This window comes from Doryrhamphus excisus, chromosome 3 (assembly GCF_030265055.1).
Source record: "Doryrhamphus excisus isolate RoL2022-K1 chromosome 3, RoL_Dexc_1.0, whole genome shotgun sequence".
In the NCBI taxonomy this organism is placed as follows: Eukaryota; Metazoa; Chordata; class Actinopteri; order Syngnathiformes; family Syngnathidae; genus Doryrhamphus; species Doryrhamphus excisus.
In genome coordinates this window covers 20,583,700-20,867,208 of record NC_080468.1, presented here as the reverse complement: position 1 = coordinate 20,867,208, position 283,509 = coordinate 20,583,700, and the positions used below count along the sequence as shown (strand labels likewise).

The 283,509-nt window shown below is 42.7% G+C and overlaps 22 protein-coding genes and 2 long non-coding RNA genes across 36 annotated transcripts in view; 11 read left to right on the top strand and 13 right to left on the bottom strand.

The window, feature by feature from the left end:
* The window catches only part of fxr2 (FMR1 autosomal homolog 2), a 10,597-nt gene extending 8,879 nt beyond the window's left edge, over window positions 1–1,718 (top strand). For both annotated transcript variants that reach the window (XM_058068630.1, XM_058068629.1), the window contains exons 15-17: window positions 1–14; window positions 87–175; window positions 272–1,718. The exon at window positions 1–14 is cut by the window's left edge and continues 94 nt beyond it. In XM_058068630.1, coding sequence (XP_057924613.1) covers window positions 1–14; window positions 87–175; window positions 272–382 — 214 coding nt within the window. In that variant the 3' untranslated portion in view covers window positions 383–1,718. The remainder of the gene's footprint in view (window positions 15–86; window positions 176–271) is intronic.
* A 1,383-nt stretch (window positions 1,719–3,101) lies between these two features.
* Window positions 3,102–7,357, top strand: LOC131125874 (RNA-binding protein 4B-like). Of its 2 annotated transcripts, none has more exons than XM_058067819.1 (6): window positions 3,102–3,189; window positions 3,519–3,941; window positions 4,027–4,674; window positions 5,945–6,010; window positions 6,096–6,188; window positions 6,624–7,357. In XM_058067819.1, exons 2-3 carry the CDS (start codon window positions 3,533–3,535, stop codon window positions 4,665–4,667), a joined length of 1,050 nt encoding a protein of 349 aa, XP_057923802.1. In that variant the 5' UTR covers window positions 3,102–3,189; window positions 3,519–3,532; the 3' UTR covers window positions 4,668–4,674; window positions 5,945–6,010; window positions 6,096–6,188; window positions 6,624–7,357. The 2 variants fall into 2 exon arrangements, with proteins under 2 accessions (XP_057923802.1, XP_057923801.1); XM_058067818.1 differs by having other exon boundaries at window positions 4,907–6,010.
* Window positions 6,346–7,427, bottom strand: tifa (TRAF interacting protein with forkhead associated domain). Its single transcript, XM_058067823.1, has 2 exons — window positions 7,243–7,427; window positions 6,346–7,171 (listed from the first exon to the last, which is right to left on the bottom strand). The coding sequence occupies exon 2, from the start codon at window positions 7,159–7,161 to the stop codon at window positions 6,565–6,567; it is 597 nt and encodes a 198-aa protein (XP_057923806.1). The 5' UTR covers window positions 7,162–7,171; window positions 7,243–7,427; the 3' UTR covers window positions 6,346–6,564.
* A 560-nt stretch (window positions 7,428–7,987) lies between these two features.
* LOC131125872 (RNA-binding protein 4.1-like) lies at window positions 7,988–10,864 on the top strand. Of its 3 annotated transcripts, none has more exons than XM_058067816.1 (4): window positions 7,988–8,080; window positions 8,505–8,916; window positions 8,994–9,672; window positions 9,890–10,863. In XM_058067816.1, the coding sequence occupies exons 2-3, from the start codon at window positions 8,508–8,510 to the stop codon at window positions 9,644–9,646; spliced, it is 1,062 nt and encodes a 353-aa protein (XP_057923799.1). In that variant the 5' UTR covers window positions 7,988–8,080; window positions 8,505–8,507; the 3' UTR covers window positions 9,647–9,672; window positions 9,890–10,863. The 3 variants fall into 3 exon arrangements, with proteins under 3 accessions (XP_057923799.1, XP_057923800.1, XP_057923798.1); XM_058067817.1 differs by having other exon boundaries at window positions 7,994–8,080; window positions 8,508–8,916; window positions 9,890–10,864; XM_058067815.1 differs by lacking the exon at window positions 7,988–8,080 and adding an exon at window positions 8,122–8,349 and having other exon boundaries at window positions 9,890–10,864.
* Window positions 10,865–13,233: 2,369 nt separating this feature from the next.
* Window positions 13,234–15,132, bottom strand: LOC131125875 (uncharacterized). The gene is made up of 5 exons (XM_058067820.1): window positions 14,991–15,132; window positions 14,580–14,912; window positions 13,836–14,291; window positions 13,715–13,761; window positions 13,234–13,640 (listed from the first exon to the last, which is right to left on the bottom strand). Exons 1-5 carry the CDS (start codon window positions 15,031–15,033, stop codon window positions 13,527–13,529), a joined length of 993 nt encoding a protein of 330 aa, XP_057923803.1. The 5' UTR covers window positions 15,034–15,132; the 3' UTR covers window positions 13,234–13,526.
* A 421-nt stretch (window positions 15,133–15,553) lies between these two features.
* si:dkey-165a24.9 (probable G-protein coupled receptor 132) lies at window positions 15,554–16,824 on the bottom strand. The gene is made up of 2 exons (XM_058067822.1): window positions 16,155–16,824; window positions 15,554–15,969 (listed from the first exon to the last, which is right to left on the bottom strand). Exons 1-2 carry the CDS (start codon window positions 16,730–16,732, stop codon window positions 15,567–15,569), a joined length of 981 nt encoding a protein of 326 aa, XP_057923805.1. The 5' UTR covers window positions 16,733–16,824; the 3' UTR covers window positions 15,554–15,566.
* Window positions 16,825–17,131: 307 nt separating this feature from the next.
* ugt5g1 (UDP glucuronosyltransferase 5 family, polypeptide G1) lies at window positions 17,132–20,129 on the bottom strand. Its single transcript, XM_058068634.1, has 2 exons — window positions 20,011–20,129; window positions 17,132–19,731 (listed from the first exon to the last, which is right to left on the bottom strand). The coding sequence occupies exon 2, from the start codon at window positions 19,726–19,728 to the stop codon at window positions 18,148–18,150; it is 1,581 nt and encodes a 526-aa protein (XP_057924617.1). The 5' UTR covers window positions 19,729–19,731; window positions 20,011–20,129; the 3' UTR covers window positions 17,132–18,147.
* A 1,704-nt stretch (window positions 20,130–21,833) lies between these two features.
* On the bottom strand, window positions 21,834–23,941 carry LOC131126279 (cornifelin homolog A-like). The gene is made up of 4 exons (XM_058068635.1): window positions 23,910–23,941; window positions 23,653–23,769; window positions 22,324–22,478; window positions 21,834–22,253 (listed from the first exon to the last, which is right to left on the bottom strand). The coding sequence occupies exons 2-4, from the start codon at window positions 23,759–23,761 to the stop codon at window positions 22,134–22,136; spliced, it is 384 nt and encodes a 127-aa protein (XP_057924618.1). The 5' UTR covers window positions 23,762–23,769; window positions 23,910–23,941; the 3' UTR covers window positions 21,834–22,133.
* Window positions 23,942–24,338: 397 nt separating this feature from the next.
* On the bottom strand, window positions 24,339–27,064 carry LOC131126003 (PLAC8-like protein 1). The gene is made up of 4 exons (XM_058068122.1): window positions 26,965–27,064; window positions 26,627–26,738; window positions 26,403–26,557; window positions 24,339–25,557 (listed from the first exon to the last, which is right to left on the bottom strand). Exons 2-4 carry the CDS (start codon window positions 26,727–26,729, stop codon window positions 25,369–25,371), a joined length of 447 nt encoding a protein of 148 aa, XP_057924105.1. The 5' UTR covers window positions 26,730–26,738; window positions 26,965–27,064; the 3' UTR covers window positions 24,339–25,368.
* Window positions 27,065–29,524: 2,460 nt separating this feature from the next.
* si:dkey-112a7.4 (calcium/calmodulin-dependent protein kinase II inhibitor 1) lies at window positions 29,525–32,564 on the top strand. 2 transcript variants are annotated; one of them, XM_058065943.1, is made up of 3 exons: window positions 29,525–29,840; window positions 30,034–30,355; window positions 31,231–32,564. In XM_058065943.1, exons 2-3 carry the CDS (start codon window positions 30,178–30,180, stop codon window positions 31,305–31,307), a joined length of 255 nt encoding a protein of 84 aa, XP_057921926.1. In that variant the 5' UTR covers window positions 29,525–29,840; window positions 30,034–30,177; the 3' UTR covers window positions 31,308–32,564. The 2 variants fall into 2 exon arrangements, with proteins under 2 accessions (XP_057921926.1, XP_057921927.1); XM_058065944.1 differs by having other exon boundaries at window positions 29,525–29,948.
* Window positions 32,075–36,371, bottom strand: cldn7a (claudin 7a). The gene is made up of 4 exons (XM_058065941.1): window positions 35,985–36,371; window positions 34,687–34,851; window positions 33,169–33,253; window positions 32,075–33,046 (listed from the first exon to the last, which is right to left on the bottom strand). The coding sequence occupies exons 1-4, from the start codon at window positions 36,205–36,207 to the stop codon at window positions 32,878–32,880; spliced, it is 642 nt and encodes a 213-aa protein (XP_057921924.1). The 5' UTR covers window positions 36,208–36,371; the 3' UTR covers window positions 32,075–32,877.
* Window positions 33,913–39,413, top strand: LOC131124938 (uncharacterized). Its single transcript, XR_009128953.1, has 3 exons — window positions 33,913–34,220; window positions 35,088–35,212; window positions 38,976–39,413. It is a non-coding gene; the product is annotated as an uncharacterized LOC131124938 (long non-coding RNA).
* chrnb1l (cholinergic receptor, nicotinic, beta 1 (muscle) like) lies at window positions 38,560–44,406 on the bottom strand. The gene is made up of 11 exons (XM_058065938.1): window positions 44,149–44,406; window positions 42,812–42,945; window positions 42,687–42,731; window positions 41,858–41,967; window positions 41,674–41,782; window positions 41,449–41,596; window positions 41,168–41,353; window positions 40,867–41,090; window positions 40,612–40,790; window positions 38,949–39,087; window positions 38,560–38,842 (listed from the first exon to the last, which is right to left on the bottom strand). Exons 1-11 carry the CDS (start codon window positions 44,240–44,242, stop codon window positions 38,702–38,704), a joined length of 1,509 nt encoding a protein of 502 aa, XP_057921921.1. The 5' UTR covers window positions 44,243–44,406; the 3' UTR covers window positions 38,560–38,701.
* An 884-nt stretch (window positions 44,407–45,290) lies between these two features.
* chrnb1 (cholinergic receptor, nicotinic, beta 1 (muscle)) lies at window positions 45,291–53,766 on the bottom strand. The gene is made up of 11 exons (XM_058065939.1): window positions 53,539–53,766; window positions 51,500–51,633; window positions 51,200–51,244; window positions 51,027–51,136; window positions 49,224–49,332; window positions 48,993–49,137; window positions 47,933–48,118; window positions 47,639–47,862; window positions 47,150–47,328; window positions 46,066–46,213; window positions 45,291–45,987 (listed from the first exon to the last, which is right to left on the bottom strand). Exons 1-11 carry the CDS (start codon window positions 53,597–53,599, stop codon window positions 45,850–45,852), a joined length of 1,479 nt encoding a protein of 492 aa, XP_057921922.1. The 5' UTR covers window positions 53,600–53,766; the 3' UTR covers window positions 45,291–45,849.
* Window positions 53,767–58,505: 4,739 nt separating this feature from the next.
* Window positions 58,506–97,562, bottom strand: fgf11a (fibroblast growth factor 11a). The gene is made up of 5 exons (XM_058065940.1): window positions 96,470–97,562; window positions 74,640–74,750; window positions 70,185–70,288; window positions 59,597–59,795; window positions 58,506–59,530 (listed from the first exon to the last, which is right to left on the bottom strand). The coding sequence occupies exons 1-5, from the start codon at window positions 96,660–96,662 to the stop codon at window positions 59,388–59,390; spliced, it is 750 nt and encodes a 249-aa protein (XP_057921923.1). The 5' UTR covers window positions 96,663–97,562; the 3' UTR covers window positions 58,506–59,387.
* Window positions 97,563–112,903: 15,341 nt separating this feature from the next.
* tmem102 (transmembrane protein 102) lies at window positions 112,904–119,675 on the bottom strand. The gene is made up of 6 exons (XM_058065936.1): window positions 119,420–119,675; window positions 118,462–118,673; window positions 115,715–116,053; window positions 115,451–115,644; window positions 115,114–115,326; window positions 112,904–115,031 (listed from the first exon to the last, which is right to left on the bottom strand). The coding sequence occupies exons 2-6, from the start codon at window positions 118,661–118,663 to the stop codon at window positions 114,438–114,440; spliced, it is 1,542 nt and encodes a 513-aa protein (XP_057921919.1). The 5' UTR covers window positions 118,664–118,673; window positions 119,420–119,675; the 3' UTR covers window positions 112,904–114,437.
* LOC131124940 (uncharacterized) lies at window positions 118,018–121,420 on the top strand. The gene is made up of 4 exons (XR_009128954.1): window positions 118,018–118,680; window positions 118,779–118,805; window positions 119,505–119,656; window positions 120,892–121,420. It is a non-coding gene; the product is annotated as an uncharacterized LOC131124940 (long non-coding RNA).
* Window positions 119,805–121,820, bottom strand: tmem256 (transmembrane protein 256). Its single transcript, XM_058065942.1, has 4 exons — window positions 121,701–121,820; window positions 121,588–121,625; window positions 121,368–121,448; window positions 119,805–121,110 (listed from the first exon to the last, which is right to left on the bottom strand). Exons 1-4 carry the CDS (start codon window positions 121,777–121,779, stop codon window positions 120,967–120,969), a joined length of 342 nt encoding a protein of 113 aa, XP_057921925.1. The 5' UTR covers window positions 121,780–121,820; the 3' UTR covers window positions 119,805–120,966.
* A 639-nt stretch (window positions 121,821–122,459) lies between these two features.
* Window positions 122,460–236,486, top strand: nlgn2a (neuroligin 2a). Of its 3 annotated transcripts, XM_058069097.1 has the most exons (10): window positions 122,460–122,538; window positions 122,614–122,706; window positions 163,835–164,545; window positions 177,295–177,348; window positions 195,713–195,862; window positions 225,148–225,333; window positions 230,381–230,646; window positions 231,789–231,942; window positions 232,288–232,654; window positions 232,831–236,486. In XM_058069097.1, the coding sequence occupies exons 3-10, from the start codon at window positions 164,065–164,067 to the stop codon at window positions 233,657–233,659; spliced, it is 2,487 nt and encodes an 828-aa protein (XP_057925080.1). In that variant the 5' UTR covers window positions 122,460–122,538; window positions 122,614–122,706; window positions 163,835–164,064; the 3' UTR covers window positions 233,660–236,486. The 3 variants fall into 3 exon arrangements, with proteins under 3 accessions (XP_057925080.1, XP_057925079.1, XP_057925082.1); XM_058069096.1 differs by lacking the exons at window positions 122,460–122,538; window positions 122,614–122,706 and adding an exon at window positions 133,489–134,243; XM_058069099.1 differs by lacking the exons at window positions 122,460–122,538; window positions 122,614–122,706; window positions 163,835–164,545 and adding an exon at window positions 133,490–134,243.
* A 592-nt stretch (window positions 236,487–237,078) lies between these two features.
* Window positions 237,079–238,525, top strand: pop7 (POP7 homolog, ribonuclease P/MRP subunit). The gene is made up of 2 exons (XM_058068618.1): window positions 237,079–237,336; window positions 237,547–238,525. The coding sequence occupies exon 2, from the start codon at window positions 237,589–237,591 to the stop codon at window positions 238,048–238,050; it is 462 nt and encodes a 153-aa protein (XP_057924601.1). The 5' UTR covers window positions 237,079–237,336; window positions 237,547–237,588; the 3' UTR covers window positions 238,051–238,525.
* A 62-nt stretch (window positions 238,526–238,587) lies between these two features.
* On the bottom strand, window positions 238,588–246,878 carry epoa (erythropoietin a). 2 transcript variants are annotated; one of them, XM_058068616.1, is made up of 5 exons: window positions 246,619–246,878; window positions 241,078–241,208; window positions 240,897–240,983; window positions 240,658–240,822; window positions 238,588–239,862 (listed from the first exon to the last, which is right to left on the bottom strand). In XM_058068616.1, exons 1-5 carry the CDS (start codon window positions 246,776–246,778, stop codon window positions 239,710–239,712), a joined length of 696 nt encoding a protein of 231 aa, XP_057924599.1. In that variant the 5' UTR covers window positions 246,779–246,878; the 3' UTR covers window positions 238,588–239,709. The 2 variants fall into 2 exon arrangements, with proteins under 2 accessions (XP_057924599.1, XP_057924600.1); XM_058068617.1 differs by lacking the exon at window positions 246,619–246,878 and adding an exon at window positions 246,214–246,539 and having other exon boundaries at window positions 238,590–239,862.
* Window positions 245,489–254,972, top strand: ufsp1 (UFM1-specific peptidase 1 (non-functional)). Of its 2 annotated transcripts, XM_058068615.1 has the most exons (4): window positions 245,489–245,591; window positions 247,506–247,610; window positions 252,428–252,502; window positions 253,878–254,972. In XM_058068615.1, exon 4 carries the CDS (start codon window positions 254,063–254,065, stop codon window positions 254,786–254,788), a length of 726 nt encoding a protein of 241 aa, XP_057924598.1. In that variant the 5' UTR covers window positions 245,489–245,591; window positions 247,506–247,610; window positions 252,428–252,502; window positions 253,878–254,062; the 3' UTR covers window positions 254,789–254,972. The 2 variants fall into 2 exon arrangements, with proteins under 2 accessions (XP_057924598.1, XP_057924597.1); XM_058068614.1 differs by lacking the exon at window positions 245,489–245,591 and adding an exon at window positions 246,589–246,721 and having other exon boundaries at window positions 252,428–254,972.
* Window positions 254,973–255,807: 835 nt separating this feature from the next.
* On the top strand, window positions 255,808–272,008 carry gigyf1a (GRB10 interacting GYF protein 1a). Of its 3 annotated transcripts, none has more exons than XM_058067648.1 (26): window positions 255,808–256,058; window positions 258,207–258,844; window positions 258,926–258,989; window positions 261,373–261,502; window positions 261,634–261,729; window positions 261,847–261,964; window positions 262,882–262,990; window positions 263,077–263,270; window positions 263,370–263,599; window positions 263,702–263,822; window positions 264,224–264,409; window positions 264,618–264,775; window positions 264,901–265,069; window positions 265,146–265,312; window positions 265,589–265,689; window positions 265,778–265,878; window positions 265,975–266,048; window positions 266,148–266,282; window positions 266,376–266,588; window positions 266,664–266,872; window positions 266,959–267,116; window positions 267,185–267,348; window positions 267,435–267,479; window positions 267,577–267,721; window positions 267,845–270,720; window positions 270,788–272,008. In XM_058067648.1, exons 3-25 carry the CDS (start codon window positions 258,955–258,957, stop codon window positions 267,910–267,912), a joined length of 3,126 nt encoding a protein of 1,041 aa, XP_057923631.1. In that variant the 5' UTR covers window positions 255,808–256,058; window positions 258,207–258,844; window positions 258,926–258,954; the 3' UTR covers window positions 267,913–270,720; window positions 270,788–272,008. The 3 variants fall into 3 exon arrangements, with proteins under 3 accessions (XP_057923631.1, XP_057923630.1, XP_057923629.1); XM_058067647.1 differs by having other exon boundaries at window positions 265,146–265,369; XM_058067646.1 differs by having other exon boundaries at window positions 265,146–265,447.
* A 59-nt stretch (window positions 272,009–272,067) lies between these two features.
* Window positions 272,068–280,229, top strand: wrap53 (WD repeat containing, antisense to TP53). Of its 2 annotated transcripts, none has more exons than XM_058067650.1 (11): window positions 272,068–272,255; window positions 272,588–272,930; window positions 273,104–273,299; window positions 273,371–273,466; window positions 273,551–273,647; window positions 275,043–275,131; window positions 276,318–276,541; window positions 277,177–277,391; window positions 277,983–278,086; window positions 278,169–278,312; window positions 278,383–280,229. In XM_058067650.1, exons 2-11 carry the CDS (start codon window positions 272,726–272,728, stop codon window positions 278,615–278,617), a joined length of 1,605 nt encoding a protein of 534 aa, XP_057923633.1. In that variant the 5' UTR covers window positions 272,068–272,255; window positions 272,588–272,725; the 3' UTR covers window positions 278,618–280,229. The 2 variants fall into 2 exon arrangements, with proteins under 2 accessions (XP_057923633.1, XP_057923632.1); XM_058067649.1 differs by having other exon boundaries at window positions 273,101–273,299; window positions 278,383–280,228.
* The last annotated feature ends 3,280 nt before the right edge of the window (window positions 280,230–283,509 follow it).

Below are 283,509 nucleotides of genomic sequence, written 5' to 3'. Positions count from 1 at the left end.
GCCAGCTGATAGTGGTGAGGTGCCACGTTTTACCAGCTCAAGCACAGTCGTCCCACAGTTGTTTTCAACCAATTTCAATGTTTTAGTGACTGTTGCTGACTACATATCCCGTCCTGAGTCCCAGAGCAGACAGAACCTTCCTCAAAAGGAAAACCACACTGGCGCTGAGCCCAAGGTACTGACATGCACCGATTTACAAATGACAACTTATTATGTCTATTCTAAGGTGTTCATATCTTTCTTTTCTTTACCCTTCTTTTAATTATCCCAGGAGAATGGGACCAGCAGCAAAAAGGATGACCGAACGCCTTCCAAGCGTTCCCCAAGCAATGGCACAACGCCGACCAGCGAGACGCTAACGTTGGTCAATGGCGTCTCGTAATGAGACAGCCGCACCCTTTGCGAAACCCAAGACTCGAGCAAGAAGACTCCATGGCAAACTGTCCCTGCTTGCATTAACTTAAACCGTAAACAGATGAGTGAAAAATACCTGACAAAATACCTGAATCCATATTATGAGAGCGAAAAAACCAGACAAACGCATCTACTTAAGAAAACATGGTGTATGCTATCCTATCTATCAGTACTTAGTGCTTATTTAAAAAAGAAACAACTAGCTTGCCAAAAAGAGCTGGTAAATATGACTTGATTTTTAAGGAAAATACTGAGACACAACAAACAGGACTAGACTTTTTTGAGGGGGCTTTTGTTATTGTCTTTTTTTGTGTGTTTGTTTCGTTCATTGTTTATCACTGGCTTGGACTCTGCAGTCGCTATTTCTCCACTGAAACAGACACGTCTTATTAACGGTGTTTGAGTGCAGGTGAGAGAGGTGTAAGCTGTGGAGAGTGGCACATGAGCAGACGGTCCAATGCGACGACGCAGTGTTCACACTCACAGAGGCTGGAATATTGATCGACATTGTGCCTTGAATTTAAAAAAAAAAAAAAAAAGTGTTTTGTTTCCAGGGAGGGAGGTTCTGTATTTTTATTTCAGTTCCAAGGGGAGAACTGACTGATGAGGGAATTGTTAGTAGAAGTGGCTGGGGGCGGGGGGGGGGGGGGGTAGACAAGCTCGGTGCCAAACACCAGAATCAAGTCAATTTCCTCATTTTAGGTAGAGTAGACTGTGTGGAGGCTCTACTTATTTGGCAGCCACAAAACGAAAAACACAATTCCTGGCCTCATCTCAACACAGGAAGGAGGATGTGAAGTAATGTGTCTCCTCCTCACCTGTCTTAAGTCTCTTAAGGTGGGTCAAGGGCGGTGCCCCGAGCAGCTGCTTTCTTTTTTTTATTTTTAAGCCCAAACAATAGAAACAAAAGAGAAGTAGTACTAGCTTCCAACCACAGTCTCGGAAAAACCACGGTCGCACGCCGCTCCGCATGCACATGAGGGTCCATCAGCTTTGGAGGAGGCAGGGGCAGGCATGTGCTGCAGGTGGGAAAGGGTCCGGGAGGGCCGGGGGCAGCAACGACAGAACTGTGGGGACAGCTTCAAATGAGATGAGAGCCACATGCAAACACGCACCACCCAGGTGGTGGTTACCCCTGCCTGGCAAACAACTGAGCAAGGTGTTCTGTGTTGGGGCGAGTGGTGTACGAGAGTCCCGAGTGGCTCTCTGCTCATGTTGCTACTGTTGTCTTGGTTACCGCTCTTTTTGTTGTTGCTATTTCCACATCTTAGAAAATATGAAATAAAAAATGGAAGTGAAATGTACCCCTGCTCTGGAGATGAACTTTTGATTTCTATGTCTTGTGGGTTTGCAGTCTATTTTTCTAACTTGCATGACACTTAGCTAACCATTAGTCGGTGGTCGCCTGTCCCGTGCATGAAAAAAGGGTGTTGTTAATTTGACTTACAAAGCCATCTGTTTCATCCACTAGAACTGCTGCTAACGTACACGTTGAATGTCCAACATGACTAGAAAGTAGAGCGAGACCATGGTGGTCGATTGTTTCTTTTGGCTTGCAACTTCCAGTCCCCCATTTTGGGGTTACCGGGCCAGCATTGTCCATAACAGGCAAGCATACACACATGACCAAAGTTTTGAGAGGCAAATGAATGGAAGAACGGTTGACTACTGGCAATGCTTGTAATGATAGTACTCACCTGTGTCTTTTTATGTGAGCGTGTGTATGGGTGAACGAGCAAGAGTGAGAGACAGCACTTAAGAGTATTTGTACCTTTTTGGTTCAGTTGCATGTGCGCAAGCCTGATCCGGTATGTTTGTGTACATTTATACCTCATTGTGTGAGTACTGTACTCCCTTATGTATCTGTAACCCTTGTGTCCTACTACTGGTCGCACTTTGCGTGAGTGTGTGTGTGTGTGCTGGTTGTACAGTCAACTTCTCTGTCAGATTTTGTCTGCACTCATGATCTGATGGCAATAAAGGACTTTTCATTATTTGGTATACACTTTTGATGAGCTCACTTTTTTTTAATAGAGCAGCAAAAGGAGTGGTGTGCAAAAAGGCCTCAGAGGTCTGTCAATTTCTTCAACCTTTTGTTGCTTAGTGCATTCCCTTATAACTACATGTGTCATTTAAGCAGTTAACTTAATTCACATTTATTCATTGTGCGACGTTAGGAACTACAGAATTTGCAGGAACTCAATTGGTTGGCAATTCTGCCTCTAGCGTCTTCTGCTGGACACCCAGTGTGGTTGCATCAGCTGAACTGAACTGAAGTTCGCACAGAGGAATTCTTACACAGATTGCTTGAAAAGTGCACGCCGCACTATCATCCATTATTTATATATATATATATATATACATATATATATATATATATATATATATATATACATACATACACATCTTCAAATATGGTAAATGGTGTGGCGAAAGACAACAGAACTACAAATAACAAATCGTGACTTTGTAAACCACCTTTAATATGATGATTCGTGGGTGTTACATACCATATGCTCCATTTTAATCACAACTTTAATCGCTAACGTGCTTCGCCATGACTCTAACAGCGGAAATGACGCAGTTTCCAGTCGACCATAACGCCTGGAACGTTGGCCAATCACGATAGCATATATTTTGATTGACTCATACATTCACCAATGAGGTTCATAGTTGTGATCCAATCGTCAGTATCCCTCATTGCTTTACGTATTTCTTTCCCTTTCCCTGCGACTCGGCAGTGGCGCGGGTTGTCGAAGCAAACTAGGAATTACGGTGGGTTTTAAGCTTTTATACGCATTTTCCTCGTTGAAAGTATAGCAGGTGGTAATCCATTTAACATACTAACAATAACTAATATGAACTAATTTGACCTCACGTCAGCGAAATGTAGCAGGTTGCTAACGTTAGCTTGCTAATGGCAGCGCGCACAACAGGAAGTGCTAACATGTTAGCATCTTTGTTGCCGGGCATATTGCTTGCACATGAAGGCAACACAAATTTGTTTATTCGCAATTTATTATATAATGATCGCAATGATTCTCTTGAGTTGACTGCAACTGGTATAATTATCTGTGTTCATCGATAATCTCTACCGCATGCAGGTCGTAGAGCAACAATGGTGAAGATATTCATTGGAAACCTGGCTGAGGAGACTGGCAGGGATGAAATTGAAGCCCTCTTTACTCCATACGGCACACTGACGGAATGTGCCAAGTACAAAAACTATGCCTTTGTCCACATGGATGACCGCAAGGCAGCCACCAAAGCCATCCGTGAGCTCCACCTTCGTAAACTCAATGGGAGGCCCATGAATGTGGAGCCCAGCAGAGGGAACAGCCAGGGTCCTGTCAAGCTTCACATCGCCAATGTGGAAAGGGGCTTTGAGAAAGAGCTACAAGAGCTCTTTGAAGAGTATGGCACAGTCACAGAGTGTGCCATTGTGAAGAATTTTGCTTTTGTTCACATGGCAAATTCGGATGAGGCCATGGATGCCATAAAGGGTCTAGATAACACAATGTTTCAAGGTAAGTTCAATGGCAGTACTTACAACTTTGGATCTACAAAATATTTTTTATATGAAGACATTGTTTCCCCAACCTTTTCCACTAGGTAATTATATCCATGTTCAGTTGTCAAGAAGCAAGCCTGCATGGGCTCAAGCGGAGGAGGACTATCCACCTCCACCGCCCCCTGGCAGAGGAGGCTATTATCCTCCTCCTCCTCGCTTTCATCCGGAGCCTCCCTATGGAGGCCGCATGTCTCCTTACCCCCCTCCACCGCCTCCGCCACCTCCTCCTAGACGACCCATGTATCCAGACCGTGGATATGGCGAACGGGAAGGCTATAGAGTGGTGGATTACTATGAGAAATTCAGAGCCCGCCCTTATGGTGCCCCAGGCTATGAAGAAAGGCGCTCTGGGGCCATCCCTCCACCGCCGCCGCCTTCAGGAATGGTCAGAGAGCGTGTTGGGATGGGCTCCCATGATCCTTACGATAGGCGGCCTCCTCCCCCTCCTGCTATGCCCTATATGGCCCGCGATCGGAGTCCCATTAGACGAGTCCCACCTCCTCCTGCCCCACCTGCTCCAGTGGCTGGTAATGGGTACTCCTATGAGCGCACCCGTTTCACTCCACAGACAAAGCCTCAGGGGTACGCACCCCCCTACCCCAGGCCCAGCTATGCACAAAGCGGTCACCCTCCGCCGATGCCGCAGCCCAACTATGGTACCTACCAGGCCCATGGAGTTTAACACAAAGGTGAGTACAGGTGAATTGAGACCGCCAAAGTCCCACTCATCACATTAGATGTGTTTCAGAATAATGATACATTAAAATATCAGAAAGAATCCGCTCTTCCTTCGCTCAGATCTAATCTAGCTAGTAAATCAGTGTGCCAAGCGTAAAACTATGCTGCTGTAGCATTAAAAAGCTGCGTGAATCTTGAGTAAAACCCGTTCCTTGACATGTGTGGTATGCTCTCTCTCTCCAGGTTTAGAATATGACAAGAACGCCGTCTGCTGATGCGCATGGTGCTATACGCTCCCCCCCCCTTGTGTATGGTGGATTGCGTTGCGTTCGCCGGAGACTTACTGGAAGATACTGTATTGCGGACGGCGCCGTTCTTAAAAACAAAACAAAATATGCGATCTTTGTTGCATTCACGTATTCCTCTGAGCTGTCAATGCTTTTTCTGTTCCTCTGATTTTCACTTTTCAAATTCAGATTGTTTGGGTTTTACTGCTTAGCCTAGTTCAATATGACACGTTATTACCAGAAAAATAAGATTCAAATTGGAATACATCCAGTCTATGTAAAGAGCATAGTAGCCATTGTATAGATTAACCTGATTCCCCCCCATCAAAATCACGTTTTAAAAAGACTTCAGCGAGTGTTTCTATTCAGATTGTGTGGCGCTATTTAAAAACAAACATTTCTTTTTCGACCTGTACGCATGTAAACTCAAAATTTTAGTTTGACTTTTTTTCCCCCTCTTTACACTCTGTTAGTGTATTTCTTAGACGATACAGCAAAGTTATGTATGATTTTATTTACAAGTTGCTTTCCCCCCCTCTTATTTGAAGTTTTTTAATAAACATATGAAACACAAAACGAGACGTTTTAACTGTCGAGTCATTGCTCAGGCCGAGGTCTTAATCGCAGCGTGGAGATGCTTGCGCTATCTGTCCTCATCAGTTTGAAGCTCGACACAGGGTAGGTTGTTCAACCTGAACATTGCGAAATGTCACTTGGTTTTTTGTTTTTTTTGTAAACTGATCCCACGCTTTTAAAATTCCCTAGCTGGGCGCTTAAAGAAATTAAGCTTGCGCTATTAGAATCACTTTTTATGCTCCCTTGTCATTGCGGATATGAATATATGTGTGTATATAAATGTGTATGTAGTTCTCAAGTGAATCAATAATATAAGCTGTGCTCCCGGTCACATTCATCTCTTCTAGTGTGTTTAATAAATGTCCTGTTTGTCTTTCCTAATTTGTGTGGTGTTCTCAGTCTCTGTGCTTGTCTTTAGACTCTGCAGGGGACTCCAGATCATGGAAGCTGTCTTTCCACATGGAGGAGACCAATCACTTTTGAAGTTTAGTGCCAGCTCTTCTCTGCTACTTTGTGCAATGTTCAGTGGTGTTTTCCTATTGTAAATTAACTTTTCCTTTTTGCCACAGAGTTGTCTTGGTAGGATTCAAATTCAAGAGTTGGACATTTTGGACACCTTGCACTGAAGGAAGCCTGGACACCAGATGACCTCCCAAATTAAGGTTCTGGAGAAGGAATTATGTTGTTTTTTTTCTGCATTCAGTGATGTTCACACTACACCATTCAAGTTCATATACATAGCATGTGGTTTTTTTAACTACTCTACAGTGTGAAATACCATCTTTAATATGAGAATGACACGACATACTATGTTTTTAATACTTATTTATTGACAATGCAGCTTTTTGATTTTTCACATTTCAAATTTTGACAAGATGCCTATTTAAAAGAAGTACCACTCTTTGTCACTTGCGTGAAGTAAAGATGGACAGTTCAGTGATGCTGTCGGTTTTTAATTTGTCTTATTCTAAGTGAACTAAGTGTTCAAACCTAACAAGGTTGGTACAAGGAGCCCGGTTAAGTGGCTAAATGATAAAGTCACATACAGGGTGGAGTATTGAGTGAATGACACTCCTCTGTCTCATCTGTCTCCAAAGGATCTTGGATTTCTGGTTTTGGTGTCAGCTGGGAGCCTGTGTCCATGACGGGCACGGTGTCTGATTCACATGCACAAGTCTCCCTCGATGGAGGTGCTGACAGGACGTCCAACTCCACCTCAAAGCTCACTTTGGCCTCACCAGCCTCCCTGACTATCAGCATCTCATACTGCCCGAACCGGACCAGGGCCTTACTCGGGAGATCCACCCTCTCCAAGAAGTCCAGCGCAGAGCTATTAACGTACATTTTTGCGATCTGAGATAAGTTCTGAAGGGTGAATAGCATGTCTGGGCTGTCAGCTGTGCGGTAGGCGTAGAGGGCCAGCTGCTTGCGGGACACCCGGCGGTCAACCAGAGAAAAGGTGCAAACCTGGGCATCTCGTCCTAAACGGAGAGGCTCATCTGCAGAATGTTTGCTTCTGTTGCCCAGATGGAGCAAACTGTAAAAACCTTTTGTGTGCTGCTCAGGGTGGTAGAACTTTATGTGGAGGCAAGTCAAAAGATCTTCTTCTGTCTCCATTGTCTCAGACACATTCATCTTGAATAAACTGGTAAGAATAGTGACACAATCGTTTTGGTAAATTGGGTGAATATTCATATCTCAGTGTGTTGAGCTTACCTTGTGTTGGCTCCTCAAAGGTAAAGATGTTCTGCCTCAGTCACGCTGTACAGAAGATGAAAGGAAACTGCAGCTATCTGTTGTCCTGTCTATTTAATAAAGTGTTCAAACTGAATTCTGCTCAACTTATGTTGTTCCTCTACCACTTTCGTCACCCTCATGAGACAGGAAATGGGAGGAGGAGGCTAAGTGTTGCGTTTAAGGACAATTTGAACATTTTTAAAAGGAAACTACTGACGAGTAATCTTTATTCAGCATTTCTGTAACATGGTATTTGCATGAGCAACGCTGGACAAACGGACATCTAATACGCAATATGTTAATCGAGATCTTTTGTTTTATCATGCCCCTGAATGCAGCATGATAAAACCGAAAGTCCCTGATAACGCAGGTATGAAAAGGTGGCTACTTGGTTAGTTTCGGCCGTGTCAAGTTACAAATTAAACCCCGCTTGGGTTTCATTTTGTTATATTTTTACACCTAAGAAAATGACCATATAATTAAGCCAATTAGACGACTAAACGTGTTGGTTTAAGATTTCAAATTACAAGTTTCACTTTTATACAAATGTTGTATAGACATAATTTAAATTTTGGTCCCTCTTTTGTTCTATATCCACGTAAATTATTTTTTTTGTCAATACTCTATTACCATGCGTATCACCCTTATTTTACTGTTGCTTGGTATTTCCAATAAACTTATTTCTTTAAAATACCACAAATAACGGTCACGGCATCGTTTTGACCAATAGGGGGCAGTGAGAAGTTAAGACGAACCGGAAGCATTGACGAAAGAAAGCATTAGCAGGCTGGCGGTATACGGTTCCTCTTGATAGAAGGTGAGTGATGTTCCAATTTCAGTTGTAAAAATATACTTTAACGTGTAGTTTAATTACATAGCGATTGTATCTTACAATGTGTATACTCCAAGTCACACAGTGCTTTGTTTAAAAAAAAACATGGCGCCACAACCAAGCTTACCGAATCTAATTGCTCATATAATAGATTTGCCCAACCCCGACTTGCAACTGATAACGAACTGTTGTTTTGCACCGAAATGCATCACCATGTCAGTCGTGAACACTATGCACGACGCATTCACCCTTTCGTAAGTGAATTATTTGACTGTATTGAATGAGTGTCCGCCATTTTGCGGGGACAAAGGAGCCATTTACTCCCACTCTCAATACATTCACACAATTATCATATAATGTTGCTGTGATACCCACACACAGACGACACGTATGCTTTTCTTTGAAACAGAAGATGGTGAAGATATTTGTGGGCAACCTGCCCCAGGAGGCAACCGAGGATGAAATCAAGGCCCTCTTCACTGAGTATGGCACAGTGACTGAATGTTCCATCATCAAAAACTTCGCCTTCGTCCACATGGATGACCGCAAGGCCGCGGTGAAAGCTATCAAGAATCTGCACTTCCATAAGCTCCACGGTTCAGCCATCAACGTGGAGGCCAGTCACGGGAAGAACTACGGCGCAGTTAAGCTCCATGTGGCCAACGTGGAGCGGGGAACGGACGACGACCTGCGTGCGCTGTTTGAAGAGTATGGGAGGGTCACCGAGTGTGCAGTCATCAAGAATTTTGCTTTCGTGCACATGGCCAACTCCGATGAAGCCATGGATGCCATTCAGGGGATTGACAACACCGAGTTTCATGGTAAGTGTGGGTGACAACCGGGTGTCTCTCAGTAGTCCTGCACTTTTGAACCCTCTTTTTTTCCCTCTTGCATCCAGGCAAACGTATCCATGTGCAGATTTCCAAAACCAGGCCCAGAGGTGAGCAGGAGGACTATCCTCCCCCGCCCCCAGACGGTGGTGGCTTTTGGCCTCCCCCTCATTACCCAGGAGACGGGCCTGAGCCCCCCCCACCAGGCTACATGAGAGGTCGCCCCCACATGCCCCCAGGTTACCCTGCCCCACCGCTGCCGCCACCTCCTCCCAGGCGAGCCGCCTACCCCGAGCGCCCCTATGAGGACGAGCGGGGCAGTTACGGCGTGGTAGATTACTACGAAAAGTACAGAGCCCGTCCGTATGGCTACGAGGCCCAACGCCCGGGTGGCCCGCCTCCGCCGCCGCCGCCACCACCTCCACCTCCTCCCAGCGTTGCGCGAGACCGTCTCATGAACCCGCCGCTTGACCCGTATGAGCGTCGACCCCCGCCGCCTCCTCCCCCTCCTCCGTCGGCGTATTATGCCCGAGACCGCAGCCCCCACCGAAGACCGCCAAACGGGGCCATTCCTCCCGCCGGTAACGGCTACTCCTACGAACGTTCTCGTATCCCTCCTGTTTCCCGAGTCCCACCGTACGGAATTCTTCGGCCCAGGGACCCCTACGCAGAGCGACTGCCCCCCCCGCCACCGCCGCCGCCTGCTCGCTACCCTTATTAAGCGATGTGGCGCCGTTTGAAGTTGAGGTGAGAATAGTAGAAAGTATCAGTGCCCTCTGATCTCGTACAATCTGGATCTCACGTGAAAGCCGTGCGCTGCAGTCTTTAACTGAGTGGCTCTTGTCCGCGGCGAAGCGACACCCGCATGACGCGCTTCCAGAGCACAGCAGCTCTAACGGAGGGATGCTTGATTTTATGCGAACAGCTGCAGACGCTTTATTCCTGTCATTTGCTCTTTTTTCAGGATCGTCGCTCGTCTATGTTGCCGCTCGCCATCATCGGATGTTTGTGACGCTATCCACTTCCTGTCTGCGACGCAGCGCGTTATTGTTCCCCTGCAAAGCTCTCAGGAGGAACTGAAATGGCGACGTCCACGTCTTTTCTTGTTTTTTTTATTATAATTTTGGTCCAGTTTTTACAGACCCTTACCTTTCTCCCTTTTTGATTGTGATTGTGATGTAGGACTTTTAAAGCGTTAACTCTTTTCATTACGGTATTTTTTGTGACGTTAGATAGCAGCCGGTCTTAGCCGAACTGTTACTGTACATATCTAAACGTGTTGATGTTTAAAGTAGTGCTGCACGATTCTTCCAGCTTGTCGAACGCTCTCATCCAATGAGCTGTGAAGATTTAACTAACTTAAACGTTTCACCGTCTGAGGACACAAGAGCGCTCGCTTGTCTGTTTACCTTGTCTTCAAATGATATATTTGTGTCGTCTTGTGTAGTCTAAATAAACCCAACGGGGAAGAAACACCAACAAGTGTGGCCCCTTTTAAAAATACAAAAAAAACATGACTTTTCTTTCTCCGAGCCGCGTTGTCTTAAAAGTGACGTACAAAACGTATTGAGAATTAAAATCCCCCCCTTCAGGCTTTATCGAAATTGTCTGAGGCTCGCCGCACTTGATTTAACATGTACATAACTGACATTCATGCAGAGGCTCAGGCCTGCAGTCGGGGCAGGGGTGGCATCCAGAGGCGGAAGACCCTCAGAAACAGGTAAGTCAAATCTCAATTGTGTTTTGATCAAGTCACTTCAATGATTTGGAGGAACGTGACAATTCACATGGAATGGCTCCCTTTTAAAAGTGCGTGTGTGTGTGTGTGTGTGTGTGTGTGTGTGTGTGTGTGTATTATATACTCACTGGATTTGGTGCTGATTGTGTCTGAGAAATGTTGCATTAACAACCTTGTATTCTTACCTGCATTAATAAAGAATTTGCAAAAAAGACTATTATAACATGAAGACTTTGCAGTTACCGTCTGTTTTTCCACAGGTTAGGGTTAGGGTTAACCCTAGGGTTAACCCTAACCCATGTTTTTTCAACCTCATGCTAATGAAATTAATATACTGTACAAGTGATGGTTTATAATCAAGTTTTAAAGATTTATCTTGTAGTGTCCCAGTCTTGTAAATACCAGTAGAGGGAGCTGTCCCTCTGAAATATAGCAAAAGTCAAGCTTTTACATTAAGCACCACAGTCTTGTGTTTTTACATCCTGCGCGTACTATCAGTTATGAGGTTATGTACAGGGAATTTGCTTATGGCAAGTGATTTCATTAAGGAGCAATTTAATTGGTGATGACCATTAATGGTAATGGTTTAATTTCATTTGAACATGCATCAGATTATAATTGAGTGCATCCCATAATCAGTTCACAGTTCCACATGTCCAAAAGGAGTAGGAAGAAGCAAATCTTATTAAATCCTACCCCTTGACATGATTGTGATTTGATTCTGGTTAATCTGTATTTGTGCAGATTTTATATGTATACTGATTTAGGGATACTCCAATTGACAGACCACTGATTGGTGTTGCTTGATATCTGTGAAAAAGGACCGTATCAATATTGGCCTATACTTGACATTCCGAAGAACCATGTATGCCATGTGTGGGACTTCCTGTCTTTGTGAGTGATATAAGTTTTGCACCCTGATTTCAACCAATAGCACAGCGGTCAGGACCAGCTGGTCTCTGGCGTAGACCGTTGGTCACTAGTATAGACGTACCGTAGGCCGCATTGAGCGCTGAGCCGTACATCAACATCGCTGCCGTACAATGTGAGTATGGTTGTTTTTGGTGCCTGCTTCTAAGTACATTAGTCTGTGAGTGTGTAAACAAGGAATTTGCTTCCATTTCTTTGTAGAAAGCTTAAAAGTAATTTACATTTACTAGTATTCATTTACAGCTCAGCTATTGTGTTGTGTATTGTTGGTAGACCATACGGCCAAACAGATGAAAGCAGCCCAATAAATTATGTGAACTGTTGCAGCAAATACACAAATAATATCAGTGACTCTTCTAAAAGGTGATTAAAATTAAATTAGACTCTGGCTGTAAAGATTAGGGCAACGAAACAGAGAAAAGCACTAAACATTGGTTTTGTGACACTGATGTCAAACATACTTCCTGTTTGTAACCACAAAGAGCGCTCAGATGGAATCTATCACATCGATAGTGTGTCTTGGTGGTGCACAAGCACGTTCAATGTCACACAAACTTACTTGGAACTAAAATTGTACACAAGTCTACTACTTAACAGTGGAATATACACACTCAGCCTGGTCAACCTTCTGACCTGAGCACTCAAATCGGTGTTTTGGGCAGCTGGGTCTTCATCACCCTGGGCAACAATCGGCAATTATCAAATAGGGAAGGAATATTTGGATAGAATTCTAATCTCTTGAATGCACCAGACAAATACTGAAAAGTTCTGTCCAAAGTCTGAATTTTGGGCCTTTTGTGGCATGCAGATGCATGTAGTTTTTTTTTTTTGCCCTGCGGCATGATTTTTAAAGTAAAAAAAAAAATTACTAAGGAGCATTAAGGCCACATTGAAAATATGAGAAGGCCAAAGCTCCACACAAGATGTGTTCCAGCAATCATCACAAAGCGTCATTTGCAGGTAAAACACTCAGCATCATCACATATCTTCTCTCTCACGTTCAAAGGTCAGCGTGGTGCCGTTTCCAAATAGGATAAGTCCATCAGATAGATATAGATATAGTAGATAGTCCTTTAAATGTGGCCTGCTTTTGTTTTTCTGTACACAGCAAAGTACAAATTGAGACAATTGTGCTGCCACATAACTGACGTTTCCGCTGCACAAGCATAGCAAGCATGGAAATGAACACACTTCCTGCCTGCTGCGTACACAGCAAATAGTACTACATGGCTTGTTTTGACAACTGTGAAGAATGTAGTTTGATGAGCACGACCAATTTATCCACCCGGAAGGGTCCTACCTAAGTTGTGTTGTGGTGAAATAGAATATTTTCGATGCCGCTTAATCCTCATTAGGGTTGCGGTGGCTGGAGCATATCCAAGCCGACTTGGGGTGAGAGGCGGGGTACACCCTGGATTAGTCACCAGCCAATCACAGCGCACATATAGACAAACAACCATTCACACTCACATTCATACCTATGGACAATTTAAAGTCAGCATTTAACCTAACATGTATATTTTTGGAATGTATACCTGGAGAGAACCCACACGCACCAGGAGAACATGCAAACTTCACACTGACGATTTCTTTCACACACAGACACACACACACAGACACACACCACATGTTCAGGGTAATGTAAAGAAATCAGCAGTTTTTATTGTAAATGTAAATATTATTAGACTCCTTGTTGTAATTTCCAATGTTTTTTCTGTCATTTTTCATGGCAGGACTGAGAAGGATGTAGAAATGAATAGAAAAAAAAATTGCACGCTGGCTCACGCCACGATATATTCATGCACATAAGAAAACACGTCAATTAGTGAATGCAATCGCTTCTCCTGTGAGCTCCTCAGTGGAGCAAACCCACCCGGGCCGGCAAGTGAGTAATGTTAGCTGTCCTATAATGATAATAATGACTTAGCAGATATCAGTCCACATGTGTGAGTCTCAGTCCAGCGTAGACGGTGTCCTCGGGGCTCCTCTGTCTCCTGTTGTTCGACTGTCTCTTTTTGAAGTTCAGAGCCACGTATGGCAAAGCACTCTGTCGGAAAAAACACACAACCAGATCCAGAATCAGTTTTTGGAGAGTGCATATGCGATATATGATGAGCCCACCTCATCGTCCTCATTGTCTTCCAGGATACTTGGTTGCGTCGTTATTTCTGTCAGGATGATTGAGAAACATTACATTCTCAATTTTTTAAAATTATTAGTGTTACATAGATATTGATCATACCGCCACGTGGACGCTGCTGTCTTCGAGACTTTTTGAAAATAAAAACTGTCAACAGGATATTGAAGATGACGGACACAAGCAGAGCTCCAAGCAGGCAGTGCGTCAACACGGTGTGGTTCTCTCCACCTCCAACATCCAGCCTGGTCCCCTCGCCAAACACAATCTCCCCACAGGAGGCCACAGCGCAGTAATACATCCCGGCATCAGCGAGGCTGACGTCCTGCTTGGGCAGCACGTGGACGCAACGGCGCTCAGACGTCTTTGCACACTCGCTGCCGTTCTCCAAGTCGACGTACACCATTCCCAAGCGGGAGTCTCCCATTGTGTCTCGGAACCAGTAGACCCTTTGATGTCCATTGTTGGTTCCGGGATACATGGAACATTGTAAGTCAACCGAACCCCCTGGAGTCGCCGTGATGGATGTTGGACGCTGGAGGATGGATAGGCGGCTTGACTCTACAACAGAAACCACATTTTGTCGACTGTAATGGCGACTGTAATTTTTCTTATTGCTCTTTTTGGATTTTGGAGACAAAAAAACATTCTCTATATTGATAAACAGAATATGATCAGTCCCAAACCCAGGATTGTTGACCGTCTCAGAACATTTTTGGAATGAAAGAAGAGACAACCATCCCCTCGGCAGTAGGCCGGAGCACAATTGTAAAATCTAATTGTATTAAATTGATATCCCGTAGTCTTAACATTACAAATATACCATAATAAACAAAAGTGGCCACCAACCTCGTACGACCAAAAATATTCCATTGTCAAAGCTCGTGACGCTGAGCTTTGTCTGCCCACAGTAGTACATAGCCGTGTCCGAGAGCTCCACATCGGAAATGTTTAGATGGAAGAAGTTTTCTCCGTGGTGAACCGTTAGTCGATTGCTCACCACCTCTGTTTTCTGAGGGCTGTGTGATTTGCGCAAGTAGACGTAGAACGAGGTGACCATTTCGGGTTTGTCGCCTGCAACCTGCTTGTACCAGCACAGATATTTGGCCCCGGTGGCCCCGGGTTCAAAGAAGCAGGGGAGGCTCACATTTTCACCCGGTCTGGCAAAGAGGACAGTCGCATCTGAAACATAAACATGAGTGATTTTTCTAAAAAAGTGAATTATTTTCTACAATTAAAAATGAATATTAAATAACTTACCTGCCCTAAAAAGAGCCACCACAAGCAGGCAGAGCTTGAACATCCTTCACTCTTGCCTTTAAGACTCTTTAACCTTAATGGTGTTGTCACGGAAAGGTGTCAACGACAAAAACACGCACCTCCTCCAGTGCAAAAAAAAAAAACGTCTTTGAATCCAAAATGTGTAGATTTGTGTCGGGCAGTGTTTTGTGCATCAAAACCTCACTTAAAAAAATGAATTGTTTTCCGTTATTATTTTTCTTGTAAATCACACTATGCAAGTAGAGACCCTGCTGTGTAACACCAAGGGTGTTTATTATTTACAAAATGCCTGTAATGACGCTGAATTTGCTTTTACTTCATAAAGAGACACAACACACACACTGCAAAGTTAAAAACATGAACTCTTTTGCTGACAACTTTGGTTATTAAAGTGATCTTTGCAAGCAGCTTATGACGTGTGAGGCATGCCAGCTTGGGAAAAATAAAGAAAAACCTATAGTATTTTTTTAAAACCTGCTTGGCTTTTGCAGAAAATCCTGAAAAATAAGTTTTTCTTGGACTAGACAAAGCCCCAAATGGATCATATTGTTTGATCTACGTTACAAAAAGACTTTCCTGATGTCCCTTGGCATCCTGATGAGCCGTAGTGCTATTTTTGCAAACGTTTTGACCCCGCCCTGAGCAGGGAAGTGACCTCCGCAGCTCCAGCCGGGCGTCGGCGCACAGAAAGATGTAGAAGAGAGGATCGAGCAGCGTGTTGAGGCTGGTCAGCCCGTAGCACAGGCGGTAGAACAGGAAGATAGCACGCTCCAGTGCGCACGGCTCATTGGTCCACAGCAGGGATGCAAATCTGTAGCCTCCCACCAGGTGGTACGGTCCGAAGACGACGATGAAGTTGATTGTGATGACCACCAGGATGCCTACGATTTTGTGGCGTTCATGGGCCGACAAGGTGGGAGAGCGGCGTAGGGTCACTCCAATGTGGGCTGATGTGTAGCTGAAAGTGGGGGGGTGAGACTTGACATTACATGACTTTTACCAAAGGCAAGCAGAATGTTTTTTTTGACAGTTTTGTTGTAAGAAATATACAAAAAAAAAAAACACGGGACATGTTAAGCGATGTGGACTGGGTTGACGGTGATGCCGTAAGCTACCGTGACTGTGTTCTATGGCTTAACTCACCCCAGTATGACGCACGGCAACAGGAAGCCCAGAGCCACAGTGGTGATCTTGAAGTGGGCGTACCTGAGACTCACTGGGTACTGCTCCAGACACAGTAGTCGTTCCGTGTTGAAAACCGACGGCAAGAGTCCAAACAAGCAGAAGAGAAATGTAAGTGTCCAGACCGCCACGCCTGACACCGCCGCCACCCTGACCGTTCTCAATCTTCGGCTGCTCAGCGGGAACACGATGGCCAGACAGCGGTCCAGCGCTATCAGGCACAGGAACATGACGCTGACGTAGACATTGACGTAGAACACGTAGCCTACTAGCTCGCACGTGAGCCGCCCGTAGGGCCAACGGTGGTTGCCCTGGAGGTACAGGATCCACAAGGGAAGGGTGAGCAGCTGCAGGAGGTCGGACAGCAACAGGTTGAGGATGTAGACCTGCTGGCAGCTACCGTTCCCGCGGCCCAGGTGGTACAGTCCCCATAGCGACAGCAGGTTGCTGGGCAGACCCAATGAGAACACCAAACCGTATATGCAAGTCAGGCCAAATACATCTGTGTCCAAAGGGAGGCCGCAGCTGTCGTTGGACATGTCTATCTCCTTCCAAGTGTTTCTTACATCATATTCCTCCAGCTCGCATGCTAAAAACCATCAACTCCCGTTTGGTCCTGCTCACCCCTGGAAGCTTTTGCTGCTGCGACCCACGCTCTGCAAATGCTGGTAACACGGTGTCCGGACCCACTTTTGTCCATTCTTTGATCGCTTCCTACCACAGGAAGTCAACGTCTTTGGCTTTAAGGACAACATCCTGAGGCAGGAGAACGCCTATCGTGCCCAGAACAAAAACACACTTGGAGTGGAGATGGCAATCACGCTGGCATGGCTGTCAATCACTCACGGCCTTTAGTTGAATGCATTCAACACATGAACATCTTCATGGATTTTTATATTCATTAAGATTTTATTATGTGCACGTTGTTGATGCACTGCACGCACAAGAAACACATTTACTTGATTTCTTGATTATTATTTTATCTGACAGAAACACAGCATGAACCATTTTAACCTTCCTCTTGTGTTAGCTTTCTGGTATCATCTCTTATGTTAACGGGTCGGTTTTGACCCGTGTATTAAATCAGCTATAAAATACACTAAAAACAATAAGTTACCATCAAATTTCATCCATAAAAATATTGGTTTTAATACTTTTTGTGTGGGCATGTAGGCCTTTTTTTGTCACTATACATCTCGATTTCAATATCCAAAAATGGTAAAATGAACCTCAAAAGAATCATATTAATAAATTGAAGGTTCTTTTGTTACCTGGCTAATCCTGGCTATAGAACATATCTCTTAAATCAATTACTTTTATTTATTTTCTAATTTTAGTATTAATCACTAAAGAAACATCTATGGTGTTGGGGTCGATTTTGATCCATATATATTAATGTCAAGAAAAGGTAGAAAAAGTTATTGTTTTCAGCAACAAAATGAGAATCCCCTGAAGCTTACATGATGATGATTGTAGACTTTTTCAATTTCAGTTTTGGCTCAAAATCTTGCTTTATAGTCATATTATTATAACCGGGCCGAAACCGACCCTAACAATACAGTGGTCATAATTTCAACCAGACCATTTTATAATGTAGTAATGTAGTGGGGTTTTATTTTGTTGAAATAGAGTTTCCTGACAAAGTCAATAAGACCTGTATTTATAAGAATGCCAAATCAGGCGAATGTTTTTGGAGACGTTTAAGGAAAACACAATTGAAATTGTTTCAAGGAAGTATTTCTACCATGTGGTTTAAAAGGGAGAGCTTGTTCGAGTCCAATCATTCATTCATATCCAATATGACCAAGATTTACTAATAAATACCCGACCCGAGACACTCCCACCAAACACCACAGTTTGACTTTTTTTCGTCAATACCAAATTAGTGATCATTATCAGTGCTTCAGCAATCATAGCAAAAACGGATGCTCAAGTTTAAAAATCACCAAATGTATTATTCCCATTTCAACTTTCTCCTGAACATCCGGCAGCAGACAGTCTTACAGATGAAGATGGAAGCCCCCACAGAGGCTCCAACGACAGCAACCATGAAAAGAAGCACGTCCAGGCAGAAGTAGGAATACCAGGAAAGGCCGTAAGCTGCCGGCCGCAGATGAGCCGCTCCTTTGTTCCTGATCACATACTCGATCCAGAAGATGGCCTCATCCAAAGGAGACACGGGGCGGTCATGGTGGAGCCGAGAGAGTCGAAGCATATTGTCACGGTATGATGGAGTCTCCAGAAGGTCTTTAAGAGTCTCGAGGAAGTCTTCCTGAGTTAGCGATCCAGCCTCCACCACCAGGGCCGCACCACGCACCTTCAGCCGGAGGAGGTTGTCAAACTGGTCAAAGAGCAGCGGCAGACCCAGAACCGGAACCCCGTGGTAGATCGCTTCATAGATGCCGTTGGTGCCCCCGTGGGCAACAAACACACGAGTTTTGGGGTGTCCCAGGAGGTCGTTCTGAGGCAGCCAGTCCACCAGCAGGGTGTTGTTCCCCAAGGATGAAGGCCTTTCTCCCACAAACCTCCAAATCACCTTCTGAGGCAACTGAGCAAATGCGGCCGCAATGGCATTGGTGACCTCACGAGGCAGGGCCGAGACCAACGTTCCCAAAGACATGACCACCACCCCGTGTTCCCCGGAGCTCTGCATGAAGGCCTCCAGATCATCAGGAAGGGGTTGGGCCTTTTTACACTGGAAGCCCCCGATATAGACCATGTTGGGCATTGTTGGTCGAGGGAACTCAAAGATGAAATCTGACCTCACCAACCAGATATCTGCTGCATGTTCCAAGGAGAGCAGATCTGTTCCAGGAGGGAAGTGCCTCTGGAATACATCTGAGTACTCTGGGTTTATGTAAAAGTACAATTCAATGATACTATATAAGTAATGCAACATGTTCTTGAACCTTCCCTGGAAATCCATCTGGTCATGGAGTTCACTTCCAGACACAGGGACAAATGACGGAGGAGAAGGGGATGTGGCGAAGTGACTCTCTCCGTTATTAATCCATCGCACGTTGAAGATCATCGGCAACTTGAGGTAATTCCCCAGCAGCACCCCCACAGTCAGGCCCGGGTCGGTTAACATGAGATCAAACTTGGCATCCTGAAGCTTCCTCATGAAAACCGCATCATCCAACATATTACTGACCGACGCGGCGAGAATACGGTGACCGGTGGACAGCATGTTTGTGATGAGGCCCTGCTGGTGAAACGTCCTCAGGAAGTTGGCCGACTTGCGGCGCTCCATCACGTCCTTTAGCATCTCGTTGTAAAAGTCCTTAACGGTGCCGTCCTCCAGCATGGACTTGGTGATGGACGTGTAAAAGGAGCCGTTGGTGGGGATGTACCAGCTCCTGGGGGAGTGCAGAACGGTGAGGACGTGGCCTCGGGAGTGCAGCTCCTTGAGGATCACCTCCATGTTGATCCAGTGGCTCCCGTCCACCGGAACCACCAGGATCCTGCTGCATCCAGCGGGCCCGAGGGTCAGGAAGCTGAGAAGTGCAAGGAGCACCGGAAAGACGTGGGACATTTCCTGGCAGCATAAGGAAGACATATGTACAACACGTAATTGAACGACTCTAATCACTGAATCATGAGTTTTAATCCATGTATTTATTTTTACCAACTAGTTTTTAATCATAATTTGCAGCAGCTAACAACAAACAATTTATAGTTAAGATTTATAACAATATCACTTTTGAATGTTGAAAAATATTTTTTCCATGTTTAGTTTATGGTCTCAACATTCCCTAAGACATTCCTCAAGGTTGACTGAAAGAATCAATATAGGAAACAACACAAGACCACTCACCTTTGTTGTGTTGTATTAAAATCCACAAGTTCGCCTCCTGAGGTCTCGGACTTGCAGGATTAATTCTGTTTAACACAAACAAGGACTTAACACACAGGACCTGATCTGACAGGTCAAAGTCTACGTTTGACGTTTATCAGCCAACATTTTCCCCTGGGTGGGGTTTGTGTGAGGCTAATCATGCCACTGAAGCAACATGTTACACTACCTGAAATCTTGAGTTCTCCACAAAAAACAGACTCTGCACCCGACGTCTGGACAAATGGACAGAAACGGTGCATTGGTCTGTTCTGTTAACATAGAATGAACAGAATGAACAGCAGGTGAAGGCCATTTACATTGGGTTGTGTCATCATCTTTACCCGAGGGATTGGAATTTCTGGAAGATTTGCGGGGTTTTCTGCAAACCTTGGATACTTATTGCTTATGTAGTTTATGTATTGTATAAAGCATTGCATTCAAGACATAACTCACCATACTCACTATAACATCGATAATAATAATAATAGTAATAATAACAATAATAATAATAATAATTAGTATTATTATTATTAAATAATAATAATTATTATAATATAATGCATAATAATAATTAATAATAATAATTATTATATTATTATCATTATTATTATATATTTTATATTATATTATAATATAATAATAATAATAATAATTATTATTATTATTAATTATTATTAATAATATTTTTATTGTTCTTGAACCTTCCCTGGAAATCCATCTGGTCATGGAGTCCACTTCCAGACACAGGGACAAAGGACAAAGGAGAGGGGGATGTGGCGAATAATTTTATTATTTATTATAAAATTAATACCATATTTTTTAATTATTATTAATATTTTAATATTAATATATTATTAATTATTAATAATTATTATTATATATTATAATATAATAATAAGTATTACAATATAATATATAATAACAATAATAATGATAATAATAATAATTATTATTATTAATAATAATATGCATATTAAAAAAGTCATTATTAATAATAGTTATATTAAAAATTATTAATAATAATAATTATTAAAGTAATTATTATTAAATTAATTAATTAATAATAATAAGTATTATTATGATTATTAAAAAGTACATGTATTTAATTATTAAAAAGTACATTTCCTTGCATCTCTTCAAGGTCGATCTGAAAGCCAAGTGGACGCTTGCTGCTCCACAGGCACTTCCTTCCTGCAATTGTCCACGGCCTCATGATAGTGGGTCATTTACAATCCCTATGTCCTATATACTCCAACACCCGTTGATGCCTAATTGTTTCGGAGGCATGAGTCACTTTTTATGATACCATAGTTTTGCTGGAATTTCACACAATGTTCTGTGTTTATGCAACACCTCCTTGCCCCCACACCACCCCCCCAGAGACAGCTTTGGAAAGTTCCATACGTGCACAATGGAACTAATATGCACACTAAGCCTTAAGCCATAGTCTGTGACACAAAAGCTGTATCATGGGGGCTATTTAGATAAAAGCTAAATGTTAAATGTTATTATTATCACGACGTAAAGTGTCAGTATCAATGTTATGTCTCCTCTCTAGTAGTGACCATTTCTTAGTTTATTTGGTATGTGCTCAGCATGACCTCAGTACAGGAGTATGACCTTTTGATGCATATCAAGTAGTTTCACCTGTGGCTGTTACAATCCACTTGCATGGATGCCACGTGGGGTGCTGACATACTGTACCAGATTCAAACAATAGGACGCAGGGACTATTTTGATATTTCTTTATTTTCTGAAAAGGCTAACCAAAATAGCTATTATTGGTAATGTATCAAGATAACATTTTTCTAATTTTTCCATTTTTTTGTTTGTTTTGTATTTTTCTTGTTTAATTGTATGCAGGCCATAAAAAGACTTCTAAGACACGGACACCCCTGATGTAGTGTAAAATTTTTATAATAACATGTCACTGAGGTCAAACCTCTCGTGCCATTCTATGACGGCACATTTGTCCCAAACATTTATCAGCTGCTCTGTGACATTCCAAGACTGGAGATCTCAGATATCTTCAGCTGAGGGAAGTGGACACAAAGTCAAAACTGATGCTGTTGGCTCCAGCGATAACGCAGGGATAAAGGTCTTCAGGAGGCCATGTTGACAAATGTAATGGGGTTACTTCTGACTTGCATCTCTCTGGCTATCTGGCACCACGTGCACGGCCCGCAGCAGCAACTGTACACGCAGTCGTTGCAGACCGTACCCTGTGGATGAAATAACCACAAAAATAAAATAACCAATAAATGAACCAAAAATATGATGTTGCTTGTGTACCTCAATGTTGTAACGCTGGCGTACGGACACCCTGAGGGCGGTGGTCATCGGCGGGATGATCCCAAAAGCGTCCAGCAGCGGGAGGCAGAGACACTCTCCGGCATCCACTGACGTTTTACACGTGAAGCATGGAAGGCACCAAAAGGCGAAACAGCCTGAAAAGGCAAACATAATAATAATAAAATAATAATAATAATAAAAAAATAAAAAATAAAAATAAAAATAAAAATAAAAATAAAAATAAAAATAAAAATAAAAATAAAAATAAAAATAAAAATAAAAATAAAAATAAAAATAAAAATAAAAATAAAAATAAAAATAAAAATAAAAATAAAAATAAAAACAATAAGGAACCCCTTCTTTGCTTGGGTTGCTTTCCTTTCCTTCAGGTTTTAGTGTTGTGTGGTCCATCCATCTATGGTGGACCCTATCCTGCCCACTTCAGGCAAGAGACACGCTGGACTGGCTGGACTGACAAACAATGTGAGAGGAAGCCAGACTACACCCATGCACGCACAGTGAGAACATGTAGGCTCCACACAGAGACGCTTGATGGGAATTTAAACCCAGATTAATTGTACGTTATTTGTGAACATTTGTGTTGAATTTCAATATTTTTGGACTGAATGCGCGGCACGGCGGTTTCCGGGTTAGCGCGCAGACCTCACAGCTAGGAGACCAGGGTTCAATTCCACCCTCGGCCATCTCTGTGTGGAGTTTGCATGTTCTCCCCGTGCATGCGTGGGTTTTCTCCGGGTACTCCGGTTTCCTCCCACATTCCAAAAACATGCTAGGTTAGGCTCCAGCACCCCCGCGACCCTCATGAGGAAAAAGCGGTAGAAAATGAATGAATGGACTGAATGCTGAGAAGAACTGAAACCTAAACATCAGCCTCACTGCATGGAAGCCCATAGTTTATTTTCATTATAAACTTGATGAAAAACTTTTTTTAGTATTCCTGCTGGTAATTATTTCCCCTTCTGGCCCCTTGTGTGTTTCATTTTTAAAAATGTTATTTTACCTTCCTGTTGGCAACTTTTGACTCTTTTGTTTTTGCGAAAACGTTCCTTCCTGCTTTTTGTTCCCAGATCACACCACCACCCTACTGCATTTAAATGCTCCTAAAAGTGCACACAGTGCATACTGTTTTATCTATCATATGGGGAATCCAAAGCGGCGATGCTATCAGCACTTGCATATCCTCCTCAACGCCTCATCTCCAATCTGCAGCATACCTGTGCGACGAGGCTGCATCAGACCTCGCCATCGGCTGCGTGCACAGACAGGAGGCTTATAAAGGATCACTGGTCCGTGCATGAAAAGACTTACACATATTCACGTCCTGGAAGCAATCGCAGATGCCTGAGCTCCACTGGTTTGACATGGATGTCATGGTGGTCATGGTGAAGGGCTTGGGTTGGTTTAGTTGTTGCGACATGGTTGACTCTTCGTGACAAAGTACATAGAAATAAATAAACCGAAATAATTCAACACCACATTTTGACCTTACTTTAAGACTTATCTGCATGTTTTGTGCATTTCCCGTAGCGTCAATGCAAACAAAATACAATGCATGGACATCTTACCTGAGTGGAAGCAGTGTGTGGTGGAGGCTGGAGAGATGGTGAGTGATGCACGAGCATCTCCGTCCTGCTTATTTTATAGACGCACGTGTCTGTGTCACACCAACAGGTCGGGCCAGTCGTATAGCGTGCCAAATCGGACGTGTCGAGCAGACTGATTGTGTTGATAAGATATACTTATTGAAAAGTGCGTCAGTGTCAATTCCAGTGTTGCCAGATGCTCTGGAGTCAAATAAGAATACTTTTGTGTGCTGATAAGAGATTATGATTAATATGAGGACAGTGTTTTTGTTGGCACAATGTGTCAAACTTTATTTATAGTAAAACAGTATTTTCTTTTTTTAGTTTTTTATTGGCCTGCAGCACATTAAAACAAATTTAATAAGAATTAATAAGAAAAAGTAAACTAATCCAATCCCCTTTCCCCCATCCTGTGTTTACGTTGTGCTTATATGTACTTATACGTATGCTGAGTTTTTTTTTTTTTACTATACTCCCCCATAGGAGCTTAGTTTGGAATTTTTTTCCCTCCCCTCTTTTCTTGTTGTTCCCTTCCTTCTCCCTCCTCCATCGCCCAGTTATCCCGTCATATTGTATATCCATGGACAAACGATTGCACTATTCCCGCTGATTCGGAAAATGTAGCGGCCATTTTTCAAGAATAAAAAGAAATTCTAAGAGAAAAAGGTGTCATCTAAAGAGAAAAAGTCAACTGGGATAGGCTCCAGCATACCCCTGTCATCCTAATGAGGATAGAAAATGAATGGATGGATAGATAATAACATTGATTCATTCATTTTCTACTGCTTTTTCCTTACGAGGGTCGCGGAGGGGGTGCTGGAGCCTATCCCAGCTGTCTTCCGGCGAGAGGCGGGGTACACCCTGGACTGGTGGGCAGCCAATCACAGGGCACATATAGACAAACAACCATTCACACTCACATTCATACCAATTTGGAGTCACCAATTAACCTAGCATGTTTTTGGAATGTGGGAGGAAACCGGAGTACCCGGAAAAAACCCATGCATGCACGGTGAGAACATGCAAACTCCACACAGAGATGGCCGAGGGTGGAATTGAACCCTGGTCTCCTAACTGTGAGGTCTGCGCGCTAACCACTAGACCACCGTGCCACCAAGATAATAACAATATAACAATAAAGATTCTTGGCTTAATGTTCACATCAGTATTTTTGCCATGGAATCAAAGGCTGCTCAGTAAAGAACATATGCATAAAAATATGATAACTCAAAATATTCCAAACCAAAATACCATCAGCCGGCCTTCTAGTAGTGGTGTTCTTTTTCTGTTGACACTTTATTTGTATTCTAATATAAAAGACGAGCAAAAAGTTAAATACGTTTTGTCATTTCTTGACAACAAATCTTATGGAGGCACAATACTTTTGCATAAATAATTTTGCACAAATAATCTGATGAAATGAAAGCTGAGTCGTAGTGGTTCAGACCAAGTGCGACCCCTGCAGGGGAGTGAGTCTAATGTATTTGCTTGCAGATGAGGACGAGGAGGAGGAGAAGGATGACGAGGAGGAGGTGTGAGCTGCAGCCCTTCTTTTCAGCTCTCTGGAGATCTGCATCCAAGATAGCGAGTAGCAGCAGCATCCGTACAGGCAGTCGCTCCACACGCTGCCCTGCAAGAGAGCACGTGTGGGAGGCCCAAGTTCGATCACTCGCATGGATTTATGACTCCATATTATCATCATCACTCATCCCAAATGCAAGATTCTTCTGATTTGTGTGCACTGTGGAGCGGAGGTGCATCTTGATACTGTAGATACTCACCACAAGTATGCAGGAACATTACTGGGATTTGTGTATTTGTTACTGAGAAATTAAAAAAAAATGTTACATATTGCACATTTCAGGCTTTAGCAGTACCGCGCGTGAGCCGCGGCCCACTCCGCCTCCAGTGGAGCCAACATTACCAACCACCTCCTTCTACCATGGCAGCGCTCCAGCTCTCCAAAACGCCCCCACCTCCGTTTTTCCTTTTACTGTACTTTCTGAACAACAACATCAAGCAGCAACGTAGAAATGGGCCTGCCAATGACCTTAGAGTTGGGGTACTACAAGGTACCCCAAGGTACAAGGTCCATCCAAGAATGGACATCATTCAATATTGTTTATATAAGATAAGATAAGATATGCCATTATTTGTCCCTCAGGGGGGAAATTTGCATTGCACAGCAGCAAGAGTACATAATCAGTTAAGCAGTACACAATACACAATGTAGAAAAATAAACAATATAAACAACCCAAGTATTAACAAAATCAACCGTTTTTCCCAGAGTTATATACAATAAAGTATGCAGATAATATGAAACGAGATGAGATATATGACCAGTCTATACACTGAGGTCTTGCAAGTGAGTTAATATGAGGCATTATGGAAATACTATATTGCATTTAGAGCCCTTAATATTGCACATGGAGGTTGATCATTGATATTGCACAGTGAATATTTGAACACAATACCTGTATGCCGTATCTCTCCCTCACAGAGGCCCTGATGGCGAGGGAGGCCGGGGGCACACAGCCGATGCAGTCCAGCAGGGGTAGCAGTGGGCACGCGCCCGCCTTGCTGCTCACCTTGCAGGTGAACACCGGGAGGCAGCAAAGGGCGAAGCAGCCTACACAAACACAAACAGGCTCAGTGTGGACAAACATGACAACGTTACGTTATAAGTCGGCTTGCTTACAGTCTCCCAGCTCTTCATGACACGCACACAGACCCGTGCTCCATTGCTCGGCTCCGTGGAGGCGCCTAATTTGCGGCTGGACCCGGATCACATGTCGGGGCATTGCTGACCTCTGAGAAATTGAACATTATTTTGGTGTCTTGTTAGATTGTGCAATTGTACCTTATGTTGTGCCCACAACATAAGTGTTCCATAACACACAAACACGCAACCAAGTTACAGACTTCAGTGGACCAGATTGGACCCTGCTGACTCCAGTAACTCTTTACTAGATCCTGTCGGATGCGCGTCTATCAATGATTCCGTGCCGGAAAAGATACTAAGAAAGCAAAACTTACCTATCAATGTAGTCTTCTGAAATCTTTATGAATCTTGTCGCACTTTTGTCTGCCCGCTACTGCTTTAACTCCCTGTGTGCTTGACCTGCGGTGTTTTGGTGTAAACACTTCAAACTGGTTCCTGTGTGACTACTGCTGACCTAAGTGATGTTGGTGTTGACAGCTTTGCCGCCCGAATAAGGATGTTGAGACAACAGCTAGTTTACCATTTAAATGATAAATACTCAAGGGACAATACTATAGAGCGTAAACTTGGATATGCCATAGAGCAGGGGTCTCAAACTCAATTTACCTGGGGGCCACTGGAGCTGGGGTCTGGGCAAGGCTGGGCCGCATCAGGTTTTCCAAAAAAAAACAACCTAATTTATTAAAAACAGAAAAATATACAAACTTTTTCAGTTCTTTGGTTCCGATTTTCTACAATAAAAGCTCTGATAAAACATTCCACTGTTCTCAAATATCTTAATTTTTATTTTTCTACACAAAATAAGATGAAAAATAAATAAACAAATCAAGAATAAAGAAAATCAATCAATCAGTAATAAATAAATATAATAATAATAATAAAACGGCAAATAATAAAAACTTAAGAAACCACATATAGTTGGTGGGTAGACAAATTATTTTTTTCAGATTAAAATGAACAAAGCATTATTAGAGCCCTGTAGACATGACAAAACACGACTATAGTCACATTTATACTCTTTTTATTTACAACATATTGTGCAACTGCAGGGTCTTGAGACACATGCTAACTCGCAAACTAGAGAGCTAGCGACCTAAACGGTAGCCTTCAAGTTATTTCCTCTAAACTTAAATAGCCCAAAACTTACCACTTCCACACGGATAGGGAGGATAACTATTAACAGTTATTTAACCTTTAACATGAACATTAATCAAACGTAATATTTTTTTTCTGGGTACATGATACCATACAGCATCCATATCAAACTAACATTAAACTTTCATATCAAGGCGGGGGCCTCAAACTAGTGTCCCGCGGGCCACATTTGGCCCACGGGCCGCATGTTTGAGACCCCTGCCATAGAGTGTCATTCTCTGGGGCTGCATGAGTGCTGCAGGCACTGGCTGAGGTGTGGTTCATTGCGGGGCGAAATTAATCCCAACAGAAGTGAGCAGCTAGATAATGGTGTCTTGCTGACTGTCAAGCACGGTGGTGGTAGTGCTGCATGAGTGCTGCTGGCACAGGGGAGCTGCGGTTTCCTTAGGAGAGAAATTAGTTTCCACTATTTGAAACACCTCCAAGGTCGGTGCTTTCTTGAGGAAGCTGAAAGTGATGGAGTGAAGACGCATGTTTCCTCACTGTGAGGTGTACTCATTGTATTGCCGGCTATTTCGACAACAATGCCCGTGTGTTGACTCATTTTCAGCGGCTCGTAAATCTATACTATGCTGGACTACTCTGAAGTATATCCTAATTTACTTTCAATTGTATTGTATCCCTCAAAGCCTGCATAATGTTTACAGTGCTCCCCCTCATAGCATGAAGTTGTTATTTCTGTTTAGGCGATCTGATGGGAGTTTTATGCCAGGCTGCTCATGCATGAGGGCCCATGCTGCTGACTCAGGGAGATGACTGGCTAGATTAGCGCAGCACATATTTCACAGGAGCTCTTCTTGTACAACTAAAAGGGTAAAGTTGAAGTTGTTTTGCTGTTGATTTTAACAGCGGGAACAACTCGAAAGGTCTGCAAATCTTCAAGCGTTGTCCGTGGATGTGAACTTTGCTCCCATGGCTGATGGATGGAACAGCGTTAAAACAAATGGCAAGACAGCGGCGGTTAATATATCACAGATTTATCCTGTCTAACACTCATTTATCACATGGGAATTCGCTGTTTAATGTTTTAAATCTAGGACTTGACGGTACCAAGATCTACGTCCGTGCAAAAGGCCAATCTGTGGTGATATATCAACTCTGGCCTGTGACACAGCCATTGCTTTTGTGCAGGGGTGTCCAAACATTTTAAACATACGTATTAACAGATCAAAAAGAACCGTAAATTTAACACAAGCTAAAAACTTGCCTAACACTATAGTCTCTTTAATAATAACAACATTTGAATCACACTTTAACCATGTTATTATGGTACCAAGAGTAGCGTTCAAAGAAACTATTCATTGAAGTTGAATTTACGTTTTGAGTGTAGATGTAGTTTATGGGATTTCCGAGCATACTGTACTTAAAATGCATCAAATTGTACTTTTGCAGTAAGAGTTACTTTAGTGAACGAGAAGGATATTCACTTATTGGTTTTCCTTTGTCTTTCTATTTATTTAAAACACATCATGAAGACATGTTGATTTTTGGAGTGTCGCTGAATGCATCTCAAGACTGTCTCGTGACAATGAGGAAGTGTCTTTCCAAGAAGGACTAGAGATGTGTTTAGCACAATTATTATTTATACAATGAAGCATATTGATGAGCTTTTTCTATTTACTGTGCCTGTTTTCCTATTTTCTAGTAATATTTTGAATATTCCTGTAATAGTTACAGGCCTGGTCAGGTGACTTCCAGCGTCATGACTAATGCATGAGGCTTATTGAGCTGTGTCACTCATTGGCCGAGTCACGCATCTAGCATCTACCTCTGTCCCTCTGCGTGACGTGCGTAATTACGCACCGCTGCTTTTTAGGCCCACCTCTCCGCAACATTTTGCATCGCAATGATGTGCATATATTGGGCTAGGAGTGTGTGAGGTTGATTAAAACTGGAGGGTATCGCCACCGTGGAGAGGAAGAGGCTCCTTTAAATAAATCCACTCGCCCTCGGTGGCGCGTAGAGAGAGAGAGCTCCAGTAAACAACAACACGGTTCTGGGAAGTCTTTTAGCGGCTTCGGATCTTCACTGGAAGGTAATTGCTGGGATTAAACTCTTTCTAGATGTGTAGGAGGCGTTTAACCTTGCTGGGAAGCGTATTTCTTCTTATATCTCGGTTAGGAGTGTTGACAGGGTTGTGACGGTGAGATAAATTGCGGCTTTCATCTTCGTCATCTTCAACATATATTCAATATTTCATTGTTTAAACTTTTTTTTTTAATTCACAGCTCATAAAGACAATCCCAACGCTGTATTGTGATCAATATATTCATCGCTGCCATTGCGGAAGTGGAAGAGCAACACAAAACAAGTCGCCTTCGTGCTGTGGGGACATCCAGTGGCCAAAGTAGGTACTGCAGCTCTTTGCAGCTATGTACGGGTCGTCCGGCATCCCCGAGCTCATTCCACCCACAGCACCGCCCCTGCAGCCCGGCGAGGGGGGGCAGCACGGCCCGGGTCACGGCCAGGGCAGCGGCCCCAACGGCCCCAACCCCCAGAGGCTGGGCCAGAGGGCCCCCAAACTCGGCCAGATTGGTCGCTCCAAGAAAGGTAAGTTTTCTATTCATTTAAATGTTTGTTTTTCTTGATGTGTTTGGGTTCATGATGAGTATTACTGGCATTCAGCATTATTATTTTAACTCACAAACATAGCAAATGTGCTGTTTGTTTTACAGCCACAAAATTATATTCATTTTCCACACGTTATTACATTGTTAATTCTTATTACTGTCAGTGTATATGTATTATTATTATTATTATTGCATTTACTAGGGATTCACACATTTTTTTCAAGCTGATACCATTAACTCCCTGCTTCACAATACCTACAGTATACCTGATCACATCTATCTATTATTTTTTATATGACGTTTAACTGTTGTTTGTTTACATATGGAGGCAAGCAAGGTGAGCGCTTGATTCGCTCACCTCCACCTACACCACAGTACGGATAATTTTGCCTCATTGGAGCGTATTCTGTCATTACCGTGTTATGAGACCTTTTTTTAATATTACCAGATGAATCGGCACAATGTCATCATTATTGATAACTAATAATTATTGAGCTATTTGAAATATTCCAAACCAAAATGCCGCGTGTTGGCTTGGTTGAATACGTAGGTTACTATATTCTCCTATTTTTACTGTCTTCTAAAATATACTTTCAAGTAGATTTTGTGATATATTAGGCAACTGAAGTCAAATAATCTAAACCAAGATGCTGTTTGCGAGGTTGAATACATAGGTTGTTGTACTCTACCACTGTAGATTTACCAGTACTTTTGTACTTTTAAAGAGCTGCTTGAGTCACAAATATACATACACATACATACATATAGTATACACAGTATATGTAAGTGTATTATCATTCATAGTAGCGATGTCATAATTCGATGTCAGTGTGACTCCGTCGCTTCCTCTTATAGTGGACTTGGACGATGAAGTGCTGGACGACATCATGAACAACAATGGCCAATGTCCCGTGTCCATCCCCATGTCCTGAATGAGGAACTCCACCACAATGTCTCCATGTTTGATGCCCAGTGTCTCCAGTGAAGGGATGTGATGGCACAACAAGGCCCAAAGAGGGGAGGAGCCAACGCCTTCATTGTAAATCATTTCACCTCTTTCCAGACTTTTCACGGGTCTGTTTGCGCCCCCCCCCCTCATCTCGGGAGGTCCGAGTTGACTTCTTGACGACAGCTGCTTGTGTGGAGTTGCACTGATGGAGTGTTTTGGTAAGAAGCTGTGATGGCGTTGAAGCACCCTGCTGGCCTGCAGGTGGAGTGTCATACTGGTCAAGTGCTTTCTGTTTTAAACAGTAAATGAAAGCTTCTTATTTATAACATTTCATGGAAAAACTACTGATTTCTGTTAAAATATGAAGCAAAACACTGTTGTGCCGGGTTTTTTTTCCAAAGTGTAATTTCTAAATGGTTATTTTTGTTGGTTTGCACATTGTGGGAATGCTTTACGTTACGTGCAGTGACGAGTTGCATACTTCTATGCATGGAGTCTGTAAGAGCATCATCCCCAAACTCAGTGTTCCCCGTCTCTAAAGGGCTACAAGTATGTGGTAGTATTTTTTCTCATTGCACCGCTGTGGCCTGCATGCTGACGGCCGAGTCGCTGTGGCAACCGGGGGACGGCGGGTATAAACATGTACAGTTGTGAATGTTTCATTGGACAGGACAAGACAATCACATCCTCATGAGAAGCACCAAATAAATAAATTACTTTTAATTGTTGTTGTCCAGAGATGCTTGTGTTGATTAAATGTGACTTATTTATTTTTTAATTCTTTAACAACTACTATATATTTTTTTAATTTGAAATGTGTCTGCTGTTTGCATGCAGGGAAGTGGTTAATTGTTCAAACTGCATCCAGGGAAATAAAAGACATATCTTCTTGGGATATTTGTTGTTTTTTTTAACAGATTGTATTTAAAACACCCAACAATTGTAACAATGAGTTGTTTTTAGTTCAGCAGGTGTCCACAATGTGACAGGTTTCACATAGCATGCTGCAATGAATGATGTTTAACACGTTAGTGTGGAGCTGGTATTTTTATCCAAGACATCAGTTTGTGGTTTGGTTGTGTGTGTTGTGTATGACATCACCATTTATAATGTTACACAACCTTTATTTTTGACATACATATGCTATACATGCAAGAGTATTTAATGTAAAAAAAAACAAACAAACTCGGAAGTGTAAAAGTTCTTCTACATTTGGCAAAAATAAATAGTTGCAAACTCATTTGATCTCCTAGTGGCTTATTACATGCATGTGGCTACACCTGTGTTGTCCAAAGTGATGGCCTGGGGGCCTTATTCGGCCCGCAGCTCGATTTTTAATGGATTTCAGCATGATGTAAAAATAAAATGAAGTAAAGATGCATGCATGGTGTTGCATCTTGCCATTGTATTGTAATGTCACACCGGGATATTACGACTGAGTCATCATCAAGCAGTTATTAAAGGCACACATGAGGAAAGAAGTCCCACTAATACAGTAATAAAAACTTACACTCTTTGTATAACAATAATAAGAATTGGGGAGTTGGGCATATTTAGACATATTCCTTATTGCTGCTTCCAGGCGCGGAGCGAGAACTGGCAATGGACGGGTACTTGGATGCTTGCTTCTTTCGTGGGCAGGAGGCGGCCAACATCGCGCCGCCAAGGACATCCAGGAGGGAGCCGCCCCACGCAATGAAGATGGCGGCGCCAAACTCAAACCTGTCACAAAGATCAGCTCTTTTTAAAAAAAACTCACAGTTGAATTAACATCGGTGTTTGTTTGTTTTTTTTTGCACACTGGAAAAGTCATTCTGGCTTTCAAGGGGTGGCCCTGGCCTTACTTGGTGTTGACAGGGGTGTAGGGGTTGTAGAAGGCCCGGATCACGTTGTGAGCAAACCAGGAGCACGCCACAATGGCACACAGCCCTGAAGAGGAGAGAGAGGTTTTATATTTTAGTGTTTTTTTGGGTCGTCTCATGTCGGAATCCAAGTCTGGCGCACAGTGGAGTCTCTCAGTCCAGTGACCTCGAGAGGCCCGGGGGTCAAACTACATCACACCCACTGAAGGATTCAGAAACGGTCTTAAAATTTTTTAACACAGGATTGCAACTTCAGAATCCAGTCAGGGAAACGAATCATCTTCTTGTGTAGCTGTAAGGTAACCATAACCATAACATGTGTGACTGTACAGTTATGTTTTCATTTTGACATGTGTATTAACACATTGGGCTCAAAATCACACTAGAGCCTAAAATCCAGTAGGGACTTTTTACTGTTTACTGTAAAAATGTCAAACATATGTTATGACTGTTCCCTTCTTATAACTTAAAATTCAAATATAAAATGTAAGTCAAAAATGCAAATTCAGCAAAGTTAAATGTGTTGCTAGTACAGTGTTCCCTCGCTCTGTCACGTTTGTTTATTAGTATATGAACACTATTACAGGCCGAGCCTGACCCTTTAAGAAGAACTGCATTGTGGGGAATGTAGTGCCACCTGTCTTCAATCGTTGTCTGTCTGCACCGCCCATTGTTTTTGCTCCTGATTGGCTGTTGACCATTGTCAATCAATCTACTTCGCACAGCCGTGCCGATTGCCGTGTCTCGCTAGCTTGCTAGCTTGCAGTATTTGTATGTTTGCAATTTTCTCCCTTACAAAACTCACAATGTCAATGAAACGTCCTGGGTCCAAAACGAAGAGGAAGATGCTAACAATGACACAAAAGGTTGGACTTTTTGGACATGCTGAAAGAATGTTGAAGTTACGTGGCTATTCAGAGGCAATATGAATACTGGGAATGCACCTTCGGTTCAAATGAGGACTACAGAAATATGTTTGAACAAGATACAAGGATACAGAAACACTACAGTACTGGAAGAAAAGGAATTAAAGCGTGAGTTTCTTGTCTCCAACCTTCATCATTAAAATTCAAACAGGTTTGAACTTTTTTTGAGTGTTTAAACAAGACGAAAATGTGAGGACATGTTAATGTCTCTCAGAGAAAAGTATATTAAGTGTATGGTTTGGGGTTTTATAATGTGTATAATAATTGCACACAGATAGAGACTTTTTTCGTGTTATTAAGGAACCTAGCACCCCCGCGATGAACGAGGGAACACTGTATACTCGGATTCCTTGATGTCTAGTTTTCTCTGTAAGTGGCTGAGCCATCTTGTATTTCCTTATTTGCTACTTTGTGCGTTTTGTTTGTACTTTTTGCTTCCTAGTATAAATAAGCGTAAATGTATAAAAAGGAGCAGGAAGAAGCAGATTTCACTTTCTGTGTTTAAGATGTTTACATTTTTTTAATGGAGAAAAAAAAGAGTAAAGAATGTGAATTGCTTATTCAGGATACTTACCTCCTACTAGCAGGATGATGCCCCCCGTCATGGCAACGCGGGCCTTGCGGAGTTTGTCACCCCCTCCGCAGGTGGTGCACTTCATGCCCATGCAAGCCACGCCCAGGCCCGCCACCGACACGATGATGCCCACGATCATCAGTGCCCTGGTGGCCTGCAGAGAGCCTGCAGAGAATGACATGACGTTACAAAAGATGTTTTTAGGACATTGTTATTTATGATGTGATGTGGTTTGGCCCTCTTCTCTTCCTGGAAGAGAAGCCATGGGTAACAACACGCTGTGGCGCCACTCGTTGAAATACGATTGTCCTCTCCTCATCTGTCAGTGCTCCCCACCCCACCTCCTCTCCACCTCCTATAAAGCCATCAGGGTGAACCTTCCTTTGTTTCTGTCCACCTAGAACCAGTCTGTGCCAGTCCTGCCCGGCCCGACCCTGCCCCGCACACAAACAGCATCCTCCTGCAGTGAGGGGTGCGATGGTGGTGGGAGGCCTCTATTGTGAGATGGTAAAGTCTGGAAACAGTGGTATGTACCAACTTGTTTCACAAAAGTTGACATGCTGTACCACGATCCAAGCTTTCCATGTGGATGACATGTTACTACATCGTATAGATCAACATAATAATGACACTGCCATATTCATTTGATGATATATTTATTATTGCGCTACTGTAACACTTGTGTACGTCTCAAAACCATAATAAATATAAGGTTGAGTATCAATACTATTACTACTACTACTACTAATAATAATACACAAGGGTTAACTCGCAGTTTGTAATGGCAGACTTTTGCACAAAGTTCTTGTTGCGCGTCTCATTACATGGTGGTGTACCTAATAATCTGACTGGTGTGCGCGTGACTGGTAGCAGGGCCCTCTAGTGGTCATGTACTAAAAGAACATGCATAAAAGCATTTCAAGTATATATGTACAGTAGTGCATTAATCCAGGGGGGGGGGTCGGACCTTTTTCTCCTCAAGGGCCGCATACAGAAAAACTGAAGGCTGGAATTGGCAAATGAAATATGCTAAAGTCCAGTGTAGGTAAATATATGTTATATATATGAACAAAGCATCCATGTCTTTGTGTGATGGGTGACACAGCAAATTTAAATTTCAAATTCAAATATATCTCCTTAATAATAAATTCACTTTATTTTTACAACACGCCAAGGACCAATATAAAACGAGCTTGGGCCGCACTTTGGACAACCCTTCCATAAAATAAATCACCGCAGGACATTGAAGACAACCTTGCATTCTATTACCCTATTATTATTTCTGTATGAAGACGTACTGTCGAGCTGCAGGATGGAGTCGTAGATCTTGCACTGAAGCTGCCCGGTGCTTTGAAAGGCGCAGGACATCCACAGTCCCTGGTACATGGCCACGGCCGTGATGATGTTGTCCCCGATGTAGGCTGACATCTTCCACTGGGGCAGAATGGTACCGATAATCAGGGCCACGATGCCAATCAGAGACATGAAAAACCCCAAAAGCTGAATTCCAGAGTTGGCCATTTATCCTTCTAAAAAGGCAACAAAGTAAGCTTGTCCAAAATGTTTTAAAACTCCTGTAAGTGTGTTCAAGTTCAATGTAAAAAGCACTTGGGAGTGTGTGCGTGTGTGTCCTCTAAGGGGTCTTCTTGGGGATGGGCATGTAAGATGTGGGTGTGTGTTGTTGTCATGCGTGCTGGGAAATGTTCCCCCCATTTCCAAGCAAACAGGTTGCCACTGGAATCCCTTTTTTTTTGTCAACCGTCTACTCTACAAACATGTTCACATCCTTGTGAGGAATTTCATAGTGTTTGTTTTTGCATACTTGTCTTCCTATGAGTGCATGAGTGCTGACCTAGATCGAGGTGTTTTCCCACACGGACGATTAATTAAACGGCTCAGTCGGAGCAGATTTACAGCATATCTCCGAGCCAGTGATATGCTAATGAGGGGCTATTGTGAGGAAAACACGTACAGCATGGTTTAAATTTCAAATAATCAGGAAATTGCGACAGCCACGATAATTTATGTCATATTTGTCATGGTTTCCCTCAAATTCAGGTCAATATATGCTAAGCTGATTCATATATTTAAAAGGTACATTATATTTCCGCTGTGTTAATATTAAAAACACAAAAGTTGCTTTTAGTACAATGTTAATATTGAACACTGCTGGTGATGTGTCAAGGTATAGTGATAAAGTAAAGAAAAGAGCGTTAGACCGTTTACATCGGTGGGGATGACACCCTTGCCTCCGCCATGATGATGGACATGTTAACGTATTTATTTAAATACATTATTTACTGTTGTTAATTTATTTTTGACAGTTCTTTGATTTTTCTGCGTGCTTTTATAAGCAAGTTTACCCGAAATCTTATTTTGATTTAAAAAAAAAAATTGCAAAAGTGTCGCAGGCCATTACAAAGACAAGTTGCGGGCTGCAAATATCCCCTGGCTGCATTTTGGACACCGATGCTCCACACCAAATACATCCACCTTTACAGACGTGGCTTTACACCAGACAGTAAAATTGCCAGCGGAAATGATAAGCACCATGTCTGAAGCCCCCCCCCCCCCCCCCCCAACAACCTGGCAGGTGATCAGGAGCGTGCTCACCTCCCTCCCTCACTCCATCCTGGATAGATTTAGCCGATATTACAAGGTCTGCCATAAGCTTATTTTTCCTTCCTCTGACTTGTGCTGAACTTTTGTCTCCCGCCCCGCCTCACCTCCGTCTCTTTTCGCCTCAACAAATGCTTCATTGTTGCTCGGGACCCCCACCCCCCCACTTTCACCCTCACTTTGATAGGAAGGATGAAGACATGGAGGTTGTGTGTGTTGCTGTGGACAGTCCCAGGCGCCTTCCAGTGGTATCTCCATTGGTAACCTGATTTATATGATGTCCTCTTGGCTTGCACAGAAGACAAAAATTGCACTTTAAAGCCACCCCCCCTTTTTCTTACACTCCACTTTTCTTTTATTTATTAGAGCAGTAAACACAGATTTGTCTCGCTACTTTAGCCCTTCCTTAATGCCCGATAGAATGAGAGAGGGAGAAAGAAGCTAAATCAGCCCAAAGACGAGCACTCACAGCATTCTCTCATGCCCCTCAACACCCCCCACCCCACCACCCCACATTTCTGAGGCCTCCTCCTGGGTTGAAGTGCGCGAGAAGGAGGGTGAGTCCACCGATTGAAGTCCCACAAGTGCCCCCCATCCCCGATGTCGATAAAGCACCCACGCATGGCTTTTCCCTGAAAAGCTCAAATGTGTACAAATGAGGGGGACGGCGCCCTTTTGCTTCACGCTCAGTATCCTCCTCACTGGGGGTTTTTATGTAACTACAGTTGAACTACAGAAGTAGGACAGGGACCAGTGGTCCTCTGGAGACAGCTAGAGTCCTTCTTTTCACTTATTGGAGACATATTTTCACCGTGTGAACACCCTCTCGCTGTCGCTGCACATCAGCAAGCAGGAAAAACAGCTGATGGCGTCACACGCTCTGGAAGCCAATTAATGTCCTGGAGCGTTTTGTTTTGGGCCTAAAAGCAAGTTCCTGAGTCTCTAGTGCATAAACATTTGGATTCAAGTGATTCATTTGTGTTGTTATGAGGAAATTAAAGAGCAGAGATGATTTGTAATTGTTTTTGCCACTTAGTGTTGCATTAAACTAACAAAGGTTAGCTTCTGTGTTCTCTATAGAACTCTAATGGTCCCTGTACTTTGAAATACAGGTTCAATGCTGCCCTCTAGCGGGCACATTTCTACACCACAATCTGCACTTGCCAAACGCTCCCTAATTATTATTATTATAATGTACAGTATAAATAATAAATAATGGACACATAGCATTGTTTTAGTTATTTACCTGACATAATGACATACATTTATGACTGACAGATGACATTTTGTAGATGATAACAAACACCACGATGGAAAAGTCTTATGTTCTGTTGAGCTGCGTTGGAGAAATTTAGCAACAACATGACACTTTGGATTCTTTTTGTTTGGGGCTCCCTCATGGGAAGGGGTTGTCGGGCGTGTAGTTGAAACTGGCATCCAAGAACATGGCCAAGGTGCCCAACGTGGTGATAACAACAAAGAGCCACAGGAACAGACGGTCCACCACCAGGGCGATGAACTGCCAATCCTCTGTTATCTGCACACACACAAACACACACACACACACACACACACATACACACACACACACTAGAGTCAACACTCCAGCTCAATGGATGTCATATATTGGCCGTGCTTCTCACCGAATCATCTGTGTCTTGCTTCTTCAGTTGCTCTGCCATGTAGGTCACGGCAGCAATGGCTGACTTCAGGTTAGGAGGAAGGATCAGACAGAATCCATCTGCTTCTGGAAGTCTCTGAAGCTGCACAGGACTGTCACACCTAAAAAGGATGAAGAAGACCCAGGACATTAGGATGTGAGGGTGTGAAAGCACACACCGCAAAACATTAGGTAGCTGCAGAATCAAAGGCTGTGTTTTTTTTGTGGTTCTGTACTCCGATATGGTCCAAAAATTAAAAAAAAAATACTGGACTGGTCGGCAGCCAATCACAGGGCACATAGTATAGACAAACAACCATTCACACTCACATTCATACCTATGGACAATTTACATCCATCCATTTTCTATGCCTCCTATCCGCACTAGGGTCGCAGGTATACTTCTGCAATGTGCTCGGGTATGTACTTACTTAATATTGCCAACAAAAGTCATGTTTTCAAATATAGAAATAAAGTTGTTAATATACAGTATTCCGATCTAATTACTAGTAATTACTGTAAGTCTCTTTGATCTTCTGACACCTTCACAAAAGGCTCACTGCAGACTGGAAAAGCCCCCCCCCCCCACCCATCCCACCATTTGTTTCAATACATGTGCTCTTGTTGACCTTTGCAGGGACAAAGTGACATTTGCTGTCCACCAGAGGACACAAATGCATATGCGGCTCTTCTGAGCTCTTGAGTGACAGCGGCAGCACACGCCCAAAACACAGCGTGTGGGGTTGGGACCTTTGACCTGCCTGTTTTATTACCCCTGCAAACCTTGCGCACACTGGCACACGTGTGCACACACAACGGAGACATAAAACAAGAGCATAATGTCACAATGTAGATTGTCAATTTAAAACAAAATCATTATTGAGGTGTATTATGACATATTACAGTAACCTATAACAAAAAGCCAAGATTTGGATGTTTTGTTCTGATAGCTTGAACTACAATGGATTATTATTAGCCTCTTCTATGTACACAACATATTCGCCAATCCTTTTAATGCCTTAAAAAGAGTGGTGTGGATTGTCAAGCCGGCACCTTCACACTGTCTGCATGCACTTGTATAGTGTCATGTTTATGGCGTGTACTGCAGCCTGCAGCACGTACCGCAACGGCAGGCGCCAGGCGTCAGCAAAGTTCTGAGAGTTGCCTAGAAACGGAGCGACAACACAATGAGCAACCCGGAGATATGCGTATGCGTGTGTGTAGTCATAGTGGAGTTATGTTATGCTTTACATGCCATCCTCATTCCATCGTTTGCACAGTCGGCCGCAGACACACACAATGAAACACACCCATACTGTACCGTATGTTCCCAACGTGTGTAAGAGTGCTAACAACTCCTATAAATGAGCTGCAAAGATCGACACTTCACTTGACTCGGATCACATGTGGTACCATCGTTGCCACACAAGTCTTCACACTCCCTCCACCTACTTTCAGCAAGATTAGACCCTGATGCCCAACCTAAACAGCGGCTTAGGCGCTGGCGACTGTGGGCGGGATAAAGGGCTTAACTTGACTCTGATGCTCTGGGAACGGGCCTAGAGATGGCCGGGACCGGGCCTCGGCCCAGGGTGGCTGTTTGTGTGGAGGTGAATGATTCTTTACAAACATCAATGTAGCTTTACCTGCCTCTCCAGGGTATGACAAGATCAGGGTTGATCTTGCGGAAGAAGTACTCCCCTCCAGGCTGGCGTCCGTTGAAGTTGTGGACGGGGGTTTCGTTGCAAGAGTCGTCCTTCAGCAGACAATCGTCCGGCTCTGGTCGTGTCATGCCAATGTACTTTGGCAGGAAGTTAATGAAGAGCTAAAAAATGGCAAAACCACAGACGTCAATCGGATCTTTTGGATTCTCCAGGTGCAAATAATAATCAATGACTCACCTTCCGAACCCAGTTGGGCATGATGTGTGTGCTGGGGCTGCGGTGGTGCAAGTTGAGGACGACCACGCTCAGGATGACCGAGAAGGTGACCAAGATCATGGTGAACATCACGTAGTTGACGATGATGGGGATGGCCAGCGACGTCTCGGGGACTTTGTTCGCCAGCAGGAGCATGAAGACAGTCAAGGCAATCAGAACCGAAATGGAAAGGGTCATCTTCTCGCCTGAGGACAAGATGATGAAGTGATTGTCCAAGTGGAATTGTTGTGGAATTTGTTGGACTTGAACATCAGCGACAGACCTGCTCCAGGGGGAAGGTAGAAGACAAAAATAGCCAAGACGCTTGTGAGAATGCAGGGAACGATGATGTTGATGATGTAGAACAGAGGCTTCCTCTCGATGATCAAGTAGAATGTGATATCCTCATACAGGTCGTCCTTGACGTTCTTCCTTGAGGGTTTGTGACATATTGCCCACTCCCCGTTCTCTGTTGGCGAACACAGGAAGTAAAATGAAAGACAATAAAAGTAATAGCTCAACGTCAACATGGATCAGGATATGCAGAAGAAGTATTTCACCCACCCGTGAATGCGTTCTCATCTATGACAATCTCCTGGATCTCCTTGCCTTGATCATCCAGAAAATACTGCAGTTCCACTTCCGAGGCGTCGTAGGTATATGAACGGAATATCATACTACAGTTTTGCCAGTCGAAGGGGAAATATGCAACCTTGGGATTGGTTTCAGGGGTCATAAGAGGCCATGAGTATTTCAGCATGGAGAACATGCTTTGCAACCAGACTGTACCTGGATGGAGCAAGAACTGCGGTAGATGGCTGGCGGCAGCCAGTTGACTGTGCCGTCATTGTACACCAAGACGTTGACATACAGAGCGACATCAAACTGACCGTCATTGCTGTGGAGAAAACAAAGGAAATATATTTCCCCACGTTTGTAGCGTTATCAAGGGCAAGCTGAGGGGGACACTCACTTGTTTATGAGGTAGACATCAGGACGCCACACCTTGTTGGCAGGAATTCTTAAAACATTAATGTTGTCATAATCCTTTGGGTCCCATGACAAGCGGTAGTCTTTCCACTCCTTGGAAGGGCAACATTTAACAACTGGATTTTATGTACAGTGGTGTGAACAAATATTTGCCCCTTCCTGATTTCTTACTTTTTGTTTGTAAAACTTAAATGTTTCTGATCATCAAACAAATGTAAATATCAATTGGTGGCAACACAACTGAACACAAAAGGCAGTTTTTATATGAAAATTTTTCCTATTTAAGTAAAGTATTACATTTTGGGGCTCCAGCAAACCACAGCGAGAGCCATTATCTACAAGTGGCGAAGACATGGTGGCCTCAAGAGACCCCAGAACAACATCCAAATAAGTGCAGATCTACCAATGGAGTTTTAAGACAAAAAAGAGAACTTCATACCAACAGTAAAATATGGTGGTGGTAGTGTGAAGATGGTCTGGGGCTGTTTTGCTGCTATAAGACCTGGAAGACTGATAAATAGAACCATGAATTCTGCTGTCTACCAAAAAACCCTAAAGGAGAATGTCTGGCCATTTGTTTATGACCTCAAGCTGAAACCAACTTGGGTTCTTTGGATTGAGGCTTCGGAGTAGCCTAGTCAAAGTCCTGACCTGAATCCTATTGAGATGCTATGGCATGACCTTAAGAAGGTGCCGAAAGTGGGTGGAGCAAAATTCCTCCACAGCACCACATTTAACTCCGCCTCAGGAAGAGGCAAGCGCTTTTTCACACCACTGTGAGCAGATAATGACGGCTGCTTTGTCTCTCATACCAGATTCATGAAAACGTTGGTCGTCATCTCTCCGTTCTTTTCATTCTGTAAATCCGAGGGCAACCGTTTGTATTTTGTACGTTTTCAAGCAGATGCATTTGCACATACGAGTGTGTAAATGATACCAAGCTGACGAGCTGGGAAAGGGTCATCCCCACCCGCACCATCACTCTCTCCTCCCAGTACTGAGCGGGCCGCACCTTCAGGTTGTAGTTGTTAAAGATTTTCTGATGCAGCCGCCGCTCTATTTCTGACGCACCTGGGCCAACACAAACATAATTTTATTTAGTTTTATTATGTATTCACTAAATAAAAAATAAAGAGCAAGGGAGTCCAAATATGTGTTCCATCAAGACGACTGAGGTGGACAAAGAAGGACAGGCAGGACGCCCGGAGTGAACGGTCAGCAGGGCAGGTGCTGGTGGTGTGCGATGGGTAGCAAAGGTGACTGAGCTAACGTAATTGATATGCAGCAGGGGAGAGGGATCAAAGGGATGTCTGGGATACCATCGCCATCTGGGCCCGAAATAGACTCTGATTATCAAACAATGATGTGTTAATATGTTTCATTAAATGTGCCAGGGAGCGTTGTCTCACAGGTTGTTTGGGAGTAGAATAAAACGACTTTACGTTTAGGCGATCTGGTGGTTGTATACAATGACATTATAACTGGGATTTTATGCACGCTTTCCCTGTCTGACATGAGGTCAAAGGTGAAAGTCAAAGGCATCCAATTACTCCCTTCTTTGTGTTGCCCTTGTGTGCATGTCACAGAATGCACGCTTCTCGTTATAAATTTGTACTGAGAAGCATCAGTTCATTGACAGACTCTCCAATCAAGACATTTTGGAGAATTGTAAGCTTGCAAAATTTGGGGGAACACTTAGTTAAAGGCCATTTACTACACAAAGCAAGGTTTGTTTACACTTGTTTTGGTTTAACTGAACTGGTACGTTTGCTCTGCTAGTATGGTTTGTTTGGTGCAAGTGTGAACACCATCATCCCATTGATTGGCAGTCGGACCATTTCCCGCTGACACGGGAACTCTCTGCCACACCTCCCGTGAAACCAAGTGAAGCAAATGAATTCCCAGGATTAACAAAAGTACTCCAACCGCTGGACATTGGTGTAAACAGGGCAAACACACCTTTACGAAGACTGAGAAGCATTGCCGCCATATGTGACTGGATTGTGTATGCTTGGGCTAATGTAACTTTAACTGTTAACATCACAAAAGTCCTTATTTTATGCACATGTTCTTTACTAAATAAACCAGCGTGAATGCTAAGTGAACCCCGACTAAATTATGCTAACTTTTGTAAAAAACCAGAATACCAAATCAGAAGTGTGAATGCAACACGCTTCACTGAATATAATGTGGAAGAACCCCATCAGACAGCAGCTTCAACATCACAAATGGCCGCTGTCAGATGTTCTAAATGAAAATTTTCAGTATCCTTACCGGTAAAGGAGAGACAAAACAATGCGAAGATGAGCTGGTTGATCCGCACATGAACGTTCATCATCTTCCTCATTGGTCCACTTGTGGCCATCATGGCATCTTCTTGTGGAAGACCAAAGACCACCTCTACAGGCACCCAGTTGCAAGCAAGATCAAAGCCGTGGTTTTCAGTAGCTCCAGGTTGGGTACCTCCACTCTAAGTCATCTATTACCTTTTGGCAGCTCCGTCTCCTTTGTCTTTGCTTGGTTGGGACCATATCTCAACTGGGGCCTGATTGGGTGCTGGTACAGGGAGTGACGAGAGGGTGGAATGTGTTTGTACTGGGAAGCCTTTGGGGCAGGCACCTGTTGGTGCTCACCAATCTGAGTTTGGGACAGTGGGTAGCGGTGTGGGGGGGTGAAAGAGGAAATGGAGGGGTCGTGGTGTGACGGGGGTGAAAGGACTAGCAGTAGGTTATGGGCTATGACAATGGGGATATTTTTGGGGAGGTGTGCATGTGGGCGGAGTGGAGGTGGAGACGAAAGATGAAGCAAAATGTATCCTCCACATGGAACATACACGATATTTCCTCCTTTCCTGATAAGTTTAGTTTCTTACAGGCCAACTAAACCGATCTTGTATTGTCATCATTCATAAATAATAATATCACCTCATCCTCGCTCTGTACATTCAACTTACCATCCCATCCCATCTCAAGTATTGTGTCTTAGGTCAGACTGTCCCCCCCGTACCTCGCAGTGGTCAGGGTCTCCAGCGGGAAAACATAAACAGGCCATAAATCAGCCACAGGTTGATGCTTGGGAAAGGGAACATGCCCCCCTCCCAGATGGATACTGTAAATACATCAATGACACAACCTCCTTGTGTAGCAGGCAAGACAGCGCTCTCACAGGGTTTATTTCCCCACAATTTGAGCTGAGGTTTGTATGACTTGACAACACCATCAGCATGCTAACGTTGAGTTACGTTCAAGAACATTTTCAGCACAATCCATCATGTCTGGAAAAAGAGAAGAAAGAAGCAGAGCTTATTTAATCGTACCGCCTCTCCATGTCTATTCATCAGTGTGTGTGTTTATATCAATAGCATATAGAGAGTTACATAAATGATAGAAACGATACCTTTTGGTGAATTTCCACTCTTTATTGAAATGAAAACAAAATAACAAAACCACACAATTTGCAGTCGTGTGTGTGTGTGTTTGGCAAGGGGGAAAAAAAAAAGGTGGCCTATACGAAGGGAATTCCACAGCTGCAACATAAGAATAGCCTCCGTCCACAAACACAGACAAGTGCTTTAAATACAAAGAGGATTAGTTGGGGCACAGGAATATCCATAAAGCATGTGACACACTGCGGCACATTGTGACACATGGAAATGAAAAGCATACGGCTGGCTCATTACGGCATCTGCTGGACCTCGTGTTTATTTGTTGACACCATCGCCTCATATTTATGTCATGTTGTCCGCATCACATAAACATTACATTTTTTAATATTTTTTTTCCATTTTTAAATGATTTTTTTATTTTATATGTTAAATTTAATCGTATTAAAAAGGTTGCAGAATATTCCATGGAGTCCATGATTAATATCATCTACAATGTGGAACAACGGCCAGGAGTTCTCAAGCCTGGTTTCTGATCTGTGAAGAGTCAAAATGTTCATTTATTTGCATTTATTTTATTGTTTTGGTTGTTTTTAGAAAGGGTCGGTGGGTGCACGGTTGAGGCTGGCCTTAATAAAAATAGCCAAGGTGCCCACGGTGGTGAAGATGACAAATATCCAGAGGAACATACGGTCCACCACCATGGCCACGTACTGCCAGTCCTCCTTCAGCTGGGAAGCATAGGGGAGATGGTTAGTTAAGATTGCAATTTTGTGGAAAATGTTGATTTTTAATCAAATAAATCTTACCGCTTCGTAATCCTTCTCAGCCTGCAGAGCTTCAGCTATGTACGTTATTGCCTCGATGGCTGACTTGAGTTCAGGGGGCAAAGCTAGGTAGGTGCTTGGCCCATCGATGTACTTTCTCAGGTCAGAAGACTTGGCCTCTGATTGGAACCTGCACAAACAGGAATGAAGAGGAGGGTGTGCACTCATTGCCAAAAGCATTTTGCTGCACACAAAATGATAAAAAATAGTCCTTGTGCTATTGTTTCTTTTGACTGGTTCAGTTTTCTGTTTTTATCAGCTGGCCTCCAGAGGGCAGTGTTTCTCCTACCGGCGCACCTGAAACCGGAAGAAACTACCTGCTTGGTATTCACCGCAAACATTACAGGAGTTTACAATGCAGTGCTGGTCCTGTGACCTCAGTCGTGAAGAACTGGTCTTCAGACGCAGTTGGCCTCGCAAGACTTCCTCCTCCTATTTCCTTCCATCAGGGCTCAAAGTAGCACCTCAGCGAGGAGTAAATTACAATTCATTAGACTAATTCAACTAAAACCGGCCATGTCTGGTGCCAAGACATGCACTAAATTCAATTAAGTGTGTGTGTGTGTGTGTGTGTGTGTGTGTTTTGGGGCACACTGCTTCCTCATCAAATTGCTTACATAGACCCAACCTGGGCTGACCTTTTGCTGTTCACACTCATTTGTACTATGTCGTTAAAAAGTGTTTTTTTTACTGTGTCGAAAAGTTGTGGTTATGTTTTACCTATGAAAGTTAATATTAACTTTACATCGGTGGTTGTTGACTTAGCTGGAATTACTGAAATTCTTGGAAAATGGATGATAATGAAGAATTGATGAACCAACAGCAAATTATTTATTTTGATGCTACTCTTTTCATATGATATTTTATAGTCTTATCTAACAGTGGTACTCCAGCTGCTAGTTTTATTGTATGACTTGACTATAATGGCAACAAACTTTGTTTTTTGTTCTCCTGTGGCTAACAATCTAAAAAAATGTACACTCTTTAGTCATAATACAGACCAGGAATGATGGCGACATGAGTGTGATTGGGTCGGGTATGATCTTTGACCCCATTAAGGGCTCACCTGTTGGGTTTGGGAAACAGAACAGAGGCATCTGGTTTGCGTATGAAGTACTCATCAGCACCCTTGTTGATGGCTAGCACTTTTTTCTCCCGTTGGACGGGAAGCATCTCCAAAGTCAGAGGCATCTCCACTTTGGGGCGTAACATGCACAGGTAAGGTGGCAGCATGTGGATGAAGATCTAGTGATGACAAAGAGGAGAGCAATGTCTTCAACGTGCGATGGTGTCGGGATGGATGGCCTAGATGAGGCATAATTGGCCTGCATTTGCCTTTTTTAAGGCTGGAGACATTAGTCAAAATGTTGGCTTTCAGTAGGGCGAGAACCCTTGAGAACATCTCAAGGGTGAATGATGTGCTGAAAGGCAGCAGCCAGGAAATGTGATCTATCTCCTCAGCAGTCGGCTCTAAAGGTGACCTTCATTGCGGCGCACAACAAATGAGTGTTATTGTGTAGAAAGTTATTTCAAAAACAAACTTGCTCGTGCTCACCCTGCGCACCCACAGGGGCATCATGTGCGTGTTTGGGGAGCGGTGGTGGAGGTTGAGCACCACCACGCTGAGGATGACGGAGCAGGTGACCAGGATCATGGTGAACATGATGTACTTGACGATGACTGGAACGCCCAGCGACGTCTCAGGAATTTTATCAGCAAGTAGCAGCAGGAAGACGGTGAGAGTGAGCAACACGTTGATGGACAGGCCCATTTTCTCACCTTTAATCATTTTAAACACATTAAAAATCTTTAAAAGTAATATCAATGAAATAAATCTCAACAGTCATACCTGCGTCAGGCGGCAAGTAGAAGTTGAAGATGGCAATGAGGGTGATGATGATGCAGGGGAGGATGATATTCAGGACGTAGTAAAGCGGCTTCCTCTCAATGATCAGGTAGAACGTCATGTCCTCGTACATGTCGTTGTTCATGTTCTTTCTGCATGGCTTGTGTCTGATGTGGAACTCGCCGCTTTCTGGGGGCACAGCGCAAATAAATGGGAATTCCAAATATTCACGGTGATCTAATGAATCCATTTTCTATACTGCTTGTCACTGTTAGGGTCACATGGGAACTGCAGTCTTTCCCAGCTGAACACCCTGGACTGTTTACCAGGAAATCGTAGGACACATACAGTGGAACCCGTTTAAATCAGCTGCGCTTATGTCAACCAACTCATATACTATAACCTCTTATAACTAACCGTAGGTTTAAAAATCCTTCATCGCCACCATGTCCTAATGCCTCTGGCCAAAGTCATGGTTTCCAAGGGTCATCGAAACCGCTGTATAGACAAAATTAGTCACGAGAGTGCCACGAAACACCCTATTTTCCCACGTATTGACGTTTTTTTGAGACCAAATAAGCCATAATAGCATATAATAATTGTAAAAAATAATAACAATAAAATATAACAATGCAATATTTCCTTTAATATGTCATCTTTTACATATGAAGTTATGAAATTGTCATTTATGTGTTTTGTCACAAACAATTCGAACTGTCTGTAATACATTTGCAGCATTTCTGGAAATGCTGGCTCTTCAATTGTATTAAAGAGCAACATTTCTTTTGCAATGACTTTCTGTGAACGCACACCATTTTGAGCTGTTTTTATTTGCTTTATCGACTAAACATCTAAAAGAGTGTTGGGATGAAGGTTCTGCATTTTATAGTTTAAAAAAAAAAAAATTCCAGATGGGAAAACTGGGTCAAGTGGATATGTTTGATTTGACTTTTATTTAACTTTGAAATACATTCGGCATATTCGTCTTGTTTGTGTTAATGGCATTTAATGGCCACCTCCCACATCCTCAAAACATGCACGTTATGCTTATTATTTCCCTCACCGCTGAAGGCTTCATCCAGTTGTATCTCCTTGATCTCATTCCCCAGTAAGTCCAGCGCGTACTGCAGCTCTATCTCGGTGGAGTCGTACGTGTAGGAGCGGAACTGCATGGTGCAGTTCTGCCAGTCAAACGGGAAATACGTCACCTGTGTGAAGCAATGATACAAACCGAAGGCCCATATGAGCAGCGTAAAGAGATGCGTTGTTTAAGACAGTGGGTGAAAGTGGTCACCTTAACGCTGCAGGAGCTCAGGTAGAGCGCAGGCGGGGTCCAGGTCACTCTGCCGTTGCTGTAGGCCTGCACGTGAACATGCAGGGCCACATCGAACACGCCGTCATTGCTGCAAGTCATTAAAAACAGTGTGAAAAAGACCAAATGATGTACTATTCTTTTCTATTAATCAGATTAATCATAGTTTTGAATGAATGAATCAATCCTGATTAACCCATCCTCGAATATAGATGTCATGATCTGCACTTGTTTTGGTCTGCTGCCCCCTGTTGTCTCTTTTCTGTCCTGCAGTGGACTCCTGCCTTGCTCTCCTGATCTGCACACCTGCAGCCCATCGGCCATTAGGCCTTCATGTACCACTCCACTTCCATTGTTCCCTTGTCAGATCGTTGCATTGTCATGCCTCGTCCTGCATGCATATTGCACGCTTCAATTTCCGCTCCTGACCTTTTGCCCCTCTGCCTTGTAAATCGTTGTAACTTTTTGCTGCCTACTGTCTGTAAGTAGCTGAGCCACTACATCCTTATTTGCTATTTCAAAGTCTTTAGTTTGTACTTTTAGCTTCCCGGTGACCTTCTGTCACTGGTGTCTCTTGTTCTACTCTTTTTTTCTTCCTCTGTGAGTGCCCTTTGTTTATTATTAAATACGTCTTACCTGGAGCTTTTTAGCCTTGGAACACAATATTCTTTGTGCTTTGAAAAATCTGTCTAAAATGGATGAGACAGATTTTATAAATACAAATAGTTGGGTCTGAAGTATACCCATTCATACTTTGTATTAAAAGAAAGATAAATGGCATATAAATTTGTATGTATTAACATAAAATTTTAATCAATTTAAGAGATGGCACACGTCAGAAAATGAATATAGCTAACACTGGTTTCTTTCATAGCAAATAAATTTCAATCAGACTTATTATGAGCAATCAGGAGTTGCGTTCAAAGACGCCACTTCGTTTAAACTTGTTCACGTTTTGAGTGAATTTTCTGGGATTTCCAAGCATACTTAAATGCAGCAAACTGTAAGATTTCTAAATGTGTGCTAAGAATATCGACTTATTGGTTTTCTTTGCATATTTTTTTACTTAAACCGCACATACACTCATAATAAAGACAATGAATCGATGTCCGGGGTGCCTTTGAATGCATCTCGTGATCTGTCTTGTGTCAATGAGGAAGTGTTGTTGCAATGACGTATGGATAAGAGACGTGATTGTTGGGAGTTGGAGATGCATGTATGGCGTTGGATTTGAACTGCTGTTGATGTCGGCAGGTAAGAATAAAGTTAAAATAAGCGACGGGCACTATGTTTTGGGAGTTCCACTGTGGCGCTGTGCCTTAATTAAGCAAAAACGTCTATGGTTGTTATTGTTCATTCTATAATTACTAGTATGGTGGCCCACATGGACAAAAGTCCAGATACTCCAAACGGAGAAACACACGAACAAAGTATGGTATGGGAAAATTATGTAAATTACAAATTCTGCAATCACATAAACACTGCAAAATCAATTAAAAAATGCTGTAAATGCAAAAAAAAATACTTGAGAGAAATGTTGTCATTTTTCTTTTGCAATTGTATTTTTTACCTAGCAGTCATTATGTGATTGCAACGTTTTTAATTTGCAGCATTTCCTGGTGAATTTATGTTAAGGAATTTTTTTAATGTTTTCAGTCATGGATCATTTGGATACTGTACTGTACTGTATTCCGCCAAAATATCCTGATTCCCCCCATGCTGGTGTGTTCCACCTTAATTAAAAGTCATACTACTACAACTACAGAAGGTAACTTGGGTCCTTACTTGTTGATGAGGACAATGTCTGGTAGCCACACCTTTGCTGCGGGGATACGCAGCACATTAATCCCGTCATGCTCTTTGGGATTCCATGACAGTCGGTGGTCTGTCCATTCCTGTTTTTAAAAGTATTTCTTTATTATTGTTTACAGATACATACTTCATTAACACATGCTTACCAGATTCATGACAACAATGGTGCTCATTTCTTCATTTTTCATATTCTGAGGAAAGAAAAAAAGAAAAGAGCTTATATGACGGAGAAGCCACAACTATGGCAATGTAACTATTTTGCATATGAGAACCACGGAAGTGTGCGACTCAATCTGTCTGTCTATTTAAAACACAAGCAGGAATGTCAGCAGGACAGCTGTCACCAAGTGGGGGCTTACTGGAACAGCACACCTTATTTTGCTATATGAGAGCGGCACAACAAGGACCGCCATTTTTTTTAATGTACTTATGTTATTATAGCTCACCAGTCCAACAAACGAAGAGAGGGTCATGCCCACTCGGACCACCACTCGCTCCTCGGGGGTGTGTGCAGGTCGCACCTTCAGGTTATAGTTGGTGAAGACCTTCTTCGTCAGAGCCTGCTCCACATCCGCAGCTCCTGGGCAGTAACAGGAACAAAGAATTAAGATGAAGCCCACAAATGTGCTCTAGAATATTCACACATTATCCAATTCTGGTTATATTTACCTAAATTAAGCATTTTCAAGCATAACAATGGCTAAATGAACCAAAATACAAATATAAGCCGTTCAGAAGATGTGATATGTAGTGTTCTACAATGGTCACTAGGTGTCAGTAATGTTACATTGATGAGAAAATAGCCCCCGCAAGAAGTTCGCTGTTCATGTGTGAGTCCGTTATGTCATATTTATGTCTAAAATGTCTTATTTTCTTTATATTATGTCTATTATATTGCGTTATATAAGTGAAAAGGTGACTATAGGGGTGTTACGTCATGTCTAGAAGGTTCTAATAAAGTTATAAATAGGTTTTCTATGCTTTCACTAGTTGCTACGAAAATATTAAGTTTGTGAGTAAGGAATTCTACTTCGTAGAAATTCATTCATCACGGCCCGGTCTGGATGCGATTAACCACAATAAATGAAGCGTGACTGTATATTGGATTTAGTTACACTTTATGGTCATTACCTGCTAATAATCCTCTGCTTATGTGAGGTTAGAGCGATTTCTACTGTTTAATTCTGGAGGAAAGTTGATCACTTTTTACTAAAATTTCCAATGGTTTCCATAGGAACCCTATAGAAGACCATTCTACCATGATGAGGAGACTGCCGAACCCCAATGGCACCACCCTGGTCCACGCAGACCCCCTGTGCCGTGACAACACCCAGTTTTGCACTTCTGGTGGGTCGAGATGAGAGGAGCCAACAACTGGTCGAGATGCAACGATTTAGTAAGTAACACGTTTCTATACTTTGATAAATCAAAAGACTCCAAACAATATCAATATCGGAAATGGAATATTGGCAACTTAATGATAACTTTGTCCACATTCAAGTCAAATTGTAAAACTCATCTGTACTCGTCATGGTAAACTCCATTTTCCTTTACTTTACTCTCTGCCTGTCAACTACTTAATAATAAAATAAAAACATTTCAATAAGATAACTACTAATTACTACTAATTGATTTTATTGTACCATTATGTTGTAAATGTATGTAAATCATACAATGTTCATATTTATAATTAGTTGTCATATACACACTGACATTAATATTGACATCAAAAACGAGAACATGTTTTTTTTATTTTTATGAAATGACCCTGAACGCATCTTGAGTGTACTATAAACGATACAACAAGCGTATTTGCTGCTGCATTAAATGAACTCAGTAACTAAACAAGCAGTCGTTCACTTTTCAATGACTCTATGACTCACATCCGTTTCCACCCGTGCAGTGAATCAGCGAAACTCGAGTTTTCGTCAATACATCGCTATACGCCTCTAACAAAAAAAATGTACACATGCAGTTAGAGTTGATGGTTTCCTTATTTCAATTTTGTTGGCGGGAGTGAGTCAGTTAATGATCCGGTCAAAAAGTTTTTAATGATTCGTTCATGATTCTCCCATCTCTGATCTGTCCATGTATGTTTAATTAATGTCAATAACATAAACGCTGATGGCTAATTTAATCACGATACAAGTCATGTCCAGGAATGGGTTGCTAATCAAATCACCTGCCTGAGGGACAGAACACTAAAGATTTTCTCCACAGTGATCAATGCCACTTAACTGATGGTGAATGTTTTTGGAACTACATTTATTCATATGGTTTTTGGTTTTTATATGCTCCCTGCATGTATTTATTACTTCAATATTGGCAGGATGTTTTTGCTGTGCATATTATATCGCTAAACCTGGTTATTTGGGTAAAGGTAGGTAATATTGATTTTGTGCGAAGGTTATTGTGCTGGTGTCATTCTTACTGCCTGTGAGTTGTTAGTGGAAGATCTACAAGGATAGTATCTGCTGCCTCTTACCTCCAAGTGCACTTAGGCTGCATACACAACATGCCAGCAGGAGCAGACTTGAGGTGTTCATAGTGACGCAAACAAAAAAATCCACGACACAAAACAGCCTGTTCCTTGGCGAATCTGATGTTTTTCCTTTTGTCTTTTTTCTTTTCTGTAGCAGCTCACGACGGATCCTTAGCGTGAGTTCGGTCCGAGTGACTGTTGTTGTCCGTCAGTCAGTCAGGCCGGGCGGGCAGGCCAACTGCTGTCTGCTCCAATTACGGCCTACAAGGCGGAGGGGAGGATATGTGTCACCTCTACACCCTTTCAGGCCTGTGACTGCTGTGTTGTGTGTTGTTGTGCATTGGTTCATGTATTCATGTACAGTGAATCTCTGCAGATTGGTCATTTGGCATTCAGGGTTCCACACACACATACACACACACACAAAAAGGAGAATTAGTGCTTTTCTCAGAGAAAATAGGCCATTGTTTCTCAGACAACACATCTCCGGAATAGCGAACTCCTTAATCCAGGCTTTTTTAGTGTGTAAAAATTGACATTTTTATGGCCGTCCCAATGACTTACGTTTATTTTCTATTCCCAGGCGGTCTTGAAATGTAACCCCCGGGAAGAGGGAAGATCTACTGTTCATAAGCATATACAGTAAACCTCGGATATATCGGATTCAATTGTTCCCACTGGTTTTGTCCGATATAAGCGAAATCTGTTATATGCGTATACCGGAAAATGTCTGTTTTACGCATATATCGGATTTATATCCGGTATATGCGTAAATGGGATTTTATCCGTTATAAAAAGGCACTTCCTTGACTATGTTTCCAATGTACCTGGACGCGCAGGCAACGCTGCAAACGCTGCAATAGCGGCCACGATGCGGCCATCCGATATATGCGAGGGAAATTTAATGGAAATGCATTGGAACGGGACTGGAGATTTTGTCCGAAATAGGCGAAATCCGTTATAAAAAATCCCATATATGCAATGAATTTTTATTGGAAATGCATTACAGAAAAATCGGTTCTTTTTTATCTGTCCGTTGTGAGCAAATTTCCGATATATCCGAGTCCGATATATCCGAGGTTTACTGTACTTTTGCAGCCATAACTACTTATCTAGGAAGTGCTTTTTGTGGCTGTGTGAATTTTGGAGCTTGCTCTCATGCTATGCTGTCAACCCCAAAAACGACAATGCAACGCTTAGCGGTGAGCAGTAACACACCACCATCATTTATGATCCACTCTCGCCGCCGTTTGGTCCTCGGCCAATTTAATTCCCATAGAAGCAAAGTGTTAACAGCGTGCTGCATCAACAATAGATCACTTCCGTTTTTTATCGGCTGAGTTGAATTGGATTGTTTTCTAGGGATTAGGTGCATCGGCAACAAGTGAGAGACAGCAAAGTGTTGATGTCGTTAGTGTAAAATCAATTTGATGGTGCTAAAAGATCCACAGTTAATTAAATTAAGAAGGCTTCTGCCTAATTGCATTTGTTTTTTTAGTCATTTTCTTCATTGACTAAATGTTAAATTAACCTGTTCTGTGTCAGAACAACATTGGATCTTAAAGGATGGCTGACCCAAGATGGCTGACAGTACAGTACAGTACATACTCCTAATTTAAGGCTTTGTCCCAATTCAGGCTCGACTGTCGCCCCTCGCTACATCACGGTTGGAAGATTGCTCCCTCACTTAATGAATTATTGCTCTACCGTGATTAACTATGGTCTATTATTAGGCAAAAAATATTGAAAGACAAGTTATTAAATTTAGTAAATTGACTTCCCGTTTTATCTGGAAGTGGTAATTTATTGGCTTCTTAATTTGTTTCTTCATTAGAAACACTTTCTTAAACTGCAATGGTGTAAACAAAGAATAATAGGAGTGTAAAGGTGACTATAGGGGTGTTATGGCATGTCTGCAGGGCTTTAATTATGTTAAAAAAAGGAAGCAGGAAGTCAAATATGCTATGCTCTAAGAATATTACATTTATTAATATTGAATCCTACTTTGCCAAATTCAGCGATAAACGAAGTACAATTGTACCCAGGTTCCTTAGTCTTCATAGGCTGGGATCCTCCAGCCGGGAATTGGCACTGTGTACCTTTTGGAACACTTCCTGGTTGTCATGTGTTTACATCCTTCTTGAGGCGCTGATGTCCAGGTCCTCAAAGAAGACAGAAAAAGAGAAGCTGGACAATTTATTTTTTATTTGTGGTTTTTTTGGAAAGGAAAGAGAAGACATCTGCCTTTTATTTTTGTTGTGCACGGTAGCCTAGTGGTTAGCATGTTGGCCATAAAGTCAGGTTCTATTTTGAGTTTGCATCTTTTCTCCCGGTTCTTCCCACTTTCCCAAAACATGCATGCTCGGTTAATTAGTGACCATAGGTATGAATGCAAGTGCACTGTAATTGGCTGGCAACCGGTTCAGCGAGGACCCCGCCTCTCGCTAGTCAGCTGTGATAGGCTCCAACGTACTCACGACCCTGGTGAGGATAAGTGGCATAGATATGGGAAGTACCACGTATCGTCCCGATGAAAAGACACACCAAGAAAACACACTGACCACTTGTGTTACAATCATACAAATATATTAGTTTGTTTTATTCAATTATATCCAATAGTATGTCTCCCTTCACTTTGTGTAAGTTATCATAGAAATAAATGCAGATCATATTGCACATGTAGGGAGGGTATACAGGTAAGGGCGTAAAGAGTAAATAGAGGGCATAGTCTGTTTTTTTTTTTGTGTCCAATAAATGATTTGGAGCATGCAAACTTGTCCAGCTTCCGTGACTGTGGAAGACCACCCACCCCAACTTCTGCCTCCGCTGCTTCACAGTGTGTCTTCCATTCTGGGTGGTGTCCAGCAGTGGTTTTCCATTACACAGCTACAGGTGAAACTGTTGCACCCATGTCGCACCTGCATGGGTTCTATAGAAAGATATATATATATATTTTTTGCCTGGTTGTATAGAAAAATAGTGTCATTGTACCTTTTGATAGTTGGAAGACTAAAGCGCTCTTTTTGCATTTGGAAGACAATGATTTTTTTTTTTTGTCACAAGTGTCCATGCAATACAAAGAACGACAAAAATAACGCGTGGTGGATTGATGGATGACTCGTACACGTGAAAGGTATAAAGTGTGTGAGGAGGTGTGTAGTTAAAGTCCGCTGATGAGGTGAAATGTTAGGAGGTCAGCCAGTTGGTTCGAGCAGACCAGGAGGAAGCCGAGGAAGACAGTTTTTGCTTTTCTTTTTCTTATATCCCATCTTTCAGGGCAACCCCCCCACCCCCCCGCCGCACCCCCCCCGCCCCACCACCCAACACACACACACACACACACACACACACTTCAAATTAAAAACACAAAACAACAAAGTCCCAAGTATTCATAAATGAAACATCAACGTAAAATGGACTGCATTGAAACACTGGGAGTCCCTCCATGATGTGTGTGCGTGTATTTGTGTGTGTGTGTGTGTGTGTAGGTGTGTAAAGGTCACTGGTGTAACCACATCTGTGCTGGTACATTACAACGCAACGTCTGCCAGTCCCATCACTTTACATTACTCGCTATATCTAGTTATAATAATAATAATAATAATGATAATACAGTATGGTCATCTATGGGGGCAAGCTTGATGTCTAAAAATAAATAAAGTCAGAGAGGACAGCGTCACTCTTTTGTCAGAGCTCCCCTTCCCCCTCCCTCCCCCAACGACTCTCTCTTTTTTTTTTGGTGTGTTTTCTGCTGCATTGCAGATGTGGCGAAGGGACTCCACCTCAAAGTAATGCATGCACACACACACACACACACACACACACAAAGGGCAAAGAAAAATAAAAGCTTACACATGTTCAATATCAATATTAATCTGCACCTGCTCTCCTTTGCCACCCCCCCCCCCATCCCAGACATGGTGGTGGCTGAATCTTGTTAATAGCGTTTATTGCTTTTTTGTCCAAGAACTCATTGATTCTTCCTCAACTCACACACACAAAGATACGCTATACTGTATAATGTCGTAAACACACACACACACACACACACACACACACACATGCACACATGCACAGCAACCAGGTTAATGTTAAGAGATGTGGAACTCCCCCAGGAGCGCCCAACCTCTCTCTCGCTCAGCCCGGGATGACCCTCGCTGCAGTCTGCTCAGTAAGCATGGCGAGAATTGACCGAGGCAAGGGAGTCCCCGAGGAGGAGAGGGGGTGCATGCCTCCGAATTCCAGACTTTAACCCCCGTTCGTATATCTACACACCATAGCTACAACTCCCCCCCCCCCTCCCTTTTGCATCCTCTGAAAGCAATGGTAAACCCCCGGTATTTAACACGGACTGTAATCAGTTACACTCCAAAACAACAGCGGGAGCCCTGCAGCCAAACCACTGCTGTTTTAAAGCCTTTAAAACACATCGAGGTTACTAACCTAATGTGCTATTATTCTTTTTTTTTGCATCAAAACAAAACTGCTTTTTTGTAGCCCTGCCCAAAACATCCCACATCAACCCTCTAAACTTCAAACATCAATACATGCTGTCTATTTTACATCATTAATACCTACAATACTTACACTTATTTCTTCGATTTATAAAGTTCCCTCCTGAGCCACAAAGACCACCACAACAAGCTGCTATCAGCCCTTTACAGCTTCGTTCTTCTTGATTGAAACGGTGGAGACAAACATTAATACGAAAATATTGCAACATAGATGTCCCAGCCCTTAGAATGAAATAGTTATGTGAAATGTCCCCCCCCCCCCCACCCCCTATTTTATCACAGTTAAATCTTTCAGACTGCCATCTAAGCGGTATCTGACGACGGTCTTAATTCTCTTCTTGCGGCGTCCTTGTTTAATTAAACATTTGTGTAATTACTTTGTGAAGAATAGTCAAACATTTAATGGACTTAGCGATCCATGGGGGATGACTGGTCAAACATGGCAACCTGAAGGTCTATTTAGCCATTTAATTAAGGTTTAAGTGCTTCCGCCGGGGTGTGAAAGTATTGTTAACACTTACTGGCATGGTACGAATGTAACAATCGTGGAAATATTTCATGGGGAAGATCTTTCTCTCTGTATCTTACGTCCTTTGTGGACCAGGAACTCAACCGAAGTAATGTTGCTTCTAGAGCAATGAAGGGAAGTATTCTATACAGGCTTGAATAAATACTTTTGTTTCCATCTCAGTCTTATCCGTCATGCAATTGAGCTTCAAATATAGCCATCTAGTACATCATTGTATCATCTACTAATTCAAATAATCCACCTCACTAGTCAAAACGTTGTGTGTTTGTGAGTGAATTAATGCATAATACGTGTGTGTCCGCAATGTGCCCAGGATGCTTTGTAGGCTCTTTGTTTTAAAGGTTGACAGATTCTGATCAACTCTATTAACACAGAGTGGAAAATTGAATACATGTCACAAATTCATAAAATCACACCAGTGGTAAAATGGAACACACACACACACAGATGAAGCAAACCCAAACAGCGTTTCACTACTGCACCCATTGTGAGAAAAGCCAGGAAGACTCAGGTGCTGCATGGACTGGGAAATAAAGTCGGTGGTCATGGCAAGAAGGCATCTGGTTCTTCCCCTTCCAGCTTCCATAACGCAGCGTCTGATGCGAGGAGATGCCTCTTCCGTGGAGTTATTGCTTCCCAAATTATGTTCACACAGAGACTCGGACATAGAGGCGGATAGCAACTATTGTTTTGAGGCTGAGTACCGACCGTGGTAGCCAAAGAGTCTTTGAGAGATATTGTTATACGATCTGGCAACCCTGTTCAGTTGTCCAACGGGGGCTTCCTTCCACCCGCTTTGTTTCTAAGCGCTAGGAGGAAGAGGTTTTCGTTTTGGTTTCAGGGTCTTTTTTGCCATTCTGGTGCACAGGTGAGTCACTGGAGGTTTTCGGCGTCTTCCTGGGCGGACTCTGCTCGGCAACGTCGTGCAAGGACGGTTCCCTATACATCGCCACTAGAGAATGAGACAATGATGCAATTAGTGTTTTAATTGGTGCAAGGCACGTGTTTGTTTATTTACCTTCAATGAGTTTAGGTAGAAAATGTGCGGCTCCTTTTGTCTTCTTGACACGGTTCCCCTTCATGACCTGCCCGTCCCGGTTGATACCGATGTACCAGGCCCGACCCGACTGCGTCTGTCTGTACAGGATGGACGAGTAGGTGACGTAGTAGTTCTCAAACACACACTCTTTGAACTTGCACTCTGGCGTGAAGTGTTCCTGAAAAAGACACACGTACATGTAAATGGTCAAAGGTGAAGAATAACACATTTGGGATGGTGGAATGTGGGGGAAATGGAGCCCACATTTCATCGTGACAGGGTTACTGGAGTGGGATTCTGAGGTTGTTATGCCATTTTTCATCCGCTTGCGTTTACCTGGAACAAACAACCTTCAGCTGGATCTTTCGCCCACCCTCCCTTCTCTTCCCCGCTATGGTCCAGCGACCCCGCTTTTGGCCTTCGGTACACAAACACACACATTTACACCTTTGTATTCGACAATACGTCAACACTGGGACATCCCACGCAAACCCCCCCTCTTCTTCCTCCGTTTGCCACATTCTGTCTATCCTTGTTCACTTCATCCTATCCACCCGCATCCCTCCATCATTTTGTAACCTTGTCGGGGAACAAACCAATTTGCAGGATTGATTTGGAGCCTTGATGTGACGGGTGAGCAGAAAAGGCCTGAATAAGGACTTCACTCTCTCTCTCTCTTTCCCTTCTGCTCGCTCAATCCTTCGTCTCCTCTTCCTTCTTCGCCGCTTGTCAGCTTCAGTAGACCTGTTATCCACGGCGAGGCACATAAACACGGCCATTACGCTGACTGTATCGCCCATTCTTTAATTACACGTCCATTCACTCAGGCGCCCGTTCATTTCTTCGCCCACCCATTTGCTCAACTGTAATAGCAGCCAGAGAAATTCTCCTCAGAAGGTGTCATCAGATTGCTATCGTTAGCCGCGTGTAGCACTTTGTGTGTGTCTTGTGTTTGTCAGGAAAATAAAGACAAAAGTATTGGCACGGCCCGGGATGTACTCGTTATGATGCTGCACAACTACAACCATGATGATAAACACATTTTTATACCTCTGACAGCATCGACCAAAACACTTGGATTGCATCACATTAGTGTGCAGGTGTACCTAATGTTGTGGGTGTAGGTCAGGGGTCTCAAACTCAATTTACCTGGGGGCCACCGGAGCTAGGTTCTGGGTGAAGCCGGGCCGCATCAGTACTTTTTCAGTACTTTGGTTCCGGTTTTCCACACCAAAATATCTGATAAAACATTCCACTGTTCTCAAATATCTTAATTTTTGTTTTTCTATACACAAAATAAGATAAAAAAAATAAACAAATTAAGAATAAAGACAATAAATTAATCAATCAGTAATAAATAAGTAAAATAATAGTAAAACAGCAAATAAGAAAAACATAAGAAACTACATACAGTTGGTAGAGAAATTATTTTTTCAGATTCAAATGTACGGTATTAACAGTTATTTAACCTTTAACATGAACATAATTAAACTTAATAATTTGACCCAATTAGCAAGTTAGCATCGTACCCAGTTCCATCTGGGAGCAGCGTCGTAACTTTAACAACATGTTGCTTTATCTTGATGTGTATTTTCCGTTTTATTGCAAATCATTTCCTGCATTTCCTGCTTCATTGCTAATCCAAAGCAAAACAGGGCGGGGTAACAGGGTAGGGTAACAGTATGGGCGGGGCAAAATCATGTTAATTGTGTCCGGTGTGCACACAGCTTTAAGCTGTCATTTCTACACTAAACTTTGGTATCAAGGTGGGGGGCCTCAAACTAGCGTCTCGCGTGCCGCATTTGGCCCACGGGCCGCAAGTTTGAGACCCCTGGTGTAGGTAGTTTCTGTGCAATAATAAGTCAAATAGTACACTATCTTCACCCTGTTCGGCCTTATTGCAGCCACATTATGTTATAATTTCACGAGGCGTTCATCACTTTGCTCACACACTCACCCCAGGGTGCCGTCAGATGCTGCTACTTTGTGTGACAACACACTCATTTTAGGGGGCGCATTACTCACAGGGCACACACACACGGGGGACAGACGCAGACTCCGTCTGCTGATCTTTTACTTTGACGAGCCGTCACACCGATTTAATCATTTCCTCCTCAGCAAACAATCAAGGGTCTCTTTGACAGCCCTCGTCACCTTGAAGAGAGCCTGCACAAAATAATCATAATAATAAAACGGAAGCAGTGAGGCCCAATAAATCTGCTGCACTTTTTCTTGTCTTCAACAGGGGGTGCTCCAAACACAGGCAGCTACCGCCATCATTTCCTTTTTTTTATGCACCAAACCGTGCAGGTATTAGCAGAAAAACTTCCCCTAAACTTTAATCTATTTGAGAACACGCCATCGTTACACAACCCGACTCGCAGGGGTTGTGTGCTTCCACTCATGCGCACCTGCATGGCAGAGGCCACCCACCCAGCCGGCACCATGTGACCTGTGCACGCACACAAACTGTGACAGATGGATTAGTCGCCAGGCTCATCACTCACTTGCAAAGACAGAAACGAGGGAATAGAGAGAGAAAAAAAGATGAAATAATGAGTGGTGACGCTGTGGATGTATAGGATTATGACACACACACACACACACACACACACACACACACACAAACACACAACTGAAGACATTCGTCAGCCTTGTCCACACAACCTGGTACATTGATTCAATGTAAGACCTCTGCACAAAGTCAATAGACATTAGACTGCAAAAAAACTAGATTGCTCTTTGATTGGTGGAACTTCACTCGGAAGTTTCCATCAGGCAACAACGGGTTAATTCTGGGGCTTTGAGTCACCAGCACTTATCGACCACATCCTGGAGGACGAATGCATTTCACAGCGTCAATAGGGCACGTTCACACTCGTATGTATGTCGCACATGACTGAGAGGAGATGTATAGCTTTCATTGAGCTTGCTGCCGATTGACATAGCGCTACATTAGTCCTCAATTTTGAGTCTTAGTTCCATCCAAAACTTCAAAATTGGAGGTGCATGTCAATCATGTAATTATGAAATTGGTATCAGAAAGCAAATAAATAGTCCAGGTAGTTGGAATAAGCCCGCCGTACATGGCTGACAACACAGACGCACGCACACACACGCCATGCAGTAATGAGAACAGCTGGAGGATGTGCACGAGGGCCAAGAAGCAGAGGGGGGACGTCCTCTGCTCCTCACCTTGACGAGCAGACCCTCGCCGTGCATTTGGGGATTTTCCAAAGCCCCTCCCCGTATGGCGCTTCCCCCTCTCCTCCTTTTGCTTCATCCGCTATTTCTTCCTCTCACCTCCCCCTTTTTCCTCACCTCCATCCATCCGTCACATTTTGTATCATCTCCTTCCTGCGGGCCACATGTGTCCGCCACACCAGAGGAGGACATAGTAACAGAGGGGGTGTTTGGATAGTGGTGGTTGATCAGTGTGTGTGTGTGTGTGTGTGATGGGAGGTGGAGGTCGCTGGCTCTTGAAGAGAGGAAAAGTGAAGGAAAAGAGGGCAGAGGAAAAGCAAAAAAACAAGGGTGCTGACTCAAAGGAAAACGAAACGAGCGGGTTGTGATTCGATGGGCGGGATGAGAAGGAAGGTCACGGAAAGGGAGGTGTGTGTGTCCTCTCGGGCCAGACTGTAAAAAGACTGTTGAAGGGTTTATCGGGGGGGGGGCGGCTAATTGCCAATTTTCCACCTGTCAGGTGTGTATGTGTGTGTATAATGCACCAATACTCTTTTACCTAAAACATATTACAACCAGTGGTTACCGCGCAGGCCACACAGCTAGGAGACCGGAGTTCGATTCCACCCTCGGCCATCTCTGTGTGGAGTTTGCATGTTCTCCCCGTGGATGCATGGGTTTTCTCCGGGTACTCCGGTTTCCTCCCACATTCCGAAAACATGCTCGGTTAATTGCCGACTCCAAATTGTCCATAGGTATGAATGTGAGTGTGAATGGTTGTTTGTCTATATGTGCCCTGTGATTGGCTGGCCACCAGTTCTGGGTGTACCCCGTCTCTGGGATAGACCCCAGCACCCCTGCGACCCTTGTGAGGATAAGCGGTAGAAAATGAATGAATATTAGAAATACAATAAAATTTGGTCCTGTTTTTAAGTGCCAAATTGTGATTATTTGTGTTTATTTTCTGTCATGCCCCCACTGAGGGGGTTCGATTCGAGATACTATTGACAAACTGGTAATATATTTTTCCTGTACAGACACTGAACTCAAAATTGAAACCGGCAAAAATGCAACAAAATGGAGAGCAGAGATGCATACAAGCGTATTCAAATTGGATGCTGAGTATGACAAACTCAGACACGTTGGCAGGTCTGCACTAATATTAATAAGTCCTCCTGACAGTTCACCGTGCGGGGGTTTCATTACATTTGATATTCACATGAGCTAGTCTGTTTGATGCAGTTTAAGGTGAAATAAGGTCTGGACCTTCACTGTGAAAACAGACCTGACTACATTTTAATTGAAGACCCTTGGACTAAAAGGACGCCATGTTTAGGCTAGTCAAAGGTCAGATCAACAGCAGATCATGATTTACATTTTAATTAATTATTTGGAAATAAACTAAAGTCAATATAAAGCAGGGGACTCAAACTCAATTTACTTGGGGGGCCACTGGAGCTAGGGTCTGGGCGAGGCTGGGCCGCATCAGGTTTTCCAAAAAAAAACAAAAAAACAGCATTTATTAAAAACAGAAAAATGAATAAACTTTGCTTTGGTTCCGATTTTCTACAAGAAAAGCTCTGATAAAACATTCCACTGTTCTCAAATATCTTAATTTTTATTTTTCTACACAAAATAAATAAATCAAAAATAAAAATCAATCAATCAGTAATAAATAAATATAATAATAATAATAATAAAACACCAAATAATAAAAACCTAAGAAACCACATATAGTTGGTTGGTAGACAAATTATTTTTTTCAGATTAAAATGAACAAAGCATTATTAGAGCCCTGTAGACATGACAAAACACGACTATAGTCACATTTATACTCTTTTTATTTACAACATATTGCGCAACTGCAGGGTCTTGAGACACATGCTAACTCGCAAACGAGAGAGCTAGCGACCTAAACGGTAGCCTTCAAGTTATTTCCTTTAAACTTAAATAGCCAAAAACTTACCACTTCCACACTTATAGGGAGGATAACTATTAACAGTTATGTAACCTTTAACATGAACATGAATCAAACGTAATAATTGTTTCTGGGTACATGATACCATACAGCATCCATATCAAACTTTGCGCCGGCCGCACTAACATTAAACTTTCATATCAAGGCGGGGGCCTCAAACTAGTGTCCTGCGGGCCAAGTGTTTGAGACCCCTGATATAAAGTATGAACCATGTCAATATTTAGCCATGCATAAAAAGGGCGTGTTCCAGCATCTATGCTGTAAAAAGCATCTTGTGTTTTTGTTTTGGATGATGGATGTGTTCACTTCATATCACAGACGACCATCCATCGCTATTAACTTTGCTGGAAACATGACACACCGGGAGGTTTATTTATTAAGTCCAACAATGTGTAATAAATTACAGACACGTGTGAGTCCTTTGTCCTTTTCTAGTCTACCTTGCAAGTGCAGCTTCCTCAAGTGTGTTTGTATACGACCTTGTCTGTGTGTGTGTGTGTGTGTGTTTATGGATTGTTAGCACTGATTGGAATGCAGAATGGAGCTTGGCCCTCTCAGCTCTTTTGGGACAGCTGTAAGTCTTGTCCTAAGCAGCGGGGAGGCAGCTTTTTTGATCCTCCTGCGGCATTTTAGGGTGAATGTAAAACTCACAGCTCATTCCTCCTCCCCAACAATACGGCCTCATATTTGTTTCCTTGGCTCATGTGAGAGGAGGTGTTCCCTGTTTTCATGTGGGTGCACCCTGAGCTGGGAGAGGGACACAAAAAATTGCTTAAATTACTGCCTGCCCCCGGAAAAAAAGCAGTATTGGAGATAATGGAAGTGGAAGACTATCAGGGGAGGAATAATGGCGGAGATAACAAAGGCAGGAGAGATTCTGAGGCTCCGAAAATTAAAGCTCTGCATCTTTTGGAGCTGTTTTGGGGATACAAATACTGTTACTGTGTGACTTAATAGTTTTGTGAATCTATCTTGCAAAATTACCATTTAACTCAGTAAAAAGCAAAAAAGGCATATGATTCATCAACATTTTTTTTATACAAACTAATTTTGGCATACTGTACCTAATTTTCAGTGCACCAAAATGAGGCCCTTTATGGTAGGGAGTTTTGGTAAGCATCCCTAGTAGAGACCCTGCTAGCGGTCTGGCCCAATTATGTCTGCCCGGTTCTCTATGTTCATACCTGACTACACATGTGGCCTCATGGGTACGTGGAGGGAAGCCGAAATTAAAGTGTGTGTCTGTGTGCCGTTTTCCGACAGTTCAAGGCAGCATGATTTCACCACACACACACACAGTAGAAGCACATCGTCTCCACATCTCTGCCCAAGAGGCTTTTCCACACCACGCCGCTAATAAAATGGGCCACCGCATCCTCAGCTGAGCACTATTTTTAACAGGAAGTCATTTTCGGGGAGGGTGCCCACAGGTGTGCAGAGGTCCATTATGTGCACAATGAGGGGTTTACAACAACCTTTGTGCTGGTCAGGTAATTGTGACAGGACTGAATAGCTTAGAGGTCCAGCAGAGAGAACAAGGCCAGCAGATAAGAGAAACATGTAGACAGGGATACACTTACGGAGGAAAAAAAAAATGAAGCACCACACAGGACAGCAGGCGACACGGAAAGAAGGAGAAGGACTGTCATGGCTCCCAGCGGGGCACAGACTTGTCAATCCATCACGCCTGCTTCTAGCATCCCACCTAGTCTTAAAAGTGTCACAAAGCGCTCAGAGGAGCCTTTAGGTTTTTGTCATGTGCAAAATAAATCCATCGTGAGTTTTAACCACAGAAGTGCTTTTTTTTTCCTAGTACTTTGTGCCTCGCACTCAAAGACAAACAAGCACCAAAATGAGCATAAATCAATAAATCTCAAGGTTGTCTTCATGGCAAATCTGCATTCTTGTCCTCTTGGCTGACATGTTACATCCCTTAGCCTCCTTCCCTGACACAACTACTCAGTTGCCACCACTCAGATAATTGGATATTGGACACAGTTGGATGAGTATTGGAGAATTTGGCTTGGACCTGGTTTGGCTTTGTTCACAAAGTCTGCCTGTGAAGTGGCAAGATCAGAGGAGCGGTGACTCCCGGAAAACAAAAACCTTCCTATTGGTGCCTTACTCTAGTTTCCTTGGAAAGCCAATGGAAAGATAAACAATTGTTACATCGGAAAAATACAAGTGACAATTGGTACTGAAAGTTCTCGTACCCAACGGTTCATAAAATGAAACCAGATGACATAAAAACACACCAACCTAAGGTACTTCCACATCATGTTGAACAAGTACAACATTTTAAACATAAACAGTCAAATCTCGGTTTTATATGATTCATTAATCAATCTTGGATCACATACCCGATACCAAATCCCACAATACTTGTTTACACAATGCTACAGTATCCTGTACGGTACATTCATCTGGCAAACTCAAATGAGTTACACAAACTACTTTATTTGCCCTGTACTGTATCATTCAGTGGAATGGAGCGCCCAAACAAAAGCCCCTACTTATTGTTGACTGACTGTCACTGTGTATATTTTATTGAGTGTATTGAGTATATTTACCACTAAATAAGCCGCCATGGGGCCAAAGCGCTGAGTGTAGCATGTGGGTAGGTTGTGTGGTTGAGGAGTCAAGACTCAAGTGTGACTGGTGCAGTGCTTTGGGGTGAGGGTGGGGTGGGGGGGGGGGGTGTTATGACAAGAGGGGGGGGGGGGGGCTCCGAAGATAATTTCATTCATTCATTCATTCATTTTCTACCGCTGGGGGGTGCTGGAAACTATCCCAGCTGTCTTTGGGCGAGAGGCGGGGTACACCCTGGACTGGTGGCCAGCCAATCACAGGGCACATATAGACAAACAACCATTCACACTCACATTCATACCTATGGACAATTTGGAGTCGCTAATTAACCTAGCATGTTTTTGGAATGTGGACATTCAAACTCCACATTCACACAGAGATGGCCAAGGGTGGAATTGAACCCTGGTCTCCTAGCTGTGAGGTCTGCGCGCTAACCACTAGAAGATAATTTCATCTTCAATAAAAGTTTGGGTACCACTGGTCTAGCACCTGCGATTGTGATTGCACAGATTTTTAGTTGTGAGTCGATGTCTGCACATTCTTGGACGTAACATCGGTGATGACGGAGGAACTTCCTTTTTCACCTCTGTCTTCGTTCCTCGCTCTGGTTGGCGAGCCTCTGATCCTGTGGTCCCGCTGGCATTTGTCATTTGAGACATTACGAGCCAGCAATTTGATAAAGAAGTTGAGAAATATTATTGGATTTAAGGAAAAACTTGCCTCAAGGTATGAAGGTGAGGTCGGTGTGGATGTATTCTCCAGAATGTACACATCAACAATAAGTTCCATACGTTCTTTTGGAACATATTAATACTGAAAATCAAGGTATCAATTTCTTATTTCTTTCATTAATTCCATTTTCTCATGGCTGGGAGAAATCTTTTATTCTTCCCGGCACGCAGCAAGCGGTCCAATTTGAATCCACATTCCAGTACCAAATTTGCTACTCCGCCTGCTAAAGAAGCAACCCTAGAAGAGTGGAACACATCAACCTCTAAAACAAAACTGTCATCTATATAGCGCCCTCATTTCTTGCAGTAGTTAAGATATCGAGCCTGGAGCGCGGTGGCCAACAGGACAGTATATTTTCGCAGTGTAACCTTTACCTTAATGAGGTTGCACTGCTCGGATGGTCACCCTTTCCTGCTCGGACCGATCACTCCTTTACCTGCAATGCAGAGCCGGAGCACACAGCTTTTTTTGGATTGATGGTGCACGCTAGCTTTGTTTTGGTGTGCTGTATTTTGCCCACTGTGGGCGTGCTAAAATATCAAATCCCCGCCCTGGTGCTACTTGCACATAGCATAACACACGGACCCTCTACAGACTCAAAAGGAAAAAAAAAAATCTGTCTTCCTAATCTTTTTTCTGTACTCCATCTTTCACTCACATTTTGCAATGAATAAGAGCCAAGCAGGTCATTTAAGGTGAGGGGCGGGATACAAAAGCACCGCCCCCCCCTCCCTCCTTTCCCTATCATCTGACTCAGAGGGATTTTCTCCAAACTTTTCAGCAAGGGTCCTTTCCCTGATGTGCTAAAAAATGGGTCACCTTCCCTTTTGTTAGGAGAAAGCCTATACAGCCAGTATAACCTCTATAGGAGGGGTTTAACTGTCTCATGGGTGGGGGGACGGGGGGTGGTCCAAGCTTTACACAATTATGTTCAAGGACAAATTTAGTCAGTTCATTCTGCTTCATTTGTTTACTCCGAGGTTCATCATGTTATGTCTTTTGTCTTTTTTTCGTTCTTCAGTTCCTGGTTATTTCTATATTATTATATTATATTATAGTATATTATTTGTATATACTTGCTTTTATAGTCAGTATAGTTACTCCAGACCCCATTCACTGTGCAATATCTGATCAACCTCTATGTGCAATACTAAGGGCTCTAAATGCAATATACTAAGTTCTATGTGAAGTATTTCCATAATGCCTCATATTAACTCACTAGCAAGATCTCAGTGTATAGACCAGGGGTGGGCAAACTACGGCCCGGGGGCCACATCCGGCCCGCCAAGTGTTTGAATACGGTCCGCCCAATCTTTCCAAAGTATTTCATTTAAACTCAACATACAACCTGGCATCATGGCCTGAGCCAACCTTTTGATGGCTTTATCAATTTCGTTTTTTTACATGGTCTGTTGTTTACAAAGTGCTCCTGAAAAAAGAGACACAAGCACATAATAATAATAATAATTATTATTATTATTAGATTATTATAATTATTATTAGAACGATTATGATTATTATAATTATTATACTAATGCTAATTATTATATTAATTATATATAATATTATTGTTATATTTGCATATTTTACATAATAATAATATAATAATTATTATTTAAATTTTATTGTAATTATTATAATATTTTATTATTTTTAAAATATTTAAATATAAATTTAAAATAATAAATAATAATAGCAGATTGCATGACAATTTTACAGATACGTACAATAATACCAGGTGGACTGTTACGTGTAAAATATATAGTCTGCCCCCCCCCCCCCCCCCCCCCCCCCCCCCATATCAATGCGGCCCGCGAGTCAAAAAGTTTGCCCACCCCTGGTATAGACTCATCTCGTTTCCTATTATCTACATACCGTGTTGTATATAACTCTGTTGAATTTGTTCATATCATACTTGGGTTGTTTATATTGTTTATTTTTCTACATTGTGTATTTTGTACTGCTTAACTGATTCTGTACTCTTGCTGCTGTGCAATTCAAATTTCCCCACTGAGGGACGAATAAAGGAATATCTTATCTTATTGGATTGAAATCGGACGGTATCTTTGAATAGGAGGTTCATACCGAAGTGTAGAGGTAGCCCTCGCTGTTCATGGCCACATAGAGCCCCGTCTTGGTGCTCTGGATGGCAACTATCCGGAGGCCCACAGGAATCAAGTTGAACTGCACTGTTAAAAACACACACATAAAAAAAAGAGAAAAGCGTGAGTAAATTTCTCCTATTGTGTCTCACATTTGGGAATAAGCAGCAAAAGGAGGAAAGATGGTGGGATTAGCAGGAATTAAAAATCCAGTGGCTGGAGACTGCAGAGGTCATGCCGACCCGGCCGTGACAGAATTCCCCAGGTGGACACGCAGCCGAAAGAGACCAAATCACAGTCGAGAGCATTAGGAGGACACTTCATTAGAAAATGACCTCTTGAGCTCGCTTGGAGCTCATTCCCAGCCGCGCTCGGTGATGCACCTCACTAAAACCACTTTCTGTTTCGCTTCCGATTTAAACTATTTTTTTTTGCCAGGGATCATTCAAAGGCACGTGCACGAGAGCGAACATCAATGGCGGCACCGGTGCTATGCATTTTGTCAATGACTAATTACGCGTGTGCATGCTAAAATGATGGATGGATGAAAGAAGTCTTGTGGAGATGAAAAATTTAATACAGGCAAGTTTCAAATCAATTTTAAATAAGGAGTTCTGCCAACATAATGGATGGAGACAGAAAGTCAATGTTAGCCACAGTGGGGAGAAAAAGTTTGTGAATATATGCAACTTTCTGGCTACTTCCTTGTCAAATGTTCATATTGAACGGAAATATACCATCTCAGTGTGAAAGTACAAAGTCAGGTTTAAACAGTTCTTTTTTCATCCCTCAATCAAAAAGGGATTTGCTATCACACCCATCAGTAGAACTATTTCTGACTTATACACGCACCGATCATTATGTTGATTTCCCACAAGCCCTCCTTTCTCTGTTTTATTCAATTTCATTCTCCCCTTTGAAAAAATATTTATCAAAACTTTTGTTTTTCTGTCACTCCCCGGGGAGAGGAAATGAGAGGGGGGAGGAGGGGTGGTGCCAAATCAATCCCGCGAGTCAATTTGAGGGCTGGAGATCATGGAGACAATAAATAAACAAAGAGAAAGCGGAGGGAGATTGGATGTGGGGGGGGGAAGAGGCGTCCAAGGAGGAGCTGCAGCATCGGGACGCAAAGTTAAGATGTTTAAAATTGTGCGACAAAAACAAAGTCCGGTCATCCTTTGACTTGTTAAATTCATTATTACAATTGTTACAACACTTACAGCATATTCAAGAGTCAAATTGAACGCTGAGTACTATAAATCTGTACATGTTGGTAGGTCTACATTCAAATGAAAGACTCCTGCGTCCCCCATGGGGGGACCCGCGCTACTATTTGAAAAGCACTGCATTACAAACACCCCAAAATCTGGAATTTGAAGCCTTGTTAAGGTGTTCCAATGATTTAGAGTGCGTGTGCCTGCACTGCAATTATCTAACAAAGTGCTTACAACGTTCTGCACGATGAAGCAACTCCTCCGGTATATAAACTACTACCCTGGCATTTTCATTTGAAAAGTGGAAACAATATTGTGCAGAGCAGAAAATTCACAACCATGCAGTATTCAGAACAAAAAGCGTGCCAAAAAATGTGTCTGTACACGAGTCATAAAACAGTCTAAAGCAGGGGTCTCAAACTCAATTTACTTGGGGGGGGCCACTGGAGCTGGGGTCTGGGCGAGACTGGGCCGCATCAGGTTTTCAAAGAAAAAACGCATTTGTTAAAAACAGAAAAATGAATAAACTTTGCTTTGGTTTCGATTTTCTACAATAAAATCTCTGATAAAACATTCCACTGTTCTCAAAAATCTTAATTTTTATTTTTCTACACAAAATAAGATGAAAAATAAACAAATCAAGAATAAAGAAAATCAATCAATCAGTAATAAATAAATAAATATATTAATAACAATAAAACGGCAAATAATAAAAACTTAAGAAACCACATATAGTTGGTGGGTAGACAAATGATTTTTTTCAGATTAAAATGAACAAAGCATTATTAGAGCCCTGTAGACATGACAAAACACGACTATAGTCACATTTATACTCTTTTTATTTACAACATATTGCGCAACTGCAGGGTCTTGAGACACATGCTAACTCGCAAACTAGAGAGCTAGCGACCTAAACGGTAGCCTTCAAGTTATTTCCTTTAAACTTAAATAGCCAAAAACTTACCACTTCCACACGGATAGGGAGGATAACTATTAACAGTTATTTAACCTTCAACATGAACATGAATCAAACGTAATAATTTTTTTCTGGGTACATGATACCATACAGCATCCATATCAAACTAACATTAAACTTTCATATCAAGGCGGGGGACCTCAAACTAGTGTCCTGCGGGCCACATTTGGCCCGCGGGCCGCGTGTTTGAGACCCCTGGTCTAAAGTCATCATTTTCAGTCTTTGAGTTCCATGGACAAAAACAAATCAAACCATCCTTAATCGTCTGCGAGCTGTAAGAAATGGCAATGGAGGACCGGATGAGCTGACATGGGCCAACAAAGAAGAAGACGAGTACCTCCACTCTGCTCTTATGTAACTTACACTCCCCGTATCTCCTTTAACGATTTCTCGATGACGTTATCCATCTTCCCTTGCTTGTCATTCTGAACCGCCCTTTAATGGATGAAGTGCAGTTTAGTTTTCTTGTGGACATGACTTAGGTCTATTCATTAATGCACAGCCATGTTGCAATAATTCCACTTCCTTTCTGTATTGTCTTTTTATTCTATGCATCAGATCTCATTAGCGTACCTTACAGTCAAGAATATTACAATAATATTCCACTATACTGTATATCAGCTACCCCATCTTACTCTGGCCTCACTTCTTCTCGTTTGGTTTTCACCAAGATCTCCCCCTCACAAGGATGCTCGTGTTCCCTAGGTCGTTTTCTCCCTTCCAAGCTCAAGACCTGGGCACACGTACTCAAACTCTTTAATTGGTCCCTCTCTCTTTCCTCCATCTTGTGTCGTGTGAAGAAGTGCGACTAAGCGCTGGGGGAGAGTCAGACAAAGCAAACCAGATGGAAAGAGAGAGAGAGAGAGTTGTTCCCGTGGAAAGAGACAGATAAATAACATTTCCTTCCAACAGCGGGAGATGCTAATTAAAGAGGATAAAAGTCAGAGGATGACTCGGCTCCTCGTTGCTTTCTGATCTACACGCTGAGAGTCAATATGGCTTTCATCAGCCTAATCTCGCTTTCTTCTTTTCCCTTTGCTTTGTGCTCCCACGTTGCATTCACACATCTTTTCGGTAGTATTTGGGACAGTTTTAGACCGACTTCTGACCCCGGTTGCCCCAAGCGTCGTCAGAATCGATACACAGATAAGATACTTAGTTTTCTTATTGATGTCCTCTATGAAATGCTCATGCTGTCCTTTAGAGCCTTTTTGTCGGCATCTCGCCCCATTGGTCAGATTCAGGAAAATCAGGAGGACAGGTGAAAATAAGGGAGTCTGACACGTGTCCGGTCCCTTTCCCGGGATAGCTTGTGTCAGTGTAGCGAGGACCGGGTGGAGTCACGACACAAAACAACACAATAAAAGTTTCTTTCCGCAGTGCGTTGATTGATGCTCACTGTCAGACCCTCAATGGTTCCTTGGCAATATTGGCTGTTTCTTATGGGACTTTCTGGTAGACCTTTCTCAGATGTTCATGAAAACTTAAAGCTTTCCTTCTCAATCCACGTGATTGAAACCCCTGATTGAAACCTGAAATGTTCCACTATTGGGGACTCTAACACGACGATCCAATACAAGGTCGTTAAAGCTTCCCAATTAGCTTGTTTGTCCACTTGACCAAATGTAAATGTTGCCGCAAACGGCATCCTGCCAATATTTGCATCATGTAAAGAGGACAAACAGCGACGCCTCTGCCAAAAAAAGTCAGACGTCTTAATGAATTGCCTGAGTGTAAATTTCATGCAGGCGGCCGCCGCCCCTCCTGCAGGGCTGTAAATCCCACAATTGTGCTAACTTCATGTTTTCTGTCTAAATCAGTGTTCTGACAGAAAAATGCTGTGTCGCCACATCAGGGCTATCCCATAATACAATACTGATCTCTCTGGCAGGCTTGGAGAGCATCCAGGGAGACGAGGATGTGATGTTTTTGCCATGCACAAAGAATGTGTGCACAACTCCAATTCGAGCGGCGAGAAATCCACGGTTGACTTCCTCACATGTATGATGTAGTACATCATGGGAACATGAGCCATTTAGCTGCTGTTGGCACACAGCACCTTGCCAAGTGTGAATACATTTTCAGCCTGATTGATCCCGGAGTGAATCAACCCAAGGAAGCATGGCGGCGTTATGGTGCGCCTTCTTACTCCGATATTGCAGCCTTGCTGGCAGGAAGTCCCTCGTAAGTGTCGCCGGGAAGCAGCGGAGATTACTTTACTGACACACATCTTAATCACATGACTCACAGAAGGAGCTGCTTTCGTCCTTTGTGCCTTCCATGGTGCCGTCCGGCAGCATTTGGAGGTAGAAGCCGTGGCGACAGTAGAGTCGCGTGACGATGCCCTTCAGCTGCGGTTCTGCGGAAGCACACAAAAACACACAAGGGGTTAAACCAGGGGTCTCAAATACGCGGCCCGCGGGCCAAATGTGGCCCGCAGGACACTAGTTTGAGGCCCCCGCCTTGATATGAAAGTTTAATGTTAGTTTGATATGGATGCTGTATGGTATCATGTACCCAGAAAAAATTATTACTTTTGATTCATGTTCATGTTAAAGGTTAAATAACTGTTAATAGTTATCCTCCCTGTCCATGTGGAAGTGGTAAGTTTTTGGCTATTTAAGTTTAAAGGAAATAACTTGGAGGCTACCGTTTAGGTCGCTAGCTCTCTAGTTTGCGAGTTAGCATGTGTCTCAAGACCCTGCAGTTGCGCAATATGTTGTAAATAAAAAGAGTATAAATGTGACTATAGTCGTGTTTTGTCATGTCTACATGGCTCTAATAATGCTTTGTTCATTTTAATCTGGAAAAAATAATTTGTCTACCCACCAACTATATGTGGTTTCTTAAGTTTTTATTATTTTATTATTATATTTATTTATTACTGATTGATTGATTTTCTTTATTATTGATTTGCTTAATTATTTTTCATCTTATTTTGTGTAGAAAAATAAAAATCAAGATATTTGAGAACAGTGGAATGTTTTATCAGAGCTTTTATTGTAGAAAATCGGAACCAAAGCACTGAAAAAGTTTGTATATTTTTCTGTTTTTAATAAATGCGTTTTTTTGGGGGGGGGAAACCTGATGCGGCCCAGCCTTGCCCAGACCCTAGCTCCAGTGGCCCCCCAGGTAAATTGAGTTTGAGACCCCTGGGTTAAACACATGCACAGACCACATGGACCTGCGACTGTGATATTTGCCCTGTAAAACAGTCAAATAGCAAAGATGTGTAAACGTGTGCGACTGTGACCTTCTGCAGAATTGATGAGACGCCGTGTGGTTGTTTGCTTTGTATGAACGACGGCGCCAAACGCCAAACCCAGAACCCTTGTCACAGAGCCAATCAATAGCACAGGAGGAGAGGGAACCCCCCTGTTCCCTCCCCCCCAATGGCTTGTTAGCACAGTGCAGGAACACATGGAAGTGCTTGCATGAAAGCACTTATGTAAAAATATTCAATTATTAAGTGCTGCATTACATTAAAAAACCCTGCGCTGCTAAAACGACATCAATATTAGAATGACATTTTGAAGTAAAAGTACAGGATTCAATGGCCAAATGGAACTAGAGTAGCAAGTGTAAGTTTTGTCGCTGAGTAAAACTAAAGACCGACTGCAGATATTAGAAGCTTCTAATTTTAATAGTTTAACTCAACAATGACTCAGCTCCTCCACCGCGACACATGAGCGTTGCGTTTGCCTTTTTTCGTCTCCTAATGCGCGTCTGAGGGTGCGGAAGAAGACGTAAAAGAAACGTCAGCGTGCACAAGTGTTTCCGTGATCAACTTTTAATGAGGAGCATCAAATATGTATGAGGACAGAGAAATACAGGGGCAGCTGGCGGTTTGCCCTCAGTCTTTGTGAGTGTGTGTGTGTGTGTGTGTATGTGTGGGTGAGATTCCCTCACCGACATGCTGAATCAACATTGGTCGTATTACTTTTCTGTAAATCATTTACCTTAAAAGGTTTTACATAGCTTTTATTTAAGGGAATAACATCTCTGTTGTCCGCGGCGACCTTGCTTCAAACTGTTTAGCATTCTGTGATGCTGGTGGACCAGCCAGGACACTTTTTGAGCGAAACAATCCAAGCAAAACAAAGCATAGAAAGTCGAGGATGTTTCAAATTAAGATCAGTCGTGAATTCATCAAAGCGGGATACCGCGCTCCGATTGGCTCTGATTGGATGCGGCGTCCTCAGCCGCGAGATCGACTCTAACCCACAGCAAATAAAAGCTCATCCATCCATGCCGGGGCTGGCTGGACACAAGGTCTAACGTGGAGTGTGGTAATCTGTAATATCCTGAGCGTTAATCCCAAATTAAGCCGCAGACCACACAGCAGGCCATGTGCCGCTTAGCACATCTGCCTCCGTTGCCCTTCAGAGTGACTCCGCCCCCTTAATGTCAATGTTTGGTCATGATGCTGAGACCCAAAACATTTGATCGTGAGATTACATGATTTGCTACTGTGGGAATAATAAGATAATATATACAGTAAACCTCGGATATATCGGATTCAATTGTTCCCACTGGTTTTGTCCGATATAAGCGAAATCCGTTATATGCGTATACCGGAAAATGTCCGTTTTACGCATATATCGGATTTATATCCGGTATATGCGTAAATCGGATTTTATCCGTTATAAAAAGGCACTTCCTTGACGATGTTTCCAATGTACCTGGACGCGCAGGCAACGCTGCAAACGCTGCAAATGACGTCGTATAGCGGCCTGTCACGATTCGGCGAATCGGAGCGCCACGATGCGGCCATCCGATATATGCGAGGGAAATTTAATGGAAATGCATTGGAACGGGACTGGAGATTTTGTCCGAAATAGGCGAAATCCGTTATAAAAAATCCGATATATGCAATGAATTTTTATTGGAAATGCATTACAGAAAAATTGGTTCTTTTTTATCTGTCCGTTGTGAGCGAATTTCCGATATATCCGAGTCCGATATATCCGAGGTTTACTGTATTGTATGGTCAAGTGGTTAGTGCGCAGACCTCACAGCTAGGAGACCAGTGTTCAATTCCACCCTCGGCCATCTCTGTGTGGAGTTTGCATGTTCTCTGCGTGGGTTTTCTCCGGTTTCCTCCCACATTCCAAAAACATGCTAGGTTAATTGGTGACTCCAAATTGTCCATAGGTATGAATGTGAGTGTGAATGGTTGTTTGTCTATATGTGCCCTGTGATTGGCTGGCCACCAGTCCAGGGTGTACCCCACCTCTTGCCCAAAGACAGCTGGGATAGGCTCCAGCACCCCCCGCGACCCTCGTGAGGAAAAGCGGTAGAAAACGAATGAATGAATGATATTGTATAGTAGGTGACACGGCGGTCAAGTGGTTTGTGCGCAGACCTCACAGCTAGGAGACCAGGGTTCAATTCCACCCTCGGCCATCTCTGTGTGGAGTTTGCATGTTCTCTGCGTGGGTTTTCTCCGGGTACTCCGGTTTCCAAAAACATGCTAGGTTAATTGGTGACTCCAAATTGTCCATAGGTATGAATGTGAGTGTGAATGGTTGTTTGTCTATATGTGCCCTGTGATTGGCTGGCAACCAGTCCCAATGACAGCTGGGATAGGCCCCAGCACCCCCGCGACCCTCGTGAGGAAAAAGCGTTAGAAAATGAATGAATGAATGAATAATCATAGTAGTAATAATCCCTTAAAATAAAGTCTCTGTGATATTTGAATGAAAATAGATTACCAATATTTGTGGCAAAGTGTTGCCCGACACACATAAAGAAAAAGTCCTTAACAAAGGCTGACTGATCTGCTCGTACGCACAAACTCATAACAATAATTGCTTTTCGAACAAAAGTGCGCATGCATTCGCAGCCGCAGAACTGACGTCTTCTGCATCCTCCAGCGGCTCTGCAGAGGACGCCCCTTCCCATTTGTGCGTTCAGTATGCATATTGCAACACAACCTCCTCAGTCAGCCGCTTGACACGTCGTTGTTTGCACCGGCTGACGGCTGGAAACCAAGCACAGTCGACTTTTGTCAAGCAAGAACTCTCGGAGGCAGATTTAATTTATACTCCGTGTTGGACGCCGAACGCTACACGTGTCCTGTTTGTGTTCAATATTGCTTAAAAGTCAAGCTTAGCTGTGTCCTCGTCACCACAAAGGTCAGTGTCGTTTACCATTAAAGCACTTTGGGCAAAGTCCTGCTTGGTTGCAGCTGCACGTCACTTCCAACGACTGCGTCCCGTTTTTTTTTTTTTTTTTCCAGACTTAATAAGCTTGTTACTCCCCACTGACTCCAATATTGTCTCTCTCGCCCCGTGCACGACGGCCACCGGGCTATTAATCTGTGGATGTACTGTACAGTATGGATTTTACAACTGCGAGTATTTCAACTCTCAGCATTTACGGCATCCAATGGTAAACACTTGGTGGCAAAGACGGTAATAACGTCTCTCGTATTGTACGCGGAGCACATGGAGGGCGCTTCACAAATGCGAGAGACGATCCATCCTCAGCCTTCACATTAAGGACGTTGCTAAATGACGTTAAAATTGAGGAGGGGTGGTGTTTTTTGGGGGCGGTGCTTGGAGTGACATAGAATAATGGTGTTGAATGCAAGGGAGGGCCTTTATGATAATGGCCACATTGGCAACCATTCATCAATCATTGCCATAAAGCAATAGCGGCTCGGTCGCTCGCAGAGCCGCACAGGAAGTGGAGGAGGTGGGAGACCTTCAAAACACACTCCACCCCCTCCCCCCTTTTACTTTACACTTTTAGGATCAATAGGGATGAAAGTGATGAAGTGGAGTAACCAGCAAAAGTTGAACAGCCTCCCAGCTTGTTTTCACGTAATGAATCATTAGACGGCTTGATAGGAATTACATGAATACACAAAAAAAAAATACACAAAAAAAGAAGAATAACTGCTTAGTAGGAGAACTTGACATTAAGAAATAACGGCAAGTGAAAAGAGGCTGTAAGGATATTGTTATGCATCTAATAGGATTACAATTATCACATTTACTGTCTTTTCTATTTCCATTTTATCTCCATCAGTCGAGGTGTTGGCAGCGACGTTCAGCCAACTAAATGTGATGCAATTAATCGGAGTGATACTAGAGAGTGAACCCGAGGTGGTCTCCACCAATAGGAGCTCCTTGCAGCACAATAAGAGGACGCAGTGAGCGTGTCATAAGGAGCTAATCGCTTTCCAGCCCAAAAAAAACACACAAATTTGTCAAACAAACCTGCAGGTGTCTTTCACTGGAAGGTTCCGGATAAAAACCAGGAAGCGCCGTTTGGATGTTAATATCTTTGTTTGCCTTTCCGGAATTAATATGTCTAATCCCAGGGACTGTTTGCTTGAGAAATTGTCTGATCAATCACAGAAATGATTCGCAAATGATTCAACTCCCAATATGACTTTGTGGTTCATGCTATGGTGAACATGTGAGGGATTATGCTTGGGTTCCTAAAATTAAACGTTCAGAAGATCATTCATTCATTTTCTACCGGTTATCCTCATATGCTGGAGCCTATCCCAGCTGACCCCTGGACTGGTCGCCAGCCAATCACAGGGCACATATAGACAAACAACCATTCACACTCACATTCATACCTATGGACAATTTGGAGTGGCCAATTTTGGAATGTGGGAGGAAACCGGAGTACCCATAAAAACCCACGCATGCACACGGAAAACATGAAAACTCCACACAGAGATGGCCGAGGGTGGAATCGAACTCGGGTCTCCTAGCTGTGAGGCCCGCGCGCTAACCACTCGTCCACCGTGCAGCCTTCAGAAGATCATTCATTCATTCATTTTCTACCGCTTTTTTCCTCACGAGGGTCGCGGGGGTGCTGGAGCCTATCCCAGCTGTCTTCGGGCGAGAGGCGGGGTACACCCTGGACTGGTCGCCAGCCAATCACAGGGCACATATAGACAAACAACCATTCACACTCGCATTCATACCTATGGACAATTTGGAGTCGCCAATTAACCTAGCATGTTTTTGGAATGTGGGAGGAAACCGGAGTACCGGGAGAAAACCCACGCATGCACGGGGAGAACATGAAAACTCCACACAGAGATGGCCGAGTGTGGAATCGAACTCGGGTCTCCCAGCTGTGAGGCCTGCGCGCTAACCACTTGTCCACCGTGCAGCCTTCAGAAGATCATACCATTCCAAATTCAGGTTTTTTGCTCAAATCAAAGTCCAAACCCCTGAAAGTTAAAGATCGCTGAGGTCACCCTGCGTTGTAACGATTTAAAGCTTCAAAACAACAAAAAAAACGGTCTTAATGATCGAGTCTGCGGGACAAAAGAGACCCGTCAGAGAGGAAAAACGCAGGGGAACGAGTGCGCCCAGGAAGATAAGCAAAAGGATAAAGGCCAAGATGGAAAATGGGATGAGAGGGAGAAGACAAAAGGCGTACATCAAGAGAAAAGTGAAGGCACCATCGGTGATGCGGGAGGCGGCGGGGGGGGGGTGGGACCTGAGAGTTTGCAAATAGTCTGAGATGAGATCCGAGTGCTTTCAAAAAGAAGTGAAACATCACAGGCAGCCATCTTGAAAGCAGAACTTTTTTTTAGATTAAGTGATTACCCTGAGGTTAAATGATCTATGACACAACGTACAGCAAATATTGTCTTAAGAACGGGGTGGGGTTCTAACTTCGGGTGTTAACTGAGCAATTGGACACAGTTTTTTTTGCTAAATTTGCCGTTGTGTACCATTTCCACAAGACAAAAGGCAGATTTTAAACTGTTTCACAAAACAGGCGCATCTCTTTCTATTCTACCTCATCTTCCTTTACTAGTCCACACGGTTTCCAGCATCCCTTAATGGAGCATCCATGCCGTATCTTTTGAGGGAGGAGATATGTTTAAATAGGGAAAAATGGATTTTGAAGGTTGAACATGATTAGATAGGCACAGAATGGAGGGTGGAGAGAGGGAGATGATATCTAAGGACGGTATAGCGGGTGGGGGGGGGACACCAAGCCAAGGACGGTGGTGTGAAGGGCGATGAAGGACGTGGAGGTCCGAGAGGGAGGCTTTGATAAAAGTGAGTGAGTGAGTGAGCGGCGGAAGGGGGGGGGGAATCGATCACCTCGCTGTTGTAACACTCAAAGGAGTCAATGGACAGGAACCACAATTCCCACCCATGCACCTTTTTCTCTCTCTCTTCTCCTTTCTGTCATTTATCGCTTTTCTTTCCCGCTCTCCCCTAACCCCGCCTCCTTGGGTACTCTTTGAATGCAACGTTGTACGTCTCCTCTTCATGCTAAGTGCAGACGCCTATCAAGATGGATGGCAATATTCCCCCAAGAGCCATTAGGGGGCAAATACAAACCAATTTTCTGTCTATAGATGCTCTCCAGATGACACTTGAAGCTTACAACACCATCACTCACAGTCAAGAGGAGGAGATGAATATCATAATAAGCATGCAGATGTAAATTGGGCATGTTTGCTTATGGATGACTGAAAGAGAAAATACAACATGGCTGTTTTTGTGTGATTTTACAGAAGCCCCCAATGCAAAATAACAGATGTGTGTGTGTGTGTGTGTGTGTGACACCATGACAGAGATGGATGAAGTGTAGCTAACTCTGCAAGCGACCTTTGCACCTTTGCATCTGTGACCTCCGACACCCTATGTGACACCAACTGTGGCGGGGGCACTGTGCATTAGTTAATGACCAATTTCTGCAGGGACACACAAGTGTAGTTTTTATCTTATCGGCGAAGTCTGTGTGTGTGTGTACATCCTCATGAGTTAAAAAAAAAAGTTTTATTTTATGATATTTGTATTTCAAGTAGTGCTTTGGAAAGTACACACTGCCCATGTATGCATGTGATACAGCCGTGTTTTGGTTGGCGACAAGAAAGTACAGTAAACCTCGGATATATCGGATTCAATTGTTCCCACTGGTTTTGTCCGATATAAGCGAAATCCGTTATATGCGTATACCGGAAAATGTCCGTTTTACGCATATATCGGATTTATATCCGGTATATGCGTAAATGGGATTTTATCCGTTATAAAAAGGCACTTCCTTGACTATGTTTCCAATGTACCTGGACGCGCAGGCAACGCTGCAAACGCTGCAAATGACGTCGTATAGCGGCCTGTCACGATTCGGCGAATCGGAGCGCCACGATGCGGCCATCCGATATATGCGAGGGAAATTTAATGGAAATGCATTGGAACGGGACTGGAGATTTTGTCCGAAATAGGCGAAATCCGTTATAAAAAATCCGATATATGCAATGAATTTTTATTGGAAATGCATTACAGAAAAATTGGTTCTTTTTTATCTGTCCGTTGTGAGCGAATTTCCGATATATCCGAGGTTTACTGTAATACCATGCTGATGGTGTCAAACTGAGGTCATTGTTATCACCGTGCAGGTGTACCTAATGTTTGGGCACCTCTCGTCTCCTTCCATGACACAGTGCTGAGCCAGCACTTCTTCCTTTTTCCTGCCTCTCTCTCTCTCTCTCTCTCTCTCTCTCTCTGATTCTTCTGAATGCTCGCTCTGTCACAGCCTCTCTCAGAAGTCACAGCAGCGGAACATGGGGCACAATGCTAATCAGGCTGCCCCCCCCCCCCCCCCCCCACACACACACACACACACACCAGACTGAAATGACTTAACGAGTGTCAGGAGTCGTTAAAAATGAAAAAAAAAAAAACTTTGCCATACTTTTCCCTCCTCCAACTCTTCTTCTCTCCCAAATGAGGCAATTAAGAGATGCCTAACAAGAAGCTGTTGTTTTTTTTTGTTGTTGTTGTTGTTTGCTGCAGGTCATATCACTTTCATCACTTTCATCACTTTCATTTGCAAAGTGAACAACACCGACTGCACGGCCCCGGCTGAGTGATGTACTGCAATACATAAGTCAAATATGAGGAAATGTCAGTCATGGTGCGCATGGAAGCATCTCATCCATGCTCTCCACAGTTAATGACACATTTCCACAAATGATCTTCTGCTCGTCATTTGTCTTAATTTGTCATTTCAGCTTTCCGTTCATCAAGTTCATCATGTTTTAACGCACATTACATCACACTCATGATCCTCACGTTGTGGCGTCCTAAAGGTCAAACGCAAAAGCAATCAAACGTGCGGTGAGCGCGTTTCATTTTATGACACGAAAATGTGGCTGAGTGAGTCCACATCCGAAAGTGACCACATAGGATGCACAGCAGGTGTGTGTTGCCGGCACCCCACGGATGACAGTATTAATCAGGCTCTCCGCACCGCCCGCGTCAAGGTGGGAGGAAACACCAGGAGAGCAACCTGCGGAGAACCACCACAGGCAATAGTGGCGCCTTCTGTTTTTTTTTTTTTTCCCTTCCCTCAAAAACAATCTCCACCTTGCTTCTTTTTGTCTCCCCAATCTGTGTGTGCATGCCTGTGTAATCATATCCTTTACACCATAGGCTCCCAATGCAATCTCATGCATCGCTACTCTTTAATTAAACTGATTTGCAGGGACTTTTCTCCTCCAGTCTGTCTTTACATGCAGTAATGCACTAGCGTCTCCACAACCATGTTCTTGTTGACGGCTTCACAATCTCCCCAAAATGCCACAAAGGTCACAAAGACTAATTATTTAGGTTTCTCGTTGAGAAAGAAAGAGCTCTCGGTATAATGCATGAGTGCAGTAGCGTATTGTAAAATGATTACAGTCCTGATTAAAGTCTTAAAAACAGTTGACAAAGGGCAAGAATTTGGATTTTGCACTGTTGGATATTAAGGACCTTCTAATGTGAGCGAGACAAAAACTATTTTGAATAAGAAATTTATTGCAAACAACCATTGAAGTGAAATGGACTGACCAAAAGTTCAAGACCACAACTCAAAAACTCCTAGACAAATGGACTCTGTTAATCTGTTGGACATGTTTTGTCATTTTTTTTCCAGGAGGTTGGTGGGAATGTCGAATGAAGGGCATCCACTGTCCGGAACTGATGTCTATTTTTGTAAACTTCCCTTGCCATCCATTTCCAAATGTTCTCAATTGGATTTAGATAAGGGGAACACGCAGGATGGTTATTCCACTGGGAGACGTCCTGAACTGAAGAACTGCAGCATTGTCCTTTTGAAAAAAAAAAAAAAGTTATTACCACACAGATGAGGGCCTTCAGTCATGACGGATGTCCCTTTCAACATCTGCTGTTTGACGCCCCTGTACAACCTGAAGCCGCATTGTTCCATTGAAGGAAAATGCATCCCTGATCATCTCAAAAAAGTTTATAAAGTTTATACTTTTTTTTTCATCAGAGAATACAACTTTTTACTATTCTTCCATGTTTGATGCTCTTGTGCAAAATCCAAACAGGCAATATTGCTGCAAGATGCATCTAAAAAATTCCACTGCGTTCAAAGTGAGAAATGTTTTTGGCCTGAAAGTGTGAATACCTGACAGAAAATAACATTGAATCTACATTTTTGCCAAAAATTTGGCTTTTAAAGTCTTTAAACTTTTGATCAGCAGCCGATTTCAGTTCATTGGTTGTTTGCCATAAAGTCTGAATATTTTTGTCTCACTTTTATTTCTTTTATGCATTTTCTTATAAGGGGACCTATAATGCTCATTTTTCAGCCCTTTGTATTGAGTTGTAGACTCCCGTAGAGCAGTTGCACATAATAACTTGCACAGAAAGCTTTCTTGATCTTCCAGGATCTGCACCTATTCAGCTGTAATTCCTTGCATTGCTAAAAAAATGGTCTGTTTTAATGTATTCCACTCATTGCCCACTCCAAATTGATAAGTCACACTCCCAGGCGTTACTGAGGACTTCCGGACTACTGCCAAAACCCACCTGTCTAATTTTGTCAGTGTAGGAATTGATACCAAATGAATAATCCCTTTGGAGAGCTACTTGAAAAATGTTTGGGAACTACCGGTAGCTCATGAGCTACTGGTTGGAGACCCCAGATTATTAGGCTTATTGAGTGCAGACTCAACACAAGTAGTGTAAATTTGGTTAATAAATGTTTTTTGCAGGACTACACATGTTATAAAAACTCGAGTAGATCCACTGATCGTGGTGGAAAAGGCTAATAGCAACTAGCTTGTAATTTGCATGCATGCATTTTTTCCAATGTATGTGGTTAGTTTGGTTAGAGTCAGACCTTCTGGAACAGATCCATGATGCCAACCGAGGTCTCTTACAAGATGTCTTAGTTTATGCAACTTAGTAGAAAATATTACATCTCACACCTACACGTCACAAGTCAATAGTCCATGTAAAGTCGGTATCAAGCTCTCCGCCCCTCCTCAAAGCGTCCTCTTGACTCCATGCGTGTGTTTCTCCGTGCGAGACACGGCACGCAAGCCTCGCTGCAGTGCAGAGTGCTGGCTCGGCGCACACTCCCATGTCCCATCCTTGCCTGACATTAGCATTCCCCGGCTTCCCTCAATGACATTAATCTTACATGTATACTTCCGCAGGAAACCACAACATGACCCTGAGGCTGTGTGTGTGTGTGTGTGTGCGTGTGTGTGTGTGCATGTGTGTGCGTGCTAATTCATATTTGAAGCTGCTGTGTCTCGGGCCTCTCGTCACCTTGAGATGTGGAAGTAACATCACTTCCTGCTTATATAATAATAATATACAGCAAGTTCTGACGTCAGTTTTAAAACCAGCATTAGTTAGACTGTACAGGACATACTGTATCGTCACGTGAACTCGACAACTGTTCTTCAGTTCAAGTAACACCACCTCAACCTCTCCCACCAAAGTGACTACCTGAAGTACAGGAAGTCTTGTGTGGATACGATCCAAAATGTTAAGTTCAATCAAATTAATTCAACACACAAATCAGGACTTTTCATTAGTGGATTTCCTCAGTATCTCCTTACATCTCAGATCTTGACTTCATTCCTCCATTTTTGTCCTCCTTATCAGCCCACCTGTCTGTTTTACCCCCTCCCCTTGGCCAGCTAACTCCTTGTGTTTCTCTATCTCCGCCATCTCCTCCTCCTCCTCCTCCTTCTCCTCCTCACTATTTTAGAACGAATCTTAGCTCCTGCTTTCTCTTCACTATCTGCCCCGTCTCTCCAAGATGGATCTCCATTCCTTTCCACCTTCACTGTCTCCACTGCCCGTGTTTTTTCTTAAGGCCAGGAAAGTCACGACTGCAGGGACATTTGTACTGAGCCCCTGCAGTTGAAAGCTTGTTTCAATTACAGTAAACCTCGGATATATCGGACTCGGATATATCGGAAATTCGCTCACAACGGACAGATAAAAAAGAACCGATTTTTCTGTAATGCATTTCCAATAAAAATTCATTGCATATATCGGATTTTTTATAACGGATTTCGCCTATTTCGGACAAAATCTCCAGTCCCGTTCCAATGCATTTCCATTAAATTTCCCTGGCATATATCGGATGGCCGCATCGTTATGCTAATCTTGTTGATGTCACTGGCTATTGTCTTTCTCCTGGCTCCAGATTTAGGACAAATATAAAAGTGAGTGACGTCAATAATACTAGCACAGCAGTGAATGAGATCTTAACCTGACTATTGGAAATAACGTAGGCCTGACGGGCGTAACGGGGCCTAGCTTAATTAACAATTTGTTATGCTCAGAGTCCAATAAAGTTCAATTCTCATTACCTTACGTCTCTTTTCATTGCCCAGTCCAGGTACATTGGAAACATAGTCAAGGAAGTGCCTTTTTATAACGGATAAAATCCGATTTACGCATATACCGGATATAAATCCGATATATGCGTAAAACGGACATTTTCCGGTATACGCATATAACGGATTTCGCTTATATCGGACAAAACCAGTGGGAACAATTGAATCCGATATATCCGAGGTTTACTGTACCTTTTTGCACAATTCTGTGGTAGATAAACAATTGTTCATGTCCGGAATACAACTAACTCACATATTTTAGGGACATTTATTAAGTACTAAGTATTTTATAGTAATTTATACAGTATTATGTTTATACAATTAATGAATTAAAGAATTAGATTTGATTCCTGGCCAGGGCCCAAACACCCGTCCATTGCATTGAAGGTGGAAATGGGACGGTTGCATCAAGAAGAGCATCTGGCATAAAAAATAAGCCAAATCAAATCATGCAATTGACTACCAGTGGCGACCCCTGATGGTGACGAGCCAATGACAAAAAAAAAAACGGAACATAAACAAACCACCCATCCCTCTTCTTGACTTTGGACTTTCTAGGATGTCTGGGATCCGCCATTGAGGAGGGGGGTACTGTCACGCCCTGTGTAGGTTCCTGTGTAATCATTTGTTTATGTTCCCTTTTTGGGCTTTAGTTTCTGCTTGGACTTATTTTGCATTTACTTCCTGCTTTGTCCTGTTCTGTTTTCCTCACCCACACGTGTTTCTAATTTGGGTTACGTCCATGTCGTTCAGGTGTGCGCTTCACCCTTTTCTTGGATCATTGTCGTTTTGTGTGTGTCAGTGGCTTTAGTTTCCTTACTGCATTTCATTTACTATTAAATACACCTTTTTACCTGCATTGGGATTCTGCTCTCTGCATCCTCGGGGGTTGAGCCATTATGCCAAAGCCCAGACGTGACACTGTTCAATCGTGATGATTGTCAAGACGACTTAAGTGGTTTTCGAGGAGGAGGCTGAGGAAGGCGATGAATTACGTTTATGGTAAGCCGCTGTTTAACAAGCTATACTCACTGTTGCCAACTCCTCGGCAAGAAATGTTACTATCGCCTCTCCTACAAGTCACTAGATGATGTCATTGGCTAATTTACATATTATTTCCATTAGACGTTGATTTGCAACCTCACAAAAAAAAGCAACCTCACAGGAGAGACAAAAAAGGTGAATAAAAACACCTTAGTTATGCTGAGAACTACAAATGAACTCTTTGTCTTAAATTGTATTGAGTTGTGGACTCCTATAGAGCAGCTACATATGCTTTCTAGATCTTCCAGAATCTGCACCTGTTCCAGATGTATTTTTCTTGGATTTCCAAAACGATCTGTTTTCATTTATTCCACCAACGTCAAGCCTCCGGGCACGCCCACTCCGCTGTGATTCGTCCCACTGAGCTTGTACAGCTTGCACCCGGGCACACCCATATAAGGAAGTCACCAGCTGGTCATGGTGACGTCATCCCAAACTTCTCCATGTCCAAATAAACAAACCTCATTGTTTGAAACATGGCATCGTTTAACACGATAATACAAAATTCTAAAATTTAGCGAAAGCCATATACCAGAAAGCCGTCCAGCGACGCCAGAAAAAGTAGCTAGATTTGTCGTAGTCGCTTTTGAGAAAATATGTGGACAAGAGGACTCGGGATGTGGCCTGATTTAGTTGGCAATGGCCGTACTACGCTTACTGTTTGACGCTATTTGGAAAAAATAAACTAAAAAAAAAAAAGACTAAAACATAGACATGTGTGACCTGTATATGTACATTTTTTTTTCTTTAAATTTAGTGGTTGAGTCTTACATACCAATATACTCTAAAGCCTGGAAATGACATTTTATGTCTCACATGCCATTCCTGGTCTAAACGTCACGTCGTGATTGAGAGTGTGACATGAATTTGCGATGAAAAATGGTCTGAATAACATTACATAACACTGCCAAGTGTCATTATGAGAATTTAATGCCCCCACCTGCACCCTCCCCACCTCCGCTTTGGCATGTCCTTAAGCAAATCATATGAAAGTCACTAAAGTTGAATATATATGTTAATATTTCCATTTATGTATGGGCTGTGAATCAAAGGAAAGTGTGTGGATGGGAGGGTTTTTTTCTTCAGCTTCTGTCAGCTGCCCCACGCCCCCCCCACCCCCCGACCACACAAAGTGACCTTTGCTGAATGTCAGCACCCGAGCGCTGGGGGCTGGCCTGTCACCTCCTACTTCAAAACGCCCAATAAAGCCGAAACGGTTTAAAAAATAATGATGATAAATATCTGGGAACGGCTGTCCTTCATGGCCCAATGTTCCCTACGGGGCTTTGCGGCATCTCCCTTTTTCTTTTGGCCTTTTGGTAGCTACCTTGACTCTGCCGTGCGCCCATCCGCCATAAAAACGTGCGCCTCATAGTTTGATGTCAGAAAAAGATGAAACCAAAAAAAAAAGCGGCGAACCTGCGGGGCTTAAATCGTAAAAACAAAGTAGGATTGAAAAGAACTCACCCACCCGCTGTCTCTCTTGCAAGATCATGTTTTGGAGAACAATGCAAGAACTTAACAAGCAACTCAAACCGACCAATCTGATCTCCAACCTCAGTTCCCAAGTCTTGCAAAATCTGAAGTGTTCTTGCTCTGACAATTTGGCTTCTTTTTGACATTTGTCCTGATGTTAATTAAGACATTAGTTGGTGATATGACATTTTTTAAATATGTTGCAATCACTTTAACTTAAGCACCCTCACTAATGTAGAACTTAATGAATGTCTACCCCCCGCCCCCCCCCACAGAGTCTAATTGCATGATGGATAATTTAATGGCCGAGGCGCCCCGCTTTTGCGAGAGGTTCCACTGCGTTTTCTCTCTCATCTGCAACTGCAAATGAACTTCTAAGCGGGGCGCACGGCAGATATTTTCAGAGCAGAGTGCACGTGTTTGTGTGTCTGTCTTGGACTTTGCAGACGGATGGCAGAGCCTGTGGAGTGAAGGACGTGTCACGCACACCTCTGCTGGCTGATCACGGGGCAGCGCGTTGCCCTGGCGAATTGCAGTGTAAACACTGCTTTGTGAAGGCGGAAGAAAAAGTAGTTCCCACCATACACCAGTTACCTCAAAAATATCAATATTTTCATTTGAGATTTGATTTGAGAGCATGAAGAACTGGTATGGGAAGTCTCAATGTTTCAGTGTTGACCCACACATCATTATTAAAAACTGTAAAATATTCTGTCTTAAGTCTTATTAGATGGATTATACTTAGGTGGCAATGCTGGTAGTCCTGCAAAGTTCCGTTTTCTTGTGTGAACTTGCAGTATTTTTGTCATGGAGTTGTGGGGAATTTGTATATGTGTCTGGAATTTGCAGAAATTTTATTTCTTCAATCTTTCATATTGCATTTGTTTTATGGTGTTTGTGTGTTTCTGGTTTCGGATCATCTCCACGTTTGGAGCATTTGGATGTGGCTGCATGTTTTGGATTTCCAAAATGATCCCAGCTGTCTTTGGGCGAGAGGCGGGGTACACCCTGGACTGGTCGCCAGCCAATCACAGGGCACATATAGACAAACAACCATTCACACTCACATTCATACCTATGGACAATTTGGAGTCGCCAATTAACCTAGCATGTTTTTGGGAGGAAAACGGAGTACTCGGAGAAAACCCAGATGGCCGAGGGTGGAATTGAACCCTGGTCTCCTAGCTGCGCGTTTACCACTAGACCGCAGTGCCGCCCTACAAGATATAACACTCTATAACACGCAATTATGTTACATTTGAGATTCAAACAAGCCTTGCCTTGTTTGAGTGTCTTGCGACAGGACCCCCCCACACACACACATTTTTGCATACACAGGCTTAATCCCCAGTAAAAGAATAGATATATGTCTGGAATCAACGCTGACACACTTTTACCGCTTGAACATGGCCACAGGCGTCAATACATCATAGATCTCAGCTATGCATGGACCCCATCCAATTTTGTCATCTACTGTCCCATTGGAAGTGCTCCACCACAAACAACATGACGTCACGTTCGTCACGGCAAGAGCTACATATAGGAGGTTTTGGTAAGACCAACCATAAGGAGCCTGCACACATGGATTGGAAATGTACAATCACAGAATAACAGCCTCAAAAAGAGAACTTCACAATGATATCAAGGAGCTCTAAAGGAAGAGAAAGAAGCAAAGGAAAGAAATCTTCAAACAAATGAGGAGTACAATTGATGAAATGGATCAGAATGCAGGAATGAACCACGTGATCTTCAGGTGGAGGACAACCGGATGAAATGAATTTCTACAATCAGGGAGGTGCCACCACTGATACATGCATTACACTCTATACTTTCAGTGTGAATACAGACCTGCCAACATGTACACATTTATTGTACTCAACCTACCATTTGAATCTTGAATGTGCTTGTATTCCTCACAGCTCTTCATTTGGCATATGATCAGTTTCTCAATAATATTTCAAATCGGGGGGAAGCGTGAAAACAATTCTGTCCCCCGGGGGATGGGGGGGGGGGGGGGCATGGCAGACAATAATTGAGAACCACTGATATAGTGCGACACTATGCAGCCACTATGTATGGACCGGCGCATGCTACATTATTCAGGGTGATGCGTGTACTCAGCTGGCAGGCGTGCTTTAAGTGCAGAGATGTAAGTGTACATGTTAAAGTGTTGCACATGTTCCACTGGGAAGGGGAAACAAGACAGAAGAGTCAAATAGGTGGAAGACAAAGGAAAGGATGAAGCCATTAATTGACCCAACACGGAGAGGATGTCTCTTTTTCAACACTTTTGTAATGACCCCAAAATATGGTCATGGGAGTGGCTTAATTTCATTTGAACATGCATCAGATTACAATTGAATGCATCCCATAATCAGTTCCCAGTTCCACATGTTCAAAAGGAGTAGGAAGAAGCAAAGCTTATTAAATCCTACCCCTCCGTCTGGTACTTTTACAATCAGTAACTGTTACATTTGTTCACTTCCTACCTTTCTAATATAAGTAAAGTTTTTTTATTTATTAATGTATTTTTTTTTATTATTTTGTATTTTTTTTGTCACATATCAAAGTACGAGGTGATATGACCATACAATGACATAATGGGTACCATAGTACAGTGATTTTTAACCACTAGTGTACCTTGAGAAACCGTCAGGTGTGCCGTGAGGAATTATCCAATATCACTTTTTATAATTAACATTTATTAATCATCATTTGCAAATATTATGTCAATAGTATACATCAAATTTATTTTATTTATTAATTTATTTTATTAATTTGTATTAATTTTTTTAAATTTTTTAATTATTTTTTTTTAATTTTTAGTTTTTGTCCCATACCAAAGTACACTGTGATATGAGCATCCAATGCCATAATGGGTACCATAGTGCGTGTCAATATAGTGATATATATAGCACATCATGACTGGTTCAAGACTCTTCATCCTTGTATTTAGCAAACATCAACTGCTTGTATTGTTTCTTGAATTGGCTCGTCGTTGTGCATTGTTTGATTTCCTTACTCAATCCATTCCATAGTTTGATTCCACATACTGAAATATGACCGTTTACTCCTAAAAGGTGCCATTTTTGTACACATTTTTGCAAAAAAAAGCTCACTGTGACATGCTTTAAAAACACAATTAAATCTAATATTAATGACTTTTCTACATTTTGATGCAATTTCTGCAACTGTTGGATAAATGTTGTGAAGACATACTAATTTAGCATGTGAAAGAATGAGGGATTTGTAACACCGGTATCAAATGTGTTCTGATCCAAAGGTCCCAAACACCTGCTGTCAGTGAATCCTACACCCCCCCCCCCCCCCCCCCCCCTCTCTTCCCCCCGTGGGTGCTCCAGTCTGGTGTGATCAAAGTAAATTAACACATAAGCAAGCGGGAAAGCACGCACGCACACGCATCCATTCCTGGCCGGGACAATTTATTCTGGCATGATGATGACTGACAAGACAGCGTGTGTGTGTGTGTGTGTGTGTGTGTGAGGGAGGGAAAGTGAGCGAGAGGTAAATACACATTCAAGTGGACAAAAATGACGAGTTAACGAGTCTGACAGTGTCAGGCTGGTCAGGGACAATGTCACGCTCATGACCACAAGGTGTGTGTTGACATATCTGTATGTGTGTGTGTGTGTGTGTGTGTGTGTGCTTCTCTTCAGGGTTGTTGTTGTTGTGCGTATTTCTGTGTGTGTGTGTGTGCGTCATGTGTCAAAGTGGCATCGCTATGTGACACACGTCTCGCTCACTTCTGCACGCAAACCATGCGGCAAATTGATTGCATATAAAATGCTAATGCGGGCTTTACTGTCCTGATCTTGAACCGTCAGCATTGTTTAAAGGGACAGCGCGCCTGTTCGATGTGGCTTTGGCGACATGGACAAGGGGTCCGTGGGGGCTCGACATGCTGAGTGGGTGATTTAAGAGGGGGGGGGCAGTTCAACAGGAATCAAAATCATCGTCAAATGTACTGTGTATAGATAGCATAGATAAATATGCTGCATTCATGCTTCAGTAATTAAGAACAAGGTCACTTGAAGGACATAAGCCGCCGTCTTTAAGTGAAATATTGTCTCTCTGATGCAGTTTTGGGGGAAAGAAGCAGAAAGACTTTGTCAATGATTGATGCAGTCCGCCCTGAACACCCCCAAAAAGAAAAGCTCTGCAGTAAAACAAACACTGCACGGTGCCATCAATCAATAATCTGTGAGGAAGCGTCTCCGCTATTTAGCACACGCTAAATATTATCACTTTTCAATAAGGATAGACACAAGGGGGTGGAGCCTGTTGCACAGCAGCAGGCTGGCAATGACAGGAAGTTGTTGTTATATTTATTTCTATTACATTTAAATTGTCATATGGTTAAATAATGTCATACAGACAACGGCAGTGACACAGCCCATAATACCGAATATTATGCCCTGAAGCATCACTTCTGGATGCCTCCACAGAGCTGTCGTATTGCTTATGGAGCAGAACTCGGCTACATACCGCTCATTGTACTGATCCATTAACAATAGAGCCGCCATTATGTAACATGGCAGCACAATAGCTGCGGGATCTGTAACATTGGCCCCAAAACAAAATGATTTAGTGGGAAAATGGAGCGACCGAGGAGGGAAATGCCAGGAGAGGAAGGGTATTGTGGGTGGGGGTGGGGGGTGGAGGCCAGATGTCCTTGAGAAGATAAGCTAATAGACAGAGCGAGTCGCTCCCCAGTGTGGTCCTGTCCAGCGAGCCGGTCTATGAGGCAGTAAATGGGCCCAACTCAATGTGTGCTCTCCAAACGTGGCCGCACATTATTGATCAATCAGTGTGTGTTAACGACAGGAGATGATGAATCACGGCCTGAGCATGGACCGCACAGCGCGCACCCGGCTCGGCGCGGCCGTGCTCAGCTTTGGCTCAGCTTGGCGTGAACTGGAACTGTTATCCAGTCCTGGAGCTGATGTTGCCACCACAAAGCTATTTCGGTTTTGCTTTCATATCCAATAGGCAGCTTAACATCCTCATTAGATCATATCACACTGACACACACACACACACACACACACACATATTGAAGGGGTGAAATTATCTCCACCCTCCACCCTCTACCTCAGTTATCATGGCATCTCAGCATTTGTTTGTGTAAGCACATCAGTCTGCTGATTTATTAGTTTTGTGTTGTGTACTCTAATAAGAATGTTTGTGTGTTTATGCAGGGCAAGTTGACCTTGTTGTAAGCTGAGTGGGCCGTGGCGGGCATCTTTAGTACGCTTTGATGCGGTTACTTTGGTGAGAAGGTATGTGGGTCAGGTCTGGACAAAACCACTCGCATCCATCACTTAAAAAACGGTACGCATTGAACGTTTAAGGGCATGCATAGCACAGCTTTTGTTGGCCAAATATTCCATGCACAATTTTGCAATTTTGATAATAAAGATATTGTATGAAATGCGAACATCTCAAAGAAGGGTCAAGTGTGGCCTCAGGCTGGAGGACACACACATACACTCGTAGCTAGAGGTCACCGGTGGCGTCCCAGCCTTCTTGAATGATGAAGATGCACATTGCCATAAATGGTACTTAACGCGGACCCCATCAGTGAAACGGTCAACCTGATAATGACCCTCTAACCCCGTCCTCCATACTTTCCGGGCTCTCCATTACCACAATAAATCCATAAGCGTGTGAAAAACTCCGGGGCCATCCCGATGGAAATGTTCTCCCCCGACAATGGGCGGGCGTCACCGCTTTGCCGCTTCCGCCGCTACATATTTTACAGCCGTAATTACGCAAGAGAGCAACCGCCTGCTGCACAGCAGATGCTGCTTTCCCGCATTAGAGCTTGCCCGCGTCGTTATTGGTGTGAACTTTGCACACCGCCGTGATGAATATCTTCACGTTCAAGATCCGCAGCCATCGCATGCCTGGCAGGGCATACCCATGTCGCTCTCCAAGGTACAATCGGCACATCAAATTCATAAACAAAAAACTCTAACGGCACCCGGTAGAGCAGCGACCGAGGCTGAGCAATCTTCATTTACAAAAAGCGTTTGTGCACAAGCTGCATTTTTAAGATTTAATATATTCACTGAAAGGTTAAGGCGGGAGCGTCCAAAGTGTGGCCCCGGGGCCATTATCTTCCCAAAGCGCCTTTTTTATTGGCCATCTGCACACTTTGAAATGTGATGAATTCATAATGAATAAGATGTGTTTGTCACTTATGACAGAAATGCTAAGATGTTTTCTTCAAATAAGTTATGACAACAGAGGACAATGAAGATTTATTTTATCAATAAAAACAAACTTAATAATAAATCAAATTCATAAAAATAATGTAATCGGATATGTTTGGAAAATGTAACTTTTGACTGAAAACTATTTCTCATAATAAGTAATAACAAGTACGTATATATATATAGTTTAATTAAATTAAGACACATTCTCAAGGTAAATTAATCCTCTGAGGACATAAAATTAATTTTAATTATATTGTCTTATTTGACCTGTTTAACAAATTCAACATGCCCCCCTCCCCCGGCGTCCCCCAACACCCGCTAGTATCCAAGGATCACAAACAAAGCACACTTATAAAAGCCCTTAGTGATATAATTAGCATCATATAAGTTTATTATCGGCCTGAACCAAGCAAAACCGATCTGGACATCGGAAAAAGATCTGCAGACGATTGATTAAACTGGAAATTGTCCCGTTCCAACTCCTCCAGTGTTTCCAACAGGAAGATAGGCTGGGATGCTTCCCAGATTGGGATTAAGCTCTAGACTGGAAATTACAGACTAGATGTCCTCTACAGTGAGGATTAATTTGTTTTCTGGCCCGAGACCATCAACACGATGATGACGTCCAACGCAGACGGCGAAGAAGATGATTTAAAAGGTGGAACTCACCTGGCCTTTTTTCCATTTTTCTTCCTCGACTGCCACATAATCGAACCTTGGATATTAAAATGAGGATTTGCTTCTGGCAGAGCGACTTGTTGCTTTTTGGGCACGGCTTCCTCTTGCTGGCAATCTGCCGGTTCGTCTGGGGGTCCTTGACCTCCCGACGCTGCCGAATGAGGGAGCTGGCGAGGGCGGCCATCTTCCCAGCACAGGCCTAGCCAGTGCCCCGCTGACGCCCAGATGTCGGGGGGTACTGCGGGCCACCCCCCTGCCCACTCACCCAGGGCGACGGACCAGCGCTATAGGGGACTTCTTCTGATGATGAGCTGGAGCAGCGGGAAAAAATGAAGATGTCAGAAAGAAAACCCAGAGAGGGGGCGCAGGGGGGGGTCAACTCTTCAAAACTGAAACTGAGGATCCCAATCAGATGAAGCCTTGATTTGTTTGTGTTCTTCGGTTTGGGTTGATCATGTTTTTATTACGCAAATAAAGCAGTTCAGTCCGTGTGCCACTACCCCCCCGTCTCCTTGAGCTCCAGGGAACTTCGGCTCGATAGTTGGCCCAAATCCTTAAAGTGGACTCAGACAAAAATGTAGTCCTTTCAGATCAGTCCCGTGGATGAGGAGGCCATATTGTCTCAATTGTCATCCGTCCAGCGAGCGTGTCCTCCTGTCGCCGCTCCACACGGTGACAGCGCAAGTTCAAGAAGTGCAGACCAGACCTGAGGTATCAGCTCAGAGAGCCGGGTCGAAAGAAGGAAGCAGCCCCTTTTGCCCCCCCCCTCCACTCCATTTAGAGTCCTTCATGCCCTCCTGGCATCACAGTGTGGAGTTCATCCTGAGAGAAGTGATAGAAAAGACGTGGAGCGATCCATCATTCCAGACACAGAGGTGACATTCAAAGACTGGAAGAAAGAGGATGGCGGGGGGGGGGGTTTAGGGTATGGGATAGTGATATGAAGGTATCTACCCCCCCATGTCGGAACAGGTTCTCAAAGTCCCTCCGCCAAATCCGAGTGGAGCGCCGTGTCCTTCAGCCACGCTCACTACCTTGCAGCTGGCAGAGCGAGGGATGAATGAGTGGAGCGAGACACAGAGAGAAAGACGGAGGGAGGGAGGGGGGGTTAAGGGGGAGGGGCGGTGGCAGAAGTCCTGTCTGGTGCTGGAAGAGTCCGATTATTAGAACAGAATTTAGTCTTAGTGTACACGTGTGTGTGTGTGTGTGTGTGTGTGTGTGTGTGTTCATAGCAAGCAGCGTGCTTCACAAGCTCCCACCCTCTTTCTCTCCCTCTCTCTCTCTCTCTCTCTCACTCACACAGCCTCCCTCTCTCTCCCACTCCTCTGCCACTCCTCCATGCCAACGTGTAAACGCGTCCCTATTGTTGCCACGCCAATCCTGCATCACCCACTTTAGCATTAGACACAAGCTTTTCAATTTCCCACCCAATTTTAGTGTAAAAACACTAAGGCAGTGGTCTCAAACATGCGGCCCGCGGGCCAAATGTAGCCCGCAGGACGCTAGTTTGAGGCCCCCGCCTTGATATGAAAGTTTAATGTTAGTGCGGCCCGCGCAAGTTTGATATGGATGCTGTATGGTATCATGTACCCAGAAAAAATTATTACGTTTGATTCATGTTCATGTTAAAGGTTAAATAACTGTTAATAGTTATCCTCCCTATCCGTGTGGAAGTGGTAAGTTTTTAGCTATTTAAATTTAAAGGAAATAACTTGAAGGCTACCGTTTAGGTGGCTAGCTCTCTCGTTTGCGAGTTAGCATGTGTCTCAAGACCCTGCAGTTGCGCAATATGTTGTAAATAAAAAGAGTATAAATGTGACTATAGTCGTGTTTTGTCATGTCTACAGGGCTCTAATTATGCTTTGTTCATTTTAATCTGAAAAAAATAATTAACTATATGTGGTTTCTTAAGTTTTTATTATTTGACGTTTTATTATTATTATTATTATTATTATATTTATTTATTACTGATTGATTGATTTTTTTATTCTTGATTTGTTTATTTATTTTTCATCTTATTTTGTGTAGAAAAATTAAGATATTTGAGAACAGTGGAATTTTTTATCAGAGCTTTTATTGTAGAAAATCGTAACCAAAGCAAAGTTTATTAATTTTTCTGTTTTTAATAAATGCGTTTTTGTTTTGTTTTTTTTAAAACCTGATGGCCCAGTCTCACCCAGACCCTAGCTCCAGTGGCCCCCAGGTAAATTGAGTTTGAGACCCCTGCACTCACTAAGGCATTACCAATAGGCTGTCATGTGCATGCCAAAGCTCCAGGTGGCGCTACAGCTACCGTACTGTCAGGCAGCTAACAAAGAAAGCACAGTGAGAATCCCGAAATGGGACTTTCAAAGTTGCTCATAACAGAATTATAGTAACAAATATGAATTGTCGCATATACGCTGATAAAAGATTTCCATAAAGTTTTTGTGCTGACTTGGCTTAGCCTATGTTTATGTATATTTACCAACACAAATAAATGGACATTACTTTACATGGCCCTTTCTAATATGGTTCAGTAATAATTAATAGCGCATGCATTCATTAAAGGACTTACTCACCATCTACTCCTCGTCACTGTGCAGTTTTGCCCCCGAGTGGAATTTCAGGCTCATTATGTGTTGGGCTCATTTGTTATTTCCGTCTGATTATTTTCCTCTTACCTTTACAGCATTTTATTCTCCGGCTCTTTTGAAGCAAAAATCAACATTTGGATTGTGAAAGCAAAGTGAGTCGTAATTCAGATGGCAAGTTTTATAGCTACGCTCGTGTGAGGCGTCGCTTCCATTATATTCACGCTTGATAGATGATGATATTCCCGCACAGCAGAGAGAGAAAGTAGCAGAAAGGTACATTTAATTGGGAGAAACATCTCACCATATTTGATCAGGAACAACATTCAAGAGCGTTACGACAAGACTAAAAATGAGATAAAGGATGGACATATTATAAGACTGCAACTACAATATAGATTTAGTAGATTTGTCACGGTGCGCCACCGCTTGGTTGCATCATTTTTCAGCATGCACCCCGCTGAGACTCTGTGTCACAGATATAAATGGAGCCAATAAAGATGGAAAGCATGCACGGTGCATCTATAAAAGCACCAATGGAACCATGTCAGAGCCTTAAGGAGAAGTTGAAGAGGCCATGTTTGTCATTGCCATGCTTCTGCAACTACGAGGTTGGGATTTCTATTTGCGGGGTGTCGCCTGGACTGTAAATAACACTGAAAATCCAAGTTGTACATTAAAATCAGCAGAAGATTTGCCTCTCAATGTAAAGAAAAAGAAAGGGAGTTAACACCCCGCTTCATCACTGTTTCTCCTCTTTTTAATAATTCAAGCGGCCCTTCACCTTGTGCTGTCTCATTTGCTGCCGTGCACGGATAGCGAAAGCCTGTTTTCTGAACACAAAGTCATCTTAAGAGACCATTAAAGTCTTCCTCCGTCTCATTCCTCTCTGCTTTTGCGGAACAAGACAAGTACAAGACTCCAGCCCGCTGAAATGCATTTAGATGCCGCTGCGTGCTTCGCAGACTGGCACCAAAATGACAGTTAACACGAGTGTTAAACATTGCGTTCATCATCGTGGAATGTGTAATACAGCAAATCAAATGTTTCGGAGAGAGGAAATATCAAGTTAATCCTCGTCGCTAGGGACTAGGCCAAATAAGGCTGCGTGTGACCAGACTGTTACGATACCCACTTCCTTTCACATGACATGATGGGACATGAGAGAGGACAACAAACAAGATGAGACAAGATGTCCAGAGACAGGAACATCCTGGTGAAGAGAGGCCTGCATAAAAGGAAATGAAGGAAAGGCAGCTGTAGGGAAAAATAAAAGAGACACTGCAATGGACTGCCTCAAACTTATTGTATATGTATTTTTGGGGCAGATAGTATTATTGATCTACATAATTAATCTAATATCTATTAATCTAATATTTCTGATCTAACTGCCGTTACATGCTAAACTGATTTGCTCTCCTACTAGGGAAAAGTGTAAGCTCTTTCTTTCTTCTTAATTTATTTCAGACATGCATACTTATTGTACTTACTGTTACATTATTCTTTCTCACATATACACTTACAATACAATACACTTACAATATATATATATATAAATATATATATATATATACATACATACACACATATATGCATACATATACATACACACATATCTATATATATATATATACATACATGCACACACACAAAATGAGTCTGAAAAGGAGCAGGAAGAAGCAAAGCTTATTAAATCCTACCCCTTTACCAGCTCCACCTTCCCCGTAATATAATTTATGATTTGATTTGATGTTTTGTTGTCATGCAAATTTTGAAGCGGCCAAACCGGAGCAAGAGGGGATAGAAAAGATGAAAAAAGAAAATACAAAGAGAGCCAATAACAATAGAACAACAGAAACAAACAGGACCGCAAATGTCTACGATGGTTATAAAAGACCACAATGAAGAGGACAAAGTATTATCAACAGTAATATTACACCATTATTACATACGGTGATGATACAGTCCATCGGTAACCACTGGAAACCAAAATACGGCAGCAATTTTCAACATATTTTGTTTTCCTGGGAGCTAAAGACCTCCCTGAAGGTCACTGCTTCTCTGCTTTTGCCACTTCACGGACAGATGATTTGTGAATTGTTCAGTATTGATCCAATTCTATCCATTATTATAGGGATGCAATTATAGGGAGAGGGGCGGGGTTACGGATGAGGGGGGACTGGAGCCGACCCTTGAGCTGGGGGGAGGAGTCTGTGGAATCCAACAGTTTCAGAAAACACAGATTTGCCCTGTACACAACCTGGATATTTATGAAGTATTTGATTAAAATGAACTTAGTTTCCTGCCCCATTGGGATCTAGTATCATTTGAAAAGGCCCGGAATTGAGCGGAATACGTCAAATCCAGTCGTCAGTGTGATGATAATGTATAGCATCCATACAAGACCAGTTTAAAGACCAGTTTAAACTGGCTGTGCTGCTGTAAAAGTCATTAACGGAATGTGTCAAAACGGACAAAAAAAAGAACCATGGCGGGATGAGAGCATTGCGCATGGGCGTCATAGTGGCGCAGCTTAGCCAGCGAGGCCTGGCGCTGGCCGAGGCGGGCAAACTGGAAAAGATGGCGCCGCTACTACAGTCAAACTGTTGTGTGATATCGCATTGAAACAGATTGAGATTAGCTTTCTGTGATCCACTGAGGAGAAAAGCGGGATGCAGTGTGGGATGGTGGGGGGAAAAAAGAAATGGAGGGCGGCTTTTATAATGTGGAAGAGGCATACTTCAGAGTCAAGTTTACTTGTTTGCACTGAATTTAGTAGGATTGAGTGTAGAAAGTCTGCTGTAACGAGTGGAGAACACATTCATTTGGAGATTCATATATTTACTATTACTATTACACATTATTACTATCTTATATGTTCATGTAGTAAATTTATGCTCCTTCATCTACTTTATCTACACTAGCTCGAGGGTAAATTACATCCATGTATATTTATGTTTTTGCCGAGTATATACAAGGAAGGGATTTTCCAAACGGGATTGTCAATTATCACTGCAGGATTACACATCTGCCAGCCAGGGGGCAATCTTCCACATGGTATGATTGACAGGCTGATCCCCTGTGTGTAAAGTGGGCGGGGACCCAAGGCAAGTCGTTTATGCGCTTTGACGGCGGATTGGCATTGCCCCAAGTATAGGGATCGAATTCCGAGTCAATATCTAATCTAGCTCAGTTGGTTGTTTGTCCATGTGATCGTCCATGTGAACCAAACATTCCTGATCCTGGTCTCTGATATCCTTTGTTGAGCAGAAAGACCTATCAGTCATTCCTACGTGGTTCGCTTCCTTGTCTATGTTCCCACGGGGGAGAATTGAAACTGGTCTGTGAAAGCGGTCCATAAGGAATAACACCCACACTAAACCCAAATAGTCCATCGTAAACTGCCCGTCATTGACTTCCAGCATCATTTCTGCCTCTTTTTGTGCTCAATACTCACGCAACGCATCCATGAGTTGAACCTGAATGCATCCATGCCTTCCAAAGCGGAGTGACTTTTCAAATAACTGGAATTGTCTTTCCGGCTTGAGGGAACGACTTAATTTATTCATTCAAGTTCATCCTTGAGGCTGAGTGTAATCTGTTATGAAAACAATATAAGTTAGCGGACGCTGCAGCTTACAGCATCCAGCAGGGGGTTGAGTCACAGGACGAAGAGGAGGAGGAAACGGGGACAGGGTTTCATGGGGAGGCAGTTCGGATAATGAAGGGTTTATTAGATGAGGCACTTGGCGGTGACCCCCGTCAATCTGCTGCTTGTTAAAGCAAGTTGGGTCACACCTCCAGTCTGCTCGTTATTTATGCTGTATGGTGTGTATTCATGTGTGTTTTCTGTCATGTAACGGGTGGGCTCCATTGTGTGGACGTAGAAAGAAATGAGCATAACTCTTAAATCAGGGGTCTCAAACTCAATTTACTTAGGGGCCACTGGAGCTAGGGTCTGGGTGAGACTGGGCCGCATCAGGTATTCCAAAAAAAAAAACGCATTTATTAAACACAAAAAAAAATTAAAAAACAATTTTCTACAAGAAAAGCTCTGATAAAACATTCCACTGTTCTCAAAAATCTTACTTTTTATTTTTCTACACAAAATAAGATGAAAAATAAACAAATCAAGAATAAAGAAAATCAATCAGTAATAAATAAATATAATAATAATAAAACGGCAAAAAATAAAAACGTAAGAAACCACATATAGTTGGTGGGTAGACAAATTATTTTTTTCAGATTAAAATGAACAAAGCATTATTAGAGCCCTGTAGACATGACAAAACACGACTATAGTCACATTTATACTCTTTTTATTTACAACATATTGCGCAACTGCAGGGTCTTGAGACACATGCTAACTCGCAAACTAGAGAGCTAGCGACCCAAACGGTAGCCTTCGAGTTATTTCCTTTACACTTAAATAGCCAAAAACCTACCACTTCCACACGGATAGGGAGGATAACTTTTAACAGTTATTTAACCTTTAACATGAACATTAATCAAATGTAATAATTTTTTCTGGGTACATGATACCATACAGCATCCATATCAAACTTGCGCGGGCCGCACTAATATTAAACTTTCATATCAAGGCGGGGGCCTCAAACTAGTGTCCTGCAGGCCACATTTGGCCCACGGGCCGCATGTTTGAGACCACTGCCTTAGTGTTTTTACACTAAAATTGGGTGGGAAATTGAAAAGCTTGGATCAGGTTAGAATCCGAAAGAGAACTTTAGTTCACATCAGTCGTTGTGAAATTAATAGTTCCGCCATCTAAACTGAGCATTATTATCTTTCACTGGCATTATTTTTTTTTACAGCCCATTAAAGAGTGCTTGTGTACCTAATGTTGTGGCCATTAAATGTATGAGGATATAAAGGCTAACGAGGGGAACCTCAAATCACCCCCAATTATTTTCCACTTTGCCCATAATGACGCTCGCTTGCATGTGCACGCCATTACGTCGCCATAAATCTACCGGAGAGCCTCCCCACTTTGCATTCTTCAAGTGGAGCGCCACATCTGTGGCGGGCGTCACGGAGGAGCGAAGAGCAGCTGTTTTATGTGCCGGGATGCCGGCATAGGCTGCTTGTTGGAATCCATCGTCATCCTTCACATTTTTCATCTCCATTATTGCTTAGCATTTCTGCATCTGCACTTTGCCAGCTGTTCAACCTCCATGTTTAAGCCACAGCCCCGTTCTGCCGTTACCGAGTGCAGACCTGTATGTGTGTGAAAGTGGATGGAGGATTTTTAATATCTGCTGAGGGGGAAAAAAATGAAAGCATAAATCACTACAAGAGTGTTGGGTGTTATCAGTCGAAGCTAAGCTAAGCTGCTACCAGCTCTGACCAGCCAATGCATGCATAAGTTGCCATGTTGCTAATACTGCGCTTGGAGGCACAAAAAGGCGACACACAATCTAGGCCAGCGCTTTTGTTTGCTTTGCTTTCACACTCGCAGTCTCTCTACGTCTTCTTTGCATGTTTTTATCTATATCGCTCAAAGTTTAATTTGACCTTCCGGTTAATGCAGAATAAAAACGCCTTCCTTCTTGGTGCGCTCCTGAGTGATTGTTTGCTGTAGCTGCAGATGTATGGACTTAATTAAACCCTGCATAAATGTATGAATACGTAGCGGCCAGATGCACGATACAAAAGTAATGCGACAAGCTGCGAAATGCAAAGAGGTGTGATCACACGGCTCGCCAGCTTTTCTGCTCATCACTTCCGGTTTTGCATTGCCGTTGAAATGACTCTATTTGTTTTCATGCACTGTGAACACACTCAGGGACACACAATGCTAATTTGGATCAGAACCACATTGCACACTATTTTTCAAACAAAGCTCTGGAAGGAAATTGTAAAAATATCATTTTTTCTTTAGTAAGCAATTTACTTGGGGGGCCACTGGAGCTCGGGTCTAGGTGAGATTGGGCATCAGGTTTTCCCCCCCAAAAAAACAAAAAAACGCATTTATTAAAAACAATTTTTTTTTTTAAAACTTCACTTTGGTTCCAATTTTCTATAAGAAAAACATTCCACTGTTCTCAAATATCTTACTTTTTATTTTTCTACACAAAATAAGATGAAAAATAAATACACAAATCAAGAATAAAGAAAATCAACCAATCAGTAATAAATAAATAAATATAATAATAATAATAATAAAACGGCAAATAATAAAAACTTAAAAAATCACATATAGTTGGTGGATAAACAAATTATTTTTTTCCGACTAAAATGAACAAAGCATTATTAGAGCCCTGTAGACATGACAAAACACGACTATAGTCACATTTATACTCTTTTTATTTACAACATATTGCGCAATTGCAGGGTCTTGAGACACATGCTAACTCGCAAACTAGAGAGCTAGCGACCTAAACGGTAGCCTTCAAGTTATTTCCTTTAAACTTAAATAGCCAAAAACTTACCACTTCCACACGGATAGGGAGGATAACTATTAATAGTTATTTAACCTTTAACATGAACATTAATCAAACGTAATAATTTTTCTGGGTACATGATTAAACTTTCATATGAAGGCGGGGGCCTGAAACTAGTGTCCAGCGGGCCACATTCGGGCCGCGAGTTTGAGACCCCTGCAATATACACTCTACTTTACATATGATGCAGAGGTTCATCCGGTGGGATTTCTGCATGATGATGGTATACAAATGGGGTCACTGTGGGCATCCTCATGGCCCATTATGGTGCTATCACCTTCGAGTGGAGGCGTACGTCCAAGGTTTGTAGTGATTGATGTTCCTTCACAGGCCTGTGGGCTTTGGGGATGGCACATGTGACCTTTGCAAAGGCGAGTGGATCAGCAACTCTTGCCCGACCTGGAGGAAGGCTAGCGTGACCTTCTCCTGCACGGAGAGGACGCCTTGCACTAACCTGCAAACATTCTGTGGACATTGCTTATCTTTCCAGAAGGGTAATGGACTGATAACTACAAGTCCACTCCCCCCTTGAATATAAAAATGAGTGGAGAATAAACCCCCCATAACACACACAAATCAACAATTAATTTGTAGCTCGGGTGCCATGTCTTTGCATTTTACATGACATGGAATGTTATGTAATGCCGTGAGACGCCTATACAGCATTCCAAGGTTATTCATAGCATCAATGTCACGTGACCGCAACAGTAAGGTGATTATTACCTGCGGGGTTCCTAAATCTATTATAAGCGGCAAATACTTCCTTTTAAAAATTTAAATAGAGCAAGAGTGCATGGAGGCGATGGCCGTGTCGCTGCAGGGATTAGCCTCAAACTGATGAGGACAGCACGATGTGGTTAAACAAATCAGGGACATGTTCTCCCAATAAGAACGCCACGATGAGGATGATCATTTATCATTCAATCCCAGACATTTTTTTCAAAATACAGAACATTGTGTTCTATGGCGATATACGTAAGCATGGAACCTACCGAGCTGATTAGCTTCTGAGAGACAAATGTGGAGTCACCAACATGGAGGACACGCTTATAGTATGTTCTCAGGTTGTGTTGCTGCATCCAACACACATCGGGCACAGAAATCCCAAGACTCTCAAGACACAAAACCAAAACCTCAAGAAAGACTGGAACATTGGACTATAAGGTGAACGAGTGGTCTTATTGAGAGTTAAAGGAAGTGCTTAAAAATAGTGTGCTACAAAACATTAATACAGTAAACCTCGGATATATCGGACTCGGATATATCGGAAATTCGCTCACAACAGACAGATAAAAAAGAACCGATTTTTCTGTAATGCATTTCCAATAAAAATTCATTGCATATATCGGATTTTTTATAACGGATTTCGCCTATTTCGGACAAATTCTCCAGTCCCGTTCCAATGCATTTCCATTAAATTTCCCTCGCGTATATCGGATGGCCGCATCGTGGCGCTCCGATTCGCCGAATCGTGACAGGCCGCTATACGACGTCATTTGCAGCGTTGCCTGCGCGTCCAGGTACATTGGAAACATAGTCAAGGAAGTGCCTTTTTATAACGGATAAAATCCGATTTACGCATCTACCGGATATAAATCCGATATATGCGTAAAACGGACATTTTCCGGTATACGCATATAACGGATTTCGCTTATATCGGACAAAACCAGTGGGAACAATTGAATCCGATATATCCGAGGTTTACTGTATTCATTATTTCAGTGATTCTTGTTGGGTTTTCCTGTTTTGGTATTAGGGTCCCAACCCCAAACACCCAAACGTGTGTATTTTTAATATATTTTTACCATACACAACTTGCTGATTTCAACTGTCCATCAGCGTTTGGATGTCAAACGCAATGCATCTGCATGCATGGCGGCGCCTTAACTCGTCTTTGCTCTTTCACCCTGAGGCGGATTCCAAATAACCCCGGGAGACTCTCCCCTGACTGCCTCCCTCCCATTGCTTGAAGAGAGCTACTGAGCTGTGACAAATGACTTTACAAGCGATTTGGGTGTAATAATTGATTAAGGGCCTGATTGATCCAGTCATTGACCTCTAATTAAAAGAGGTGCACAGCTGCAGGCTAAACGCCTTTAGAAAAGAGAACATGCTCACAGATAATTCAATTCGAATCCAGTGAAAATTTGAAGTAGAGTTATAGTAGTAGTAGTACGGTTTGCAAACAAAAGTGCGTCGGAGTCTCTTTGTCTCTTTTTTTGTTGTTGTTTGTTTAACATCATCATTCAGTGCGCTGGAGCGCTTGAGCATGCATGAGATAAATATTTAAGTTGGACACTGAATGTGGTTTCTTTAGTGGCGCCCAGCGAGGAAGGAGGTTGAAGACACGTATGCGTGAACAGGATTCTGCACTTAGTGCCGCTGCACTATAATTGCGTTATTGTGTGTACTCGTGTGTGACACTTTGCTTTAATAACAGCCGTGCTTTGGATTTTTTTGTGCGGTGCGTTGAAATGTGGAAGCGCATCATATTTGATGGATTACTCCTATACATGTGCCGTATATTTAAACACACTCGTGCTGTGCATTGTAAACAACCAGGCGAGAACAAACACTATTGGTTCTTTCACCTTTTTTTTTTTTTGCCACAGTTTTAATAAATTCACATCGATCTATGTCATCTCGGATTGTACGTGCACACACTTTATGCTGCAGGCGGCCATCATTCCTTTGGTGCTTTGTTCACAGTCAGGAAAAGTGGAGCCAGTGTTTTCTGAAAATATTTAAGAGAGGAGATTTCACGATCATTGTATAGCTCTACAACATACATACTGTGTACAGCAGGGGGCCACTGGAGCTCGGGTCTAGGTGAGACTGGGCCGCATCAGGTTTTCAAAAAAAAAAACGCATTTATTAAAAACAAAAAAATGTAAAAAACTTCGCCTTGGTTCCAATTGTCTACAAGAAAAGCTGTGGTAAAACATTCCACTGTTCTCAAATATCTTACTTTTTATTTTTCTACACAAAATAAGATGAAAAATAAATAAACAAATCAAAAATAAAGAAAATCAATCAATCAGTAATAAATAAATAAATATAATAATAATAATAAAACGGCAAATAATAAAAACTTAAGAAACCACATATAGTTGGTGGGTAGACAAATTATTTTTTTTCAGATTAAAATGAACAAAGCATTATTAGAGCCCTGTAGACATGACAAAACACGACTATAGTCACATTTATACTCTTTTTATTTACAACATATTGCGCAACTGCAGGGTCTTGAGACACATGCTAACTCGCAAACTAGAGAGCTAGCGACCTAAACGGTAGCCTTCAAGTTATTTCCTTTAAACTTAGCCAAAAACTTACCACTTCCACACGCATAGGGAGGATAACTTTTAACAGTTATTTAACCTTTAACATGAACATTAATCAAACGTAATCATTTTTTCTGGGTACATGATACCATACAGCATCCATATCAAACTTGCGCGGGCCGCACTAACATTAAACTTTCATATCAAGGCGGGGGCCTCAAACTAGTGTCCTGCGGGCCACATTTGGCCCGCGGGCCACGTGTTTGAGACCCCTGGTATACAGTATTCATACAGATATCCCTATTCAACGCAGTGTGAAGTTATTTATACATTTATTTATGTGGCCTTTCTTGGCCTGACAGGGCCGGAAGGGAGGTAGACCGGCTAATGGATGAATTGATAGGTGGATGATGTGCATTGCATGTGATTGCATGTTCTCCCCGTGCATGCGTGGGGTTTTCTCCGGGTACTCCGGTTTCCTCCCACATTCCAAAAACATGCAAGGTTAATTGCCGACTCCAAATTGTCCATAGGTATGAATGTGAGTGTGAATGGTTGTTTGTCTATATGTGCCCTGGGATTGGCTGGCCACCAGTCCAGGGTGTTCAGCTGGGATAGGCTCCAGCACGAGAGCCTGATGACATAAGTCATGGTGCGTCACAGTATGGCGAGAGAATAGTTAAAGCAGCACAGAAGATCATGGTCTGCCCCCCCCGCCTCCCTGATGGACATATACACCTCCCGCTGCCTCAGCAGAGCATCAAAGACTGTCAAGGACAGCTCCCACCCTGGGTTTGAACTCTTTAACCTGCTGCCCTCCGGAAGGCGCTACATGGGGTGTCAAAACAAGGACCACCAGACTGAAGAACAGGTTTTTTTTTTATACATTTTTGCAGTTAGGCACCCCCTTTGTACACCACGTTTCTCAACTGTAATGGAAGGACAAAGTAAAGAGGCAAAAACATACCACTGGAATACCTTACATTACCTTACATACCTTACCTTAACCTTACATTCTGAAAGAGGTCAGGTGTGTGTAACTTGGAAGGTGCGTGTCACTGTCATGTCGTGTTTGTTTTTCTTTTTTTAGCTATCATAAAGTCAAATACATGCAAGCTGTGTTCATACTCTAATGAATGAGTGAATGAATTTGACTGCCAAGATGGAGGATTATGTACTCACGCTCACCAGGAGGTGATCAGACGTTTGCAACAAAGTACCAGAACCATTTCCTGTTGAATAAAAGGCTGTGTCTTCTTCGTATCCACATAAAAGGTACAAACACAAATGTTTTTCTTGTTATCCTCTTAGTGAGCAACATGTATTGACTTAAAAAAAAAAAAACCCGAAAGAGTCAGAACCTCGCCAGCCATGAACCTCACGTCACTGCTCATAAAAAAGACGTGATGATGTGTCGTTTGACATAGACGGGTTGGCGTCATTGGCGTGATGGACCATTTTTCTCTCAATACATCCTCTTATACTCTTGAAAAAGGTTGCCCCCCCCCCCCCCCCCCCCGGCATATTCATACATGTGACCTGTGACGGACTGCGTAAAAGTTTCCTGAAGTCATTTCACTTCAAAGATACTGAGGCTGTGACCAATTTGCTTTGCTGGCTTCCGATTGTCGACAACAGTAATTACACACAGATTTAATTAATGTGCGAACAGGAGAGGAGGAGCTGGCTTTGGGGTTTGGGGGGCGGGGGGGCTTTCAACTGTACTTTTGGAGTAGACGACAAAAAATAAGAAGAGAGAAAGATTAGACAGTGGAAACAACATTCGGAATTCTTTTTGATAACTCCTAGAAATCTCTGGTGGGTCTTGAGTATGTTCTTCATCCATCTGTTCCTCCTGTTTCATCTTTTTCTGGTTGTCGCCTTAATGCGTCCCTCTCCTCCATTCTGTCTCTTCGCTCTACGTGCCTCCTCATCATATTGATGACGGTATTGTTCATTCAGAAGAACACTTGGCGGAGGTGTGTGCAAACAGTTTGGGTAGCATCCCGGATGATAGGCATCTAGACACATTGAAAGGTATAAGGGTCAGAGGTTAAGGGGAACACCTCCCTTGTGTGACCTGCATCCCCCCCTCCCCCATGTCCTCCACAAGCTATACCAGCAAACTCCCTTTAATACACGTGATGCTGTAATGGAGATTAATGCACACCAGCACAGGAACATGTTCAGCATCCACACGCTCAGGACGCAATGGAGAATGAGGCATAGTGGGAATACAAAGCGACACAGTGTGGGTGTGTTTGTGTATGTGTTGTCCTGGACCAGAAGAAACGAGGACAGAGAGATGGATTGGATTCACAGACGGGAAGGTGCACAAAGCTTACTCGCGACGAAAAGGGAGCCCTCTTGAATGTTTCCTCATATGTATGTATACACACACACACACGCGTGTGCTAAATGCCCCTAGGTCAAGGTCATGGTTTCTCGACAGCCCCTTCGGGCGTTATGGAAAATGCGTGAGTGCCGAAACCAACACAGCGGCAGATGGACACTGACAAGACCCAAAACCTCTTCATTAATGCAGCATGTAACTAGGATGGCAAGTGTGTGTGTGTGTGTGTGTGTGTTTGTGTTCAGCCCCAGTTTCTCAGTGACAGGCGGCCAAGTGCTATCCAGTTACAGCCTGGCCTTGTTCCGAGTTGAACACACACACACACACACACACACACACACACACACACGGAGGGCTGAGGTTACAGTGGCCCATTTAAAAGGCAGATGAAGACACGATTACTGGCAGGGGACGGAAACACACGGTAATGTGTAGTTAGTGGGCAGGGATATACAATAAATATCATTTTTTTTCCTCTTTAATTATCTTTCCAGAACTGCATGTGATGCAAAAAACTTTTTTGTAGTATCAGTGTCATATACTTTGGCCATAATTTGAGGTACCCATTCAGATTATATTGATAATGTCTTGATATATTTTTTTTCACATTGTGCATGTACCTAAAAAAGGCACAGTAACACAATTTGAGGTACCCATCCAGGTTATATTGTATTGATAAAGTCTTGATTTTTTTTTTTTTTTTTGCACAGGATCACATTGTGCATGTACCTAAGAAAGGCACAGTAACACAATTTCAGGTAGCTGAAGTCAAAGTTCAAGCTCCCCCTTGATTTTTTTTTTTCCTTAAATCATTCCAGGATAAATCATGTTCATTGTGAACACTTTCTGTTTGCCATTTTTGGCTTGATTGCAAGTTGATTTTACATCTAATTTCATTCACCCTGCCTCTCTGCTCTTTGTCCCTGACGTCAGCACTGATTTTGGGAGCGAGGGACATTTTAGTATGCAGCTCCGTCTGCCCACAATCAGCTCCAAAGCCGAATGAATTTCACAGAGCTTGTCTCAGTGGGAGGCTTTAAAGACATTTAAAATGACCCGGAGATTGCTAAATGTGCTTGTAAATGCTTTATACTGATTTATTAGCCTCCGTTTCATCCTTGGTTTTGACAACTGGGGACGGATTTGATGATTATTTTGGATGTTTTGTGAACGTCTAGTTTGTTAACCACTGTTGGCCTCCAGGCTATAAACTCAGTGGCTCCATCCTGGTCACGAATTTCAGTTTTGAGAAATGCACCAGAAAAGACCAGATGACTTAGCTGAGCATTTGGGAGTTTACTGTAGATATGAACTGATTCAAAATGCTTCAAACTTTAGTGTAGCAAATAATTCTTGTCTTGTGATCTCATACTGTATGACATCTGTGCAGTCCTGGAGCCCCCTCTATGGGATTTAACGTACATTGCATCTTTTCCTCCTCAGCTGCTCTAATATTTGGATCCTCCTGTATCATTATGACAGCCATCCGTTTTCTATGCCGCTTATTCTCACTAGGTATGCTGGAGCCTATCCCATCTGTCCACACCCTGGACTTGTCGCCAGCCAATCACAGGGCACATATAAGACACTCACATTCTTACCTATGGACAATTTGGAGTCGCCAATTAACCATGCATGATTTTGGAATGTGGGATATGCCCATGGAGAATCAAACCCAGGTCTTCCCAATCTCCTGACTGTGTACCGAGCATATATTCATGCATTTTAAAATAATTCCCACACAAGCTGTTCCAAAATGTAGTGATTTATTTCATGCTAGAGCTCAAACTGATCAATATCAAGCCCTCAGAATCAGCGGTGATAATAAATACATTAACTCAGTCATGTTACAGTCCAAAAAAATGTCACTATAATTAGCACTTTTTTTTCAAAGCAACAAGTTAAATATTAACATATACTGAAATTAATATAATTCAACTAAGAGTCTTAACAGCACTTAAAAGTTGAGTGATTTAGAAATGAGTCTACGATATTCAGCAGGAAATGGCAACTAAAATAGCGCAGATGTCGTCATGCCATCCCTGCAAAGCACAACTACATCTGCACCGAGTTCGATTGTTTTGAAGCCAAAAGAATGACAAAGTAGCTCAATCACGAAGAACTTGTGCCGCACTACCGTTTTTCAACATGAAGCTAAATGCACTGCAGTCAACAATCTTCACCAACACACTTTGGTTGTTCTTCAGCTTCACCAAACACACCCACACACCGACAGCAGTTTAAAGTATTCAGCAGTCTGCACATCAGATCCTTTAAGAAACAGCAGCTTAATTAAAAGAAAACAAAAAAACAGCAGTGAGTCATGTTGCATGTCGCCATGTACGCTTGGCGGTGTGCTTGTAAGTGTTTAAAAAATACAATTGGAAGGTCCACGGCTGTGCCACTCATGGATAGTCAAGCTTAATTAACCACCACACTCACTTTCAAATGCTTTTTTTTGGAGCTTGAAAAACCATGGAAGCCTTTTTAAACATGACATTCTAAACAGCTATAGAAAAAAATTCATTCACTTAACGATCAACAAAGACATTAATTTGAGATATGTCTTTTTTTCATTATTAAAAAAAAATGTTTTCACATAAATTTTGGGTCAGTAAACAGTAATGTTCACCGGATACAGACTTGTTCAATCGGCAGGAAAGCGTAAACTGGAGTTTTGCAAACTCATTTGCAAGTGTTTTTTTTTGTTTTCTCTTTGGTACGTTGTGTTATCCAGTGAAGACACACTGAAATACTTGAAAGACCTTTTGAAGGGACTAGCTTCAATTTAACAAGGTAAGCATTATTGGTACCTGAGAAATATCAACAAAAGCGTAAAACGAATGGGAGTCGATGAGAAGAGACGAGGCAGGTCTCTTCACCGCATTACATTCAGTTTCATCAGCCGCGTCTTGTTCTGGCTTTTGGAACTCATACATCACAATGTGATCATTAAACATTCAAGAAAACTATCAAAACAATCAAGTAGCTTTCAGCCATTTAGTCTATAGAAGTGATCATCCTTCTGTTTGCACTTTTAACAGTCTTTGTGTTTCCACCTTTGCTTGACGAAACCAAGCCAGATCAGTCTTGTTAAGGACAGCTTGTTGGAGGCGCCCGTTTCCATGGCAACCACTCAGTGACGTGTCATTCCGTTCAGCGTTAGGACAGGAGTGTGTTTCGGTCTGAAGAGAGATCATCATTCAGCCACTGGGGGGCAAACTACGGTTATAAACACCCAACCCGTGCAGGTGTGCCCACGCACACACGTTCAAATATTCCGCTGTAGCGTCAGTAAAACTTGTCATCGATGCGGAAGTGCGGCCGGGTGACATCGTCTGGGTTCAGGAAAACCGAGATCGATTTCCCGGGATTCTCTGTGACCAGCTGCTGCAGACGCTGAGCCAGCTTGTCCTCGGAAGGCGAGATGATTCCATTGGTGGCGTGATGCCTTGGAGAGCCGTTAGCGCTCGTGGCGAGTTCCTTCTTGAGCTGACCCGCCTGCTGGGCTTGGTCTAAAGCGGCCCGCAGGTGCTCGCTGGGATCGGAACGCACGTGCGCCAGTTTCCGAGCCACGAGAAGAGCCTGGCTGTCAGTCAGGTGCTCCAGCATGTTGCACTGGGGCAGGAAGTAGTTTGGGCAGTTTTTACCGAGGATGCAATGAGCCAGGTCATCCAGGAGACCCAGGAGGAGACGACCGGGGGTATCAGAGTCTGAGCAGGACAAGTAGGCATCGGGAAGTCTGTCACAGGCCCAAAAGAGAAGCGTGCGCAGGTGGTAGAGGCTGAGACCTGCACGAGGACGGGCCAGGATACGAGACAAAACCGCCTTGGCAGCTTGGAAAGCCTGGGCCATGGGAAAGGGGATGCACTTCTTCAACTGAACCTGGTTAAAGGAAAAAAAAACAGAGCTCCTAAACCACACACTCCAAAGACCGGATGGGACGAGAAGAAGAAAGAAAAAGTACCTCACTGCGGGAGAAGGCGAGCCTCCACTCCCTGTCAGGACGGCCACCCAGCGGTGAGCAGCAGGGCAGCAAGTAGAATCCTGATATGGCTTCCTCCTCAGTGATTTTACCATCCCAGAAGTGGTTGGCGGTCAGCCAGCCTTGAGCCACAGCAGGCCAGCCCCGAAACGACACCACTGGAACGAGGTCGTACAGCACCCGGCTGGAGCCTGCCTGCGGGGGGGGCAGCGTGGAGAGGGAGAAAGTGATGACTCTAAGCGGGATTTCCTGAGCATAAGCATTGAAATTCCCAAAACAGTAGAGCTAAAATGAAGCACCCTGACTTTCTTCCGCATACCTGGAGGATGATGGTCGTGAGTGGCCCGTTCCTCTCCAGTCGTTCGGGGGTTGGAATGCCTCGCTGGGGGCTTCGGCGCAGCTCATCTACTGCCTCACTCACCACCCCCCAGAACCAGTCTGTCACCAGGGTGGGGGAGAAGTAGCAGCCATCCAGGGACTGAGGGGAGCCCAAGGAGGGGATGGAGCCTTTTCCTAGATGGGAAAAAGGAAAAGAGGATGACTGCAAAATTCAAAAAAGGTCTACAGATTTCTACAAGCATACCCATTTCGCCGTCTTCATCCTCATCTTCCCCATCAGGAAGTCCGCTCTCCTCCTGGCAACAGACGCTCCAGCGGGACAGGATGTTGGAGTCGCACAGGCGCAGGCTGAGCCATGAGTGGCATGGTGGCGAGTGCCTCATGTCCAGCGTGACGGGCTGGTTGCGGTCGTGGAGCTTCAGGGCCGGCACCAGCAGTGTGAAGTCCAGGTCAAAATCGGCACCTTTGGCGTAGTCACCCAGATCCTCCGGGTTTAGGTCCAAGACACCCTCCCGGGCCCCGCTGGACAGCAGTAAGTACTCGTTAGCCACTGGGAGGCGCTGATCCACCTTCTGGACTAAACCTGAAGAAGTGAGAGTGGAATGATTGACTTATTAGAACCTATAAGAAACAATAGTCAATTGTACTAAAACTGCTTTTACCAACTGTTTTTACGATAAAAGAAAGAGCGGCTGAAACCTCTTTATGGCTACACTTGTAAAGCGCCCGCACTGTGGGCCCATTTGACCCACAGGACGGGAGTCAATTATGTAAATGATGTTTAGGCAGCTTAATAGAGCCACGCTGGAGCAGAAGAACTGAACACCAGCTGGTCTGGAGCTTGGCGAGGGAATATATTGGACACAGATAAAATCCAAGCAGTCCGCTGATTGGTGGACAGAGAATGGTCACCGAGGTGGTGCAAGTTAATTATGAGCGATTCAGAAGGAAGGTCTAATGAACCGGGGAAGGAAGTTAGAGGGAAAGTGAGATCAAAAGACAGGATGAGAGGGGAAACATTCGCGGAGGGATTCAAACCATAGGGCACTGCATTTTGGAGTCGTGCATATGCTTTTATCTGCCGCTGACAAATTGGCTCAAACGGGCAGGGAAAAAAAGACGAAAAAATTATCTCCAGAAGGAAGGAGGGGATGAAAGACGGAAAAAAAACTTCACAAATTAGCAATGCATCTCCAGTTCTCACATTGGTTGCGGGAAGCTCAAGGTCATTCCGAGAAGCCGGAGCAGCGACTAAATTACTAATTCACAGCTTGTAGTAGTCTGAGAATAGAACCAAGACGAGGGGGACGGCCTGGGTTGGTTTTTCACGGCCACAGATTTGAACCTAATCCTGTAAGGAATGTAACTGGACGCTGAAGTTTTCTCTTTGTGAACTACTTTCAGGCTTGACCCAATTTCATGTCAGTGAAATGACAATTTAATAGCTACGCTTGACTATTACACAGCTAGGTACTGTAACACACCTGCGGTTGTCTCCCTTCTATTACTGAATTGAATACGCAGCCACAAAAAGAAAGGATATCCAATTATAACAGGGTTAAAACTGTGTTGCGATGTGCAAAGAGAACATCTTCACAAGAGCGAAAACAAATCAATAGGCGGCCCCATGCATGAATCCCCCAAGACATCGCCGACACTTTTTGAGGCATGGGAACGTGTTGGCCACAGTCATCACAGCCGGAGCGAAGTGAAAACATCCAGCCACTCTGGAGAATAGCTCAGAGGATCCCTCTGGATAATGAGACTTCTTCTTTGTTTTATCCTGCAAATGGCTCCAAGTCTATTTTATGTTCAAATTCATAACGAAAGGTCATTATTTTTCACTCTGCTCTTTTAGGACAACACTTCAGCCTGTCTCTCCGTCCCTTGCAACGCCCCTTCCAGTGTACAAGACAATATTGGAGGAAACTGTCATATCAGCAGCTGGCGAGTGGAGCGTCACTTCTGCGTCAGTGTGCAACGTTAAGTCATCATACATTTACTATTGAATCCGTTGAGCGGTCTTTTGTATCAAACATTAACAGCAAGTCTGTGACTATTTGCATTCAGCCAAGCCGCTGCGCCAGCTTTCAAGATTGAACATAGCTAAGTGCCAAAAAAAATGTGAGTCTCTGTAAACAAGAGTGACCGCCATTTATGGCAGGCAATATGCTGCTTGGCACCAAATATTCAAATATATTCCAGTCATTTCCTGACACCATGCCATAGCCCGCTTTGGCTGCCAGATGATGACTGGGGTTGCTAGCTAGCATGACACATGTCTCCACAAGGGAAATGGAGCTGCCACTCTTGATATTTGTGCATCGGCACACCAGAGAATACATCATGCAAAAACATAACATTAAGCTTTACTTCTGCAGCAAAAAGTTTAAGCTCACTGCTTAATTATTCCCTGCAAGAATTATAAAAGTCGTTGAATTGATCTTTTATGTTTGATCATACGAAGCCAGGAGTCCGGGGCAGCTGCAGAGTCTGAGATCATTATTAGTAATGAGGTCTTTTGACAATCATTTAAAATATCACAGCAGTAAATCAAAAAGAAGGAGACTTTTCTCAGTAAATTCCAAAGTTTAAGCTCCATGCTGCTGCGGTGCGCGTCCTCAGGAGGCGGAGAAGTGTTAATGCCGCCTCTGCCATGTTCCTAAATTTATATTTCAACAGAGATCATCTTTTTCTTGCAAAAGCCAAAACTTCCCTCCCACTCCCACAGCAGGCGGTGAGAAAAGGAGTAGGAAAAGCAGCAAAACCACAAGTGATTATGCCAAGGAAAGCAAGCCTGGAGACTTCACAGCGAATGAAGAGGAAAAATGACGATCTTGGAGACGCATCGTGAAAAACACACAAGAAGAGGAAAAACAGATCTGGAAAAATATGTTTTTGTCCCTGTTTTTTTTAAGACTATTTTAAAAGAAGCCTTTTCCAGGAGCTCCAGAACTACAACTAAAGAAAATACCAATAAAAAAGACGCACCTAACATGTTGAAGATGAAATCCTTTGCCGTGTGCACCTCCAAAGCCGTATGGTCCCCGAACTCGCCCTGCTCCAGTAGGACCAACTCGGACACCTGAGAGGACAGCTGCTCCAGGGTCGCCCCGGACCTGAAGTCCACCTCACAGAGCTTCTTGCCGGGTGCCGGTGAGCGTGGCGACACAGCACTCATCAGGGAATCCATGTCGACAGCCCTATGAGGTAAAAATAGCACATTAGGACACTAAAACGGGGCATCTATCAACAACAATATAAGGTTAAAGTTGAGCTGCTTTGCTTCTGTTTGTGTACGCCTCCAGGGGTCCCAAGACCACATTCACATACAAGTAAGTTTTCTAACTCACTGATATACAAGCACTCAACTTATATTTGACTCCTTTTCAATGTAAAGTTAGCAATAATGCAGTGATGTGTTGATTCAAATGCACATTAACAGACGTAGTTCGTCTAATCACGTTAAAGTGAGCTATAGGTTAGCGACATTTATTATAAGCTTCCGGGTCCTTGTATGCCTTAGGTACAAAGTAAACAAAAAAACATCCGAGTGGAAGACATAGACGGCCTCTGCCCCTCTAAAACTGGGTCAATTACCCAGCTCGCTAATTCTAGCCGCCGCTAAGCTAATAGCACAGCTAATTAGCCAGCTTGCCTGTCTTGGAAGTGAACACTGGCTAATTAAGGCGCTTGTTAATAAAGCAGTAATAAGCGTAAACATGTTAAGTGCATCAGAGCATAAAGACTTTATCTGCTTTGCATCGCTTTCTAAAATCGTGTCTTCGTCCGAGGTGCTATATATTTCTCGTTTATTAGCCCACTAGCATGCTAGCTAACGTGACAGGTGGGGGGACAGTGGCCACACACGCACACACATAGGAATGCATTCAAGGTAAAACAAGACCAAATGTTTAGTTCGGAGGCTAAAGCAGTCAACAAAACACACCAGTCACACTGTAACTTCCTCTTCGGCTAATGTTGTTTTGGTGCCTGCGCTTCAGTCCGCCCTGGTCAGCTGTCATCTCCAACAGGTCCCCAGCGCTGCCGACACCCCCACGGCAACACTGACCGACTCTCCCGGAATGCACCGTCCGTCCTACTCGGGAGGATCCAGGGATTAGCGGCTGATGGCACGCATTCTGCACGGCGCTGCAAAGGCGGCGGCGCTGCACTGGAGGGCTGGGTGGGAGCTCAATGGGCGTGTGCGTGTGTAAAGTGCAATGAATGGCTGTGTGTGCCGAGGTTTACGTTTTATGCTACTGTTGGCATGCGTGTTTGTGCATGCACCAGTAAAAAGCAAAAAAATACATCGGTGTAGATTATCGTAAACTGGTTTATTGGGCATATCTCCTTCCTAGGATAAAACATGGCGATGAAGATTCAATTTATGCAAGACAGTTGAACAAAGACAAATTAATTTAAGAGCCAGCAAGTAGCAGAAAATATCCTACAGAAACCTGTGAAGGGGGGGGCTGGCTAGTGAATTGCAGCAGTGGTCCAAGGGACCACGGTCTCTTGCACAAAACAGTGGTCCCTACCACTAGGGGCGCTGTGACCAGCTGCTGTATGACGCGGAGCAATGGTCCCTACCACTAGGGGCGCTAAAGACACAGTGGTCCTTGTTGTCAGATCAGAGGATTAATTATTTAATTTTAGTATAATTTGTGTCACGTGCCACGTCACGTGAGCAGCTGGTTCTGACCACACGGATCAGCATAGTCAATAATGACAATAATATCAAACTCTTCTGCAAACTTTACATAAATTTAGGACCAGGACACTCACTTTATCTCACTTCTTGCTACATGTACTCATAAATTTCAAGTGCTTGATTAATTAAATGTTCACTTAAGGATTGCTGTGCTGTTAAACACATCTTAAGTGTTGAAATGACCACAAAGAGAACAAACAGCATCCTCCTTCTAAAATGTGTAAATTACGGTAGGTAGCTTGAAATGTAGCATACCAACTTGCAAGCACTTGGAAATTTTTTAAAAGATGACGTCCATCAAGATTAATGAAGGCCACTCTGGAGAGTGTTTATATCAAGTACATGCTTCATTTTTAATTTAAGATGAGCAGTCAATCAGTCCATTGATTAACTGAGTGCAAGACATGTCTTGATAATGAAGAGATGTTGTTTGGGGAAAAAGACCTGACGCCTAAACATCTTTCCATTTGAAGATGCGACGAGCACATCCAGTTGATTAATCAAGAAGATAATAGCCACATAAATTAAAGTTGCATTTTATAATATACTGTGTATCCTGTAATATATCTTCGTTCATAAAATACAGCAAAATATATTTCACACATAGTTGCAAATGGTGGTTAATTAATTTGAAAACTGATAAATTAGAATTTGACAGCCTTAATATGTATACATTTATTCTAACAAACTTGTTTCTTTGTCCTCAGAGCTCAGCTCAAACAGCAATGGCAAAAACGTCATTATCCTGTTCTTCTGTTATCTCTGGCAAACACGCATGGGCCTCAGAGGATGAGCGCCAGCCAGCCTGCAATCATTGCCATGCCCCCCACAGGGGCCACCTTGCGAAGGCCCGGGTCCCCAGTTATGGCCTGGTGGTAGAGTGAGCCGCAGAACATCCCCATGCCGGCGATCAGGAGGGTGCCAGCCTGTTTTATTGACAGGAGAGGAAACATATGTAATCCCAGTAATTTACATTGTTGCAACGTTAGCATGGCAGCACACATAACATAACCCAGACTGTTGCTGCACAAATGCCAAACATCTTGTACAAAATTGTGCAAAAAACAAATTATAATAGTGTCTTACTAAAAAACCAAACTATAACTGCAATGTTATACTGAGAAAAATAAAATGCAATGTATTCATTATTGTATTCATCATGCATAAAGAGCAACTCACTCACCACAGCAGGTTTACTGGAGTGGGCAGCACCCAGCAGCGCCAAGCTGTGGTAGAAGTGATACTTGTTGGCTGTTTCAAATAGCTGCAGAAACACACATTAAAAACCTAAATCAAAGCCTCGGGAAGTTTCTTCAGTTTATTTCTTGATTGGAACACACTTGGAATGGGAACAAAAACAAAAGCAAACACGAATACCAGGCGGGACTGTTAAAACGTCTTACCACTCTTTGGTAATCATCTGGGTCGCTGGTTTTAAAGCCTGCAAAGAGAAATATGAAAATGTTGCTGTGTTGTGTTTTGAACGCTGTTTGGTTTGTGAACCCGGAGGACCTACCATGAGCCCCGTAGGCTCCGAGTGCCACCGCCGAAGCCCCGGAGAGTGCAGCTAGCCGGCGGACAACAACAGCGGTCATGTTAGCATCACATGGAGCGACACACCAAGGACGCTAAATGATAAGGGTGGGATACGAGCGTAGTACGCCATGGAGCAGAATGTCCGCCATGATGGTGGGCAAGAATTAATTAATGTTATTTACCGAAGACAATGAATATATACAGTACATATGATGACAAACCCAGCCGTTCGCTGGAGCAATTAATCGCTGGGAACTGTGCAACGAACATTTTTACAGTAAAATGATTCTGGATTCTGCAGACCATCATGGCGGCCAATCCCGCACCGAGCGTACTACGGAAGTACAGGTAGCGTAAACAGTCCTTTGTTTCTAGCGTCCTAGTTCCAGAAAGCCGGAAAGTCGTGTACTCTGTTAATGATAACTTTTGGTTGAGAAGAACCCGAATTTCACTTTTAAAAGGTTTGATGCAATCAAAAACAAAACATCAAACCATGCTTCATGCAGCTGCAAACTTCCACGATTCGGTATTAATCCTCTAAATTGCGTAATTTCACACTGTCTTTGAACGCAGCAGCATCGTACCAGTAATAATTGCCCTCTCACTTCCGGTTCCGGTATTTTTAACGATTCCTGTATAACTGGAAAGAGAAACTACAGTAGGTTTAAGCCCACGGCCAAAATAGCTTAAACATATCATCATATTTAACCTTTTGCTGCTTTAGACGTGTGTCTTTATTGTGGTGGTACAATGACTAGCATCACAGCAAAGAGGTCATGGGTTTAATTAAACCTGGGCCCTGCATACCCTACAAATGTGTAAGCCATGCTGACAGAAATGAAGTGTTCAGCTGTACTGTGGCATACAGTGTTACCATTCGTGTGTATGGCTAGGAGGACACTGCTCCAAGAGGCTGAACACCTACCCTTAATAAATTGGAAAAGACGCCCCAGACCAGCTGGACCAGACGGATAACGATCCATCGAGTGAGTCACCAAGATACAGTATTGATTGTGTCATGTATAAACATGTATAAACAAAACATGCTAATACAGGCTAATACTTTACAGATCATTTGTTTGTCTATTCATAGTTGTTTCTTCTTGTTTCCTAGTCAGTACAGATTGTTGTGCTATTGCATTATTTAGTAGTGGCTTGAGGCGCCGTGTCACTACGCCAGAAAAATAGTTCTTCCTGTTAGCTGCGACAATATCAATGTTGCTATTGGGTTTATGTAGAGGTCAGTTATGCAAATAGAACATTGTTGCCATTTTTTGGGAAGGTTTTTTTTTTTTTTTAGGGCTTTATAGTCGTGTCCTGTTACATGCATTGTTAGCTCCCAAATGCTAACGGTTTTCTGCACAGAAAAGACAAAGACATGTGGTCATGTTTCACATAAGGATTGTGGATGATGGGCAAAATCCCTTTCCAAAATGCAGTTTTCTTTTGTGACAGACAAGTACAATGATCACATAAATAGCGCTGTGTGATTTTCAGATCTGACTTTTCAAATACATTATTCATAGGAAGGCTGAATTATACTAACGTGTTTCACACGTATAAATAATTAATCTGTTCCCGCCCCGATTTTTTTGAGTGTGCAACAAACTGCCACAGCAGCGAAGGAGCGTAGAGAGGGCATTAGTTTGCATCTCTTTGCAAAATGGGAGGGACTGGTGAGAGCCTCTTGTTGATGTTTTTTCAGGGGATGCGAGGATCTAAAGCCAGGGGTCTTGAGATGAAAATGGCAGAAAGCTAGTCAGTTTTGTAACATTTATTTTCATAGCTTATTTCAAACCAAACAAACGGACATTATTGAAATGTATTTCCAATGCATGCCTACTCAAAATCAGCTTCCGACTGGCAGCTCACCAGCTTCAAGTGTATAACCTTGAGGTCAAGTTTTGTTTCCCTTTGTGTGCCACTTCCTGCAAGGAGTCTACCAATGGAGGGCACTGTTGTGCTTATTTGTGTGTGTGTGTGTGTGTGTGTGTGTGTGTGTGTGTGTGAGAATGGAGAGGTCTAATTCCCCACCAAGCCTTGTCCTTAGGTGACTTTGAAACAGCATTAAGACAATACAATTTAATTAACACATTTTGATGAATATGGAATTCATTAGAATTAAGCCTTGTATGAGTCGCAGGCCTTCACCACTGACTGTGAGCTGGACATGGAGGAAATGTGGAGGACTTTGCGGCAGCATGCATTGTGCTCCACATCAAACCAAAATTAAGTGTGTGTGGAACAACTTCAAAGTGAACAAAAGTACTGTATAATAATATTTATATAAGAGGCGTAGTAATTTTAAATAACAGGAAGCAAACACGCATGTCCAGAAGAAACTGGCAGAAGGAAAAATATATTTTTTTATGTCTTTACACTTTACACACACTATTAAAAATATTTTTTGTACAATATTTTGAAACATGTGTCAAACTCAGGCCCCGGGGCCTAATCCGGCCCGCACTGCAATTACAGATTCAGACTGAAAGTAAAAATAATTCAACTGTACAGAAGTAAACATTAGATTAGATTAGATTAGATTAGATTCAACTTTATTGTTATTGCTCATGTCACTTGTACAGGGCAACAAAATGCAGTTAGCATCCAACCAGAAGTGCAATTTTTATAAGTACATTAGTATGGACGGATCTATGTAAATAAAACTATACAGGCTATGACTATAATACAGTGAGGATATGTACAGGGATATAAATGACTATAATATGGCTATTGTAGATTATACAGATTATAAACAGTATGGGTATGACAATATATAATAACAATAATATATACAGTATTGCAATGGAGTGACTAGGGTATGGAAATGACTATAATATGGCTATTGTAGATTATACAGATTATAAACAGTATGGATATGACAATATATAATAGCAGTAATATGTACAGTATTGCAGTGAAGTGACTAGAGTAGAGTATGGTTCACTTTAACTATTATACCCTGTCTGTACAAAATAACACCTTAAAAAGGCGTAGGACAGTCAAAAGCCATCATTTTAACTACAGCAAAGCATACTGGGAAATGCGTAATCTACATCTCAGGGATTGTGATTTTGTGTCAACATAAAATACTGTAGCATACATTCAGAGAATGACAAAGAGATGGCCCATCAAAAATCATTTTATTGAAATGAATAACCACACTAAATGTCCAGTTCAGCCTTTAACCTAAAAGTAGACCTGATACGCAATTGAGTTTGACACCTTTGCTTTAAAATATTCCGTCTTAAGTCTTTAAAGGTTGATGTCCCTTAGGTCTGGTGGAACTCGGTTTGGTTCTGTGAAGTTGAAATTGGATATTTTGGGTGTTTGTGTGTGTTTTTGGTCATTTGCAGCATTTTATTTTACATTTGTTTTTGATCCTGCGGCATTTATGTCATTCCAGCAATTGCATTTGGAATGTTTGGATGTTTTGGCCACAGTACAAAACAAAAAAAAAAGTGTGTTCATCCAGAAAAATACACCAGGAAACTGCCTTTCCTTTCACCTTAACAAGCAAGGATTATTTAACATATCCATCCTTATAAGCTGCAGCATATACTGATGTTTATCTTACGCCAATGCATTTGTTCTGCAAACACATTTCACTGCAAAGGCAAACAACATGGAGTCAGCTTTGTTTTTCCTCCAGCACGCAGCAGTGTAAGGATTGAAGAAAGAAATACTGCACGATGGGAAACTTGCATGACAGTTTGTCAGATGCGTGTGCAGAAACTAAAAAAAAAAAAAAATAAATAAAAATGGCAGGAGTGCATCATCTGGCAGGTGCAGGGATGTCAATAACAACATTCTCCCTCAGCTCTTACATGTTTTGATTCACTTAGAGAAGCCATTTACCAATATGCTTGTTTGCTGTGATGACTTGGAGATGTTTTAAAGAGCTTTAAAAAAATGCACGTATTGGGCGCTCAAATGTCACAGTTTTTCACGTCAGAGGCCCATGTCGTTCCGTTGCTCTCAGCCAACGGTAAATTAGGAGGGGATGCTGGGAGAGGCAGCAGAGATGAGCCTGTCGAGTGACATTTTGTATGATTGTGTGGGCCATTGTGTGCAAAAAGAGGCGACACCAGTCGCTGGCAGAATAACACACACACACACACATACACATACAAACACACACACTGGCCCAAAACAGCCTCAGGTATGCACACAAAATTTGTCTCCACACTCATGTCAACAAAAAAGATATTCTTCCTCTTTTGCTTTCTGCAAAAGTATTTTTCCGCTGTGGGTCTTTCAGTAGTGAACTAAATAAAAATATTAATATTTACTGAGACTGATTCATCCAAAGCCTATGTCAAACTAAACACTCCACAAAGAGTCATAAAAATAAAAGTATAAAAGAAATCAGTACTGCCTATGCCGATTCTAAACTGTGTCTTTTTTATGTTTGCACTTAAAGGCTGACTGTGCACACACATACTGCACCGGACCAAAATAGACTCACACACACACACACACACACACACACACACTGCAATATACCTCCACACTCACCCATAACATACAAAAGAAATATTTAACGGTCAAAGTCATCCCCTGGTTAATGTCAGGTTGTTTGTGTTGTGCATTTATAAGAAAGGTCCCCATGCAAAGGGCAACATGTCATTGCCCATGCTTCAAAATCTTATTGTGTGCACACACACACACAGTTCCAGCAGGCTCCCCAAGTCGTGTAAGCATAATTAGCACCCTCGTTAAGCTCATCTGCATCCCTCTTCAAAGGAGATCAATGCAAATGGATGCGATTTAGCCACCGGCACCAATTAGGCCCCAAAACTTCTATCTCCTAGCGAGGGAAACTTGGTTACAGCAAGGCTTTGGTCATGGATGCAGAAGAAATGCTTTCACTACGCCTGCACTGAGTGCATAATTCAATCATCTTTTTTTTTTTTTTTTTTTAATCCCCCCTCACATCATTTTAGGATTTAATCTCATTCTGTCTGTCCTATACACTTTTGGCTAGCACACAAACAAAATGTACCCTAAATTGGCTCAATGTATTTTATATTTTGTAGCCTACTTACACTTCAATAAGTATACTATGTAAACTCTGTACTTAGTTCCACGGTTCGAAGCCTTTTCAAGCATAACAATGGCTATGTGAACTAAAATACAAACACAAAGCATGAAAAAGACATGTAGTATTCCACACAGGTCACTAGGTGTCAGTAATGTTACTTTAAGGTTCAGTGCAACTTGTTCGCGTTTTATTGTAGGCTTGAATTATTTCATAACAGGCACAATGATAACCGTAACGTAATAATTGTAATAATTAGGGGCGCTCCGATCCATCGGTCACCGATCAATATCGTAAGCATCCCCCGCCTACTTCCCTTGAGGCGTCTCAAAGCCAAAACAAACATGTCTGCTGTTTGTGAGTGTGACATAAAAGTGTGACATAAAATGAAAAATGCCCTGAATAATATCTTGTGGGGGTAGCAGATTCAAAAAGCTTTAATTTAATGCGACATTTGACAAACAAACATTTTGATGGAGTACGGTGACTTCTGGAGGTTCGCTGTGTGATCAGTCAGTCAGTCAGGCCATCAGTCATACGGCAGCTTATGCAGCCAAAATGGACAACACTCGTCTGTGTGTGTGCGTGACAGTCTCAGCAAATAACCTGAAAAATAATTGAATTAATAGGACTAGATGGCTCGTGTTTCTCAGCGCTGGATGGGTTCACATCAATTTCTGGTACAATAGTTCCATTTATCCCTTGTCTTCTTTTTGCCTGAACCAACCAAAACCTGAGGTAGAACCCCTGCTTTGTTTGAAGGTTTTTGTCCTGTGTAAATGACAAGAATACCTGCAGTGCTCCGGCACATTCTCTGGCTTTTTCAGTTTCTCTATCTGAGTCCAGCAAGTGGCTGGATTTGACGACTCCGGTGACAATTAAACCTAACACCGACAGGTAAAAACAACTTTGGTCTTGTCGAAAGAGCCATCTGCCAGGGCTAAACTTACCATTCAAAATACAATTTTCTTTGCCCATTTCTGGTCAGTTAACTGCAGTTAACTTTTGTCAAACTACAGTGCGGGCTGAGGGTCAGCGCAGGGACACGTTGAAGGTCAATTTGTATTAGTTGTGTTGCTGTAGCAGTCGTCACATTCGCTTTCACGCAAACCACACAAGTTTAAGAAGTTAGCAAAAACTGAACTTTCACTGAAAGCCTGTTTATTTTCCACAGGTTCCCTGCATGCATCCATAAGCCTCCTTATCACATGTGGGTGTATTTATTAACTTAAATATCTTTAGAATTTCAAGTACCAGTTTGACTCCTGCACGCTACATGCGGCCATGAGAGCTGTTGTATAACACCAATAAAGCGTCAATGGAAGTGTAGATTTGTGCTTATCATTTATTAGTCATATGCTTTTTAACTTAGCAATGGAAAAGTAAATATTTATTAAAGACAGATCAATCGTTGCCATGCTGTAATGAGCCCCCTTAGTGTGTTTTGTGCACAGATCTAAGTAAATACAGTAGATTTATGGAGGGAATAATAGATATTATTAGTCCTCCCATACCTGGAGACAAGCCTCTTAGATGGAGCTAAATATAGGACATTTGATAATTCATAATTTCACAAATGAGACCAGATATTTATGAGGCATGTCTTCACACATCAGTCTTCAGCGCAAATGAATGGCAGCTCCCTCATTTCACGGAGCCCGGCTCTGTCGGTGTAATGGAGGCGAAAATGAGTTGACGTTCTTACATTTTTAGCCCCAAGCCCAATAAATGCACACATCCATACGCCTTGTGCAGTTAAAGCCTTTCACTGTGTGCCATGCTCACGCGGAATATTTGTGTTCCTCTCTTCATATTTCCTTGTGGAATTGAGTGCATGTGCAGATCTGACTCTAATTATGGCAGCCTTAAAAACAAAGAAATGAGAGCATCCGCCAAATTAAATGCATTAGAAGTTTCTAAGATGGCCTACTAAAGTGTGAAATTGCCGTTACTCGCCACGGCATTAGGCACACCTACTGATCTTATTAGACTCTGTTTCTTTGCTGCAGTGTCAAAGTACTACAGAAAGTACTATAAACTAGAATTCACAGAACAGTGTTGTTTACCACCTTTTTTTTTTGCTCATTGGATTAAGCCAGGGTCCTGTTGCTGAGTCACATATGACTCTCTTTCCTTCTGTTTCTCACCACTCTAATCATTCTATTAGGCGCCTGAAGAACTGTGCATGAATGATGACCTAATTAACTCTCTTGACTAAATACAAGAAGGATGAGATCAAATGTGAACTATTCAAGGGGAATTTTTTATGTTTAAATTTCGGTGCTGTTATTTTAGCTTTATAAGTCAAATCAATTTTTACACATAATGCTTTCGACCAGGTGTGTGCAATACGTCAATCGCGAGCTACAGATTGACCACAAAGGTAATATGGGTTGATACCAATAGCTATAAGTTATCCGTTCATTTGTTATACATACATGTTGCATCCACGTTCATACATTCATTTTCTATAGCTTATTTTCACGAGTATCGTGGGCGTGCTGGAGCCTATCCCAGCTGGAGCCAGAAGCAGGGTACACACCTGACTGGTCGCCAGCCAATCACAGGGCACATATAGACAAACAACCATTCACACTCATGAATGAACCCACGCATGCACATGTAAACTCCACACAGAGATGGCCGAGGGTGGAATCGAACTCCTAGCTGTACAGCCGTTGCATACACGTATTATGTGTAATTTATCTTAGCTGCCGTGTTTAATTGAATTGTTGAATGATATCCCCGACTTTTATGACATGTGAACTTTGAAACCTGTAAACTTATATTTTGACGTGCAACTTGCATGCAAAACGTGTGTACACCCCCGATACACACATACATTGTACATAAATACTTATACATATTTATAAATCTCAGGAATATATTACACATTTATATGTTTATAGTACAATGTAGCTCACAGGCTGAAAAGTGGAAGCACCCTTGCTTTAGCCTACGTATATTACACTAGTGGACAGTCGTTAATGTCCGCCCCTAAATCAGACTGCAGGCAGGTTAATCGAATGCCAGGTTTTTCTTTCTATGGGTATTTAACACTGTTTACCATTGTTGTTGTAGCTTGACCTGCACTGTTGTGGTCATCTTAGGTTGTACACATTTCACCAGATAATAAGCACATTATGCTGATATGGGTGCCTTTGCATAGCCCATTGCTAGTGAAAGAACTTTCCTTTCATGCTTATATCAAACAAGCCCATTTTCCCTTTATGTGAGTTTACTCTCTCCTCGACATGAATAATACATCAGGCCTGAGCGCCTCTCTCAACAGGCTTCCACACACACACACATTCAGTACACACACCATATGACCAACAATGCACATAAGCCATAGAAGCTTCAGGTATAGGGAGGTGTAGTAAGACATCAGTGGGGCCCTTCATTAGCAGTGGACAAGCCAGTGAGGAGTGTGGAGGGCTCAGATGGGTACAATTAAAGGCAGACACTCCAGTTAGCTGTGTGCATGAGAGAGGAGCTCATCTGCAGCTCGAGGTGGGTGTGTCGAACCTGTGGGGGGCTGCTGAGGAGGAGATATCTAGCCTCTGGTTATCGTATTCGACTGTAAGAGAGTGGCACAGCATTACAAATAGCCCAAAGGATGCACTGAAAAGCACAATTCAGTAATAAACATTTTTGCTATAGTAATCATCATTTTTGATGCTGAAGTAGCCTAGTATAATATTTGGGGTCACACCCAGGCTCTGGCACACATGCAGGATTCTGTTCAGAGTAAAATCATGTTAATATGCTAAAAACTATCAGGTCCATTTATAAATAATAGCCTAGTATTGTGTGTCTATTTATTTCCTGTATCCTCTAAATCAGGGGTCTCAAACTCGCCAAATGTGGCCCGCAGGACACTAGTTTGAGGCCCCCGCCTTGATATGAAAGTTTAATGTTAGTGCGACCCGTGCAAGTTTGATATGGATGCTGTACCCAGAAAAAAACCAGAAAAAATTATTACGTTTGATTAATGTTCATGTTAAAGGTTAAAAAACTGTTAATAGTTATCCTCCCTATCCGTGTGGAAGTGGTAAGTTTTTGGCTTTTTAAGTTTAAAGGAAATAACTTGGAGGCTACTGTTTAGGTCGCTAGCTCTCTAGTTTGCGAGTTAGCATGTGTCTCAAGACCCTGCAGTTGCGCAATATGTTGTAAATAAAAAGAGCATAAATGTGACTATAGTCGTGTTTTGTCATGTCTACAGGGCTCTAATAATGCTTTGTTCATTTTAATCTGAAAAAAATAATGTCTACCCACCAACTATATGTGGTTTCTTAAGTTTTTATTATTTGCCGTTTTATTATTATTATTATAGTTATTTATTTATTACTGATTGATTGATTTTCTTTATTCTTGATTTGTTTATTTATTTTTCATCTTATTTTGTGTAGAAAAATAAAAAGTAAGATATTTGAGAACAGTGGAATGTTTTATCAGAGCTTTTATTGTAGAAAATCGGAACCAAAGCAAAGTTTCTTCATTTTTCTGTTTTAAAAAATGTGTTTTTTTTTGTTTTTTTTAAACCTGATGCGGCCCAGACCCTAGCTCCAGTGGCCCCCAGGTAAATTGAGTTTGACACCCCTGCTCTAAATCTTCTATTTTGTTGTTTTGCCCTGAATTGCAGTTTTCTGTTCTTTTTTTCCGAATTTTTTCATTGCTTTATTAATCCAACAAGAAAGAACCATCTCCCAGTATGATGTAGTGCACTTCTACAATCACATGAAAAACACTGTAATTTATGACAAATGAATATATAATCAATTTGTATGGATTATATGACAGTGAATGCACACGGCTCAGCAGTGGCTGAGACTTGGCCGTGGTGAACGGACGGACCTCTCACATCCCACCCGGGAGCGCTGGGAGATAAGAGAGTGTGTTGAACTGCGCCAAAGGGAACGTGTGGTGGGTGTACGGCTTGTCTGGAGCTTGTCATGTCGCACATGTTTGCCACAGAGTATTGATGCACTCCATCAACAAACGGCGCAGTACAAGGAGCTGTCGTGGCGCATGTGTGTGTGTCTGGTTGCTGGGCGGGAGGATGGAATGGGCTCAGCTGTCAAGTCTCCCAGGCGGCCCATTACCTGTGATGGCTCGGCCCGGTTCTATCAAGTGGAGGACATCAACCACAGCCCTGCTCGCTTTCTCCGATGGGATCTCAGTCTGGAATGGAGGAGGGAACATTGACTGCATGGGAGACAATTTGTCTCAATGGCGCAGGTTCCCTCAGGTAGATGGAGTGCAGGTGCAAATCAGGACAGATGAATGATTGACGCCATGTTGGATCTCTGCAGAAGCCGCCTTTTTCAGTCTGTACTTTTAAAATGGTGTGTTTGGGTGTAATCACACAAGGCAAATTCCAATGTGTTCAGGCCACTTTTCTACATTTGGCCAGTATTAGCACTCTGGTCTTGCACTTACTATCCTCTGACATGATTGAAAAAGGTCGGCTAGGGCACGGCTTCTTGCACGCAACTGCACGTGTGCAGTCCTCAGCGCACAGGGTAAATAACATTTACATTTTGCATTGCAACTCTTGTGATTGACAGTAAGACATAACACAGTAAAACACAATGATATGGTCCTGTTTACACGTATTTACCTACGCAGCCAGTCAATGTGATACCACAGGTCCAATGCTCAGGTATAAACACAGTTCATAAAAGCCACATGATGCATATTGTCAGTAGATGTGGAAGATCTGGGTTTGAATCTCCATTTGGACATTTCTGTGTGTGGAGTTGCATTTTCTCCCACTGTGTGCGTGTTTTTTTTTTCTCCCTGTACTCCCACATTATGCATGTTAGGTCTAACTTGTCCATGGGTATGAATGATTGTGTGTCTGTATGTGCCCAGCCCCGCCTCTTGCATAGCCAGCATACTTCATACTATTCATACCAGCATACAGCATACTATTGCATTCCAGCATACTCCAGTCACCCTAATCAAGACAAGAGGCATAGAAAGTGACTTAATGAGTTCATCATAGAAAATGAATACGAAGACTCAAAATAATCCAAATATTTCAATTTTTGAAGGTGCCAATATTGACAGTGTAGTGCTGGCCCAAATCTGCTACTGTTGTTGCACACTGACCATTTATCCGTTTCCTCCTCTTTTCCCCTTTTCAATTCTGGATTGCTACCAAGTTAGTTTCACCCTTTTCACTAAGTCGCCAAATATGATGATTGATGATGGTTAGTCTCCATCGCTACACACTCGCCATTCGGGGCGTTTTGAATGCGTAAGTGTACGTGTGGAAGTGCGCCAATTGAAACACTGCCCCAGTGTGGGAGTGTGACCTTAGATGTAAAATTAGCAAGTAACTTGATTATAGTCCAGTCACATTGCTCCCCACAGCCACGAGGGGGCACACTTGCATGGAATATGGGGATTGTTATGATATGCTGTGATGCTATGGTCACTGTTATAGCTTTCAATGCAGTTGGGTATACTTTTGGATCTGAATCGGTCGGACGTCTAGGGCATCTAAGGGCATCTATTTACTGGAGTGGTGGATGAAAAAAAATGGGCGTGTGTGTGCCTTTAACGTCCTCTGACGTCACACTGATGCAGCAAGAAGAGGGATGCCATAAAAAAAAAAGGAACGTAAAAAAATGATGCCCCCCCCCTTCCATGAAGATGAAGGCTATACGCGTTCCCGCCAGCGAGGATGCTGAGGCTGAATCAGGCTCCTCGTATTGAGGTCAGAGGCAAGCGTTGCCATGGCGACCGGCTCGAGAGGAGGACACTGCGGCGCGTGCACCACACGACGGCGGGGGCGTGCCGGCGAGTACGAGCACACGTGGGCGCGCACCGAGGCGGTCACCGCATCCACAGCAGCCGCATCAGCAGACACCACACTCCGAACAAAAAACAGCACCGTGGGACCGCATCGGGCACCGTGCATCTTTTTTTTCGGAGCATTCCGACGCCCCCATTGGAGGGTTGACTTTGTAGGTCTATCGACGACGTTTCGTGAGGGAAAAAACGCTGAGCTGTGTGATCACAGGTGACTTCTCCGCCTATGTCATTTCCGCGTTCACGCTGGTCGAAGGTTCTGCCGTGGCTCAACCTGGCCTCTGATTGCGCCCGAAGCGAAGCCGCCAGTGAGACGATGAATGAATGAATGAATGCTCGAATGTGCTGCCGTCCTCCCGGGGATGACGGAGGCTCAGCGCGCACGGATGTGCTAGAACATCCTCATTATTAGCATCTTTGTATTATTTTGTATTATTTCTTGTCATTGTCATGAAGTCCCAACTGCTGGCCTGCTGCTCGACTGAAAGAAGGAAGGACTACTTTGACTGTCAAAGGCTTTTATTTATCTTTTATATATTTTTGTAGTCAGCAGCTGCTTGAATTGGCTTTTTTTGGGGGGAGGGCAGAGGACACAGTCAGAGGAGACAACACAAATAACGGCTGACTTTCTACCATCACCTGGGCACCTCACATTAACAGGTAGGTTGATCCCAGCTATACTATGTTTTGGAACCATTTGGTACTGTTTATGCACCATACATGTGTGCAGTAGTTGCCCACCCATACTGATGTTTGACAACCATTCTTTATATAAAAAGTGTGTTTTGCTTAAAAAAAAAAACAATAATGAACCGTCTAATATTTACGCTTGTATGTGTATTAGCACTAATGAACACCCCAGCTACTCATTTGTTGTGTTACATGTACCGTTTTGTTCACCAGCGTACACGTTGCATTGTCGTGCGCGATGTGATGTCTTTGTGTGTGTATGAATGGAAAGGTTCTGATCCAGCTGTTGCAAATGTAAGCCTCCATTCTGTCTATGGTGAGGATGGGGGGGAAACAGGAAACACCATAGCCATGAGAGCATGTAACCCCCCCCACCACCACACACACACACACACACACACACAAATAGATGCTTCAAAGAATGAGCCACATTGATATGCCATGCAGGCTGCTGTCGTGGCCCCGCTGGGATCAACAGTGCCTGCTAGATGACAGGATTCAGCACGGACAAGAAGACCTCTGTTCTTATCTGCAGCCTGGCTCGGCCCTCTTCTTTTATTTAAATGCAGCTTGCCTATTAGCTTTTTTTTTTTTTTTTTTTACTGGTGAAGAGCTTTAGAGATAATAGAAGTTGCATACATGGCTTTAAATGTTTAATACCGAGAGCTCCAGTGAGGATTAGCGCAAACCGTTGCTCGGTTGTGTGACGTAGGCGTCACGCCAACAGACAGGTGCAACCTCTGGATGCTGGTGGAATGGCAATGTTTGTTTTTGCAACGTTGTGATGCATTAGAAAACTCCAGGCTGTTGTTGTTTAGCATCTGTGTAGTTCTTATGGTCCTGACCTCTTCCATTTGTCTTCTCGGACTCGGTCATTTGTTCTCAATTGCTATTAGGTACGGCAAGTGTGTATTGTTTCTCCTGCATGCACCCAGCCAATATGAGATTCTCTTATTTCTCTGCAAACAGTACTGTCATGTTAATACCCCACAGGCAGCCCACCACCTTCGCTCTTAAATTAAATCGACTAGCTTCCTCGCCTGTCAAGACAATATGGATTTGTAAGACTAAAGTGCCATTCTCTTTATTGCCTGTATTCCTTGTTTCTCTATGCCTTGCTTGGCTCTCTATCCATTTATGGGCCGTCTCTTTCATTTGATTCTAGAGAGCACCTTGGTGCGCTCGGGTGGGCCTTGTTGCACTGCAGCATCTTTGTGTGCATCCCAAGGTAGAGCCTGGTGGAGATAGGTGCTTTGAGTTGTTTATTTTTTTTCACTAACATGTACATGCTGCATCAGTCTTAAGGGCAATATGGGACAATATGGATCTTTTTGCTTTGGCTGTGGTCTTTTTAAACACACTCAAGTGTTGCTTCCCACTCCACAGTCAATCCATTGTGGCCCAGCTTGCCACCTTATGGCCACTGGAGTGAGATCTTTCCCCTTAGCTACTTAGCTGAGACAAGAGAGGTCAGGTCCCTCAAGTTGTTCTCTTTGTCTTTATGCTATGTTATGTCTTTGTCCTAAGTGGCGGGCTGGTTAAGAAGGTGATAGCAAGGTTGAAGACCCCCCCCCCCCCCCACCCCACTCGCCTCTGTTCACTTCCAGAGCGTGCGGCAAACCCCCACCATCCACCTCCTCGCACCGAGCGAGTCGACCGCCAGCCGAGATCAATGAGCATTTACTCCTCTTCTCTTCTCAGAGATAAAAGCTGAAGGAAGACACACACGATCGGAACCACCCAGAATGCCCGTCGGCCTCCTCGTTCCACCTCAGACGGCCCCGCAAAGATTAAAAGAAGCCTGCGTGTTTTCCAGCAAGTAATTTGATTAATAATAGAGACGCAAGGCAATGGTGGGATTTCATGCGTCTTGAATAGAAAGCATGATACAGATTTAATGGAATTCGCAGCTGGGATTAAATACGTCCTGAGTGCCGGCCAGTCACATTGAGTGACAGTTGGAATCTGTGTCGCTCTGAGCAGCACACCGGGACACTTCCCGCTCTGTTTCTCTGGCACATTCAGCAGAAGTGGGCCTGTGAGCTTAAATTGTGCTGTGATTTTTTTTTTTTTAGGGGGGGTGATTTTGTGCAGAAAACATTGAAATCCTTCACTTTATGTTTGTGAGCATGAGATGGCCGTATTACATGCCTCCACTGGTGTGTATCTTGGAAGAATTCTGTGACAGCATCTCAAGTAAAATATCACATAAATATAAATAACACCAGAAAGCGTCTGCATGGCGGAAGAGTGGTTTGCATGCAGGCCTCACAGCTAGGAGACTGGAGTTCAATTCCACCCTCGGCCATCTCTGTGTGGAGTTTGCATGTTCTCCCCGTGCATGCGTGGGTTTTCTCCGGGTACTCCGGTTTCCTCCCACATTCCAAAAACATGCTAGGTTAATTGATGACTCCAAATTGTCCATAGGTATGAATGTGTTCTCGCCTGAAAACAGCTGGGATAGGCTCCAGCACCCCCTCCATCCTCAGAATAAGCCGTAGAAAATGCGGTAGCGGTAAAAAACGGTAGAAAAAAGCGATAGAAAATGAATGCCGCTATCGCTTTTTCCTCACGAGGGTCGCGGGGGATGCTGGAGCCTACCCCAGCTGTCTTTGGGCGAGAGGCAGAGTACACCCTGGACTGGTCGCCAGCCAATCACAGGGCACATATAGACAAACAACCACTCACACTCACATTCATACCTATGGACAATTTGGAGTCGCTAATTAACCTAGCATGTTTTTGGAATGTGGGAGGAAACCGGAGTACCCGGAGAAAACCCACACATGCAAACTCCACACATAGATGGCCGAGGGTGGAATTGAACCCTAGTCTCCAAGCTGTGAGGTCTGCTCGGTAACCACTCGCCCGCCGTGTAGTGTGGAACCATTCTTAACTAAATCCTATGGCTCTCAATGGTAAAAAATGAATGAGTAAGGTTCCCCAGGCGGTCAAAGTTAGCCTCCTCCATGTGAGCTTGATCTGTTTTCTAAAGCTTGAGTTACTTCATTGTGTCTTGTGCATTTGAATGTGAAGATTTAGCTCAGAGCTTCTGGCTGTCTTTTGCCTCATTTTGCACACCTAACATCTGCCGTGTGCTCCCCGCTGGGCCGCACGTGTTCTCACCGGCCTATGCGCCGCACATGCATATTAGTGCGAGCTGTCAGCCGGAGCTTAAAGCACCGGCAACAGGAAACGCAGCCGCGTTGGTGAGGAAGAGGCGGGTAACGGCACGAGGCTTTGTTGGCCCACATGCTGAAGTGTTATTACTGTGGCTGCACTGCATAATGATGAGGGCTGTTATAAAATGCACACACGCTCACATAAATGCAGTACTGGTCTTCGTCAGTCAACCATAATGAGGCATAGTATTAAGACCATGTGATGGACGTGATATCTCTCTGCTATGCTCCCTGGATCAGTGTGTGTGATAACAGTGCTCTTTAAAAGTAATCCAGGATGCAGCAGAACTATATAGTATGAATTTGTTTGTTTTGGAATATTTGAGTTACATCATGTAATTATGCCACAAAAGCTGCCCAATCAAGTCTTTACTTTATGCATATGTTCTTTACTGCACAGCTTTTGCTCTCTTGATAAAAATACCAGTGTAAATGCTGTAAATTCTTTTATTAGTGTTTAGTGGAACCTTGGTTAGTGTAGGCCTATTTTTCAGTTTACACCGAAAATGTACGCAATAATTTTGGCTCAGTTTTGTGTGAAATATGGCACTCATCCAGCTATGTTCTTAGGCTGTTTTGTGATAAAAATACATTGTTATCATTGGCATTTAAACCAAAACCAGAGGTCACTGTCCCCCCAGCTCTGACATCCATCATTTGTTGGCGTACGTTTCAGTTTGAGTCCCACTTCTGGAATAAACCAAACCACGCCTATGAACGCAGATTGAATAAGTAGCTCCTTTATATGAATTTGCCATCTTTCCAAGACATGTTAGACTGTTGTATGCTTCCAACTTGAGTATCCCTATACCAGGGGTCTCAAACACGCTTTGGCCCGCAGGACACTAGTTTGAGGCCCCCGCTTTGATATGAAAGTTTAATGTTAGTGCGGCCCGCGCAAGTTTGATATGGATGCTGTATGGTATCATGTACCCAGAAAAAATTATTACGTTTGATTAATGTTCATGTTAAAGGTTAAATAACTGTTAATAGTTATCCTCCCTATTCGTGTGGAAGTGGTAAGTTTTTGGCTATTTAAGTTTAAAGGAAATTACTTGAAGGCTACCGTTTAGGTCGCTAGCTCTCTCGTTTGCGAGTTAGCATGTGTCTCAAGACCCTGCATGTTGTAAATAAAAAAAGTATAAATGTGACTATAGTCGTGTTTTGTCATGTCTAGAGGGCTCTAATAATGCTTTGTTCATTTGAATCTGAAAAAAATAATTTGTCTCATTTTTTTCATTTTTCTGTTTTTAATAAATGCGTTTTTATTTTTATTTTTGGAAAACCTGATGCGGCCCAGTCTCGCCCAGACCATAACTTCAGTGGCCCCCAAGTAAATTGAGTTTGAGACCCCTGCCCTATACCGTTATCACACCTACAGTATATTGGTCTATTCACAACGACTATAGGGATGTGTCACTTCCTAAATGAAGTCTCAAGATGCATTAAGACTTTCCCTTGAACAATTAGAGCATTTGAAGCTCAGGTTGATGCATTGTTAGTCCGCCGGGCTTTCATTGTCACAATGTCAGACGTTAATGATAACATGACTCCCATTCTCACATGGACAATTAGCCGGTCTCCACTCAGGCAGGCAATTTGCGTGCGCTCAAACATCGACACTTTTGGGAGGCGAGTCAACAGTGTGACTGACAGTGACGAATTAGCTTTGCGACGTCAGCGTTGGACTTTCACGCCATTCAGCCATTGCCAAGCGAGACCATGACGGTTGATGTCACTGTCGCATTTGGCGAAAAGGACGCTGAACATGATGATGAAGAGCGACACGCATATGTGACACACACACACACAGAAGCTGATGCCTCAGAACGTTTGGCGTGCCTTTCTCTTTGGAAGTGCTCTAAAAGCACCTTTTGAGTTTTGTTGTGTGTCCTCCATCCCTCAGAGAAAACGGTGCGTGTTGTTTGAACCATTAATCTGTGGCTCTTCAAGGCTGAAGCATGTCCTTTGGTGACAAATGGAATCCAATGCAAGGCCCCTTCCGGCCTGAATCTGTTTTGCACACGACACAGGTAGCAGTCGGCACGTAAATGTCAGCGGCTCGCGCTGAACTTTACTGCATGCACCTATCTACTTGGCCTGCAGCTTTAGCATCCCTCTGCAAAAAAAAAAATCAAAAAAACAGTCACCATCCTTGTGTGCAGTGCCCTTCATGAGTCATCTTGAAATTACCTGAGGTGGAAGAAAGAAAATGAAGTGTGCTAAAAAGATGCATACACTTACTGTATAGACACACATTGCAGCGTTAGACGAAGAAAGATGTGGTGGTGTTGTCAGCCTAATTAGCTCAGCTACGGGAGTGTAACCTTGATCACACGCTAGTGGCAAACGAGATTGCCATGCTGGGATATCTGTTAGTGCGTAACACTTTTAAACAGCGGGAGGGATTGGGTGCGGATTGGAGGGGGGGGGGGGCGGTTGGTTGGTTGTTGTTGAGGGGTGCCACTGGGAGACATGGGAAGAAAGCAAAGCAGAGCTCCCTTGGAGCCCACATAAAACGTTTGGGCTTAAACTCCAGGGACTTGGAAGTAAGAAGTGGGGAAGAAGAAGAAGGGTAGGCTGCAAGTCAGCAGGATTTGCGGAATAAATGCTATCTCCAACCAAAGCATGAGTTAACGCATGGATTACTGAGATCCAACCAAAGGATCTCCAACAAAAAGATGGACAACCAATGGAAGCAAAGCTGTGTTTATGTGCCGCTTCCTCTTCCTATGAAGCATTTTGTTGATGAGTAAATATCAAAATAAATTTTTTTCTAAAGGTCTCTCCAAGACCGCCCCTTGTATTGCATCCTTGACATGTTATTTTTTACGAAGCTTATCCAAAGGAGGTGGAGCTGTATTGATCTCACAGTGAAAATCATCACTAACATGAATGGGAGAATGACTGGGTGGAGATGGTCCATGTTCCCCCACATCTAAACTAGTCACGCCAGCTATCCTCCATCCATCCGTCCCCCTTCCTCTCATTGCCACTGGCCTTTTCTCCCCTCTCCACTTAATTAACCCATTGATCAGGACGCACATAAATTAGTCTTCCAGCGGGGCCCTTAAAGGAGACTCTCCCGTCTCTTCACGCCTCTCACTCAGAGCAATTTGTGGCCCTCTTGCCAACAAGGTCTCGCCGCTGAGCTCGGCCTCAGTTGTCTGGTGATTTGCAGCGGAATATATTTTACTCTTGTCTGTCAGTCCCCCCCACCCCTCCCCCTCGGAAAAAAAAAAAACGAGCTGGTGAGCAGCAAGGAAGTTGGGTGGAGGTCAATGCTGCTCTTGCACAACCCCCTCAATTCATTAGACTCACATAGCGCAACCTTTTCATGGCGCCTCCTCTTGTGGCTCCAAACCCCCCTCCTCCCCTTCCTCTTCCTTTCTTTTGGCCAATGCCTGACCTGAGTGGGACGCCGGGTCCCTGCTCAGAGATTTGCCCAATTAGGAGGATCTCAGAGGTCATTGTTGCCAAGGCCCTCTGCAACACCCTCTCTCTCCTCCGCATCCTCCTGCCTCTCTGTTGCAGCTCCACAACGCCTCTTTGCTGTTTGTGTAAAAATCCCAAAGAGAGGAATTGGATTTTTACTTAGCCCGCGGCTATGTACTGTACTGTATGCACCTGTGGAATATGTGGACGCATGGATAACTGTAGAATGCTTATGGAGGTCACGTACAGTGGGTTAAGGGAATTTACTTTACCACATAAACTGATTAGAAAATTATATTTCCTTGGTTCTCTTTAAAAATGTATTTAGTTCTGTGTATTCCATTGATAGTTTCAGGTGTGAGTGTTGTTGAGGCAACATCACTTCCTCTTTCCTCTCCAGTCTACGATAGAAGTGACAGAAAGTGTAAAAAACATCCTAACTGAGGACACATGTCTTTCAGTAGTATTTTACACAGCAATAATAACAAGATTAACATGCGTTTTGTTGACATGAGCACTTTTAACACCTTACCGCTAAAGTACAGTACACCTGCCCAATGAGTCACTGCACATTGCTGTGAATTGATGCTATTTTTCAATGCATCTGATATCCTCCACAGCTTAGCAGTATTCTTCCTGATGGAATAAAAACACACTCACAGCTACATGCAACCCCTGTGGCCTTAAATATAAAAGAGAGTGAAGATTGAAAGAATGCCTGCAGGCTGAAGGAGAGCGTAGCATGCCCAGGAGGCGCTAAATGGCTTCAAGTTGAGCATCCTTGTTGCTGAGGCTCGAGGGGATCTGCATCCGTCTTATATTTGTGCGCTCAGTGCCGTAAAAATGTAACAATATGTATGTTTACTTTTTCCCCCGAGCATGTTGTATCACCTGCTGCTAGCGTGTGGAGGAGAGTGTAAGTCTTTTGGTGGGGGGGTTGCGGAGTTGTCCTCTTTGTCGTCTGAGCACATTAAGTTGTCTAAGTGACTCTTCTCGCCACTTGTCCTGTCACGCATATGCAGGTTTACTAGCCTGGGGAGCATTCCAATGTTGCTGTCACTGCGGCATGAGGGTAAATACGTTTTGGGGAATAATCGGATCTGCCAAGTGCCCCCCCCCCCCCCCGTTTCCCGTTTCCCGTTACCCCGGGTGTCTTCCCACTCCACGACAGTTTCGATGCTGTTACGTTTAGTCTTGTCAAAGCTTTAATTCAAGGTCAGTCACGACAGGAGAGGCTTTGCAGGCGGAGCTTTGGAGAACAGTTCAAACATGACGCTTCTTGGCGTGAGAGGAGCCAAATGCTTCCCGAGGGTTCCACGAGGCGAGGTGAGTGATAAGACTATCAAACAGACAGTGCTGTTTTTATGTTGCCGTGGAACACAACTTTTTTGGTAGCAGAATACCTACATTACTTGCTTTAACTCTCTTTGCCTTATTACAATTCAGATGTGTTTCCCCCAAAGGACTCAAATAATACTCCAATATCTTGAATTCATTTTTCTGGACATGCATCGTATCACAGTTCCTGCCTACTTTTTTGAAAAGCAGAATTCTCAGTTGCGTAACCAATAATTTAAAAGAAACAAAATAAGGTATTTGTGGTGGCAAGTATAACGAGATAGACTCCCAGGTGGGCGTAAAGTACCTCCAATTAATACAAAGCAGCATTACAGCTGTTCTAACGTGATTATAAAAGAAGGGAAACAGCAAAGGAGTAGGAGAGTAGGAAGGGATGCATAATAACACTACAATGCTGTCGCTAAATGTGAATATTAATATGTGGGGGTGACTTCCGCATTGCGATGAACTACATAGAATGTTCCCACGTTTATTATGGGAGGATAGGTTCTCAAAATAGCCCGCATATATAAAGCTGCAAAACCTCTCACCGTACACTTGAAACATTTTTTTCAGACAGGCATTAACATTTTCTAACATTTCTCTCTTGATTCAAGTCAAGTTTGTTTATATCGTTCCTAATCACAAAAGAGTCTCAAAGGGCTTTACAAGCTAGCAACAATCGACAACACTCCAACACTCAAAACAGTTCAAACCTTTGTTTTGGTTGGACATAAGATATTATTCACGCGTATTTCACTCATCTAGACGTTTCTTTTCGTACTTGCGCCATTTGGCTGTAATGTAGCGTTTTTGTATTCTTGTTAAACATATTGCTGCAGCTCCTTGAACCGAAGATTTATTTATTCTGTAATGGCGTCCTATAGCCGTGGAACTTCTACATTCCTTTAGCTCGTCCAGAAGTCCAACCTTTTATGCAATGGTTAGCATTCTCCGCTGCCGTTTAGGCGCAGAACGTTTTGTTGAATTTGTGTTTTTTTTCTGGGAGAAACTTGCAGAAATACAAAGACTGCAAGCAACCCGGCGATACATAGGGAGATTGATCGTCAATTAATCTCCTTTGTGTTGCCCTACAGCCAATCAGTACACAGAACACAATGGGCTGTGTAGACACACGACGACTGGGAGAAAGAGACACTCAACTTCCCACAATGCAATTCTTCTTTAAGGGTGAGAGTTACACCATTCCAGAAAAGACTACTCCCACTACTCAGCACCTCATAGGAGTTACGCTACAATTTGTTACTTTTTCAATCAAAAAAAATGATGCCCATCGAATACAAGAGTGTGAATGGTTGACTGAAAATGAGAAAATACATTATGGAGACTAAATGCTGGACTCGTAAATAATGAAATATTTGTGGAAGAAGCCCTGAAAGACATTGAAATCTAGCTAGAGGACAAAGATAATAGTGAGGTAAACCCTAATATTTTATGGGATGCTCTCAAAGGGGTCGTGAGAGGAAAATCCATTGCTAAAACAGCAGTCCTTTAAAAAAGAGAAAGAGAAGGAATACAAAAAGGAAAGAGGGGAAAAAAAGGAACGCTACTTGAGCACCAAGGATCCTGGGCTAGAAGAAAAATGTGCATAAAAAGTGGAATATGTAAGTGGAAAAGGATAATAAACCGATACCCTTACTTCAATCCTCCTAACTATACTCTTGAACATGGTGTTAAATGTTGGCTCTGCTCCAGTAAGAACCATATTTTTCCTGTAGAAGTCATCAACATGTCATCATGACAGCGCCACAGAACGGTTTTTCCCAGTATTGTCAGTATTCCCTATGGATGGTATATGGAAGAAATTGGCCCTGCATGTTGTAGATGCATCAGCGCTTTTAACCCGACGGTACAGGAAAAACCGCAGGGACCAACCAGCCTGCAATAGGTGCGTTTATCTCACACTTAAGTCGCATGCATCTTTGACTTGGTGCACTTCATCATGCCACACAACATGCTTGCTATCTGGCGAGGATAATCACCCCGCGGGCTACATGCTTATCTACAGGTCGCGCGCTTTGATAAGAAAAGCCAAAAGGGACGCGGGAGCACAACGTTGCGGCATGCGATGCGACAAGGATGGCTTTTAGAGAGCCGACTTGTGGCCTCGCTGCTGCTTCTGTTGGGATGTAAAGGAGCATCCCATTACTGGAAGCGGTGCATTAGCGCTCAGACGTTCATCTCGAGGAATGATGGAGCGAGAGGACGCCGGAGACACGAGGAGGAGCCGGCTTGATGGGCGCAGGGTGTGTGATGGGAAAGGGAATGAGATAGAAATAGAGGAGGCGGCGACAGGATGAGAAAAAGGGCTGAAATAGAGAAATGGTTGGAAATACGGGGGAGAAAAAAAAAGGGGCACGAGGCTGCGGCAACAAGACGACACACTAAAAGCAAGAGGGAAGGGGGCGACGCTGTAACGACGCATAAAAGCCGACGATGGAGATTTGATACTGTGAAAGAGATGGAGTGCATTAGGGAACAAAACCATGAATGATGCATCAAATAGGTCGGCTGTTTGAGTTATTGGGGCTGAGGCGGCGCCGGTCGCTTGAAAGGAATTTCATTTAGAAAAAAAAAAAAGAGTGTCAACAAAAGAGAAATGGAGGATCAGCGAGGAAGACGGAGAAAAGATTGAGTGAAGGGGAATAAATGTGAGATTAGTGGAGTTATTCCTGGACTGCTGTGAGTGGAAGAAAAAGGAAGTGATGAAGGAGGCAGGGATGAGTGAGGATGATGTCCTGCGTGCGTGTGTGTGTGTGTGTGTGTGTGTGGAATAGACAGAAAGTGGAATATACAGTGAGAGAAAGAGAGAAAGAAGCTGATGAAAACAGAAGACAGGTCATTACTCTGTCAACCTCTCCTCACTGGGGATTGATCCAGCTGTCTTAGCACACACACACGCACATGCATGCACGCACACACGTGCACACCTATGCATTGATTTAATTGAATTTCTGTCTTCACTGGTGGTTTGCCCATTCAGGTATGCAGCATACACACTAGAGGTGAAACAGCCTTTAATCATGTCATCTGATTTTTTGGCATGGTATGGCGGCGTACTGAGTTCCCGCACAGTGCACATGAGTATATTTTTGCAAATATCATATTTAGTCTTTGGAGCAAATATCGTATCTTTTCATGGGGAATTACTAAAGAAGTGACACTTTGATACAATGTGCTGAGCGTACAGCTTGGGTAATTCATTCATTCATTTTCTACTGCTTATCCTCACAAAGGTCTCGGGGGTGCTGGAGCCTATCCCAGCAGTCTTGGGGCTGGACTGGTGGCCAGCCAATCACAGAGCACATATAGACAAACAACCATTCACACTCACATTCATACCTATGGACAATTTGGAGTCGCTAATTGACCTAGCATGTTTTTGGAATGTGGGAGGAGACCGGAGTACCCGGAGAAAACCCACGCATGCACGGGGAGAACATGCAAACTCCACATAAAGATTGCCGAGGGTGGAATCTTCTGATTCAACTGCCCAAAATCTATAACATGTACTGGAAACCTAAATTCATTCATTCATCCATTTTCTACCGCTTATCGCGGGGGTGCTGGAGCCTATCCCAGCTGTCTTCGGGCGAGAGGCGGGGTACACCGAGTACCCGGAGAAAACCCACCCATGCACGGGGAGAACATGCAAACTCCACACAGACATGGCCTAGGGTGGAATCGAACTCGGGTCTTCACGCTAACCACTCGTCCACCATGCCGCTAATTCCATACCGTTCCGATCAACTGATATCAGTGAACAAGCACTGTATTGATATCGGCCGATACTTCCCCTCTGCCGATCATGATGAGCACTGAGTTTTCGAGGTCTGTGATGTCATCAAGTCCCAGCCCCGACCCGTTGTACTTGCAAGTAGGGGCAATATTTGGGGATGAGTCCCTCCTTGACACAGATTTTGGAGCATACAGACACTATGTAGCACTTGTAGTGCAGGAGGAACTTTGGTTGTGTACAAGGCTGTGTCAGGCTACAGGTGACGTGTGACGGACGTGCCCTCAGCAACCTCTTCTGACTCCGTGAGCACAGTCGTGATGGGTGTCCAATCACATTATTTATATTGTCTGACTCACTTTGAGCCACTCAGTTATTTATTAAATTTGAAAACAAATAGGTTCTTTCATTGTGTTGTATTATATGGTTTAAAAATGTCTACTTTTTTCCTCTTTTCAATATAGATATTTCAAAATAACACCTTCTAGAGCTGTAATTACAATACAGTGAAATCGTCAAACTGTGATATTTTTTTTGCCCAAGGTTATCATACCATCCAAATCTCGTACGGGCCCATGCCAAGCGGCGATGCTTTTGTCTACACGTTAGATGGATTCGTCCATTTAAACCTCATCATGAATGATGAGCCTTGAGGATGGAGCGATGGATAAAAAGTGGTTAAATGAGGACAAAAACACCTTTAAATGGAAACCTTGAACACACCGCACAAAAAAAATCAAGAGAAATGTTTCTTCTCGGGCATCTCTGGTGAGAGTCCACATCCACACGCTTGACTTTGAAGCATTTTGGGTGTCTCATTAAAAAAGATTGCACCTCGCTTCCCGGAGTGCCTCTCATGTTGTCCCAAATGGAGCTGGCTCACTTACTAAGTGGCTGTGTTGTGGCGACACAGATACACACATAGTGCTGAATACAGGACAAATACCCCCCCCCACACACACACACATATGTAGTAGGGTGTACATACATGCCTTGTGCATAATGTAGAACACAATGTAGTCACCAAACAAAGAACACAATCCTCCTCAGACACAACCTGCTGAGAGCAAAAAAAAAAAAAAAAACAATTGAAAGAGTCGCTCAGAGTCAAGATGGTTGTTGTTCATGACGAGTGTGGCAGGCGACTCCTTGGCCACAGCGGACATGATGCTGAGGGTTTTTGGAGAGCAGGCCGAGTGGCTGCCGGGTGGGGGGGGGTTCACTCTCCAGGTGGAGGGGCACTTCAGTGGTGGGCGTCATGAAGTGTTGGAATGAGAAATCAAGAGGACAGGAAAGATCTCATCTACATTTGCTTGTATGTTTTGAAGTGGATGGAGACTTTTATTTATTTTTTATTTTTTTAAATTTATTTTACCTTTATTTACCCAGGCAAGTAATTTAAGAACAAATTCTTATTTACAAAATATAACCTGAACAAAGAGAAAAAGCACTTTGATGGGAGAGGGGAGTGCTGAAAATAAGAACAACGTTATATAAAATTACAAATATCAATACAGTAAATAGGGCGGCACGGTGGTGTAGTGGTTAGTGCGCAGACCTCACAGCTAGGAGACCAGGGTTCAATTCCATTGCATGTTCTCCCCGTGCACGCGTGGGTTTTCTCCGGGTACTCCGGTTTCCTCCCACATTCCAAAAACATGCTAGGTTAATTGGTGACTCCAAATTGTCCATAGGTATGAATGTGAGTGTGAATGGTTGTTTGTCTATATGTGCCCTGTGATTGGCTGGTGATCAGTCCAAGGTGTACCCCGCCTCTCGCCCGAAGACAGCTGGGATAGGCTCCAGCACCCCCCGCGACCCTTGTGAGGAAAAAGCGGTAGAAAATGAATGAATGAATGAATGAATGAATACAGTAAATATGTAATACAAAATATAAGAGACTTGACATGGATGTTGGCAAAACACATTTGGACTTTCGTAAATGGTATATTTGAAAAATCTACATTATAAATAAAACATTTTGATCGTTTTATGCCAGTATTTTATGCCAGGGTGCAGCAGGTTGCCTTTGAAACTAAATGACTCCATCACACACCCGTGGAAGTGAACCGTGCGACCCAGGTAATACCTGTGTGTGCACGGGGCTGTTTCAGTGGAGAGGGCGAGGAGATGGAAAAGACAGAGCAGAGAAAGGACAGGATGAGGACGGCAGAGGGTGGAGGAGGAAGGTGGAATCTAAAAATAACCCAGAATGGCCATCTTCTTTCCAAAACGGCACTTTGGCAAAGTCACTTTTACTGCTAGTTTAAGGATTGAGGTTTCCTGGACTAACAAAATGAACACGTATTCTTTGGTAGAGGTCCAGTGACGTGCGGTTAGATTCATTGCTGGTGAGGCATGGACTCCTTTGGAGTCATACAGGTTGCTTATTAAGAGGATAACCATGAAAAGAATAGAAAAAATCACTTTGGTTAATTTCCAATTTCTTAATTCCACATTCATTTTTAATGAACTGAAAAATATTAGTATTCTTATCTTTTAACTTCTGCAGGAAAGGTTCTGATACTTTGTTGTAAAAGTCTGATCATCTCCCGGTGAGCTTGGGTATCTTGGCAGTCATATTCATTCAGCAGAGCAAAATATATTGCATTTGACTTGTTTATATATTTAGTATATTTATATTTAAGCACCTTGTGGATGAGGACAGTACTGCAGGTTTCCCCTGTTTGACATTTCTATGTATTCTATTAGCAAGTATATTGATGTCACACTTGACATTACATAGACTGTAGAAAGTTATGGTGGATAATAAATGCTGACAAACAGAAACTGGCACATGCCATCATCCAACACAAACGGAAGGTACTAGGCAGGGCTCGTGCCGAGAGGGGACGTTTGCATGTTAGGTTTCTGCCCTGTATTTGACCAGGAAATGTGCAAATTCCGCAATTTTTACCGAAGAAAATGACTACAAAATACACATATAATAATGTTCAATGGGCAAATAACATTTATTTTATGATATCATTATTCATGACCCTCTGCATTAACTTAGAAGCATATCAATTATTTTTTCTAATGCATTTCCTCACTCACTGCATGTGCCATATTTTACTTCCAAGCTGTCATTCTGTCAATCATAGCTAGTGTGCACCAAAGCTAAAACCAGCACACACACACATAAAAACATCATCACCATAAACGAGTCTATTCGCCCCATCCCGTATCCCTCGTTTATGCTTGGGTACAAAGTCGAAATCAAAGTGCCGTGTGAAATTTGGCGTGGATTCATTCTGATTAGGTGAAAGCTTTGTTTTCCCTGGCATGGCTGCAGACTGGGGAGATTTAGGTCGTCCCTGTTGGAAAGCATAAAGATTACCAGGACAGAAGCAGCAAGTTCATGGCATGGTGGACTCCGAGCTGCTGGTGTGTGGAAAAGACTGGATAAACATTCAATTTTGTTCACTTTTGGCTCCTGGTTTAGCTACACAAATATGTCCTCCTTGATTAGGTTTAAAGCAGCATTATATAGTACTTTATGTTGAAGTATCACGTTGATGCGACACTGGGTTGTCATGATGCATGATACTCATCTCTGCTGTTGCCATGGCGTCCTTGCATCACCTCCTCTCATGGCATTTTAATATTGGTGGACAAGTCTGGACAGCTCTTATGTTGTGCAATACTTTATATACAGCAGGGGTCTTAAACTCAATTTACCTGGGGGCCACTGGAGCTAGGGTCTGGGTGAGACTGGGCCGCATCAGGTTTTCCAAAAAAAAAAAAAAAAACGCATTTATTAAAAACAGAAAAATATACAAACTTTTTCAGTGCTTTGGTTCCGATTTTCTACAAGAAAAGCTCTGATAAAACATTCCACTGTTCTCAAATATCTTAATTTTTATTTTTCAGCACAAAATAAGATGAAAAATAAATAAACAAATCAAGAATAAAGAAAATCAATCAATCAGTAATAAATAAATATAATAAGAATAATAAAACAGCAAATAATAAAAACTTAAGAAACCACATATAGTTGGTGGGTAGACTAATTATTTTTTTCAGATTAAAATGAACAAAGCATTATTAGAGCCCTGTAGACATGACAAAACACGACTATAGTCACATTTATACTCTTTTTATTTACAACATATTGCGCAACTGCAGGGTCTTGAGACACATGCTAACTCGCAAACTAGAGAGCTAGCGACCTAAACGGTAGCCTTCAAGTTATTTCCTTTAAACTTAAATAGCCAAAAACTTACCACTTCCACACGGATAGGGAGGATAACTATTAACTGTTATTTAACCTTTAACATGAACATTAATCAAACGTAATAATTTTTTCTGGGTACATGATACCATACAGCATCCATATCAAACTTGCGCGGGTTGCACTAACATTAAACTTTCATATCAAGGCAGGGGCCTCAAACTAGTGTCCTGTGGGCCACATTTGGCCCGCGGGCCACATGTTTGAGACCCCTGATATACAGTATTTATGTTTTTGTTCTGTTACCTGGAATGAGCTGAACCATGACCTCAAAACCAAAGTACCAAACCATAATTATTGCGTACCCCGGCACCGCCACCACTTCCAATTTGTATATACCACAGGATGTAACCTGAATCACACTTCCCTCTTGAGAAAAAACCTGAGCTCTCTTTAAAGAGAAGTGTTCATGCATGCTAATGCAAATGAAAAATGTCTTTCAAGACTCATGCATGTCTATTTTTAGACCCTGTCCATATCCGATAAGATGGCCGGGCAGGAGCCACCTTGCCATGCTCATAGGCATGTTGAACACGCACTTAAGCATGCATGTGCGGGGTTACACACAGTACACGTATGCACTCATACAGAGTGGCTTTTTACTGGGCCAAGACCGTGATGGCCCGCGCTGGTCTATTTTCAGCCCTGCATCACTTTGCATGAGTGCTCTCGAGCAATGAAGGAAAAGGAAAATAGGACAATTATTATTATTCTCTACACACACTATATTCTTGCACGTCATTGCAGCTGCTCTGCATATTCATCAGTGAGCCGTGTGCCAAAGCAGTGGCAGCGCTCCACGTCTAACAGCAGGCTAATGCAGCCATTTAAATACCGCTTCTCCCTCTCTGCGCTGTACCTCTGCTTTCTGTCTGCTCCAATTTACTATACATAGACTTTTAATGTGCATTTAATGTCATTTGGAGGGAGACAGGCTTAAACAGACGGAGAGTGGCACAAAGGCCAACCCGGGAGACGCCGGCTGCCAAAACAAAGGGCACGCAAGGTCACTGTGTGGCCAGGACCGAAGGGAGCGAGGGGGGGGGTCGGACGTGAGGGAGGCAGAGGTGAGGCGCTGCGGCCCATGGCGGCCTTGATGATTCACCGGTGGAAGCCTGTATAATTAGAGGCGAGGTCCGGGTCTCCGCCGTCATTACACCGCCACACGCATTAAATATTCAATGAGACATTTTGGGCCAACTATGGACGGGGGCGGGGGGGGAAAAGGGCAACTGTGCCGTCAATATATGTGAAACTCCACTTGCATCGAGATAATGACGGCGTGTGTCAGTGTGGCAGTTTGAACAATGTGAACGATTCATTTATTTTTTACTATTCTATATTTGACTTAGGGCTGCACGGTGTGTGAGTGGTTAGCGTTAGCCAGTGGTTAGCCACCTCTGTGTAGAGCTTGAATCTTCTTCTCGTGAGTGCATGGGTTTTCTCCGAGTACTCCGTTTCCATTCCAAAAACATGCTAGGTTAATTGGCGACTCCAAATTGTCCATAGGTATGAATGTGAGTGTGAATGGTTGTTTGTCTATATGTGCCGAAGACAGCTGGGATAGGCTCCAGCACGCTCACAACCCTCGTGACGATAAGTTAAGATAAGAAAATGAAATAAATAAATATTTGACTTAAGTGCAGCATTATTAGTTGCATCTCTGGTCCTCATTTCTACTGAACAATGGCGGAACGCTACTTTCGTCTTATCCGCTTGTCTTTGTTCGTTTATATATGTTATTTTATCGGGAAGGCCCAGTGTTCCCAAACAGTAGATTTTAACAAGGGTTTTTTGGCTCAAGTTTTTCCTCCTTGGCGCCATCCCTAGCCATGACTCCCACTATCCCAGTGGTTGGCAGCCCACAGCTCTTCAGCCTCCTTGTTGCGGCTCCTACGCCGAGTGGAATAAATGTGCGTTTTGGAAAAATAGCTGACTCACTGCAAGTCCATGAATGCATCTACAGTAGAATGTGTTTTGACTGCTGATTGGATGAGCAACGGGGAGGACGGCCGGCGGGTTCAGTCAGGAAGACACAAAACCATAAATACGTTCCTAAGAAAATAGAGTTTAAATGGTCCCTGACATTCATTCATTCATTTTCTACCGCTTATCCTCACGAGGGTCCCGGGGGTGCTGGAGCCGGGTCCCTGACAAGTAGACCCGAAGAAGTGATGTCATCGGGGTGACAAGTTTTGTGGTAGATTGTCAACTTACTTCAATATATTTTGTAGTTTTGCTGAACTATCGTAACTGCTGGATGTTCATACTATCCGAGTGATACTGTAAATTTGTTTTATTTTCCAAAATAAGAAGGTTTGGACGAAAAACAAGTGCTGTGAACAAGAGACAGATGGAAGCCCACCTCGAGTTTTTTTTTGGTTTGTTTATTTGCAGTGTTCATTTCACTGATGACTGTTTTGAAGGAACACACAATTTGCAAGAAATTATGATATTTGGAAGTCCCAAAATGTTTTTCCATGTTCTGCACATTCTCTATTTCTTCTATTTCAACTATTGACACATCGCTCAATGGAGAATACTTGAATGAATCGTTCGTAAAAATATCATAGCATCTGTCCTTTGAATGAAAAAAAATACAGAAATTACACTCCAAATTGTCCATATATATGAATGTTAGAATAAATGGTTGTTTGTCTATATGTGCCCTGTGATTGGCTGGCAACCAGTCCAGGATGTACCCCGCCTCTCGAATAGGCACCGGCATACTTCCACAACCCCAGTGAGGATAGGCGGTATAGAAAATGTATGGATGGAAACAAGAACTGATTGAGAAAATCAAAGAAATGCTCCTCCCTGCAAAGACAGTCAAGGACAGGACCGGTAGAACGCCAGCAAATATCACCAGTCGACACATTTATTAAATTCAGTGCAAGCATATTGAATTGCCTGTGATGAGTCAAGTGATGATATTGAGCAGACGGCACTGATGTGTTGTTTTTTTTAATACTAAAGGTGTTACATTTAATACCAGAACGATATATACACTGTTAGCTAAATTCTGTGGATCTAACAGATGCAAATTTAAATAGATTCAAATGTAAGTTTATAAGAATATTTCGTGGCTCCAGAAGGGGGCAAAATAAAGGTTGCCGACCCCCTGAACTAGCCAAAGGTTGTCGAGTTGTATATGAGTAGATGTGTGACTCTCTTGCAAATTAGTTAGACTTCCTGTCCTTCACATAATGTGTACCTGGGGGAACTGGGTCCAAATACACGTACCGTTACACCACTAACTTAACAGTAACTTAACAATTAAAAAAAACATTATTGTAGCTAATCACGAGCCGTGTTCTTGCACAGATTTACCATAAATGCAAAATATATGAATGACACTCAAAATAATAGCTTCAAAGTCATAGATATGCATAGCATCTTTGTGGTCGCCATAGCGATCTTGCATCATCTGCTCGTCAGTGTATACCATTGGAAAACACCCTCCCTCTTGTCACGCTAGCTCAGCTAAATGTTAGCATTTTGTTGACTAAAATGGACTTTATTTTCCGGTAGGAACGGACTCACTGTCCATTTTAAGAATGTGCACACAGGCTCGCACACTCAAAGCATTTTGTAAAGGTTAGATCCTCCCCTCTCGTCTTCTATTTACTTCACTGACAGGCTATTCTGTGATCCCGCTGGGCTCTTTTAAAAGTTTTGGATCAAGAACAAAGCCGACGCCGCAGGCCATGCTATCTGCTACAGGTCTTTATTTATAGAACGCACCATCCTGGCCGTCGGTAGCCTTACTTTGTCAGACTCAGACGCGCGTCTGAGCTCCGCTGTGAATAGTAAACGCCACATTGGAACAGGAGGACAAATTCAACGCTATTTGCTCCATCAATCCTCCTCGGAGCAACACGTCTGCAGACTCCGGGCTGATGCATCGGTCCCGCATGTTGAGCGCTCCCTTGGCATTTGTCTCAATCACCGTGAATGTCTGTTAGCCAACTAGCTTAGGCGCTGCTTGATGAAGGAGCGAGATGCTGCGGGTTTATTACGACAATAAAACATGAGACGTTGCACGTTACAAGCACCTTGTTTTACAAATGGCCCAAAATGGGGCTTTCAAGGATTCAATTCGTCTAACTGGAGAGTATACTGTATGTTATGGCTCCAAGGGTACCACAATAACTAAACAAAGAGGTCCTACCCAGTAATGGAAACAGACTAAAATTGCAATGCACATTACCTCCGCGCAGAATTCCAACCTCGACTGGCTCGCTCCCAAACTGGATTCACGCTGCTTTGTTACACGCTTCGTACATGTCCCGAGACGTTCGTGAGTGAGTTCGCTTTTTCAGGAGAGAGAAAAGAGTAACAGATTACATGCCAGTGTTCCACTCCTGGGCCGGTCACAGCGAGACTCAATCTAATAAACACATGTAGTTATTGATCCACTCTGCGGGTCCTGCATGTTGTTTTTTTTTTTTTTTTTTTGTCTGTTTTCTCCTCAGGTGCCGCATTTGGCCGCCAACTGATGCAGAGAACATGCAAAACAAAGATGGCGGCATGTTACTCAGTGATACATTTAATGCTCGTAAAAAAATCAGACCTCACAAATGGCTCCGCTTTACTTTGTCGGCTCTTGGTGTGTATGTGATGATAATGGCTGCAACCAATGGTACAGCACTCAGAAGCAGTGAAGTCTGTAAAATTAAATAATTAAAAATAAAAAATTAAAAAAATCACAAAATGTTTAACTATAATGATGGAAATGGTAATATTAATGATGATTATAATGACGGTAATAATGATAAAGATTAGTATAACAATAATGATAATAATAATAATAATAATATTACAATGATAATAATAACAGGGGAAACAAGACAGTGGCATGAACATGATTATATCTTGCAAAAAGGGGTAGGCATTTATAAGCTTTTGCTTCAGCCTACTCCTTTTGGGCTTGGGATCAGATAGTTGAATACAAATGTAAATAATGTAAAGTTATATTTTGATTGATGTAAGAAATGCACTGTAATGATTCATATATTTGCCCAAATAAAGGAAAAAAAAAAAACTTGCGTCTTTATTCGCTGTGGAATACTGACTGTACATAAATAACTTTATAGCTTTTACAGCAAAATTATAGAGTTCATTTTCATTTATCATGTGATTAATTAATGTATTTGTTATTTTGGTGACATTTTATATTGCGAGATATTTTCACATGTTTTGACACCACTAAGGTCAGCCAATGTAATGCCTCATCAAGCATAGCAAAGCATATGTAAGAAAGCATTATGATGTAAACGGAGGGGGGGGGGGGGCAGCATGTTTGTCAACACATGTTGACAAATTGTATGTGTTGTAATGCCCATAAGCAAGATGGAGAACCAGGTTCCAACGTTTGTATGTGTGTGTGATGCAGGTGCGATGCAGTCACAGTGATTGCAGTCATTCGGCGTGTCAGCCGTCATGTGTCTGCCCAACCATGACGATGGGGAAATAGAAGCGGAAGGAGTGTGTGTGTGTGTGTGTGTGTGTGTGAGGGGGTGCAGGTGGTGCAGGCTGACAGATTAGCGGCGAATGATGAAAGTGCTCACACAAGATTTAAGGCTACACTCCAAGGTGAACTCTTGCAGGACAAAAAAAAAAAAAAAACATGGAGGACTGACAAGGATTCTGAGAGGATGAAACCCAAAGATAGGAATTGTACAAGATGAACAACTCCACCAAAGCACTCTGTGTGCAATTTTCTTGGAGTCATAGCGTCTTAGATGGTGTTTGGAATGTGTTTTTGGTTTGCGTCCACATACTTTCTAGTAAGGGCCAACGCTGCATATGAATAATGTACAGGGGGAGCATCCAGTGTTTGTGGCTTTGGACAGCATTAGTGGATGCTGATGCATTTCAGGGTTATATAACGCATCCACGCTGCGCAGCTTGGCACGAGGTGCTTGTGTCTATTTATGGAAACACTTTGAAGGAAGTGTGACACAGAGACACACACACACACACACACAAAAAAAAAACATCAGCCAGGCTGTGGGGGCGGTGTTGCGATCTGACAAATAGGAGCTGCTTTGTAGTCACGTTTTGTTATTTGTGTACTTTCAGGAGACGTGTCCAAAACTTTGCTAATGTTCCAATTATAGCTGGGTGTTTTGTTTTACCTAAATCAAGAAGAGGATGGGGGGCGGTACGGTGGAGTAGTGGTTGGCGCGCAGACCTCGCAGCTAGGAGACCAGGGTTCAATTCCGCCCTTTGCCATCTCTGTGTGGAGTTTGCATGTTCTCCCCGTGCATGTGTGGGTTTTCTCCGGGTACTCCGGTTTCCTCCCACAGTCCAAAAACACGCTAATTTAATTGGCGATTCCAAATGTGAGTGTGAATGGTTGTTTGTCTTTATGTGCCCTGTGATTGGCTCGTGACCCTCGTGAGGAAAAGCGGTAGAAAATGAATGAATGAATGAAAAAGAAGAGGATGGGTCATTAGAGTAGAGACATTTTAAAGCGCATGCAAAGGTAGATAACGATCTGGATGCTAACACGCTAACCACTCATCATATTCATCATAAATAGTAGAGGTAATTATTGGTTAATAATGCTCACTGATATCAGTATTTATGTATTTAAACAAGAGTTAGTAAACAGCCATGCAGTACACAATAACAAGGTGGGTACAGTATTTACATTACAGCATGGCTCAGGTGGCAGAGTAGTCGTGTCCCGACTGGAAGGTTGCTAGTTTGATTCTGCGTTCTCTCATGATCATGTCGAAGTATCCTCGAGCAATGCTGTGATGCTGTGTCATCAGCAGGTAAATGCTCCAATCTATTTAAGTTTAAGATTAAGATTAAGATTATTTTACTACAACTTAATCAGTTGTTGTTGGTTTTAACACTGCTATTTTCCAAGCCATGATTTGATGCACTGTTTGGGTAAAGTCAATCCAGCTGACCGCAGCATTTGTCATCCTCCTCATCCGATATTGGACATGCATCCCCTCACTCAAACTCACCTCACTTAGTGAACGAATTAGCCGACGCTTGTCACATTCCTCACCCGTTTACTCCTCTGCTCGTTTGTCTCTGCCGTCCTCGGGTCAAACAAGGTGCAGTGTCTTGCAAACGAGATAAAGATGAACTTCAAGTAGCACTGTGTAAATCAGGGGTCTCAAACTCAATTTACCTGGGGGCCACTGGAGCTAGGGTCTGGGCAAGGCTGGGCCGCATCAGGTTCTCCAAAAAAAAACACGCATTTATTAAAAACAGAAAAATATACAAACTTTTTCAGTGCTTTGGTTCCGATTTTGTACAATAAAAGCTCTGATAAAACATTCCACTGTTCTCAAATATCTTACTTTTTATTTTTCTGCACAAAATAAGATGAAAAATAAATAAACAAATCAAGAATAAAGAAAATCAATCAGTAATAAATAAATATAATAATAATAATAAAACGGCAACTAATAAAAACTTAAGAAACCACATATAGTTGGTGGGTAGACAAATTATTTCTTTCAGATTAAAATGAACAAAGCATTATTAGAGCCCTGTAGACATGACAAAACACGACTATAGTCACATTTATACTCTTTTTATTTACAACATATTGCGCAACTGCAGGGTCTTGAGACACATGCTAACTCGCAAGCTAGAGAGCTAGCGACCTAAACAGTAGCCTTCAAGTTATTTCCTTTAAACTTAAATAGCCAAAAACCTACCACTTCCACACGGATAGGGAGGATAACTATTAACAGTTATTTAACCTTTAACATGAACATTAATCAAACATAATAATTTTTTCTGGGTACATGATACCATACAGCATCCATATCAAACTTGCGCGGGCCGCACTAACATTAAATTTTCATATCAAGGCGGGGGCCTCAAAGTAGTGTCCTGCGGGCCACAATTGGCCCGCGGGCCGCGTGTTTGAGACCCCTGGTGTAAATGGAGTGGTGACAATCACTTAAAAAAACATATCATCTTAAGTGACCGTTCTTAACGCTTGTCATGTCTTTTATGTCTTTTTTTAAGTGTCTCATATCACAGCAAGGCAAGTTAGGTTTGATTCAATTGAGTGCAGAATTTCATTAAATTTCAATTTCATTCATTTTGTTAGTTAGTGAGTTAATATCAACATTTCAGCTTCCCTTGAAATTTTGCCATTTTGCTCTTCATTTCCCCATTTTTGCTGTTTGCACATTCAGCAGCCACGCATTAATATCTTAAAATAGGCATTTTTATCATTATAAAGGCAGATTAACATGCTTGCTTGCATCCGAATCCGACTCTTGCTTTCTGACCGCCTTCCTTCCTTTTACATCTCCTCAGTCTTTGCTCACCTTTATTTTTATGCCACTGATGTCACAGGTGGAGTGTGTGTGTGTGTGTGTGTGCTTGTGAGTGTGTGATGATATTCTTTGGACCGTGTGAGTGAGATGATGCTTGGAGCCCACACCACCACCATCACACTCGCACCCCTTCCCTCCGTCCACACTTCCACTCAAATGAAGGAGTCAATTTGTCAGAGACGACAGGGGTGCTAACGAATAGCCATATGCCAGTGTGTGTGTGTGTGTGTGTGTGTGTGTGTATACAGTATATAGTGTACTATGTACAGAATATATATAGCTGTAGTGTGAGGGAGGCGCTATTTTACAGGCATGACACGACGTGTGTGTTTATTCAGCGTGTAGAGGTCGTAAATGTGTTAATTAAGAGCTTGGCTCACTGCTTGTGCATATGCACCATATAGTGTGTGTGTGTGTGTGTGTGTGCGTGTGTATGTGTGTGTGTGTGTGTCTCATCTTCCACTGCCTGTAGAGTGTGACGACCCGTCTATTTGACAGCCGCCCCAGCCGACTGTAGCCATCACCGTGGAAGCCGGGTCAGCTGAGTTAATTGTTCTCAGCGATGGTCCATCTGACACACGTATGCACGCACACACACACACACACACACACACACACACACACACACACTCATTTATCTATTTTTGACCCGCTAAGCACAATTTAACCTTCTAATGGGCGACTCTCGTACACAGGTTCTGCTGGAATGTCATTGAATTTCCTCCTTGTTACCCCCCCCCCCCCCCGCCCCCCCTTCCAGAACCAACACAGCACGTATTGCATTTATGCAAAGTAGTTGGAGAGACAGTGACGAATGTGAGGACGCCGCCCTGCTAATTAAAGTCTGCTCACACGTTCATTATGCCACGCTGCTGCATTTTCGGGCCCTAATTGACAGTGAGGAGACACGTTCAACCTTTGCTCAGCCCAAATTATTTGATTATCATCCAGCTGATGGTGGCACTTCCTGTTGGTTTTTGGTGTTTTATTTTTTCCCAAATTCCGTTTTAATTCAGTTTTTTGTCTTTTTGTCACTGTAGATTGTTTACTTGCGTCAGTGAATAAAACGACTTTCACTGCGACAGTATCCTCAACACTCAACGATGGCATCCGTGCTGGCTAAAGAAGATGTACCTGCAGATTTGATTGTTTTATAAATGTAAGCTGAAAACAAATATGAAATATACACTTTTTTAAACACTTTAATCATAATATAATTGAAATAGTTGCAGCTGCAAATATAGCGCCAACATTTTCCAGCAGGATGATGCTATGACAAAACGTGATGTTGTGTAACTGCACATTTTGCTAGCTTTGACGGATAAATCTAAAAAAATATAAAATCTGCTTCCTATGTAATACTTAATGAGCTAAACTTGTACGTACTTTTTATACCTGACTGCTGTGCCCCGCCCCGCCCCGCTTTTACTCATGTGTATATCAACTGTGTATTAACGAATGAATGTTGTATTTTTAGCGTATCTTTTACTCTGTTTACTTGCTTTTATTCAACTCAATTTTTCTGTAAAGTGTCTTTGAGTATTTTGAAAAGCGCTATACAAATAAATTTTATTATTATTATAGTTAACATTGGATTGGTACACTTTAGTAATTGAAGTGTACTAGTGTGTACGCATGTACACATTAGCAGGATTGTTGCGACAAAACATCCCCGCAGCTAAAAACAGAATACAAACAAGTCTCAAAAACAACCACCAAAAAAAATGAGCTAATTTGGCAAAACAAACGAGCACCCTTGCGACTGTAAAACGCATCATGCGAGTGATATGCAAATGAGGGCTCCCCGTGCCTTTGAGCAAGCTTGCCAGATGTTGGTGAGCTTGGCCTGATGCTTGGTTGCTGCTGCAGAGAAAGAGGAAGGCTGGGATAAACGGCAGGAGACTCAAAATGTTGTGTGATTAACACGGCGGAGTTTGCCAACTGGCTCATTCCACCTGGCGTTGTGGATGGTGCAGTAATTGGAGAGATGAGGCAAAGAGTTCTTTTGGATCAGCGACCCCTAAATAAAATACCTCCTTGGCAAGCAGGCGTGTGCTCTGATTGATTCAATGCGAACATAGCGCCTCATACGCTCGTATGGTATGAAAAAATGATCAGATTAATCACTGTTTACTAATTAATTAATCATGATCAATCACCATTAGGAACTATAACTGAAATATACACAGTATTTTATTACAGGAAGATAACAGCCAGGATAGGACTATAATGTAGCTTCAGAGAGGTGTGGCTTGCTGTGATGCTCACGAGTTAATTATGTTAAATTTTGTCACAGCAGTTAACACATTTAATTTTGACAGCCCTATGAATAATTTACTATAAATTATATTCTTATACTTTCTTTTCTTAGTCTGGCCTCTCTGACTTTATCTCCAAAACCTCTAACATGTAATGTCCCTCTGATGTACTCGTTCCTGATCCTATCCATCCTGGTCACTCCCAATGAGAACCTCAGCATCCTCATTGCTGCTTCCTACAGTTCTGCTTCCTGTCTTTTCCTCAGTCTCTCTTTTGGTATATATATACAGTCACGTTTCTTGTTCATTTTAATGCCTGGTACAACTAAAGGTACAGTTGTTTGGACAACAAAAATAGCCCATAAGAGTACAATTTTTATAATCATCATCATCATCTGTCCAAACAAATGCACCTTTGGTTGTATCAAGCATGCAAGTGAAGAAATAAAATGATGAAACAAGGATGGTCTCATCATTTTTTCTGTATATACGTCTATATAGCCCAAGAACACAATATTCTGAGTGCCTCGAAAAATCAGTCAAAATCATCAAAAATGACCTACACCGAGAGGTAACAAAGCAGGTTTTAAAATGCTTTAAAATTGAGTATTTCTGTAATATATAACATGATCCTGATCCTATCCATCCCGGTCACTCCCAATGAGAACCTCAGCATCCTCATCTCTGCTACCTCCAGTTCTGCTTCCTGTCTTTTCCTCAGCGGCACTGTCTCTAGACCAAACAATATTCCTATACCAATAAAAACTGAGCTGTGGGCGGAAAATGGCCCTCATGCTCCACTTTGGATACCACTGAAGTATGTCAACAACCTACAATTTTGTTGGACCAGCCAGGCATCTTCTGTGGTTGTTGTTTATGAAATATTTTTTTATTTCTTTTTCTACAAATGGTGCACAATCACAGAGGCAGCGGTCAGCTAAATGTCTATATTTCCCACACTGAAGCAAACACCCACTGTTCATGCTTTTGTGGAGCATTGCAGGACAGGCTGTGAAGTGCAGCCGTGTTTGCCAAATGGCACAATCGCCCGCCACACGCCTTTTCAGGGGAGTCTAATCTTGGCTGATTCCACAGCCAACGCTCGGACCTCCTGTCGGCTGGCTTCATCTCTCTTACCATCTTTGCATCATCAATCACTTAAGCTTCCCCGCTGCACGCAAGCTGGATCAATTATGGCCTCCGAATTGAGCCAATGAAATACTCAGATGCACCCGCAAGTTCTTCAGTTTAGCAAGTTTGTGGATGCGTTTTCTTTTTTTATTGTATGTTTTCCAGTAATGCAGTTGAACTCACCGTTACCGACCGCTTTTTTCCTCACGAGGGTCGCGGGGGGGTGCTGGAGCCTATCCCAGCTGTCTTCGGGCAAGAGGCAGGGTACACCCCGGACTGGTGGCCAGCCAATCACAGGGCACATATAGACAAACAACCATTCACACTCACATTCATACCTATGGACAATTTGGAGTCGCCAATTAACCTAGCATGTTTTTGGAATGTGGGAGGAAACCGGAGTACCCGGAGAAAACCCACGCATGCACGGGGAGAACATGCAAACTCCACACAGAGATGGCCGAAGGTGGAATTGAACCCTGGTCTCCTAGCTGTGAGGTCTGCGCGCTAACCACTTGACCGCCGTGCCGCCCCTGCAGTTGAACTATTATTTATTATTTATTTTTATTTTTTTGTCAATGTCTCACCTCTCCACCCTCTTTGTTCCTCATCTCAATCACTTGATTGAGAAAACAAAATCACAAATTCCTTGAAATGACTAAATACTACACTTCAATGTTGAGAATAAATCACTATATTACTGTGATGTCTTCATTCTTTATGCTATGATTTGAAATACATCAGGTGTATTTGCATATCGAATCGTATCTAACCGGTATCGCCGATACCAGTTTTACCCAATGTCAGATTGGAAATGAACGTAAACACACAGAAATGCATGTAACGTCATACTTTTATGCATGCATGACTTCCTGGATGCTTTGCTTTCACATTAACAAGTTGCATCTTTTGTGTCTAATGTGAACAACCACATAAATCGGATTAATAAAAAAATCTGAATTGGCCATCATAGCAGCGTGAATGTAGCTTTAGACTGCACACTTCTCTGTGATGATGATGATGATGGATGAGCATTTTAGGGGACACACATTTAGTCTGAATACACTAACAGAAATAGCCTACAGAATTAGCATCACTGCTTCATTGGCTTCTTTTTTTTTTCCTCTGAATCCTTTCTGACACCAATGAGCCACCATACATGTCTGTGCGTGTCTGTAGGGCTCTAATTACTCGCTGTCTTGCCTCGGGACATTTAACTTTTAAATGCAAAATGCTTTACTGGCAGCGGGAGAAGACAACGGCGATGCAATTATACGCTTAATGACGATTTAAAATCGGACAATTAAAGCCGGGCAATAAAGCAGAAAAAAAAAGAGAGCGTTTGAGTTTTAATGAAACCTCTACATGGGATTGGTTTCCCGTTACGTAACGCTAGCCAACAATGTTATTATGATGACGCCGTAATCTCCCTCCATGCATTTGTGACTGGCTGTGTTACATGAGGATTTGCCCTGTAGATTACATGAATGGTCGGGCGGGCTGCAAGGCGCTCATTCACGTGCACAATTAAGGCTCGTGCACTCCGCACACACTAAGCTTCTTAAAAACATGTTGACCTCTGACCTCACAGTTTGTGCTCTGGCGTGACATCTTTGGTGTTTTACTTTAGGGAGTTGACTGGTACTTTGAAAAGTAGTTCACTGCTTTATGAGCGTCCAAATCTGTGCAGCGGTGCGTAAAAGACGTGCGCGGCAGCAGTAGCGGCACACAGCGGGAGGGTTCCCCCTTGGTCACATGACCAACTGTCAGTGGCAGGGTTTATTTGCAGCTCACGCTTGGTAATCACAATGAATATGTTTGCACGGAGGCTAAATGTACCGCGCACTTCATTTGCACACTTGATCAAACCCTTCGTTAAACTGAAATTCCGACTGTGTGCAGGTGCTAACGCTGATGATGTCACCGGGACAGCGCAGGATACAAGAGGATGGACCGTAGCAGGACCATCGCTGGGGAAGCAACCGAGAAAGCCTCGCCTCCGCACTGACCTGGTCCACCTTCTCCTCATCCATGTGCACCCTCCACATGACCTTGGCCAGAGAAGCTCCTTTTGTATTTTTGATAAAGGCCGCTTGTCGCTTCAATCAAATTTTGGACACCGCTGCCTTTTGATGATGACATCATCAGCAGCCATGTTTTTATTTCTATTCGCGAGTAAAGAAAAGAGAAGAAGATCCCTCATGGCCGACTGGTGCTTGATGGGCCTCGCCCTCCTCTTGAACCTGGCCTTCAGTCAAAAAGCCGACCCCTCCAAGCACCCTGTCGTCACCACCAACTACGGTAAGCTCAGAGGAATCAAGAAGGACCTCAACAATGAGATTCTGGGCCCAGTGGAGCAATACCTTGGCGTCCCCTATGCCACCGCCCCCATCGGCGACCGCCGCTTTCAGCCTCCCGAAGCCCCGGGCTCGTGGCAGGAGATCCGCAACGCTACCCAGTTCGCCCCCGTGTGCCCACAGAACGTGCACGGCGTGCTGCCGGAGATCATGCTGCCCGTGTGGTTCACAGACAACCTGGACGTAGCGGCCGGCTACATCCAGAACCAGAGTGAGGACTGCCTGTATCTCAACGTCTACGTGCCCACCGAGGATGGTGAGTGCAGGCTGGGTGGGAGGTGCTCTGGTTAAAAAGGGGGGGCTGACCGTGCTAAGCCCCGTCTCTTTCAGTCAAACCAATCACGCTGCAAGTCACCATCCATTCATATGCATGCAAATTAGGTCCTAGCTGTGATTGGCCGGTTGCTCTTAAAGGGACGGGGCTTAGCAAATTGTCTGGTGTCTTTTTTTTAAATTCCTCACTTTCTTATAAAGTTCTGCAAGTATTCCATAATTGCTTCTTGCAGGAGAGGCTGTGGAAAAAATATAGAGTCATATCTCCTCAATAATTCATAGCCCCCTTAGAGTCTTAATTCTTCTTTTGACCAAAGCCTTTTGGACAATTCTGTGCTTCCCACTTTTGGGAACACTTTATGGAAGGTTTTTTTTTTCTGTTCCACTGCAGTGCATGCATGCTTGGGTGAGTTTGGTGTGGAAGAACCCATCATTGGTTTATGCTTTGGGACAATCTAAAAATGCACAATTTTCCACAAGACGACTTCAATCATTCACATTCCAGAGACATGATCCATGTTGTCTGTGATCCTCCCTTTCTTGTGATGTTTCCTTTTCCGATTCAGACCTGCAGCTTCTCACACACTTGCACCACTTTTTGTCGTTGTTTCGTCTTTCTTTCTTTCTTTCTTTCTTAGCTTTTCACAGCTTAACACCCCCTTCTCTCCTTCCTCTTTGCACACCTCATCATTGCTTCTGAGATGCTCAGCCACAAATAGGACTTCCAATGTATATGTGTGTATGTGTGTGAGATAATGCACCAGTTGATAAGAAGAGAGGAGGGGAGGGAGTGGGTGAAGTGTGACTTTTTTTTTATACCGGAGTCCATTTGTTTGCTTTACTTTTTTAGCAGATAAACTGGTCTCGCTTGTGGCTTTTTACTTGCATTTTTAACAGTTTCATAATATTACATATTAGTCAAAATATGTATTATAATTTTTTTTTAACATTTTTATGATTATGATGGGGCTGTACGGTGGACGAGTGGTTAGACAGCTGGGACAGCTGGGATAGACTCCAGCACCCCCTTTGACCCTGGTGAGGATAAGTGGTAGAAAATGAATGAATGAATACCATCATAATCATTCATTCATTCATTCATTGAATGAATGAATGAATGAATGATTATGATGAATGAATGATGAATGAATGAATGAATGAATGAATGAATGAATGATTATGATGGTATTCATTCATTCATCATAATCATTCATTCATTCATTCATTGATTATGATGGTATTCATTCATTCATTTTCTACCGCTTATCCTCATGAGGGTCAAGGAGGTTGCTGGAGCCTATCCCAGCTGTCTTTGGGCGAGAGGCGGGGTACACCCTGGACTGGTGGCCAGCCAATCACAGGGCACATATAGACAAACAACCATTCACACTCACATTCATACCTATGGACAATTTGGAGTCGCCAATTAACCTAGCATGTTTTTGGAATGTGGGAGGAAACCGGAGTACCCGGAAAAAACCCACGCATGCACGGGAAGAACATGCAAACTCCACACAGAGATGGCCGAGGGTGAGATTGAACTCGGGTCTCGTAGCTGTGAGGTCTGCGCGCTAACCACTCGACTACCGTGCCGCCCTGATTATGATGATATTGTTGGTTATTCAAAACCTCTATTGTCCGTTTTTGGAGGAACAAAGTCAGGCATTAGAACCCAGGAGATCCTATTAGGCTCTCATGAAGGCTGTTACTGCTCTCAGAACATAGTGGGAGGGGCTCAGACAACACCCCCCACCCCCACGTACCCCTGAAGATGATGTCTCATAAATCATAGTGAGTGGTTTTCATCTGGCTCCTGCAGAGTCACGCCGGATCGATGGACGAGTGGAAGGGAGGTGTAGGCGTAGGGGGCGCTAAGGGAAGTGGGGGCCGGGGGGGGGGGGGGGGGGGGGGGGGGTTCGTTCCCAGGCAGCCTCCAGCATGCACACAAACTGCATGCTTCACTCAGCACTCAGCATCAATTAGCGTGCGGGACTTGGACCGCATTTCAGACTGCTGGGAAGTCAAGAAAAGTATGGCTGATGTCGACAATAAAGTAATATTTACTTCACGTGTGTTAACATATTTGGACATATGTACATTTTACCCAATTACTTCAGGCAACTAAAGCAAGGATGCTAGTACAAAAAGAGACAGCAGACTGGGGTTTAACCCTCCTAAGTGCTTACAAAGCGCCAATTAAGCCACCCGGGTTCTACTTAATTAATTTTGACCGAGGAGAGTTTAGGCCAGCTCTGCCAGGCGGATCCTCCAGGATGTGAACTTCTCACATCAGCAGCCTTGTTAGCGCCGTGCTTCCAACGCACGTGCACGCTCGTGATCGTCCACCCCTGGCGCCATCTATCTCCATGATGCATTAATCGCCATCTCGCATCATCTTGCAATATTTCAATTTCCTTTAAAGATTAATCAGGAGCGGCTCGATGCTAACGCGGTAAAGCAGGCCGGCCGATAGCCGCGCCGTTGCTGCTGCTGCTGCTGAGGCGTTGGCACCAAGATGTTTCAAGAAATGAAAGAGAGAAAAAACAAATAGATGAATAACGGAAGGAGAACAACAGAGGTGTCAGCCCGCTGCAATAAAAATGTGATGTATAACTGCTGATGCTTTAAAAAATCCTTTATTGTTGTGCTCATCTCTTCTCCTCCTGCCAGCCGTGCTCACTTCACTATAAAAGGAAAAAAAGAATGCACAAAAAGCATAAATAGATCAGCATCAATACAGTCAAACTTTGGTTATTGAACTCCCCAGTTTCACATGAAAATGTTATTTTGATTATCATACATATTGTGTGTAACAAACGTTATTCAGAATGTGTGCTCTCAACTCCTACTTGGAAGTCATTGTCCTCCAACTCTGTCGCCCTTTTATGATGTCATCACCGTTTGTCTGTAGTTCTTTGCTAACTAACACAGTTACACTCTAACTGGCTGCCTTTTGTTTAGATTACGTCTTCCGTTGAACCGACAATGGAGCCAAACAAAGTTGCAAATGCCAGTATAGAAATAAAAAAGGGGAGAAATATTATTGAATTCAATAAATTACCATAATAACCATAATTGTCCGATGTTGAAATGTTTTGTGTTAACATTGTTGGGTGTACGGGACAGATTAATTGGACTTCATTGGACTAAATACTGGTACCGATAATTATCAGCCTGATATCAGTATAAATAAGCAATGATATCAGTATTGGATTTTTCTCAATTATGGAAACCAATATTTAAAAATGCTGTTATACAACACGTGTGTTCATTCCTTCACAGGAGATGTGCTGTGTTGCAGATATCGGTATCAGTATCGGCTGATATCGGTATCGGAAATTGAGACAATATCGGACAATATCGGCATATTGGTTTTCTGGAAGACTGCCAATATCAGACATCCATGCTTACATTGCTTCCGATTTTTACGATTCAGTTTTCGATGGACTTTTTGGAACCGATTAATAACAAAAAAAATGAGGTACCACAGTATATAGAGATAGTACATGTCCAATAACAAAGTTCATTCATTCATTCATTCATTTTCCCAGCTGTCTTGGGGCGAGAGGCGGGGTGCCAATCACAGGGCACATATAGACAAACAACCATTCACACTCACATTCATACCTATGGACAATTTGGAGTCACCAATTAACCTAGCATGTTTTTGGAATGTGGGAGGAAAAACCGGAGTACCCGGAGAAAACCCACACATGCACGGGGAAAACATGCAAACTCCACACAGACATGGTCGAGGGTGGAATTGAACCCTGGTCTCCTAGCTGTGAGGTCTGCGCGTGAACCACTCGCCCACCGTGCCGCCTCCATAATAACAAAGTTGTTCTATTTTATTTATTTAATGCATTAATCTATGCCTGTTTTTGTCTCATTAGTGTAGATTATTGGCTCTTTTTGGACAAAATCCTACTAAATCCTTGTGAGAACAAGCTCATTTAATTTCCTCCTTTTTTTTTCATGCCACCACGAAATGTTAAAGTGTCTCCGAGCGATGACAGTTATTAGCCTGAGCTCCCTCACATTTAGTCATTTTCAGTTGCAGCGTGTTGAAGAATAAAAGGTTTAGCAATATATTAATAGGATGGAGCTTCTAATGTGATAAGAAGCAGAAATGCTATATTTGGTGATGATGGCGTGGCTTTGATACCAGGAATGGAAGCTTGGAGCGTAGACAAATGGACAGATGTATGTAAAGATTCTTTTCAGTGTCCAGTATGAGGCAGAATGTGAGAACTTTAAAATCGCTGACTGCTGTGCTGGCGTAGCTTGTGGACATTGAAGTTTATTAGAAATGTGCCCTGAAAGCACCTCGGAGAGGTGTGTGGAAGTGTGTGTGTGTTTTTTTTTTTTTTCAGCCAAATCAAGAAGCGAATGAATAGTTTTGCCGCAAGACAGTTTGATTAATTGAGGAAATAAATCCACAAACTGTCCTCGGTACCTCGTTATAGTGAGAGCTCCATTTAGTTGTGTCAATCCTTCTCATCTCCTGTCAATCTTCCTGCGTTATGTCAGACGTGACTTCCTAATCCCTCCTCACCTCATCTGTTACACCTTCTTGAAGATACAAGACAATCAAGCCTAGAGAGAGAATTATTACATTTACTATAATCACGGATCCTGCCTCCCTACAGATCTGACAAAGAGCGGACCTTGATACAAAGCAGAGTGGGGGTTTGTTTACAAAGCAGACAAGCGAGTTTTCTATGACAAACCTGTGCAGGAAAGTGTTTTTGAACGCCGCATTCTGGGTTGAGCTGCACAGTGACCGAGTGGTTAGTGCACGGGCCTCAGAGGTAGGGGACCCGAGTTCAATTCCACCCTCGGCCATTTCTGTGTGGAGTTTGCATGTTCTCCCCGTGCATGTTTGGGTTTTCTCCGGTTTCCTCCCGATAGGCATGTTACCTTAATCGGTGACTCTAAATTGTCCATAGGTATGAATGTGAGTGTGAATGGTTGTTTGTCTATATGTGCCCTGTGATTGGCTGGCCACCAGTCCAGGGTGTACCCCGCCTCTCCCCTGAAGACAGCTGGGATAGGCCCCAGCACTCCTGCAACCCTTGTGAGTATGGCCCACCACATCCGGCCCACCAAGTGTTTGAATACGGCCCGCCCAATCTTTCCAAAGTATTTCATTTAAACTCAACATACAACCTGGCATCATGGCCTGAGCCAACCTTTTGATGGTTGTATCAATTTCGTTTTTTGACATGGTCTGTTGTTTACAAAGTGCTCCTGAAAAAAGGGACACAAGCACATAATAATAATAATTATTATTATTAGATTATTAGATTATTATAATTATTATTAGAACTATTATGATTATTATAATTATTATATTAATGCTAATTATTATATTAATTATGTATAATATTATTGTTATATTTGCATATTTTACATAATAATAATATAATAATTATTATTTTAATTTTATTGTAATTATTATAATATTTTATTATTTTAAAAATATTTAAATATAAATATAAAATAATAAATAATAATAGCAGATTGCATGACAATTTTACAGATACAATAATACCAGGTGGACTGTTATGTGTTGTCATCAATGCGGCCCGCGAGTCAAAAAGTTTGCCCACCCCTGGTATAAGTGGTAGAAAATGAATGAATGAATGAACATTGTGGGTTTATTATTCAGTAAAAAAAACTGTAAAACTCCATTCAGTTGTGAGTTGCATATACATGTGTATTATGCACATCGGACACTTTTGGCATGCAGTAAAGCGAAACAGCTGCCAGATGTTTCAGGTACTCCTGAAAAAAGGAACAAAACAGCAGATTATCTGACACTTTTACAGCTAAAATAAAACAATGAATTATTAGTGAGTTATTAGTTAGAATTATTGGTGGTAAATAGCATATGGGGTAGTATGTACTGTACTTGTGTACTTTGTGTACTGGTGTGGTTCTTCCATGCCAGACTAATCCTAGCATGGACATTGATTTGTGCACTCAGGTAATAATAATCATAAAGTTATATTTATCCATATTGACATTTCCAGCCATAACTGCCATGTGGCCCTCAATGAAAACCATTTTGACACCCCTGCACTAAACTTTTCTTTCAATTAAAAAGCATACAATAGAATTATCCAACTTGTCACAATGAAATGAAGATGCAGAGTTGTTGCCCCGGTAACCATTCACTACCGCATCCTGGTGTGAGGCCGCAAGCGTCTGAATAAAAGAATTAGCGATGGCTGGCTTCCAGCTATTTATAGCCCGGAAGCCAAACAAAGTGGCGATGGGGGCGGGTGGAGGTCGTCGGAAAGTGTTTTCCCTCGGGTTGGCTTTTGTATTGCACGTCACATGATGCCTATAATCTCTCTGTGCGCCGCATCCTCGCCGTCATCTCCGTCATGGCCGCCGTTTTCATCTCCTCTTCCTCCTCCCGAAAATTCTCATCCGCCTTCCAACGCGCTGGAGATGAGCAATGGAGACAGTAATAGGACTCAGCCTGCTCATTTAAATGATCCATTCAGGCTCCAGCGAAGTGAATTGACTTTTCAACGCCGCTTAAATAGTCGCACAATCTGCGATGGCGTCTGATTTAAGTGCGAAGAGAAGGAAGTACATCTGATTGTGTTCTATTAAAGATCACAGAGCGTACTCCGTTTATCCTCATGATTGAATGTGTGCACACAGACCTGCTTGCAGTGACGGCGTGTATGTGCATTCCCAGTGATGATAATGCTGCGTTTGACTGACAGGCTTATGTCCGTTGTTTATTGTTATAGTTTGCAGCAATGTCAACTGTCAAGTCAGCATTATTTGACTTGCGAAGGCAGAACACATCACATTAAACGAGTGCGGGTGGATGCGTCCTGTCGTGTCGCGTCATGCTTGACCTGCCAAATCAGCGGTTTTCAAGTCAGCACGATCGGCCATCTTGTTGTCGATTGTTGTATTATTGATGCGGCGTCCATTACTAATGGCTGAAAACTCGATGGAAACTTTATCGTGACTCTTTTCCAAGTTCTCATGCAACCTTGAGAAGGAGCCTGAATGCAGCCTTAAAGACACGCTGACACACACTTTAGTCATATGTACACTCGCACGGCTTATTGAGGTATATTATGGGATGCCGCTTGTGCAGCGCTTCCATTACGCTCAGTGCACCTCAAAGGGCTGTCTCTTCTTCTCTTCAGGCTTTTTGAAGCCGAGCAAAATGCTAGCAGTGAATGCAAATTGAACCACACCACCAATTCCACCAGTTCCTCTAAAGTGACTGCATGTACAGGGGGGGTGGGGGGGTTCCAAACATGGGTTCTCAGAAAAACAGGTTTTCTGGAGCATATTTTGTTTTGCATTTTCTGCTCAGCCAGACTGTTTAAACCAGGGGTCTCAAACTCAATTTACCTGAGGGCCACTGGAGCTAGGGTCTGGGCAAGGCTGGGCCGCATCAGGTTTTCCAAAAAAAAAAACGCATTTATTAAAAACAGAAAAATATACAAACTTTTTCAGTGCTTTGGTTCCGATTTTCTACAATAAAAGCTCTGATAAAACATTCCACTGTTCTCAAATATCTTAATTTTTATTTTTCTGCACAAAATAAGATGAAAAATAAATAAACAAATCAAGAATAAAGAAAATCAATCAATCAGTAATAAATAAATAAATATAATAATAATAATAAAAACAAATAATAAAAACTTAAGAAACCACATATAGTTGGTGGGTAGACAAATTATTTTTTTCTGATTAAAATGAACAAAGCATTATTAGAGCCCTGTAGACATGACAAAACACGACTATAGTCACATTTATACTAATACTATTTATTTTTATTTACAACATATTGCGCAACTGCAGCATCTTGAGACACATGCTAACTCGCAAACTAGAGAGCTAGCGACCCAAACGGTAGCCTTCAAGTTATTTCCTTTAAACTTAAATAGCCCAAAACTTACCACTTCCACACGGATAGGGAGGATAACTATTAACAGTTATTTAACCTTTAACATGAACATTAATCAAAATGTAATAATTTTTTCTGGGTACATGATACCATACAGCATCCATATCAAACTTGCGCGGGCCGCACTAACATTAAACTTTCATATCAAGGCGGGGGCCTCAAACTAGTGTCCTGCGGTCCACATTTGGCCCGCGGGCCGCGTGTTTGAGACCCCTGGTTTAAACTCTAACCATAAGAACCACAAATCAATCAATGTGGCCTTTAAACACGACTAAAGTTACCTTAGCTGGTTTGAAAAATTTAAGTCAATGTTAATTCATGTATAATAGGATCTTTGCAACACATCACGATGCGTTCAAAGCCTCCCCCTGCATCCTGTTTTTTTAATTTAAAAAGTTCAGAACGCGGCGTTTCCACCTGGGAGTCGACAGGCCATATGAAGTTGTTGCAACTATCGGATTCCTTTGTCCACTTTATGAAAAGCTCACATCAAACAATGATGTCCCGTTCTGACAGGTACTACCAAAGTCCATCATGACCCTGGAGAGATTTTCTAATAATAGTGTGAGCCTCCGTGGCCCCACGTGCCTCATTGACACGTTACCCCACTTATTATTGCTGTCATTATTTAACAGGCGAGTCCCCCAAGGCCCAACAATCCACATTTTGTGGTTCGTTTAGTTGAGAAATTCTCAACTGGTGGGTTTGTGCTTTCCGCTTGTGTGAGTGTGTGCTGTCCAAAGCTCGTGTTGTGTTGCGTGGGGGAATTTTCACCCACAATGAAGACTCACAGGTACGGGATGATGGTAATGTTTAATGCCCAATTCACTCTATTGGTGGTCTACAGGAGAATTATGATTACTATATTATTATATATTATTATTATTATAATTACTATTATGATTAAACGTACAACTACTGAGTGTGAGCTACGGCTACCTTCTTGTTTTACTTCTCATCTTCTGATTCAACTACCCAAAATCTATAACATGTACTGGAAACCTAAATTCATTCATTCATCCATTTTCTACTGCTTATTCTCACAAGGGTGGCTGTTTTTGGGTGTGAGGTGGGGTACACCCTGGACTGGTGGCCAGCCAATCACAGGGCACATATAGACAAACAACCATTCACACTCACATTCATACCTATGGACAATTTGGAGTCGGCAATTAACCTAGCATGTTTTTGGAATGTGGGAGGAAACCGGAGTACCCGGAGAAAACCCACACATGCACGAACTTCGGTCTCCTAGCTGTGAGGCCTGCATGCAAACCACTTGGTCACTGTGCAGCCCTTCTTTTATCTTTATTTTCCCCAAAATCTGTTTTTGTTGTGTTGTTCAAATATACAGTATATTTTTATATTCATTCATTCATTTTCTACCACTTTTTCCTCATGAGGGTCACGGGGGTGCTGGAGCCTATCCCAGCTGTCTTCGGGCGAGAGGTGGGGTTCACGGGGAGAACATGGCCGAGGGTGGAATCGAACTCGGGTCTCTTAGCTGTGTGGCTAAACTGGACCGCCGTGCAGCCTAAACCTATATTAATCAAATGTAATTGTTCATGAAACGGTTTTATTTTGCACCACCTCAAATTCAACCTGCTCTTTAATGGCTTTTTCATGATGTTCACCACAGCCACAAAATGACCCCGCCAGCACTTAGTGTGTTAGGGGCCCAGCTTACATGCTCGGAGCAGGAAGAGGCAGGATCTAATCCTTGCGACACGTTCAAGAGTTATTAAATAAATAAAGATATTTTCAATAACATTGGAAAATTTAAGCAGTTTTGGTCACCGCTTGTCATTGAAGGTTGATGGTTTGTCCTTCAGCCAAACCAATTGAGACCCGCTGGTTTGGTTGACTTAGTATTTTATTTAGTTATGCATTTATTTATGATGCCGCAGAGGTTGCAGCCAGTCAGAAGCAGCCTGAGGCCAGAAACAGAAGAGAATGTAGACCTTGAATGCGTCATTTGTCCATTTAAAAGCTGTCTGTGAGTGATTGTATTTGCAGTCAGATTCAGACTCCAAAGCCTTTGTCATTACTGAATGCATGAACGGATGAGCTGACAAGTGTGTGTGTGTGTTGCCGTGTGTTTACACGTGTTTATGTATGCGTGTGGCTCCATGGGTAGAAACTCGCTTTAACCTTCATGCCTACTCGATAATTACCACTCCGTAAATGTCACTCCGGCGGCTTCCCCGTCACTCGCCGTGTCTCTCTTGTTTGCCTCCCGCTTACACTCGGCTTCACATGACATGGCCGCCGCAGTCTATGTACCTTTCAGATTTTTGCTCTGCTAAGTTTGTTGATTTTGACCTATCTCCCCCGCCCCCTTTTTTTTTACACCTTATTCTTTTCACTGACTGCATTTGAATTAGTTTTAAATTCACAAATTGTGAAGGACTGGCAGGGAACGCAAATGGACGCAAGTACTCTAAGCGATGTAACACAACAGAAACGGTACCCAGGCTGGTCTACCAGTGTTATAGAATGGGAGGTCACTATGGCAACAACAACGATGTGCTTGTAATTGCATGATGTATGATTACATATTACTGCATGCATGCAGTTATTTAGATGTTTGTCACCAGAAACTACCCACCAACTTACTTCAAAGGGGGACCTATTATGTGTTTTTCACTTTTCTGACCTATAAACAAAGTTAGAATGTTATATTCTCATATTAAACGGTGCCAAAGTTTCAGATAATGAGGTTTTTACGTATTTGGAAGTGAGCCCTGAAAGAAGTTTGGGATGGCTCAAAACGCTCTGTTTCATAGGGCGTTGCAAAACGATTCTTTTGTGATGTCACAGAGGAGCGAGCTTCCTGCCAGATGCGCTCCCTTTCCTCTGCTTCCTTTGCCCTTTTCTGAAGCTTTGCTTTTCTGTTTACAAGTTATTGTAGTCGGTGATTCCCAGAAAGAGACATCACAGTGGAGTGGGTGTGCCTGGAATAAATTAAAACGGACAATTCTGGCGGGAAATCCAAAGGAATAAAGCTGGAATAGGTGCACATTCCTGAAATCTATAAGTTATTCTGTGAGGGTTATTGTGTGTAGCTGCTCTACAGGAGTCCACAACTCTATACAAAGGGTCAAAAAATTAACATAATAGATCCCCTTTAATATAAAGCAGTTAAGTTTTCCTACACAGATTTAAGCCAAATTCTAGTGGCTGAATTTTTGGCATATTTTCGGAAATTTGTCTCCTGCTGTTAGACAAGACAAGATGATGCATTTATCAATTTATTGTCACATAGAATTTTAAACTGTCACAAATATTGTATTGACATTCAAAATTGCGGAAATGTGATTTTAAATTCTCTTTCATTTTACTTGCAGTGCCTCAAGGCTCAGTTCTATGCCCGCTTTTTTTTTATTGAAATTTGACTTCATATCACATTTAATTAATTTTTTTCTAGATAATGCATTTCGTATATTCTTTGCATGAATGTGTGCTGTATGAAGACGCCCGGTTTGTTTGCTATATCAAGCTCAAATGTAAAAAGAGAACGAAAAATTTTAAGAAAAAGTGAGCGTTAGAAAGAAAATAAAAAAGCAGGCAAGGATCGAACATATTGTTAAGTCTGCAGGCATTCCACTGTTCTAATGCGCCGCCTGTGTTTCTGTCATGTATACAGCTGTGAGTCTTGGTGGGGGCAAGGGGTCTCCATCAAGCGGCACATGTGTCAAATTGTGTCAGCTTCTTTGATTGGGAACAGAATCCCAGATTGTTTTCTTCTTGTCTGAGCTTTGTTCCCACTTCTCGACGTTTCAAGTCGCTCGTTGTAAAGATGATGTCAATCAAACGCCATCAGGTGCTCCACTGCCGTGCCAATGATGGTTGTGTGATTAATGCCCCCCCCAACACCCGACCCCCACAACTCCACCGCCAACCACCAGAACCCATTTCCTGCTTTTGATAGACTTGTCTTTACTGATTGTTTATTTTGGTTTAGTTGTTTGTTCCTGTCTGTCCTTTTGACATTCCTACCTGGAGTTATAAATAACAATTAATAATCAAATAATTATAATTAATCATTGTATGAATACAGTGTTGACATCACGACATGAGTGCCTTAAATGGAAACGAGTTTATCGTTTATCGCGGTTAATTGGCTCCAGAGGAGACTGTGATAAGTGAATTTCCACGAATTTCCACAGTTCAGACGTGTCATTGAAGCGTTCACTTTGTGGCCAATGGCGGATTGACTGTTGTTTTGGTCTTGGAGGGGTTTTTGGACGTGCTTTTCACCGCTCAGACAGCTGCCGTGCAATTAAAACGAAGGGGGGGGGGGGCATCAATAATCCTTCCCTGCTCTTCTTCTTCTTTTTTAAAGATTGTTGTTTTTAATGGAGGAGGGGGTATGTTCATCAAGTCCACCCAGCTTGTTAGCGCCCACCTAGCGAACCAATCACCGAGGTAGAGATGCAGCAAAGAGGGTTTCAGGAGGAGGGGGGGGTGAGGGGGGGGGTTGTTTGTCCTGCAGGAGATGACATCATCATCTTTCTTGACTTGTGTCTTTTCTTGTGATGAATGTGTCTGTGATGCCTTTTGTTTTTGTCCTCTTTTCAAACAACCACAAAAACACACCAAAAACTGCTTTGTCCTTTTTGCTCTTGCTTCTTCTTTTCTTATTTTTTTTTACTATTCTTTTTTTTGTCTTTTCTTTTTTTTTTTTTTTTTTTTTTTTACACAAAAAAACGTTTTTTGCCAGTAATCTTTTTTGAATTTTCTCTTTTCTCTTTTTCCCCCCCTTTTTTTCTGAACCCTAGGTCCGCTCACAAAAAAACATGATGAATCTTCAGCCAACAAGCCTCGAGATGAAGGTATTTTTGATGCATGTTTTGCCTTTTTTCTTGTTTCCCAGTCTTTTTTGGGGGTGTGTATGCTGAGTGAAAACACACACACACACACACTTTAGCAAATGTTATATATTTATATGTATTAATATGTATGTGCTAACATGATGTGTCAAACTCAGGCCTGTGGGCCAAATTTGGCCCGTGTTGCAATTTCATCCGGCCTGCGGAACTTCGTCTGGTATGAACTTCTCATCTATAATTGTTATATGGAAATTACATTTTAAGGTATTATATATATATATATATATATATATATATATATATATATATATATAGCACCAAATTTAGTATCTGAGTAAGGGTGCCAGATTCAGGCCAAGTTAACTGTACACAACTAAAAACCGCAGTACTTTAGTGTAACTATTAGTGTAACTATTACACCTTGTATTAAAAAGGCTCAAGTGATGATTTCCACAGCAAAGCATGCTGGGAAATGTATAATCTGCCTATTCTACTGCTGCAAACAGATTGTCAAGTTTTTGTGCTTTTTTCCTCAGATATTTCCCCCACTCTGATGTAAAAAAAAATGTCCAAAATATAAATATATTATGTCCACAAACATTTTGTCCCAACCTGAACCCCCCCACCCCCCTCCCATAGTGGTGCATTAGTATATCGTATGTTCCAATCCCAGCACCGCACGCATGGGGAACCAAGATAAAAGCTGTGCTAATGAGACATTTTGTCAAATACTAACGACAATTTCTTCAGCCTGGATGATTGGGGCGTGTCCTGTCATGTTGCCAACTTCAAACGAGCATCTTTGTGTGTGTGCACTGATGATGCATTTATGTGTGCTTCGTTCACCAGTTTTTAATACTGCGTTGAAAATGACAGGACAAATAATAATAATAATAAAGATACAATGTTGGAGCGTGGGGGCTAAAGTAGGCTTTGAGTTTTGATCCCCTGCGAGATTGAGTTTGACACCCCTGCTTAGATGTTTCCATGTGGCTAATTCTTCATCAGGAAGACATTGTGTGCTTTCATTATCGTTGCCCGGGCGACCTTGAACACATTGTGCCAGCTCCGTCCCCAAATGCAAATGAGGCCAGTATGTACAGTATGTACAATATTTCACCATCGTCATGACGCCTCAATAATGCCCTGGCTGAAGGGTGAAGTTGTTATGGAGTCCATAAATATACCAGCAGCCAATCATATCACATCAAGAAAGTTAGGGTGGAAGGGGGTGGGCAGGGTGTCGGGGGCTAACCGAGGACACTTGTGGCCATGTTGGAGGATGTTGCTAGTTTATCGTCTTGCTGCAGCAGTGGAGGTGATTTTATCATCGCTCTTGTTTCTTGGAGTTTAAGAGAACACTTATTTTTCTTCTCATGCTATTTTTATTTTTTTATTTTCCTTCCCTGCCATTCTCTTTTGTTCCAATTTGGCCTCTTTTTTTTAAAGTCAGGCCAAGTTCTTTGAGAAGCAGACAGTTAGTCGAGGCTTCCTTGTCACTTGTGAAAATCAGTACGCAATCTTTATAATGAATGTTCCAAATAAAAACTCACCATGTATAACACTGGGGAACACTCAAAATGTTGCATTTAAAGTAAGACTTGTTTTTAGTCAATTTAAGTGTGCTGAGTTCAAATCTGAAGTTAGTTTTTTTCTGCAAGCTACAGATTTTATGCAATCTTTAATTTTTATTAAAAATAGAAAAAAATCGAGCATTATTATAGGATATTGCAATGTCAGCCACAAATCAGTATATTTAACAAGGCAAAAGAAACAGAACATTAAAATGTGATTTTAGATTAAAGTACACCATTGTTAGAAGTGCCATATGTTTTTCTGGAAGCGTTTCTCAGAAAACAGTCTTTATCGCAACGTGAAATAAGCATAATTTACAACGTTCTTCAGATAAGAGTCAATCACAGCTAATAACGCTTATCACTTTCTGTCAGTACAGTATTTTAGTCAGGCAGGAATTTGCGTTTGTAACTTTTGCGTTTGTACACTTCATCTGGGCAATCTCGTTTAATACTCCAGCAGTCGTCGGCCATCATACATAGCGACCTTGGTAGCGTTCTTCCATGATCTTTAGGTCTTGGTGGAACCGCTCTCCTTGTTCGTCACTCACAGCCCCCAGGTTTTCAGGGAACTGGTCAAGGTGGCTGTTCAAGAAATGAAGCTTGATGCTCATGTTGCACCTGAGAGCACGAAAAGCGAGGAGCATTCTGTTCACAAGTTCATTGTAGTTCTCTGCCTTGTTGTTTCCAAGGAAGTTCTAAGCGACTGCCACAAAGGATAACCATGCTGCCCTCTCCAAGGCGGTCATCTTGGCAACAAACTGATCATCACGAATGAGGGTTCGAATCTGTGGGCCATCAAACACACCTGCTTTGATCTTGTCGAACGACAACATTCACCTTCGGTATCCAGTGCCTTGACAAATTGTTTCATCAAACCTAGTTTGATGTGCAGAGGAGGAAAGATGATCCTATCTCTGTCAACAATTGGGTCATGTGTGATATTTGGCATGCCTGCTTCAAGGGTTTCACGAACAGGCCAGTCCTTCTGGACCCAGTGTCTGTCTCGTGCTCGACTGTCCCACATGCAGAGGAAACATGGAAACTTGGTGAAACCTTTCTGTTGACCAAGAAGGAAGTTTACCATTTTCAAGTCTACACAAATGATCCAGTTGTGCTCACGATATTTTAAGAATTCCATGACCATTCTGATGTCATCATAGTCTTCCCGCAGATGAACTGAATGACCTACAGGCACTGCCCCGTAAACATTGCCATTATGCAAAAGAACACACTTGAGACTGCGTTTAGAACTGTCTATAAAGAGCCGCCATTCAGTTGGATCATAGTGAGGAACACCCAGTTCTTTGAGAAGACCTGGGATATCATGGCAGTAAACAAACTGTCTGTCTTCAGAAAAGAAGGTCACAAAAAGCTGGTCGCGCTTTCTGTAATATGACACTTTAACAGTGTGATCAACAAGATTTTTGCCTTGTAATCTTGATGCCAAAAGCTCAGCTGCTTTCTTTGAAAGACCTAAATCCCGAACTAAGTCATTCAGTTCAGTTTGGTGAAGAGGCTTGGGGACTGGGGGAGATTCAGTCTCTGAAGAACATTCCTCGGATTGTTCCCACTCAGTTTCTGGCAATTCATTGTCACAACTGTCTTCCTCGTTCGTATCATGTCCAATGTCTTTATCGTTTAATGAAGGCAAACCTTTGAAAACTGGAACAGGAATGGAATCTATGTATATAATCTCAAAACGCATAGATTTGGGTTACGTAAGTTCATATATTTAGACTATTTCATCTATCTCAAATTGCATGAAAACTAGAGCTTATGGAGAAAAACTAATTTCAGATTTGAAATCAGCACCTAAAAATCATTCAGAATCAGTTAAAAAATCCAATGCAACAGAAAGTTGAAAAAATATTGTTCCCCAGTGTAATTACTCTCATATACTTAAAAAGCTTTAGTTGAGTTCCTTGGGAATATGCTTAACAAAGTAAAATTGAAATAGATTACATTTTTACACTTGCAAGATCATATTTCATATGCATGAGCCATGTGCTATTATAAACTGAAAAATATATTATTTAACAGGAAAATAAATGTAAAGGCCGACGGTAAGTCTTTGTTATTGTCATGCAATATGAAGCACATAAAAATATAATAATAATAATAACATTTTAAAAAGTATTATAATCATCAATCAAATCAAATTAGTTACAACAAAGTCATTAAATGAATTGTGTATATTCCTGATCAAATTGAATTAAATCATCCATCCGTGCTGGAGCCTATCCCAGCTGGGGGATAGGCACATATAGACAACCAACCATTCACACTCACATTCATACCTATGGACAATTTGGAGTCGCTAATTAACCTAGCATGTTTTTGGAATGTGGGAGGAAACCGGAAAAAACCCACACATGCACGGGAAGAACATGCAAACTCCACTTAGTGGAATCGAACCCGGGTCTCCTAGCTGTGTGGCCTGAATTAAATCAATTGAATTAAATATTGAAAAAATCCAACTATGAATGTCATATAGTGATTAACTCATCCTATACTCATGATTAATCACCACTTGCCAGTTTGAAATGTGGCCATTTTTGCTGTATATATGTTTTCAGTGTTTAAATAATATATTCTATATAATAATAATAATAATAATGGCCACTAGAGCGGACTTTGGACACCACTGACATGCATTGACTCTACATCGTGGTTTCTTTTTTTATTTTTCAAATAGCTGGTCAACAATGTCAGACAACCTCCTACAGATAGCAGCCAACAAGGTCAAAGGTTATCAGGCTGCTCCGTGTTGTCAGACATTAATGTCGACATGAAATTTGAGTTGATTTGTTAAAGGGGAAGGCACATGTGTGTCAGCCATGTCAGCAAAGCGTATTTCATGGCACGCTGCCAAGGGCGTCCTCGTATCGCCGACTTTTGCTCGTTCCTTCCCGTGGCTTCAAAGCAGCCAACGTATTGAGATGTACCAACAATAAACAAACAAACGAACATCCTGCAGGCACAAATAATGACAGCCCAGTCAACTGTGAGAGGCTAGCATTTAGGAATTAATTAAAGTCCAGAAACTAATGACCTCCTCCATCTGGTAATCTGCAAACTGTCAACTTAGACTCCCCAGGGAATAGATCCCAACAACACACCCTTAATAAGGAGCTAAGGCAGTGGGAGGGAAATGAACGCTTCGACCGTTCATTTGTTTTGCTTTTAATATTGTAAACGAGTTTCCTTCGCTGGCTGATTATCTCACGCCAAATCCCTCCGGCGCTAAATCATGTGATGCTTTGGATTTTTCCAATAATGACTGGCACTGATAAAAATATGAAGCATCCAACCGGCTTTTAATTACAGTGTGATATTGAGGGTCATTAATCAAAAGCGGCACTTTGGGATTCGTCAGCGATGATTCGCTAAGACAAGAATACAGGCGGCATTAGCGTTACCGCGTTTCATGGTTATGACGCACTTCTATAAATTACAATTATTGTACTCAATGAAAAGACGGCTATTTGTGTGTGCAGGGGAGGAATAATCACTTTTGCGTCAAAGAAAAGGAAAGTAAAGGAAAATTAGACATCATAAAATGTCCAGAAAAACATTTGTTGCATATGCGGTACAGGAACTCCTGTAATAATATCGCAAGAGTATCGCAATAATATCACAGCGTTGTTCCATGCAAGCCACATTATTCCTCATAATCCCTTGTTTGGGAAACGCCGCCTTTCATCTTTTGCATATAAACAGCAGTATTTCCTATGAGATGCACTGCAAACACAACTCTATCAATCCTAAGCAAATGTTGAGTCCTTTGTAGTAAAAAAAAAATAAATAAATAAAAAGTGTCCTTTAGTTTAAATGTTTGTCTATATTTGAAAAGAATGACGGAGAACGAATCCAAACAGGATGCAAGGCAGCTTGACAAAAGAATAAAAGCGCAAAGACGGGGGATGGATCGACGGGACTGTCAGAGCTGATTTATTTCCATATTACCGCTTGTCTCATCGCGGACATGGAGCCGTTGTTTCCACCGCCTCGCCAGCGCCTCCTCGGCATTCGGCCCACATGGTGTCAAGGTTGTGTCATATGGTGGCTGTTGCATGCTGACAGATACTTGAAAGCTTTTGACAGGACAAATACGATGACGAAGACGAGCTCTCGGAAGTGCAGGAATAAAATAATATTACCTCCTGTCGCTTCTAAAATCTTCCCATTTGTGTTCCTGAATCAGCAAGAATTGCACACACATGGAAATATTACACTTAAAGCTAACAGAGAGACCAGGCTGGTCGGCACATAGTACAAAGTGGGTGATGTTGGGTCGCCATGGCAACAACAGTTTCATGGTTGTTTGCAATAAAAAAATGTGATCTCACTTCCATGTCTTTTTTTTTTTTTTTTTTTTTACAAAACCTCCTCAAAATCCAACAATGTAAAATCTTGCAATTTATCAAATAATCTTATTAATATATTATTAATATATATTGGATCAGGAGTGAATCGGAAAAGAAGCAAGAATGATGATCACAGTTTTCTTGTTTTGCCTTAAGCACAAAAATAACTTTCACGGATGACTAAGGAAATTAAAAAAATCTGAGCATATTCACATTACAAGTGGATTTTAAATAAAATTACAATGGATTGAAAACCATGGCGGTTGTTTGTTTATATGAGCTCTGTGATTGGCTGACCAGTCCAGGGTGTACCCCGCCTCTCGCCCGAAGACAGCTGGAATAGGCTCCAGCACGCCTGCGACCCTCGTGAGGAAAAAGCGGTAGAAAATGAATGAATGAGTTGATATCTTTTCAATATCCATTGCTAACAACGTAAATACAGAATTAGAGCCTTGGCGAAGGCAGAGAGCATATCTCGCCTACAGCCATGCCCAAATTAGGACCACCTATGTGTGACATCACAAAACCTCCAGTTTTACCACACCCTCTGAAATTGAGCGTTTCAGCCATCCCAAATTTCTCAGATCACTTTAAAATTACCTCCAGCACGCCCGCGAGGATAATCCTCATGAGGATAAGCGGTATAGAAAATGGATGGATGAATTGAAAACCAAAATATTTGTCGCTTAATTGGATAATTGATTAATCATCGATTAATTGTTGCAGATCTACTTTATACCATACGGCTGTTTCTTCATATGTAAAATGGAATGCGTTTAATGCTTATTAGAAGCCAAATGTTCCCAAACAGGAGACTTCAACAATGGAATCGTGTTTTCAAGGTCGGACTTCTCCTTGGCACTGCTACTAGTCATACGTAACGACTGCTAGCCCCAAAAATCCCATGATGAATACATATGCTGTTAATCATCTTGGTTTTTCCTGCAGTTAATGCTTGAAATTACTGCAAAGAATAATAACAATAGTATTTCAAAGTGGGGTACACGTACCTCTTGGGGAATGCAGATTGCCATCACATAAAAGTCATATGCGCCCCTCCTGATTCGCGGTGCATAGCTACACACACCGAGATGCAACATTAATCTTTATTATTCCTACAGCGGTAAGATTTTTATATCACGAACAAAAGTTATCTGTTGACTTGTAGCGGCGAGTCATGTAGAATAAAAAGTCAATTGATTGATGGCTTTGTTTAGTGTCATGAACTTCACTATAGAAATGTGTGTTTTATATACTTCAGTTTATTAAAGTACTATTTCATGATATGTTGCTGACGCTTTTTAATATGTTGCCTTTGACTTTGGCGTAAATGCATTTTAATTTCTGGTACATATGTAATGTTTGATATCAAATGCTAACTGGATGTAGCTGACATATTATTATCATATCATTATCTGAATTGCTATATTGATTAGAATTATGATAGCAACTACTTTGAGTAGCCGTAAACTATATTTACAGTAAAAGGTAGATTTTTTAGACTTTTTTGGGACTTTAAAAGTAGTTTGAAGGTAAAAAAAAAAAAAAAAAAGTGTGAGCACGCCTACTGTAGTTAATACGTGAATAAAAATTAAAAACAGCTTGACTAAATTAGCACTGAAAACTGAGATTTACGTAATCCCCTCAAACGCCTCATAGGAACAGCCTCAGCAGATAGTAGTACAGCGGAGAAGAAATGTGACATCCTGAAGTTGTTCATTGTTAGATGAACAAATAAGTACGTTTGACGAAGACGTTGTGCATTCAAAGCGTTTAATCTTTTTTTTTTTCAAGATCATTGATAAAAAAATGTTCAAGTTCATTGATATTGCGTGGCAAATGAGAGACGCAATTGGCGTGTTTTCTGAGCTGTATCATTTGTTGGTTGATTGGATGCACCGACTGTGTTAGAAAGCTCACAATTTATGTTTTCACGAATAATGTGTCTTGCGGCCGCACTGTTCGACGGTCCTTAAACTCACCATATGTGACGCAGAATGAGAATTATGAATCTGTCAGGACCTGAACAGACAGATCATGTGCTCTGTTTTTTTTTGGTTGGTGCATAATCTCATGTTATATGTTATCATATGTCAATATGGCTCATTAATAAGCCTCGTTTTTAAGTACTTTCCTAATTGATTTCCGTCCGCGTTGTGCGTTTGTTTTCATAATTATTTATAATTATTGCACCATTAGTTGTTGTTGTTGCACGCCAAAGCATAACAAATGAGCGTAAAGGTCACACCACATTTTACCACTTAAATAGAAATAAATTCACCAAAAATTCAACCAAAAATAATCACCTCCATTCAAATCAGTCCTTATAAAAAATGTATAAAAAAACTGTTTATTTGACTGCAACCCTCAGCATATTGCATTATTGATTGAGCATCAGCATAAGAGACAGACATGGTTGCACTCATCCAAGCAAGATTCAGAAATGACGGACACCTGCTGGTCCATACCTGCTCCATCCACTGGCCTTTGTTCTCATCCACACTCTTCTCTCTCAAACGTTGTTGTCCTTCCCTCCGTGCGTTTGCTCCTGATTGGATTGTAACTGTCGCAGGCGTGTCCCAATTAAGGCGGCATTGTTATGTACGAGAGGCAGAGCGCCGGCTGCGTGGCGGCACAGCTGACAGCCTCGCTTAATAGGAACGCTGGCATCGGAATAGCGATGACAGCCCAAGGCGATGCTACATCCACTTTATTGTTTCTTTGCCACTAAAGGAAGGTATAAAAGCACGGGGGGGGGGGGAAGTGCAAAAAATACTGTATATATAAGCCGGCTAATCAACATTTAGAATGTAAATGCCTCCTGTAGAGCAGCTTTGCACATTAGAGAAATAAATTCATGCATTATTCCCAGAGAAATGGAAATGTCATTTAAATGTATGCTTCTGTCCCAGTTTGGACCTCACACAGTCCAGGAAAGACCATATTGGTCAGGGAGGCTTGAGACCAGGAGGTTGCCCGAGGACGGCGTCATGCTTCATTACATTTAATGCATGTAGACAGTAGCAAACGAGCACAGAAAGTGTTAATGTGCTCCTCCGTAATTTGATTCGGAGCCTTCCAGAGGTATAATCCTCACACTTCCTGCTACATAAGCACTATGTAAAATCTATAGTGCTGATTCAATTTGGGGCTTTAAAGCCCTTTTTTTTTTTACCCCCGTATATTTCTCACCTTGCACTTGAACTTTTTCAGTGTGCTGCACAGTCCGTGTGCGAATGCTTTTGCCTGTTCTCGTAAGAACTTAGTAGCATTTTACAAGAATAGTAAAGCAGAATGAGCTAAAAAATACAAGATCAGTAAGAATCTGTTCATATTTTTAAACGAGTGTAGTTTATTTTACGAGGAACTATATATTATTTCAAAGAACAAGACATTTAAGTCTTGATTTAGTTACAATATTTTTTCAAAGTTTACCTGAAAAATATTAGCTTTGAAATACCGAAATCATGCTAATAATGAACACTGGCTCTATGTAGCATTACTAGCATGCTAGCTAGTCACCGGGAAATATTTTCAACACAACAGCAATACATTATAGCAATATAGTTGATCTTATTTATTATGTATTGTATCAAACTAATATCAAATTAAAAGCACTAAATGAATATAGAACCACCATCCACCAGTATGAGCCTGGACTTTACTATTTTTGTTTTTTTTTTAGAGATTGAATGAGGTCATCAAATCATGTATGGCGACCAAATATGAGGTGAAAGAAAATGGGGAGTGGGGGGGGGGGGTTGTATAGTAGTCAAACAACAGCATGCAAAACTGGGGGGTTTCTAACTGTATTATTTTTGGGAATAAAATAATGTATATTCATATTGACATATGAATGAAATATATTCATTTGCATACAATTGGATGTAGTTATTTACAAGCTATTTGGTTTTAGGTTTTTTTTTAAGATGCCTAAACCAAGGTCGGAAACCTTTACAATCAAAAGAACCATTTTACCCTTTGCCCACTAAGGAAAAATAGTAATGACAGTGATTGTGGATATGTTGTAAATGCTAGCAAGGAGCGTTATGATCATTTCAGCTTAAACCTCACCAGCCGACGCCTGAAGAAATGTGCAGCACATTGAATTGACGGCGTGTTTCTTTTAACCGGCTGACTATGGCGACAAACAACTGTGATGAGTTCACATCCAGTGCGAATTATGAGTCTCCCACGGTTTTGACTGTCACATTTGGAGGGAATTTTGGGGTAGCAAAGAAGTTCAGATGAGTATACTTGCTAGCATTAAGGATAAACTTACATAAATGTACTTGTTACTTCATGTAAATGTACCTGATATGTTTACTTCTTCCCATACCGCTGCTTTATTCTTTTGTTTTTTTTTTTGTTTTTTTAGAGCTGTCAAATATCTCCAGGAAGTCTGACACGACAAATATTACATTATACATTATACATTATATAAATATTATGTTTAGCTGAGCGTACTGAATAGCATCCTGTCCTCATTGGTCGCTCAATGAAACTTCTGGTGCTCATCCGGGTGACAATATTACCAGTGAAAAGAAGTAAAAGTGGTTATTTTCACGTTCCTCCATGTTTACCATGTTCTTATGTAGTAAGTCTTCATGAGAACATGCTGGGATCAGACAGCATTTTTAGTGTCTTTCATTGAACCACTAGAATCCAGCAAAGCTTTTTTTTTACTCCGCCATTCCCCAAACATGGAGAGACAGAATCCTTGCAACTCACACTGGAATGTTTTGTGCATGAAGAATGTTGAAGAAAAGAAAGAGTCAGGATGTGAACATTGAGTAGAGGAGCCGCGGTGGGTCAACCGGAGTCCAAAAGGCTTAAGGCAGGAAAAAAAAAGGATGCAGAACACGGAAAAGGAAGAAAAGGAGGTTTGGAGAGGAGGTAAACAAGCGACAATGCTGGCGCCTGTATCGTCTTTGTCTCATGCGGCACTCGGGAGGACAGAGGCGCTGTGTTGCTCGCTCCAAGCTTGGATCCGCCTCCCATTTTGCTCAATTTGTGGAATTCCACAAGGAGCAAAAGAAAGAGTCCACCATCTATAACGGGGATGGTGGTGGTGGAGCGTTGGCCGTGGGGGGCGGGGGGTGGGAATTACAAGGAAAAGACAAAGAAGAAGCTGAAGGAGAAGAAAACAAATACAGAAGTATTTTTTAAATGAAATCTCTCCAATCAGGTCTATTTGAAGTGCACACGCCCAAATGCCAATCAAAGCCAATCAAAAACCAACAGAGAGTTTTCACAGTACAATTCTACATGTGACCCAAAGCAAATAAATGAACAAAAAGCGGACAACAAGACAGAACCGACAGGGTCCCTAAATAAAGACATGGATCGAATGCCCGCGAGGAAGAGGAGCAAACAGTCCATGCTGAGCCGCGCCGACCGAGAGGGAGCACTCGTGATCTCCGAGGTGTTATTGAGCCAAAAGAAGCTTGTTGTTGTTCACAATCCGCTCCTTTCATTTCACTTTTGACTTTTTTTTTACCATTTATTTATCTCACAGGGTGGTTGATACTACAGATTGTAGTAGCAAATAAATACAGGGCCAGTATCGCAGATACCGATACCAATCCTTTTTTGATTCATGAGAGATTTTTTTTCCTTTAGATTGTTGATTATAGTCATAATCACAATAAAACACGTCTAATGCAGTAATATAACATACAATAGAACATATAATACAACAATATATATAAAGATATCAACAAAATGATACAATTAATTCCTTTGATTGCATGCAATTGTTCAAGCAAAATGAAGTAAATCGAGCAAAATAAGGAAATACAGTAAACCTCGGATATATCGGATTCAATTGTTCCCACTGGTTTTGTCCGATATAAGCGAAATCCGTTATATGCGTATACCGGAAAATGTCCGTTTTACGCATATATTGGATTTATATCCGGTATATGCGTAAATGGGATTTTATCCGTTATAAAAAGGCACTTCCTTGACTATGTTTCCAATGTACCTGGACGCGCAGGCAACGCTGCAAACGCTGCAAATGACGTCGTATAGCGGCCTGTCACGATTCGGCGAATCGGAGCGCCACGATGCGGCCATCCGATATATGCGAGGGAAATTTAATGGAAATGCATTGGAACGGGACTGGAGATTTTGTCCGAAATAGGCGAAATCCGTTATAAAAAATCCGATATATGCAATGAATTTTTATTGGAAATGCATTACAGAAAAATTGGTTCTTTTTTATCTGTCCGTTGTGAGCGAATTTCCGATATATCCGAGTCCGATATATCCGAGGTTTACTGTAAAAGCAAAAAACACTATTGGCTATTTAATAATTATTCCCTGTACAATATAAAAATAGGTATGAATGTGAGTGTGAATGGTTGTTTGTCTATATGTGCCCTGTGATTGGCTGGCCACCAGTCCAGGGTGTACCCCGCCTCTCGCCCGAAGACAGCTGGGATAGGCTCCAGCACCCCCTCCAACCCTCGTGAGGAAAAAGCGGTAGAAAATGAATGAATGAATATAAAAATATACTGTATATTTGAACAACAAAAACACATTTTTGGGAAAATAAAGATAAAAGAAGGGCTGCACAGTGACCGAGTGGTTTGCATGCAGGCCTCACAGCTAGGAGACCTAAGTTCAATTCCATCCTTGCATGTTCTCCTCGTGCATGCGTGGGTTTTCTCCGGGTACTCCGGTTTCCTCCCACATTCCAAAAACATGCTAGGTTAATTAGCCACTCCAAATTGTCCATAGGTATGAATGTGAGTGTGAATGGTTGTTTGTCTATATGTGCCCTGTGATTGGCTGGCGACCAGTCCAGGGTGTAGCACTCCATGCAAACCTCGTGAGGATAAGTGTTAGAAAATGAATGAATGAAAGATGGAAGTCCTAATAGTTTTGGATAAAGCTCCATTCTTCAACGTTAGGAACCGATGCAGGCGCAGCTGAACGCAATCTGTCACATGACTAGTTGCCACCAAAATGCTCCTGTAAGCACAGCGAACAGGAAGTGCTGATAATCTCAGTCCACACACCCCCCCCGAAATGCACATCGATGTTCGATGCAATCAGTACGCCGCGTGATCCATTGTTCCCTTAACGACCGGTCCTTGGGTGGGCGCCGCAGACCGTGGGCGGGCTCTGCCGCTGTGCATCTCATCACGGCCCATTCATCACGGGCACGTCTTGTCTTCGTCGGTGGCCCTCCATCACGGTGACCTCCTATTGACCTGCGCACATGTGACACCACACACAGAATTATACATCAGACTTTTGAGCTTTTGCACACCGCCGTGATTTCTTCATGTTTGCATTGAAGCCTTATTACGGGATCTGTTGGAGATGAATATTGGAGATGTTATTGCAATAATTCTTTTACATCAGCTTTCAAATGACATGGCTGCCCACCATATTTCTGCCTCTTAACTGACACCTGCGGCACAAAAAAAAAAAGGCAAACACCGCTGCAGTGTGAGCGTAAAAGGTCAATATTTATATCTGCTCTCTCTCTCACTCGTATGTGCACACACATGGTCATGCTAATGGGAGGTAAACAATGCATGGGAAATTTCAAGCTAAAATGGAGATGAATGCTAATGAGCAGGTTTTGGTTCAGTATTCCGTATCCGGCACCTCTGGAGGTGAATCGTTTTAAAGCAACAAGATGGCATAATATTTGCTGTAGGGCTCCATCTCGTAGTTATTATCAATGAACGACTCTCTGCTGAAACAACCCCCGCCCCACGCCCCCACCTCTGGAAACGATCATCAGTCCAGCTGCAGGATCGGCGAGGGGAGCAGAAGGTGGCGTCAAGGTGGGCATTGTGCTCAACACGAGCGTAGGCCTAATTGCGCCGTTGTCTGCGTTCTGCTTGAGAGCGTCCGTAGCCCGCCGAGCTGGATCTCCTTAGGGTACACCAGCCTGCTGCTGCCATCTTGCTCCGTCTTTGTTTGTGCTCGTTCGAGTTTGCTTGGCGGAGTCGGATGCGTTCAGCCTCATTGCTTCGTGTTTACTGTACTCATCTGAACTGGAGAGGAGGTTCCAGTTTGATTTCACATTTACGTACTGGTGGAGACTGAAGGTGAGAAGATTGGTTATTGCAGTAAAATTGACTATTGACCAGCTCCACTAACACTCTTAATGTGTATTTAATGAAGGAAGCAAACCAGCTATGTAGTCAACGAGTGTCGTGGTTGCCAACTTGAAAACTGCCCCGGTATCACATGTCCGACAAAAAGCAATAAAAGAATGAGGACGAGACTGGAAGGGACGCCATGGTGATTCCACAGAAGCAGAATGGAGACTTTAGTGTGTTGCAGTGCAAAGTGCTTGGCTTGAGCAGCTCATGCAGCTGCAGGGGAACCATCAGTCAACAGAAGGGGGATCAATGCCATTGATTAGCAAACAGGTAGCTGGGATGCATCCCTTCTAAAGAACAATATGTCAGCGTGTAGTGAAAGTCAAAGGGCCAGCTGTAGAGTCCAAACGCAAAGAGAAGGCCTTTTTTCGTCGTCTTTGTGGAAGCGGTGACCATCTGCCGCAAAGCTTGGCTGGCTTGTCTGGGATTTGTTGAAGCAAGAAAAACACGGTTCACACAGGATGCTGGATATGATGCCGTAATGTGTTTGTCGGGTTTTGTCTGTCGTTGTGATCGTAGACGGACGGCGGCCAAGGTCGTCGCGTCAAGTCTGGTGATGCGCGATCGGTAACCACGGCAACAGGCAATCAGCCATTGTCCGCACCAGCGTGGCGCATGCTGAGGTATAGAGATAGAGGCGGTAATCAAGTATCTGAACATACACAAAAATGACACGAGCATACCTTGACCTTGATCAACCTTGAGAACTGAGCACTTCTATCCTGTCATATTTTCTATATGACAGGATGCCATATTGTGTAGCTTTCTTTATTCTCAACAAGCCATGGTCTCGTTATATTTACCATTTCAATCTTGTAGACCAGTGATTTTCAACCATACCTTGAGAAACCATCAGGTGTGCCGTGAGGAATTATCCAATATCACTTTTTATAATTAACATTTATTAATCGTCATTTGCAAATATTATATCAATAGACATGAATACATGGACCCAAATATTCCAATTGCATTTGGTATATTTGCTCAAAAGAATTGAACAGGGATGGAATATTCCTTTAACCAATCCGATGTTGTTTATTGGCGGTTGGCAAGCATCTTTCGTGTGCATTAGCGCCATCTGTGAAACAGAATCTAAACCAGGGGTGGGCAAACTACGGCCCGGGGGCCACATCCGGCCCGCCAAGTGTTTGAATACGGCCCGTCCGTTCTTTCCAAAGTATTTCATTTAAACTCAACATACGAACTGGCATCATGGCTTGAGCCAACCTTTTGATGGTTTTATCAATTTTGTTATTTGATGTGGTCTGTTGTTTACAAAGTGCTCCTGAAAAAAGGGACACAATAATAATAATAATAATAATAATAATAATAATAATAATAAAATATAAAATATTTAAATATAAATATTCATTCATTCATTTTCTACCGCTTTTTCCTCACGAGGGTCGCGGGGGTGCTGGAGCCTATCCCAGCTGTCTTCGGGCGAGAGGCGGGGTACACCCTGGACTGGTCGCCAGCCAATCACAGGGCACATATAGACAAACAACCATTCACACTCGCATTCATACCTATGGACAATTTGGAGTCGCCAATTAACCTAGCATGTTTTTTTTGGAATGTGGGAGGAAACCGGAGTACCCGGAGAAAACCCACGCATGCACGGGGAGAGCATGCAAACTCCACACAGAGATGGCCGAGGGCGGGGACCGAACCCTGGTCTCCTAGCTGTGAGGTCTGCGCACTAACCACCAGACCGCCGTGCCGCTAAATATAAATATAAAATAATAAATAATAATAGCAGATTGCGTGACACTTTTACAGATACAATAATACCAGGTGGACTGTTACGTGTAAAATATATAGTCTGCCCCCCCCCCCCCCCCGTTTTGTTAAATCAATGCGGCCCGCGAGTCAAAAAGTTTGCCCACCCCTGATCTAAAAAACCCTTCTATACTTTATTCACAAGCCCAGTTTTATTAAAAAAGAAAATATGTGGGTACTTCAAAGTTGGCACTGAGATCTGCAATCAACAGTCACATGACCCGGAAACAGAACACACCACAGTAGAGTGTATTTTATTTATTTCGTATTTATTTAGAAATATATTTTTTCTTATTCATCTTCAATGCATATGTTCAGTTTTCATGGTGTTATATGAGATGGTTTAAAAAAATGACTTTTTTTCTCTTTTCAATAAATATGAATACAGTGAAAGCGTCAAAGCACCTTGCTTTTGAAACGTTGTGTTACTTTAATGCAAGCTTAGCATTCAACACCAGCACTGACATAGTACAAGTGCGTGGGAAGTTGTACCGATTCAGCGCTAACATAAGTGATGTGGGATCTCCATGGCAACTGCGATAATCCTTGTGACAAGCCAGTATGGCATTGACAATTCAGCATTGATAATGATTTTATTACTTATTTATGATATTTTTTTTTATCTTACCCTTTTTCTGGTACCCTGCCAGCGCACAACAATACCATCTAAGAAAATTGTTTTTCCTCGAAATGTGCCACGAGGGAAGTGACCCAGAAAGATGTTGATGTAACCGTCCTTGCAGCTCGGCGCCGGATTGTCCGCTACCGTATTGTTGGGAGATCCAAGGTGTGAGCTAAAGCGAGGGGGAATTATGGAAATATGTTGGATAAAGATAGCATGTGGCCTTTGGTGAGATGCTGAGGACAAACAAAGGACAGCGATGGAGGACAAGCAGCTCCTTCTTGACTTGTGCTTTCTTTGACCGCTGTGGTCCACGCTGGTACCCCAACAGACGGTTGCCAAGTCAACCCGATGGCGACTATTTAAAAATGCATTTTAAAACTGACAAAACAACTTGATATTACAGTTTCTAATGTAGGAGTAGACATTTTCTTGCGTTTGTTCAAGTAAAACGCTGCTTCTACTGCCTTGGTGCAGTACTGCGTTTACTACGGTGCTTTTGGTTCTGTTGTAAACCAAAGAACTCTTCTGGCTGAGCCCTGACTCCTACACTCCTGAAGCATTCGCACTATTGAAATTATGGCTTGCAGGGCTCGACAATAACGATGTACCGATGGCCCGGGGCAAGTTAAAACAAAATTCGGGCAAGTAAATCCAATCATTAATATTCCCGTCGGGCAAGTGCACTTTAGCATGCCATACTGCCAAGAGTTTTTTTTTAAAGTTGTTCTTGTTGGATGTTGGTAAAACACGGACTACGTAATTCCGGTGGTAATTTGCAAACCAATCCTTGCAAATCTTGAAATGGACCAATCAGAATCGTTTATTTAGACCGCGGTCCGTAATCCACAATCCGCGTTTTACCCACACCCGTTCTTGTTCGCGATCAACCAATCAGCGATCGTTTGACTAGGAAAACATCTATCATGGCGTCCCTGCCAACATGGTCTAATTCTTCAACAACTTGTGAAGGAAAACAGCAAAAAGTGATGAAGCAGTGCCTCCTAAACAAGTATTTTATTAGCGGCAGCCAATCAAATGATGGCACAGGTGAGTGGATCACATTGCTGTGACAATTTGAAGTGGTCACAATGAAACACCACCCATTAGATCCAATACCAAGCGCTGATTTTGCACAAGCTACAAAATCTAGCTGTTCCATTTCTCGGTGTATTTTTTTATAAATTATTGTTTGACCATTGAGCATTTTTTCTGCATTAAAAACACTTTACTAGTACACAAATGTGTCTCTTCAATAATGTTTTATTGTGGTGCACAACTTGTAAATATCACTGCTTACTACGACTACCATGTGTAAGATAGTATGGCATGCCATGTTAACATACGTTTCAGACATTCCTCCAAATACAATGCATCAGTACTATTATCTGATGAATTATCAGCATATATTGATATATGATATCATTATGGCAGTTTTTTCATTTTACATGGGGCAAGTTGGGGCAAGTAGTTCTCACCTTAAGGATTCCCCATGGGCAAGTCATTTTGGTTTTTAACGTAGAGCCCTGGCTTGCAAAGTCCATCCCTCTTTTAGGCAGTTGATGAGGGCTTCATTCCAGGCTACACAACATACCATGACTATAAAGTACAATAAAACTTTATTTAAAAACGTTGTTTTTGGGAGCATCTCTCTCGGAGGCGGTGATGAAGTGCACCGCTTTGACCGTGTTATTTTAAATAAGCACATCTCAGTGCTTTAAAAGCGGTCATCCCGCTGCAGGGAACTCTACTCTCATCCTCGCTCAAGTGTTGTTTTGATCCGAACCTTGCAATTTGCTTTGCTATTATCCAACAACACAGCATGTAATCAAAGAGAACACAAACAAGTATCATCGATCCTCTTTTTATGTGCTGCTTCTTTTGTTGCAGACATACGTGACAGGAGGAAGAAGCCGGTAATGCTGTTCATTCACGGAGGCTCCTACATGGAAGGCACTGGAAACATGTTTGATGCCAGCGTGCTTGCCGCATACGGCAACGTCATCGTCGTGACCATGAACTATCGTCTTGGCGTGCTGGGTGAGTGGAGCTGAGTTTTTTTGTTTTAAAATGAAAAGTTTAGTCACTTTTGAATGCGACTGCATAAAGTCTACAGTATATCTTTTTTTTGATCTTATGGCGAGGGTTGTATCTCAATTAAGTGTATTAATAGCACCTGGAAGGTCTTTATAATTGCTGTTTTGGAACACTGCATCTAATTTGCATTTCATTACCTGATGCTTGGCAATGCATCTTTTATTGCTAACTCATCAGTGCTTCTGACTCCACCTCGTAAAAAGTGAATAACGATAATAGTGATTTTAAAAGAAACTGAAAAACAATATTTCATTGTATTTAATTTAAGGAGCTCAAACTGAGGTTTGTGTATCCCAAAATACCCCAAAAATATATGTACTGTAACATTCATTCACGAGGGTCGTGGGGGGTGCTGGAGCCTATCCCAGCTGTCTATGGGCGAGAGGCGGGGTACACCCTGGACTAGTCACCAGCCAATCACAGGGCACATATAGACAAACAACCATTCACACTCACATTCATACCTATGGACAATTTGGAGTCGCTAATTAACCTAGCATGTTTTTGGAATGTGGGAGTAATCGGAGAACCCGGAGAAAACCCACGGGAGAACATGCAAACTCCACACAGAGATGGCCGAGGGTGGAATTGAACCCTGGTCTCCTAGCTGTGAGGTCTGCGCTCTAACCACTAGACCGCCGTGCTGCAAACAATCAAAACATAGTAGAACCTTGTTTAGCGTACGCTCTGGTTAGCGTACGCTTTGGTTAATGTTGAAAATTTGCACCACAATTTTGCATATCTCTAGTAAAGTTACAATAGTGCTTCTTAAATAGTGGAGTGGGCCCCCCTGGGGGTGCCGTGGTGAACTGTCAATCATCCTCAACATGCAGTTTGACTCTTGAATGCTCTCCTTTTTGTTACATTTTCCTTGTTTCAGTTTCAGTTTCACGCTAACCGAGGTTCCACTGTAATAATAGTCACGATGTTTGCAAGGTAGTATTATGTAAATGTTCATCTCTCAATGTTCATTACATTTAACAGCTGTAATGCTAATGCTAACCGCGTCACACCATTCGCCACGGGGTCATGTGATGTCGGCACCAAGTGAATAAAGAGGCAGCAGTATAGCAGCAGGCGTCTTGTCTGTATGTGCAGGGAATTCTGCAGCGCTAAATACGTAACAGGCCGCCCAGCGCTTGACCTCCTCACAGTGGCGGCCTCAGCGACAGACGTCATAAAAAAAAAAAAAAAAAAAAATCCTCACGCGAGGGACGTGAAGATGAAAGTGAGACGACACATTCATCGCACATGATCAATGACAGCCAGAGCAGAGGGCATCAAAGCACACACACACATATACACACACACACACATATACACACACACACACGAAGATGAGGGTGAGAGATGAGAGAAGTGACAGCAGGAGAGAGATGAGAGCCGGGCCAGAGAGCATGATGGGAGGGGATTTGCCTGCCATGCTAAAAATAAAACACGCAGAGCTGTTTCGGAGTGTGTAGAAGTGCTCATGTTGTGTGCACCCTTCATGATGTGTGTGTGTAGATATGGCATCCTTGGAGGTCATGTTGGCATGATAACTGTGTTGTGTTCAAGAGCCTTAAATGCTACACATGCTTTGCAAGCATATTGAATGGAGTGAATGAAGGATGGCCCCGTGTTCTCAGCGCCTCCCGCTGTGAACACTTATTGCATTAAGACTTATGTGTGTGTGTGTGTGTGTGTGTGTGTGTGTGTGTAGCAGTGTGAGACTAACCTGACATGACCGGAGAAGATATGAAGACACACAAGCTGAACACAGTGCACAACACACACACTAAACCCACAGTCTCTATGGCAACCCCTGGAAGAATTGATGCTTCCTCTCGACTCAATAGCAGGGATGAGACTGGTGACATACTACGCTGTGCTATGCACGCTAATGGGGTGAAAGGAGCTCATCTTAGTGTTTTTCTTTTGTGGAATTTTGGCTTTTGAAGCACAAAAGTGAGTAGAATCCTCACATCATCTTCTCAAGGGAAAATACTAAGAAAATCTGAAGAAAATAGACATATATTTTAGTGTACAGCTTGAATAGATTTAATATACTCTGAAAATGAGTCAACACACGGCCATTGTTCTTAATGAGCAGCAGAATAATTATGTCATGCCCACCACAGTCAATATTAGCATTGATTTGCATTGATTGTTAGCATTGCACATGTTTTCCCAACATGCGGAGCCCAAACACACCTCCAAATCAAATCAAATCAACTTTATTTGTATAGCACTTTTCCTGCAAAAACATGCGACACAAAGTGTTTTACAGAATAAAAAAAACAATTAACACAATTAAAAGGAAAAACAGGCGGCACGGTGGTCTAGGGGTTAGCGCGTAGACCTCACAGCTAGGAGACCAGGGTTCAATCCCACCCTCGGGCATCTCTGTGTGGAGTTTGCATGTTCTCCCCGTGCATGCGTGGGTTTTTTCCGGGTACTCCGGTTTCCTCCCACATTCCAAAAACATGCTAGGTTAATTGGCAACTCCAAATTGTCCATAGGTATGAATGTGAGTGTGAATGGTTGTTTGTCTATATGTGCCCTGTGATTGGCTGGCGCCTGAAGACAGCTGAAGACAGCTGGGATAGGCTCCAGCACCCACCGCGACCCTCGTGAAGAAAAGCGGTAGAAAATGAATGAATGAATGAAAAAGGAAAAACAAATACTAAGAAAGCCCCTCCATACTAGACACACACACAATCAGGGGACCAGCACCCGGGCCCCCCGACTCCGACAGACGGTCGGACCCCCACATTAAAGGGAGGAACCCCCAGCCGGCCGGGTCGAAGGGACCCAAGGATGGCACCCCCTCAGCAGACCTGACACAGTCCCCAGTGTGGAGGACCCCCCCTTGAGGAAATAGTTAAAAGCTAAGAACTAAAAGCATAAAATAGGACTAAAAAGATAAAAACATTTAAAAAATATTAGTTAAAAACCTGATTAAAAAGGTGTGTTTATTTAATCTTTTCCTCACCAGTGATGTCATCATGTAGGAGTGGAGGAGGATTCCACTAACAGAGCTATACCCACTTCTGAGTCGTCACGTAAAGTGTGTTTACATCACTTGTGTGTTCCCCGTTTCCTGTCCGTCTTATCGTTTTCCTTCTTTCATCTCCAGCTTTCTTTCATCTCCCTTAGAAATATGAGAGTTATGGGACAAGTTAGGTGGACACATGTTCTTCATCTCAAACCATCAGCGTTGGTTAGCGGGGAGCCACCGACCACTAATAGCCACGGATGGATCATCATTACACAGACATGACAGCCCCTTTTGAGTCATTCCGCTGAGGCGGCATTCCCCCAACCGGGACTACTCTGTTACTTTGGGGAGCAAAAAGCAGCATTCCATGCATGAGTCTGCACAAGGAATGCTATTAGTGAATGTAAACAAAACACTAAGACATGAAACCATACACTAGAGAAGAATGTGTACTTAGCTTCCACAATTTGATTCCATTTGTGAGGTCAGAGGTCACTGTTTTTCTCCGAGCGTTCCCCAGCCATACCATTGGCCGATGGGTCCAGTCCAACTCCTGATTGCTTCATTAATTGAACGTAATTGTGTCTCTGCAGTAAAGAAGCTTGTGTGTAAACAACATATGGCGCCAGGATGCTCGAGTGCTGCCTACTTAACGTCTCGCTGCAGGACAGGCGATGCTGATCAGACGGAATAAAAGAGGCATCATGTTAAGAGTGAGCGTGAGGGATAAGCGTGTCCCTCCATGCATCTTTTCCCTCCAAACAAGCGGAGTGATGTTGTTTTTTTGCAGTTGTTATTTGGGAAAACAAACGGATTCCCATTTTTTGTTCAGGAACCGTGATGGTGCTATTTTAATTACCATAATTACCGACAATTATTGTAATTTCCAGTGTATAAACTGCTATTTTTTTCCTCATTATTTGAAGCCTTTGGCGTGTACATTAATTTATGGATAAAAAATACATGTCCCATGATGCATGGAGTGTCGTGGAAGCTAATACAGTAAACCTCGGATATATCGGACTCGCATATATCGGAAATTCGCTCACAACGGACAGATAAAAAAGAACCAATTTTCTGTAATGCATTTCCAATAAAAATTCATTGCATATATCGGATTTTTTATAACGGATTTCGCCTATTTCGGACAAAATCTCCAGTCCCGTTCCAATGCATTTCCATTAAATTTCCCTCGCATATATCGGATGGCCGCATCGAATCGTGACAGGCCGCTATACGACGTCATTTGCAGCGTTTGCAGCGTTGCCTGCGCGTCCAGGTACATTGGAAACATAGTCAAGGAAGTGTCTTTTTATAACGGATAAAATCCGATTTACGCATATACCGCATATAAATCCGATATATGCGTAAAACGGACATTTTCCGGTAACGGATTTCGCTTATATCGGACAAAACCAGTGGGAACAATTGAATCCGATATATCCGAGGTTTACTGTATCACATTTTGAAGTCTTACGCAGCGATCTATGACACATCTTAAAGTTTGATCAAGTGTAGAACGACTACAGCAGACACCAGTAGGCGAAGCCTTGGGGCAAAAACAAGGCCCTTTGTACCTTAATGCCACTCCAAAATGTGTTGAAATTTAATTCCCCTGTCCGTCACGTGAGCATGTTTGTTGAAAATTTTCTTTTTTTTTTTAAAATCTATGCTGTGATGTTGGCAATACGGAAGCTCGTGGAACAGTTTCAACATTTCCCAGTCGGCATATCCTGCGGTTCCTTGTGCTGTCATAATCGGCGAGGTCATATTTGAATGGGTTCCGACGGGAAAGCGATGTTCTAGTACACCTGACGCCTGCCAGCAGGCTTCCAGCTCGATCTGCAAATACTCCTGTTTATCTCCACATCATTTCTCATTTTCCATCTCGCTGCTTTCCCTCTTCTCTCTCGGCCCATTACTCTTTGCCTTTTTTCTGTCCACACGCCGCTGCATCCATCACGTACCGTATGATGTGGAGATCACGGGACAACTTCATGTGGGAGGCTTTGTCATGGATCGCAGGCTGACACCTTGGGGTGTAGTCTGGGTAGCCGTGCTATAGCATCAGCACCTGCGGCCCGGACAGCACATGAACGCCATTACTGATGTCCTGTGTTGAAGAACACGAGCTGGAGACAATATGAACTCGCAATTTGCATGGGGGGTGAGGTCAAGGGGAGGTCGCTTACTGCTTCTAACAATCAGATTGTTGCATTGATACCCTGATAACATATTAAAGTACGGACTTGATCAGGGGTGGGCAAACTACGGCCCGGGGGCCACATCCGGCCCGCCAAGTGTTTGAATACGGCCCGCCCAATCTTTCAAAAGTATTTAATTTAAACTCAACATACAACCTGGCATCATGGCCTGAGCCAACCTTTTGATGGTTTTATCAATTTCGTTGTTTGACATGGTCTGTTGTTTACAAAGTGCTCCTGAAAAAAGAGACACAAGCACATAATAATAATAAAAATTAAAATAATAATTATTATTATATTATTATAACATTATGATTATTATATTTATTATATTAATGCTAATTATTATATTAATTATATATAATAATATTGTTATATTTGCATATTTTACATAATAATAATATAATAATTATTATTTTAATTTTATTTTAATTATTAGAATATTTTATTATTTTAAAATATTTAAATATAAATATAAAATAATAAATAATAATAGCAGATTGCATGACAATTTTACAGATACAATAATACCAGGTGGACTGTTACGTGTAAAATATATAGTCTGCCCCCCCCGGAAATTTTGTTATATCAATGCGAGTCAAAAAGTTTGCCCACCCCTGGACTTGATTCTGCAGCTTTTGTGCCATTAAGTGATTAATGCATAGGTTATTTTTATATTCTGAAATATACTGTACAATCTGCATGCAGTACTTCCTCTTTTATTGCGGTTAATTGGTTCCAGCCCCGACCACGACCCGAGCTTAGCTGACAAAAATGTATTATGACATATTTCCTGGCATATTACGTAACAGCTCATATAGATATCTACTGGGTTGAATATGAATATGTTATTATATTATATTAAGTCTAGGTTTCAACGAAACCTTATTAAAGTCTACTTTTAAGGAATTGACCCAAACACAGATGGACAGAGCAGAATATAAATGACATATTTGTTACTTCGTTATTTTATCACGCTCAAGAGAACCAACCTGCAGCGTGGGTCTGCTCGTTCGATGCACACTTGACCAAACGAACCAAACTGGCAGAGAAAACCCACAAAGTTCCTTTTAATGGAACCCAACATGAACCTAAATTGAAAGAGTTCATTGCTTGTGTGCGTCTTACACGTGTAAACACAATGTCAACGTTGGGGTGACTCTGCGGTAAGGGGGTGGGGGGAGGGACAAGGGTGGCGGTTGTTGGGTTCTGAGTGGCCTTTGAGCAGATGTGAGTGGCGGAAGAAGCAAATTGGACTTGGCGCCTGATCTGACAGCTTGGCACTTGTCTTCTACTTCTCCCTTTCCTGTCCTCCATGTCGGGCCAGTGGATTGACTCCGGGCCCAAGATGGGCATACAATGAGGGTATATGTTTTATTTATTTATTTTTTTCCAATTTCCTCTCCTGTTTAAAATATTCATTTTTGCCTCATTTGTGTTGAAGACCTTTTTCCCCCCCGCCTTCATTTCAAAACGTGTGCGGCATGTGACATGACAGGATGCTTCTTCTCCATCCTGACACTTGTCGTTGATTACCGCACACTGTTGACTTATGCATCAGAGCTATGGATAATGCATGGCATCAGTGCGGTGAAGGAGTCCTGCAGCATTATTCATACGCTACTGTATGTGTGAAGTGTGGAGGAGAGAGTCTTGACTCCCAAACGGAATTTCTTGCTTCTTGATTGTCTGCCTGCACCTTGGGAGGGTTTGTTAACAAGGGCTATGATCATGTACCTCTGCTGCTTGAGTATTATGAAAAAAAAAAAAAAAAATCTTGCCTGCATGAAAAGAAGGAAGCAGGAAAACAGACGGTGCTCCACAGGGATTTCTGTCAATTTCGGGCTTCATTTTTGCCCACTCTTTTCAGCCTGAAGCCGACCACTCTCCTTTAACTATCCTTCACCGTTTCTCCTCCTTGGCAGGTCTCACTGCGTCTGGAAAATGAATGCAATTAATACCCTGGATGAAGAAGAAATTGAATTAGTCATTGTTGGTGAGGTTCTAATTTAGCACTGCAGTGCAGTCCTTAGTCGGACTTAAATAAATATGACATCAGTCGCGTATGAGTAGCAGATTAAAGATGACATATTTTCAAAGAAGCGCCAATATCCTGTTTAATTTTTCTGGTCGCCGTGAGTCAGCAGTTGTCTCGGAGCGAGCGAACGTGGCTTAGAGCAGGGGTGTCCAAACGTTTTCCGCTGAAAAATCGAAAAAATTGACTAAACCAACCCATATCAACAAGATGTTTACATAAAAACAGTGGAACCTTGGTTAGTGTCATTCATTTGTTCCAGGAGGCTGTTAACCAAATAACAATTTTCCCATAAGAAATCATGTAAAACAGGGCGGCACGGTGGTTTAGTGGTTAGCGCGCAGCTAGGAGACCAGGGTTCAATTCCACCCTCGGCCATCTCTGTGTGGAGTTTGCATGTTCTACCCGTGCATGTGTGGGTTTTTTCCGGGTACTCCGTTTTTCTCCCACATTCCAAAAACATGCTAGGTTAATTAGCGACTCCAAATTGTCCATAGGTATGAATGTGAGTGTGAATGGTTGTTTGTCTATACGTATGTGCCCTGTGATTGGCTGGCGACCAGTCCAGGGACAGCTGGGATAGGCTCCAGCATTTTCTTTGACCCTTGTGAGGAAAAGCGGTAGAAAATGAATGAATGAATGAATCATGTAAAACCAATTTTTGGTTTAATATTGTGACATTATTCTCATTATCATATTGTCTTTATTCTCTTAAAATTGCTGCACTTGAATTTTTGCTCTATTTTAGTTTTTTTTTGTTTAATAGTATTTTTAGGGCCAATAAGAAAAACAACTGTGTGCTGTAATTGGCCTCCAGGCCCCACTTTGGGCACCCCTGGCTTAACGGATGGGTGACTATTAAAGTTCTGCTCCTACATAAATGATAAAATACATTATAATGTATATTTGGTGAATATTTCCCAGCTGTGAAGATACGTATGACTTAAGGGCGGATTCATATGTACTGTGACGGACTTGGGTGCCATTCTCGCTGTGCACTCCAGACCCGACCGCGGTACGATCGCCCGAGTGTAAGTTTGCCCTAAGAGATGGTTGAGGACAAGCCTGAGCATCATTGGACTAATCAGAGTTCAGACTACATAGTCGCTGTAGAATCAGAAAAGCAGCGATGCTAGTGTATGCTAAGCTTTGTTAGCTGTTTTCGCACGTCCCTTATCCTCATTGTTTTGCTTTTTGCAGGATTACACCAAAAGCTTCTCAACTAAACTTAGCGGAAAATCAGGTCATGGTGCAAGGAAAATCCCATAAATCCAGGAATTGTGTTTTCACTGTAGTTTACGTTGCAAAGTATGGTATTTATCTCGCGTTTATTCTCTCGTTTGCTGTCGTTTTTCAGTAAACAATGCATCAATCCAGGATTAATGAAAGTCTGCCAGGTCATATGAGGCCTCCGCACGCCATTTTTGTTTCATGTTTCCTTCAGTTGCATCTGCATGCCTCCTCGGCGGTTCGAACCTCAGGGTGAGCGGCATGTCGTCGCTGTGACAGCCTGTCCGAGTCAATGCGCCATCTTGCTCTCTCGTGCACACGACCTCGCTTCCCTGTCCTCGCTCTCGTGTTTCGAGGTGCACCGTCGTCAATGTCCCTCCTGGTATCCATCACCTTCTACTTGTACCTCATTCTCTTTCTCTATCGGCGCCATCTGTCGCCATTAGCCTCATCTTTCTACCCCTCCTCTCGTAACACGTTGCTAATGGAAAGATCAGTTTGCCTTGAATGTGTTCGTCATTTGTCTTCATTTGCTGACTTTTGGAAGCAGGCAGGTGTCTTCGTTCATATTCTGAGCTGTTCCTTGCGATTGTCCACCTCATTTCTTCATCAAACTGGCAAAGAACGAATCACACAATACAAAGATTAGGCCTGGTTGTATTGACAATAATCAATCAATCGACTTATTTCAATGTATTTATATAGCACCAAATCACAACAAAAGTTTTCAAATGGCATTTTAACATGGAGGTCACATTCATAAATAAAAAACAGAGAACCAACTAAAACCCCACATGAGCAAGCACTTGGCGACGGAGGCAAGGAAAAGCGTCCTATCACACTAATGCTTTAACATACATCCCCCTCGGTATAAATGACCGACTTCTGTTCATTTCTCTGTCGCATCTCCCCATCTTCATTACTTCAAATTAGCAGTTAGCATCGCCGCCCTGCTCGTGGTTGTCTCGCATTAGCAGTTAGCACGGACACAAGGCTTCGCAGCACCCGTGCTCGCCTCCCATTAGCAGCTGTTTCGCCCCAGCTTTCCCCTCCTGTTAGCGTGACTGACAGCAGTGCCGGGAGGAGGCCACACAAGCATGTTCTTCATCTTCTAATTCTTCTAGCCTTCGGGAGATGAGAGGTAGACCAAGTACCTGGAGAGAAAACCCACACATGCACAGAAAGATGGTGCAAACGCCACACGGTTCCAACGAAGATTTGACTCCTGACTGTTGACTCTTGATATTCTAACCACTCGGACACTGTGACAGAGAAGACTAACTCTTGCAGGGGACACATAGTTCCTAGTCAGCCAAGTTGCAAGGTTCCCCTTTCTGGTAAGGCGGCGTCTTAGCATCCTTGCCTAATTGTCCTGACAATTTGAGACGAAGACACGCGGAGGGAACGCAGCACTTCGATGCATGCCGAGCGGCCTGCCTGGCCAGAATGGAAAGGGCAGATGCGGGAAGGGAACGAGACAGCAATCAACACCTCCTGATTGCCTCAGGTGTCCCACGAGAGACATCGATCTGCTGTGGATCTGGCAGGAAGAAACAAAGAAGAAGAAGAAGAAGAAGAAGCCTAGGTATGAATACCGAGGAGGAGTGTCACATGATCCAGTACTGCAGCATCCCTCTGCGGGCGGGCAAGGCAGGATGGAGCAGTTTGAAGGAAGTCTTCATGATGATGCTCAATGTTAAGGACGTCCACTGACACAATTGTCCACAGGATCAGTTCCATGTGATTATCCTAACACGGTCGGACCACACAGTATTTCCCAGCTTCCCGTTCCGGTCATAACTTCTAATCTGCCGAGTCTGCGATACGAGTCCAACAGTCTTCAGCCCAAATCACGTTTGTGCGCTTCTGACCCGAACATGACGGAAATTGATGTCCTCGAAACCCCCTCGCCCTCCCTCCGTCTCTCCCCCTTTCCGTCACCTCCATCTCCCCTTGTCAAGGCTGCTAATGAATTATGAATCGGTCTAATTCATACCCTCCACCGACTCCTCCATCTTCAGCACGCCGTGCTTTCAGTCGCTTTTCATGGCGAGAGACAGCACGGGGAAGTGAAGGTTACTTCATATTGTTGGGTACGCGTTGTGTACATACTCTGGCAGGTACTAGTAGTGGAACGCCACTTTGTTGACTCTCATCATTCTGTGTGCTGCGTTTATGTTCATGAAAATGCCAGGTTTGCAATGTCTCTTTTCCGTCTACTTTTCATGAAGGAACAAAACAGCCAAAAATATGTACATTTTATTGAGAATAGTTGTAGTTTTGTGTGCAGAAATTGCGAAATAATTATAGATGCTGAATGTTATGATTAAATGAACGTCACTTTTTGTGTTTATTGACGACCGCAAGGAGGGAAGAGAGAGGAAAGGATCCACGGCAACACAACTTCTCAACATCTTTAATCGTTTGTTGACACTTTTACGCCAATGACATTAAGTTTATCTTACTTCACCAGGATGCAAGATTTAGTCGTTAGTTTGTGTCCAAGATGGCTGAATGTAGTCCTTCAACATCTTTATTAAAATCACAAAGTGCCAAAGGGAAAAATACAACAGTTTGTTACACGCAATAGCACTGTGTATGAAAACCCAAGCAAAATTTGGGCAAAAACTGAAATATGAATGTATCAAAATTGGGGTGATTTGAACAAAATCACACTAGAACGTTGAACATTGTGTAACATTATTTTATGAGAAACAAATGGTTGGTTTTGTAAATATCACCTAGTTTGGGCTGGATGTGCATGTGTGTGTGTGTGTGTGTGTGTGTGTGTGTGTGTGTGTGTGTGTGTTTACTGTGACTTCCAAGTGTCCCTGAATGCAGCGGCAATTTGTGTCCCAGGAGTTATGTATGTGATGCACCTGAATGCACCATTTTAGGAGAAGCTTGAGCAGCACTGACAGTCGTTTGCTAGTTTTCATTGTGCTTGTTGAGTATAAAGTATCCCTTATCTGTCTGGAATCTTCCCATGGTGTCCCAACTCTAAAAGAACCACTCTTAATGCACCATTTTAGGAGAAGCTTGAGCAGCACTGACAGTAGTTTGCTAGTTTTCATTCCGCTTGTTTAGTATAAAGTATCCCTTATCTGACTGGAATCTTCCCATGGTGTCCCAACTCTAAAAGAACCACTTTTAATGCACCATTTTAGGAGAAGCTTGAGCAACACTGACAGTAGTTTGCTAGTTTTCATTCTGCTTGTTGAGTATAAAGTATCCCTTATCTGACCGGAATCTTCCCATGGTGTCCCAACTCTAAAATAACCACCATTAATGCACCATTTTAGGAGAAGCTTGAGCAGCACTGACAGTAGGTTGCTAGTTTTCATTCTGCTTGTTGAGTATAAAGTATCCCTTATCTGACTGGAATCTTCCCATGGTGTCCCAACTGTAAAAGAACCACTTTTAATGCACCATTTTAGGAGAAGCTTGAGCAGCACTGACAGTAGTTTGCTAGTTTTCATTCCGCTTGTTGAGTATAAAGTATCCCTTATCTGACTGGAATCTTCTCATGGTGTCCCAACTGTAAAATAACCACTTTTAATGCACCATTTTAGGAGAAGCTTGAGCAGCACTGACAGTAGTTTGCTAGTTTTCATTGTGCTCGTTGAGTATAAAGTATCCCTTATCTGACTGGAATCTTCCCATGGTGTCCCAACTCTAAAATAATCACTTTTAATGCACCATTTTAGGAGAAGCTTGAACAGCACTGACAGTAGTTTGCTAGTTTTCATTCTGCTTGTTGAGTATAAATATCCCTTATCTGTCTGGAATCTTCCCATGGTGTCCCAACTCTAAAAGAACCACTCTTAATGCACTATTCAAACTAACAACTTGCCGTCGTTTCCTTCCTGCTACAGTCTCCTTGCACGGTGAGGCATTCTGATGCACTCCTAATTTTACTGTACCCACTATGGCAATGGACGGACCCCACTTTGGGAACCGCCACCTTACAGCATTCAATTGTGTCGTAGTTGAATAAAAGGTTCGGCTAATGTTTCACACTTTTATCCAACTTCAATGTAGCCATGTTATGTCACGGCGTCATTTCTTAACATGACAGAGTGCAAATGCTGGGAGAAGTTCCACGTTTATTCCAGCAACAGCCCTCAATTTCGTCAGATCTGTAATGTCCCGCCAACACTAGCTTGATGAAGCAGAATTATTCAAACTACACGTCAGTCTAATATTCCTGCCTTTCTCAAGCTCATTTGCATTTGTTCGCAGCACGGAAGAAGCGATTCCGGGGAGTGCTGTGAGCTTAGAAGTCCTTGTTGACTTTATTGGTTTGCTTTTTTTTTTTTTTTTTCAAAATCAGAGCACCTCTTGAGCTAATGTGGTTACCACGGTAACAACTTTGTCACTCTCTGCGGATTTGCACGGTGAATTTAGGCTGCTTCAAAAAAGGAGAGCATTTGAGAGTGTAACATGTAAAACGTTTGCCCTCCTCTGTGGTTTTCGGGCTTTAAAATAGACATGCATGGAACGGTGATTTCATTACACAGGAGAGCGCACGTTTGCATGCTCGTGTGTGTGAGCAAATGTTAATTATATAACTAATGGATGATGGCTAAATGGAAGCCTTGCAAATGCCAAACATGCACATGCAGTGTGTGTGTGTTCACTTGTCATTAGAGCGCCTGTCTGCAACACTTCCCATCCCACCATTGTGCCTGTGTGTGTGTGTGTGTGTGTGTGATGCTGACTGCACCGCGCCGCGCCAGCCTTGCAGTTATAACCTTCATTCATTATGAATCCGACCCCGGACGAAGTGCCCGGCGCTGTCAATCCGACGAGGCGGGCAGCTCAACTCGCCCATGTCTCTCCACGTCACATTTTAATTTTCCGTGTATTAGTTTGGGTTGGCCGCGGATGTGAGCAGGTATAGCGGGGCTACGGAGGGGCAGTACTTATATAGCGGTAATTACGCTGCACGATGTTATTATATTATTACTAATGATTAGCATACGTACTGAGAAAAGAGGGGGTTGTTTGCCCCACGGCTTCGCCCGCTGCTCCGTTTCTCGATGTACGCTGATGAATTAATAAAAAGTTCTTCCTGACTGGTTGTGTGAGAGGCGAATCCATCCGTTTCTTTTGGGGGGAGGGGGGCTCAAATAGCATCACAGAGAGCCTCATTCAAGTGGCGGCTAGTGGATACAGTTGCCTAATCAACGAGATTGTTAGCATTTGGCTAATGAATATAGAGAAGGTAGCCAACTGGTGGCCTCTGAGCCGAATGCGGCCCATGAATCAGTTCACTTCCAAACTTGAGAGTAACATTTTTGCAGCAAATACTGTACATAAAAACACCACATTTGCTTCATAGATGATCTTTGACGAGACTTTTGTCAAGGTTGCACAATACTAAAAAAAAATCAACAAACCTTTTGCAAACAATGTAACGATATATAAATACAATGAGAGAATATCAAGAAAATAATTAAAAAAATTAAATCTCTTACTTTTAAGCTTGATTGAAATAAAGTCAATAGTAAACGAAAGAAAAAAAATATTATTAGTTAGCTAATAATAAAGAAGAGAACAGACAAATATTGATCTCATCATGCTAGCTGGCATCTATCCGATACCGATACAACTCATGCTATCAATCTACGCACTCAATTCTGTCTTTTTTTAGCATTTTTTTCACTGTTTTTGAATGCCATTTTGTTTTGTTTTATTATATTTTAATGATCGTCCCACTTTGTTCCACCGTCCTTGAATGCACCATAGTTGTGTGCTAAGGTTCTCCCTCTCCACAAATTCTTATTTGCTATTTTTTGCAGGTGGTGTTGGAATGTCAGCCCATGATGGGCGTCATGGTGGACGAGTGGTTAGCATGTAGGCCGAGAAGACCTGGGTTTGAATCTCGGGTTTACTCCAATTTCCTCCCACATTCCAAAAACATGTTAATTAACGGCTAATTGGCGATTCTAAAGTATGAATGTGAATGAATGGTTGTATGTCCAGGGTGTACCCCTCTCATTTGAAGTCAGCTGGGATAGGCTCCAGCATATCCCCTTGACCCTCGTGAGGATAAGCGGCATAGAAAATGGCTGAATGGATATGGGTGTTGATATTTAGTTCCCATGGATTAAGAAATAATTGTTATTCTGGATTAAATCTAGAATTTTATGTAATTTCAACAACATGATCTATTAAGATTGACATTAAAATGGCTGCCAAATGTGACAAATTAATTTTCTGCCAGTTTCAGTCTTATATTAGAAGTCAAATATTAGAAGCTACTCTCAGTAGGATGCAGTTTAAGAACTTCGATTAGCTCCTCTGCTTGTGCAAATAGGCATATTTTTCAAGGAATTGCATTGTGCAGGTGTACCTAATATTGTGGCCTTATTCGCCAATGCGCCATCTGTCAAAGTTTCATCAGCACACGTCGCCGTCGCCTGAAGACACCCTTAGCGACGCTGCGTGTTTCTGACAAATGGCGTTCGTCTTTTTCTTCCAGATGTTTCCGACTTAGACGCCAACTAAAAGCGCCTCTCGGGCTGTTTTTCACTCAAAGTGAGAACAAAACATTCTGGTTGGACATCAGGAATCGTCCCCGTGTTATTAATTATGTGACACGCTGGAGATTTTATGTTTGGGAATCTTTAGTTTCTCCTAATGAGACACCAGAAATATTCGTCCCCTTTTCCTCTGGGGTCCGAAAGTGTTTTGTGGGACACAACAAGGCGAGTCAAATTAGCACATCCACGTTGTCGCAGTGTCACATTGCTTGTTTAATCACGATGCCATCTTGCCACCAAGCGTGGTGGACCACTTGTCTGTCACAGCTTTTGCGTTGCTCGTCAGAACTCAACCTAACACGAGTAGAAACACACACGAGCACCTCCAACCATTGACTGTGGGTCCATTGACTTGACTGTGCAGCTTCTACAACAGGGGTGGGCAAACTACGGCCCGGGGGCCACATCCGGCCCGCCAAGTGTTTGAATACGGCCCGCCCAATCTTTGAAAAGTATTTAATTTAAACTCAACATACAACCTGGCATCATGGCCTGAGCCAACCTTTTGATGGTTGTATCAATTTCGTTGTTTGACATGGTCTGTTGTTTACAAAGTGCTCCTGAAAAAGAGACACAAGCAGACAATAATAATACAAATTAAAATAATAATTATTATATTGGGCGGCACGGTCGTCTAGGGGTTAGCGCGCAGACCTCACAGCTAGGAGACCAGGGTTCAATCGCATCTCTGTGTGGAGTTTGCATGTTCTCCCCGTGCATGCGTGGGTTTTCTCCGGGTACTCCGGTTTCCTCCCACATTCCAAAAACATGCTAGGTTAATTGGCGACTCCAAATTGTCCATAGGTATGAATGTGAGTGTGAATGGTTGTTTGTCTATACGTGCCCTGTGATTGGCTGGCGACCAGTCCAGGGTGTACCCCGCCTTACGCCCGAAGACAGCTGGGATAGGCTCCAGCACCCCTGCGACCCTCGTGAGGAAAAGCGGTAGAAAATGAATGAATGAATGAATTATTATATTATTACTATAACTATTATGATTATTATATTAATGCTAATTATTATATTAATTATATATAATAATATTGTTATATTTGCCTATTTTACATAATAATAATATAATAATTATTATTTAAATTTTATTTTAATTATTATAATATTTCATTATTTTTAAAATATGTAAATATAAATATAAAATAATAAATAATAATAGCAGATTGCATGACAATTTTACAGATACAATAATACCAGGTGGACTGTTACGTGTAAACTATATAGTCTGCCCCCCCCCCCCCCCCCCCGGAAATTTTGTTATATCAATGCGGCCCGCGAGTCAAAAAGTTTGACAGGCCGACTTGATGACCTTCCTTGATGCATCTAGCCACGGGTGTCATCATGCACGGTCACACCGTTTGCATAACCTGTCCCAGATTAAGGACAATCGCCGGCCACGATGGAGATTAGCGGCTTGTTGTGGCATGTCATTGCCGCCAGATGGCCGGGTTATCATCAGCATCGTAATCACGGCGCCGTACGTTAATCTGCAACTGATAGCCGGTGCTGCGCAGGGGCCGAGTGGCCGTCTGATATTTACGCCATCCTGGGTCACTGCATCAGGCAACGAGAGTGGGCCGGTGCCGGATGTCACTTCTTTAATTAAAATTCTCAGTTTTTGTATTGGATCCGAGTGTACCTAATGAAGTGGCTGGCATAGCAGCCGCCTCGTCAAATTTAAATGCTAATAGAGATGCACATGCACCCTCTAAAGTAAACAACAGTGGCTTAATTCCCTCATTCACCTCCTCCTCTTGCAAAGCACCTCCAATTATTTAATGGAATATTATTTTTTTTTTCCAGAAAAAAAAAATGTTTTTATTGCTCTTATCAGCCTTTCTGCAGACACCTTGCCAATGTCTTGCCAGGAGAAACAATGCAAGCCCTGAGGCTTTTGTTAGCACCACTATGCAGAATTTGCACCTCTCTTCACCCCCCCGCTGGCCCAAATAAAATGAATAAATGCAAAATCACAAATGGTACATGGATATATTCTCTCACTACTTCCTGTCTTAAGATTTGGGGAAATGATATATAACATGCATACGGCATACAGTTGTCCCTCGTTTATTGCAGTTAATTGGTTCCAGACAGGACCGCGGTAAATGAATTTCCATGAAGTACGATTCAATAAATTGGATATTTTCATAGTTAGAGTATATTAAGCCGGCTTATGACTGTAAAGTAAACATAAAGTAAAACATCCATAAACATAAAGTAAACATCCATCCATCCATTTTCTATACCGCTTTTGTTGCCAGGGTACACCCTGGACTGGTGGCCAGCCAATCACAGGGCACATATAGACAAACAACCATTCACACTCACATTCATACCTATGGACAATTTGGAGTGGCTAATTAACCTAGCATGTTTTTGGAACGTGAGAGGAAACCGGAGAACCCGTAGAAAACCCACGCATGCAAACTTTACACAGAGATCCCTAGAGCGAAATCAAACCCGGGTCTCCAAGCTGTGGAAAATAAGCCAAAGACAGACTCGGACTCGCACGTGAGCATTGACAATAATTAATAATTGTGTCGTGACACGTTTTTTGTCAGGAGGGCACACCTGTCGTTAAGCAAAAAGCAGGACTTTAAATGTCTTCATGTTTCCAAGTAATGTTTCTGTTTTATTAGTTTTCTTATCCACTCTTCCCCACTCACTCCCAGCCGCTCTGTCTTTAATGGCCTCCATCGTCATTTTCCCATTATAATCAGTGAGTGATTGGATTGTGGGGAGAGTGGGAGAAGTAATTAGAGGTCAAATAAGTCCAAGTCCTGACTTGCCAACAACGATGGATAGAGGGACTGGTGAAGAAGAGGAAGAAAGAGAGACCGTGCTGCTATGGAAAGTTATTTGCATTGATGCAGTAATATTATTCTTTGATATTAGCTAAAAGAGAGAAAAATACTACTAATAAAATATGCAATGTTTCTTTTTTTAATCATTTTTCCATGTAGTTTTTGTGATGGATTGCATCATCATGAACCTGCTGCGTATTCATTCACACAGCTTTTTGTGAAAAGTTTTACTTTGCCATAGATTTAGCCATATATATTAAGCCAAAATCTCTAAACAATGATGCCACAAGATAAATAATGCAAAAAAACACTTTGTGGTTCCTTTTTCGGCTTAAAACTGAATGAAACATGCTCTCTTTTATTGTGGAGTTGCATCAACACCTCTTAAAAAAAACCTAAAATACATAATACAGTAAATCTCGGATATATCGGATTCAATTGTTCCCACTGGTTTTGTCCGATATAAGCGAAATCCGTTATATGCGTATAGCGGAAAATGTCCGTTTTACGCATATATCGGATTTATATCCGGTATATGCGTAAATCGGATTTTATCCGTTATAAAAAGGCACTTCCTTGACTATGTTTCCAATGTACCTGGACGCGCAGGCAACGCTGCAAACGCTGCAAATGACGTCGTATAGCGGCCTGTCACGATTCGGCGAATCGGAGCGCCACAATGCGGCCATCCGATATATGCGAGGGAAATTTAATGGAAATGCATTGGAACGGGACTGGAGATTTTGTCCGAAATAGGCGAAATCCGTTATAAAAAATCCGATATATGCAATGAATTTTTATTGGAAATGCATTACAGAAAAATCGCTTCTTTTTTATCTGTCCGTTGTGAGCGAATTTCCGATATATCCGAGTCCGATATATCCGAGGTTTACTGTAATACTGTACGTCTTTGGGAGTGAGGCGTTGGAAGCAGATGAAGTATCTAAGTATGCACTTTGCGACGCAGCCATCTTATACAAATTGACGTGTACTGATGGAAATATTCCACTGCTCGTCACACTCAATGGTCACTATCTTGTCGTAATGGCGGAATGTGAACAACAAAGGTAAAATGGATTTGGGACAGCACTACGCTGTCAGAATTTGCACCCTCGGGAATAAAGTACAAAGTGTACACAGTACACGTATCGAAGTGTACCGACAGAAGTATTCTATTGGAGACACAGCCCAAAGTTAATGGGGCTGCGCGGTGGAGGGGGTGATAGACGGGCCTGCAAGATGGATGTCATGGCTTGGCGCTTCAGCAGAAAGCAGCAAAGTGAGCTTGACTCCAATCATTTCCCAGTTTGCTCTGCTGCTTCCAACCTTTCTAGAACTTTGGCCAAAAGAAAAACACTCATGAGCTTTAAAGATGAAACCGCTCTGCTCTGCGCTTCAAGTGTAATTCATCTTCAAAAGATTCTAGCATCAGACATTTCTCTTAATGCGCTTCTCTTACCGTCTGGTAAACTTTTAGGCCTTCACGTTGATTTCAATTCTAAATCGCAACATTGTATATTTTCTTCTTTAAAAAAAATATTTTTTTTTTTACAAGTATGCATGAGAAAACTCCCTTTCCAGTTTGCCTTGCATCTTTTTCATGTCGCTTCATGAATTATTCATCAAGGCCTTTCCACATCTTTGATGGCAGTCAGAATGTCAGCCTCGCGCTACCTTTCAATATTTCACCAAACTTCTTTTTGACTACATGCGTTACTTTCACTCCCGCTCTTATTTTTAACACTTCTTCAAAACTGAGTGTGAGTTTAAGTATAGTTTCTCCATTGCAGTCGCTTCCAAAAGCTGAGGGGAACCTTCTTTTCCCAAAAGAAAACCTTTTCTTTGCTGGGTGTAGTGTGCTAATCTCTTCGAGGACAACATTGTTTACAAGGGCAGTCATTGTGGCGGAGAAATTGTAAAAGCACACAGCGACCACCGAGGGTAGTTAGGACAATCCATAATGTGGCTTATAGATAACACCTAAACCCTTTAGTTGCCAAAATACACTGAATTTCCAAACACACACGTAAAACAAAGAACAACATGGGCGTGTGATCAAGAAAGGCCAATAAGCGCCTTGGGTCTCTAATTAAAAACCGCCGTGGTCAGCATCCAGCAGCTTTATTTATCTCTGCAATATTGCAACTCAGCGGTTGGTGTGGAAGTCATGAGCGTTTGAACGTTTGTTCGCTGGACTTTCCCAATGCTAGCAATGCTGGCTCTGCAGCAGCTCACGTATTACTGATATTACAACATTGGTTCTGTTGCTGCTGTGTTGGGAAATATACTTATTAAATCATTCTATTTTCTTTCAATGCATAAAATTCCATCAGCGAGATGCCTTTAATTCCTGGTTGCTGTTGCTGCGTGTATTTCAATGGACGAGATGCAGGCTGAGTTCTTATAAAATGCACTTCTGCCACCTAGTGGTCGTTTTTTCAGCCTAAAACTGCACCAAACATGCTCTCTTCTATTGTAGAGTTGCATCACGTCTTTGTGCCTCTTGTGAAAAAAAATAAAAACGTAAACGTAAATTGTTTTTTCCAGGTTGAAAAAACATATAGATACGTCTTTGGTAGTGAATGAGTTAAATAAAATACTGCATATATATATATATATATATATATATATATATATATATATATATATATATATATATATATATATATATATATATATATATATATATATATATATATATATATATATATATGCAGTCATCACTCTCAACCCTCACGCTATTGTATTTTTTTTGACAGTTTTGTGGTTGACGACTGCCTATTATTCATCAAATTGGGTTTTTTAAGCATAAAATGACAAAATTAACTAAAATAAATAAACAAATTCAATAGACGGGTAATAATTTTTCAATTATTTAGAATAAATAGATGTTGTTTACTTTAATTGAAAGTATAGTTTTTGTTTTTTAAATAAATAAAAAAACTGCGCAGGCCACACAACTAGGAGACCGGATTTTGATTCCACTCTCTCCGGGCAAATGGTGATTAATCATGAGTATAGGATGAGTTAATCACTATATGACATTCATAGTTGGAAAGACACAGTATTTTACAATATTTAATTCAATTGATTTAATTCAGGCTGCACAGTGGAGAATGGTTAGCGTGTAGGCCACACAGCGAGGAGACCTGGGTTTGATTCCACTAAGTGGAGTTTGCATGTTCTCCCTGTGCGTGCATGTTTTTTTTCTCCGGGTACTCCGGTTTCCTCCCACATTCCAAAAACATGCTAGGTTAATTGGCGACTCCAAATTGTCCATAGGTATGAATGTGAGTGTGAATGGTTGTTTGTCAATATGTGCCCTGTGATTGGCTGAAAGAAGCCACATTGATGGCATCCAGATCCCGTTATGTTTGTTCCAACTTGTCCATACAGTATAGCAAGTATTTATTTGCTCTGTGACCAAATCTATTTAACTGCATTCGCATCAGGTGATTAAAGCTGGTGGTCGTTACAAGCAGCCAACCGGGGTCGGCCACCACTGATTTCTTACTCTCCCTTTCGGTGACAAGCAGCCGATCGATCGCACTTGAGCTCATGTTTACAGCCCGACAATGTATTTAATATTCTTTACGGAGAAAGCAACCGATTTATAGCGCAATGTCTCCGACGAGCTGAAGAGAGGGGCGGTGCTTTGTGGAAACATGCCTTCACAGGACTATTCAGACATGGTCTATTTCCTCACAAAAAAGGGTGAGGTAATAGATAGAACGCTGTAAAAGATGTCTCGACAAGCGCGCTCGCTTTGTGCCCCGCAAATTGCTCGCTTCGTTGCCCTATTGTTCCTCTGCAAGGCGTAGGAAAATGACACCTTTGTTAGCGTTCCTCGTCCTTGAACTTGAAAACACGCTAGAGATGTCATTTGTCAAGCTTACGTAATTTGGCCATTTTAATAGAGAACATATCATAATTATGAAGGTCAAGGAGAACGCTATAGTGTTTGAACCGTGTTGCTCAGACTTGATGAATAAGGCTTTTAGGCTTTAAAACCGTTCAACTGGTAGAACGGATGATGTACTTTACCAGCATGGCGACTTGCCTTTTTTTTTTTTGGCATTCTTGCACAATAAATATTGTCCCAGCGGCACTATCACCGTGTTGCACTACTACTTCTGCCAATGTTGTTTGGACAGCAATACAAAAGCCATTGATAATATGCTAGTACGCTTGATGTTGTCTTTTTATGCACGCATCAATTGTTTACTGTGTGGGCTGCTTTCAGGCTAAACAGGAGAAAACAGCAACTGAACTACAGTAAACGTTTCGATAATCATCGGGGGCGTGGTCTATAAGTGTAAATAACCACCGGGGTCTCTAATGAGGTCTCTAATTAGTGTTGGGTCAAAAAAAAAAAAATTCTGTCATCAACCTCCAGATGTAGTTTTTGTTTTATAAACGCCACAAAATGGCAATGGATGCATTTGAAGTAGCACTTTAAAGTTGCTATTCAGTTGTGTTAAATTGATGTGTGTTACACTTGCCGTACTGTTGTTTAAGTTATGTAAGTGGTTAGCACGCAGGTCTCACAGCTAGGAGACCCCAGTTTAATTCCACCCTTGGCCATCTCTCTGTGGAGTTTCCATGTGCATTCGGGTGCATCAAATTTGAATGGGAAATTTTAAATTCATAATATCAATTTGCCTGGCATTCCATTTTTTTTTCTAATGAACATAAAAATGTCTTTTGCAAAGTTTTGAGGAAATCCATTGAGATTTAGGGGTGCCACCTCACATATAAACTTTTGTAAAATTTCAGAAAATGTGCAATTTCTAGTCTAATTGCCAAAAAGTTGACCTGTAAATGTTGAGTACAATGAACTTCTATACGGCATCATTTTCTATAGGGTTATCAAAGGGGGTCCAGACCAAAGACCAAGCTGCACCGCTCGCCTAAAATAATAAATGGACAAGTGTATATCAGATTATGTAGGACTACAGTACCACTCTCAATAAATATAAGGCATCAGTGATACTGTCTACTCTATATTACTGTTGTTGATGTTATGCTTGCTCAGCTATTAGCTAACTGTCATTAGCAAACTGGAGCTAGCTAATGTTAGCTACAGTAGAGGCAATGAGCACTAAATACCTATAAATATGACTACAAATCATTCAAATTACAAAGACAAAACCACACATTTGCTAGTAATATGTAATAGGAGTATAAATACCAACAAAAATATAAAAATCACCTTAGAGTTCTTGAGCTGCAGTCTTTGTTTACCTCAAATCTCCATGGCGACCATTGAACTGTTCACCACTTTATTCCACAAAAACAGATGTATGGTGGCACCCCTAAATAATCATGTATTGGAAAAATATTTTATATGTGTTGTTTCTACATACATTGGAACACTTTTAGTACCCAGCCATATCAAAATTCAATAATTGTGTTTTTTGATGCACCATGCGTGGGTTTTCTCCCGGGACTCCAAAAACATGCTAGGTTAATTGGCGACTCCAAATTGTCCATAGGTATGAATGTGAGTGTGAATGGTTGTTTGTCTATATGTGCCCTGTGATTGGCTGGCCACCAGTCCAGGGTGCACCCCGCCTCTCGCCCGAAGACAGCTGGGATAGGCTCCAGCATCCCGTGTGACCCTCGTGACCCTCATTTTCTACTGCTTCAGTAGAAAATGAATGAATGAGTTTGCACCTGACCGCTACTACAACATTGGTTCTCTTGAATAATCCTTGTAACTTACATCTTATTATCTCATGCATTTGAAATCAACTTTCTCATGCATTTCAAATCAAGTAAAAAAAAACGACATGTTCCCTTTCTCAATTCCTACTACATAATTAAGGACTACTGCCATTCAGTGGTGTGGAGGGCTGTGTTTTTTTGGACATAAAAGCAAGACGTGATCTGAAGTAGGTTTACACATCATTTTTGTTTTTATGCCAATTAGAATGTCGTTAATGGATATGGTGGGTGAAATTAATCAGACTGTGCGAGAAGAGGACAATCAAAAAAGCCAAACTAATCATGTACATAAGAAAACATCTTGAGTGGCCTTATCTGACTATCCCCTTCAAAGTTTTCATTTGTCTTCCTCTGATGAGTAAATTCTATCGTTTGTCATTTGCATATTTTAATGACAGTGCCCCGCGAGAGGAAAACCCAAATGCATATCTTGATGAAAAGGTCTTTTACTCTCTTATTTTGAAAGAGCGGCCTGATCAAACTCAGGTGTTGCAGTCCGATAAATATTATTGTCATTCTATAGCAAAATGTGACCAAAACAACATGAATGGCAGCGAGCTGAGCAGTCTCCAAGCTCAGCTAAATTGTAGCCGATTGTGAGGAGGTGGAGGAGGAGGAGGAGGAGGAAGAGGAGGGGCGGCAGTATGTAGGCCAGCGCCGTTTGAAGTATTGCAGCATTTTGCAAGCATGTAGCGCAATAGCAACGGTCTACTTTTAGCTCCTACACACCATGCAACCACAGTGCCCGCTGCATTAGGTACACCTGCACACTTGAATCGGGTCCAATACCAGAATTTCAAGCACTTTTGAGCACAATTCAAGCATTAAAAGCAGAAATTTCAAGATTTTAATAATATTGGAGAGGCCCGATACACATAGCGGCATTAACATCCTAAAAACAGCGGCGTTTAAACCCACACCTCATACATTGTGTCGGACCTGCCTCACTGCACCCCACCCGGAATTTCACCCACCATTACCCCATGACTTTGCACGCTGTCACCGAGGGGCGGCAACATGATGGATAAACTGGTTTAGGGAGGAAGGAAATGCACAAAAAAAGAGGTGCTTGTGATATGCTATTGTACCTCAGGGCTGTAAGGGGCCATGATGGATCGCCAATATCGCTCAGTCACATGACTTTTAATAACGTATGTGTTCCCGCCTATGAGTTGGGGTTTGTAATATTTGCCATAAACGTAATAAAGATCACTACGCATCATTAGAATCATTAGACAAAAGGTGGGCGGCACGGTGGTCGAGTGGTTAGCTAGGAGACCAGGGTTCAATTCCACCCTCGGCCATCTCTGTGTGGAGTTTGCATGTTCTCCCCGTGCATGCGTGGGTTTTTTCCGGGTACTCCGGTTTCCTCCCACATTCCAAAAACATGCTAGTTTAATTGGCGACTCCAAATTGTCCATAGGTATGAATGTGAGTGTGAATGGTTGTTTGTCTATATGTGCCCTGTGATTGGCTGGCCACCAGTCCTCTACCCCGCCTCTCACCTGAAGACAGCTGGGATAGGCTCCAGCACCCCCCGTGACCCTCGTGAGGAAAAAACGGTAGAAAATGAATGAATGAATAGACAAATGGTCAATGACTTATGGACGATTAGTTGGTAATTAATAATAATAATAATAATAATAAATTTTATTTAAAAGCGCCTTTCAGGACACCCAAGGTCGCTGTACAGAAGATAAAAAACACCAAAGTAAAATACAAGTTAAAAGACAACATACAATAAATAAGAACATACAATAAATAGATATATAGCTATATATATAGCTATAGCTAATAGCTATATATATATATATATAAATACGTGCAATTTTTCAACCAATCATGCTCAGATTTTACACACATGTCCTTGTCACTCCCCTTAAGATGTGTCCTAAATTTGGTGTTAATCGGGTGAAGCATCTTAAAGTTTGAGCTGTCAAAGTAATTTTACGTCAGTTTGACTTAATAACAGCGCCACCATGTGGTGCATTTGCCCGAAAAATAATAGCACAATAGCTATGTGCGGTTTGACAAATAATTTTCATTCAAATGGTCAAAAGTGACTATGCAGATGTTCCAAAAGCGGCCAACCACATAAAGAGTGATCCAAAGCAATACCGTTGCATGTTTAACACACACAAACACACACACACACACACACACACACGTAAGCTCTGCTGGGGGCTGGCCTGCTTTCTCACGTACACACGATGACACGCACAGCTTGAGAAGACATCACAACAATATTGAGAGCACGCTGATGTAAAACACACACGTATAGACGCGAGATTGACAGCAGATCGACAAAGCTTGAAAGGAACTCCGTTGAGGGTGCACACCTGCTAAGGAACAAACACGTGCACACAACTTCCACATTTTCATATTCTACTCTCCGTCATTTTGTCATGTTTTTTTCCAAATGTATAGAATAGATAAAGCAATTCTGATATGCAATTTGCGAGAGAGCGTATGCTTCCAATGCTGTGTCTGTTTCACAACATCTTAACCCAGGGATCTCAAACTCAATTTACCTGGGGGCCACTGGGCGAAAAAAAAAAAAAAAAAAACGCATTTATTTAAAACAGAAAAATGAAAAAACTTTGCTTTGGTTCCGATTTTCTACAATAAAAGCTCTAATAAAACATTCCACTGTTTTCAAATATCTTACTTTTTATTTTTCTACACAAAATAAGATGAAAAATAAACAAATCAAGAATAAAGAAAATCAATCAATCAGTAATAAATAAATAAATATAATAATAATAATAATACGGGAAATAATAAAAACTTAAGAAACCACATATAGTTGGTGGGTAGACAAATTATTTTTTTCAGATTAAAATGAACAAAGCATTATTAGAGCCCTGTAGACATGACAAAACACGACTATAGTCACATTTATACTCTTTTTATTTACAACATATTGCGCAACTGCAGGGTCTTGAGACACATGCTAACTCGCAAACTAGAGAGCTAGCGACCTAAACGGTAGCCTTCAATGTATTTCCTTTAAACTTAAATAGCCAAAAACTTACCACTTCCACACGGATAGGGAGGATAACTATTAACAGTTATTTAACCTTTAACATGAACATGAATCAAACGTAATAATTTTTTCTGGGTACATGATACCATACAGCATCCTATACTAACATTAAACTTTCATATCAAGGCGGGGGCCTCAAACTAGTGTCCTGCGGGCCACATTTGGCCCGCGGGCCGTGTGTTTGAGAAAGCTTGAAAGGAACTCCGTTGAGGGTGCACACCTGCTAAGGAACAAACACATGCATGCAACCTCCACATTTTCATATTCTACTCTCTGTAATGTTATTTTGCCATGCTTTTTTCCCAAATGTATAGAATAGAGTAAAGCAATTCTGATATGCAATTCAGTATGCAATCATTGCAATGTGACATTATTTCTATCATAGCCTGGTTTTTGAGGGCCTGCTTTTAATGGCCATTTCAAGGATGTCCATGCAGCATTTCTGTGTTCAAAAGTGCAAATATTTAAAAGGCACAAGTGTATTTACATTGTATAGGAGATAGATCCTTTGATCGGCGTCCATGTGTGTGTGTGTGTGTGTGTGTGTGTGTGTGTGTGTGTCTGTGTGAGCGTGATCCGACCCCTGGTGTCTTGGAGCAAGATTAAACGCTGTTCTTCTATCTGGGTCTGACAGAACACCCACTATCCTACTCTCTCTCCTTACCACAGCCATTTTAAAGACTATTCATGCTACACTTTCATCTTGCACACGTTCCTCCATCACTTTTGTCCAAATGTCTTGTAAGATTACAGAGAGTGCGCTCGGCTGAAGAATGGCTGAAGTGGACAGCTGCTGTTCTGCTCACTCTACATCATGTTATATATTACAGAAATACTCAATTGCCGGGTGAGCCTGCAGCATTTTAAAACCTGCTTTGTTACCTCTCGGTGTAGGTCATTTTTGATGATTTTGACTGATTTTTTCGAGGCACTCAGAATATTGTGTTCTTGGGCTATATAGACGTATATACAGAAAAAATGATGAGACCATCATTGTTTCATCACTTTATTTCTTCACTTGAATGCTTGATACAACCAAAGGTGCATTTGTTTGGACAGATGATGATTATAAACATTTTACTCTTATGGGCTATTTTTGTTGTACCTTTAGTTTTACCAGGCATTAAAATGAACAAGAAACTGACTTTCCATGACTGTATATACACACCAAAAGAGACAGGAAGCAGAACTGTTGGAAGCAGAGATGAGGATGCTGAGATGCTTCTCATTGGGAGTGACCAGGATGGATAGGATCAGGAACGAGTACATCAGAGGGACATTACATGTTAGAGGCCTTGGAGATAAAGTCAGAGAGGCTAGACTGACATGGTTCGGACATGTTAAGAGGAAAGATAGTAAATATATTGGTACTAAACTAAACTAACTAAACTTAGTTACTAAAAGTAACTATTGCATTACTCGCCCCTGCACCAAACAATGCTATCTTCTAATGTGTTTATCTTCAGGGAACAGGCTAGCCTAGCGTGATGCTGTTAAAGAAATGACTAATGTTAGCACTGTAGCACATAGCTATGCTAGCGTTGTCAACCGTAATAATTGGCCATGGAGCCTGTTTGAGCACCTAACAAATATCATTTGCTCCACTTTTGAGAGAAGACGTGCTCAAGTACTCGCTATGGAAGTTCATGAAGGAAAAGGCCTACTTATGTGTACCCCGCCTCTCGCCCGAAGACAGCTGGGATAGGCTCCAGTACTTTTGGGGGTTTGGGGACCCCCAAAAGTGGAAACTTATATTGTGGTGTGAATCTTTTTGTGAACTCCAACTGCAGAAAAGAGCAGCTAGTGTTGCTAGCATGATTAAGAATACTGTGACTGTGAGAATAAGTGTACATAGTGACTTCCTCAAAATAAAAGCAAGGCAGTACGGTCGGTCCTTGTTTAACAATTAATTAGATATATATTCTCGAACCGCAAAAATTTCTGTCTATCACACTCGGAGAATATACAACCTATTTATTAGAGCCCTGTAGACATGAAATAACACCCCTATAGTCACCTTTATGCGTGTATTAGCGAAGATAGTAGACATGTCTCTGAACAAAGTCACAAGTAAATGCTAAAATGGCTAGTTTTGGTTTCTGTTTTGGTTATGTCAACAAATGTGTCTGTCAGCATGACGTCAAAGAGAGTTATGTTTTTTTTTTCATGCTCCCCAATCTGTCCCATTTTTACCAGCTTCCAGGTTTAATTAAATCATTGGTTGTCTGTATTTCCAGCATTTATCATAGTGTATGTCCACTCGTAATTTTTTTATGAAAGCTAGAAATAGTAAAATATGTATTTAATTAAATGGGGCAATTTCATTGATGCTTGTGCTAACTTTAAATTAGCGCCAATAATCACTGTATGCCAGTGCTTGACCTTCACTGTATGGATTTAATGGATGACCTTTCCTACTTTTATTAAAGCCCTAATGAGGAGCGCCATTAGCATCCCGAAGACTTCTATTAATGGATGTTTAAATTGAAAATATTCCCTGCTTTGGCGCAACAATCGAAGACACGCAACGATTAATCATCAAGCCAAATGTCAGAGAGTTTATTTACACAGGGAAACATTCCCAAGCAAAGCAGCGATTAGCCGTGCACGCTGACGTCCTTGATGCATTTGTCTCCGTGCAGGTTTTCTCAGCACCGGCGACCAGTCGGCCAAAGGCAACTACGGCCTGCTTGACCAGATTCAGGCGCTGCGCTGGCTCAACGAGAACATCGGCCACTTTGGAGGAGACCCGGAGAGGATCACCATCTTTGGGTCAGGAGCTGGGGCGTCCTGCGTTAACCTCCTCATCCTGTCACACCACTCGGAGGGTAAATGCTGCCAAGCGAACTGTGCTTATGCAATAAGACCTAGCGGTTTATTTGATACATCTACATATCGCATATGGGTCTAATTAGGGGTAGTAGCAAATACCCCAAATGGTTTACAGTACAAGGATTCCTGGTTGAAGTGTAGCATTAATAGTTTCTAAAGATACATCAGAAGGATCCACTGCGGGACGGATCTACTAAGATCCCTGTGTTGGGTGCTGGTCAGAGATGATGTGGTGGCAAACGTTTCTGTGGATACAAATGTAGATTACCACCACCAGTGTGTGACTGAGGACTGAATAATGACTTCACTTCAATGTGAAGTGCTTTGGGTACCTTGAAAAGTGCGATATGAATCAAATCCATTATCCCAAATAATAATTTACGTGAGCAAACTGAAATATTGGACACACGGCGGAACCTTAGTGTCATTCATTCGTTCTAGAATGTCCTCCAACAAAACAAGCGGTAACTAAATCATGTAAAAATTTAAAATGTGTACACAAAACACTTTAATATAGTTTTACAATTATACTTTTACATGCAGAAATCAATTTGAAATCCACATACAAATACACAAAATGTATAAAAAACGTTTTCCAACTCAGTAAACACGGATACCAACTTCCTGTTTTGCCATGAGTTATTTCTTTTTTGTGGGGGTGTGTCCACCCATTGGGACAAATAGTAATACTGATCTAAATGTCCTTACATGAGCGGTCAGACCAGAGCAGGAGGGGATAGAAAAGAAGAAAAAAACACTTTAATATAGTTTTACAATTATACTTTTACATGCAGAAATCAATTTGAAATCCACATACAGATACACAAAATGTATAAAAAAAAAAACGTTTTCCACCTCAGTAAACACGGATACCAACTTCCTGTTTTGCCATGAGTTATTTCTTTTCTGTGGGGGCGTGTCCACCCATTGGGGGAAATAGTAATACTGAACTAAATGTCTTTACATGAGTGGTCGGACCAGAGCAGGAGGGGATAGAAAAGAAGAAAAAAAAAGACCGACAAGAAGACAAGGAACAGCAATAACAGAACATAAAAAAAAAAACAGAACTACATCAGCAAATGTCTATGATTGTTATAAAAGACCATAACAACCACGGTGATATTAACTGAAATGAAACATATACATTATATTGTAATAGTACTAAGGAAAATATGACCCATGATAGTGAACAGAATGACAATAACACATAATGTTACCCAAAATGGCCTGCATTTTGATACGGTAAAAAAAGGTGAGATACACTGAATAATAAATAACTCCAGTCAAAACAGGAAGAGGGTGTTGGTGTGCTAACTCGCTGCTACATTGTGTCTTCGGGGAAGATAAAAGAAACCTTATATGTTCATTTATCCTGTCATTTGTCATTGATATGCATTTAGAACTGTATGCATGTATAATAATGTAAAATGTAAAACGTGTTTGACATAACTGGTTATCTACTTATAAATGACTTAGATACTGTAGCTGCATATCCAGGTGAAATCCACATGCAGTGTAACAAGGAGTCCTTCCATAGGCGAAATGACATGTCTCCTGTTTGTGACTGACTCCAAATCAGCCCTTACAGTATCTGAGAAATGGCATCGCCGCATAGACCATATGTCGCTACTATTTTTATTTCTCCCGGTGCAAATATGTTGACAAGAGAATGGAAGATTTTCCTCTTCTCTCTCCGTCATCTGTCATTGCACCTTCACTCCTTCTCGCCATAATCACCTCAGCCGTGCGCAACGCCGGGCCAGTCTGCACCTGCTGTGCTAAAAAAAAAACATGCAAAAAAATACCAGCCGCGGAAATGTTTCAGCTTTGATGAATCACATTGTGCGTGCTAAATGATTACATTTGCATCACCTCCTCACGTTATTTTGGTGTGTTCAGATCATCTGCATATATTCTGCATATCCATGAAGGCAAACACGCAACCATGAGTGCTATTTTGCTCATGGGAGAGACGTAGTCCTCGTTGCGCTTGTTGCATCAATTTTGCACATTTTTAAACATGCGACGCTTTTATCGATCCTACGTGCGGCTACAATACACTCAAATACACTCAAGACTGGACTGTCGTGACCATCATTAAAGGTAAAGATTGTCTTGTTACGTCTATTTGATGATGAGGAGGTGCTTGATGAACAATCTCCTAATTACAAAAATAAAATCAGCAACCCTACTGTCCTCTCTGCATGCACACCCTGGTTCTTGTACTGGTTCTTGTACATCTCCAAGTAAGTGTAAGAAGTTGATGCTCTTGAGAGTTCAAAGCCCAATGGAAACTCTAGCGACTCCACGTTTGATTCGGGCCATGTCCTTGTCCGTGAACTGACAGGGGTCATTACCCGTCCCACCCCCCCACCCCCATTACCTGGCCCCCCTGGCTCTGTTAATGGTCCATTGCCCTGCTACAGGGAGCTTTTGGCTCCATCAAAAACCCACATCCATCTAACCTCCTGCTCCCCATTAGCCACAACACACACACCCAGAGGGGACTTGGCGGTATAGCGAGAGGCCCACGGAGCAATCCACTTTGTTCTGGAGTCGGATCTGAACAGCCGCTGACCCACAGCCAAACAATATCATGCGCCTTTGATCAGCCCCACACCCAATCCCCACTCCCCTCTCGTGAAACACTCTTCATTTTGTGACGTGAGAGGCAAACTGCAAAGGACAGAAACATGAACGAGATTCAAATTGCTTTGTGTGTGTGTTGCATGAAAACACTCCTGTCGTTTTCACTCCCTTTTTGTCCGTGTGGATGTCCAGGATGTGGATGTTTCACAACCTTTTAACCCATCATGTTAACCCCAAAACACACCATTTTCAAGCAGTTACCAACCACCCAAGAAAGACCCCAAAATTTACAACACTGTACTCATCAAACACATATACTGTACGTAGCTTTTCGTAGATATAAAAGTACATAGTAAGGTGGTCCTGTTTATGTCAACTACCCGTCAATATTGAACAATGTGTGCATAGTGACTTCCTGTAAATAAAAGCAAGGCAGTACGGTCGTCCCTTATTTTGCAATGACTTAGTTCCAACCGCGATAGATCGATAGAAATTGTTGTGGTTGGAGAATATTCAACCTATTTATTAGAGCCCTGTAGACATGAAATAACACCCCTATAGTCACCTTTATGTGTGTATTAGCGAAGATAGTAGACATGTCTCAGAACAAAGTCACAAGTAAATAGCCATGGCAAGTTTCGGCCCTAACCCTAACCCTAACCCTAACCCCAAGGCATACGGTCGTCCCTTTTTTTGCAATGACTTAGTTCCAACCGCGATAGATGGATAGAAATTGTTGTGGTTGGAGAATATGTAACCTATTTATTAGAGCCCTGTAGACATGAAATAACACCCCTATAGTCACCTTGATGCTTGTATTAACGAAGATAGTAGACATGTCTCTGAACAAAGTCACAAGTAAATAGCGTAAAACACACACGTATAGGCGATTGACAGCAGATCGACAAAGCTTGAAAGGAACTCCGTCGAGGGTGCCGCTTGACGATGACGTCGACATGCATGCTTACACAGCATTAACACGTGTGCATAGTGACTTCCTGTAAATAAAAGCAAGGCAGTACGGTCGTCCCTTATTTTGCAATGAATTAGTTCCAACCGCGATAGATGGATAGAAATTGTTGTGGTTGGAGAATATGTAACCTATTTATTAGAGCCCTGTAGACATTAAATAACACCCCTATAGTCACCTTGATGCTTGTATTAGTGAAGATAGTAGACATGTCTCAGAACAAAGTCACAAGTAAATAGCCATGGCAAGTTTCGGCCTTAACCCTAACCCTAACCCCTAACCCCTAATCCCTAACCCCTAACCCTAAGGCATACGGTTGTCCCTTTTTTTTTTTGCAGTGAATTAGTTCCAACCGCGATAGATGGATAGAAATTGTTGTGGTTGGAGAATATATAACCTATTTATTAGAGCCCTGTAGACATGAAATAACACCCCTATAGTCACTTTGATGCTTGTATTAGCGAATATAGTAGACATGTCTCTGAACAAAATCACAAGTAAATAGCGATGGCAAGTTTCGGTTTCTGTTTTGGTTATGTCAACAACTGTATATGTCAGTGTGAGTCAGTCAGTCCAAGAATGATATTTTGCTGCAAAAATTTGACATTTTACTGAAATAACATAATAAATATTGTAGTCAATGTGTTTTTTGCTTTTCGTGCAGAATATCATTAAAAATTTGTTGCTTATTACGGGATAACTTTTCGTCCAAAATCCTACTAAAGTGTCCCTTTTGTAAATTTGACAAGTAACTGACCCAATACTTGTGTTCATTCATCAGGGAGGCTAACGTCATCTGCAGCGGAACGCTAACACGTATTAACAAGGGAAAAACAAACACAGACGTCGCCTGTCTGCGTCATTGTTATCACCACATCACAGCCATCATCTTCATCATCAGCATTGATGCTGTGTGTCTGTCATTCCCTCCCTCCCCCGTTTCCTCTTCCAGGGGTGCCAGGTAAGAAGCACATCATCCACCCCTCTTCCCCAGCAGTCGTGTCCCAAACGGAGGGAGAGTGATAGCATATCTGACGTGGCAGCTAAATAGACTCTTACAAGAATCCCAGAAAGAAAGTCGTTTTAAAGAAAATCTCCCATCTCGTCCGCTTCCATAACTTCTCGTCTTATAATTGATTTCTGAGGGAAAGGGGGCTTAATAATTCACCGGCCACTCTGAAGCGGAAAAAGAAAAAAAAAAGAGCGTGCGAGGGGAGACGAGTGATGCGGGCGGTTCCCCTAACGAGCCACTTGGGCAGTGGGAGCGACAGAACTAAAGAGTCCGAGAGACTTGAAGACGCCGAGCGAGACCACCACGGTTAGAGGAGGACAGCTCGTCCCAAATCTTCTCGTTAGGCTCCATGTGACAGCTTTGAAGACATTTTGAAAAACTCCAAATGGAAGGTTGATTACTCTTGTGTGTTAATGACGTTGACAACATTCATGGTGGAAAAGTCCAACAGGAGTTTCTTTCCCCCTTCCAGGGCTTTTCCACAGAGCCATTGCCCAAAGTGGAACAGCCATCTCCAGCTGGTCGGTCAACTACCAGCCCCTGAAGTACACCAAGATCCTAGCCCGCAAGGTGGGCTGCACCTACACCGAGACCGCTGACCTGGTGGACTGCCTTAGACGCAAGAACTTCAGGGAGCTGGTGGACCAGGACATCCAGCCGGCTCGTTACCACATCGCTTTTGGTCCTGTGGTGGACGGAGACGTGGTGCCCGACGATCCTGAGATTCTCATGCAGCAGGTGACGTTTATTTCCTGTCAGCTCAGGGATGGAATTCTAATTTTTTCCTTTGAGAGGTGCATGGACAAAACTCCAAATTTCAGTTCCTATTCCTAGTATGTGAATCCCGGCAAAAATGACAAAAACAATTTTATGGCTCCTGGACTCAACCCTCAAAAACCCTCCTGGAGAGTGAGAAATCTCCAACCATTTCCGCTTGAGAGGAAATTGGTGCACATGTTCGTCATGACAGCATGTACAAAAACCATCAAAGACCTTTTACTTGGGGTTTTCCACCGAGGGCCTCATACGGAACAAAAAAAAAATCAAAGCATTTCTGCAGAGTCTGATTCCTATCAATGGAATATTTTTTGTAGCTAGAGCATCAGAAACCTGTTTAAGACCTTCAAAATATAGGTTTTAACATTAGTAGAGCCCTCTAGGCAGAAAATAACACCCCTATAATCACCTTTAAACTCATATAACGCAATAAAGCAGACAGAATAAGAGGAAATAAGCAATTTAAGTCATAAATAAGGCTTGTGTGTGTTTCTATAAATGTGTTCCTTCGAGGAGCTGAGTGGCGGTTGGACAAGAATTGATATTGAAGGTTCAGAGTGGAGTTTTGACTCTAGCAACAGTACAAATTTCCCCACTGAGGGACGAATAAAGGCATATCTTAGCCTGTTTTTATTCGGGATTTCTAGTAGAGGTTATTTTGCCTGTGAGATTTGGTAATGAAGTTTCACCGAACATTACAGTACCATTACTGACACCTAGTGACCAGTGTAGAACACTACATATCATTCACAGCATTTTTGAATGAGTTTTCTGAATGCCTTTTAAATCGATGTGTAAAATTTGCATTAATATGCATATTTTTTTAAATAACAATAGGCTGTATTCAACCACATTGTATGTATTAGACATATTTTGTCCCAAAATTCAAATCATGAAGTGACGAGGAACGACTACATTGTTAGTATTGTTAATACTATTAACATTTCAACATTTTCTCATTACGTTATCCCTAACTTAATTTTTTTTATGCAAAATATGCAGGGGGCAATAAAAATCCATCATGGAGACCCCCTGCTTTGTATATTTGCCACTTGTGGGAATGTTTAGCTTTTGACCGTATCCTATCCACCTTTTGCCACTAGGGGGAGTTTCTGAACTACGACATGCTGATCGGTGTGAATCAAGGTGAGGGTCTGAAGTTTGTGGACGATAGCGAGGACAACGACGGCATCTCGGCCGCCGCGTTTGACTACACCATCTCCAACTTTGTGGACAACCTCTACGGCTATCCCGAAGGTGAGAGATAAACAACAACATAAGAATGACTTAGCAGTTTAAAGCGTGGAAAAGATGAAGTAAATCAACTGAGGTTGGTTGGAATGCTGCGGAATACAAAGAAGCCTCTCATGGGGGCGCGGGGAGGGGGGGTCCATGCTTTGGCCTTTGAGCCTCTGTGGGTACTAATGCCGCTTCTCATCATCCACCAGACTATGGTGGTTTCTAACAGATCTGACAGGCTGACGAGCAGCCTGTCAGTCTTTCAGAGACCTTTTCTACCTTTTAGCCTTGCTGCCACTTTTGTTGACCACTCTCTTGACCATCTTCATTTTGTCTGATTTTGCCCCCCACTTTGTCCTCCAGGCAAAGACATCCTGAGGGAGACCATCAAGTTCATGTACACCGACTGGGCAGACAGAGACAATGGCGACATGCGGCGAAAGACCTTGCTCGCGCTGTTTACAGACCACCAGTGGGTGGCCCCGGCCGTGGCCACCGCCAAGCTCCACGCCGAGTTCCAGTCGCCCGTTTACTTTTACACCTTCTACCATCACTGCCAGACCGAGACGCGGCCCGAGTGGGCTGACGCCGCACACGGAGACGAGATACCGTATGTTTTCGGAGTGCCCATGATAGGCGCCACTGACTTGTTCCCGTGTAACTTCTCCAAGAATGACGTGATGCTCAGCGCCGTGGTAATGACCTACTGGACCAACTTTGCCAAGACTGGGTAAGCATTCTGAATTCTTTTAAGGGTAACGTTTGTACCCCTCGAAGGTCAACGTGAAGGTGTATCTTTTGTTTTGGTAGAAGTCTTACTAACCAGGTTTTGAGCCATCAAGTAGTCTACAGTAGAGGTTTTGAGTCCAGAAACTGACATTGTCCCATTGATTGGTCCTCCACCAGGGATCCCAACTTGCCGGTGCCCCAGGACACCAAATTCATCCACACCAAGCCCAACCGCTTCGAAGAAGTCATCTGGACCAAGTTCAACTCCAAAGACAAGCAATACCTCCACATCGGCTTGAAACCCCGTGTCAGAGACAACTACAGGGCCAACAAGGTGGCCTTCTGGTTGGAGTTGGTGCCACATCTCCATAATTTGCACGAGGAGCTCTTTCCAACCACCACCCGCTCCCCACCAGGCCCCGGCCCCGGTACCCCCAGAACTAGAACTACAGGCCCTCGCACCACTCACCGCCCATATCCTACCTTCCCGTATGACCCAGAACCTGATAGTTCTGAGCGTCCACCTCGGGTTCTTTTTCCCGGAGACACGCGTGATTACTCCACCGAGCTGAGCGTCACCGTCGCCGTGGGAGCATCCCTCCTCTTCCTCAACATCCTGGCCTTTGCCGCGCTCTACTACAAGCGCGACAAGAGGCACGAGATGCGGCGCCACCGTCTCTCTCCTCAGCGGGGCGGCCCCGCCAACGATCTGGCCCACAGCCAGGAGGAGGAGATCATGTCCCTGCAGATGAAGCATTCCGAACACGACGCTCACCACGATATGGAGCCCCTACGGCCCCACGACATCCTGCGGCCCTCGTGCCCCCCTGACTACACACTGGCGCTGCGCCGGGCCCCAGATGACGTGCCTCTGATGACGCCCAACACCATCACCATGATCCCCAGCACCATCACCAGCATGCAACCCCTCCATGCTTTCAACACCTTCCCCTCGACGGGCCACAACAACACCCTGCCGCACCCCCACTCCACCACCAGGGTATAGTACCAGATGACCCTGCGCAGCAGCACCAAGGGACCGGGACGTCTGGCCGTGCTAACCATCTAGAAGTCCCCTGGGTGAGTGGTTTGGTGACTCTTTAGTTTCTCCGAGAACTACTCCACCTCCTCTGTAATGTGCTGCCAAGCTTAGCAGCGCCCTCCAATGGTGGAATGTGGAGATGCAACTGAACCGCAAGGCAGCAACCATGACCAGTTTGGGAGAAACTACTCTTTTCATGGAGGGTTTTTCAGACCTGAGCCCCTTGCCATTTCTTGAAGGGACCTCTCGCCTTTTTTTTTTTTTTTTACTGCAGTGTCATCTCTCTTTATCTCATTCCTGTGTGTGTGTTATTCTTTCCATCATCGTATCCCCGCTGCTGTTGACATATGACCCTCTCTCCAGTCCTCCATCGGTCGAAAGGGGGTCATCTTTTATCTTCTACTTCTAGTCAACCAGCATTCTTGGTGCCAAGTTCAGTGTTTGCATTCTGACAAAGAAGAGAAAAAAAATACAATATTTACTGTCCACTGATAAAAGTGCCAAATTGGCCCTTGATTGTGTTTTTCTTTTCTTTCACCGCTTGTCACTTTCTTTCAAACATGTCCTTAATTGTTGTTTTTTATGTGCAATGACTTGTTTTTGCTGAAAATATAGATATAGAGAAATTATATATATAGTTATATATGTGTACAAAGGAGAAAGTCTATTGTTTTGCAGCGGGGGAACTATGCATGAATTATTTTTAATAGAAGGAACACAAGGATGGAGGACACTGTATCCGCACGATTCCCCCAAAACCGACAAAAGCGCTTCACCTGGTTCAGGAAAAACAAAGCGTTGGGTCTTCATCTCCTCCATCTTTCATGTTGATATTTAGACAGACGCGCTTCTGTTGTGCTGATGCAACCAGCAGCAAGCCCATTCGTATGACTGGGACTGCCTTTTCTGTGCCATCGTGCATTTGTATCCAGCACGTCCACTGTCGGCTTCCTGTGTGCCTGGTCCAGACTGGGTTTGTGCACCGACCCCGAGCGTGTGTGTAATAATGTTATGTGGCGAGGGAGACAGGCATGATCTTCCCACTCGTTTTCATGGTTCCCGACTTGGGCTACTTCCTCACAGTGAAGGTTTGGGCGAGAGGACTGAAAGCACACATAGGGCCCGCGTACGTGGAACATGGAACCGGAACAAAAGGGAGCGTGCTGGAAAGTGAGCCGTATTCTGCCCTTTTTCTTGGTGGCGGTGTTGCTTGTGCGCTAGCCTGTTTTGTTTGATTTCTTCTCTGTTGTATTCCCCTCTGTCTGAGAATGTCGCAAGCAAAGAGATATGTGCACAATGAAAACACAAAGCAGTCTTACTTGGATGTGCTTCAGAAGCCGACAAGATGGCTGCCAAGGAAGAGACTTTGCAGACAGCCTTAAATGAGTGGACTCACCCATGCAACGCTTAAAAAGGCACGGCCATCTTTGTATCTTCTGTGTTTGCTGAGATGATACATTTGCTATTCCGTCCTCCGGATGATCCATGCTTTTCGTACCCCTGCGAGGTCAGAGCGAACAAGGGGCCGTGAGGTGACACGACAGAACAGAACAAACAGCTGCCTTTGGAGTTTGGGCTGTTTTTAAATCCTTGTCTATTTTATAAACCGCCACTGGAGGGCGCCAACGCAACGGATGTCTACAAATGGGAGATGAACACAAGACATACAAAACCTGCAAGAGAATCAAAACTGTACATTTTTAAGTGTAAGAATCAAACAGATAGAAATATTTGTAAATATTAAGTTTCTTGTCAGTTTTTATCTTTTTTTTTTGTTTGTTTGAGTGAATGAATGAAATAAAATTTGTGACGACAAAAGACAACAGGTGCAGTTTGCAAAGAAAGGGCCGCCATCTTGACTTTCATTTGTTCTCATAACCACTTTGGGCCATGTGGACATTTTGTAGCACTCCACACTGGAAAGTCACTGTAGCAGAAGTGCATCATACTGGTTTGTTTGAAAAATACTACATTGCTTTAATTACCTTCCTTTATGCTCTTACTTTGGAAGTACACCTTCAGATTAAAACATATATGCATAGTTTTGGGAACATGTCACGCATAAGCCATCTTTGCCTTTCTGCCAGTTAACCCACACAATGTGGAGGTGAAGGGAACCTGCCAGTGGTTCATGGTGAGAACCTTCAAAGCGAGACGAGGCCCTTCATTAGACATTAGCTCACTTTCCCATGTAGTCATGTTTACATGAAGCCACTTTAAAGTGGGTCATGAGGGCTTTGATACCATAAGATGCCTCGACACGTATTATTGAGATCTTAACAGTTATGATGTTATCGTCCGCACACTGTGTTATGTCAGCGATGAAGGGACTATGTTACCACGAATAAAACAAAGTCATCAATTGGAAGTCAATGGTACCTGCAAGCACACAAGAGCCAACACACACACACACACATTGTCTATACGCATGAACTTCCTGCTCCTATTCCATGCAAAGTTGCACCTGTTGTCTTTGTTAACTTTTCAAATCAGAAACCCAAGATTTGAGTTAAGAAAAAAAAATGGTTGCATAACGACATTTTGGGGGAAATTGTGATTTTAAAAAGTAGAAAAAAATATAATTGAGGTGATGATGTTTCTGTTTACTTTAGAGGTTATTATCCACTGTATGCTGTGATTCTGATTTGGGAAACATTAAAGACGTTCATAGCCAGTGTGTGCATCAGTCTCTGTGATTGAAGCTACTATTTCAAATATTACATAATTTGCACAATTTGTAGAGGGGCATCTTGACCGCTGCAAAAATATAATCCAGCCCATATAACCCCTGAATATAATCACATAAGTCTGATTTATTATATGCATTATCTTGTTTTTCTTTATTTCTATCATTTTACAGCAAAACAGGAGAAAGTTTAATCATCCGCTAATGTAGCGTCAACCAGTTTTCTCTTCCCCATGTTAAATATTAGCTGTTTGTTTTTTTATTAGCAGGGCCGCGGAAACATAAAAAGGCAGACAGACAACAATTTTTCATTGTTGGTCAATGAAACCTAATTAAAAAAAGGAAAAAACCCTGACCAAAAAGAGGTAAATACCTGTTAAGTTAGGTCATGAGTACAACCAGAACTATGTAGGACCAATGTTGGGTAGCAGCGCTACCAGTTCAACTAGTGATCATAACGTCTCTGTTTTCCACATCAAATATCTTGTCAGTAATGAAGTGTGTAGTTTATTGGTGTCTATACAGCAATGTAATTGATTAATCTAAAGTTGTTGATTGTTTTTTGTTAGCTAGTTAATACAAAATCAATTGAGTAGAAGCTGCCACCCTCCTGCTAGCTAGTGCTTAAACACGATAGGAATTAACTACTGTGTCATTGTATCAAAAATTAAATTCCATGGAGAATCCATATAGAGAATACCACACGTAACAGAGACCACAAAATGTTTAGTTTATTGTGTTACCGTTAAAAGAGTTGAACATTTTCACGTTGTTAATTTTAAATCTCGTCTTGTTTTGTACGGTACAGTCATCCACTTCCTGTTTTATTCTACTTCCGGGTGTTACTTTTTCCGGGTCAATGGCTAAGAACAATCTACACTGCTAGTGTTAAACACTAGCTAGTTTTTCAACAAACGAGAAAAGGAGACTGTATCCTCGAATTATCGCCATAAAGGTAAGGGACTTTTTATTTGTGATTCCTCGTCTATAATAATATTTTATATAATAAAATGGGTTGTTTCGAAACAGAGCGGTGTGTATTCTGTTACCGAACCGTTAGCTTTAATTGCTAGCTAGCTTTATTTTAATTGGCTCCTGGTGGCGTTTCACCTTAAAAACATGAAATTATTCAACTAGAGTTGCTTCGACTTTTCTCCTGCTGCAGCATTTCGCTCCATTTGCTGGCTTCAGTGCCTTCACACATTCGATGGATATGACGGAGCCGCGCAATCTCGGGATGACTTCCCATCCTGCAGCGGCCCCAGTACACTCTGATCCCACTTGCCTCACTGTGGACATAGACCCAGTGGAGTACACCCTTCGCAAACGACTCCCTCGTAAACTCCCCAAGAGGCGAAACGACGTGTACGTCAACATGAAGACGGACTTTCGGGCTCAGCTGGCCCGCTGTCAGAAGCTACTGGACGGCGGCGGCCACCGGGAGATCTGCGTTCACGGCCTGGGCCTGGCCATCAACAGGGCCATCAACATTGCGCTGCAGCTGCAGGCCAGCAGCCAGGGAGCGCTGCAGTTGGCCGCCAACACGTCCACGGTGGAGTTGGTGGACGACCTGGAGCCTGAGGATCCGGATGAGGCCGGGGAGCCCATGACACGCACACGTAACAACTCTGCCATCCACATCAAGGTTTTCTACCCTGACCCCCAGTGACCGCAAACGTGCGGTTCCCTCGACAACCAACGCATGTGTTTGTTTGTATAAAGTGTTATTATCATTTCTTAGCAGCCTCGGAGGACAGAAGTTATAATTTTGCATGTTTTATAGCACAGTCAAAACACCTGTTGGTGACGTGTGTATACACTACAGGTGTTATGTTTTACAACGCTAGGAACCAGGTATGCTAAAGTCGGTCAGGGGTGCCCAAACCTTTTCTCCCAAGGCCCTTGAACTATGCCCGAAAAAAATAAGTTGGTGAATCCGTCTATAAAAACGTCAACAGTTCCAGGCTGATGTACAGACTGTCCACTAGATGTCAGTAGATAGACAAAGGCATATTGTGCCCTTGTTTGCTATCTGTTATCACATTTAATATAAATTATAATTAACTTATAGTGCTGTTCTGTCAGTGAAGCTGGTCAAGATGCCATCTAGGCACAAATAAAGTTTTCTGTCATGCAAAAGTTCATTTGGCTTGATGGTGTGTTGCTATAAACGTCTAAACATTGGATGCTGCATGGTCGCAGTGTGTTAAAGCGGCCTTTTATTTTAGGGTCAGAGCTATGCAAGCTCTGCGGTTTATGCCGCCGACCGGAAGACAGTGGAGACAAGGACAGACTGGTTGTTTCTATCCTTTCTTCATCCCAGAGTAATGCTTTGTATTTAAATAGCAAATTATACAGTGATTGGACACAACACGAAAACAGGAAAGGAGAACATGTGCAAACATCCTCAAAACCATCGTGCACTTGCGCAACAAGTTACAAATGAGGAAAACAACAAGGAAGAAAACTCGACTAGTTTGGAATAGTTCAACTTCCATTTTCTCCAAATGACGCAAAGTCCAGGGGGCAGTTTGCTTTCCTTTGCACGCTTGCAAACTGAAGACAGTCTTGGTGTGTGTTTGTGGAAAGAGTTTCCAATGGCCTTGCAGGATGTTTTTTGTTTCTTTTTTGCAGGCTATCAGCGTGCAGGCTCTGCTTGATTGTTAGCTGGACCGATAATGACAACAGCGCAACTTCACAGTTCTCATGTCCTCCTCAATGACCTCTCGCTGTGAGAACATACAAAACAAAGTAACATTTTTTTTTACTAATGTCTGAAAGATGGACACTGAAAAATACAAAGCTAAAAAGTAGAAAATTTGTATAAATAGTCATTACTCAATGTTTACAAATATATATTAAACCTTGACACAGAGTAGAAATCTAATAAACGCGACACATATTTTTACAAGTCCTGGCTGAACAAGTGTGTAAAGGCTTCTCATTCATGTTTCGTAGCCATGCCGCATTGGCGTGTTAATATTTGTGGGTGTCTCGCTCCGTAATTCACTTACAAAGGTTAATCTCTTGGGAAAGAGACGGGGACACCACGTGCAGTCCTAACTGGCACACACTAGTGCATTGACACACAAAGTGCAAGAGCAGTGCTTCTCATTTTGGTCGGCATGTGTCCACAATTCAAGGTGCCACTCTCTCCAAAAGACCCCCTGCAACAGTTCTTCTTCGCTTTAGCTTACTTTTTTTGTTTTTTTTCTTAAGGGTGGTTTGGTGGTTTGGTTGTGGTTTCTAGCAGCTGGCAAGTGAGTCATCAGAGTGGAGGCCCTTTTAAAGCAGCTTTAGCCTTGGGAGTGGGGAGACGGGGGGCCGATCAGCTGACGTCTTGCTGACAAGCCTGCGCATCTGTGAGCAGGAGACGTACTTTGCCTCGCAGAAAGTTGACGTGCACTTGGAGGAGGTCGGTCGCCGTGGACACATGCCACGTTCCCTCCAGGCCCGCCGCACTCGCTGGCGGCGTGTATTCCTGAAACAGCAGAAGGAAGAACGTGCATTGACATGAGAGGCTTTCCACCAACAAGAAATATCCTACTTTTTGGGGACATCTGTGAGGTCATTGATGTTGGACAACCTCAGAGCAGGTTCATCTAAGCATGCCAATGGGAATGCACTGGGAACAGAAAAGGGACTTCCTGGAAGTTTGAATTGAGATGACTTGATGCTGTTGTGCATTTAAAATACAAACATCTGAATGCCTTCAGATTATACGTCTACTACAAAATTAAAATATTACAGAAGTTGATTAAACACGAGATGACCTTTCCATTTTTGTCAAACAGTGAACTTTTTTCATTTCAAAACAAGAGCCCTGTTTATAGATTTATTTCAGGGAACTTGAACACAGGCTGCTCTTCAGATCAATTTATTTCTCTATAAACTTCACCCTGAAAAGTTCACTGTTTGGCAGCCTTGGTGCACAGGCCCGGCTGTCCCATGATAAATGCTGAAGAATTCCCACACAGACACACTCTAAATTGAAAAGTCTTTCCACAAAAATCCCAACTAAACGAAGATGATTCCTGGAAAAAATGTGATTTTTTTTCACCATTTTCTTGCTAAGATTTGAGATTGCGATTCAAGTCCTGCTGTGCAATATTTTTATTTTAGTGACCTTTAAAATGTATTTTAAAGATGGAAAATATTGTATTAGCCTATATGATTATTATTAATAGAAAAATATTTTTTAATGTACCAAAAAGCCAATTGACTTGAAAATAATTTCTCCTATTTTCCACTTGTCTGACTACTGACCCCAACTCACCGGGATGTTGAGGCTTCTCAGAATGGCGTTGATGCTGAGCACGTTCCTCACAGAGTTGTCGATATGTCCGTGCAGCGCCACGTTGGTGACCGAACTGCGGAGCAAGCCGAGGGCCTGCTGGAGCAACCATAAGCCACACTGCACCTCCTGGGCTTTCTCCATGGCCTTCCAAACCCACACATTAAAGCACGCTAAGTATATGGAAGCCAGAGGTCATAAGTGTGTATGCAGACGCTTACATCTTTCCTCTCCCAGATGACAAAGTCTACTCTGGTTTGGGGAACGGTGACAGACTGGGACAGGCCACATCCCTCCCGGCATGACTTCTGTGGAGACAAGAGGAGGAACGGTGCCTCAGAGTTTACGGGAACGTCAACGGTGGTCGATAAAGCATTCCACCGCACATCACTGCGGACTCACCATGGCGACTTCTGCGTCTTGCGCTTCTTTGATGAAATGGTTGAGGACCCTCAGGTCACAGATGGGCCTCAGCGGGGACGGGAGGCTTGGGCGGGTCCACTCCAACAACATCAACAGCAAGGCAAGTAGTCCTGGCAGACAGCATCAAAGCACCATTTTTACTTTGTATTTTTTTTGCAATTATATCCCTCCATCCATTTCTACCACTTTTCCTGCCCTGAAACGTGGGGTAGCCATACAAATACTTCATCATCAAGATTACACAAGACCAGCCAAACTGATCTGAAGGACACTTTGCAATCCTTGCATACACAGCGACTGAGACTGTGTGTCCACACATTAATACTGACTTTAAATCAACCTCCACATTAGTCACGCTAATGGTGTTCATTCAATGCGGGTTCACTGGGTGTGCTTGGCAAATGAGAGCAGGTCGACTGTTGTGTTGTCATGTGGGCACGCCGCCTCACCCTTGTACACAGCATGCTGAATGCACCCTTTCACAGCAGGCCCACTGTGACGCACGCTGGGATGATACAGATGATCATCAGATGAAGTCGTAGAGACTTGCAGATCAATTTGTTAGCTCTTGGTAGGACTTCAACTAATCCAATATTCCCTATTCTATGCTCTCAATTCTGCATGAATGGACAAATAGTGTAACACAATATTTCAATATAGTTATTTGAAGATGGCGTCATCTGCCACCGACAATAACAACTCTACAATCATAACATACATTATGCTAACTAACAATATTAAGCAACACTTGTAGTCATCTTTAATTGCGCAAATGTAACCACACGTGTAACTCGTTAAACATGTCTGAAAGTAATAAACCATAGCCAGGGTTTCCCTTTGGGATTTTTTGAAGCTGTGCTGGTGGGCTGCATAAGAGGCCAACGTCACTGTGACAGAATTTTTTTTTTTAATATTTAAATTAACTGTCACAATGTCAACTTTAGGGTTTTTTCCACAGGTGTCTGAAACAAGAAATTGCATTCATGAACTTTAAATACATTTCTCTTGGTCTTTTCGTCTTCTTTGTCAATTGACAACAGGGCTTTTAATATGGTCATGTCCCAAAGATATACTGTACCTACTACTATAAACATAGATAATATTTACTGTATATATATATATGTTTAGTACACTGCCTAGCACACACTTTGTCAGCCTACAAGTTACAAATCAAAATGATCTACTTCTTAGTAGAAAACATACAACATATATAAAATCTAGCTGTTCAAATTTGAAACTACTATACTAAATACTAATGATTAGTATTTCACATTCACAGTTTAACAAATTACAGGAAATCAAAATATATATTATATATAGATATTCAGTAATTCACAAGTAAAATTAATATGGCAATAAAGATCATTACACATAAACATTACAGATACTGTCACAAGCAATGGAAATTATTACGCAAAAGACAATGCAGCCGAAGTCAAGGCAACATATTAAAAAGGTTTCAGCAATGTTCGATATTTCCAATTCATCATGAAATCGTAGGAAGCACACATTTCTGTAGCGGAGTTTTCACTTTTTTCTACATAGTAACTAGCCGCAACAAGCAAATTGATAACTTTTATTGTAGATATAAGCAGCTTTCCGCTCACTTTATCTGTAATCCGAATACTAAAAATGAAAGTTGTGTGTGCCTGCAGCTTTGTGTGTTATCTCGGCTTTTTTTTGCCATGGAGGTACAAGAGTGAGAGGAGTCTGACGGAGGTCATATGATGTTTGTGACATGAGTGACACGCGATCAAAACACTACTTTTGCGATCGCCATAACGGGCAACCTTCTCTCCAACCAGTTTCTCCAGGAAGTGATTTAATTGATGAGCGCCTTGCCTCAAATGATGGATGCGTTGATTGGTTTAGAGTTGTGAAAGACCTCAGGAGAAGTCAGCAATTGAGGGAATTGGACTGTGGAGTCCCCTGGGGTGGTTGTTGTTGTGGTGGTGGTGGTGAGTCTGGCCAGTGAACGACCCTCTTGCATAGCAAAAGGTCGTTCACCTGGCTGGTGGCCATTGTTTCCAAAGAACGCAACGATGTCAGGACATGATTGTACCCAGATGATAGGTGATGGCGTAAACCTCCTCATCTGTTCTGAGAGGACCTTTCAAGTTTGACATAGATGGCTTCTTCCACATCAAACCAGCGCTCCTTTCTCGCCAGGCTTTGAATGTTGTTGTCCTCCAAAGGAATGTCTCTCCTTTTGGAGATGAATTACTCGATGGACCGTTGTCCCGTTTGTATCAGCTGACCAAGGGTGTATTTTCCATTGGATTTTGGGTAGGTGTAAAATAAATCTACTATTGCAATGTTTGTTCGCAGTTAGCACCAACAATTCTTTGTTGTGATGCAATGTCATCTGCGCCAGATAGACAAGGCTTTCAATGTATGGATCCATGTGTGACACTCTCAGCAGCAATCTGGGCTGGATCAGGACTGGAGCTGCACCATAGTCAGTGTGAGCTCGGGATTACACCATTAAGTCACAACGGCATCCTGACTCTTTCGGACCTGTGTCACCCTCTCTTCGTGCCCGCTTACTTAACTTCTGAAACCTATCGGTCATCCTCCGTATGTTCAGGCTAAAAAAAGATAAGGTTCTGGATCTTCATTTGTCCCGTATTAGTTGTCGCTGACTCTCACAAAGTCTGCTATAGCAAACACACATCACACATTATATGCTGCTGCTGTTGTTGACGGAATTGGTGCTCAATTAGTTGCTCAATACGACCAAAATACTGTAAGTTATACTGCATGTTACATGTTATCACAAATGTGCCTGTTACTACACGGTTACAGCATGGATATACCATGGATATACCTCCGTTAGCATGAGGCGGCTATCTGGAATGCACAGAAAAGGGAAAAATGTGTGTTCTTGTTTCACATCCAGATTGTGGATGGTGGGCAAAATTAAAAAAAAAAACTTTTCCTTCAACATAGCATACAAGCTACCGACCTCCTTCGAACACAAACGTGTGACTCAGTTTTGGGAATGAACTCTGACCATTTGACCTCCAGTGGGGCCTACGTGAGAATGCATCAGCATGCATTCTCACTGCAGCGGTGGAATTTGCGAGCATGCTGACGCTGGCCAAACTTAAAAGTTGAACAAGTCACGTCTGCCAACAGGTCTATTTTAAATCAGAGCTGGGTTGTCCTCAAGTGGCATCACTTTGGACGCGTCAGGTATGCGGGCAAAAGGTGTTGCGATGCTCACGTGCCACGTCCGTACACTCCTGTCCAGAGCACACGGTCCAGCAAGCTTGGAGGCTTGGATGCTATTTTAAGTGCATTCCCGTAAAAGAAGAATGCCTCCTGACCTCCACCATTGTGTGACTGGACAAATTGCAGATCTCTGATGACACAGGTGTGAAGTCACTTCCTGCTCGGCCTTGCTGGAATCCTGAAGATAACCTCTACTGACCCAGAGTACGTGACCGCTGTGCCACAAGACTCACACTCGCCATTGACTCCCCAGTCTGCAGTGTCATCCTACAGCCAAATTATCCTTTAGCTTGCAGAAAAACGTACCTTCAGAGGTTGGCTCAGTAATTAGCACAATTATTCAATTATTACTTGTATTGCTTGATTTGTCTTGTATTTATCATCACGTCACAAAACAGGAAGTGAACAAATGATTAGATAATGAGCATATATTGTTGCTCAAGTGCTGGTTTAAGTCGACATCCACATACATGGTCGACCGCTATCATCGACAAAACATGTGGGACCGCACAAATAAATGGCAACTTTACAGTCATCGCTTGTTTATTGCTGTTAATTGATTCCAAGCCCATCGTTGATGAGGGAATTCCCGCAAATTACAGGAATATATTTATAGTTAGGGCACAGAAAACCTATTCATAACCTTTTATATACGGGTTTTAATCATTAGAGCCCTCCAAACATGAAATAACACTTCTATTGTCACCTTTACATGCATATTACCCAATATGGCAGACATAATAGAAAATATGATATAATATTAGCAGTGAGGGAGATCTTGTTTCTTATTTTTGTTTACTTCTGGGACTTCCTGCATTGGGTAATGTAATGCAGCGATCTTATAAACTCTTTTCAAATTTTAGTGCCAACTCTCTCTCAACACTTCCTCCTTATCCACAGGGTGCGTTCATGAACATCAGAATTTAGAACTTTGGCCAAAGTCACAGGCAATAGCTACTTTTTGTTTTGATTTCGGTTATGATGTCAACATCAGTCACTTCGGGGCGTCCACCTAATGTGAGTAAACGTTGTGAAACGACCAAAGTTAAAGCCCTATCAAAAAGCTGTGGCTGGACTTGATTAGAAATGTTCGCATCCACTACGGCACAGCAACATTGCAGAGTTTCAACTGTTTTTTTTTTTTTTTTTCTTTTTTCAAGGAGGGATGAGGGAAATTGCATTGTCCAGATGTGCCGGCCTGACTGAGACATATCCACAGTCCACACACACTCAGTGCTGATTGCAGCCCAAGATGCAAGGTACCCAAGATACTAAATACTAACTAATACTGATGCAGTTATTTACTGTACTTTGTCATTGACTTTTGCAAGGCCCTGCATATAATACAGTTCCATTTGTTGCACAATTCCACATACATTCAATATTTGATTAATTTATCTATTTCCACAATACATATTCTCCTGTTATGCTTATATAATAATATTGAAAGACAGCTATTTATATTCAGTATTGGCCAACAATGTAAACTAACAATCACAGTTACACATAGTTTAAACGCTTCTACTTGCATATCTTTACATGTTTACATTTGAAGTCCAGTAAATGGGTACAACTGGACTCTTTGACAAGTCCAGTCATGTCAATATTTACTATATTTATTCACTATATTTGTCCACTCACACAGCCTATGGCTGCGTTTGGCCCATCTTCCCTCCAAGGTACCCTTGACCACAACTGTTCAAGTCTGCATTTTGGACCTTTTTAAAGCAAGCAAAGGCAAATCCACGAGTCTAATAAATACAATGAATGAGCATAGACTTTTTTTTGTGACAGCCATGCAAAGGCAAAAATACCTAACCAGTATTCGCGCACACATGCTGGATCTTTGTTGAGGACAAGACAACATGACAAGTCTCCTACCTCTACCGGTGGTCTGCAACATTCGCACACGGCTGCCTCATCTTTCAACAGCATGCCAGCAAATGCGCATCAATGAAGCCAGCACCCAAAAAAAAAACCCTCCGTGGCACACTCAACCTGCGTGGAAGTCAGTCTGTGTGGAATCACGCAGAGAAAGAGACCCCCTCCCTCCTCCAACAGGCTGCATGTGCATCACTGCAGGGCTTTGGCCAAAGCGTTTTATTAGCCTCCCCCCCCTCCCCGCCAACTCCAAGGCGCGGTCTGGCCCGGCTTGGACGAGGACGCGCACGTCCCCCTTTTTACGCACTCAATGCGGATCATGCATCCCTTCCAGCCGTGCGCGTAAAACATTTAAATCCACTAACTGAAAGGGTGCTGGGGGTGGGGGGTGGGGAGATAACTCACCGGGAAAGTCCATGGCGGTGTCCGCATTGCTCACACCATCCGTGCGCCTCGGTCCGTTAATTGGAAACGAGGCTCTTATTTGAGGATCCACGCCACTTATCCGGTAGGTGTTTCTAAAAACCGATCCTCTTTGATTTTCTCTTTTTTTCTTTTTTAGCATTGATGACCACTGGGATAACGTTGCATTGTCTGACTGCTAACAATCCCACTGACTCCAAAATAGTTTTCTCTCATTGTTATCCCAATAAAGGGCTGTTTATAAAGATTGGGGCCCCAAAAGGTAAATAGTGGCTGGCTAAAAACCTGCAAGGACTTCCCACACATTGTGTGCTCAGATTAAATGCATTATAGGCACTTTCTTATTCTCTAATGACAGAGGGGAAATCTGGATGGAAATGCCCAAATTAAGAGTTTCCTGCCTAATTATGTCTGGAGGTCTGATTGGATGCAACCCAAATTGCACCTGACTTTGCTTTAAGCAGTTCTCACTTGTGGTTCAGTAAGGTCTGGACCAAAATTTTTGGTGCACACTTTGGTTCGGTTCGCTTTGTGTTGACACTGTTTTTTTTTTTTTTCTCAAGGGAACAAAGGTTGAACAGGAAATAACGTATGCATCATGTAAGAACATGACTAGGCAACTTTTGTAACATATAACATGACACAGCTCAAATATTCCAAACCAAAATGTCGTTTTCTGATTGCAAAACTGTGGTTATTTTTATATTCTGCTATATTTACCATCGTACATTATATCAAAAGCTTCTAGAATATACTTTTAAAGAGCTTTTGTGACGTAACTGCTATTTTCCATACCACGTTAGGATTGAATATGTAAATTTTTATTGATCCAGCCTTACATGCGTTTTCTTCCACTCATCCGGTTTCAGGTCACGACGGGGGAAGCGGTCTCAGTAAGGAAGCCCAGACTTCCTGGTCTGCGGCCACCTCTTCCAGTTCCACTGGGGGGGACACGAGGCATTCCCCCGGCAACGGTAAGACAACATACAGTAATCTGTAGAGCCTGTCCTAGAATCTGTCCGTGGAATGTTTTCAGCTCAAAACGATTTTTTTTTTAACATTTCAGTCTTTCATCCACACGGAAAAGTTTTCAGAAATGTATGAAAATCTGATTTTGGTTGTGACCAATAGAACAAAGGATAGCCCTGCATGCAAAACAACAACAACGGTGGTCTACAGAGCTGTGGTGGAATTGTTGCTATTAGCAATATTGTAACTGTGCCTTACGTATAACATATAATAATAATATTGTACATCCGATCCAAAGTGACTGATGCCTTCCTATGGCAGACAGTCAACCAATTTTCCGCTCCAAGAAGAGTCAGGGAATTCCAAGAATCCTCCTTATGGTGGCCATGCTGGTGTGAGAGCATGGCAGTGTTCCTAAAATAGCAAAGTCATGGTATAGCTTCCTTGTGATATGATAACACAAACGGCCCTTATTGAAACGCAAGAGATGAGACTCTAGTGGCTTTTTTTTTTTTTTTTTAATGGTGATGTCAAACGTCCTTGTCGTGACCCTGTGGAGCAGCAGAGATTAGAGTGCATTGATGTTTCCTGGAAGTTCCCTCTGTGTGGCCCATAGGACGCTGTGTCTTACAGGAGTCATGCGTGAGCATTGTCACATAGATGAGTGACTCAAAGTGTCAACAATATGGCTGAAACAGTACATTCTGCTACAAAGACTTCGGTTTGGTGTAGTTGACAACTGATTTTCCATGTTGTACGTGTCAAAAGCGAACGACAGGAAGTGTACGTCCACCGTTGTTGCACCCCCACATGCCCGCTTCGTATGCGAAAAAGCAGATGAGTCGGTGAGGTATTTGGCGTGGAAACGGAAATGCAGTGGTGGAGCTATTTGGTGGCCACTATTGGCCATCGAGACATTTCAAGTATCTTATTGCCACCCCCGTGTGAATAATGGTTTCACCTTGGGGTATATACCCCAGCACATATAGATAAGTAACCATTCACAGTCACATTCATTTAGAATGTCAAATTAACATAACATGCATATTTTTGGAATGTGGGAGGAAGGAGTATCCAAGACCCCCCCCCCCCCCCCCAACACACACATATTATTGCGGCCTAGCAACAGTGCTGATGCGAATCCAGTGCATTGAGACATTTTTTTAAATGGGTAAATACAAGTGGATGAGACAAAAGCGGTGTGCCGCCATTGTGAACAAGCAACAGACTGGAACTATTAATGTTGCACTGCAGCCAATAAGCAACTTTCTTTTGGTAAAAATAAAATAATCATCCACATGTTGCACTTCCTAAAAAAAAAAAAAAAAAAACCCACTGTAAATCAGTGGTGTTCATAGCGCGGCTCTGGGGCCTTTTCTTGACTTGCAGCTTTGCTTTTTATTGGCCTGTGGCTTATTGTAAAATAAAATGAGAAGTATTTATTGTCTAACGGTAGACGCATGTCCAGACAAGAAAGAATTTGCTCTTTAAATACTTTGGATCCTGCACCAAGCCCTCAGACTAGAGCTGTCCTATCTAGTCAGACTAGAGTTGCCCCACTGAGTCTTTAAGGATGAGAGATGAAATGTCTTCTAAAACAACCTGAACAGTCCACTTGTTGGAGAATTACCTGCCAACATCGTATCACTATTTTAATGTTTCATTTTGGCATTTTGCTCCCTTACTGTACAATAACATGACTTGCGTGATGCCACTTTAAACATAAACACTCCATTAGGGACACCTGCACAATACAAGATCTCACGATACCTACACAATGATCCACACCATCCACGCTAAATACAACAAAGCCAACAAAGGAGGGATTACTCAAAAAAAGTATGAAGTGTCCACAAGTAGTCGGCCAAACGAGTGTGTCCTCCAAGTATGGAAGAAAGTATGGTCATCTCTGTGTGGAGTTTGCATGTTCTCCCCATGCATGCGTGGGTTTTTCTCCAGGGACGCCGGCTTCATCCCACATTCCAAAAACATGCTAGGTTAATTGGCAACTCCAAATTGTCCATAGGTATGAATGTGAGTGGTACCCCGCCTCTCGACCGAAGACAGCCGGGATAGGCTCCAGCACCCCCGCGACCCTCGCGGTAGAAAATGAATGAATGAATGTTTCTCATTGGGTACTGCAACCAAAATGCAGGGTGTCGTCTTCAGGGTTCGGAGATTTCTACATGCTAATCAACGTATGCTAACATAAGACGGAGTCAGAGCTTTTCTTCCTGTGATTCACGCACAAACTTGAATGACCTGGAGAAATTGAACCATGACGTAGTCCCCAGGGGAAAATATCTCAAACGTTCTTCGCCAATTTGCAAAATAATAGATAGGAGTTATGCTACGATGCTAGCATTAGTAGAATGTTGATCAATGAAGCAGTCAGCTAATAGGATATCATTTTTTGTTGCAATCCACCAGTTGTTATGGAATTGATATTGGGAAAAATATATAAAATTAAAGTTAAATTAAATAAATTAAAGTTTTTTGTTTTTGTATATATATATACAAAACAGTTACTCATGTTACTCATGTTTTAACTGTGTATTAACCAATGAATGTTGTATTTTGGTGTGTCTTCTATTCTGTTAGTTTTGTAGAGATATTCTAACCTACAGTAAACGCCTAATCAATATTTATTTCATGAAAGAAGCAAGTTTTAGGTTCCAAACTGATTTTACCTTTGAGCGGCACTTCCTTAAAATTCCTGCGCATGGATATGCATCCAATTCCACCTATAAAGCTGGACTGCGATGTTAGAGTTGAGAACAATGTTGACAGATTGTCACAGTGTTTGCTCTGGCAGTGAGCTGTTTGCTTATGTCTGAGCCAACATGAGAGCATGGAGACAAGGTACGTGCTGCGAGCCATGCTTCCTGGTCAGCGTAGGAGGATTGGGGTGGGAGGTGAGTGGGTGTGAGTGTAGTGGGAAGGGGGGGGGGGGTGTGTGCAGTCATTGCGACTCCTCGCTCGGATTGCTTTTATTAGCTTTAGGTGAGGATGCTTATTCATGGAACACACCTGATGACTTCATGGTGGCATGTAGAGGCCAGCCAGACTCCACTGTTGTTGTTGCGTTTGTGCGTCTCCATTGCGCCTCCACATTTGCGGGCTGGTGGCCAACTAGGGCTATTCCTCTGGCGCGACACAAGACAGGAAGCTGACATAAAAGAATGGAGGGGTGGGGTGCATCGAGAGGGTCCCTGGAGCCGAGGTACTGGGGCGGGAGGGGGGTCATTGTTTCGGCTTGTATGCATCAATGATGACAAGACTATGTCCTTACAGTAATCCCTGATAGTGATGTGTGTGTGTGGATGGGTGGTGCATGACAGGAAGCACACCACTGACATTTCCATCACACTGCTTTGTCCTCGCCATCATCAGAGCATACCACCTGACATCTTATGTCCATGGAAGAAAGCATGTAAACGTTCCTGGGATTCCTTCTTTTAACAGATGAAACCATGTGACCAAACCAAACTATATAAGAAGAGAGAACACGTGCATGCGTAAGTCTGTCGTCTTCCGGTTTCCACGGATCATCTAAACTTACGACAAAGCGGAAATACCGCTAAGACTCATTTTGTGAGACTGGGGTGGCTCATGTCAATCAAATATTTAGCTACGATGTTAGCTTGACATTCATTCATTCATTCATTTTCTACCGCTTTTTCCTCACGAGGGTCGCGGGGGGTGCTGGAGCCTATCCCAGCTGTCTTCGGGCGAGAGGCGGGGTACACCCTGGACTGGTCGCCAGCCAATCACAGGGCACACATAGACAAACAACCATTCACACTCACATTCATTCCTATGGACAATTTGGAGTCACCAATTAACCTAGCATGTTTTTGGAATGTGGGAGGAAACCGGAGTACCCGGAGAAAACCCATGCATGCACGGGGAGAACATGCAAACTCCATACAGAGATACCCGAGGGTAGAATTGAACCCTGGTCTCCTAGCTGTGAGGTCTACGCTCTAACCACTAGTCCGCCGTGTCGCCTGTTAGCTGGACATAAAACTAAAAAAATATTTAAACATAAAACTATGTACTTTTACATACATACTTACTACATACTACATACTTTTACATAAAAGTAAAAAATAAAAAATATTTAGCTATGATGTTAGCTTGTTGTCAAAGCTCACTTCTGGTCACGTCACATGATGTTAGCGACCGGTCAGTGACATCATCATATTTATAAAACACCAAAACAACAAACCGGCATTTTCAGATTTTCCTGCTCTGGAAGGCGTTTTTTTTTTTTTTTAAACGTCGTATCCGTGTGGATCAAAGACTAAAACTATAAAATACTTTGCAGTTTTGACCTAAAAACATGTGTTTTCTTCTCTTCTCTACTTTAAAGTTGGTAAGGAATCTGTCAATATCGGTATTCTTCTTCTTGACATGCAAACTGAACCAAAATTAGACACATCTCTGTGGTGGCCATTGGACCCATATTAATCCATCGTATGGCTGTGGTATACAATTCTTGTGTAAACATGCTGAAAGAGGTTCTGTTTAATGTATAACCAGAGGTTAACATGGTATTCATTGACTTGCATCCTTCTTAGGACCAGTTCAATGCTACCCTACGCCTCGGTATATGATTAAAAATGTACTTTTATCTTCTTTATGTCGTATTCTTCTTAGCTGAAGCGCTAAGACAAATTTATTGATTTCATTCTCTCCATTTCCAAGAGCGTTTGATTGACATTTGTAAGTATAGTTGAGAGTTATAGGTAAATGATCTCAAATTCCGTTTGAGATCATTTAATAATGCCTTGTTTGTTTTTCATGTCTTCGTTTGCAGGAGGTGTTCCGAAAGTTAAGTGGTCTCAACACAGTGTCAAGAGGATCTCCTGGACCCCAGTACAATGTACAAAAAGTATAAAAACACAAAGTTACCTTATTTAGCATTTGGTATTTCTCCAAGGATGAGTGTGTTTGAAAGCTGTCATTTAATAGCAAGCACTTAGCACCACTGTTTCTCTGGAGAAGATGTCAATGGTTCACAGACAAGCATCTGGTCCAGTTCTGCTGCTGTCAGGAATGAACACAAAATTTGATGTGAGCGGCAGGAAGGAAGTGACTCTGGAAAAGTGGTGGGAAATAGTAAACCTGTTCCCACATGAGCTGTGATGGCTTCACTGCTGTTCTCCTCACTGGAGGAGCTCATGTCACAGCATGTGGCTCCCTCTATGGGCTGGTAGCTGATAAGCACATTGTAATCGTTTGTCAACGAAGGCCCAGTCTGAATGTGGACGCTTGGAAGAAGGATTTTTTGTGGAGGTCACTGGCTTTGGTGCTTTATCCTCAGTGGTCCTGAAGTTTACTGTCATCTCCACAGACACGAGCCGATTCAGTTCCAGGTTGTCCTGACCGCACCAGGAAACCTGCTGGTCGACCTCAAGTGCATAAGTACTTCGGTACGAGGTATATTATTTAAAAAAACAAACAAACAAAAAAAAACCTTAAACTGTATTATGGAAAGCAGGAAGTGAACAAATGTAACAGTTACTGATTGTAAAAGTACCAGATGGAGGGATAGGATTTAATAAGCTTTGCTTCTTCCTACTCCTTTTGGACATGAACTGGGAACTGAAATCTACAAACAAGATCCCGGCACATGTCCCCGCAGAGTTGTTGACGTGTTGCAGAATGTCATGCAGCTCCGCGTACGCTGCATCCTCGACGCATCTGTTTGGCTGGTAAGCAAACTGCATTGGATCCAGCAGCCTATAAATGCCTTCCAGGTGGTCCAACGGCAGGTAGGCACCAGATTTTATTGGTGGAGGTTGAAGCTGTGAGTGAGGTGGGGGTTGGGTGTGAAAACCTGCAGTACAACTCTTTCAGGTTGTTGGCTCGTCTTTTGTTCTCCGCTGGTTTGGGGGGCTGTTTCCTGAAGTTGGTGATGGTCTTCAAACCTTTCCGCACAGTATCTGTGTCGTTTGCTGAGAATATTTATTTCAAGTTCTTGGAGTATTGTTTTTGTATTTACACCACAATGGTTCCACTGTACAAAGGGTGAAATTTTGCATTTCATGAATAATGAAATTATATCAAAATAATATCATAATTTCAAAATAATTTCATAATAGGTGACCGAGCAGAAAATATTAATGTTTACTTCAATGTGTCAATGTGGATTCAATTTATTTTGATCATTTGATGCCTGTATTTGAAAAATAACAAAACCATATTTAAATTTGCACCTATTTTGGGGCGCCCTTTTAGAATTGTCCTTTTTTAATTTTTTTCAGAATATTCCCTGATTATTTGTCAAAGACAAAGTCCGTTGGAAATAATTTTAATGGCAGAACAAATGTGTTGGAGTCGAAGTAAGAACACGGACGAATTACACAGTTGCACCAAAACAGGAAGTGCAGCGCAAAACCGCGCTAGTTACGCGACGTTAGCTTGTTAGGAGTGACTTTTTCAATGGACTATGGCGGAACCTGATATCGTGATTGATTGGGGAGGGAGTGACGCCCGAGAAGTGGATGTCTCGGCGAAGATGACACCTCTTTTGACGAACGTCCACACTGGTCTTCTTCCCCCTCTGGCGGACCCTGTGAGGATATCTCTCAGTGATGGAGACTACCAGTACTACCATTACGGCTGCGATGGGCTAGATGACAGAGGATGGGGGTGTGGCTACCGCACCATTCAGACAATGTCATCCTGGTTGGGCCACAACTTGAAGGTCCAGAAAAGACCTCCACCGAGCTTCCAGGACATCCAGCAAGCCTTGGTCTCCATGATGGACAAGCCAGGCTCCTTCCTCGGCTCCAAGGAGTGGATTGGGACATTTGAAGCATCACTGGTCCTGGATTATTTTTACAACGTCTCCTGTAAATTAGTGCATGTCAGAGGTGGAGGGTTGGAGTTGGAGGATGTTGCCGTTAAAGCGCTCCATCAGCACTTGGACAAGCATAGATGTCCTGTAATGATGGGAGGGGACAGGGACAACTCGTCTAAGGGGATCTTCGGCGTGTGCACTGGGAACAGTGGAAGTTACCTGCTGGTTGTTGACCCCCACTACTATGGCGGTACACTGGAGAGGGCAGAAGCACAACGCCAAGGCTGGGCGGCATGGAAAAGCGTGTCGTCTCTGGATCAGTCGTCTTTTTATAATCTCTGTTTGCCTCAGACTGGCACAAAAGTCACTTAAATATGTGTGTCATAACACCAGTGTTGGTGCCTAATCTGAAGTAGAACTGCACGATTCTGCACAAATGTAAACAAATGTTTTTTTTTCTTGACATTCTCTTGGATGATTCTATTCATGTGCGCATTGTGTTCATGGGCATGTGCCTTTGTTTAAAATAAATCACAATGCTTTTTTATTACTATTATTATGAGATTCCTTATTGTTTCAAACTTCCAATTGTCGTTCCGCTGTTCTTCAAGGGAGGTCCTGAAAGCTTGATGCAGCCGGATAAATAATCCATCATGTCACTTGCTTACTCCACAGTACATTCACGTACATAATAAAGACAAACCAAAAAAAACAATTATTGTGATCTGATGACAAAGGGGAAAGGCTTTCTATCTTTGGCAGAAGTGTTGAACTTGCAGGGATTTGCATTTTTATTAAAAAAACAAACAAACAAAAAAAGGAGTTCTGGGGCATACAAAGTCAAGGGGTAGATACAAAAAGCTAAGACGGAGGGCGTGACAGCCATTTTGATCCTCTACTTACGGTTTGGTTACTGTCCACAAGTGTTAAATGCACACATTTGCATTTACTGTTAATTTTCACAAATATATACTATTTTGTGTTGTTACATTGTTGATCTTGTTATAGTTTTCAAACTAATTGGTTATTCAACACAAGAGATTAGAATGAGAGTTTTTGCATTTTGCAGTATTGACTTAATTTTGTTCAAGCCATAATTGTATTAATATTGTTACTGAGTCTTATACTCCACTATTGTTCCCAAAACTTTGTTGGTAAAAAATATATTTTTGTTTGGCTAATTTTTTTGTGTTTTGTTATAAATCATGAACAATAATATTAAATGCAGAATTTCAAAATAATTTGACTAATGACAAATTTCAAACTGAATACCGTTTCTGTAATTGCTATTGGGTCGATACCAACACGTACCGTATCGGCCAGCCCTTAGTGTGTGTGTCCCAGCAATGGCTCGTCGGTGTGTGAGCAGAGTCACGTGGTGCGAGAGGGACGGCGGCCATGTTTTCCTAAACACAAACAACAAGAGGAGCAGCGACTAGCAGGCAGCAGCATACACACACAAACACACACACAGAGATCACGCAGCGGCGACCGTTGGATGCGACCTCGAACAAAAACCAAGCGCATCGAGCACGGCAGCGCGGCTTTCCGTCGAATGAATAACGTTTCCGGTGTTCGGAGAGACCAAATTGCACGCAGTGGATCGGCGGTCGACAGCCGGGTGGTTCATAAACAAGTGAAGGTAAGCCACGGTTCCTCTTTGCAAGCTAGCTTAGTTAGCTAAGCGTCAGTCCCCGAGCTAATGTCGCCGTCGCGTCCGTCTAAGCTCCAGTGATTTTTGGAAGTCTACAAGCGAGCTACCAACGTCATCCTGCAGCTTTCGCAAATTATAACCATGCTTGTTTGAGCTGGCGGACTTTGCATCGGAGAAACAGCCCAGTGGCGGTGGAGCAGGCCGGGGAGTGTGAGCTTGACACTCCGCCCCCTCCGCCATCATAGCTCGTGTCATTTGAACCTCCAAAGGCCTCAGCCATCAACGCATACCAAGCGCTAGCTTTAGGTATACTATGATTTATTTATGTTTATTTCATATTGTGGGTTACGTACACTGATGGAACAATTTCCAAGGACAATGTTCAATATAACCTCACTACGAGGATTGCGTTGCTCGCCACATTATTGGTAACCGAGGTTTTTACTGGGTGCTATTGCTAGCGATTTATCTATCGCGATTAACCCATTTGTAGAGTTACAATAATGAGTTAAATTGACAGCATTTGAAGGTAAATTGTGTTATCATCCCCCCTTTTGAAAAACACGTTTATAGTTTTAAGTCGCCCCACAGAACGATGCTGGACTCTCACCGGACACTTCATTAGGTACACCTTCCCGATCCATTACAGTACAACTATTATAAAAAAACCCTGTTAGACAAATACTATACTGTTAAAATGTGTCATCTTGAATATCGTGGTAGTCATGTAGAACTAAACTGCATTGCATGCTCGGACAATTAGATAACAAATGTACTGTAATGCAGACTACCACTAATCAGCATGCAAGCCGTGCAATTATCATTTTTATGAGTGAGTTGCCCTATTAAATATTACTACAAGAATCCATGCTGTCATCACAGTCATAAAACATGACTCCCAATCAAAGTTACCATAACCAAATACACCTCTCGGTGATTCTCCTCATGCCATATTTTCCTACAAATCAGTTTCTATTGACTTGGTCATAATAAAGTGTGATTAAATAGTATGACTGCTGTTTCAAAAGCGAGTGTTGTGCAAAACGTGCACTTTGCTAAGATACCATGACCAGCTGTACTCATTCAAACAAGACCACCGTGGGTTCCTTGTTATAATTTAAATTGACTCATTGGGTTAAAGGCCAGAAACCCCCCTCAAAAATGTGGCCAGAATTTTATTTTCGTAATTTGCTGTTTCGTTTATTCTGGACTAAAATGCCATGAAGTAAGTTTTCTTTGCTCTCTGGTTCAGTGTGTTGTGACATAAAGAGTCAAATGAAATAATGGCTGGTGCCTTTGTAACAGCACATCATTGCTAGACGAAAGAGAATACAAATTTATCTTTACAGTATTGACACACGATCACAAACTTTTTCCAATGATGGCCCATCCATCCATGTTCTATACCACTTGACCTCACTAGGGTGGCGGGTATGCTGGAGCTTATTGTAGCTGTCTTTGGGTGAGAGGCGGGGTACTGGTCACCAATCAGTGACCCCCCCCCCCCCCCCTCCTCCCCATTTTGGTGTTGTTTCTTTAAAATTTTCCAAATATATAAACTTTCTTCTTAAATAATCTTCATGAATGTTTTTTCTTGTAATGTTATGACTTTATTCCTGTAATATTTTTGGTTTTATTCCCATAATATAACATTTTATTAAAAGGCTTGTGTGTTTCTCTTTAATTTGTTTTTCTTGTTTTTCAAGTTTATTCTTGTCAAATTGACATCTTGTATCTGCTGTTTTTTCATTTTGCCAACTATTTCATCGTTCTTGTAAATTGATTTTATTCCCATAATATTTTAACTTCATTCTTGTAACATGTTTTCCTCAACCTACCCCAAATTACAACTTTGTTGTTTTAGTTGGTTCATCAAAATATTATGACTTAAATTGTTTTTTTCAACTTTATGTTCTAAAAAATGACCTTAATTTTTCTCGTATTCCATTCTTCTTATATAATTGACTTTTTTCTCTTGATAGTTTGACTTCATTCTTGTAAAACTAGCACTGCTTTTTCCATAGTTTCAGTTTTTTTAGATTTCTTGTTAAATTATATTTTTGCCTATCACATACGCCGTGTATGGAATATAGTTCTGTCTAAAGAATATGTTTCTCATGTGCTTCTTTGTTCCAGTGGCGCTGAGGACAGGAAGATAAGGAATTACCTGGAGGGTTTCTGCCTGTCCACATTTAAGTTGGAGCAAGCGGAAAGGGCGCCAAGGGAAGGAAAGGAGGGAGGGAACGGCGAAGAGGAGTGTAGGTCGTGTTTGCTCCCGGCAGCTGCTCCAGCAGCCTGTTTTTGTTGTGTTTTTTTTTTTTTTTACATGATTCTTCAAATGTCCTTGCGTTCCTTTTTTTAACGCACCGTTTCATGTTATAACCTTAAATGTGAGGTCTAACTGCTGTAAAAACATAACAGAGAGGAGACATTACTGGCAAGTGTTGTTTTTTTTTGTTCCATTGAGAATTTCCAAGGTTGTTTTTGTTTTCGATGTTTTACAAACTTAATCGGCTGTGAGTAGCAGGAGCTTCCATTCTCCAATCTGTTGTTGTCAAAGCCCTTCCTTACATACCGAACTGATAACCTGGTATCCCTCAAGCACCTACAACTGGCAGCTATTCTTGTGGATGTGTTTTTTTTTTTGTGGGGGGGGAACCCTGTGACCACAGCTTAAACACCACTCGGCCTTCTAGTCACCCAAGCCTAACTAAACCCAGCCAGCTCTAGCCTGGTCCAGCCCAGTCCAGCCTGCTCCGATATCTTTGGACAGGGTAAGATCACAGACGATACAAATGTCTAGTTTTTTTTTTCAGAATCAGTCCTGTGACATTGACAATGGCTTTGCTTCCCAGATACTCAGTTCTGTGCGGACGTGAGGAATATGACTGCTGAGACTCTCAACTTCGGCCCAGAATGGTGAGTGATGTGTTGATTGGACCAATGGAGGGGAAATGGCGTGCACTACATGACCAGCACTGTTTATAGAGTGAAGTTTGTCTAATTTTTTAAAAGAAACTGTATGCTACAAAAGTAACGAGACACGCATTTTTGTCTTTTTAATAGTTTTTTTTTTGCGAAACTTTAAAGTCCACATGAAGGTATTGGAACTGCTGTTTCCTCTTCTCCTCGTCGTCGTCCTCCTCCTCACCACCAAGTGAATGTTTGTGTAGCGATTAATGGGAGGTGTAGCCGCCGTTTGGTAGCACCACAGTTCTAACTGGCTGAGACCGCTGTGAGCATTCCTGGTGCACAGCCAGATGGGAAGAGTATTTCTCTCTTGATGCATCAGCAGCTGCTTGCCTGTTTGTCCCTGTTTGTCCCTGTTTCACATACTTTTCTTAGGTGCAAATCCCTTGCATTTAGATTGAGAAACCATTCCTTTAATGATTCAAAATACCAGGTATCCTTCCCCTAATATTTTGTTGTTTTGAGGATGCTCTGATATACTATCAGCATCTATCACGAAAAGGCTCAATTAAAGATTGAAGATGGCGCTTGTTAACTGTGTGGCATTACTAGAAGAGTAAAACATCCATGTGCAATTTGTGCAACAATTTGATAAACATTTGCAAAAGCAAGTGTCTAGAGCAGTGGTTCCCAGCTATTTGTTCATATTATTCACACACAGCAATGAAAAACTTGACTCTCGGTCCTTCCTGCTTTCTGGCTCGTGTTCAATGCAGCCACTGTGAGGCGTTTTTACAGTCAACTCGTGTTGAGACGAAAGGTGAGCTGTGACAACAGCCATTCGACCCACTGCTGTTTTGGAAGATTTCTCTGTGTACCTTGAACAAGTGTAGCGAGCGAGAGGCTCAAAAGCACCGCCTCCGTTTTTTATCCATGGAAGGAGGAGCAGACGGACAACTGAGAAGGGCAAGAGTTTATCTTTCAGAAAGTAATATTCCCTTCATATAAAGAGTGACTACTTTTAGGTTAGGCTTATTGAGTGTTTTGAGTGGTGATAAGAAGTGGCTTCGTGCTATTATGCATTTTCAAGTGGGTGTGCTGGTATACTGTAATTATAATTCATTTCCTCTCATTGAAACTTTTCTAGCGAAGAATCCAAAATTTGATTAAAACCTTTGTGCATTTAAAGTTTAAAGCAGTATGCCATCACTTTACATAACATATTGGTGGCAATGGCAGTGTTGGTTGTTCCCCTATTTGTTGCAAAGTTTGAACCTGTTGTTTAATATCTATACTAAACACATACATGCTTCAAATCTATTACCTATCAAAGAGGAGAAAAGAAAAGAAGGTATCAGGCTTAAAATATCTTTAAAATTCGACTAAGTTTATTGTTAAGCAAAACATGCTACAGCATGTTTGGCAGGAGTTAGACTACCCACTTGAAGTGTGTCGTCACAGTGGTACACATATTGAAGCTTTGTGAACTGGGTTATAAAATTTATATCCGTCGTATGTTGTTGGAATTTTGACAAATATTACATTTTTCAACACCACCTATTTAATTTAGTTTGCCTTGGACATGTAGGTGCTCAGGTATTTGTATTTCAAATGACACCCTGCATTGTTTCCCGAGGTCTACAGCTTTTAATGTACGGGGGTCGCAAATGATGCACAAGCATGCATGCGGTGTAGCCACTGTAATGTGATCGTTTCGTCAGTTACATTTACTTAAAAAGCCCCCCCCCCCCCCCCCCTCGCCCCGCTCTGTACATGAAGCATGGCGCTGAATGTATTTCTAATGTGTACCGAGCAGACTATTTATTCTGTGCGCATTCATTTTCACTTTGCTGTCTACGGCACAGTCTCCCTGTTTGGCACCCTACACCCACCTCCACGGCTCTCAGAGGTACATATGGTTTAGATGTGGTGCTGTGAGTCAGTAATGCTCGTCTTAGAGGCAAGTGAATGGAGCCATTGTTCAGCTCCAGGCCTTGGAAGCTGGCCCTTCTCGTAACAGCTTTTTTTCCACTCTTTTTTTTTTTTTTTTTTAATGAAACCGTCAAATTGGAAAGCTAATACATTATGAAGCTGAGTGTGTATGTGGGAGGATGCTTGATTCCTCACAGAATATAAAGTATATGGTTCTTCTTGCTAGATGGGTGTTTTCTGTATAATTCAGAGGTAACTTACACAATAGCCCCTTCCCTTGTGCACCATTCACACAGGAGAGTTCATGCCAGACTATTTATGAGTGATATTATTATATATAAGACCTGTACCCCAAACTGTAAAAACCTTACATTTGCTGCCATTTGTTGAAATATTTGGGTAAATGTGGTTAATTCTTATTCAAAGGATGTTTTATACTAACTGTCCCGTCCTACTCCAGGCTCCGTGCACTGTCCAGTGGGGGGAGTGTGACGTCCCCCCCTCCCTCCCCTGCCATGCCAAAGTACAAGCTGGCCGACTACCGCTACGGCCGAGAGGAGATGTTAGCACTTTATATCAAAGACAACAAGGTTGGTATGAACACGCAGAGCTCCTAACATGGAATGCTTCAACATGAATGATTACATTGTAAACATTTTGCTTTTTAATGCTTGGTGTTCCCTGAAGGCATCGTTGTTGTTGTTGTTGTTGTTATTGTTAGGTCCCAGAGGACATGCAGGATAAGGAGTTTGCTGCTATTCTGCAAGATGAGCCCATGCAGCCGCTGGCACTGGTGCCTCTCACTGAGGAGGAGCAGGTCTGCCTCAAACACAAACCGCAGCTCCACACTCGGCTCTGAAGTGGGCCTTTCCGTTGGCTGACATTCCTGACATTCCTCCTCCTTGCGCTCTTTTACCCACTCTCCCCCTTGCAGAGGAACTTCTCCATGTCTGTGAACAGCGTGGCCGTACTGAGACTCATGGGAAAGGGGATGGGCGGGCCTCCCCCGGCCGGAGTTACTCGAGGACGAGGCGCCCCGAGAGTCGGCAGAGGTGACATCATGCTTTTGTAAAACCTTCAAATATAGCAAACACTTTGTCGGCCTCATTGCAATTGTTACAAATGCACATACTGTACCTTGGAGATCAAATGGAAACGCTGTCCAAAGCATCGGCTGGAACTGCAATCAGTGTGTTTACATGCACTAAAAAAATATTGCATGAATATACACCTAGAAATTGCTAAATGCCTGCTTTATGCACAATGCTAGTCGTTGTTAAGCTTAATATGTGTCAATGTTCAGTGGCTGTTGCTTATCTGTTCATGCTAATGTAGTGTTTGGTAGATGTAACTCTAACTGCAATCTAAATTGTTGCTTGGTCACTTATTAATGTGGAGAAAAACAGACAACTGTGTCTACCATTTGTGGCTATTAAAGACAAAGTACATTACATATGATTGGAGGAAGCTGAGGGGTCGCAAAAAAAAAGTATCCATCACATTACATTGGCCTGTATTGTTTCTCTGCAAGCTGCTAGCCACCCAGGTCATACGTTTTATTATAACTGCCAGTTATACCTGCCAGTTGTGTCTGGCAGGTAATTGATATCACTTCAACAGATATAGCTATAGGCACTAGATAGCTTGTACAATTCCTTCTTATGCACATTTGCAGTTGCCAGGTTTTGCATGAGAAACGAGCTCCAAGCTCTCTGACAACAAGCCCAAAACAACAAGGAACACCAGCGTGAAAAATTGACAAACTGAATCATTTTAGTAATCTGACTAATTTAGTGCATGGAAACATTTAATGGCAGTTATCCAGGGACTCTAAAACAATTCAAGCCAACTGCAAAGTATTTGTTTCCTCCTGTTTCTCCACCATCTTGATGGAGCAAACTTCCTCTTAGCTTCCCTTTGTCCAGCCACACCTCCCTGAGTGTGTTTGTGTGTGTGTGGTTGTGTGCAGGCCGGGGCCGCGGTGAAGGTGGATTCTACCAAAGAAGTATTGAAGATGTGGAGGTGGGTTTTGGTCGCAGCTCACGAGAGATACATCGTAGCCAGAGCTGGGACGATCGGTAAGGAAGCTGGCACAGACGCCTACAATGAATCTTGGCTTTTTAAGAAAGGGAAAAAAGTACAATGCAACTTACATAAATTTCAGGGGTGAGCGTCGATTTGAGAAGCCGCTCCGACGGGAGGTGGGGCGTCCTGGTTTTGAGGAGGGCCCCGTGGGCCCTGGGAGGAAGGAGTACACAAGGGCTGACAGTGATAACTGGCGCACCCTTCGGGAGGAGCAAGAAGCAGAGGAGGGGGAGCCAGGAACCAATTGGAGACAGGCTGGACCCCGCAGGGACGGTATGATGAACAGTAATTAATTAGTAGTTGTACTTTCTTCTATATTGTTTATTATTAATTAATAATTAATTATTATAGTTGTGGCTCTATCCATGTCAGATGGTGGTCCGCGCTCAGCAGGCTGGCGGGACCATGCTGGTCCGGGTGAGAGTCGCCGTCGCAAGTTTGACTTCGACTTCCGGGACTCAGAGGGGCACGGTGGTGGACGGCGGCGTGCCGGTAGCGAGGGGCTGGAGGATGACCGGGACGGCTTGCCTGAGTGGTGTACTGATGAGGAGGATGGGGAAATGGGAACTTTTGACTCCTCTGGAGCATTCATGCCAATGAAGGTGAGTGTCAGGACACATTTAATGGAATGCTTTGGTACATTTAAAAAACATATCCACAGTAATAAACAATAATTTTTTTCTGCATTTGCTATTCTATCTCAGAAGGGTGGCAAAGATGCCATCCTGGAGGAGGAATTAGAATTCAAGGGAATTGAGGAGGAAGAAGAGGAGGAAATTCTTGCTGAGATTGAGAGGAACTCTGGTGATGGCGACAATGACAAAGGTAAGAAGCTGTCAGGTTCATACTGAGATCATAGACTGAACTCAAATGCAGTTTTAGATTAGTTTTAGTGTGGGACATTTATTTACGCAGGAGGTCTTGAATTGGGTGAAGGGAATCCTCGGAGAAGAAAGGCTGGGCAGCAAGTGGGGTAGAGCTGCTCAGGCGGTGAAACTGGTGAATCACACCGCAAAAAGTGCACAAAACAGGAGGTCAACAGGAGTGACAAAAAACACGAAGAGTCTTGTATAAAAAGCTGCAAACCTTAAAGGGGGACCTGCACTGCAAGGGAATGAAAAACACAAATGAGGGGGGGGGTTGGCATCTTGAAAGAAGATTCCTTAGACAGTCCGAGATGCGCCTTGTTCTTACCACCTGTCCTCTATCCTCCCGTGACTATATAGAAAGTAAAGAATCCACCTCGACTGCGGTTGACGGGGAGGCAAAACCAGCATCACCTACTTCCTCCCCTCGTAGCCATGGTGCCCCTCCATCCCTTGAGCTCCAGCCCAGCAGCACTGGCCCAATGGTGGATAACACTCCGCTGAGCAACAGCCACCCTTTAAAGGACAGTAGCACACCAAGTGAAGGTAGGTTGCTCGCTCTACAGGTTGAACACCGGCGGTCGCTTTGTACAGTCTGAGTGAAGATGTGCACATATATATTGGATTGGCAATCTGTTCAGCCACCGTTATTTACTTTCTTGTTTACGTAAACGGCTACTCCACCCCTTGCAACCAAAAGTGAATTAGCAGTAAAGAGAATAAAAAAAAATAACACCAACTGTTTTTGTGTCAGATGTGGCTCTAGTGAGTGGAACCAAAACCCAGGCGAGCCCCAACACTGCCACCTCCACAACTTTGCCTCCGCCGCCTCCATCTTCTGCTGCTCCCCTCCTCCCCCCATCCGGGGGAGGAGACATTGAGGATGATGAGGGCATGAAACACCTGCAGCAGGTATGCGTTGTTAGCTTACAGCATAGCTAGCTCCAAGAACACCTAAATATGCAATGCTGTTAATTGGTCAGCATGCAAAACTCCGTCCTGTTTAGGAAAATACTGAGGCTTATGTGCATGTTTAGGAGGCAGAGAAGATGGTGGCATCGCTGCAGGACACCTCTTTAGAGGAGGAGTGTTTTACGCAGGCTCTGCAGCAGCAGCAGGAAAGTAGGAACACTGCAGCTGCTCTGCCGCTTTCGCACGAGGCCTCCATGAAGTGGTTCTACAAAGACCCACAAGGAGAGATCCAGGGTATGACGCTCATCTTTGTTTGACCATGGTAATATACTGGAAAGTAATATCTAACTCATCTCCCTACCACCACCAGGTCCTTTCACCACTGTGGAGATGTGTGAGTGGTTCCAAGCTGGCTACTTCACCATGACACTCTTGGTGAAGCGGGGCTGCGACGAGGGCTTCCAACCCCTGGGCGATGTCATCAAGATGTGGGGCCGTGTGCCCTTCGCCCCGGGGCCCTCCCCTCCGCCCCTCCTGGTGAGACAGCCACCACCAACGCAGCGCCCGCAGCCCACCCGGGGGCCCGCCGGGACTGTGAGTCAGAGCTCAGCCAACATAGAAGATGGGAAGGGGTGGATGCAGAAGGGAGGGAAGATGGATAGACAGGGCACGGTAATAGATTTTCATATAATCGGATTAAAAGTTAAAGTTTGACTGTGCATACATAGAAACCCTTCCATTATTGTGTAGTTAAAATGTATATTTAGTTTGACTGTGCCTGCTACTAACAGTAAAATGTGATCATCATCTCAGGGGAACCTGGACCAGGAGCGGCTCAAAAAACAGCAGGAGTTGGCAGCGGCAGCTCTTTATCAGCAGCTCCAACAGCAGCAGTTATTCCAGCTCATTAACAGGTGACAGCCTGGTCTTTGGCACTTGACATTGTATATACTGTAGGGCAATGTAGAGGCGTGTTTTAAATCTTTGTCGTATGCATTCTAGGTGCAGTGAGCAGAGTATGATGCCTTCGATGAACAGGTCGATGTCAGTGCCAGATACAGGGTCCATGTGGGACATGCATACCTCAGCTTCACAGCCGTCAGGTGCGCTCCCGGCTGCCACTTGGGGAAAAAAGCAGAGCAAAGTCAAATGCGGATGATGCCGTGTTTGAACATGTCTTCATTTTGACTTCCATGTAGGTGGTGAAGCCAGTCTTTGGGACATAACAATGAATCCTTCTACTCAGGGTCCAACTCTGGAACAGCTTCAAAAGGTAACTTGCATGCATTTACAACATTTGGACTGTTAACTGGACCCATGCACGGCGAGCAGTCGCTTTGAGTTCATGCTGTTATTAATGCATTCCCTCCAGCTGCAGGAGAGGCGAGACGCTGAACTCAGGGCGAAGCGTGAGGAAGAGGAGCAGCGTAAGAGGAGGGAGGAGAAGAGGAGGCAGCAGGAGGAACAAAAGAGAAGGGAGGATGAAGAACTCTTCAGACGCAAGCAGGTAAAAAAAAATAAGCGTCAGGTTTTGCCATAGCTTGCATTCTTCATTCTTGCCACCTATTTCCCATCACATTTACAACTCGTTTCCCTGTAGTGTCGTCAGCAGCAGGAGCTAATCATGAAGCTGCTGCAGCAGGGCCCCCAGCAGGGCCCCGGTGCTGGCAGCTCAAGCTGGAGTGGAGCTTCCTCCTCTGGACTCTCCAAGACGGGGAAATCCCAAACTCTCACTCTGCTGGAGATGCAGCAAGAGACCGAAAGACTCTTAAAGCAGCAGCAGCAACAGCGAGCCCAGCAGCAGAGGGACCGGGTAAGCTGAAAGTCAACACATCACACGTCTGAGAAGTTGAACTAAAAAAGTGACATTTGTTTCTCTTCCCTACAGCACTCTTGTCTATCCATGGGGAGTGCCTCCATCGGAGGCCAGTGGGCGGATGGCATTGGCATTTGGGGCGGGCCTGGTGGCATGGAAGGCAAAAGTGGCAGTAGCGGCATGGGCATGTGGGAGGAGGCTGTGAAGAACCAGGCCAGCCTCCGTGGCAACAGCAACAACAACCTCGGCTTAAAGAACAGCCGCAGCAGCCCCTCACTCAGGTAGACCACATTGTTAGCACATCCCTCTGCTCACTGTACATATAACTATATACCACAACTGCTAACATACACATGGCCTTCTCCAGCGATCAGTACATGATGCGTCGTAAGCGGACAGACGAGGAGGAGAAGCTGCTGAAGCTCTTGCAGGGCATGAAGCCTCAGGACGGCTTCACTACCTGGTGTGAGCAGATGCTGCATGCCCTCAACGCCTCTGCCAACAACTCCTCTTCTCCTCTGGATGGTAAGGTTTAAGTAGCTCTATAATTGAAGGTCCCTGCTTTCATTGTAACCTTTTTGATATCTTTCTAGTTTCTACGATTGTGACTTACCTGAAGGAGGTGGAGTCTCCCTATGCAGTGTTGGACTTCATTCGGTCTTACCTGGGGGACACAGTGGAAGCCAAAGAGTTCGCCAAACAGTTCCTGGAGCGACGTGCCAAACAGAAAGCCAACCAACAGAGACAGCAGCAGCAGGTAGGCTTGGTCTCAAGTGGAAAAAACAAATAGTTCTGCTGTTATACGTAGCGAAATATGAAACTTTCATCTTATGATTGTCCCAGTTATCAAAGGAAGTGGCTGGTCTGAACATGAACTTCCCTCTGCAGGTAAGCGTGGACACTCAAGCCAATTGCAAACGCGAGTGCGCCCGAATTGACCTGCACACCTGCAGTTTGTATTTATTTATTTATTTATTTTTTACAGGACTCCATGCGAGGTATGAACCCAAGCTCCCTGCAGTCTATGTTCCAGGCCAACCACATGGGAAAGGCCAGTCTCTATGACAACCAAGGAGGGAAGATGAAAAAAAAACAGCCCATGATGCTGCACCCTGATCCCAGCATCTTAGGTATTTCATTTCCCAGCTCCCTTCCCTTAATAGTTCCCTGGTAGTCCAGCTTGTCCCTTTTCTTCCTGCTCTGCTCTCCTTCTTACGCGACTACCGCTTTCCTGTGCCTTCTCCCGTCTACAGGCTACTCATTCCATAATACGGCCGAGTGTCTGAGCCTGAATGAAATGGAGATGGTGGAGGATTACTGATGTGACGCAGCGCAGCAGCAATAGCTACCTGAGGCCTTCTGTCTTTTAATCAGACAAACCTGATGACGAATGTGCACTGCTGGGGGAACCTGGGGATGGGGATTTTGGGAAGGAAGGGAGCAAGCCTGAGAGGAGGTGCAGCGTGATCGGGTGGTTGCAGGGGCGTGTGGCGAGGGCCGCTCCCTCCCGACACCTACTTCTCTTGTTATGGTTATGATAAAAATGGGGCTCCTTGCTGCACCAGTTGATCACTTGAGCAGGGCCAAAGGGGGAGGGGGGGTGTTTCAAAGAAAGGTGGGTATCCTCTGGCACTCAACATTTTAAGCACCTTATAATGAACTAATGCACTTTAATGAGATGGGATTTGAATGATTTTTTTTTTTGTGTGTGTGCGCGCATGCTCAGAATCAGTGTCCACCACACCCAGTATGTGTGTGTGAACACAGTCTGTGTGCATCGCAACTGGAAGTGTAGGGAGGGAGAGCGTCGGGTGAGCTTTTCAAAGTTGGGGACCTTTAAGTTGAGAGCAAATCCTTTTCTCGAAAGACAAAACACTGTTGATATTTCTTGTTTTGCATTTTTTTACGTTTATATAAAAAAGTAAAGCTATTGAAAAACGGATCATAAAAAACTTGAAGATTTGCACTTGCCTAAAAAAAGACATGATAAAAACAAAAAAAAATGGGGGTTAGTTGTAGAAGTGGATATTTTTGTGAATGTGTGTGAATGACTGATGTGTGATGATTGGTTCTTGTCAGTAATATACCAGTCTGCACAATGTCTTTCTTTTCTTTTGTTTTTTTTTAAGTTGCTTACCAATATGTGTGCGACATAAGAGGCCATTTTTGACTTTTTAATTTTTTTTTTATTTTGTACCTTCATGTTTGTGTGCTGTATGTGGTTGAGTTAGAGAAAGAGAGAGGGTAATTGCACAACACATCCTTTCTCTCACCTTCCTCTTAACCCCATTTAGGCGATAATGAAATGCATACACTTGTAAAATGTCAGCTTTGTGCTCATCACATGATGGCCACCGCAAGTTCATCTCCTTTGGTTGCGTTCGGATGCGAGGCGAATCACAGGAGACCGCGTTCTGTGTGTGTTTTGTGCGTGTGTGTTTTCATTCACTGTTGATAGAAATGAGACAAGACTACAGGTACTCATTTTGAATACATGTGCTTTTTTTGTGTATGAATGCACATTTGTGCCTATGAACTTGGATCGGGTGCATGGCCATTAAGACATTAGCTCTTTTTTGAGAGTGAGTGTGACGTGTCAGTGCTCAGCACAGTGTATGTAAAGTGTGTACGTTCTTTTGATATAAATCTATATCGTAAATGTTTCTAGTTTGGTCGAGGGGTGATCCATCGGAAGGTTAGTGCGTTACTTTTCATGGGGTGTGATCACGTTGCCTTTTGTCAGCTCTCGAACTTGTGAATGAAAGGTGTCGAGTTTTTGACTCTTGAGAAAAACGATAGAGCATCTTAATGTGCAGGTGCACATCACGGTGCATGTCATGTTAGCATTGTGTTACTTGTTCGTTGTTGCAATTTGATAATGACGAGTTTTCTTTTTTATGAGAAATATATATGAACATATACATTATATACAAAGTTTAAAAAAGTATTTGGACTAAGATAATGAGCACTTCGGGCTGCTATTTTTGTTGGGTTTTTTTTCTTAATTTTTTTGTTTCATTGTCACCATGTGAAGTGTGTTTGTTTCTTAAGAAAATATTGAATGTATTCCAAAAAATGACAAGAAACACGTGCTGATATTTTTTTCCTCAGAAGATTTCAAAAATGGAAAGAAAATACAAAAAAGCTTCAAAGATTTTTTCTTTTATTTTAGTAGACAGTGGAGGAGGAAAAAAATAACTGGGATAGATACAGTTGAACACACTGCCTCTATAATCCTGGTCGACAAATGGTGACTAAGAATTTAAAGAAAGGACTATTTCTATTCCATACTGGATTTTTGTTTGTTTACAAACCACATGGATATCCGTGGGTGCATTTTTTTTTTTTTTGGATCATCTTTTTTCATTTATTTTCCATGTTAAGTGGTTGGGGTTTGAAAGTGCGCTTCTGCCATATGGATATTGAGTGCTGTTGGTTTTTGAGGAAACATGGACATAAGACAAATCCTCCCAACTGGAGCTTTTTGGGACTGCCGTGGATCCTGAAATGTGGAGCGGAATGGGGAAATCCCAGGATTGGTCTCCATTGTGTTTTTTTTTTGTTTGTTTTTTTTTTTTTACGTGTGGAATGGAGTGCGGGCGACACCAGTTGGAGAAGGTATTGAGAGGCAATACGAGTTTTGGGCTCAGTCCTCGCCAGCACTCACCCTGCCCTCACCAACTCACCTATGCACTTTTGTTCAATTCAAGCTGTGAGGTACCATTTTTGGAGGGATGGGAGCACAACGGGAGGAAATATATTCCTAAAATGAACCGTAAGACTGGAGTCTCCTGTACATAGCATATTTTTGTATCACCTGTCAGAATGGACGGAGAGACAACTTGCAAACAGATGAAGGAAAAGTCATGATGGAGTGAATGTTTTAGAGAAACAACTTTTTTGAAAAAAAAAAAATCAAATTTTTTTTTTAGACTTTTCCCATGTCAGTTATTGGATGGGGGAAGGAAAGAACAGAACCGAGCAGCTCCAGGACTCTTAGTAAAATGGATGTTGCAGTGGCCACAAGATTGTTTTCGAGGACAGAGATTTTTGAATTTTGTTTTTGTGGCGTTGTCGCTGATGCTGACTATCCTGAGAGTGACCACGTGAGGGGGAACCTTTGGTTCTGGTAAGTCATACATGCCACATCTCAAACAAGACTGTTTGCACAATATGCTCATGTGTTATTCTCCCAGGAGCGTGGCTGTGCTTGCTGCCCTCTGCAAAGAGGATCTAATCCACGGTCAACCTGTCGACAAACCCATAGCGGCCTCCTGCATGGACCAGCGTGGTGCCACGATGACACCAGAAGCTGCAGGAATCCATCAAGATTTGACCTTGACCTTGACACGATGTCACCGACCTCGACCTTGGCTGGTCCTGAGGTTTTCCTAACCTAGCGGCACCAGTCTGGACAGCAAGGACAGAGCCGGGGTTGGTTCTAAGCGAACGAGAAGCCAACATGAAGCCGTGGGTTTGGTTGGACTGAAGACTTGTACAAAAAAACAAACGAAAAAAAGAAACAAACTTTGACACATGCTCATACCTACACATAACTCCGCGCCACATAGATTCCAAAGGAGTTAGAGAAACACTTACAGTGGGTCTCTCTCGCTCTCACACAAACACACACACACACACACATACACACTTGCCATCTCAGTTAATATGGGGCTTTGTAAATAATGTATACCTTTGTGTTTTTGAGGTCCCCCCTCCTAGTGAGTTTTGCTTTAATTCTCCAGTTGAACATGCCTTAACATGCCATAGGTCCTGAATGGCGAACTGATCAAATGGAATGATGAGTACAAGTCGGACACCACTTTGAGAAATGACATCACGAGCGCTATTGTGCGTTTCTTCAGAACAGAGCGACATGCTTTTCTTGACCTTGATAGTGTATATTTGTCCTTTTGTTTGGCTGCTGGTTGTTGTTTTTTTTTGTTTCTCAGATTTTCTTTCATTAAAGAGTGGATTTGTTGCAAAATGACTGCAGCCGGTGCAGACTCAATAAAAGGGTTGAAGTCTGTACTGTTTGGAGCTGAGCTGAAAAGGCCCAAAAGCAAATATCCTGAATTTGGTGAAATAGTGCAATATGGTAAATTCAATTTGACCTGTGGTACATTGGAAACAGATCATTTGCTGCACTGCAAACCAATAACCCCAAAGAAGAAATGGGACTGCTTTAAAATTTGATCTGGTTGTCTGTAACTCTCAATGAAATCAATGGAACTAATTGGAAGAATTATGAGGGAAATTATCAGCTCAGTTCCATTCGCTTAAAATCTGCCTTTTTTGCACAAAAAGGCTAACAGCATAAACTGATAAATATTCTGAGGGGGAAACGAGCAACCGAAGGATATGTAAATAGTTTTGTTTTCTGTTTGAAGAACAAAATAAATGCTAGTAGTGAGCAACAGTCTCCTTTTTCTCTTCAATAAATCGCACTCAGTGCCACCAAGATGATCTCGCGAGACTGGCGCAACACACATGGCCGCTTACGGTGTTTGGGTTTTTCCTCGGAAGAAAGTAACAAGGTCTCGAAGTGAAAATTGTGTTCACTGAACCATCACAGCCATTGTAGCCGAAACCTCTCTTTCACCAGAATGAATTTAAACCAACGTTGGTGAAGCTAAAAGCCAGGCTGGGACAGCCGCAGCTCCGGTAGGCACAGACTGTTAGCATTTGCTAGTGCTAACAATCATGAGATCCACTGTTTATTTTGTACAGACGAGTGCATCATATGCTAATGCTAACAATCATGAGGTATACTTATAATTTGCACAAACGAGTGCTCTTTTTTATTGTGCCTGTGTAAAATATAGCAGACTTGGGAGCAAACTGTGACACATTTAAGAAAACTAACGTAGTGGTAGGCGTTTGGATAGCTACAGGTGGTGTTTGTTGACTGCTTAAACGTAGGATGCATTTGCATTGTTCAATGTGCAAAATGTCACACTACTGTTGGAACCACTATTCGTCCTCCTTGTTTCCAGGCCGTGTGGGTGTGATGTCCTTACCCTGCAGCATATTGAGAAAGTCACACTGCAGGAAGAAGCCCAACCCCAGGTGCACCTCGCCGACCGCCCACCACAAAGTGGCGCACCTCGCTGCCCACCCTGAGAAACATAAACATGGCTGACACTGGGGCCAGTAGTGATGGAGGAGGGATGGATGTGAGGAGTGAACCCACTCAACAGGAGGTTGACGAAGGAGACCTCACTTCCGCCAAACGTGCCCGACTGTGTGATGAAGAACAAGAGCAGGATTTGACCCCAGACCCTCCTGAGATGCATGGAGATGCACCAGGACAAGCAAACACGGAGCAGGAAGACCAACGTAAAGTACCTTTTGCAATTAACGTGTACCCATTGGAAGATAATAGCACTTAGCCACAAGGAGGCACATTAACACAGGTTTAAAGATGGGTTAAAAGCTCATTCAATGCTGTTGATTTCTACGTGAATTGTTCTTGTTTTTTGATCCTCACCTGAAATCATGCTCCTTAGAAGCGCCCCTTCATGCCGACGATGGAGTAAGCTTGGAGGTGAAGACATCGATTGACAACACCAAGATGCAAGAGTGCCATCATCAAAATGGCAACGGTGGCCATGATGCTCTGCTCTCAGTGGAAGGAGAGATGCAACCAGAAGGGGAGGACGAGGAGAACCGTAATGTGTCTGTACACGACCCACAAGAAGTTCAACAGTAAGTGGATGAATTGAAATTACAATCGTAAATCTATTAGTGTCTCTCTCAAGTTGTTTCCTTGCCTACAGCCTTGCCTTAGACTTCTCCCAGACCCCCCAGGTACTGACTAGCTCCTGGACTGAATACTCCAACTTCCCGGAGAATTACCTCAAAGGTTGCAAATGGTAATACTTGTGTAAATATGTGTTATATGCATTACTGACAACATGCTGTTATCTGCTCATCACCATGTTGCTTGCTCCCTCAAGGGCTCCGGATGGTTCCTGCATCCTTAGCAACAGTGCAGACAATGTGCTCCGCGTGTACAACCTTCCACCAGAGAACTGGGATGTGCTGGCCGAGATGGTGAGAGTTTTTTTTTTAATATTTTTTTTATTTTTAAGATTACCCATCTGTAATTCTATTTTATATTTCAATCAAAACAAATACATTTTCTTAGACCATAACAATTCTGAACTTGGTCATATCTTTGTAAGACGAGATTGAATAGTTTAATTGTTACTACTTGATCAACACAAAAAACATAATCATATACATATTTATTGTTTTACATAAAACTGATAAGCATGTTTAAAGAGCCATTTCTAAGACTATATGCCAATATAAATTGTAAATGTATATTATATAAATATTCTTGGACATTTGGAATGCCTGTGGCGCCCCCATCAGGCCATTGTTGATGTTGCAAATTGTTGCAGTGGAAATGAAATCACTGTAGTTGGCTGCTTTGTGTTTGCTAATTTTTCGTTCCTTTGTGTTGAGTTGTGGAATCCTATAGAGTAGCTACACATGATAACGGCATAGAAAGCTTTGTAGACCTTCCAGGATCTGCACCTATTCCAGCTGTATTTCTTGAATTTTGTGTTTACGGCGAAAACGGTCTGTTTTAATGTACTCCCACCCACGGGCCGCCGCCACGCACGACCACTCCGCTGTGGTTGGTCACACTCCCAAGTGCTCAGGAGGACAGCCGGGTAGTTGCCGAACCCAACTTTTATAAGAGTTGATAAACAGTATAGGAGTTGATAATAAATGGAGATTTATCTTTTAAAAATGTCCACTTTAAAATATACAGCCATATGTGTTGGACCCCGAATCCAATCCGTTCAGATGCTTACTGGCCCATGTTAACAAAACAGTCCAGTGTAAAATGCCCTTTTAGAGATTAAAATGTTTCTTTTGCTGGTAGGGAACCAGGAACTCCAACCACTTCTGCCTGATGTTTGCCTCGTAAGGAATTGTATACAAATTTGGCTTTCCCTTACACCCGAAGAAACACTTCCTGGGTGACATTGCTAACGCCTTAAACAGAGAAGCAGAGCTTGGGGGGAGGGCAGAGAGCCTATCTGGCCTACAGCACATGGCCATATAAGGAAGTCAGGTGCTCTGTGACATCACAAACAGCCAGTGTCGGAACGCCCTCTGAAACCAAGCGTTCAGAGCCATCCCAAACTTCTTTCAGGGCTCGCTTCCAAATGCGCAAACCTCATTATCTGAAACTTTTGCATTATTTAATACGATAATACAACATTCTAACTACATACATAGGTCAGAAAAGTGGAAGAAGCCTATTAGGTCCCCTTTAATATAATTTGGACCCTCTAGTCGCAAATGAGGCTAACCGAAAAATACTGTATTAAGAACAGGTCTCATAAGGCTGTGCAGTTCTGTACCAAAAAAGCGCAATAATAACCCCCATGATTGTCAATCAAAAGTACACATTGTCCCATCATATAACAGAGTCCGGTGCTGAGGATGGCCGAAGGAGACACCATCTACGACTACTGCTGGTACCCCAAGATGAACTCGATGGACCCCGACTCTTGCTTGTGAGTGCTTTTTCACTTGTGCCAAAATGTCGAAACATCCATGCCGCAACATAAACGCCACAAACATTTTCACATTTGCAACTGAACAGTGTGTATGCACACCACTGTGTGCGTGTGTGTCTGTCTCATCTTCATCAGCAGAGTCCTTCTTTTCAGAGAGACGCTCCTGTAGGGCGCCCCCAGGTGGTCACGCAGGTTTTAATCTGTCTGCCGTTGCTGATTTTTCATTTCCTCCCCCCTACCAACACTTTAGTATGTCCTCGTCCGCTGGCTTCGGTTTGTTGCCAGTGCAGAGGAGATTCAGGCCTCTGTTATGGCTCAGTGATTTCCGACCAGGTTCCAGGCATGGCTCCAGGCGAACGGCAACAGCAGCAGCATTCCAGTGATTATAATTGGCTGCTTCCCGGCTCTGGAATAAAGCTGCAGTGCCATCACGGCTAATTTTCCTCACTCTTTTTGAGCGTCAGTGATGTTTGGCGCTGCATAATTAGAATTAAATAGGCAGGGTTGACTGGGGATTTGAGGTGTTACATTCAGGTGGATATGAGCCTGTCCATGATGAATACACGAATAGGCGCCTAGATTTAGGGACTGGTATGACACTTTAATCTATTCGTTTTTGATCAATAGAAATGTTGAAATGTTTCAATTTAATAAGGTCATGTTGAGTAGCAACCAACAGAGGATGCTATGAGTACAGTTCCAATTAGTTTGCTGCCTAAATGGGCTGCTGTGAGAATCCAAAATGCCAATTAGGAAGAGACAAGTTTGACCTGGAAGAGTTTGAACAGTCTAAATGATTATTTTATTTTTTTAGTAAATGAAAGTTCCTTAGTGGCTGAAGTGGAGCATTCATTGTTCCAGGTTGCGGCCTCCTTCTTCATCTCGACTGAACAATGGTGGCGAATGCCTATAATTCCCACACAGAACACGTCTTCCCGTCCTTACCACAAGCTATAACTCCCATGAGCCAAAGGCTCGGTTGCGCAGTATTTGTTTAAGTAGTAGAGGTGCGACTATAAGCAGTTATACTTCATGTGTACAGTCTGGAAAATCTATATGCCTCGGCACAAAAAATCAGATTATGAATACATCTACCGTCTACCCTATAAATGAATTAAAAGCAAAATGTAAATATTATGTATACTGGAACATTCATTAACATTTAAACATGACATCTCCACAGTCTGGCCAGCAGTAGCCGTGACAACCCAGTCCACATCTGGGATGCCTTCTACGGGGAGGTGCGAGCCAGCTTCCGGCCCTACAACCACCTGGACGAGCTGACAGCCGCCCACTCGCTCTGCTTCTCCCCGGACGGCTCGCAGCTCTACTGCGGCTTTGACAAAGCAGTCCGCGTCTTCTACACGGACCGACCAGGGCGAGACTGTGAGGAGCGGCCCACCATAGGTCAGCCACCGGCCGCCATCTTGGCACGAAGCTCCTGGGTTTTGTTTTTGTGGCCTCGGCGAAGGTTTGACAATGTGTCTGTTTTTCCTGTACCAATCCAAAGAATTGCGGCAGTGGTTGTTAAAACACTATAAATCAGACAATGAATCAAACAATTTTGCATGCAGTATCTGCTTCGTGGTGTTCAAGGACTCTTGAGAGGATTGAAGAAGAAGCGTCGGCGTGCGTGGCACAGAGCAAACAAGACAACTGTGACGGGAATCATCTTGAAAGCGTCTCCTTGAGCGGGCCAAGAACTAGCTTGTTTTTGTTTGGTTTTTAATTACGCGCAACACAAATGGTCATTTAAATGGTCTTTCATGCATTTCTAACAACTTAGAGGGCTTAGTGTTTCACTCTAATGATGCAGAATCTCTTTGGTTATGGCCTGATTGTTTTTTTGGTTACGGCCTGACTGTTTTGGATGAAGCGAGCGCTTTATGATTTTGGCTCTGTTGTTTAATGACTACGCAAACCTTGGCTTCTCTGCCAAGAGACATGCAAAAAGACTGTTCACGGAGGGTGCTTACCATCGGGCTAATTGCTAAATAGAAACAAACTTTTGCATGGTGTCTGAAGTGTTGCTTTCTCTGCAGTGAAGAAGCAGGGCGGCCAGAACGGCATTATATCCTGCATCGCCTTCAGCCCATGCCAATCACTCTACGCCTGCGGCTCGTACAGCCGCTGCGCTGGCCTCTACTCATGCCAGGACGGCACCCTGTGTGCCCTGTTGCCCACCCGCCACCACGGGGGGCTCACCCACTTGCTCTTCTCACCTGATGGCAACTACCTGTACACGGGTGGACGCAAGGTACGTACACAATGAGAACTCTGCAACACAAAGATAATCATATTCGCTTAACATTTACCTTGACCACATTTTTTTATACAGTGATGGATTTGGAACTAGTTTGGTGTGTTTTTATTATTTATGTAGCGTATTAACAAATGTTGTAGGACAGAACTCAGAGGTAAATTAATTAAAAAAACAAAATTGTAATGTAATAAATACAGCAAATGCTGTTACACAGTAGTTGGGACATTTATTACCTCAATTGAAAAGAGCATGGGGTGTTAATTGGAAGCAGGCAATAATTGGACAGGCTGTTATTTCAGAAATGTGAAAACACGGTGTCCAAATGTTTTTCACCTGGCACCGCATGCTGAAAAAACAAAATATGCGGGGGTGCCACTTTAATGTTTTTGTAATCTACTGCATTTATTTCAAGGCAAAGTATTTTGTTATTAGTGTCAACATTCCAGCGATTTCTCTTCACGTAGTGAGTGCCTTTGTTCTCTATTTTCCCCATTTTTGCCTGGTTTAATTTTATTTCACAGATGAACCAATAAAAAAAAAAGCTGCGGGCCACACAGGGATTTATGCTAATGCTTACTCTTTAAGGATCCAGAGATTCTGTGCTGGGACCTTCGAGAGCCAGGTCAAGTGGTGTTCTCCTTCAAACGGAACGTGGCAACCAATCAGCGCATCTACTTTGACCTCGACCCGTAAGTGTAAATTTACCACCCTTGACTCTACCACATGGCACCGTCCTCAAACTCCTTCCATACTTATTAAATGTTGTCTCAGCTCGGGCAGGTACCTGCTGAGCGGGGACACAGAAGGAATGCTATCCATGTGGGACACCAGTGTGACGCAGCTCAGTGGAAGTGAGGAGCTGCTGCAGCCTCAGCTCAGGTTCCAGGCCCATTGGGACTGCACCAATGGAATCAGGTATTGAATCGTTCCAAGAAACGCGAGTACATTCAAAACAATGCCAACACTCCTCTTGCCTCCTGTCTAGCATCCATCCCTTCATGCCACTCCTTGCCACGTCCAGCGGCCAGCGCCAGTTCGGTTGGCCCAGCGACGGCGACACTGACTCTGACGGTGAGGATGGCGACACCGCCATCTCCACCGCCACCTCACCACAGGCAGGCCGCCAAGACAACATGCTGCGTCTGTGGTGGGCCGGACCGTGCAGCAGCCCTCCCTTAAAGGAGGAGCAGGGACACAATGCGGCGGCGACGGATGCCTGAGGTGACCAGGGGTGAACTATTAAGAAGCTTTGTGCACAACTTCCTCTGCCAATAAGGAAGCAGGTAAGCTTCCTTCACTAAAGATGCACATGAGGACATTTATGGGAGAAAGGTTATATTTTTATGAAACTTTTTGTTATGTATATTACACGCTGAAGTCTATTTTGTACTCAGCTGCACGTCATATTAGTTGTGTCTACGTTTCAGGACATTCATACCGTAAGTGAGCCTTTAAAAATCTTATTTTTTTTAAGGAAAACTGGAAAATTGGGGTGCATTCGTATGCTCCTAATCAAAATTTGTAGACCAGTTAAAAAAACAAACCAAAAACACAAATAAAAATACAGTTTTCAAAACAGAACTCTCTAATAAGTAGCTGTGCCATTCTTGTTGATCTCTTCAAAATTGATTTTGGCATGCTTAATGCCAGTGTTTACAGGAAGCTAGATGAACTCATGTCCATTTTTGTAACCTTCCCTTCCCAAATGTTCTCAATGGGATTTAGATCAGGACAACATGAAGGATGGGCCAAACGAGTGACGTTATTTTTCTGGAAATAACGTGGGAGGAAACCGGAGTACCCGGAGAAACCCCACGCATGCACGCGGAGAACAGATCCAACAATGTAAATTGTAAATTCTTGCAATATTTCAACTAACCAGGAGTGTATGTGCAATCCCACAAAGTCTGTTCCACATGTACACGGCTGTTAATTTGTCTGCTCCACATACTATATACATACCATAACCATATGAGAACACATTCACTGGCAGTGTTTAAATCAATCAGTGAATCACCATTAGCAACTCAACTATATCTGAAGTGTGCCCATTTTTACTATATTTATATTTATATGTAGAAAGATAAGGTAAATGACAAGGCATACATACAAATGTATAGAATCTTGAACAGCTCAATGTCAATCAAGCTAAAATATACCACACAAGTCTAAAAATGTTTAATACTAATCACTAATAGTAGCACATTTGAATCACACTTGTAAACTGTGGTTGCGTTCAAAAACATCACATAGTTTATTGTACAAAGTGAGTGATATCCACTTCATTTTTTACATTATTTACACACACACACTTATTTACACACACATTATAAAGTCATTTTTGTGATGTTCGGAGTGTCCCTGAATGCATCTCGCATTGTTATGAGAATAACAAAGTGTCACTCCCAGGATGAACGCAAAGGAGACACGTGTGAGTCGGAGATACATGCAGTATGTGGTGTTGGAATCGTACTGCTGCTGATGTGTTCGGGTCAGAATGAAGTGTGAAAAGAGCGTCAGACTCTGTGTGACTGTGTGGGGAACGCTCCACTGTGCTTCCGTCTGCCATCATAACAGAGGCATGCTTGCTCTGGTGCAAAAACCATTAATTGTAAAGGCATTTTTACCAGTCATGTATAGCATGAGGACATGGCTTAAAGTTTTTGATGAAGTTTTAACACTTATCAGTTTGCCACCGATGACGTCTTAAATGCGGGGCGCAGTGACCGCTCTACTAAGCAATTAAAAAGGCACATTTCTTGACAATCTTTGTGTTCTTGTGTATCGAAGATGCTTTGTGAAAGAAGATACCCGACAGCCACGGGGATGGAGGGAAAGCAACTGTGGTGGTGAAGGTAATGGTGGTGGTGGGGGGGCGGGGGTAACACTGAGCTAGATGCAGAGCTGCACTGCTCTGCGGCGCCTGTTGCTTAGCGACCATGTGTGCCTCGGGAGGGGATAGATGGTACAAAGACAACAGGGAAGACACAAAAAAAAAAGGGAGGCAAAAATGAATGAAAAGTGTAATAAAAGAGCCCCGCTTGCTTGTGTTGTGTTGGAGCTCATTTTTGGCGTCAACGTTGCAAAGCCGCTCTTGTTCAAATCCCACATTTCCATTTGCAGTGACCTTGGTGTTCAATATGCACTTACTGCCCCCACAATATTAGGCTAACCTCCAATACACAAATTCTCCCTTGATAAGATGATGCTGAGTTTTACATGTTTATTGGTTCCAAATATTGTGGCCAGTGTGGCATGTTTAGTACAAAGTACAAGCAGTTTTATATGTAAATATATTTTAAATAAGCTTCTAAATGGGCAAGCTCCAGTGTGTGTTCACAAAGATGTTCATGTAAATATGAGCTTACTGTATGCCTGCAGGGTGATCTCAAGAGTCCAAAATCAGGCACGGGGATCATTTTGCAGCCCACAGCTCATTTGTTGTTGGCCTGCGGCCTAATGCAAAACAATGTTGCAATGGAGAAAAGAACCATCAAAAAAATGGCATTCGAAAAAAGGCAGACGACTAAACAAAAGTGGTGAATGTTTGCATCTTTTGACCGACATTTGTGTGAAAATTTTTTTGTAAGGTGATTTATTAGATTGTTTTGTATGTTACCCTCGGTGGGAAAAGTGTAGACACCGTCCCTGACTTGAACTTCATAATTGCCGGCCATCAGCACTATGCCTTCCTCCAATACTGCACAAGGAAATCCAACTAGGATGCATTATAGTTACTTAATACACACCAACCATTCAATTGGATTTCAGCGTTTACCCCCTTTTACAGACATGATATAGGGACTTTTGTCATGCTGGAAGACCCATCATCAGTGTTCTGTTCGAGGCCAGAAGGTTCTTACGGCCCCCATCATGTGGTTGACTGATGTCTTTTTGTATCCTCAGCGAAGAGACGGCCCTCAAAGAGAGTGTTTGACAGTAGAGATCACCAGTTCTCTGCCTCCGAACACATCACATTGATGCCTGAGACCTCCATTTTTGTCTTATAGGCCCATATCAACATTCTCCTAAACCTTGTCTGAATCATTCAGGAGGGGATCTTGTGGGCACTCAATCCAATATTATAGCGTGTGTTACTAATGTTTTTCTTAACTCGTTTGATATTAATAACCAGCTCCTGTGTCGGATGAAGATGGACCGGTCCATTACGCCTCTCACAATTGTCCTTAGCGCACTTTCCAGACCGTATGAAGGCAGATTTTTGCAGCTTTTGTGTTGCATGTCAGTCGATTGTGTTGTTGTAGTGGTTAGCATACTTGTGTTGAACTAAATGTGTGTGTGTGTGTCAGTGTCAGGTACAGGCTGTTTACTGATGCTGACGCAGTGACACACCAGCGTGTGATCTGCACATCACAAGTTGCAACCGCTCCTCACCTCTCCTCCTTTAATCCCCCCTGACATCCCTGTGTGTGTGTGTGTGTGTGTGTGTGTGTGTGTGTGTGTATGTGGATTTGTGTCAGAGCACAGCATCCTTCTCCTCCACCTCATTGCTGATAGATCTCAGCTGCACATCTTTATCCTTCAGCATCGGTCTGGCCCTGTGCATGAGTTTCACACAACACACACACTTGTGTTTTTAATCCCAGTGTGAGTTTCATTCCCATCAAGGTGTTTGTTTCACTCTTTGATTCCTTTGTGTTGCAGCATCCGTATTGTTGTGAATGATAGTCACCGGGAGCCATTACTGATTGGTGTGTGTGTGTGTGAGGTGGGGTGGGGGGGGGGGCACCAGGGAGGCAGAGGATGCAGTCATGGAGGAGATTTGAAGGTTGGCCTACTAAATGAGGCCTCCACTGCAATGATGCTGCAGTTATAAACATTATGTAGTATAGATACACACACACACACTTAAAATGAAACTCAAGAAGGATGAAGAGAACATGGGGAAGGGGAAAAACAAATGAGCTGAAAAGGGTGTCAAGATGCAGAATGAATGAATTAATCTAAAAAAAAGCATCTCAACCAACAAAAGTCGAGCATTGCAAAGCATTATTGAACAGCAGGGTAATGTCTGCATATATTCATACTTGAAAATGTCAAAAATGCTCCTGTGCTAATGTTAGCACGCTAATGCTGACATGCTAACACCTAATGTGTTAGCAAATGTTTAAATATGTGTCTACTATGCTAATGTAAGCAAGCAAAACCTTATGTCCGTCAATGTTAACACAAATGAAAATGGTTGAAATGCTCCTATGCTAGCAAAGCTAACTTAATCATTCTAGCACTTGCCCCAATAGTACTGTGTTTCTATGAGTTCTTGTAAAAAAATAGCTGACATTATATTAATAGTGTAACAGTTTTAGAACATGCTAAATTGCTAACATTTGCATGCAACACCTAGCCTGGTAGCACAGTCTGTGTGTTAATACTCATGAAAATGTTTTTTTTTTAAAAAACATGCCACTATGCTAATGTTAACATGTAACACCTAGCATGGTAGCACTAAGTGTCTGCCCATATACTATGGTATACTATGTTAGTACTATCATGCTAAAAGCTAATGTGATACCACTATGTTGTCAAATAATATTAGACCGAGGAAAACGTCTTGTGATGTTAACATTAGCATGCAAAACCCAGCATGATAGCACTAAAGTGGGTACAAATTTTACTATTCTAATGTTAACATTCTAGCAATACTAACTTGCTAATGTTAGCATGCTTACACCTGACATGATAGTACAGTGTTTCTATTCTATTAATGAAAACAACTAAAATGCTACTATGCTAACGTTAACGTTGTGAACAAGTGTTGGCATATCTTAATTGGCAAAATGCTATTATGCTAATGTTTGCAATGTTAACTGCTATCATGCTAACATGTAGCCGGTTAGTGCGCAGGCCCCAGGTTCGATTCCCGGCTCCGGCGTCTCTGTGTGGAGTTTGCATGTTCCAAAATCATGCTAGGTTAATTGGCGACTCCAATTTGTCCATAGGTATGAATGTGAGTGTGAATGGTTGTTTGTCTATATGTGCGCTGTGATTGGCTGGCCACCAGTCCAGAGTGTACACCAACTCTCGGCCAAAGACAGCTGGGATAGGCTCCAGCATGCCTGCGACCCTAGTGAGGATAAGCGGTATAAATGAT

Coding starts and splice junctions, on each gene's coding strand:
- tmem102 (XM_058065936.1), bottom strand. CDS start 118,663: ATGGATTCCCTGATGAGTGCTGTGTCGCCACGCTCACCGGCACCCGGC. Junction 115,327..115,450: donor TCACGACCATCATCCTCCAG/GTATGCGGAAGA, acceptor CCCCCCCCGCAG/GCAGGCTCCAGCCGGGTGCT. Junction 115,032..115,113: donor TCGCCTTCTCCCGCAGTGAG/GTACTTTTTCTT, acceptor TCCTTTAACCAG/GTTCAGTTGAAGAAGTGCAT.
- tmem256 (XM_058065942.1), bottom strand. CDS start 121,779: ATGACCGCTGTTGTTGTCCGCCGGCTAGCTGCACTCTCCGGGGCTTCG. Junction 121,626..121,700: donor CGGAGCCTACGGGGCTCATG/GTAGGTCCTCCG, acceptor TTCTCTTTGCAG/GCTTTAAAACCAGCGACCCA. Junction 121,111..121,367: donor ACTCCAGTAAACCTGCTGTG/GTGAGTGAGTTG, acceptor TCAATAAAACAG/GCTGGCACCCTCCTGATCGC.
- cldn7a (XM_058065941.1), bottom strand. CDS start 36,207: ATGGCCAACTCTGGAATTCAGCTTTTGGGGTTTTTCATGTCTCTGATT. Junction 34,852..35,984: donor CTCCATCCTGCAGCTCGACA/GTACGTCTTCAT, acceptor CATTCTCTGCAG/GCTCTCTGCAGGCCACCAGG. Junction 33,047..33,168: donor TACACCCCTGTCAACACCAA/GTAAGGCCAGGG, acceptor TCTTTGTGACAG/GTTTGAGTTTGGCGCCGCCA.
- si:dkey-165a24.9 (XM_058067822.1), bottom strand. CDS start 16,732: ATGTCCAACGACAGCTGCGGCCTCCCTTTGGACACAGATGTATTTGGC. Junction 15,970..16,154: donor TTGCCGTGCGTCATACTGGG/GTGAGTTAAGCC, acceptor CCCCACTTTCAG/CTACACATCAGCCCACATTG.
- LOC131126279 (XM_058068635.1), bottom strand. CDS start 23,761: ATGTCGCAACAACTAAACCAACCCAAGCCCTTCACCATGACCACCATG. Junction 22,479..23,652: donor CTTCCAGGACGTGAATATGT/GTAAGTCTTTTC, acceptor TTGCCTTTTCAG/GCTGTTTCGCCTTTTGGTGC. Junction 22,254..22,323: donor GCCAGCGTTACAACATTGAG/GTACACAAGCAA, acceptor TTTCATCCACAG/GGTACGGTCTGCAACGACTG.
- LOC131125874 (XM_058067819.1), top strand. CDS start 3,533: ATGGTGAAGATATTCATTGGAAACCTGGCTGAGGAGACTGGCAGGGAT. Junction 3,942..4,026: donor AGATAACACAATGTTTCAAG/GTAAGTTCAATG, acceptor CTTTTCCACTAG/GTAATTATATCCATGTTCAG.
- tifa (XM_058067823.1), bottom strand. CDS start 7,161: ATGAATGTGTCTGAGACAATGGAGACAGAAGAAGATCTTTTGACTTGC.
- chrnb1l (XM_058065938.1), bottom strand. CDS start 44,242: ATGATGGCCACAAGTGGACCAATGAGGAAGATGATGAACGTTCATGTG. Junction 42,946..44,148: donor GTTTTGTCTCTCCTTTACCG/GTAAGGATACTG, acceptor GTGTTGGCCCAG/GTGCGTCAGAAATAGAGCGG. Junction 41,091..41,167: donor CTACCTTCCCCCTGGAGCAG/GTCTGTCGCTGA, acceptor TCTTGTCCTCAG/GCGAGAAGATGACCCTTTCC.
- ufsp1 (XM_058068615.1), top strand. CDS start 254,063: ATGGCGGAACCTGATATCGTGATTGATTGGGGAGGGAGTGACGCCCGA.
- LOC131126003 (XM_058068122.1), bottom strand. CDS start 26,729: ATGCCCCGACATGTGATCCGGGTCCAGCCGCAAATTAGGCGCCTCCAC. Junction 26,558..26,626: donor TCATGAAGAGCTGGGAGACT/GTAAGCAAGCCG, acceptor GTGTTTGTGTAG/GCTGCTTCGCCCTTTGCTGC. Junction 25,558..26,402: donor GGGAGAGATACGGCATACAG/GTATTGTGTTCA, acceptor GCTCTCTTGCAG/GGCAGCGTGTGGAGCGACTG.
- si:dkey-112a7.4 (XM_058065943.1), top strand. CDS start 30,178: ATGTACGGGTCGTCCGGCATCCCCGAGCTCATTCCACCCACAGCACCG. Junction 30,356..31,230: donor GATTGGTCGCTCCAAGAAAG/GTAAGTTTTCTA, acceptor TTCCTCTTATAG/TGGACTTGGACGATGAAGTG.
- fgf11a (XM_058065940.1), bottom strand. CDS start 96,662: ATGGCCGCCCTCGCCAGCTCCCTCATTCGGCAGCGTCGGGAGGTCAAG. Junction 59,796..70,184: donor AGGGCTACCTCTACACTTCG/GTATGAACCTCC, acceptor TGTCTTTTTCAG/GAACACTTCACGCCAGAGTG. Junction 59,531..59,596: donor TCTACCTAAACTCATTGAAG/GTAAATAAACAA, acceptor CTCATTCTCTAG/TGGCGATGTATAGGGAACCG.
- LOC131125872 (XM_058067815.1), top strand. CDS start 8,299: ATGCATCACCATGTCAGTCGTGAACACTATGCACGACGCATTCACCCT. Junction 8,350..8,504: donor CACGACGCATTCACCCTTTC/GTAAGTGAATTA, acceptor TCTTTGAAACAG/AAGATGGTGAAGATATTTGT. Junction 8,917..8,993: donor TGACAACACCGAGTTTCATG/GTAAGTGTGGGT, acceptor TCTTGCATCCAG/GCAAACGTATCCATGTGCAG.
- epoa (XM_058068616.1), bottom strand. CDS start 246,778: ATGCTAAAAAAGAAAAAAAGAGAAAATCAAAGAGGATCGGTTTTTAGA. Junction 240,823..240,896: donor TCATCTGGGAGAGGAAAGAT/GTAAGCGTCTGC, acceptor TGGGTTTGGAAG/GCCATGGAGAAAGCCCAGGA. Junction 239,863..240,657: donor TGAGAAGCCTCAACATCCCG/GTGAGTTGGGGT, acceptor CTGCTGTTTCAG/GAATACACGCCGCCAGCGAG.
- ugt5g1 (XM_058068634.1), bottom strand. CDS start 19,728: ATGTCCCACGTCTTTCCGGTGCTCCTTGCACTTCTCAGCTTCCTGACC.
- wrap53 (XM_058067649.1), top strand. CDS start 272,726: ATGGCTGACACTGGGGCCAGTAGTGATGGAGGAGGGATGGATGTGAGG. Junction 273,648..275,042: donor GGGATGTGCTGGCCGAGATG/GTGAGAGTTTTT, acceptor ATCATATAACAG/AGTCCGGTGCTGAGGATGGC. Junction 278,087..278,168: donor ATCTACTTTGACCTCGACCC/GTAAGTGTAAAT, acceptor ATGTTGTCTCAG/CTCGGGCAGGTACCTGCTGA.
- nlgn2a (XM_058069097.1), top strand. CDS start 164,065: ATGATGACATCATCAGCAGCCATGTTTTTATTTCTATTCGCGAGTAAA. Junction 177,349..195,712: donor CAACAAGCCTCGAGATGAAG/GTATTTTTGATG, acceptor CTTTTGTTGCAG/ACATACGTGACAGGAGGAAG. Junction 232,655..232,830: donor ACCAACTTTGCCAAGACTGG/GTAAGCATTCTG, acceptor GTCCTCCACCAG/GGATCCCAACTTGCCGGTGC.
- chrnb1 (XM_058065939.1), bottom strand. CDS start 53,599: ATGAACACCTCAAGTCTGCTCCTGCTGGCATGTTGTGTATGCAGCCTA. Junction 51,245..51,499: donor TCTCTTCGTTTGTTGGACTG/GTGAGCTATAAT, acceptor TTCTTTCCTCAG/AATATGAAAAATGAAGAAAT. Junction 47,329..47,638: donor TGCCCCTGTGGGTGCGCAGG/GTGAGCACGAGC, acceptor TGTCATCACTAG/ATCTTCATCCACATGCTGCC.
- LOC131125875 (XM_058067820.1), bottom strand. CDS start 15,033: ATGTTCAAGCTCTGCCTGCTTGTGGTGGCTCTTTTTAGGGCAG. Junction 14,292..14,579: donor AATATTTTTGGTCGTACGAG/GTTGGTGGCCAC, acceptor TTTCTGTTGTAG/AGTCAAGCCGCCTATCCATC. Junction 13,641..13,714: donor AAGACAATGAGGACGATGAG/GTGGGCTCATCA, acceptor TTTTTCCGACAG/AGTGCTTTGCCATACGTGGC.
- gigyf1a (XM_058067646.1), top strand. CDS start 258,955: ATGACTGCTGAGACTCTCAACTTCGGCCCAGAATG. Junction 261,503..261,633: donor TTTATATCAAAGACAACAAG/GTTGGTATGAAC, acceptor TGTTATTGTTAG/GTCCCAGAGGACATGCAGGA. Junction 263,600..263,701: donor GAGCATTCATGCCAATGAAG/GTGAGTGTCAGG, acceptor ATTCTATCTCAG/AAGGGTGGCAAAGATGCCAT.
- pop7 (XM_058068618.1), top strand. CDS start 237,589: ATGGATATGACGGAGCCGCGCAATCTCGGGATGACTTCCCATCCTGCA.